The 272279-nt window shown below is 44.0% G+C and overlaps 43 protein-coding genes across 74 annotated transcripts; 14 read left to right on the top strand and 29 right to left on the bottom strand.

The window, feature by feature from the left end:
- The first annotated feature begins 6 nt into the window (after positions 1–6).
- Positions 7–2659, top strand: LOC6552844 (ecdysteroid-regulated 16 kDa protein). 2 transcript variants are annotated; one of them, XM_026983876.1, is made up of 3 exons: positions 7–132; positions 1732–1835; positions 2035–2659. In XM_026983876.1, the coding sequence occupies exons 2-3, from the start codon at positions 1751–1753 to the stop codon at positions 2427–2429; spliced, it is 480 nt and encodes a 159-aa protein (XP_026839677.1). In that variant the 5' UTR covers positions 7–132; positions 1732–1750; the 3' UTR covers positions 2430–2659. The 2 variants fall into 2 exon arrangements, with proteins under 2 accessions (XP_026839677.1, XP_001979876.1); XM_001979840.3 differs by lacking the exon at positions 7–132 and adding an exon at positions 1187–1317.
- Positions 2660–2712: 53 nt separating this feature from the next.
- LOC6552689 (neuropeptide CCHamide-1) lies at positions 2713–8067 on the bottom strand. Its single transcript, XM_001979841.3, has 4 exons — positions 7809–8067; positions 3793–3828; positions 3661–3707; positions 2713–3223 (listed from the first exon to the last, which is right to left on the bottom strand). The coding sequence occupies exons 1-4, from the start codon at positions 7870–7872 to the stop codon at positions 2843–2845; spliced, it is 528 nt and encodes a 175-aa protein (XP_001979877.1). The 5' UTR covers positions 7873–8067; the 3' UTR covers positions 2713–2842.
- Positions 8068–8481: 414 nt separating this feature from the next.
- LOC6552690 (10 kDa heat shock protein, mitochondrial) lies at positions 8482–9288 on the bottom strand. The gene is made up of 2 exons (XM_026983877.1): positions 9173–9288; positions 8482–9102 (listed from the first exon to the last, which is right to left on the bottom strand). Exon 2 carries the CDS (start codon positions 9095–9097, stop codon positions 8789–8791), a length of 309 nt encoding a protein of 102 aa, XP_026839678.1. The 5' UTR covers positions 9098–9102; positions 9173–9288; the 3' UTR covers positions 8482–8788.
- A 1719-nt stretch (positions 9289–11007) lies between these two features.
- Positions 11008–14320, bottom strand: LOC6552691 (pyrokinin-1 receptor). 2 transcript variants are annotated; one of them, XM_001979843.3, is made up of 4 exons: positions 13014–14320; positions 12332–12549; positions 12005–12163; positions 11008–11928 (listed from the first exon to the last, which is right to left on the bottom strand). In XM_001979843.3, the coding sequence occupies exons 1-4, from the start codon at positions 13870–13872 to the stop codon at positions 11866–11868; spliced, it is 1299 nt and encodes a 432-aa protein (XP_001979879.1). In that variant the 5' UTR covers positions 13873–14320; the 3' UTR covers positions 11008–11865. The 2 variants fall into 2 exon arrangements, with proteins under 2 accessions (XP_001979879.1, XP_026839675.1); XM_026983874.1 differs by having other exon boundaries at positions 11892–12163.
- Positions 14321–15697: 1377 nt separating this feature from the next.
- LOC6552692 (dynein regulatory complex subunit 6) lies at positions 15698–19527 on the bottom strand. The gene is made up of 4 exons (XM_001979844.3): positions 19053–19527; positions 18843–18972; positions 17237–18546; positions 15698–17181 (listed from the first exon to the last, which is right to left on the bottom strand). The coding sequence occupies exons 2-4, from the start codon at positions 18927–18929 to the stop codon at positions 16662–16664; spliced, it is 1917 nt and encodes a 638-aa protein (XP_001979880.3). The 5' UTR covers positions 18930–18972; positions 19053–19527; the 3' UTR covers positions 15698–16661.
- Positions 19528–20690: 1163 nt separating this feature from the next.
- On the top strand, positions 20691–22220 carry LOC6552693 (odorant receptor 88a). Its single transcript, XM_001979845.2, has 4 exons — positions 20691–21508; positions 21568–21757; positions 21815–21970; positions 22027–22220. Exons 1-4 carry the CDS (start codon positions 20697–20699, stop codon positions 22072–22074), a joined length of 1206 nt encoding a protein of 401 aa, XP_001979881.1. The 5' UTR covers positions 20691–20696; the 3' UTR covers positions 22075–22220.
- A 163-nt stretch (positions 22221–22383) lies between these two features.
- On the bottom strand, positions 22384–23489 carry LOC6552694. The gene is made up of 2 exons (XM_001979846.3): positions 23084–23489; positions 22384–23027 (listed from the first exon to the last, which is right to left on the bottom strand). The coding sequence occupies exons 1-2, from the start codon at positions 23427–23429 to the stop codon at positions 22384–22386; spliced, it is 990 nt and encodes a 329-aa protein (XP_001979882.1). The 5' UTR covers positions 23430–23489.
- A 1524-nt stretch (positions 23490–25013) lies between these two features.
- LOC6552696 (kinesin-like protein KIF19) lies at positions 25014–33518 on the bottom strand. Of its 3 annotated transcripts, none has more exons than XM_001979848.3 (6): positions 33348–33518; positions 27606–27806; positions 26057–27488; positions 25848–25996; positions 25442–25785; positions 25014–25383 (listed from the first exon to the last, which is right to left on the bottom strand). In XM_001979848.3, exons 2-6 carry the CDS (start codon positions 27714–27716, stop codon positions 25182–25184), a joined length of 2238 nt encoding a protein of 745 aa, XP_001979884.2. In that variant the 5' UTR covers positions 27717–27806; positions 33348–33518; the 3' UTR covers positions 25014–25181. The 3 variants fall into 3 exon arrangements, with proteins under 3 accessions (XP_001979884.2, XP_026839668.1, XP_026839667.1); XM_026983867.1 differs by having other exon boundaries at positions 25055–25383; positions 27606–27801; XM_026983866.1 differs by lacking the exon at positions 33348–33518 and having other exon boundaries at positions 25055–25383; positions 27606–28058.
- A 783-nt stretch (positions 33519–34301) lies between these two features.
- On the bottom strand, positions 34302–37552 carry LOC6552697 (abl interactor 2). Of its 6 annotated transcripts, none has more exons than XM_015154725.2 (7): positions 37374–37552; positions 36842–37208; positions 35903–36525; positions 35751–35841; positions 35667–35678; positions 35321–35508; positions 34302–35264 (listed from the first exon to the last, which is right to left on the bottom strand). In XM_015154725.2, exons 2-7 carry the CDS (start codon positions 37195–37197, stop codon positions 35101–35103), a joined length of 1434 nt encoding a protein of 477 aa, XP_015010211.1. In that variant the 5' UTR covers positions 37198–37208; positions 37374–37552; the 3' UTR covers positions 34302–35100. The 6 variants fall into 6 exon arrangements, with proteins under 6 accessions (XP_015010211.1, XP_015010209.1, XP_001979885.1 ...); XM_015154723.2 differs by having other exon boundaries at positions 35751–35838; XM_001979849.3 differs by lacking the exon at positions 35667–35678.
- A 206-nt stretch (positions 37553–37758) lies between these two features.
- Positions 37759–39645, top strand: LOC6552606 (twinfilin). The gene is made up of 4 exons (XM_001979850.3): positions 37759–37863; positions 37923–38000; positions 38099–38874; positions 39202–39645. The coding sequence occupies exons 1-4, from the start codon at positions 37839–37841 to the stop codon at positions 39352–39354; spliced, it is 1032 nt and encodes a 343-aa protein (XP_001979886.1). The 5' UTR covers positions 37759–37838; the 3' UTR covers positions 39355–39645.
- LOC6552607 (RPII140-upstream gene protein) lies at positions 39330–40726 on the bottom strand. Its single transcript, XM_001979851.3, has 4 exons — positions 40474–40726; positions 40246–40411; positions 40096–40184; positions 39330–40035 (listed from the first exon to the last, which is right to left on the bottom strand). Exons 1-4 carry the CDS (start codon positions 40644–40646, stop codon positions 39678–39680), a joined length of 786 nt encoding a protein of 261 aa, XP_001979887.1. The 5' UTR covers positions 40647–40726; the 3' UTR covers positions 39330–39677.
- Positions 40727–40931: 205 nt separating this feature from the next.
- Positions 40932–44985, top strand: LOC6552608 (DNA-directed RNA polymerase II subunit RPB2). Its single transcript, XM_001979852.3, has 4 exons — positions 40932–41127; positions 41251–43419; positions 43491–44425; positions 44486–44985. The coding sequence occupies exons 1-4, from the start codon at positions 41106–41108 to the stop codon at positions 44888–44890; spliced, it is 3531 nt and encodes a 1176-aa protein (XP_001979888.1). The 5' UTR covers positions 40932–41105; the 3' UTR covers positions 44891–44985.
- A 968-nt stretch (positions 44986–45953) lies between these two features.
- On the bottom strand, positions 45954–47494 carry LOC6552609. The gene is made up of 2 exons (XM_001979853.3): positions 47265–47494; positions 45954–46489 (listed from the first exon to the last, which is right to left on the bottom strand). Exons 1-2 carry the CDS (start codon positions 47271–47273, stop codon positions 46043–46045), a joined length of 456 nt encoding a protein of 151 aa, XP_001979889.1. The 5' UTR covers positions 47274–47494; the 3' UTR covers positions 45954–46042.
- Positions 47495–63462: 15968 nt separating this feature from the next.
- Positions 63463–66979, bottom strand: LOC6552610. Its single transcript, XM_001979854.3, has 3 exons — positions 66295–66979; positions 65964–66213; positions 63463–65867 (listed from the first exon to the last, which is right to left on the bottom strand). The coding sequence occupies exons 1-3, from the start codon at positions 66798–66800 to the stop codon at positions 63540–63542; spliced, it is 3084 nt and encodes a 1027-aa protein (XP_001979890.1). The 5' UTR covers positions 66801–66979; the 3' UTR covers positions 63463–63539.
- A 1064-nt stretch (positions 66980–68043) lies between these two features.
- On the bottom strand, positions 68044–68968 carry LOC6552613 (protein lifeguard 1). Its single transcript, XM_001979857.3, has one exon. It carries the CDS (start codon positions 68890–68892, stop codon positions 68098–68100), a length of 795 nt encoding a protein of 264 aa, XP_001979893.1. The 5' UTR covers positions 68893–68968; the 3' UTR covers positions 68044–68097.
- A 412-nt stretch (positions 68969–69380) lies between these two features.
- On the bottom strand, positions 69381–69497 carry LOC113564858. The gene has a single exon (XM_026983878.1). The coding sequence runs from the start codon at positions 69495–69497 to the stop codon at positions 69381–69383; it is 117 nt and encodes a 38-aa protein (XP_026839679.1).
- Positions 69498–69817: 320 nt separating this feature from the next.
- Positions 69818–72546, bottom strand: LOC6552614. Its single transcript, XM_001979858.3, has one exon. It carries the CDS (start codon positions 72373–72375, stop codon positions 69841–69843), a length of 2535 nt encoding a protein of 844 aa, XP_001979894.1. The 5' UTR covers positions 72376–72546; the 3' UTR covers positions 69818–69840.
- Positions 72547–72642: 96 nt separating this feature from the next.
- Positions 72643–75341, bottom strand: LOC6552557. The gene has a single exon (XM_001979859.3). It carries the CDS (start codon positions 75245–75247, stop codon positions 72662–72664), a length of 2586 nt encoding a protein of 861 aa, XP_001979895.1. The 5' UTR covers positions 75248–75341; the 3' UTR covers positions 72643–72661.
- Positions 75342–78224: 2883 nt separating this feature from the next.
- On the top strand, positions 78225–79133 carry LOC6552558. Its single transcript, XM_001979860.3, has 2 exons — positions 78225–78879; positions 78938–79133. The coding sequence occupies exons 1-2, from the start codon at positions 78353–78355 to the stop codon at positions 79110–79112; spliced, it is 702 nt and encodes a 233-aa protein (XP_001979896.1). The 5' UTR covers positions 78225–78352; the 3' UTR covers positions 79113–79133.
- Positions 79134–92381: 13248 nt separating this feature from the next.
- LOC6552559 (dopamine receptor 1) lies at positions 92382–116375 on the bottom strand. Of its 2 annotated transcripts, none has more exons than XM_001979861.3 (6): positions 115547–116375; positions 106351–106456; positions 105906–106085; positions 102245–102374; positions 95420–95665; positions 92382–93627 (listed from the first exon to the last, which is right to left on the bottom strand). In XM_001979861.3, the coding sequence occupies exons 1-6, from the start codon at positions 115832–115834 to the stop codon at positions 93087–93089; spliced, it is 1491 nt and encodes a 496-aa protein (XP_001979897.3). In that variant the 5' UTR covers positions 115835–116375; the 3' UTR covers positions 92382–93086. The 2 variants fall into 2 exon arrangements, with proteins under 2 accessions (XP_001979897.3, XP_026839672.1); XM_026983871.1 differs by having other exon boundaries at positions 106396–106456.
- A 598-nt stretch (positions 116376–116973) lies between these two features.
- On the bottom strand, positions 116974–119435 carry LOC6552560 (serine protease gd). The gene is made up of 4 exons (XM_001979862.3): positions 119095–119435; positions 118477–118642; positions 117538–118255; positions 116974–117471 (listed from the first exon to the last, which is right to left on the bottom strand). The coding sequence occupies exons 1-4, from the start codon at positions 119305–119307 to the stop codon at positions 117048–117050; spliced, it is 1521 nt and encodes a 506-aa protein (XP_001979898.1). The 5' UTR covers positions 119308–119435; the 3' UTR covers positions 116974–117047.
- A 254-nt stretch (positions 119436–119689) lies between these two features.
- Positions 119690–121735, bottom strand: LOC6552561 (serine protease 42). Its single transcript, XM_001979863.3, has 4 exons — positions 121526–121735; positions 121202–121367; positions 120369–121146; positions 119690–120301 (listed from the first exon to the last, which is right to left on the bottom strand). Exons 1-4 carry the CDS (start codon positions 121733–121735, stop codon positions 119884–119886), a joined length of 1572 nt encoding a protein of 523 aa, XP_001979899.1. The 3' UTR covers positions 119690–119883.
- Positions 121736–122141: 406 nt separating this feature from the next.
- Positions 122142–123209, bottom strand: LOC6552562. The gene is made up of 2 exons (XM_026982887.1): positions 122306–123209; positions 122142–122245 (listed from the first exon to the last, which is right to left on the bottom strand). Exon 1 carries the CDS (start codon positions 123197–123199, stop codon positions 122306–122308), a length of 894 nt encoding a protein of 297 aa, XP_026838688.1. The 5' UTR covers positions 123200–123209; the 3' UTR covers positions 122142–122245.
- Positions 123210–123671: 462 nt separating this feature from the next.
- LOC6552563 (serine protease 42) lies at positions 123672–125705 on the bottom strand. 2 transcript variants are annotated; one of them, XM_026981406.1, is made up of 5 exons: positions 125439–125668; positions 125200–125365; positions 124980–125089; positions 124327–124910; positions 123672–124133 (listed from the first exon to the last, which is right to left on the bottom strand). In XM_026981406.1, the coding sequence occupies exons 1-5, from the start codon at positions 125634–125636 to the stop codon at positions 123725–123727; spliced, it is 1467 nt and encodes a 488-aa protein (XP_026837207.1). In that variant the 5' UTR covers positions 125637–125668; the 3' UTR covers positions 123672–123724. The 2 variants fall into 2 exon arrangements, with proteins under 2 accessions (XP_026837207.1, XP_001979901.1); XM_001979865.3 differs by having other exon boundaries at positions 124327–125089; positions 125439–125705.
- Positions 125706–126562: 857 nt separating this feature from the next.
- On the bottom strand, positions 126563–128191 carry LOC6552564 (serine protease gd). Its single transcript, XM_001979866.3, has 3 exons — positions 127945–128191; positions 127711–127882; positions 126563–127592 (listed from the first exon to the last, which is right to left on the bottom strand). The coding sequence occupies exons 1-3, from the start codon at positions 128149–128151 to the stop codon at positions 126652–126654; spliced, it is 1320 nt and encodes a 439-aa protein (XP_001979902.1). The 5' UTR covers positions 128152–128191; the 3' UTR covers positions 126563–126651.
- A 1277-nt stretch (positions 128192–129468) lies between these two features.
- Positions 129469–130604, bottom strand: LOC6552565. The gene has a single exon (XM_001979867.3). It carries the CDS (start codon positions 130472–130474, stop codon positions 129605–129607), a length of 870 nt encoding a protein of 289 aa, XP_001979903.1. The 5' UTR covers positions 130475–130604; the 3' UTR covers positions 129469–129604.
- An 11730-nt stretch (positions 130605–142334) lies between these two features.
- On the bottom strand, positions 142335–158966 carry LOC6552645 (methionine--tRNA ligase, mitochondrial). Its single transcript, XM_001979869.3, has 6 exons — positions 158766–158966; positions 158416–158696; positions 157929–158351; positions 157605–157869; positions 144003–144200; positions 142335–143370 (listed from the first exon to the last, which is right to left on the bottom strand). The coding sequence occupies exons 1-6, from the start codon at positions 158857–158859 to the stop codon at positions 142892–142894; spliced, it is 1740 nt and encodes a 579-aa protein (XP_001979905.1). The 5' UTR covers positions 158860–158966; the 3' UTR covers positions 142335–142891.
- A 175-nt stretch (positions 158967–159141) lies between these two features.
- LOC6552646 (glycine, alanine and asparagine-rich protein) lies at positions 159142–160151 on the bottom strand. The gene has a single exon (XM_001979870.3). The coding sequence runs from the start codon at positions 160119–160121 to the stop codon at positions 159225–159227; it is 897 nt and encodes a 298-aa protein (XP_001979906.1). The 5' UTR covers positions 160122–160151; the 3' UTR covers positions 159142–159224.
- Positions 160152–160359: 208 nt separating this feature from the next.
- Positions 160360–161375, bottom strand: LOC6552647 (tol-Pal system protein TolA). Its single transcript, XM_001979871.3, has 2 exons — positions 161270–161375; positions 160360–161197 (listed from the first exon to the last, which is right to left on the bottom strand). The coding sequence occupies exons 1-2, from the start codon at positions 161351–161353 to the stop codon at positions 160478–160480; spliced, it is 804 nt and encodes a 267-aa protein (XP_001979907.2). The 5' UTR covers positions 161354–161375; the 3' UTR covers positions 160360–160477.
- A 47-nt stretch (positions 161376–161422) lies between these two features.
- On the top strand, positions 161423–162298 carry LOC6552648. Its single transcript, XM_001979872.3, has one exon. It carries the CDS (start codon positions 161426–161428, stop codon positions 162269–162271), a length of 846 nt encoding a protein of 281 aa, XP_001979908.1. The 5' UTR covers positions 161423–161425; the 3' UTR covers positions 162272–162298.
- A 511-nt stretch (positions 162299–162809) lies between these two features.
- On the bottom strand, positions 162810–186261 carry LOC6552649 (histone-lysine N-methyltransferase trithorax). 6 transcript variants are annotated; one of them, XM_015154722.2, is made up of 9 exons: positions 185558–186261; positions 178294–178780; positions 175489–176763; positions 173319–174495; positions 173049–173255; positions 164749–172984; positions 164546–164679; positions 164298–164473; positions 162810–164238 (listed from the first exon to the last, which is right to left on the bottom strand). In XM_015154722.2, exons 3-9 carry the CDS (start codon positions 176608–176610, stop codon positions 164065–164067), a joined length of 11226 nt encoding a protein of 3741 aa, XP_015010208.1. In that variant the 5' UTR covers positions 176611–176763; positions 178294–178780; positions 185558–186261; the 3' UTR covers positions 162810–164064. The 6 variants fall into 6 exon arrangements, with proteins under 6 accessions (XP_015010208.1, XP_026831765.1, XP_026831768.1 ...); XM_026975964.1 differs by lacking the exon at positions 185558–186261 and adding an exon at positions 182021–182075; XM_026975967.1 differs by lacking the exon at positions 178294–178780.
- A 2147-nt stretch (positions 186262–188408) lies between these two features.
- On the top strand, positions 188409–201053 carry LOC6552650 (histone-lysine N-methyltransferase, H3 lysine-79 specific). 4 transcript variants are annotated; one of them, XM_001979874.3, is made up of 5 exons: positions 188409–188781; positions 189887–189998; positions 197543–197740; positions 199155–199753; positions 199997–201053. In XM_001979874.3, exons 2-5 carry the CDS (start codon positions 189951–189953, stop codon positions 200250–200252), a joined length of 1101 nt encoding a protein of 366 aa, XP_001979910.1. In that variant the 5' UTR covers positions 188409–188781; positions 189887–189950; the 3' UTR covers positions 200253–201053. The 4 variants fall into 4 exon arrangements, with proteins under 4 accessions (XP_001979910.1, XP_026832126.1, XP_015009766.1 ...); XM_026976325.1 differs by having other exon boundaries at positions 188570–188947; XM_015154280.2 differs by lacking the exons at positions 188409–188781; positions 189887–189998 and adding an exon at positions 196957–197306.
- A 125-nt stretch (positions 201054–201178) lies between these two features.
- LOC6552651 (TRAF3-interacting protein 1) lies at positions 201179–203266 on the top strand. The gene is made up of 4 exons (XM_001979875.3): positions 201179–201400; positions 201457–201574; positions 201633–202198; positions 202260–203266. Exons 1-4 carry the CDS (start codon positions 201266–201268, stop codon positions 203208–203210), a joined length of 1770 nt encoding a protein of 589 aa, XP_001979911.1. The 5' UTR covers positions 201179–201265; the 3' UTR covers positions 203211–203266.
- Positions 203267–203272: 6 nt separating this feature from the next.
- LOC6552652 (protein suppressor of hairy wing) lies at positions 203273–207513 on the bottom strand. 3 transcript variants are annotated; one of them, XM_026976324.1, is made up of 7 exons: positions 207153–207513; positions 205984–206850; positions 205487–205914; positions 205297–205429; positions 205038–205228; positions 204844–204968; positions 203273–204777 (listed from the first exon to the last, which is right to left on the bottom strand). In XM_026976324.1, the coding sequence occupies exons 2-7, from the start codon at positions 206833–206835 to the stop codon at positions 203654–203656; spliced, it is 2853 nt and encodes a 950-aa protein (XP_026832125.1). In that variant the 5' UTR covers positions 206836–206850; positions 207153–207513; the 3' UTR covers positions 203273–203653. The 3 variants fall into 3 exon arrangements, with proteins under 3 accessions (XP_026832125.1, XP_026832124.1, XP_001979912.1); XM_026976323.1 differs by having other exon boundaries at positions 207401–207511; XM_001979876.3 differs by having other exon boundaries at positions 203513–204777; positions 207340–207415.
- A 662-nt stretch (positions 207514–208175) lies between these two features.
- Positions 208176–208904, top strand: LOC6552521 (DNA-directed RNA polymerase II subunit RPB9). Its single transcript, XM_026983991.1, has 2 exons — positions 208176–208277; positions 208340–208904. Exon 2 carries the CDS (start codon positions 208345–208347, stop codon positions 208732–208734), a length of 390 nt encoding a protein of 129 aa, XP_026839792.1. The 5' UTR covers positions 208176–208277; positions 208340–208344; the 3' UTR covers positions 208735–208904.
- A 229-nt stretch (positions 208905–209133) lies between these two features.
- On the top strand, positions 209134–213187 carry LOC6552522. Its single transcript, XM_001979878.3, has 7 exons — positions 209134–210102; positions 211416–211529; positions 211592–211840; positions 211907–212535; positions 212591–212708; positions 212819–212975; positions 213045–213187. The coding sequence occupies exons 1-7, from the start codon at positions 209679–209681 to the stop codon at positions 213172–213174; spliced, it is 1821 nt and encodes a 606-aa protein (XP_001979914.1). The 5' UTR covers positions 209134–209678; the 3' UTR covers positions 213175–213187.
- Positions 213188–213842: 655 nt separating this feature from the next.
- LOC6552523 (pro-corazonin) lies at positions 213843–214854 on the top strand. Its single transcript, XM_001979879.3, has 2 exons — positions 213843–214135; positions 214483–214854. The coding sequence occupies exons 1-2, from the start codon at positions 213921–213923 to the stop codon at positions 214730–214732; spliced, it is 465 nt and encodes a 154-aa protein (XP_001979915.1). The 5' UTR covers positions 213843–213920; the 3' UTR covers positions 214733–214854.
- Positions 214855–215263: 409 nt separating this feature from the next.
- LOC6552524 (histone-lysine N-methyltransferase PR-Set7) lies at positions 215264–219322 on the top strand. Of its 3 annotated transcripts, none has more exons than XM_001979880.3 (3): positions 215264–215480; positions 215751–216144; positions 216222–219322. In XM_001979880.3, exons 2-3 carry the CDS (start codon positions 215889–215891, stop codon positions 218045–218047), a joined length of 2082 nt encoding a protein of 693 aa, XP_001979916.2. In that variant the 5' UTR covers positions 215264–215480; positions 215751–215888; the 3' UTR covers positions 218048–219322. The 3 variants fall into 3 exon arrangements, with proteins under 3 accessions (XP_001979916.2, XP_026832662.1, XP_026832660.1); XM_026976861.1 differs by lacking the exon at positions 215264–215480 and adding an exon at positions 215487–215666; XM_026976859.1 differs by lacking the exon at positions 215264–215480 and having other exon boundaries at positions 215487–216144.
- A 133-nt stretch (positions 219323–219455) lies between these two features.
- Positions 219456–226033, bottom strand: LOC6552525. Its single transcript, XM_001979881.3, has 4 exons — positions 225444–226033; positions 224052–225385; positions 223850–223988; positions 219456–222567 (listed from the first exon to the last, which is right to left on the bottom strand). Exons 1-4 carry the CDS (start codon positions 225586–225588, stop codon positions 221072–221074), a joined length of 3114 nt encoding a protein of 1037 aa, XP_001979917.2. The 5' UTR covers positions 225589–226033; the 3' UTR covers positions 219456–221071.
- A 231-nt stretch (positions 226034–226264) lies between these two features.
- On the top strand, positions 226265–227051 carry LOC6552526 (ATP synthase subunit e, mitochondrial). Of its 2 annotated transcripts, none has more exons than XM_015154282.2 (2): positions 226265–226437; positions 226565–227051. In XM_015154282.2, exon 2 carries the CDS (start codon positions 226603–226605, stop codon positions 226846–226848), a length of 246 nt encoding a protein of 81 aa, XP_015009768.1. In that variant the 5' UTR covers positions 226265–226437; positions 226565–226602; the 3' UTR covers positions 226849–227051. The 2 variants fall into 2 exon arrangements, with proteins under 2 accessions (XP_015009768.1, XP_001979918.1); XM_001979882.3 differs by having other exon boundaries at positions 226383–226493; positions 226565–227049.
- Positions 227052–227130: 79 nt separating this feature from the next.
- On the top strand, positions 227131–229311 carry LOC6552527 (DNA repair protein XRCC3). The gene is made up of 4 exons (XM_001979883.3): positions 227131–227555; positions 227615–227776; positions 227836–228179; positions 228241–229311. The coding sequence occupies exons 1-4, from the start codon at positions 227501–227503 to the stop codon at positions 228703–228705; spliced, it is 1026 nt and encodes a 341-aa protein (XP_001979919.1). The 5' UTR covers positions 227131–227500; the 3' UTR covers positions 228706–229311.
- Positions 229137–272058, bottom strand: LOC6552528 (homeobox protein abdominal-B). 8 transcript variants are annotated; one of them, XM_026976836.1, is made up of 5 exons: positions 271674–272058; positions 266469–266761; positions 243932–244882; positions 240850–241223; positions 229137–230331 (listed from the first exon to the last, which is right to left on the bottom strand). In XM_026976836.1, the coding sequence occupies exons 3-5, from the start codon at positions 244866–244868 to the stop codon at positions 229477–229479; spliced, it is 2166 nt and encodes a 721-aa protein (XP_026832637.1). In that variant the 5' UTR covers positions 244869–244882; positions 266469–266761; positions 271674–272058; the 3' UTR covers positions 229137–229476. The 8 variants fall into 8 exon arrangements, with proteins under 8 accessions (XP_026832637.1, XP_026832644.1, XP_026832640.1 ...); XM_026976843.1 differs by having other exon boundaries at positions 266469–266758; XM_026976839.1 differs by lacking the exon at positions 271674–272058 and adding an exon at positions 269042–269375.
- LOC6552529 (dynein assembly factor 5, axonemal) lies at positions 257706–261187 on the bottom strand. The gene is made up of 2 exons (XM_001979885.3): positions 261125–261187; positions 257706–260995 (listed from the first exon to the last, which is right to left on the bottom strand). The coding sequence occupies exon 2, from the start codon at positions 260530–260532 to the stop codon at positions 257995–257997; it is 2538 nt and encodes an 845-aa protein (XP_001979921.1). The 5' UTR covers positions 260533–260995; positions 261125–261187; the 3' UTR covers positions 257706–257994.
- Positions 272059–272279: the final 221 nt, after the last annotated feature.

Raw genomic sequence — 272279 nt, 5'->3', positions numbered from 1 at the left:
TTATCTACTTGGGCGCAGCTTTCGGTTTCGATATCTGTCAGTTGCATTTGAAGCTTCAAACGTTGCAGTTGCGCGATAAAACACCTATTCGAAATAAAACTAAAAAGGTGTAACGTAAGAGAGGGATAAAAAGTAAGCTTGTCATTCTCATCCGTGCGTGGTATTTCTAATTTTCATAATCAGTAATGAAAAAAAGTTACATAAATAAATATATCACCTTTATAAAAGCATTCAGCAAAGAGCAGCTATTACCTAGCCTTTTTTTATGTGTACTCAGTCACATTTCCGCAAAGTTCTGGATTTCAATTTCAATTCGTTTCGTTTTGTTGTGTTCTGGGCTTCGTTGGAAGCTCCACTTTCTAAATGCTAATTGGAATGAACTTAAAAGTGGGCGCGTCACATTCAACAAGTCATCAACTTCCTGGATCGGCCGAACAAAGGGTATCGCGTTGGCAATTCTTAAACAGTTTAACTAAATTGAAGCGTTTACTCACAAGTCGTAAGTGAGGTGCCTTGCATATCAAATGAGACAGCCTTATCGGTTTAGCGATCTATTGACAGGGCTTAAATGTCTACAATATCATATCACAAGTCGAGCTCAGACAGTATTCGTTTGTTATATGGCATCAGGTTTGTCTATATGTGAGTTCATATGAATGCATTTGCATTTTAAGCACTCTTGTTTGTTTGGGCCACACAAAAATGATTTGTAAAGCTTTTTATGGGCTCCAGACTTTGCAGTTATTTCATCAATTGGCTTAAAGCAGGCAGTGAATTCGCACCTTTGTTGGCCTCTGTCTAAAAGTGGTCAAATCTAAGGTCGAAATTGTGCGAGAAATGTGTGCTTACACTGGCATTTTTTCTCAGAAAATTTTATAATGATAGGGAATACAGTGATGGTTCACATTTGGTAGATTCATAAAAATAAAGATATCTAGCCAGTTTTCCCTTCAATTCAGGTTCTTTTTATAGACTTCAAGTTGTAGCAGGTTTTACTTTTCTTCTAAGGCTTAGAGGCAAACAAAAGCATTGACATGTAAACAGTAATGGATATGGCCTATAATCGTTAATAGTCTTCATTTCTAGATGTAATTAAGCGCTTAGCACGCCGCACAGGCGAAGAAAATGGGCAGTACTCAATTAAGCCTGTGATTCAGCAGTCGTCGTTGATTTTATATATATAAAATGAACATGCGATGAGATCGGTGGCTCAGTTGTTGATCGTCGTTCGTAGCTTCAAGTACCAGCTCCCGAGAGCTCCGTGCGAAAACCTGGAAGCTACCCACTCGAAATTGACAGCAATTGTCAGGAAAACTGGTAAATTAGCAGATATCCAGGGGTTTCCAGTATGATTGACTCCAATAAGGGAGCAAACGTAACTTCAAACTTAAGTGCAATTGTAAATATTAAATGTATTATACGTGCAAGCTAGTTAGCATCCGACTGTAAGATTTGTATCTCAACAGAAGTCGCCTTGCGCTGTACAAGTTGCAATTGCCGACTTTACTACGACTTTTTGTGATTTTTGTGAGATGATTTGCAGTCAAGGTCGATCTTTCGTATTTTATTTTTTGCTCCAACTGGACCAACTGCAACCGGTTTTTGGCCATTACCACTCGAGTGTGTTATCAAACAGGCCAAAGCTCTCGAACTCGGCCGGCCCGTGTCCAATTTAGTTGACCAGCAATTAGCGACCTCTCGTTAAATTCGTCTTACTTTTCTTACAATTAGCCACATCAACATCACCACAATGAAGCTGAGCTCGGGATTCTTTCTGATCTTTGCCGCTTTGATCGGCTTTACGTCGTCCACGGATGTCAGTCCTTGCCCTAAATGTAAGTAAAAACTAGATACAAAAATATTAAAAACAAACAGTGAAATTTAAATGTCGATGAACTGTAATAAAACGGCTAAGTCGTTTAATTTGTAGAAAAATCTATATCAGTAGGATAGTTATTTCGTAATCGAAAGATAGTAACATTATTAATTGTTAATTTATTTTGCATACAACTTATTCATCTTCTACGACCCTAGCCAAATCCAAGGCCCTAAGTGCCGGAGAAGTGTCCATTTCCAATTGCCCCAAGAGCAAGTGCATCCTGAAGCGCAACACGGAGGCCAGCATTGAGATGAAGATCCGGCCGGAGCGCGACTTCCAGGAGCTGACCTCCGACATCCAGGGCATTATCCTGGACGTGCCGCTGCCGTTCCCAGGATATTACGGCACCAGTGCCTGTCCGCACATCTACGACGAGGCCGGCGAGAAGAAGGTGGGCTGCCCCCTGAAGGCCGGCCAGGTGTACACCTACAAGAACAGCTTCAAGATCCTGCCCGTCTACCCAACCGTCAGCCTGGAGATCCACTGGGGACTGGGCGATAAGCAAGGGGATGCGGCTTGCTTCCAGATACCCGCCAAAATCAAGGCTTGAACACAGATACAGACTCAGATACAGATGCACTCAATGTTAGCTTTTATTAGTGGTAATTCTTAAGATCGTATCTGCATATGCTTAGTTAGGGATTAAGTACGGTTAAGTGAACGAAAACGAAGCAGGCCATTATTGCGGCATCCAGCCAGTGACGCAACATGGCCAAAGGATTCCACTGATCGGCTCAGTAAGTCTAATAATAAAAAACCACAACGAATTCTACATTTTAAGTGCCTGCTCCGATCTCATTTGCCGACAGCGGTAATTGATTTAAATTGATTTTGTTAATTGATGCCCGGCATGCAACGATCGCGTGTGATAAATATCTTTTCATTTCGCTTTTCCATCTGTTCTTCTGGCTTAGCTGGCGTGTTATCTGCATAATTTCAATTTGGCAATTGGGTTCGCAAAGTTCACTTCGTGAGCTCGTAGCCCGAGTTCTCATTGTCCGCATCGATCTGAGCCTGCAGAGCCTGCTGCAGTTTCCGCCAACTCTCGGCTGCCGCATCGTACTGCCTGCCCCTGCCACGCCCCTGCTGCTGCTGATCCTGCAACTGGCGCAGTTGGAAGCGGTGCTGCCGCATCAGCTGCGCCCACTTCAGGCCTCCGATTCTCCGATCCTCCGACTCTCGACGACTTAGAATGGCTGGAGCTGCCACGGGTATGTTGTTGGCCCCATTCGTATTCGTGATGGCATTGCTCTCCTCATCGTTGGTGTCCTCATCCTGGTTGTTCTGGTTGTTGTACAGTTGATCCACCACGCTATCCAACGCATATGAATTGGGCAAGGGATGCTATTGAAGGTAAAACGAAGTGATTAATTAATATAATTACATATTGATAATATATTGATAAAGCTATATTAATTCGATCCAAAAATATCAAAAAAATATCGAAGTATCAAACTACATTTTGAATCATACCCTTTAAACCCTTTAAAATGATGTGATGCATTCTTTTTTGATGTGCTTCAAAAGAAGTGCATTTTATGAACTAAATATTTTTCAATGAAAGCTTGCTTATTAAATACGCACTATTAAATCGCTATTCTGTAAATTAATTTCCACCTTAGGGCACACTATTTCGTAGTATTACCAATTTCAACTATTCTGAGCTGTGCAAAGCTAACACTTTGCAGATGAAAAATGCTAGCAAATGGAAGTAGGAGTAAATTCCTAGTTAATTAACTCCCATATACCCAAAGGTCGTTCCTATGTCCTCCGCTTCTTACCTGCTTAGCATCTATGACCGCCTTCCCACCGGATCGCTTGCCATGAGCTGTGGAATACATAAAAATGAGTCACGACTCCTGGGCCAGTTGTGATGAACTGCTCCCGTCAGAGCTTAGCCGGCGAACACTTACCTCCCCAGCAGGAATGTCCGTATTCCAGGCAGGAACCTGAAAGTATGCAGCATTTTTTCCAATTTAGTATAAATCATCATCAGTTGCCGCAGCTCTAAGACTTTGTGCGCGTAAATTTGCTAGAAACGCAGCCAGGTGTCAGAAAACCTACAGCAGCGTGGTTTCGACCACACAGCGAGCCTAAGCCAGGGCTTTAAACTTTCCTTTTTACACGGTTCTATAGTAAAAGCTACTTTCTCCAGCATCCCATTAATGCTCCTACTTCGGCTGCTACTTTCCGTGCAGGAAGCACATGTTTATTGTGTGCTTGGCTGCTAATGTCGCGACCCATGATAAATGCGACCATTATGGAACTCATATGCCAAGTCGGCGTGGGTTGAGTAATGCACTCGGCTTGGCCACTTGAAGGTGTGGCATTCCTGCATCCGAGTGGTTGATAATATAATATAATAACAAAAATACAATCCCTATCTAAAAACAAAAATCATATAAATATCAAATTTATTACCTTTAAAGAACTGCCTTGAATAAATGAAAAATGTTGTTATAAGATATGGCAAGCTTTTATCAAACATTTTTTATTTAAAATAGACCCGGAACACATGATCACATAACTCTTGCCAAAAATATTACAAATAGTCTATCCCCAAGTTCTGTTTCCCAGCCACCCAGTTGAGCTGCGTAGCCTCGTGCAGGTCCAACCTGTGGCTGTTCACAACGTCCTGGCTTACACAACGTCCTTGATGCCAGTCGTGCATTGTGTGCCAAAAAAAGAACCTGGAAGAGGTGGCGGCGCAGAACTAATCATACAAATGGACGGCAACGCATCACCATGAAATAAGGAGGAGGACTCAGCTGGGGACACAGGACATTTGGAAAGGCATGTAAGTGCGCTTGCTTTGCGCAACTGTCAGTCGCTGGCAGGCGGATCTGCAACAAAGAGCAGGAGTTACGCCAAATAGCAACAAGTTCCATGACGCAGATGGGCCGAAAGGTCAGGAGGAAGGGTGGGATTGGCGTTTGCATAAGCCAAGATAAATATATATTATACACGCCCGCCTGGCCAGACGATTTCCATCATGCCTGCGTGCGGCTGTTGCTGCCCTGGCCATATATCAAACCCGTAATCATTTGTCAATTACTTAAACCGTGGATTAATTGTTGCCGGGCAGCCCTACGAAGCCCATACAGCCGTGCATATGGAACCCACACTTGTTGACAGCCATGGCGGCCATCAGAGATAGCGATTCGCAGCATTGAAGCCTTTTTGGGGTCGCCGCATCGAAGGGCTGTCATTAAACGCTTTCCCCCCATTTTAATGGCCCTCTTCAGCGGAATCCCACACCCTTTCCACACCGTTTCCAGCCAGCAGCAGAGATACCTAATTAACTTGACCAGCGCATTTTAATAGCCATATCCTTGATCTTGGCCAGCGTTGGCGTCTCCACTTCTGGGTAATGTCTTTTTTATGACTGAAAATTTCACAGAAAACCCCACTTAATGGATCATTTTAGCAGCAGTGAGTCAATATCGTTGCGCGGTTATCTAAGTGTTGTCTAATTTTTTGGGGATTCCCCAGCAGAACAAAGTCATTGGGAAGTGCCATTAGAGGTGGGATTTAATTTCTTAATTGCCCAAAAGTGAGATGTTAATTATAACTTTGTGATGACACTGTGATATATGAACAAAATAATAAATATTATAAATATTGATATAAATAAAATATATCCACGCATTAATTATTCGCCTTATCAGCTTTTCGGTTATTGATTGAAGAGCAGATTGTTGGTAAAGAAGGCCAAATCCGATGTCATGAATTGAAACCATGGAAACCGAAATAGTCATTTGCAAGATAAAATTCCCGTCTACACTCACAAAATAATTTGCTAAATTCCTATTACTATGCGACCTGAACCTAACCCAATCCGCATTTTCCAGCGGCAGGAAGGTTGTTCTTTTGGCCACGGCCAATCTGCATGGAAATCGGGTAGAGAAGGGCATTATCTAGCTATCTAACTGGAGGCGAAACCCACAATTGCAATGCCTGCAGGCGGCACAGCTTGACAGGTTCACACGTTTGGGATGGGTTTGGGTTTGGGTTTGGGTTTTATTTTTCCATTCTTGCTGACGCTCAAACTACGGGAATTTCCACTGCCCCCGACTCAGGGATGCACACAGAAAAATATATTTTGAACTATTCCATTTTAAAAATATATTTTTACTCTGAGTGATATATTTCTAAAATATATTTTTACTGAGTCACTTGAAAGACTTACTTTTCTGAATTTCGAACTAAAACTTTATTTAAAATTAACTAAAAAATTATTTAGGTATTTGAATATCAGATGCAAATATAATAAATATCGCGTTAAATATTAAAACTATTAGTTAAAGTAGTGAATATGTCAAAATCTTTTATTCCTCAGCCATTAAGAGCTGGCAACACATTTTCTATCCGTGTGGTGCTGCACGCAGTTCGGATTAATTTACGACGGCAATCGAAAGCGTTAAAAGCGTGTTGGCAGGGGAGTGTCGGTTCCGATGGTGAAATCGAGCCCCTGATCTCTCCGACCCGCGGTGAAAAGCCCCCATTTCCCCGATCCCCGGACTCCACCGGTTAGTCTGCATACGCAGTGAGTAAGGAAAGTACGTAGGAAAATCCCAAAAAGGGAAGCCGCCGGGCACACAAAGGCGTATCAACAGGAAAATGCGCATAAAACTCCAACTGATAAAGCGGATTAGGCGTAAAGGGAAGAGGGCTAGTAGGGTGAGATCGGAAAATGGGAGCTGGAGCTTACCCGGATGACCATGATATTCATAACACGTATTACCAGTTAGTTAATCAGCTAGTAGTTTGGTATTTTTATGGTTTAGATAGTAGCCCGAATTCTTCGAACTGAGTGACTAAGCAAAGCATTTCATCAGCACCTTCTGCCCAAAAGTATGCAACTCATACTTTAACTGCATACTTTTTGAGTGCTAATGAGTTCTGACCAGTCGCAGAAGTAGAGGAAGAAGATGTGCTCATAGCCACCTGCGCTGTGCTCACGAAATGCAAAAGTATCTTGGCTGCCTCTTTCGGTCTACAGGAATATCATTCCATGCATTCCAGCAATGGGCTGGGAGCTGGAACGATGGAACATCCTAACATTCTGGCTAGAATACTAGGAACCGCAGTTGCAGTCAATGCAATCCCCCACCAGGTCTTGAAATACTATTATTATTAAGGATTTATAAAATTAGAATATTTGGAATATATATAATTAAAAAAGATAAACAAGAGAGAATGCTATAGTCGAGTTATCCGACTATCAGATACCCGTTACTCAGCTAGTGGAAGTGTGAATGAGAAATATCAACATTTTCTGGAATATCGGTAGAAATTGGGAAAAAAATAATAAAATTAAAAATGTATTTTTGGCAAATCCATAGAAATTTAGAAGAAATATAAAAAATTAAAAAATATCACAACTTTTTTTAAACGTGTGGGCGTGACAGTTTTTTTTTTTCACTATTGGTATACAACATCTGTTAATCTTAAGTAAGAAGCATTGAAAATGAAATACTTTAAGCACATTATATTAAACAGTGCGCTGATCAATAATAACCATTTTTAATTTATTCAATAACGTTTAGAAATTAATAATGATAGAACTGAAACTTGCTGAATTTTAAAGTTATAGCTTTAGTACATATGTATATCCAAAATATTATTTTTATATTTTTAAGAAAATAACTAAATATTTAAGGATGAAAACCACAAGCTATGACTGGCAGGCTTTTCAAACGTATTCTGCGTATAAGTAACTGGGCACTTAAACACTTATCACTGTTTTTAATAAAGAAGCAGAACAATGTAAGATATTATAAATTTGGCACTCAAAGGATAATAATCATAATTGTACATAAATCAGAAGATCTGATCAAAGATCTTTCAAAATATCTAATCACCTAAAAATACAACCTTCGTTATTTATTGTGTATATCATATAACAATAATTTAAATTTTATTTTACCTGTCACGAGAGCAAAGAGCGCCACCAACACTACCAAAGTCCAACTGCACTTGCTGTACCACATTTTTCAATAAAATTTATTTCGCAAGCTGCACGCAAATTGTCCGACGTCAGTTATAATTTACTTTCGAAATTTTCTTTGGGAACTTTTAGAGAACTTTTCAGAAACCGAACACTACACAGAGTCCCAGGACGTTCTACTTTCCACTTGCCACTTGTTGATCAGAGTCAGGTGCCAACGCTCTTCGAATTGCCAACAAAGTGCGGTCGGCCAACGGCTTTTATAGCTTAGAAGAACGGTACGCACCGCACATTTACCGTTAGTTCGCCGCAGAGATAACGGGACAGCCAATACGAACGGTACTGCCGACCGCAGCGCCTCCAGCACGAAGAAATCCGAACGGAACCGAAGCCATCCATCTGCCAATGAGCTGTTAGACGGAGGAGCCCACGCAACAGGCTGCCGAGTGGGAGTGCGAGTGGGTGGTGGGTGGTGGGCTGTGGGCGGCGGGTGTTTGGTGGTTTGAATGGGTGGCAGTACGGCATAATGTGGGAGTAACAGTTGCATAGTAAGGGGGATCCCAAGGAATAGCTCAATTTTAAGTCACTTTTAAAAGTACACTTTTTGTTGCACCGTAAGAAGACCATTTGGCCAGCAGAAAAACAATCCTGATAATACGCAAAACGCACCTGAACACGTGGTTTATTTGGCCTGTCCTTACACGAGTTGGTAGTGTGCGGGGTCGCAATAAGAGCAGGCGCGACATGTTTCACAGTCTGATGAAGTGTGCGAAGTGTGTGCATTGGTAAGCTACCAAATATAACATTTCATTATAATCATTTAGTTTCGAACGCAATCCGGAAGCAAAATGCAAGTCTAGACCGGGGATAAGTGGTGGGATCGTAGAGTTTGCAGCATAGATAATCGTGTTTGTTTTGGTGTTTGAGGAAGTGTTGCAGCCATCTATCCTATGTCATATCTATTCCAGTTTGGCAAGGATGTCGCTCTCGCGGAACAGGACATACTCGCGCTTGTCGTCCATATCGACCTTGGTGCCACCGTATTTGGGCAGCAATACGCGATCGCCCTCCTTGACGCCAACGGACAAGTGTCCAGCACCAGCAGGATTGCGAGCTCCGGGTCCAACGGCTACCACCAAGCCCTGCATCTCCTTGGGCACCGACTCCTCGGGCAGCAGGATGCCGCCCGCGGTAGTGGTCTTCACCTCGAAACGTTGGATTAGAATGCGATCCAGCATGGGAATCACCTTCTTAATTACGCTCGACATCGTCCCTTAAAGAAAGAGAAAATTAAACATTCTAATAGGTCGAGACTATTCACTTATGCTTTCACTTTGTGTTACCTTTGTTTCTGAGAGTTTTACTATGTTTTTTTACTTTTTATATTTATTGTGTAATTTTTTTTTTAATTTTTGGAGAACGATGCTGTTCCTATACTTTCCAGCTGTTGACTGACTGAAATCAGGTCGAGTCAAACCTAATACGACTTACAGCAAAAGTCAAGGCTATAGTGATATGAACTAAAATTGGTTTAATCCAAATTGGTTTAATATTCCTTAAATGTCGTCATTATCTGTAAACAATTTGTGAAATATATTTTTATAACTTAAAAATAAATTTCAAATTATGTACACTATTGTTTTAAAGGAAAAATAGAATAATTCTTACAAGTTGAAAACTTGTACACTTATGGGCAATTATTACATATTCTAATTAAATGCAAAACAGCAGACATTTATGAATACATCAAATGTTTGCCAAGCAAACGCATACATACATCTTAACAGGTTGACGATAGCACTGCGTATGCTTATTTTTCTCGTCTAGCCGGCTTAAATTAACCTAAGCACGTGAATCACGAGTCGTGGCCGTCAAATTTAATTCCGCTAATTAAGAACAAAACGAAAACCGCACAATCAAAGTCACTGCAGCTTCAGAGTTTACAAAAAGTTTAAACGGGCACAAAAACATGGTCCACTCTAGCGTCGCTTTGCTTTGCTTCTTTACTGCTGCACTGATTAATTTCCCACACTGCAGTCAACGCCACCTGTTGGCAGCTTGACTCACTAAAATGTGTGGGAGGTGGCTTCCGTCTCTTTTGACTCCCTTTCTCTCTCTTTCGCTGCTGTGTATGTGTGCTGGTGTGCTGGTACGTGCTGGTGTATTGGTGTGTGTGCCTGGGTGTTTGTCTAAACTTTTGGCACATTAAACGCTGTTCTGTGTGGCTTTAGCTTTCCAATGTATTGTTTTGGTATACCCTGTAAAATTAGCAGGCTGAGGCAACTGAACTCTTTATTCAGATCCCTAGAAATAATAAATGTACATATGGTTGAGTTTAGGAAAGTATAAATATTGTATGTGTCAACATATAAGCGTAATTAAGACTTTTAAACATGATATTATCCTTTTTGGCGCTTGTTTAAAGGTTTAAAAAATGTTGAATTTCTTAAAGTGATCGGATAAATAATTTAAACTAAAAAATACTGAAATAACATAAATATTACGAGATAAAAGGAAGAAACAAGATAGTTGGTTTTTATTTCAAAATCTTAGACCTAAAAATTCGAGGCGTATTTTTTCTTTTTCTGCAATTTACTGATTTGAATTCACTTTGTTACGAGGTATCCAAAGTGCGGATGTAAATTAGCTCAGCTACTTGCCATATTTTCTGCTCCACCTCCTGCTGCTTTTTCTCGCCCTACTTGCTCGTAAATCACAAACTTCATAATTTCTACGTCACTTTGCGGTCATGTGTGTGTGTGTGTGTGGGTGTGTACGTGGCTTTTGCTCCTCTTGCCGGTTGTATTGAGCCAATTCTTTTTTGGCTTTACGTGACGTTGGCAGAACAAATCGTTTTTGCTTTAGCCATCTGACTTGTTTGCTCCTTTATGGCCCGCTGCGCTTTGGACTTTGACGCATTTGCGTCGCTATAATGCGGGTTGTTCCTCATCGTGGCCAAAACCACTCGTACTTGCACTTCTGTGAATTTGGCTGGCGTTTCCATTTGGCTGATTGCATTTTCATAACAATTTGGAAGATTACTAATGCGCCGCGTTGTCCCTGCATTTGCATGACCTTGAACCAATCGCCACCTCATTAGAATTTCATTTGTAGTCAGCAAGGCGCAGACGACCGAACCACAATCGATAAACACCCAAATGTATTTTATGTCCAAATTACAATTTTACTGGAGTGAATCCTTAGAAAGATGCGGAAAATAAGCGGGCACGGAATATGCTAAGCTTTATTTGCAGCCATGGGAATTATCTTAATACAGCAAATTCATCCTTTAAGTTATCTCTAGGATATTTAGGTTAGTGGGCGATTTAAGTTGAATGCTAAACCTTGGGTAAATTATTTAAAGGTTATTTATTAACATAGAGAATCTACCAAGTTTAAGTTCGCAAGATTATTTTGCATTTTCTTAACTATACACTTTAAAAGCACATCTGTCTTACACTTTGGTATGTACGTGAAACATTTGGTTAACTAAGAAATATACTAAGCAATTTAAATATAATCTTTTCAAAGAACAAGTTATTACATTTCAATTGGTTAGCGTTTTTTTTATTACAGTCCTAACATATATTTAAGTGGTGGGCGTTCACTAGTGATTGATTTATGCTTATCATTATCGATAATGTTATTAAGTTATAACCGCCTCAGGCTTGTTTAAGAGTAAATCCCCCAGCTCTGACTCAAGTTTAATTTTAAGAGCGCCAGTATGCTGAATAGTATGAGTCGACAGATCGAATATTCTTAGACTGAATAATTCTGAATACTTGAAAGACTAGTTTAGGTGTTTTTCCAGCCGATATCCGCAGCTGAATGAATGAAAAACCTAATGCTCAAGGGAGAGAGTGCGCTCGACTGTGATTAACTTTTAATTGCAAAATGCTAAAGAATGCAAAAGCAGTTAAAAAACGCTTTGGCAGCAGCAATAGCAGCAGTAGCAATAGACGACAAATAACTGGCTTAAGCAGAATTCAAATAAATTAGCATCAGGAAGCCGGACGAGAGAGTGAGTTTCAGTTTATCAGTTGACTTGGGCACTGATCATGGCGTACTGAGCGGCGACTGGCGGCTTGTTCGTCGGATTCTGGATGTGGAGTACATGCATATAGAGAGAGAGCCACTTAATATCGGACCTATCCACTGATTATAGGGGCACTTGCTTGCATTATCGACGGCGACTGTTTCGGCTGCTCCGCCGACTCAATGGAGAAGCGCTGCGTCTGACTGGAATTGGTTAGTGCCCTCCTCAGGCGGCGCGATTCGATGTTGTTTCGCGAGTTCAGCGAACCTTTCGACACCTTCTTGCCCAGCAGCACGGCCTGAAAGGATGGATAAACGGTAAGGTAATCATCTGCAATGAGTATCTCATAATAATAACATTATATTTACGAGTATAACATCTAAAAGTCGTGTTCCGTCTCAGGAACACAAATATCATTCTTAAATAAGATATTTTAATATAACAGCCTCGACTGCTGTTTACTCACCTTGAAGGCCTCGCGGAACTTGTGGCTCATGATGTTGTATAGCAGGGGGTTGATGCAGGTGGACAAGTAGTAGAGGACTCCGGAGACGTAGGTCATCACCGTGTAGACAAACTCGTGCTGGTGCCGCAGTTTGGCCCCCGGCACAGGGGCGTAGATGGCAATCAGTCGCTGGGCGTGGAAGGGGGCCCAGCACAGAAAGAAGCACACCACCACGGCCACTAAAAGGGGGCGGGAAAAGTCAGTGATGAAAATGGTAATGGAATGGCAATGGACATGGAAAGGGGGAAGACGCAGCGAGAGGCACAGATAAAGAGTAGACGATTATGTTTTTCGGTAATCGCAATTGTCATCATAAATGGAGAGTGCCGAAATGACAAACGCAGTAAATTGGCTGCAGACGGGTTGATTAGCCCAGCTTAGGGCATATGGCCAAACAGTTGGCATACACTCAGCAAAAATGGTTCCACTTTACATTTTGAATAATTCTTTTCACAAGACTAAACCTAATTAAATCTGGAATGTTAACTTTTCTGTTAGTCGACATTTCGTACTAATTTAATCATCTTAATGTTTACTTAATGGTTAGCGACTTAGCAAACTGTCCTTTAATTTGGGGCTCTCACATTATTGACGCCATTTTTCCCAGTGCACTCCATCTATTTGTCTGTCGTTCTATAATTACCTAGCATCCTGAGTACTCGCCGGGTGCCATAGTGATTGAGCCGACCTCTCACCGAGCTGAGCTGCGCCCCCGAGCCGCCCATCAATCCCGCTGTCCCACCTCCACTGCCTCCTCCATTGAGACTCATAGCGTTGGCGGATCCGGCGTAGCGATAAAGGATCGTATCACTGGGCACACTTTTCAGCTGCTGCCGTCGGGCAGCGGAGGAGGGACCCTCCACCAAAGTGGACCTATACAGGTGCACACCGATCAGCAGGTACAGCACTAGGATAATGGACATCGGCGCCAGGAAGAATATGAACGTGGACAGCTGAAACGAGTGCTTCATTATAACCCGCACGATGCCGCATTGCTCCACTCCCGAATAGTGCTCGATGCCGAATTGGGCAGCCTGCGGAATGGCCGTAACTATGGCCATAATCCAAACCAGGACGATGATCCGAATGGCGCGACTGAGTTTACTCATGGCCTGCCCTAGAAACGGATGGCAGATGGCAATATACCGCTCCACCGTGAAGGCCGTTATCGTTAGCACCGTAGCATTCGCCGATGTCTCCGCCAACAGACCACGTCCGATGCAGATGTACTCCCCAAACACGTACGGGTACTTGGACCAGATGTAGGACACCTCCTGCGGAACGCCCGACAGCAGAAGCAGGAAGTCCGAGATGGCCAGCGAGAAGAGGTAGTAATTCGTGGCCGTGTGCATCGAACGGTTCTTCTTAATCACAATGCAGGTGCTTATGTTGCCCACCACACCAGTGAGGAAAATCAGGGAGTAGACCACGGTTACGGGTATCACAATGGCCAGCGGATCGCGAGGCGGTCCAAGAGCATGGCTCACATTGCCAGCGGACATGGCGCTGGCGGCCTGGAATTTTTCCCCTTTTGTTTTCACAAAATTTCCACTAACAGCGCTAAATTCCACTGCCGTTTAACTGCTGCGGCTGCGGCTGCTGCTGCTGCTGCGACTCGATGTCCCCTCAACTATGCTAATTATAATAATTTATTGGAGGCGACCGGGCGAGGAGGGACAGGTCTGGACTCGTGCTTCGCAATGCTAGATACTCGATTCTAAGATTCAGATACTCGACTGGCACGCAAACGCACCAAATTACCGACGAGGTCGAGATCCGTGTACCGTGTACCGTATACCGTATTCCGTACTCCCGGCCGTTGTTCGAGGGGGCCCGACTTTTCCTCAATAACTTATCGAGTTAATTTGATTCCGATTCGAATTCTGATTCCCGAGAGCAGCTGCAACCGCACTCCAGCGCGCTCCAAACTTATCTGATAAGCCGCGGCGACATTTCATTCAGATTTCTATCTGTATCTGAAAGCCAGCGACGAAGCGTCGCAGTTTTTCCCTCACATGAACGCGGAAGGTAAGCGACATGGCTGTAATGACCGTGTGTCCAGCGAACGTGCCGACTCAATTAAATCTTAAAAAGCGGAGATATCTTGATGGGACTAGCCTATGTCAGAGCCCAATCACTATAGTTTCGAATACAACGCAATTTTCGGGCAATTAAAAAGGCTAATTAACAAAATCTTTTAATAATGTTTGTTTTGGCCCACTTATAAAACACTTAGTTTGGAAATTTGACTTGCCAATGCACAAAAGCTTAAATAAACCTCGATATTGTAAACACACATCTTGGAATTAAAGTGGAAAACAAGATGCAACAATATTAGATGATGCAATCGGGACCGACGGCAACCGTGCGTATGAGTGATGTCGAGCAAGCTTGAGCTTACTAATTCGATCCTACTCTATTAGTACTATCTATCGAAATAGTATTAATAATAATTAATCTAAGATTACATTTTAACATATTAATTCTTTTTAAAAGACAGACTTTCGCTTACGCCAACCTAATGGCACCGTCATCCGGAATTTCGCGCACCTTCCAGTCTTGTTCACGCCTTCGTGTGTGTATTTTGGCAACAATATTTCATAGTGTCTATGGAGGAGCAACGTTGGTTCGGGACATTAGCCACTGTGCGCCAACAACAACACAAGAGGCCATGGTAGAGCCACTAACTTGGCCGAAAGCGCCTCGCGATTCTCCAGACAGTTCGGGCTTTTTAGCTGCTGCACGCCGTCGACGAGTGACATTTTCTATGGCCACATAATATTTTCATTCATTTGTTTCGTTTCGTCTCGTTTAGCACCGGCAAACGTTTAGCACCAAGTGTGCCGACCCCCGCACCTGTAAATATATGGGCAGATATAGCCGCCCCCTGCCCTGTTATAGGCCAAAAGCCGGCACACGCCTCTTGATGGGTGTCAAAGTGCGTGCAATGCCTCTTGAGTTTGGCACGAGTCGAATGGTTTTCCCCACTCGAAAAGCTTTTCGTGTGCAGCGGGAGCCCCAAAGCTTTCCACCCACTGTTTTTCGAAGTGGGGGAAATGAAAAGCGGGTGAAACACACGGAAAAGCCCATCAATCAACGTCTGAGGGTGATTTGGGCGAAGGAGGAAAGCTTATGTGCTGCACCGCCACGGAAATTGTGAATTACAAAGTTGGGTAGGGCACCACCGGCACTATAGTTAATCAAAAAGTAGTATAGCTACTAGCGAAAATCAAGTTCATGTTTTGACCATTAAATATCAAGTATTTATTAATTTTCTTCAAAAGAAGCTGAATATCTTTTATACGAAGCACACATCTTATGTTAAACCCTCTACCTTCGTTATGATTAGCTTATAACACACGCAAACATTTATTAAATGTTCAAAGTTGATTAGGTAAAGTAAAATTCTTCAAAAGAATATATATTCCAAAAGTTCCGTTCTTGCTTATCGGGAGTCTTGCTTCCCTTATACCAAAATCCAACGATTTCTTTTAAAACTTTTCTGAAAACTGTTCTTACATCTATGAATTAAAATATATCATGTATTGGTTGGTTAGATTTGAACATCCACTTATTCTAACAGCCTCTTTTCGCAACTCGTTCCTTCAAAATGTTTATCTACCGTATACTTATGCTACGTAGGATATAAAATTGTAGACACTTGAACAACACTCAAAGTATTATTTGTAGAAGTATTGTTTCGTTGATTAACCCGATTATTCGGTATATAGAAATGCAAGCTCTTTGGGCTTTCAATATGGCCTTAGGTTACGTATGAGTAAAGTTTAGGATAAAGTCTTTACTTGTTGGTATTGCTCGATTCCTTGAAATTCGAAACTCAGTTGACCGTAGTATGAAATTTAAAGATTCCTTTGAAATACATCGTTATATCGTTATTAATGGCAATTGCTTGGGGTTTTAAGATTGTTTAAAAATAAATCGTTACTCGCTGAAATGTTAAGTTGGTTTCGGGTGGGATGAATACTTGTACTTTCTTATTTGGCTTCAGTTGTGGCTGATCTTAAAATAGTAATCGGATGGGTCTTAACAAAATCTAAGTATCACCTCAAAAGTTTTTTCCCAAAGTTTTCAGGGTCTAGAATAATTTCCTTAGGGTTAAATCAATGTACGTTTGACGCTCAGCTGCCTCTTAATCTAAACGTCCCTCGAGCGACTAAACCACGATCTCGATTATCTCGGTCTCATCGTCGTCGAACTCATCATCGTCTTGACTCCCCCAATCGTTGTGATGGGGAGTGTTTCGTCTCCGTCAGTGGATGTACCTCTCCTGCTATAGAAGCACCTGCTTCATTTGTGGTCTCTGCGACTCCAGAATGCGCTGGGCTTGCTCATGATCCATTCCGTCAATGGAGCAGGCGATCAGCTCGACTAGATTGTGTCCATGTGCCAGGATGTGGTGGATCGATTGTAGAGTCAGCTTGGCGCAGTTGCTCAGGTTGAGAATTCTCAAGCGCTTTAGATTGCTTACAATATTCAGTACAGTCTCATCATCCACTGCCAAGCAACTGGACACACACAGTGCCTCCAGGGATGGACAGTTCTGGGTCACTGCCTCAAATCCCTCCGAGGTGAGTCGGCTGCAGTAGCCCAGGGAAAGGGCTCGAAGCTCTGGCATTTTCAGGCCAAGCTTCAGAGAACTATCCGTGACGTTGCGACAGCCCCTAAGGTTAAGTTCCTTCAGTCCGCGTAGTCGACTTATAGGATAGGGAGTCTTGCCATAACCCATCAGGCCTTTATCCGTGATCTTTACACAGTAATCGATGTTAAGATTACGCAGTCTTGTTTGGTATCTGTCAAAAAATGAGTGTATGTAAACCAGGTTATTGTCAAATCTAGAATACTCACTGGCAAATGGTGGCCATTGTGCGATCCGTCACCGCTTGGCGGCAGTTATCCAAACTGAGGCGTCGAAGATTGGGCAGTCGCTCCAACAGCTGGCACATGGAGCTCTCGTCCAAAAAAATGGTCTCCTCCAGGTGCAGCTCCTGCAGGCTATAGTTAATATTGCCGGCCAGCCCTTGAAGCAAACCCATTCCAGTCAGCTCCCTGCAGTAAGCCATGGTTAATGCCTCCAACCGACCGCTCAGCTGGCGCAGTGCATCAATGCAATTGGCGTTGAGTTGGACACAAAACATGAGATCCAGCACCTTCAAAGTGCTCTGCCACTTGCCAGCTATATAGAGCAGCAATTCGTTGGTGAGCGATAGCATTCCGGTCAAGTCCAGTTGACGGATTGGTGCTGACTCCGGAACGGCTCTGAGCACGGCTTCCAACAGGACCAGATGGCAATTTCCAGAAAGCTTGAGAGTGCGCAGATTGTGCATGTTTTCGAAGGCTTGGCACCATACATGTGTGTCGATGCCCGGCGAGCAGCTGAAGAATAGGTCCACGCACACCAAGGTGTCTGCATGATCCTGTAGGACATCGAGTAGAGCGTTCTCGTTGTTCCGCCGGAACTCGAATTGCAGGTGCCGCAGTTGCACCTTGTTCTCCGAGCGTCGCAGCTGCAACAACATTAGCATTTTTAGCGAAGAGTCCAAGCTCACGCCATCGCATTCGAATCCCACAAGGTGGGAAAACTGCTTCATGTCCAGGCCATCAACCGCCTTTAGATGATGGTCATCCATGGAACTGGTCGTGGCAATGGTCAGAACCTTCAAGTTTGGTAACTTGCCATCCAGATTCCGGAAAACAGGAGCATGGCGCACTTGCAGATGCTTCACCTCGTGGCCCACGAAGCGTAGAAAGTTCTCCAGCTGCCGGCACTGGCGTAGATTCCGCAATTCAATCCGCTCGAAGCTTAAGTAGCAGTTTTTGCCCTTCGCATGCTTGTGGATCGCCTCCAGGTTGTGTTGCGTCACTATCACCTTGCCCTTCTCCATGAATCGGCGGCGATGAACCAGATCGCGGCACCGCCAGGACACCATGCGCAATTGCTGCAGGTCGTTGTACGAAAGGTAGGACATGATCTCCAGCCACATCTCGTTGGGCAGCAGTTCGATGGCAGCTTTTGGGTGACCCTCTATATCCTTATCCTTATCCCTATCCTTTTCCGAGTCCCATTTTTCCGGGGTTGGAGGCGGTGTCGGAGGCGCCGCAATGGAACGGGCAAGGGCCAGCAGGGGATTCATGTTCAACTCCATTCTATTGGGAGCCTGGGAAGCGAATGAGAAAGAATAACCTCGTTCTTTACTTGCTTAAGAGCATACTAATAAATAGTAGTAATGGTACTTTACTGGCCATATTCCTAGAACAAGTCCTCATTAGAATTTTCACTTAACCATGGCAATAACCTAAAGGTTTTCTCTTGTGATCCTCCCCCGTGAAGGTTCGATGCACCTGCCCACCTGTTTTTGGGCCGTCTGAGTTTGGTTGCCAAGGTTAAATGCGTTTTTCCACCTTCTACTCCCAGCCACCCCATCAGAATTTTCCGAATGTGTACACAACTCACCTGAGCGTAGCTGCAGCTCAGCCTCTCGAAAAGCCTCTTTTCACGGCGCTGACTCGGTTTTCCACTCGTTATCAGACTATTCCCCATGCAGCAACTCAATTAAATCTCAACCTTCTGTTCGATGAAGTCACTGAATTATTTGAGTATTTTCTTTTAGAGTTTTGGTTACAACCTTGTCATGGATTGTCAAATATGTTATTAATTGCTTACATATGTTTTGGGAACTTGTTTTATCATAATTTGTGCTGTCTATATGTGATTCTTTGGTTTTGTGATTGCGTTTTTTTTGTAATTATTTCAAACTTTAAGCAGTCTAGCACTAAAACTCCCTTGTATTTAACGTCTGTAAACACATTTCCTTCTGTTTTGAACGATTTTTCCCGTTCGTTTTCTATTTTTCAAAATGTGCTATGCGTTGCAGAACTGCGTTTTTCCTTTGTTTTTCCGATTTTGTGCGTTTCCACGATTGATTTCTTTTGGCTTTAGCTGCCCACTAACACTCTGGTCAATTGTGAATAATATGAACAAATTATCAATTATTTTCAGCGATTTTCTTCTCCAATTCGACAGCAACCTGCTGCCGCCGCTGGTTGGGTTACAAAATCCAAATGCGAACGGAAAACAAACTTCTCACAGCTGTGTATCTGTAAATGACGAAAACCGCTCGTCCAGGGCCGCAGATACATTTCCAGATACTTCTCACATACAGATACAGATACACGCATGCTCTCTCAATTTCATTTCTCTCGCCCTTTCTCTCTCGATTTGTTTATGTTTGCCGCCGTTTGTGACCCACATAAAGAAAAATACAAAAAAACGATAGATAAGGGGCGGCCTTGATTTTGGTGGGGATGAAGAGGGGAGGTTAACGCATTCACGTAATGAGTTAGCTAAAGAGCGGAGAGCGTTAAGTGTTAGCGTAAACTCACCCCCGTTTTGAGCAGTGCATGCTTAGCACAAAATTACGAAATGCACCAGGGGCACTCACTACGCACAGCTAATAGCTCAGTTTCAAGTACAGTCAAGCGCCTGCGACGCGAACGGAAACCTGACAAAAATATATGTTATTTAGTTGCATTCCTCTAAAGCTTTATCTTTTTAAGAACGTTTATATATAACTGCTCTTAGTACATATAATTTTATATTTTATAGATTCTCTAAGAAAATATCTTAATGTGAATAATCTATTTATGCATTTTTAACGGTTCTTAATATATTTAATTTTATATTTTATAGAATTTATAAAAAATATATCTTATTGTGATCTATCTATTTATGCATTTTAAATAAAACGGTTCTTAACACAATTCATTTTATATTTTATAGATTCTCTAAAAAATATCTTAATAGGGTTTATCAATTTTATGCAGAGAGTCCTGAAATGAGTTTTACTGAACGTGTCGACATCTAAATATCTGCAATTAAATCAACACTAGCTAAGCAATTAGCCCGAGTAGCAATTAGTGTTAGCAAAAGCACAACCTATAGTTCTGACAAGATGGTGAGAAAATGAAGCAATTATAAAATAATACTAGATCGCAATTTAAATAAGTTTTGAAGTATGTTTAGTTATATTTTTAGTCAGACTAAATGAACTGCAATTTTTATTTTAAGGCATTTAGGTAGATCATTGGCATTTTTAAACGAAATAAAATTTTACGGACATAGTTTTTAAGATACTTACTTCTAAGTAGATATGTGCCTGTAGCTAATTTACTGCGATCATGAAACGTGCAATTTAGAATCCAATCTGGCATAACCCTAACAATTAGACTCGTAATTATACAGGATTAATTGCCATATAAAAAGTCCAGACACTGAAAACCACGCAGAAAAGAGTGAGTTGGCCAAACCATGAAGACAACGGAAATCAGAGAACCCTACCGAATGGAGGAGTTCTTGCGCCCGCAGTGGTTCCAGAAGGTGGCTCAGATGGTGCATTTCCAGTGGCGGAGGAGTCCGGTGGACAACAGCATGGTGAACGCATCCATGTTGCCCTTCTGCTTGTCGGCGCTACTCAATGTCTTGTTCTTCAGCTGCAATGGTTGGGACATCATAGGACACCTTTGGCTGGGACGACCGGCCAACCAGAATCCGCCCGTGTTCAGCATCACCATTTACTTCTCGATCAGGGGACTGATGCTATTCCTGAAACGAAGGGAAATCGTTGAGTTTGTTAACGACTTGGATCGGGAGTGCCCGCGGGACCTGGTCAGCCAGTTGGACATGCAAATGGATGAGACGTACCGCAACTTTTGGCAGCGCTATCGCTTTATCCGTATCTACGCCCACTTCGGTGGTCCGATGTTCTGCGTTGTGCCATTGGCCCTATTCCTCCTGACCCACGAGGGTAAAGACACTCCTGTAGCTCAGCACGAGCAGCTCCTTGGCGGATGGCTGCCATTCGGTGTGCGTAAAAAGCCAAAATACTACCTCTTGGTCTGGTTTATCGACTTGATGTGCACCACATGCGGCGTCTCCTTTTTCATCACCTTCGACAACCTGTTCAATGTGATGCAGGGACATTTGGTCATGCATTTGGGACACCTTGCCCGCAAGTTTTCGGCCATCGATCCTCGCCAGAGTTTGACCAACGAAAACCAATTCTTTGCGGATCTCAGGTTACTAGTTCAGAGGCAGCAGTTTCTTAATGGACTGTGTCGCAAGTAAGTAAAGGAAATAATTAATTTAAGTTGTTATAATTACATATTTATCAATATCGAAGATACAACGACATCTTCAAGGTGGCCTTCCTGGTGAGCAACTTTGTAGGTGCTGGTTCCCTCTGCTTCTACCTCTTTATGCTGTCGGAGACATCAGATGCTGTAATCATCGCCCAGTACATTTTACCCACTTTGGTCCTGGTGGGCTTCACTTTTGAGATCTGTCTTCGGGGAACCCAACTGGAGGAGGCGGTGAGGCAGCTTGGATAGTTCCACAACCACAAATACAGTAACATTGCAAATTTACAGTCGGAGGGGCTGGAATCGTCCTTGCGAAGCCAGGAATGGTATTTGGGAAGTCAGCGGTACAGGAAGTTCTATTTGCTCTGGACGCAATATTGCCAGCGGACACAGAAACTGGGCGCCTTCGGGCTTATCCGAGTCAATATGGTGCACTTCACTGAAGTAAGTCAAAATTAAACGGAATCAATGTATTTGATGGTACAAGTTTTGACTTACAGATCATGCAGCTGGCCTATAGACTCTTTACTTTCCTCAAATCTCACTAAAAGAATTTACCTCTCCTTGAACTGTGGACATGTTTCCTGCATGCCTTTATTTGACAGTTTTAATTCAATAACACTTTTGACAAATTAAATACACTTCATGGTTGTAAAAAGTATAAGCTATGCATTACATAAAAAAAATCATATTTTGACTTTAAGTTCGCACGATTTCGTAAAGTAGAAAAACACACCTAAGACCTAAAAAGTAAACTACGAACTTATTTACGCTGTAACCAATAAGACAGCGCACGAAATTCCAATGATATAAAAAAAAGTAACCATTATTTTTAAATAGAGAACAACTGGAGTTTCTCAGTTACTGCAATGCTTTGATGTAAGGCAAAAAGATTGGTAGTACTTGACGGCATGCAGTAAGAAACAAGTGGCAGAGTGTCCATTAACACTTGACGATTTGGTGGATTTGTAGCGGCATCCCAGGCACTTGTAGGGCTTCGGCTCCTGCTGACAGATGGCCGTGTGAGCCTGGTACTCCATCTTGTTGGCCTTGGTGTTTAGGCAGTGGGGGCACTTGAATTTAGTTATTTTCGGCAGCATTGGTGCGTTTTTCGGATCGTTAACATAACTCTGAAAGGATTTGACGCATCTAGGACACATTTGTGGTGCATGTGGCTTCTGGACAGGAAGGGCCTCTTCTTGTGGCGTAGATTGTTTGATAGCTTCGCTTACTGTGTACACACGGAGCTTTTTTGGCAAATTTTCGGTGGTTTGTACGGGTTCCTTAGGAACCTTTAGAGTTTTCTTTGGTAAACCTGAACATTCCTTTTGGGTTTCTAAATTTTGTGCATTTAGCGAAACATCCAGTGATTCGTTGCATTCCTTTGGCAAGTCAAAATCTTGTGTAGTTTCCTCGGGGCATGAAACTAAGCTATTTGAAGCACTCAGGTCCAATGGTGTATCAAGTGATTTCTGGACAGGCACACTTATTTCCTTGGATTCTGAATGCAGTACAAGTGGTAAATCATTTGTTTGATTGGTATTGTATAAAACTCACCCATGTGTGCTCTATATTCTGCAACTTCAATGGCCTTGAGGTCACATTTTTTAGTCAACTTACAGGAACTCAAGCAGTTGATCACGGTTCCGTAGTTGAATAAATCTATGATTTCAAGGAATGGGGAGTTGCAGTGACACTTGTGGAGCACCAAAGTACCGTGATTGATGAAGGTCTTCACCTTTAGAGTTTGTGGATTGGCCTCTCCCGTGCATTTGCCCGTCATCATAAATCCGTAATTGGTCACATTATCCGTATTCAGCAGCTGCAGGTCGTTCCCAGTTTTACTCCTGCAGTCGCATTTCCGGTAGAGAATATGTCCGTGGTTTGATATTATGCTGGACATAACGTATTTCTTTTAATTCCGCAGAATTGTTAAGTTCATTTGAGCAGGAATGCAATAAGTTTCGATATCGATTATTTCCAGAGCAGCCATGGGCTTTGCAGAACGATCACCGAATTCGATTTCGAAAGTTTGCCGTCATTTCAGTGTTGAGCAAGCTCGAAATTCAATAGAAACTTGTATATTAGTTAAATAGTCAAGTAAGAATCTCCTTAATTTACCTTGCAAAACCACTTAAAACATACATAAAAATGTTTGGGGAATGGGAGAATGGGTTTGGGGAAAATATCGATTTATCGCACTAAAAATCGGTAATTATCGTAATTACCATACAAATTGTATTCCCAAAGTTTGATTGATTTCAGTGGAGGGAATATAAATCATTTTTGCTTGTAACTGAAAATTCAGTTGATTCCGTTTAGGACTTCAAAAGGGACCATGATAGGACCATAACCCACAGAAGGCTTATACAACTAGTATATACGTGGTTCTGCATCTTGAATGGCGTCACGACGTTCTATCCCTGCTCAGTTGTATGGGTTGCGCTTATTATGAAACTGCTAGAACTGGAGGCGATCAGCAAATCACTCGTGGGGGCAGTGACCTTTCTCCTGATCGTACGACTCTCCCTTCATGTCGCCTTGAATGTAAACTGATTTATGAGAGGAAGCAACAATCCCTGCAACTGTTTCCTTTCTGAATGCATGATCGTTGCAACGAACTCGATGGCCTTTGGGCGCTTGCTGGAGATCTGCCGGAACTGGTGGCGTCTGCAGTCTGGTCTGGAGATGCTGATTCTGGATGGGAATCCGTTTCCGGACATGATGCATCGTCTGCGAAAACTGCAACCCTTTTTTCAGTCCCTGGTTGATATGACGGATGAAGTTTGCTTCGTATTCAGGTGAGTTCGTTAAATAGGTTTCGTTTAAGAGGAAAGTATGGCAAATACATATATGTATATACATATTTCCAAATAATCGCCTTTATTGAACAGTAAAATGTAATTTACCTTCAACTTCAGGTATGTGTTTCTTTGCTACTTGCTGCGAAATGTGTGGAGTGGCATACGGGTCGGATACATGATGGTCAGAGTCTGCCGTGGCCACAGTGCAATCGAATCGGAACTGGAGTGCCTGTAGATGGTATTTGTCAGCTCCATACAACCACTTCTCTTTTCACTGATGATGAACCCCTTGACGCACACCACTTATTCCCTTTTGGAGACCACCAAGGAGGTAATCAGGGGGCTTTAGAGTCGGAATGAGCAGCAGCAGCGATGGTAGAAACCCGTCCTTTTCTCAGATGGAATGGTTCACCTTGCAACTGGCCGAGCAGCACACCTACGTCCACATATTTGGAACCTATCGCAAGAATCGCAGCCTGATCTTCGACGGTATTTATATGGTACAATGTGAATACAGTTCGATGTTTTAGTGGCCAGTTGTTTATGCAATGTGTAGTAAGTTCACTTCAAGAAATTTGAACTGCAATTATGTATTTACCATCAAATAACTTATTCCTCAGAACAAAAATATTGTAGGTCTTCAGCTGATTCCAAGCTGATTCAATATTTATATTTTAAAGACTTTGAATTCCTTAAAGCTTAAATTTTGATTATAACATATAAGTGCTTGGGATGGAAAGCTATAAAACAATGAGTAAATTGAGCAGACATTCGATTTCGCTTCCTAACAATCCTAGGCCGTAGTTACAACTATTCCTGAGCACCTCCCTCTCCACTGGTGACCGTCAATCCTACGGATGTGGATGTGGATTCCTGGCCACCCTTAACGAAGATCGACGTGCTCCTCCGGCTGGAGCATTCGCAAGTCGGGGCAGACGCGGATTGACAGGTGGACCCATGACTCGGTCGACGGGATCCATCTGGTTGTCGATTTGAGGCAGGGGCGAGGCCGGCGACCACTCTGAACTGGAACTGGAGCCGGGAGAGTCAGACCTTTTTGAAAATGTGTCCATTTAAAAACCAATATATTTATACCAAAATGAATCCTTACCCCGCGGTATAGATGGGCGGTAGCTTCCGTTCGTAGTTGCTGGTGCTGGGTGTGACCACGCCGGCATGTATCTCCTGCTGGTAAAGCCCATAGAGCTCCCGCAACTCATCCGGCAGATCCACGTTGCCCTCCTCGATGAGCCTCCTCTGGGAGCTGATGATGTCCTCGCAGAGGCGTCGCTGTCGCTCTGCCCTGAGGAGCTGAAGGTCACGTCTGCGCAGCTCCGCTTGGCGAGCCAGCCGCTCCGCCTGCAGGGATACCTTGTCCGCCTCCAACTCGTGGACGCGGCAGAGAAGGGCCAGCAGCTCCCGTTCCTCGTCACTGCTAATGCGCTCTGGAAGCTCCTGTTCGGAAAGCACGACAATATTGACTATAAATGAATAAAATACGTTCCACTCAGACTCACATCCTCCAGCTTGACTCCCTTTTGGCGGCACTGCTCCAGCTCGTGCTCCGTCCTCTCGCGGATTTCCTTGTAGCGGCGCGTTTCCTTCTCGATGGCCGCCAGTTCCCCCCAGGCGTTTTTCAAAGCCACCGAACCCTCTGATTCAATGTCTGCGGAAAAACCAACCAAATATGAGTTCCACCTGATCAGTAAATTGTTGGAGTACCCACCGTCATCGCCCATCGCGTCATATAGTTTCCCAATGCGTCCTTGCCAGTGGGAGATGATCATGTGCTGCCTCTCTGCGTCCAGTTCCAAGCCCAGTAGATGGCTCTCGGCCTCGAGGAGCTTCCTACGCAGTTTCATCTGCTGCTTGAAGGTGAGCACGATCTGTTCGCGCAGGTAACGGAGTTCCGTCTTGCGCTGTTCGTCCTGTTCCTGGACAGCTTCCGGTCCTGCTCCTGATCCGGCACCTGCAGCGGAGCCTGAAGCAGCTGCGGCTGCCGCTGCTGCAGCTGCTCCACTCCGAGGCCTTTCGGTTAGCATCTTGGTGCGCAGACGCGACACTTCATCGCGCAGCTCCGAAACGAGACTTTGGTAGTGTTTGGTGGGAAAGTCCTTGAACTCGTCGATGTACACGGAATTCTGGAGCTTGGTGGTGATGCTATTAGCTCGATCGGCGTAAACCAGCGTGTTCTTGGTCTCGTCGCGGTGTTTACTTTCCGGTGCGACATGGGCAATCATTACGGTCTTGCAGCGTCCACTCAATGCCTCCTTGAGCAGCCTGGTTAGCTTGGAGTCCCGGTAGTTGACATACCTAGCTCCGCCGGATAGTCCATTGATTACGTTGCCCAGTGCCAGCAGGCTGCGGTTTATGTGGGCACCTTCCTGCAGTCGCTTACCCCGATTCTTCGTTTTCTTGGCCCGCTCCGATCCAGCCAGATCGGTGAGAAAGAGTCGTCCTTGCTTGGTGCCCAGCGGAGTCCTTGCCTGAACCATAATACTTAGAAGGGCGTGACTGCGGGACGAGGTCTGATTCGCGGCTGTCGGTTCCATGGTCCTGGCCTTGTTTCCCTTGAGCAGCAGACTCACAACCTCCTTTCTGCTGGAAGTGGTAATCTCCGAGAGCCCCGCCACTGTGATCCGCTGGCCACGATGATCCTCTCGCAGCTCCAACGGTCCTCCCGGATTGAGGAGATCCCGTATAAGCTCGTTGTATATCTCCAGGTAGGATATGGAGACGCGACAGGAATCCGCATCCGCCGACTCGATGTGACTGAATATATCCTCTATGGCGCGCACCATTAGTCCGATGTCCTGGCTGCTCACGTCCGAGGATTCGCAGGATGCGGTGGGCGGGGCACGGTCGCTGGTCTGCGGTTTCTTGCGCGGCACAGGCCCCAGCATAGTGTGCGTCTTTCCGGATCCCGTGGCTCCATAGGCGAAAACGGCTGCATTCAGACCGTTCAGGACATCCCTGACCAGTGGAGCCGTGGTCGTTTTGTAAACCTGCTCCTGACTGTCGTTCTCCCGGAATACATGATCGTACGAATACTGCCGTGGACGACTCTTGCCGCCATCATCGTATAGCAGTGATCCGCCGGAGACGACCTCGATGCACCGTTCCGTGGCCTCCATGCTGGGTCGAACCCGAACTGCCACCTAGGTAGGATTGGGAACTTATTATCAGCTACTACAAGTTAGCTAATTCTTAAATAAAATGTGAATGTTTCTGGAAGAGTGTCTACTTATTAAAAACTACATACAGTACACACTCACCACCAATCTCTCCTCCTGCGGCGGTTGAGCTGTGGCAATGGATCGTCCCTGGGAGGAGTTGCTGCCTCCACTGCTGCCCGACCAGCTGCTCGCTCCAGCACTGGCCGCCATCACTCCGATCCTTCAGATAAATAGCAATGGATATGAGGGTGGGTAGTCCTTGTGCAGCAACGTGCCGCCCGGACTGCTAGATGACCTGACCTGGACAGGACCATTACAAATCGTGTCAATTTGTTGTCAACAATCGTAAAACTGCCATCAGCGCGGGAAACACCCAACGAACTCCTAATGGACTTGTGAATTTGCTCGCCAAGGTCTCGCCTCTTTATAGGGAATTTTCCTGTGGAGGAGGGTCCTTGGGGTCCTTGGGCTCTTGTTTACCTGTGGCCCAAAGAACTCAAGGAGCTGGCGTGGCCCATAAATCAAGCCGTGAACTTGAACACCCAAAAGTGCCTGCGTGTCTCCGCATGCAAATCAAATGGAGCAGTTCGATGGTCATCGAGAGGGTACTGTACCTTAACTGGGAACCCTGAAGTGCTCAAAAGTCTATTAACCTTCACAGGCTCAAAATATTAGTTTCTATTTCGGCAAAAACCCATTAAAACGATGGAGGACCTCGAAAGAGAAGTGCTTTCCATAATATTTAACACAATTTTATCTATATTTCAACACTTCATATATACATTGTAAATATATTTCATATACGGATTCTCGAAAGTTCCTGAAAATTTTCCATTCTTTGCATGACAACCATTAAATAAAAGTGCATGAAATGCAAACGAAATGAAAGTGCTGCCGGAAATAGAAGTGTCAATCCATAATCCATGTCCATGTGCCTAACATGTTATAACCTCTGACCCCAGCACCTGTCACTTGTCTAAACAAAACCTTCATAGCCCCGCAACCAACTGTCGCTTCCCCAAAGTCATAATTAATTTCATTTGCCTAAGAGCCGCTCAATTATAAAACGTGGGACTATTGAGTGCCAAGCGGTTGCATTATTAATTTTAATTCCACGTTCCCATTCAGGTGCCATGAATATGTGATGGAACAGCCCATATCGAAGAGACCAAGCTTCCGCGGCTCTATATGTACATATATCTCCTCAAATATGTACACAAATTATAGGCCTTGAATGTCAACAAAGATGGGCGTCGAATTGAGTGACGGGGTGGCATTGGATACACTCGGAAAAATTATGTTCGTGATCGGTTAGACACAAATTTATTTTATAGGCTGGTAAAGGGACACATGGCAAAATGCAAGAATTTTATGAACATATTTCTATAGTTTTGTGAATATTATTATTATGAATATATTTCGATTTCAGATTGTGTCCCTTTGTGTTTAAGTGGAAAGTTTTTATATATTATCCTTACGAATAAACTTCATTCTTAATGGAATGCATACTCGTAATTTATCAGTTATGATAATTCTGGACTGTAATTCGAAGGCAGTTAATTTGATAACGTCGAAAATCGATTTGAGCACTTTAATGAGCGCTCATTAATGCACCACCCAATTGAGTCCGATTTATACCACCACCGACAACTCTCTTGCCAGTTTCTGCTTCGAATTCCACTACGGGCTTTTGTCGTTTATTGAATTTGTGTAAATTGCCGGCAGACACGGCACGAAGCCAAGTGGACAGGACTTTTGTATTACCTGGACGTGGGGCCATGTGGGTGGTATCTCGAAAGGTTGGCGGTGTTGTGACTATTTCAGTGGGTGGTTGGGTGGTGCAGTGGCTCGCTGACTTTGTCTTCGGTTGTTGTCGCACGTCGACTGTTAATGTTTTTAATGCCTTGGTGTTCCATGTTTTGATTTGCCGGCTAGTGAACCCCATTGGGGAGTTGGTGGTGTGGCATTGTGTGGCCACCGCATAGTGGTCTGCTTAGAGCTCATTAGCGGTGCTCATGGGGGAGAATTGGGGCACCTGGTCGGGAATAATGGAGTGGCGCACATGAATTGCAGCTTTGAAAGGCGTTTTTTGAGGAATAGCCCCGATTCGGTGGGAATGAGTAGCTGGAAAAGTCCAACTCCAAGCATGGCTAAGTAATAACACGTGTGAGACTCTTTATGGCTAATGAGTTTGCTATTCGATCCAGGACAGTCTAGTAGTGATAAAGAACACATACATAACTCACTCGTGGCAATGGTCATCGACCAAAAAGTATCCAAGTAAACATACCCATCGATGGGGATCTGAATAAAACAAAAGACCTGTAAGCTTTGACAAATCGTTATAGTTATTTTGTACACTTTTGATATGCAAACGAGGTCACAAAATAATGCCACTGCTTATTGAAGTAGTTATTCATATACATACACTACTACATACTGTACACATACACTACACTCTCTGCTCGACCGGTAAAAAAGATTACTTGGAATAATTTGTGACTCTAAACTAGAAGACATTCCTTACAGCCTTCACTAGAACTAGTTGGGAATTATAGGGCTATAGCGCACAAGAAAAATCTACAATTTTCCATAAATATTTACATTTTGGAGGCAAAATTGAAAGATTTTTCGGTTTGAACTACCAGGGGAACAAGAATTCCAGAAGGTGACCACGATCGTTTGGTTTTCTGTAGCAACTTGCTGCTGATTATAATCGCCTGGTAATTCAATCCGAAAAATCTACAATTTGCCAAAAAAAATTAACATTTTGCAGGCAAAATTGTGAGATTTTTCGGTTTAAATTATTAGGCGATCATAATTTCAAACACTTGTATAAATAACACTTACCTGGTTATTTGTTCAAGAGGGATGCCAATGTGATCTTGCAAGTAATCAAGAACGCATACACTACTACACATACACTACATTCACTGCTCGACCGGTAAGAAAGATTACTTGGAATATTTTGTGACTCTAAATTAGAAGACATTCCTTACAGCCCTCACGAGAACCAATTGGGAATTATAGGGCTATGGACACGAAAAATCTACAATTTGCAAAAAAAAATATTTACACTTTGTGGGCAAAATTGAAAGATTTTTCGGTTTGAATTACCAGGCGAACAGGAATTCCAGAAGGTGACCAACGATCGTTTGTTTCATGTTCATATGTATGTATGTATGTATGTATGTATGTACATATGTATGTTGTGTAATCTTTCAATTTTGCCTCTAAAATGTTAATTTTTTTGGCAAAATTGTGAGATTTTTCGGTTTAAATTACCAGGCGAACAGGAATTCCAGAAGGTGACCAGCGATCGTTTGGTTTTCGGTAGCAACCTGCTGCTGATTATGATCGCCTGGTAATTCAATCCGAAAACTCTACAATTTGCGAGACAATTTGGAGACAAAATTGTGAGATTTTTCGGTTTAAATTACCAGGCGAACAGGAATTCCAGAAGGTGACCAACGATCGTTTGGTTTTCGGTAGCAACCTGCTGCTGATTATGATCGCCTGGTAATTCAATCCGAAAAATCTACAATTTGCCATAAATATTTACATTTTGTGGGCATGTACGTATATATGTATGTATGTAGGTATGTATGTATGTATGTATGTATGTATGTACGTATGTATGTATGCATGTAGGTATGTATGTATGTATGCATGTATGTATGTATGTATGTATGTATGTATGTATGTATGTATGTATGTATGTATGTATGTATGTATGTATGTATGTATGTATGTATGTATGTATGTACATAATCTTTCAATTTTGCCTCTAAAATGTTAATTTTTTTGGCAAATTGAAAGATTTTACGGTTTGAATTACCAGGCGAACAGGAATTCCAGAAGGTGACCAACGATCGTTTGGTTTTCGGTAGCAACCTGCTGCTGATTATGATCGTCTGGTAATTCAATCCGTAAAATCTACAATTTGCCAAAAAATTAACATTTTGTAGGCAAAATTGTGAGATTACACATACATGCATTACATACATACATACATACATACATACATACATACATACATACATACATACATACATACATACATACATACATACATACATACGTACGTACATGCCCACATAATGTAAATATTTATGGTAAATTGTAGATTTTTCGGATTTAATTACCAGGCGATCATAATCAGCAGCAGGTTGCTACCGAAAACCAAACGATTGTTGGTCACCTTCTGGAATTCCTGTTCGCCTGGTAATTTAAACCGAAAAATCTCACAATTTTGTCTCCAAATTGTCTCGAAAATTGTAGAGTTTTCGGATTGAATTACCAGGCGATCATAATCAGCAGCAGGTTGCTACCAAAAACCAAACGATCGTTGGTCACCTTCTGGAATTCCTGTTCGCCTGGTAATTTAAACCGAAAAATCTCACAATTTTGCCTATAAAATGTTAATTTTTTTGGCAAACTGTAGATTTTTCGTGTCCATAGCCCTACAATTCCCAACTGGTTCTAGCGAGGACTGTAAGGCATGTCTTCTAGTTTAGAGTCACAAATTATTCCAAGTAATCTTTCTTACCGGTCGAGCAGAGAGTATAGTGTATGTGTAGTGTATGTAGTAGTGTATGCGTTCTTGATTACTTGCAAGATCACATTGGCATCCCTCTTGAACAAATAACCAGGTAAGTGTTATTTATACAAGTGTTTGAAATTATGATCGCCTAATAATTTAAACCGAAAAATCTCACAATTTTGCCTGCAAAATGTTAATTTTTTTTGGCAAATTGTAGATTTTTCGGATTGAATTACCAAGCGATCATAATCAGCAGTAAGTTGCTACCGAAAACCAAACGATCGTGGTCACCTTCTGGAATTCTTGTTCGCCTGGTAATTCAAACCGAAAAATCTTTTAATTTTGCCTTCAAAATGTAAATATTTATGGCAAATTATAGATTTTTCTTGTGCGCTATAGCCCTATAATTCCCAACTAGTTCTAGTGAAGGCTGTAAGGCATGTCTTCTAATTTAGAGTCACAAATTATTTCAAGTAATCTTTCTTACTGGTCTAGCAGTGAGTGTAGTGTATCGTTAATAGTGTATAATTCAATCCGAAAAATCTACAATTTGCCATAAAAATTTACATTTTGCAGGCAAATGAAAACTCGTTGTTTAACAGGACACATTTTAGGTTTTTAGGATTATTTCTTAGTCAGGCAAGTGCGTTGTGAATTCCTAAAAATAATTAGCTAAGCAAAAAGTACGAGTACTCTTCTATTAAATCCTGCCAAGCTAACAAAGCCCGAGAAAGGCAAACTCTATAAAGCCAGACTGTAATTACCCACTAGGCGCATTGCGTATACGCAGTGGTGGTGATTGATGGCTCTTGTGACCTGGAGACGGCTTAATTACCCAAAGCCATTTCCCAGGACGCACACTTGCCGGGTTTATTTTTAGTGGGCCATCGAGCTGAGTGACCAGCCCCCAACATGCATCCAAAGTGACGTCATTTTTGAGGTGGACTTTGAATGCAAGTGCAAAACTTTTAACCTTCACGGGCTTTTTGAAATTAACGCGTTTCACAAAAGTTGTGCGTGTCACGAAACTTTGGGAATTTCGACATTAAGTGGGCCAACTTGTCCGCATTGACGAGGCGAATTCTTTTGGCCACAAACAAAGTGGCCAGTGGCCCCAATCCTGACATGAAATAATGTAATATTTTACACTTGGCCAGCAAGTAAATCCGGCACCAAGTAGGTCAATTAAATGCGGTGCCCGCACAGAGAAGCCACCCCAATCTGAGCTCCATTTCGATTATGTAAAACACACAATTGATAAAAACTTTTCAAGCACCTCTGCAGCGCGGTTCACTTACAAATAGTTTTGTATTGCACTTTATCCGCTTGGAAAACTATTCCGGACACGCCACTCGCCGAAAAAAAAGGCTTAAAGTCAAAAACCGGAAACACTGGGTCGCCAAGAACTTCGAGGAGTATCCGAAATGAAAGCCGCTTGTAGAACCATTCGCGTAGACGTACCAAACTCGACTGAAGCGTCCGACTCGGCCTGGTCAGAAAATAACGAAATTATAGGCATGTCCAGGGGGAGGAATGGGTTCCAGGTCGATTGGGAGCCCGGTGGGTGGCGTTCTGACTCCTGGCACGGCACAGTCAACTTTTGTTGCTGCCGCGTTTTTACTACGGCATTGTTGAAATGCTAATGCGCCATTTTGCATACATTTCTGGCGAGTTCCACCTGGCGCTGGCCAGTTGTGGGTTAAATAGTTGGCCAAAGATTCCGCTCCCAAGCTGTTCAGGGTTCAGGTCCACTCCAATAATTGTTCACAAATAAAGGTATTTCCATAGTTATGTATATTTGAGGGCGACGATTTAGCACATTTTATGCAAATCATGCCAGCACTCCACTTTTTGTTGCCATTTCCGCCACGTCAACTCCTTGAAGCCTGATAATAAATTTAGCAAATGGGGAAAAACTTCCACATATTACCATGAAAGCATTAATTTACCCGGAGCCGAGTTACGGAATAGTTTCCCGGGACGAGACATTGAATTGAATTCGGTTTGTGGAGCAAAGTGTCGATTATAATGGATTGATTGACTGACTGAATTGCCCCAATGAGTGTTGGCATTTGCAAATATTTCAAGCCTTCCATCACACGACTGGAAATTTGCATTTACGATTTCGAATTTGAATTTGGCAGGCCGCAGAGCCTTGGAGCCTTGCCCCAATTACGGATTTTTACTGACATCCGGCTTGCCTCACGAGAAGGTCAACGCAAATTACACGGTCATAGAACAAGGACTTGAGGTTTAGTAATTGAAATTTTTATTAGCTATTATTTATACCATATAGAGCGTATGTGTACTTGTATTGTTTAATTTAATTTGATTCCTTTGCTGGCAATTCCATTTTAACTAAACGTTCGCAAAAAAAGATATCGTTGCGGTTCGTAAAATTATAAACAAAAGTTCCAACTGGCCAATACTTAAGTATTAAAAGCTAACTGAAATTTGTATAACCTACAGTATTGCTGGGGCATAGGTATGGGTAGTATTGGTGTATAATAGCCGGGCATATCAAAGCGCAAGGCAAACAGAAATCGCTTGATAAAACTGTGAGCAAATATTTAAAGTATTTGGATTGGCGGCAGGAGCAGGACTGAATTCGTCTACGGTTGTGGAACAGTTTAAGAATATCGCATAAGGTATTTACGGGTACCCGGTTTCACTTTCCCATCCTTGCATCGTTTTCGGCTACTAAAGTGTAATAGGTTTAGTTGGGCAGCAAGCGGTATCCTTAGCCCCTCGATTCTGTGTGTGTGTGCTCGTTTATATTAGACTAAATGCGGTTGGCCGATGCTAATGGAATTCGCATTCTCTGGCCTGCTGTGCTTGTGTAGGTGTGTAATTGTATAATTGTCCTTATCAATATGCTCAAAATGTTATCGTCATTGTCAGCTGAGTCTGTTCCGGTCCTCAGTTGACCTCAGATGTCCCCGATACTCAATTGAAATCTTGGGAGCTCTTGAGAAGCAGCGGAGGATTGGAACACACCAGATAATGCAGATTATTGTAATGGTTGGCATGTTTAGAATATAGAGGCGAGGCTTAGACACAAGGCTCCACGTAATTGCCCGGAAACAGACCGGTAACTCCATCCATGACGCCCTCCCACCAGCCGTCGTCGTTTTTCTTGAGCACGTACAGCACTGAGCTTTCTTGGAAGCTCAGCTCGTCGTCCTTGTCGGCATAGTAGTCGTATATGGCTACCACTGGAATATTTAAAATATTTAGTAAGGTATAATGTTATTTGCTCGAGCTGACCTACCCTTCTCAATGAAGTTCTTGGGCACCCAGCCGGGTAAATTCTGATCCTCGGGCACTATGGGCGCCAGCTGCGGTCCCGTCGATGTGCGTGGTCGTCCGAAGTCCTGATGCTCATCCTCCGGCGGCGGCGGAGGAGGCAAGGGAGGCGACTGAGAGCCGGGACGAGCGAAGTTCAAGCTGAAGTGATTTCTTTGGAAAAATATTCGATTAATATAGAAGATAACATGTGTATTTCTTGGGGTTATACGCAGTACAATTACGAAAACCTAATATGAATTTAATAAAAAACTACTTTTCATGTTTATCTGAGTATAACCCTCTGGTAAAGAGAGAAACATGCAATTTACCTATTTGGATTCCTGGATTTGCACAGAGAACATGAAAGAGGTTATATATACACAAAGAAGGGGATGCATTTTCCGGGAACTTACCTGTTGATATTGCGACCCAATGTATGCATGCCAATGTGACTCTGCTCGGTCATCTCGTGTTGCGACACCGTTAGTGGCGAAGGAGGTGCTGCTAAGAGTTGAAAACAGGTTTGTTAGGATTGAACTATTGCAAAGTAATCCATTTAACTCACGTGGCATGCTGCTCCGATCGTCATACGTAGTGGGCGGCGGTGGCGGCAGCGATTGCATCATGCCCGCTGAGGGCAGGTTTACATGGGTGGCTATCTGCTGGCTGGGTGGCATCGGAAGTGCACTGTACCCAGCAGCGCGTTCATTGCCCGCCGCTCCGCCGCCTGTGGTGGTGGTAGTCATCGTTGAAGATGCCGTCGACATCCGCTTTGGATGACCAATAGGATAGTTGGGAGCGTAGTGCGATGGCACCTGTGGTGGATTGACCACAGGCGGAGTGCGGTACTCCCGCGAGCTCTTTCCCAGTGTCCCGGTATTGCTCACCGACTTGCCCAGGGTGCCAGTGTTTCCAGCCCGCGACATCTGCGGCGGAGTTGGGGGCTTCGTGGTGGGCGGAGGTCCCACCGACGGCGGCAATAGGGATTGCACGGACCCATGGCTGGAGCCCCGATGTTTCTGTCGCACCTGTGAGTGCTGGGCCGAGTTAATGCCGTGGCCAATCTCGTCCAACATTGAGTAGTCGATGGGCTTGCGCACATACTTGATCGGCTTCTCCGGATTGATGGGCGCCACGATCTTAAACTGGCGCGAGCTCACCTTGTTAGCCGTTAGCACGCCGATCTCTCTGAGCGATTAAAAAGTTGACACAAAATAAATTATACAAATAATGTGAATCGCAAAGGCAATATACGAAGAGAATGTAGAAAGATGATTAAATTTATCAGTCAAATGACCTTATTAAGGCTCGTATATGGGAAGCGCTTATCACCGATGTGTCACAAATGTTCGTTTTGTATTGTATTGTTCTTTGAATATATCAATATTCCTATAATAACACACGGATTTGTATCCCTTACAGCAAATTTAGTGAACATATACTGACTTCTCTTCCACCCTCTTCTATTTTACATCCGATGCAGCTTACAATTGGTGGTTCTTACCTCCTGGCCACCTTCTCCTTGTGGATGTGCACCGTCTGGGCGATGTGGTTCATCTGGGACTCCATCTCGCCGAGCTGCTGGGCCTGGAGCTCGAGAAGCTGCATGTAGCTGTAGGCGAGCGTGTTGATCTGGTAGGCCACGCTGGCCAGCGACTGCGTGGTGTAGTTCTTGGTGGCCTCCAGGGCTACCTTCTTGTTTTCCGCGCGGTAGTAGGTGTCCTCGCAGTAGTCGGCCACCCGCTCCAGGTTCGTGTAGCTGTCCCGCAGACTCTGGCGGCCATCGGGGATCTCGGTGCGTATCAGAGAGGCTAGTTCGTCCATGATGTTTTCACTGGCCATGGGGGTTTCGGTCAACATGGGTGTGGATGCTGCAGGCGAACGGGAAACGAAAACACAATTAAATTCCCCGCTTTTCCGCAATTTTCACGCCCGTAAACATTTGGGGCGTGGGCTGGCCTCTGTCGACGTCGACGCCCAGCTGCTCCAGTTGATCGTTGGAGCGTTTTAATCGGGCGAATCTCGCGTGCACTCACTTTATTGACTATGCGATTGCACAAGAAATGCTTTTCCGGGCTGGTTGCTACGTTTTAAATGCAGTTAAATGCAGTTTTCCATTACATTTTCCGTGAAAAAAGAAAGAACGCTGGTCGGTGCTGCAAAGTACTGGCGCCTGTAGTATTTTTCAACACTGTATCAGTGCAGACACTTTTGGTATTATTTTCGAAATTGTGTTCCATAAAATAAAGTATCAAAATATTGAGAAAAAATTAGATGTGGCACTTGATTAAACATTTTATTTCGTTATTCGAATAAAATTACTTAATCAAATCTTTTCTCTCAATAATTAACTTTATTTACACATTTAAAGAAGCACTCAAGTGATTCCCAATTAGAAATGGTACATATTATTTTTCAGTATTTCGCTACTCGCGCATTGCGGTCATACTGGTTGTGAGTAATATATTTTTTCGGCAATATTAATTTTAGCTGTTGTCCAAATGTCTCACCAAACGGGTATCCGAGGTTCGTTATCTTTGGGAGCCACCAAACCCGCATCCTTACAATACCGTTTGTGTTTTCAGCCAACGAGCAGCTGGCCAAGGTGTTCGGCAAAGCGAAGAATGGCAAATTTCGCGTGATAAAAGTTTCGATCGAGAATGGTGAGTGGATTTGCTCCAGAAACGTATATACACACGATATATACTAGGCATACGATTTGATAACGAGGCTCCCGGCCTTACCCCGCCCCAAATTACAGAGCAGCTCAGTTGCGGCGCCACGGCGGAGACGAAGAAGGACTGGGAGCGCGACTACGACAAGCTGATAGGTCCCCTGCTTGAGAAGGATGTGCCCTGCTATATTCTGTACCGCCTGGACGCCAAGATCCCGCTGGGCTACAGTTGGCTGCTGATCAGCTGGACGCCGGACACGGCCAGCATCCGGCAGAAGATGGTATACGCTTCCACAAAGGCCACGTTGAAAACGGAGTTCGGTTCGGCATACATCACAGAGGAGCTGCATGCCACCACATTAGATGAGTGCACGCTGGAGGGATATCGCCGGCACAAGCAGGATTTTGCAGCCCCAGCTCCATTGACCAGCAGGGAGGAGGAACTGAAGGAGCTGCGAAAGACAGAGGTCCACACCGAGATCAATACAAACACGCGGCATCAAACTCTGGGTGGGATCAATTGCCCCCTGAGCGAGGCGACAGTGGCTGCCGTTCAGGATCTGGTGCGCGGCAAACACGATTACCTTCAGTTCCGCATAGATCTGGAGGAGGAGCAAATCCACGTGTCGCGTGCGGCCAAAGTGGAGCTGGCCGATTTGCCAAAGCAAGTGCCCGAGGATCATGCACGCTACCATCTCTTCCTGTTTCGGCACACGCACGAGGGCGACTATTTCGAATCGTACGTGTTCGTCTACTCCATGCCTGGATATTCCTGCTCCGTGCGCGAACGCATGATGTACTCGAGCTGTAAGGCTCCTTTCCTCGACGAGCTGGCGGCCCTTGGCGTAGAGGTTGTTAAGAAGGTGGGTTGATATGAATGCGAGCGGGTGTGGCTGCATTAGTAATAAATGATTGTAATAAAGATTAGGGCAATAAAAATCAAAAGCAATGTGTATATTGCATTTGATTTCACCAATCGGTTTGATATTTTCAGATTTATTGTTTTCAAATTGCTAAATTCACTATACGTATGATTCAAAATCTCTACAAATATTTGTAATCATTATTAATGCATTTTTTTCAGTTTACCCTTTAAAATTAAACCATTACTTTGTGTACATCATAATTATGAGTAATTTTAAATCATACTAAATTTGAATAATGTTGGCTAACAACGCTTTATATTTCAGCTGGAAATCGACAGCGGCAGCGAGTTGACCGAAGCCTTTCTGCAGGACGAGCTGCACCCAAAAAAGATTCTACACCGACCGGCTTTTGCCAAGCCCAAGGGGCCACCAAACCGGGGCGCCAAGCGCCTCACGCGTCCCACCGCCGAGGACTAAGTCTGAATCCTGATCCCACCAAGTCAATTCTATTTATCCCCCTTCTACGTACTGTTTCCTAGCAGAGCATTTAATTTATTGTATCCAAACGTTCATTTCTTTTGTGTTGTGTCTATCTGTCGTCCTGTGTCTATATGTGTCCGTACGCCAGATGATATCTTTAGAGGCACTAGGCATCAACTGAAACATCGCATAGCAGTAGCCAAAGTGGGCTTCCTTATATGTATTCTTGTCTATGTAACTTTAGATGGACATATTTGCAATTTATTTAAATTAAAAAACTCAACTAAGTTTACACTTGTGCTACTTTAAGCAGACGCGACTCACTTGATCGAGTCCAGCGATACCTGTTCGGCTGTTTTTTCGTCGTGGACCTTGAAAAGTTCTGGGGTTTCATCCTCTGTCAGTTTTTTGAACGCCAGTTGAATGTTCTCGTCGCGATCGAGTCGCCATTTGTACTGCCAGTAGCGAACCTCCTCCATCGAAGTCCCGGATGCCTTCATCAGCAGCAGGGACGTTACACCACCCACGCCGCCCAAGAAACCTCCAATGATTCCACCTGCCGCCATGCCCCGCAGACCAAGATTCATTTTGTAAAGTGAGCCGGTGATGGAACCAGCGGCCAAGTACTCATAAATTGAGGACTTTCCACGGTACACCGAAATGCAGGTGATGATGCCGCTATGAAGGACACATTGGAATTCAGAGGATATACATTTGACTTTGCGTTGCTGAACTTACAGGTAGGATGTGGTAAAAAGTCCCACTCGCCAGCCCCATTTGAAACCGCCTTTGGCGAAGTTGACTGTGAATTGATCTTGCAGCTTTTTCTGTAAATATAATTGGGAATTCGTTTACAACATACTTAAAAAATAGCAAGGGGATACCTACCTTGGCATCAAAGTGCGATTTAAATGCTGTGGCTTCGTTGTTCTCCATGAAATTCATGTAGCCCACGCGCGATTGTGTAACTCCGCCGTAAATTGCTCCAACGAGGAATCCCAGGAAGCCAGCCTGGTAAACAGAGTTAAGTTCGGACGATATGCTGCCAAACTCGCTGTTAAAATGTGAAAGCACATCAGTAGATCTTGGTATATGTGGAATTAATAGTTTTCCTACTCGATTGTAAACATTTGCTTGAGGCGCTCCAGTCCCGTTTCCTCTGGTGGTTTACTGGCCAGGAAGGCCTTGTAAGTTTTGCTTTCCTTGTCGATTATGTCGTCTGAGCTGCCGTCAAATGTTGGCAGGATACCTGCGATCAGAAACCGACGGCCTTTCCACAGAAAATTCATTTTTAAACGCGTTGTTGAATAACCAAATAAAACGAGAACAACAAACTCAGCTGTTTGCCGGTGTGTTAGTGTTGAAAAGTGTTCTTGTTTTTGGTGTTGCCTAACTCACGTTCTTGTTGTGTTCAATTGGAATAGGTTTGTTAATTATAAAATTATATTATTATTATAATTAAGGTGCACAATAATTTCGTTTTTCATACCATTTCTCACACTATTAAATTTAAGTGGTTACCGAAAACAATTATATTGTATTTACAATTTTGTGCTATAATTTTATGCACTGCACCTTATGTTTTCCTATTGCCGTTTACCAACACAGCACAACGCCGCCAAACGCGTTGTCGGCAAACATTTGTTGTGAAATTTTCTGCATTTTTACGATTTAATTCCTTGCAAACCCAATTTATTGATATTTGCATGCACGTGTAAAGTGCTTCTGCACTTTGGGAAACTGAAATCATGATGTACGACAACGAGGAAGGTGAGTGAAATGAATTGCAAAATGTGTGCATGCACGTTGGCATGAGCAAAAATGAACATGGCGGCTGGAGCGCTAGGGCTCCGTATTATTAGCAATGAATTACAATAGTCCTTGCATCTGCAGAGCTGTACGAGGAGGAGAATGCCGAGGAGATCTCCCACGAGCTGTGGCAGGAGGCCTGCTGGATCGTGATAAACGCTTACTTCGACGAGAAGGGTTTGGTGCGGCAGCAACTGGACAGTTTTGATGAGTTCATTCAGATGTCGGTGCAGCGCATTGTGGAGGACTCCCCGGCAATCGAGCTGCAGGCGGAGGCGCAGCACACATCCGGAGAGGTGGAAACCCCGCCCAGATTCTCTCTGAAATTCGAGCAAATCTACCTCTCCAAGCCAACGCATTGGGAAAAGGATGGTTCACCCAGTCCCATGATGCCGAATGAGGCTCGCCTGCGAAATCTTACTTACTCCGCTCCTCTCTACGTGGACATCACGAAAACCAAGAATGTTGAGGGTTTGGATCCCGTGGAAACGCAGCATCAAAAGACTTTCATAGGCAAGATTCCTATCATGTTGAGATCAACGTACTGTTTGCTATCACAGCTTACGGATCGTGATCTTACGGAGCTAAACGAGTGCCCGTTGGATCCCGGCGGCTACTTCATCATTAACGGCTCGGAGAAGGTGCTAATTGCCCAAGAGAAAATGGCCACCAACACAGTGTACGTGTTCAGCATGAAGGATGGCAAATATGCCTTTAAGACTGAGATTCGGTCATGTTTGGAGCACAGTTCCCGACCCACGTCTACTCTGTGGGTGAACATGATGGCAAGAGGATCGCAAAACATCAAAAAGTCTGCCATTGGACAGAGGATTATTGCCATCTTACCGTACATAAAACAGGAGATACCCATTATGATTGTGTTTCGAGCCTTGGGCTTCGTGGCCGATCGCGATATTCTGGAGCACATCATATACGACTTTGACGATCCCGAGATGATGGAAATGGTTAAACCTTCTCTGGACGAGGCATTCGTGGTCCAGGAGCAGAACGTTGCCTTAAACTTTATTGGAGCCAGAGGCGCTCGTCCCGGAGTCACAAAAGACAAGCGTATCAAGTACGCCAAGGAAATCCTGCAGAAGGAAATGCTGCCCCATGTGGGAGTCTCCGACTTCTGTGAGACCAAAAAGGCTTACTTCCTGGGCTACATGGTTCACCGTCTGCTCTTAGCCTCTTTGGGCAGAAGAGAGCTCGATGATCGAGATCACTATGGAAACAAGCGTCTTGATCTGGCTGGGCCCCTCCTGGCCTTCCTCTTCCGTGGGTTGTTTAAAAACCTGATGAAAGAGGTGCGCATGTACACACAGAAGTTCATCGATCGCGGAAAGGACTTCAACCTTGAGCTGGCTATCAAGACGAACATTATTACGGATGGTCTACGATACTCCTTGGCCACTGGCAACTGGGGCGACCAAAAGAAGGCGCATCAGGCCAGAGCCGGTGTCTCCCAGGTGTTGAATCGTTTGACCTTCGCCTCCACACTTTCCCATTTGCGGCGTGTCAATTCGCCTATTGGTAGAGATGGCAAACTGGCCAAACCTCGTCAGTTGCACAATACTTTGTGGGGTATGCTGTGTCCCGCTGAAACTCCTGAGGGAGCAGCTGTCGGTCTGGTGAAGAACCTGGCCCTCATGGCCTACATTTCTGTCGGATCACAACCTTCTCCCATTCTGGAGTTCTTGGAGGAGTGGTCTATGGAAAACCTGGAGGAAATTGCTCCCTCTGCCATCGCTGATGCTACAAAGATCTTTGTGAATGGCTGCTGGGTCGGCATACATCGTGATCCTGAGCAGCTGATGGCAACCCTTCGTAAGCTGCGTCGCCAGATGGACATCATCGTATCGGAAGTGTCTATGATTCGAGACATTCGAGATCGTGAGATCCGAATCTATACAGATGCTGGTCGCATTTGTCGGCCTCTTCTCATCGTGGAAAACGGATCGCTGCTGCTAAAAAAGACTCACGTAGAGATGTTAAAGGAGCGAGACTACAACAACTACAGCTGGCAAGTCCTGGTGGCCTCTGGAGTAGTGGAGTACATTGATACCCTTGAGGAGGAAACGGTCATGATCGCTATGTCACCCTACGATCTAAAACAGGACAAGGATTATGCCTACTGTACCACATACACGCATTGCGAGATTCATCCAGCCATGATCCTGGGCGTGTGCGCGTCCATTATTCCCTTCCCCGATCACAATCAGAGTCCGCGTAACACCTATCAAAGCGCTATGGGTAAGTTCATGGGTATTCATTTGAATTGCATGAAATACTAATAGATTTTTAACTTATTTGTCATCTCTTAGGTAAGCAAGCTATGGGAGTGTATATAACCAACTTCCATGTGCGTATGGACACACTAGCCCACGTACTGTACTATCCAATGAAGCCGCTTGTGACCACACGTTCCATGGAGTACCTGCGTTTCCGAGAACTACCAGCTGGCATCAATTCAATCGTGGCTATTCTATGCTACACTGGTTACAACCAGGAGGATTCTGTTATTCTGAATGCCTCTGCTGTGGAGCGTGGCTTCTTCCGCTCTGTGTTCTACCGGTCTTACAAGGATTCGGAGAATAAACGGGTGGGTGATCAGGAAGAGAACTTCGAGAAGCCTAATCGCGGTACCTGCCAAGGAATGAGGAATGCTCACTACGACAAGCTAGATGATGATGGAATTATCGCCCCTGGAATTCGTGTATCCGGCGATGATGTGGTTATTGGCAAGACCATTACCCTTCCTGAAAACGACGACGAACTGGACAGCAACACGAAGCGCTTTTCCAAACGAGATGCCTCCACTTTCCTGCGAAACTCCGAGACGGGTATTGTGGACCAGGTGATGCTTACGCTTAACAGCGAGGGCTATAAGTTCTGCAAGATTCGAGTCCGCTCAGTGCGTATACCACAGATCGGCGATAAGTTCGCTTCTCGTCACGGGCAAAAGGGAACGTGCGGAATCCAGTACCGCCAAGAGGATATGGCCTTCACCTGCGAGGGCTTGGCACCCGATATCATCATTAACCCTCACGCTATCCCCTCTCGTATGACAATTGGTCACTTGATCGAGTGCCTGCAGGGCAAACTGGGATCCAACAAGGGCGAGATCGGTGATGCTACACCCTTCAACGATGCCGTAAACGTGCAAAAGATCTCCACCTTCCTGCAGGAGTACGGCTACCATCTGCGAGGCAATGAGGTCATGTACAATGGCCACACCGGACGCAAGATTAATGCTCAGGTAAATTGTTTCACTTTCAACTTGCCACAAGTCTAAACTAATGAGTTCCTTAAACTATAGGTGTTCCTGGGACCCACCTACTACCAGCGTCTTAAGCACATGGTGGACGACAAGATCCACTCTCGTGCTCGTGGTCCCGTCCAGATCCTGGTGCGCCAGCCTATGGAGGGTCGTGCTCGTGATGGTGGCTTGCGTTTCGGAGAGATGGAGCGTGATTGCCAAATCTCCCACGGCGCCGCTCAGTTCCTGCGAGAACGTCTATTCGAGGTTTCCGATCCGTACCGCGTGCACATCTGCAACTTCTGCGGGTTGATTGCCATTGCCAACCTCCGCAATAATACATTTGAGTGCAAGGGCTGCAAAAACAAGACGCAGATCTCCCAGGTGCGACTCCCGTATGCGGCCAAGCTTCTCTTCCAGGAGCTGATGTCCATGAACATTGCGCCGCGCCTGATGGTCAACTAATCAGACGGTCAACTAATCCGCGTCCAGACCACATAATAGCCCTAAGCTAAGTGTTAGCAGTTAATTATTAAATTACCATAATTGTGACAACTCAAGCAGGTGCTTTGTCTGGCATTTTCTATTATTCCCGGAATTGGAGCGAGTACCTGCTGCGAATTTTTAGAGACGAACGTGCCACAAGCGCTTTTGGGCGAAAGTCTGCACGGGTTCGAGAGCTGTTAGTGGAATGTGATTTATTTGCTTATTTGTAATAAGTTTCTTTGCTCACTAACTTTTTGGAGAGGGCGCTTGGATCCAACAGGTTTGTGTGAATGGCTTGACCTTAGTAACCCTATTATCGGATTTAGTATCACTTATAAGTTTAGCTAAGCATTAACATTGATTAGCTCGTTGATAGCACTATAATTAGTAACTGCGACTCGTATTGATTATCTTGATGTAATTTGTGTGTGTTGGGTATTAACTTAGTCGGCCATGCTCGTACGTTTTAGGACATCAAATAATCTGCATTCTGGGTACTGAATCCTTATTTGCTCCAATTTTTCTTTGATAATCCCCAACAAAGTCCATTAGCCCGGAAAGTACATCCGCCCTAAGCGTATCCTAAATTCGGCTTTTTATGTAGAAAGCCTTTCCATTTCCATTTATTTTTTTGTTGTGCTTTTGTTGCCTTCTTTGATTTTGACGTAATGCTTTGGCCCGCGGTCTGTGACGCCCAGTGACAAAAGGGATTAGTTCTTTGTTGTCGGATGTGGATTGTGAGCAGTTGGAGAAGGTGGAGATGGAGCCACAGCCGCCAATCGACTGACAGTTATTAATTGCCACTTGACGTGGCTCCGACGGAACGAGCGGAGCAGCATCGGCCCAACCGAACCCGTGTCGCTGCCAATGTTGATACCAATGTTGGGGCTGATGGCCAAGACCATGCTGACACCCATCAGTCAGCCCGCCTGAGCCCGGCTTATGAGTAATTGAAATTGCGTGTAAATCCGCGAACGCGAAGTGGCGCCGCGATAAGAGAGTTCAGAGCAACAAAAAATCGCAGTGAAACACTCCACTTGGGCACTCCTGAGGTATTTATTTATAGCATCTTAAAAATAACTTATATTACTCCTTTTTATCGCCAGCACCTGCTCATGCTCATTTATCTGCTCATTTATCACCGTTGCTGAAAACACTGATGGCGTAGAACTCGGGCACCCGGTAAACCTTCAGTCGCTCGTGGCTGAATCGTCCGTTGGTGAGCGCCTTCACATAGAATATGTCCTTCAGACCCAGATTCTTTCGCTGCGAGGGCTTTGCTTCCTCCATGATGAGACGTTGCTGCTTGGGCCGATAGCCAAGGGATTTGTCCTGCAGCAGCTTCACGAAGATGATGTCCTGGTCGTCATTTCGTCCTGCTAAGGTTCGCGCCTGGTAGAGATTCTCAAGTGGCTTCGGATAAATCAGCACTGGTTGTATGGGCAACACCTCGCTGGGCGACGTGGGATAGGCCTCCAGTTCATCTGGCTCTGGGTCACTGAAGTGGAGGGCAGGTGCTGCCCAGGACTTGCAAGGAAGGTAAGCTGCCAGCAGTAGGAAGCCGATCGTGTGGCTTATCTGAAATGCAGTAAGTTAGCTTACTTTATTATATTATTTGGAAAATATAATTTCTTGTAAAATACTTTTAAATTAAAACGCTTCCGTATAAAATACATGACAACCAGGCTTAAACCAGTTTTGTAGTGGCCTTTTTAAAATAATTAAACACGGTCTAAACACGTTCCTGGCAATTAGTTAAAATTTATGGGGCCTTGCGGTGCTTTTCCTACAAGGGATTTATGGCTTTACTTCGGACCATTTTAAGGAAAACTCAATCAATAAATAACATAAATCATGGCTAGACCAGCTGCAACGTAAAGCAATTCAAAAATGAAGTAGCATATATATTTCTAATATTTTAAATATACATGCTGTAAAAAGCTGTTTAATAAAATTATAAAATATATAACACAAGACCTGCAATATACATTGAATCAACATAATAGTAATTTCATCTAATAAGGCTAATTTATCACGTTGATTTTGATTTAATAAGAAAGACCAATCAAAGATTAGATAAATGAGAAATTCATAATAATAATCTGATAATCTTGAGCACCAACATATGTATTTTATCACATCCACTTTTCGTTTCGAGTGTAAATGATTTATAGCATTGACAGATTTGTTCTATCACGGCTATTTGCATATCTAATCGATCTACAAAACGCGGCAAATTAATTGAGCATTGTGCCCAACCAGAATTGGTTCCAGTCAAAACACCATTTGATATTTGGCCAAAAGCGGCCACAGTGACTTTATACTTTTGAGTTGGTTCTTGTGTTTGAGTTACCGTTTTCATTGCGTTCGCTAAAATCCCAGCTCAAGTTCGCTCCACGAAAATCGAAAAAATATATATGATATATATATTTATTTTTGCACCTAAGCCTCTTTGGTATTGCCCTTTTTGGCCAACAGCAGAGCCAACGGAGTATCACAGACGTTTAAGCGGCGATCGAGCGCGGCGCGCGAATGTCAGAAGCAGACTGGCGTGCGACAAGGCCAAGTTAACTTCATTTACCGCCCGACGAAGCCGCCGGCAGAAGCTGAAGCGCAGTAAAAAATGTGTTAACACAAAAAGAAGGCCCGAGCTGGATGAGGAAAAAGCAGCAGAAACGGCGCAGCTCCCAGCTGTCAACGAATTGCAAACGGTGGGCCCATAAAAACAGATGTCTGGCTTAACACTCATTAACTGCAGCAGAAAGATCTCCTAAATTAAGATACACACATTTTTTCATTTGAATACGAACTGAAGGAAGAAAATGTTTAAATCATATTAATATATAATCTCCTATATTTTTCTAAAAAGGAAAGGTACTTCTAGAGAGGTATTAGTCTAAAATCCATAATCTATCTACATGCTCACCATGCCATTTAAATTTCCGCCCATAGATCGTCAATGGGTTAACGGATGCGGAAGGTCGGGGGGCGGATCATTCAATATTTGTGCTACTAATTGATCACTAGGTCGGAGTGTCGATAGGGTCAATGTTATGAGCCAGCGGCGTTTGATGAGCTCAAGACTAATTTCCAGCTGCTTACATTTGCGTTTATCTGGTGGTAATTCTATGCTCGCCGCCAGTAGTGATGTCAAATTTATTATTATAGCCGCCGCTGAATGGGAAGCCAGGTAAATGGAAAAAATCACCTAAATGGCAGGAATAAATTTAGACACGTAGAAATGCTTAATTAGCGAATAAATATTTGCGCTGCCTTGAGCTTAGCAAAGAGTTTTGCACACTTGCGGGATGTTTACGTTTTGTCTATTTGCAGTTGAGGCTAACAATAATAACAGAAATTTCTAGTTAAATACATGTTTGTCGAGGGTTCTTCATCTGTGATTGCTGGCATATCAATTATACGCACCGTGGATCCGCGGTTGAAAATCAATTACAGCCCGGTGCAGAAATAGAGTTAAATAAATAAGCAGACGTAATTGAGTCGAGGGCTAGCAGCACAAGGCCAAAAACGAAATTTAATCGCTTTAAATGTGAAATTATGGCCGAAAAGGTAACGGAAAGAAAACAAATAAACGCCAAGTGAAGCGCAAATAATCACATGCCTTATAACTTATACATTGTTTGGTACATCGAAACAGTTGTCGTCCGATTTCGCCGGAACTCCAATTGAGAAACGTGACTGATTAATTGCATCGCATCTCTAGCCCCCTTTTCCGCACTTTGCATATTCGATTTTGGGGCTTTCGTTTCGGACTTGTTTTCGCTTTCGGCTCGATTCTTGTTGGCCAAGAAGCGTCTGCCTTTAATGAGCTCATTCGCATGCTCACCTGGAGTCGTGTGAAAGGTGGAATATATACTGATGTACTTATGCTGGGCAGTTGGGCAGCTCAATCTATTGGGTGTTTGTTTTTGTTTTCATAGCGCTACTGTTTGCGCAAACCTGCGCATAAAAAAAGGGAAAGCTTTTCGATTTCAGAGGTGTCGGCATCGAAGTTTTTTGTGGCGCCAGCATTAGCCACAAATTGTGGTTTATGGGTCTGGCCAAAACCGATGGGCTGCTTCCTAGTTAGTATTTACAAAGGTTAATCTGTAACTACAAACAATGAAAGCAATTTAATTGGGCACACTGCATGCAAATGGGAATAAAGCCAACGAATAGACCATTGTAAATGTTCGCACAGCTCTCAGTTTTATTTAAAAATTGGCAAAAAGTTGATTGAATAAAATCCATACAATGTAGATGATTCCAACCAGTTTTTGCTAATATTTTAATACGATTTCGTTCTATGATTGCTGATTGTTACTTGTTCATGCGTCTTTTTATTATTCCTATTTAATTGTGTATTTTTGCAACATATTATATAATTCAAAGCTGCGAATGGGGAAGCAGTAAAGTTTATGGAATTATTCAATATTTTCGCTATATTTCCCATCTCCCCTCATTTGCTATTTTGTCGCCAATCTATTATGCAAGTTATTGTTGTTCGTGTTCGATTATATCACAATGTTGATAAAATAAAATGTAGCAAAGAAGTCACAAAAAATAAGAGCAAGTGAATGGTTTTAGTACATAAATCCAATTTATTGCCGCATTTCAACTAATTATTTAAAACAATTTAAAGCGCTTTGTGATCTAACTGTGATTTTTCACCCATAATATCTGTACAATTTTCTTCTGCAGCTTGTCCTCATTAAATCTCAATAAACTGCATCCTGAATATTAATCGCCCCACGTTATTTACTGCCAACCATTGAACCCATTGTACGTTAAATATTCCGCAGAAAATAAATAATCCATATGCTTTTTTTCATACAGCGTCTGCTTTTATCGTTGTGAATTATTTTGATTTGCGTTAAAGCGCTCCATGGTAATCCCAGTGGCCAGATTTAAGCGGATATTCACATTCAACACCTTTTGCCATTGGATTGTTCACTTTTTCGCACAATTTCCCCTCCCATTCGGGCCTCATTAGCATTGTTAATTGATAAGAGCTGAAGGGTTTTGGTTTGGCGGGACGAAACACAGTTTATAACGAAATAATCATAATTCGGTGGGGAATCAAGGATGCCTGCGAGTGTGTTGCTATCATTATTCATGTAAATGTGCCAGTTCCGTCTTTGGCTTTGTGCAAATACCAAGTGCCAAAAGGTGCTTTACTATGAAATACGATGACAAGACAAACGGCGTTTGCAGCGCGTTTTTAATTACCATAATTACATAACTGCACCCACACTCCAGCACCTCACACGCACGCACCTACGCACACAGCCAAAAGGACCCGCGCCCCAAAGTATGCCGCACACTCACCTAGGACATTAAGGAGTAACGAACGGAGCGGGAATCCAGTGGTGACTAGGAATAACCAACCGTTTTTGGAGCTGGTTCTTGAATAGTGCATGCTACGTATAAAATAATCCAACAAACACTATTAAAATAGCGAAATAAGGACAGAATACACCCATATACGCAAAATAATCCTTGAAAATGAACTGAGTTTAGGAAGAGCAAGAAACTATATAACTATATTTTAAAATATATCACGCTTATAGGAATGCTATTATATCTAGACCAAGGTTTTTTGTACCATTTTTTCCTTGCTTTAATATATTATTAAATCAATGAATTGTAATATTAAATATTATTAAAATTTTTCAGTTGTTAAGATGCCTCTAAAATCTAATCTTTGTAAACTACATTTAAGACACTAGTTTTATATCTTTTCATTTTGTTTGTCTAAACAAGTAGCTAAAGTTTCCTATCCAAGCAGACAGCTCTGAATCGGGCAGAACTGCCGGATGGTATGAGGCCTGTCCCTTTATTGTTGTTATCGCATAAACTTAAATAGTTTTTGCCAGCCACTTTGCGGCTTTTAAGTTATTTTGCGTGCGCCACTTGAGCGGAGCACTTTTATTCGAACAAGGGTTGCAAGAGGTCCTCGTGGGTCGCATTCGGTGTGTGCCGGGGCCAAGGACCTTGAACGTGGGTGGGGTACGTGGGGTGTAGGGGTGTGGGGAGAGTGAGGGGCGGACTTAGTGTCAGTGCTTGAATGTTTAACTGGCTCCGTTAATTAAATTGCCAGTCTCTGGTATTTTCGCTCCCCCTGTGCCTGTGGATACTTTTCCACCTGTTCCCGGCCGCAAATTAAGTTAAAGTTTTTATTCGCATTTACAGAGTTTCCCCTGTGCCCCCTGCACCTATGCCCCCACTTCCGCCGCTGTGTCCTGTCTGTTGCATAATTTGCACCCCAAGCTTCTTTTGGTCGGGACTTCCCTTTGGCGGTCGCGTGGCGGCGACCAAAAAAAACTTGGCTAAATGGCTTGCCATTAATTTTTCGTGGCATGCCGGTTATTAACCTACCTGCCTGTTACCTGTTACCTGGTATATACTTTTCCCTTTTCACCCATGTTGCATTCATATTTTTGCGGCGAGGGCGTGGCAGCCTCGTTGGGGCGTGGCTGACACAGTTTGCGAATCAAAGCTAAAAATCACAGCTGGATTTGGGCGTGCTGGCACTAATTGAAAAATTGCGAAACCATCAAGTGTTCGTAGAATGCGGGAAATTCGGCGGAGAAACCACATGAATTCGAAATAGCAGAAATAGTAGTTGCAAGTGCGATTATCTGATATTAGGCATCTGATATTACCAAGTATTAAGCAGAAACCTTGCTTGACTTTGCTGTTTTATCCCGTTTTTCAGCCCCATTAATGGTAATTCCTTAAACTAAAGTTTGGTTTTCTGTTTCAATGTACATGCATCCATTATCATAACATTTTAAAAACTACTAGGTAGAAACCTTAGTGCTCAAACAACAAGCGGAAACAAGTGCTCAAACGAATACTGCTGCTGTGCAAATATTTAACAAATATTCTTTCTCCGAAATAAAGCAATGTCTGGCATTAAAAAGGTAGTCTCTTATTTTCACCGCACTGCCCAGTAATTTGCTCGGCAGTTTGACAATTTGTTTGACTTAATTCCATTGTTGTTGACTCAGGTCGGGCCTGGAATACACGTGACTGCTCCTGCAAATGGCTTATTTGAGAAATTCAATTGAATTTCGGTCACATCTTGGCCATGTCTGACAATCGAAATGCACTTTGGCTTTCATAAATAAATAGGTTTGTTAAATTGTCCATGCTTCACCAACTCCACAGCCAGAGTCCAGTGTGCATGACTGCCCCGAAAATCCCGCTCTACGGATATTCTCCGCCGGTTTGTCACTGGATTTGAATATGCTTTCGATGCTCATCACGTGGCCGTCCAAAAATTGCCTACCAGTGGCCAAAAAGCCAACGCGGATTGGAATGGGGGGATTGGGGTCAGGGTTCCTAGCTGGGAGCTCCCAGTTCTCGGTTCCCATTGGATCAAAGGCGCATTTAAGCAGCTTACTGCCAAATGGAGGGCGATTGAAAATTTCATGAATTTGAGTTCATTGGAGTAATGAAAAGTATCGTACAATAAATGGGATTTTCTTCCCTTTACAAAACTTTTAGCCAACAATTAGCCGAGTCGAGGAACAGTTTGTCGAGCGCTTTTCAGCTGGACATTAATTGATTTTCGCCGTCAGTTTGATTTTCAATTTTCCGACGCGCTTCCCCCAAAAGCCAAGTTAAATGTGGCTAAAAACCAGCAACAGCAGCGGCAGCAGCAGCAGCAGCCAAACAACGGCCAACAAGCACAAAAAATCGAAGCAAAATCTCTCAACTTTGATTGCAAATTTCTTTTTCCTTCGCCGAAACATTTTTCCGCTCTATTCCCCCACAAAATCCACAAACAGCTGGATCCTCGCATGCTAACTTTTTTCTAATTTTCCTTGCAGTTTCGCTTGTTTATTCTTTTTTCGATAGCATACTTTTCCATTTTTCCTAGCTTTTCTGCTTTGCATGTTCGGAGGGGGATTTGGTGAAAATTTGGGAATTTTTAATGGAAAAGCATATTGCAGAACAATTCTGTATCACATTTAATGAATTTCGAATTAACGTTTTAATAAACTTGTATTTTAAGCATTCTCTGCATGAAGTCTTAATTATCATGAAAACAATGATCGTCGTTTTAATATGGTGGTCATATTGATTATAATACCATTAAATTAATATTTTAGTATGCACTTGCTGATGGATGGAATATGCTTTGAATGCAATCGTTGCATTAGTTAAATAAAACATATTCTTGTTCATTAAGGACTCAGTAAACCTAATCCGTCCCTGATTTCCATCCTCACATACTACGAGTATTTGCATTCCCCCATATGTTCCCATTTTTCAGATATTTTCAGATTTAGAGGGTAGCTCTTTTTTTGGGCGCCGGAACTGGCAAGAGTGTTGCTTGCAAATGTTTACAGTTTAGTTGTGCGGATGTGATAAAAACAATTTGATTGCAAAATAAACTGCACACAGCAGCCAACTAGAAAAGGGGCAGCAATGGCCAAAAAGAAAAAGCTGTGTGATTGGCGAACGGAAAATGGCATTGGCATTGGCATTTTTGGCAGGGCCCAGGACACAGGCAAAATGCTCAAGGAAGAGGGTGCGGAGCACCGAACCGGAATGCGAATGGGAAATGTTTGATTGAGTCTCCGTTTGAATTGATTTCGGACATCAGCAGCCGGCAGTAAAAGGAAATTCTGCCAAATTCTGCCAAATTTCTGTCAAAGAGGAGGGAACTGAATTTCATCTTACGCCAGGGCTATTTCACTTTTCAAAGTTGTACTCCTAATTCGGTTAAACTTGTTATGGGTGCACACTGTACGAATGAGTGATATTTGCTTCCAAATGGTTTAATTGGCTGGCAGATAGTTGCATTTCATTTGATTCGTGTATTTAATTGGCAGTGATAGGGCTGGCTTCTGCAAAAGTTGTTGCCAAAAGTGAAATAATTGAATCACTGACATGACCACAACAATCGCCAACTGAAATTTACCCAACTTGTGTAAATTCTATTCGTAAGTTTCCCTCTTCAGCTTTAATTGGAAGTAAACATACCAGTTAGACGGACAACTATATTGTTAATCCTTTCCATGTTAATCTCTGTCAAGTTGAACGTGGCCTGTTTTGCTGTCATTTTGTCCAATTGTCCTTAGTCCTTTGGTCCTTTGGTCGTTGTGTCCTTCTGACCGCCTGTCTGTCAGATGGTAAGTTATGTGATTAATGGCAACGAAATGGGGGCGCCTTTTCTATGGGCGTCTAATTACATTCCGACCGTCTGACAAGCGAGAACAAAAAACTCATTAACGCACTTGCAACATTTCCTAAATTTAATACTCATAATAGTTTCTCCATTTCCCCCCTGTCTCTTTGGCTTAGCATATGCGAAAAAGTTGGAGAAAGCTTTAAAAAGAAGTCCGACTGCGAGTGGGTCGAATACCCTTTATTAGTTAAATATTAGTATATTTATCTAAGTTGGTAAAGTCAAAGCTGTGTTCAAACTTTGAACTTTTCGTTGACTTTCAACGTTGATGTCAAACATTAAGTGTGCCAGTATAGGACATTATTTTATAGTGCCTGTTTCGTACATTTGACGATACCGTATACCCTAACTGTTTACGAGGCTTAAAAACTGAAACAAAAGTGGAAATAAAACCCTGTGCATGTTGCTCATGAGCGTTAACTTTTCGGCGAGTGTTGCCTTTACGCCAGTTGCCACTGAATGGGGCGTTGTTGGGTGGGGCGGAAAGTCCCCATGACTCCCATTTTGGCATTTTGGCATTACACATGAGCGACTGTATTTGTGAGAGCCGCATGTTTTACATGAATCACAGTTAGTTTGGGATGCTTTTCCACTTTTCATGCCGGCGAGCGGGAAATGTGTACATAAACCACAGACGTGACGACAAAGCTGCGGGCGCCCTTCTGCTCCCCGATGAATGTGGGCGAGTGTCCTGTGCGAAGTGACAAAAGCATTGACAGGAAACAAAACTGTCCACACATCCAAACAGCAACACCAGCACAAGAGCACAAATACGGCTGGATCACGAAAAACAAATGCAAAGCCATGCGAATAAAACGCTACAAAGCAAACTTTTCTGTAGCCAAGGATCATGGTCACGGTCGCCCGAACACAACAAGGATAAGATAAGGACCCTTCGATTCGGTTTCGCATTCGCATTCGGGTTCGGACTCTCAGGCGATGTGGCTGTCAACTTTTATTGATGGCCGACCGTAAAGTTTGGGGGTCAAATCTCGTCAAGCGCACCATGACCTTTCCAGAGTTGTCCCTTTGTCGAACTAGTTGCTCCAGTGAGTCTCGAGCCAGAAAAGTGTTTGTTTGTCCTACTTAAGGATATTCAAATTAATGGATTACTTTCTCAGTATAAGCTAGAATGTTACCACAAACTAAATTAATTATCACTGGCCAGCACTTCCCCTACTTTAGCTACTCCGTTTGGTGTTTTTATTATCATTTGCTTGCCACTATAAAGTGGAAACTATACATATACATATCCGATTGAATCTCAGCTTCAATTGGGCATTTGTTTTCGCTCAATCGAGTCGTTTCCCCAGTTCGAGTGCAGAAACCGCACAGCACCAATGTTATCCTTATCAGGATCCGAGTCCTGTGACCTGGGTTCCTGCTGGTTCTGGTGCCCGGCCAACTGTCAGCCGACTGTCAATTGTTAATTAAATGTATACCCCTGGTACACAGCAGCTGCTCCGAGTTCACTTGATTTGTTTGACCGACCTACAGCTGCCCGCATACTCGCATATGCTATGTAATAAATATGTGTGTACCGTGACTTTTGGGACCGGAACTTCCGCCAGTCGTGCACACACTTCTGCAGATACATTTATTGCAAAAGTTTCCATGACAGCATCTAATTTGTGTGAGCTTTATGTTAATGCTGTTACGTTCCTGACAGTTTTATTGCGCCAACTAATAACTTAATTGACAATTCGCATTTGGGGGCGGCGCAGGGGGGAGGTGGGAGGCGCTTGGCACCTGTTGTGCTGTAATGTACGTGATTTATGAACTGAAACATAAATAATCGGATCAATCGCTGCTGCACAATTTGATTTGCTGATTCCCGACGTTGAGGCAGTGGAGTGCATAATCCCATCAATGCCGCAAAGTATGCCGTGTATTTGTGGGCCTATGTGCAACTAATCTTATTGCCAAATCGTACTGCACACTAATACATTTGGCTAAATCGATAGCAGCATTAAGCCCTAAGAAAATACCGTCATGCATAAGCTAAACTTCAAACAACTATGACCACTGAGTGCGGACTTTAAGCCACTTTCCGCTGGGCGGGTCAACAGTTTATGGCTTGATCTTGCCTGGTCTGTGGATTAGGAGGCAACAACTACGACAACTACAACAACAGGTGGTGCCCACCGCCCCCAACTACCCAACTTTCCCCCAACTACCCCTACGCCCTACCCATCCCTCTCTCGCTTCTGCGCCTTGAAAGCGTTGAGAATTCAGCAAAATTGGAGAGCCTTCGTGGTTTGCGTTTTTTACCCCCAGATTGGATGAAAGCGAAAAGCTGCGCTCAGTACTTTCGGCTCCTTTGTGAGCTGGAGTGGCCGAAATGAAAACCGAGTGGGGACTGCACTTGGCATTTTCTGATTACCTGGCCCCGCCGTTTTGACGTAGTTCGTAGTGCTCTGTGGCCACTAAAGCCGGGCTTTTGGTACCCAACTCGATTCGAAATGATGAACATAAAAAGCCTTTTATACGGCCCGTCTGCCGCTTTCGGTGAATATTTAAGGGGACAAAATTAGGCAAATCCTTGACAGAAATTAACTTGACATTCGGTCGGAAAAGTGGGGCTAGATGTGCACACGTATGTGGGCTCTCTCAATTGACCCTAAACTCGGAGCAGTTTGTGCCACACATCAATCAAAATGCCATTTAGTCCTGGCCAGGCCACAGGATCCTGTAGAATTTCGCTGTGGGCACGACACGTGTTGCGTTTTAGAGTTGAGCACCGCCCTTCCCTCTTTTGAAGCCCTAAGCTTGTGTCGAACAACTATCAACAAGTTTGCTTGTTTGTCTGTTTTTTTATATATATTTTCAGTTCTTTGCAGGTGGTGGGGGTAGTTAAGGCCAAAAGGTGAAGTGCGTCACGTGTCGCCAGATTTTCCCTTGAAATAGCCTGGTTAATGAAAACAGCCTCTGCCAAAATATCAGCCAGAACAAAGGGAAAAATGGGCGGTAGCCACTTTCAAGACTGGGCGTGGCTGGCAGACATCTATCAACACTTTTAGAACTTTAAATGAGTTTTCGAGCGACACAAACTTTTCCTTGTTGGGCACGAAAACCCACACCGAAAAAATAGGAAAGCTAACTAAAGAAGGCAATGTACAGGAAAAAAGGCGACCAAGCATTTTTACCTTTCATTCTGAATACTCTGATAAGGTCTTTTGTCTACTGTTCCTCTTGAGAAAATACGATCGTTATTGCTTGGGTTCGTTCTCTTGAGATTTTCTTACTTTAAAGTGTAATCACTCTGTAGTTATTTTTAAGAAATGCGCATCATTTATTTAAAAGGCTAATGTTATGTTGAAAAAACCATTTGACAATAGCACACTGATTTTGTTCTGCGTGGCTAGGGAATGAGCAAAAAGCGTAGTTGAACCGCAAAATCGATGATAAAGGACCAAGAGCTAAACGCTAGTCGAAAGTACAGGAATAGCCCAGAAAAGGAAGAAAAATGAAATGGACCACGAGCCAGTGATTCTGGCTCAACAAATGCCAAACAACCCATGAAAAACCAACAACGAACTGCGAAAAAGCACTGACCAGCAACAAAATATTATGCCATATATACTGAATTTACTTATTTGGAGGAGGGACATTGCAGTTTAATCTATGCAAATCCACAAGAAATCTCATTTTGCGGATTTAAAGTTGATAAAAGTGTGTTGCAGCCAGTCCGTTTGATGATGAGGTTGGGAATGGTGGCAAAAAACCCTCAACGAAAACAGGACAAGAAGTGCTCTCTGTGTGTGTGTGAGTCCAGACACACAGATTCACACCAACACCAGCACATCTATTTTCATATGGCACAATAACCAACGCTGCGTGTGAATTTTCGTGCGCAGAGAACTCGATTCTTCTCGACAGAGCCCCATTTCCTTTATTTTATGCATTATTACGGAATATTTTCATTTTATGCCATTTTTATTTTCTCCTTGTTTGTCATTGTTGAGTTATTTTTGTGCTCGGCTGCGGGGTAGCAGTTCCGCCCACCCCGCCCACTCTGCCTCCTTAACCCACTCAACCCACTCAACCCTTTAACGGGGTCATTAAAATTTACAATTTGCTGAGGGCAAGAAACTTCACTGCACCAGAATCGTTGGCCTTATTTCAGATGCAGTCAGCTGGCGTTCTTCTTCGGGCCACAATTAATTTATATTTCGGAGAACATTCGCGGCTGAGTTCCTTGTTCCTGTCAGGTTCCTTAAGAGCTGGAAGTTTCTCAAGAGTTGTTTCTAAAAGTTGAGAGTTGACTTTGGGAACTTAATTATGATCTAAGCTATCATATCATTATTCTACATATCAAGAAGAAATTACTTTCCCTCTGAACTTGGGAATGATACAAATATTATTATGGAACCATTTCCATCTATTGCATTTTAAAGAGATTTCCATCCTACTGAGGATTTTTTGTGTGAAATATATCTGTTTTAAACTTCAGCCAGCTTGCTGTTGCATTTGAAATGGTGTCCTTTGATATGTGCCAACTCCGTTTTGGAGCCAGTGAATCCTTTGTACGTTTTGAGCAGCCCGACACCTTTCAGCCAAGCTGATACAGGATATTTTTGTGTGGCTGGCGACCATTTGCATATTGAATTCTCATGGCTCCTCGGTTGTCGGCATCTGTGTGATGCAAATGGGCAGCTTAATGCCCTCTTCGGTTCAATGACTCCATCCAGAATCAGCTGGGAAAGTGTGTGGATGCTTGGATGTGTGTGGGGAAAGTGCTTAATATGCTGCACATTCTGCTCGCCGCCGGCTGCTGTAGTTCACAATTTTCAGCTAGACTGCTGCTCGAACTGGAGCGCAAATATTTTTTCAGCTAGCAAAAATATTTGCCAATAAACACAAGCACACAGAGACACACAGAGGGGTCGGAGGTGAAAGTGGCGAAGTTTAACCGCAAAATGTCCATAAAGTTCATGGCCAATGGCTCATCAGCATCCCGACTCCGGAGACGTAGGACAATCAGTCAGTGACAGGACGAACAGCTGCTCCTTGTCTGCTCCTTATGCAGTTTTGGCCAAGTTTGCCACACTCTTGGCCCCACATAAGTGGCAGGAATTTGGGCAATTTATGTTTGAGCGAAACTATTGTTTAATTGAATTCGAACTTTCTTTGGCTATTTTTTGGGGAGGCGATGTTTCCGTTTAATTGAAATTCATTTTGCAGCTGCCTTCTGGCGCTCTCTGTTCGACATCTCCTATACTTTTAATTGCTCTGTGGCACTACGATTACAACTTTAAATGCCCACAAAAATGCAACCAAATGGCATTGCGGTGCTCGCTGGTTTTGCTTCTTGTGTTTTGCGTTTGGGTCTTTTGTTTTTGTGGTTCATTTTACTATTCATTTAATCCTTTATTGCTACAAACTGATGACAAATGCTGATCCCTGGGGCCTGGGGCCGAAAAAGGAAATGAAAATAGATGGGGCAAATTGTAAATCAATCAACAACACATTGCACACTCCACTTCACACTGATGCGAAATTATTTTTTGTTTGGGCGAAAAAAGCTTTCAGGGATTATTTAGTTTATTACTTTAAATAAATTGGTTTTCGTTCTTGCAAAGGGGATTATATTGTAGGTTGAGATACACAAAAAACGTTTCGATTACCAAACGCTTAGCTTAAGTGCTTAACTGTACAAACTTTCCAAATAAATTGATATGTATATATTCCAAGAATGCAATAGGATATTCCAAATTTCCATAAATTAATATTTTAGTTGGCATGATTACTTTGTTGTGAAAAAAGACGTACGTGAATTTTATATTATTTTCCCTCACCTGCTATCTTTGGGAATTCTTTCAAACTTGCGAAAAATTCCGAATACAGCAGTGCAGGCAATTGCTTTTGGGATTTATTTTTATATTATTTGGGCTTTTGAGTTTCGCAAAAATAAGCGAAATTTCCGCGCATAGGTTCACATGCATGCATGAATAAATCTTTTATTGCACTTGGGGGTCGTTGTGTCTTCGTACTTTCTGGATTGCGCCCGGGATTGCTCATAACAAGAAAGTTTTGTTTTAGGATATTATCGGGACACACAAGTTTTTGACTAACCGGATTGTAGTATCATAAGCCAAAGTAACCGTACATATTAAGCCGGAATGTGGACAGCGATGAAAAATATCATTGAACAAGGAATACCTTTCCTGCTTTAATAAAACTCCCTTTTTTGCTTATGAAGTTGCCGTTTGTTGCACGAAGTTTTGTGGCAACTAAGCCACACAAATATCTCAAGTGCGGGGTACTGGCCAAAATACCCCAGAACTTTTGAAGTTGATGCCCTTTTTCTGGCTGACATTTCCTTTTAGCCTTTAATGGAATCGTAAAGCTGCTGGTAACAAAATGTTTGTTTCAGTTTCGGTTTCTTTTTGTTTTTGTTATTTTGGCAGTCTGGCTGCAAGTTCGCCCAATGTAGGCCACACTGCAAAAATCATTGCAGCATTACTGAAAAATTGCAATATCAATTATGAACAAAATTTGAAGAAAACAGTTTTTATAATTAAGAAAATATTTAATAAAAATATTATTTCAACATTAATCAATCTTATTATTAATTAAATATTTCGCGCAAGTTTTGTGGTAAAAAAGCGAGCTTACGCGCTAAGTAGAATTAAATAGAGAGCTTTGATCAAAGAAAATGTACATTTGAAAACCTTAACTCATTTTTTTGCTGTGGTGCAGCCGGATGAACACCCACACAGCAACACCCACACTCGCAACGCACGGAGTACTCCGGTTACGCCTCCAAGTCGCCGTTTGGCTGTACGTTGCTCATACGCAGCGTTGTCGCAGGCGGATTTCTGCATTAATTAGAGCAACGGCTGCGCGGCAGCGGAACGAGCAGTAAATGGCAAATGTGGAATCGCGTGCCTGGTTGCATGCAAGCGTGTCGAGTCGCCCGACTTGACTTCTCCATGTGGCAATTAAATGGCTGCAATCGAATATTCATTAAAACCCAATTTGCAGTGGAGGCACATCTGGTATTTTGGCATTATGGCAGCTTATGGCAGGTCAACTGAAGGAGCAGCCGGTGGGCCGCCATCACCATCCCCCAGTTCCAACTTCCTTTGACAGCAGCCTTTGCTGGAAACGAATCTAAAATTCGCACAGATGGTCCGAAAATTGCAAAAAGCGCCAGGAGCAAGTGGAAGTTTCGCAAGAAATTGTACGAGTATTCACAAAAAGACGCTGCTTAATTTGAGCAGCTGAAAAGTTTTTGGGGGCATCACAAATCTGCTGGCATAATTATTATGAATTATGCAGCAAATAACTTGGCTCTGCTAATGGACTTGCCCAGCGGCCAGACTTCCTTAGACGGCCTTTTCCCCTGACAAAGGTAGTGCAACTAATTGACAAATGATGATAAAGTGTCTCGGACAGCCCCTCCAAAAAAGAGGTCTTCAACTTGGCAGTACTTTGGTCCGTTTTATGGCACAACATTTCTTAACGTGGCCGAGTCCGCAGGAATGCCTTGGACGCAGTTTTCCACGTCTGATAAAACCTTTATTTGTGCTGACGGAAACGGATGTAAGCTGCCACACCGAATGGCCACCGACATGACGTTACACCGAGGGTGTGTCCTGGATGTCCTGCAATCCTGCGAGGAGTGGCAGTATTACGACCTGGCCAGCAACGGCCTGAATAAATATTTGTGCCCATTTTGGCCCTGGACCAGGGCACCAGGGTACCAACTGTTCGCCAGCCGCGCGGCACTTGAATTTTTTGATTTATGGAGTGCCAAAATGCGTTTACCTTTGCGTCTACCCTCCATCGCCATGTTGACTTTAAAGCGTCGAATTAAAAATCCCATTATATAAAATATTCAACGAGGGTTTTGCCCCGAAAATATCGACCCTTCTGGTCCACTGAATTATGCAGGACTCTCTGCCCCTCTCAAAACATAATTGCGATACTATAATCATCCACCCATCCCATCGCCCACATATTTCGCTGGAGTGTCACAATTTCGAAATATTTCCCAGCTTATCTGCAAAGTGGCAAAAATAAATGCGGTCCCGCCACCTGCTAAGTGGCCTATGAAATATTTCCATGGCTAAAAACCGGGCCCAATCAGAAATTCTTGGCGTGATTTATCAAGCCTTTTATTTGGTTTATGTTTGCCCAGAAACATTGTTGCAAATTAAGCTGCCCACTTTAAATTTGTTAATGAGAGACATTTTTTTACTCAAAACGGTGTCTATGGGTGTCTATATTTAAATATATATATGTAAGTATTCCCCCGGTTGAGACTAATGCACTTAGCCCCTTTCTTCCACTTTCATATACAATTATTTGTTCCCTTTTGCACAGGTAAGATATCTTTTTCTTTGCCCAATTTACGTGCCGAAATATTTCATGCTGAAAATGAACTTTTTCGCATTTTTCCTTTCCCCACTTAATTGGCCTAATTTGTATGTATAATTATAAATTTTCGTGTACTCCCTGTGTAAATTTGAAACCTTTGCGAAAGGCGTAATAAATTGGCTCAATTTGAATCCCTTGGGTTAGCGGGTGAATATTTCAGCCCAGAGATTCGTTGTTCCAGAGGGAAATGTAGTAATGCTGTCAGTAATGGCACTGCACGAAATAATTATAGCTACATTTTATGATAGTAAAATATGGACTAATTTCTAAACTTTCCGAATTCCATTGGGCGCTTTAGACAGGTTGACATGGCTACTTATTAGCTCAATATATGAGCTTGTCTGCACCATGCGATGTACGGATGGATATGATGCGTTTCCTGCTAATCAGCTTACGTATTTAGCATATATTAGCATTTCCCATTAATTTACTATTATTTAGTGTGCGTGTGTGTGGGCTTCGGCTGAAATCTGAAATCTGAAATCGCTATGGAGTAGCCCAAAAATTTTGCCATAACCCCCTGTGCGTGCCTGCCATTTAATTAACTGCACAGACAACATTTTCCATCTTAGCTCCACTCGACTCCACAAACGCAGCCCCATTCCGATGTCGTTTCGAGTGGGAATGGCAGTCCGAAATGCTGTTATAATAACGCAAACAAGCTGTTGGGCTTACAAAATCTAATCCCCAGTTTGTGTCTGTATGTCGGCGGCACTAAAAACTAATTGAAATTGCCATATTTCATGTATAATATACGAGAGCACGGCTTTATGGCATCTTATGCCATAACATAAAATTTGATAATGCCTTTCGGATTTTCACAGCATTAGCAGGCAAGTGTCGTCTCCTGCATCTGGACATTAAATGGAGCATTATTTACATTCGGGAAAAATGCAATATTTGTATAAAAGGAATGGCTTATCCATTTCAGCGCAAAAGAAAACGTTCAAATAAAATTTGTTAGGTATATTAAAAAAATGCGAGGCATATCACATTCGAATTTTTCGCGACATTGGAGTGAATGCAGACAATGAAGACCATTCAGTAGATAATTTCCATGCGATAGGGATCACAAGGTCCTTTTCCTCGGCGGGGCATCTCAGTGATTGGTATTGGTGGAACGGCCAGGAGCATTTTGCGCTTCCTTTCATGGTCTTTTAGACCATCGGCGCCGACAAATCCACCTTTGGGTCGTTTAGGTCTCTTGTCCTTGCCCTCCTGCGGATTCCAGGGGCGGACGAGAGTGCCCTTCTTCTGCAGATACTTGATCATATTAATGCCCTTCTTCTTCGCGTCCACAGCGTCCTTCTCCGCCTGCTTGGCCGCCTTAGCTGCTTCCTCGGCGGGCTTGAGGAATCTCTTTGGATAGCGTACTGGTATAGGCTCAGATTTTTCCCCCTTTCCTTTGCCTTCGCCTTGGGCTTTTCCAACGGCAGCGCTAGGAAAGCCCTTCCAGGCACCACCTCCAGGTCCGCCGGGGCCGCCCCCAGCTCCTCCGGGTCCTCCGGGTCCACCGGTTCTGCCCAGCCTTCCGCCACCAAAGCCTCCTCGTGCGCCGCCGCCTGCAGCTCCACCAAGTCCTCCGGCACCTCCAATACCGCCATCCATTCCCGCGCCACCTCCCCAAGCTCCTGGCACTCGAGGTCTGCCGCAGGGCATTGGATTGGGGCCATGTGGACCGCCACCCAGCATCCCAAAGACGCCATCCTCGAAGACCATTTCACCCGGCCATCCGAATGCAGTTCCCATGTAACGATCGCCCACGGCACAGTCGAAACCTCTGTAATATGGAGGAATTTTGATGGGATACTTTGGAGGAAGCGGCATCTGGTCTTTCTTGGATGTTTGGGTGCCATGGTTAACGGTGTCTGGCAGAGGCGGCTGGCATGGCTGCTCCGTTCCTGCTGGCGGAGTGACATCAAAGTCGAACTCCATGTCGCTTTCGCTGGTATCTGTGAGCACCAGATGGTCGCCAGCTGGCGGAATGCAATGGCGTCGGCACTCCCTGTTCAAGGCCCTCTGCAGATGTACCTTTTCGGTGGCTTCCCTGCAATGGCACATCATCAATGTTTGGTGACACGTGCACTTGCGGAAGCCCTTATCCTTCAGCTTTCTCTTGATCTCGCGCAGGGCTACTGCCAGTTCGCTCTTCACAATCCGGAAAGTGATGGGCTTCTGGCGCATACCCAAGGGAGTGAGAGGACGCAGGGTGATGAAGATCTCGCCGTTCTTCTTGCAGATATTTAATACCGGCGAGGCCAGCTCCGTTTCCCGCTCCAACGTCTCCGTGTCCTTGCATTTGGCGAAGGCATTCTCTCGGGCAGGTTGCTCCAGGAAGAACTTCATCAGTTTCTTGATGGGCTTGCGGATGGCACCCGGACGCCAGCCCAGCTTCTTGGCCTCCCAGCTGTTGCTCCAGGCCCAACCATGTTGTCGGGGCACAAATCCCGATTGAAGGACACATCGCTTGTGTCTGCTGGAGATCTGACCCTTGTTGTTGGGCGGTATGTAAGGAGGTTTCTTGGGCCCTTGGATCTCCTTCTTTGGTTCAGGTTTGCCAGTCGTCTCCGTTTTGGGCACCGCTCGATCACAGTTCTCGTCCAGTTCGGACAACTTTTTGGTGTCCTTAATATCGTAGAGATCGCGCAGCTCGGAGAAAACTTTGGCCAGATAGGGTCTGCAGTCCTCGGAGCTCTTGTTTACCACACAGTAGTCCTCCGATTCCTTCGGCTCCACTTTTGGGCATTTGGGTGCTATCTGATCGCTCTTGAATATATCGGCGCACATCTTTCGGATGCGACAGTGGGCGCACATTTTGCCGAACTTGCAGCTGCAGCGACATGGTGGACACTCATCCTCGGCGGTTCTCTCCTTCTCGGCCTTTTCACAGGGATCCAGGCAGTAGTCCTCCACGGTGGACGGTCCTTTGCCCAAGTACTCGAGCAGGATCTGGTCCGCCGATACCTTCTTCACCTTGTGCCTATCCTCCACCACGGGCATCGGCTTGATCCCACACTTCGGGCACGCCGCAAACTTCGGCAGCCACGACATATTGGTCAGACAGACCGGACAGAAGCGGATGGGTTTGATGTCCGGCTTCTGGCCATCGCAGTCGGCAATGGGAACCGGCATCAGGTTCTTCTCGCAAAAGTCCGGCTCGTGATCTTGGGTGGCGGGCAGGTAAACAAAGCACGGCTTGTCCGGTTTCTCGGGCAGCTCAAGAAACTGAGGAAGTTCAGGCTGACACCAACAGGGATTCATGCCAAAGTTGTTCGCCTCGTCGGGATTACGACACGGAGGCTTGGGAGGCGGCATGCCCGTCTGTTTGGTAATGGAATCGATCATCCGCTCGTACTCGATAGCCATTTTCTGAATACAAAATTATAAAATTATTGTAATTGGCGGAAATAGCTGCAAATTATTCGAAAAGAATGCAGCAATTTAAAAATATATATGCTTAGTAACCTTAAGTTCGCAACATGCTGGTATTCCAGATCCGTTCTCCGTCATCATCTTGTATGGCTTTATACCACCACCCTGGCTCCGATATCGATCCAGGTCCAGTCTGAGCCGCTCGTCGCCTTCCTCCTCCTCCAAATTATTTTCACAGGGCTCACAGGCACTAGGACACACCTGCGACTCGCCCATCACGAACATAATATCCTGTGCATTGATGCTCCTGTCCACGTTACGCGAGCACTCGGCTTCAGGCTCACTGAAAGGGTTTGCCAATACAAAATGAAAAGAAATACTTAGCAAAATATATGCGTGTAGGTGGCCATTTGGATCCACTTACTCTGCTATGCACATGACGACCAGCCGGCAAAGGAACTCCAGTTTGCCGGTCACCACGCCGCCGGCAGCCAAGTCAATGACGTCCGAGTGAAGGATATCGGTCATGTCCTTTTCGATTGAGTCCACCACGCTGGAGGGGAACGATGCCTGACCAGAGCCAATCACCTTCTTGCTGTACACCACGCTGAAGGCTATCCCACACTCATTTACAGTCTTCCGAACCTCTTTGGGGTCCTTTTGAAGGGAGAGACCCGCATTGGGCTTAAAATCGCTGACATTTATCTGACTCTTTGTGAGGAGAAGGGGATTTTTGAGGAAGTTTGCAGTGACTTCGAGGTTGGCCGGATTCGTGAACTGGGTGTTGTTGGCCTCCAAATGGGTGACTATGACATCGAATACGAATATGGGAATGGGCTCTTTCTTCGGCGGGGCTTTCTTTTCAGGTGGCTGGTCTTCCGGCTTAGGTTCTGCAATAGCTAAAGCTACGGACTTTTTCTTGGGTCCCATCTTGATGTCTAAACTTGTACGGTCTGTCTGGGCTTTCTCTTGTGGAGGAACTAGTCATCCGAGTTCCAATAATATACTGAATTTTTTTACTTTAGATTTTTCAAATAGACTTACTACACTAAACTTTACAATAAAACTGAGGTAGACGGGCAACACAGTGTTCTGAATATTAAAACAAACCCAACTCTGACCAGTTTCATATTATAAATGGCTGGCAAACATTTATGACAGAATCCAAGGCATGTTTCGTTTCTTTTTTCGAATGCATAATGAGTATTTCCAGTTATTCGATTCGAACGAAAGTTACGTTTTCAACCCAAAGTCTGCGGCGAGCCCTCTAAATGTCGAACTGGTTTTGGAGCGTTTTTGGCCTTGTGCCCCCAAATCTTAAAATCACAATACGTTTTCGAATGATCGAACATTTTATTAGGATATGCTGCACTGAAGGTGTTGAACAAATACTTATTTTCTTTCCATCAAGGTCTGCATTGGGTTCCTTGAAGAATTCAGATAAGTGTTTAGCCAGAACGGCCGTGACCACCATGGTCTAGTGCTGGACCACGTCCTGCAACTGGACCATGTCCTCCAACTGGACCAGGTCCTCCAACTGGACCACGTCCTCCAACTGGACCACGTCCTTCAACTGGACCACGTCCTCCAACTGGACCACGTCCTTCAACTGGACCACGTCCTTCAACTGGACCACGTCCTGCACCCACAGGTCCACCGTGTCCTACAGGTGCACCGCGTCCCACGGATCCGCGTCCGGGAGTGGCCTGGACGGCAGCCAGAGTAATGAGGAGAAAGGCACACAGAGCGAAGAACTTCATCGTTTCCAAATTTGATGTACTTTGGTGTGCTGGAAGTTCTTATATAGCTAATATTGTAACCGCTTATAGGTACCTGTTTTACCATTTTTTGGTATTATTTTTTGGGTCCAGAATAAATTATACGAAATGTGTTTCAAGATATAGGTTGTCCGTTAATTAGCGCTCATACTCGTAAACAGGTGCGATAATTAAACACTGGTCACTCTTGATATTTCTGCTTTTGTTTGTGCAAACAAGTTTATGGCTATTATTTATGGCACCTGTTGCTTGTACAAAAAATGTACAAATTTTAAAGTCTATATTTAGGCTTTTAGGGTTTTTGTTACATTTTAGGTAGTGTATTGTAGTGAGGTGTCGGGGTGGTTTTGCCATACTGTTTGTAAACTGACAACTAAATACCTAATGCTGCACAATTGGATTTATTAAGGCTTTATTAAGATAATACGTGTCTTTGGGATTTTATGGAACTAATCGGATCCCCCGAGTAACTGCAATATTTCCAGGAATATGTTCATAACATCCATATAAATATTTAGGGCCGCGAATATGTACTCCTCGGGACTTATGGAGTACCTATGCTTGCCTCCCATCATCAATTGGGTATCGTGAACCAAATAAATGGAAAAGAGCAGGGCGCTCAATGAGGCATAGATGGTGGTGACCATATGTCCGCCCACTAAGAGGCTCACGGTTCCAAAGAGGAGCAGTATTATCAAGCAGCTCACCAGGATACCACCCAGCACGGTGAAGTCGTAACGCGTCTGCAGGGCAAATAGAGAGAGTCCCAGGCAAACTGACGCCGTGATTAGCACGGACATGAAAATCTCCATCGGAGCATATCGGCAGGCTACCACGCCCAGCAAAAAGGATTCGGCTATCGTGAAGGCAGCTAGGAAGAGTAAGTTAGCTGGTGTCTGACGCCGCAGATCCTCGTTGCAGCTCAGAGCCACCAGAGAGAAGACCACTATTAGGATGGCCACCAGGAACATCCAGGTGCTGTCTGCCACCATCAGGCGCACCTGCCTATCAACAGTAAGCGCAACTATGACGACCAGGGAGGTGATCAGTTGTGCCAACAGGATGAGGTACACCTTCCGGATGAATCCCCGCCGGATGCTGGCGCTGGAGAACCCCAGGCCCTTGCCCTCGTCGTCCTGTTCGATGTCCGATCCGTATGCTGGATATTTTCCCAGGGGCACACACTCCGCCTGGTGGCTCCGATTTCCATACTGCTGCACTGGTTCTTGCGCAACATCCAGCATTGTGTCCTTGGATTATAACTTTCAAGTAACTACTGTTTGGCTTAAAAATTTTAATAGGTAATTTCAGTACAGAATGGCAGAAGAGTCAAAGGGAAGTGACATCTGCTGCTCAGAAACTCTAAATCAATGGGAATTATGTTCAAAGGTTTTGTTGCTAACTATAATGATTCCCTATAACTCCCCTTAAGCCCCTCATTTCTTTAGAAATGTCTATCGATGAAATAATATAAAATAAGAAACTAACTTTTTTTTTATCAAATTAACACCGAAATTATATTTTGTGAGAAAAGTGGTGTACACACCACAAGAACCAATACGACCTAGGTTCTATTTTACTCCATTTGTTCTAAAGAAGACTTTTTCGAAAGAGACTTTTTCCGTCTGCAAATAAATACAAAAAGTGCTGCGGCTAAACAGAGTTTTTATTGAGCATCGATTGTATTACAGTATTCGAGAAGCTTTCGTCCGGATAATGGTCCAATTATTAATTATCCAGCAGTCTTCTTAAGCTCCTTTCCAGAAAGGGCCCTTGCCTCTGGAGAACTATTAGCCTGGACGGCAGCCAGGATGAGCAGCAAAAAGGAGCACACGGCGAAGATCTTCATTTTGGGAACTTTGAATGCAGTCTAACAGTTGGCATGGCGCTTTTATACTACCGCTTGCACTTGATTGCGACCAGTTTATAATTTCTATTTCACCTCAGTTGTTTAATTAGCATATTTAGTCGAATTCCAACGCTCGTATTAATAGAATTTTAGCAATATTTTGAAAACAAGTTTGCGCGCGTCACATTGGCACTAGCAAAAATTTGGTTTCTTATCACTAACAAAATTAACTAAAATTGTACAAAACACCATAGAAAAGCCCTTATAATTCAAAAGCACTTTCATAGCAGCATCGCCGAAATTAAACACCACTCTGACATTTTGACTTTTAATAAAAGAATAGCTATTTCCTTGATTTTGCTCTCATTTTTTGAATTATCTTTCGCGGCAGCCCTCTCCAAACAGTTTTGGTGAACCGATAAGGATCGACGGCGTCTCGAGCGGTTCCAATCGGGAGTGGTGCCCCCGCCTTCTTACCCCACACCTTTGGATGCCTCCAGACGACGGGTCTGCCATGCTGGCCACCGCCTCTGTATCCATAGAGTCCATCCTCGAAAACGGTTTCTATATTGTCACCGAATGCTGTGCCCATATATCGATCTCCTGCTGCACAGTCGTAGTCCCTATAGTACGGGCTGTGGGTCACTGGGTATGGAGGTGTTACAGCTGGTGGCTTTTTGTTTGCAGTCTGGGTGCCATGATTCACCACGTTCCTCAGGGCTTTCCTCTTCGGTCTACGGGTTCCCGCTGGCGGAGTCACATCCAGATCGAACTCCATGTCGCTTACACTCGTGTCGGTGAGCACCAAGTGGTCGGGACACGGCTCTATTAGCCGCTTCTGGCACTCTTTCTCAAGGGCCTTGTTCAGGTAAACCTTTTCCAAGGCATCGCGACAGGTGCACATCATCAGGGACTGGTGGCAGGAGCACTTCTCGAAGCCCTGATCCTTTAGAGCGCGCTTGATCTGACGCAGTGCCACTGCCAAGCCGCTCTTCACGATCCGGAAGGTGATGGGCTTCTGTTTCATGGCCAAAGTGGGCAGTGGACGAAGGGTCACGAATATCTCACCATTCCGCTTGCAAATGTTGAGCACGGGATGAGCAAATCGCTGCTGCTCCTCGTAGTCAGCCGTCACTTTTCGACACACATTCTGATCCCTACTTCGCATCAGGAAGTGGCGCATCACATGGCCGGAGGATCGCAGGATGGCTCCTGGCCGCCAGCCATTTTTCCGTGCCTCGCAGCTTTTTGTCCAGTTCCAGCCATGGCGACGGGACACAATGCTTGTGGGTGAAAGGCAGCTTTTGTGGCCCGCCTTGGGAAGATGGCTTTCCCTGTCGTGGGTTTTATCTCCTGGGTATAGCGATTCCGTCAGCTCCTTGATGGATCGCCTGCTGCGGATAGTGAATAAGGACTGAGCTGCGCAGCGTTCCTTGATGGCCGACAGCTTCTTGGTGTCGTGGATATGGTAGAGATTCTTAAGCTCGGAAAATACCTTTGCCAGGTAGGGAAGATCATCCTCCTCTTCAGATTCCATGACCACACAGAAATCCTCACTTGAGCGGGGTTTTGGTACTCGGCGAGGCGGTTTCGGTGGACTCTTGGCGGCAAACACGTCATCGCACATCTTGCGGATTCGGCAGTGGGCACAGGTTCTTCCCTTGAAGCACGTACAACGGCACGGTGGACACTCGTCCTCGTTCCAGATCTTGCGGCGCACCTTTTCGCAGGCTGGGTCACAAAAGTCCTCGACTCCGGGCGGTGCTTTTGGCTTAACCAGTTGCTCTGCCACAATTTCTTCGGCCGTAATTTTCTTGGTCGGATGTCCCTGGAGTATAGGCACTGCTTTAGTATTGCATTGAGGGCATGGTGAATATTTTGGCAACCAGGACATTGAGCACAAGCAGACAGGACAAAACCGAGTAGGTTTCACGCCATGTATCAAGTCGGATCTAACGGGCACGGGTATGCAAGCTTCCATGGGAGTAGGAATAAGAGACTTCTGGGTGGAAACTGGACTTGGGGCATTCGCATCGGAAGGTGGCTCTGTGGGAGCCAATGAGCTCGAGGGCAGATCCATTTGCTTGACCTTCTTGACCACCGAGTCGATGATATTAGAGTACTCCTCGGTGAGCCTCTTGAGCTGCATAAATGAGGGTTTCTTCTTGGGACAGGGATCATCATCTGGGAAGATTGCTCGACGATTTTCAACGCTTTTGTAGCGCTGCAAGTCCAGATTGAGGCGCTCATCTCCTATTTCGGGAGGAAGTTCGGAACACGGCTCCGAAGGAATTTGGAGTAGGGGATCAGGATCGCCGATGACAAACATGACATCCTGAGGATTGAAGGTCGGGCCCTGGCTAGCACAGCTCACTCGTCCGCTTTTCTCCTTCTTCGGTAGTATCACCGATGATTTGCTGGTCCGGGAAAGGCTTTGCCTTAAGGGCTTCGGCTCTGGGTGCTCCTCGCATTTTATGGTCAAGCGGACTAAAACGCTCACCGTTCCGACTACGTCAACTCGACGAACCAGATCGACTGTATCCACGTGCAGCAGATCGTTCATCGTGGGGCTGATCCTGTCAAGAAACTCCAAGGGGAAGTTCACAGTAGCCTTGCCCAGAGTTGACCCCTGGTACACGCCCGACAAAGATAAGCCCTTCTCCTCCAGACTTTGTCGCAATGTCGAAGATTCCATGGTGAGCTCCAACTCCCTGTTGGCCACAAACTGGTCGACATTGATTCGGCTGGACGTTACCTTCACTGATTTTCCAGCCACCTTGGTTTCCACCAGAAGTTTGATGGGTTCCTCGATCGTCACGCCAAAAATATTCAGATTGGTGATGACCAAATCGAAAAGAAAGTTTGCCGATTCCGCCATTTTGTGTTTGTATACTTGTGGTATTTTAGAATTTGTATGCCCTAGGTCAGTTCTTCTGAGGAATCATCTATTAATATCGCCGATTAAAAATGTAGAAATATAAACTGGAAACGCAAGTAATGTGTGTGCTTGTTTTACAGGAGTAGGAACCTAATTGACTGAATGTTATGGCATTAAACTCAGAGCTAAGTTCAAAGCAGAAAAGTGGTTCTGGAATCCCAAGAAAGTTGTCCTTAGTCAATTGTCACATTCAGATTAAAAGGGATATTTATTATGAACAGTAGTCCTACAATTTGCGATTTGTGTGCATTTGGCGAATAATATTTCTTGGCAGTGTCTTCCAAACACTTCGGGTGAACCTATAAGGATCGATGGCATCATGAGCGGTGCCAATGGGCATTGGTGCGCCTGTACGCTTTCCCCAAATCCTCGGATCCCGCCCACAGGGAGCTCTTCCATGCTGTCCTCCTCCTCGATAGCCAAATATGCCATCCTCGAATACGGTCTCCAGATTGTCCCCGAAGGCAGTGCCCATGTAGTGGTCTGCCGCTGCGCAGTCGAAAGCCCTCCAGTAGGGACTATCGGGAAGTGGGTACTTGGGCTCTATAGATGGTTTCCCTTTCCTCTGAGTCTGTGTGCCATGGCTCACCACGTTCGGGAGGGCTTTGCTAATCGGCCAAGGTGTTCCCGTTGGCGGCGTGACATCCAGGTTAAACTCGAGGTCACTGATGCTCGTGTCGGTGAGCACCAAGTGCTCGGGACAGGGTTCCATGATTCGTCGCTGGCACTCCTTTTTCAGGGCCTTGTTGAGCTCGAACTTCTCCAAGGCATCGCGGCAGGTGCACAGCATCAGGGATTTGTGGCAAGTGCACTTTCTAAAACCCTGATCTTTCAACGCACGCTTGATTTGACGCAGTGCCTCCGCCAGTTCGCTCTTCACAATGCGGAAGGTGATGGGTCTCTGTTTCATATCCGAAGTGGCCAGGGCGCGAAGGGTAACTAAGATCACTCCGTCCTTTTTGCATACATTAAGTATTGGATGGCCGCTGCATCCCCGATCATCTTGTTTGGCGGATCTCCTCTGACCCTTCTTGTGCAGCAGGAAGTAGCGCATCACTTGACCAGCTGCTCGAAGAATGGCGCCTGGCCTCCAGCCGTACTTCCTGGCCAGCCAGGAACGTGGCCAATCCCAACCGTGCTGGCGAGGAACATAGTGTGTTTCCGGCAAACAGGTTTTGTGTCCCGCTGTCTGGCGATTCAAGGTACCGGGAACGTGGGGATCAAAGCCATTGGGGGCATGCTTAAGGCTTATGGAAGGTCTAATTTCGATTGGCAGTAGAGTCTGCGATTCGCAGCGCTTTTGCATATCCAACAGCTTCTTGGTGTCGTGCAGATGGTACAGATCCTTAAGCTCGTTTAAAACTCTGGAGAGGTAAGGACGGTCATCACTGGGGTTTGAGATCACACAGAAATCCTCGCCTTTGCAGGGTTGTGGCACCTCTATATGCGTCTCCTGCTCCTGCGCATTTTCGTTCTCGCCATTAAAAACGTCCTCGCACATTTTGCGAATGCGGCAATGGGCGCAAGTCTTTTCGGCGGAACAAGTGCAGCGGCATGGAGGACACTCCTCGCCGGAGTCAGATTCAGAGACTTGAGTAGGTTCACCCAATCCAGGTTTCTTCTTTTTCCTTAATTTCTTGGTATGTATAATCGGGTCTTGGCACTGCCTACAGGCAATCTCGTCGGATTCCTTATGTTGTTTTGGTTTCAACAGCTCTTCTACGATTTCATCCGCAGTTAGTTTATGGCTGTGATGCTCTTGGAGCACAGGTAGCGGTGCTGCATTGCAATTGGGGCAGTTGGCATATTTCGGTAGCCAGGACATGGAACACAAGCAAAAAGGGCAAAAGCGAATGGGATTTATATCGTTGTCAGTATCATCCTTGATAGGAACTGGTATTCTGCGATCTTCTACTGGCTCCTTGGGTGTGCTTGAACTAGGAGCATGGGTATCCACTGATGGGGGATCCACCGAGCTTGAATGCACATTCATCTGGTTAATTTTATCTGATACCACTCCAATGAGCCTTGAGTAATGATGTATCAGCTGCCTTAGTTGACTAATCGAGGGTTTGTCCTTGGGACAGGGGTCGTCATCTGGATAAACTACGCGACGATTTTCCAAGCTCCTATAGCGCTGTAGATCCAGATCCAGTCGCACATCCCCTTCCTCGAACGCAAGTTCCGAGCACGGCTCTAGTGGAATCTTGAGCAAAGGATCGGGATCCCCGATGACAAACATGATGTCCTGGGCGTTAAATGTCGGTCCCAGTCCTTGGCAATTTTCTTTGGGCAGCACCATTTTGGGAGCCACCTCCGCTGCAGAGGATTTTCGGGACGATCGACGGGAACTGGATCTTCGCGGTTCCTTAATGATGTCCAGATTTGTGCACTTCACGATCAGTACTAGTCGAATGCTAATGGTGCCAATGCAGTCAACTCGGCGCATTAGATTTATCGTATCCTCGAAAAAAAGGTCGTTCATCGTGGGGCTTATTTTATCGATAAAGGTGTCCGGAAAGAGCAGCACATTACTGCCCAGGGATGAGCCTGCGTAACGGGCGGATATCTGCATTCCTTGACTTTCCAGGGACTGGCGCAATGCAGATGGACTGAGGGTGAGCTCGGTCACTCTGTTGTTTTCGAACTCGCGGACATTTATTCGACTGGACGTGATTTTTATATTGGCACCACCGAACTTGACTTGTGCTTCCAATTGTTCGGGTTCGTTGACTGGCTTGTAAAGGTCCAAGCTAGTGACCACAATATCGAACAAGAAATCCGTGTCTTCATCTTGGTTGCCACTATCCATTGTAAGGCTGGCAGTATTGTTTAACGTGGCTTACTTCCGTATAAACTCTACCAAAATTTGTGTAAAGGTGAAAAGAGTGTGTGAAGTGTTTAAGAGAGTGGTGCACATTAGACTTAAAATAGATAGACCTTAAAGTCAAAGCAGTTCTCTGAAAATGGGATTTTTAGAAAATATTTGTACAACGAAAAATATTACAGACTAGGGCTTTTAAATAATATCGCGTTTTTATTAAATGCATACAAGTTGAGCAATTATTTGTAACTATTATTATCAACAAGATAGAATGCTATAGTCGACTTTTACTATATAGTGTTACTCAGCTAGTGAAAGTGCAAACGAGAAATTTCAGCATTTTCTGGAATATCGGTAGAAACTGGGGAAAAAGTAATAAAATGAAAAAAATACTTAAAAACCTTACTTAAAACTGCAAAAAATTAAAAAAAAATTAATTTCTAAATTTAAATGCAGCTTTTAGAGAATTGCGCCAGAAACATTTAGAAAATCCGATTTAGATAAGTTGAGTTATGGAGTTTAGAACCACAGCCTTTGGACTTTTTTTCATTTTTTTAAATTTCTACGACATCTTACGGTAGAGTGGATATGGACACAAACTTGCGCTGGAAATTAAATAGCATTACTTCTAAAGAACTCCTGGGGGCAGCTGTCCACAAGTTTTTTCTGACTGTGAACTCCAGATACCTCCAGTCTGACCGAAGAGTCCTGTGGGATTTCGAACCTGCCTCGGCCAGTGAAAAGGAGCCAAATGGATTTCTAATTACCCCGGCCACTCCCCAGTCACAAATTCGCCTGTTGCTGCACAGCGGCCAATGGTCCTGGAAAATCGCTGCCCCCCGTGGAAAATCCCGCTCCCATTTATCACTACACCTTCCGTAAGCCGCTTAGCACGCGATTCCTGGGAAATCTCACACGCCCCCAGAGGCGGGCCGCCCCATTTATCAAATCAGCTCACATGCTTATCTAAATGAAGTTCAATTTTAATTAAATTTCGCGCATTACGTTGACGCGAAAATCGGTTATCCTTGCAGTTTCAGTCGCCCAGTCGCCCCAGTCGCCATCTACACCCGAAAACTAGTTTATAAGCGCATTTGAGCCGAACAGTGGGGAATTTGGCTAAAAATGCTGAGCCGCAAAATGGAAACGTTTTATCGAGCAAACCGCCCGACTAACCCAGCCGATTTAATTGGATACAAATTGGTGCAGCCAAATGTTCACTGGGTTTCGCGGGTGAGGAGGTGGTGGGTCATACCCGTGGGTCAGGTTGGCGTTCACGCCGATAGCCAAACAATAACAAATTGGGTCCCCGGGTCTGACTAAATTCGGTGCTATTTTCTGGCCTTCCTGGACGCGGTGCTGCTGGCCAAGTGGAAGCCACTCGTGCATAAATTATACAACACCCGTGTACATTCCAATTTACTCTGGGAAGAAGTCCATGGGTGAGAAACTGGGTTTTAAGCTAACAAATCGTATAGGTGTCCTTAAACCTACATTGTAGATATATTGCCATTTAAAAACAATTTTCAAATAGCCAGTCTCAATAAATTCAATTATTTTATGAGTAATGCCTTTTAAAACTTAAAGCTTCTACAATATTCATTTTATATATTTCTGGCCAGGGAAGCACACTCACTATAATCATGCAGCTTTCTTAGGAAATAGTTTAATAAAAGCAGGAAATATATAGCATTTAAAACACATTTCGATCTTCGTAGGAACTTAAGGAAGTACATAATTCCTTTTGGTTGTTTACAAACCCACCAGACAACTCAGTGAAAATTTAAGTACCACAACCCCCTTCCATAAGAGTATTTAGTTTATGTCTAATAACTTTTCGTTGATGGCTCCACAATTTGGCCCGAGTTTGCACAAACATTTTCGGCCACAGAACGTGTGAAAATCGAAGTGTGAATGCAGGGCAACAGTTTTGTGTGGCCAAATTGGCTTTTCTGGCCGAAACCTGGCATTAATGACTTGTTAATTAGTTGGCCATTTTGTCGAGTAAAGCAATTGGAAAACAATTTTAACAGCAATTGTCATTGGTTGAGTCCTGTCGATATGCACGAATTCCTTCGATTGCATAATTTAAGCGCTGAATCGCTTTTGATGGACTACCAAAATAACTAAAGCCGAATTTGCATATTTGTTCTCTTGCATTTTAATTGCTAAGCCAAATTAACGTCTGGCCTTAAAATAAATGCAAATCACTTTGCCTTGCTAGAAAAAACCACCAATTAGAAAGTCTGCATGTGAATATGCTTGTGAATATACGTGAATAGCCCTGAACATCTGACCGGGTTAAATGGCACATACTAGGAGCATAATAAATCCTTTTGGATAAACCATAAAACAAAAGATATTCCTCACCAGCAGCTGGCAAAACTAATTCCAATTCTCTGCTGGCATCCACATACTCTCACAAGTAATTGGTTGAAGCAAGTGTTTTGGTTTTTGCCTCTTGTTTTGCTCCAGCGAACACTCTTGGTTTTGGCACGTTACGTATACGCCACAAGTACCTAATGCCTGGCACCTAATACCCAGCTCGTTGGCGGTTGCGGCTGCTGCTAGATGCACACTGCCACACTGACACTTGGCTGCAGCATTGCTGATGCGGCTTGGGGCACTGCTCCTGCTGGCAGACAAATGAGCGCCACCATTAAACGCTTCTGAAATATGCTGGCGAATCATTCACCACTGGAGCAGGAGCAGAAGGAGCAGCAGGAGCAGCAGGAGCAGGAGCACGCAAGGAATGGAAAGTGGCAGTGTGGAGCTCTTCATGCCAATAAATCTGCGAGTTCTGCATGCGGAGGCAGCTTGTTCTCCGGGGTGCAAAGTGCAAAGTGCATTGAATAAATATTGAAGAAGCCCTACTATGGCCAGTTAAAGTTGGAGAACAAAACCCTTTACCTAAATTGGAGAGACCTTTGAGAGCTCGCTTGTTTTCAAATCGTAGCATCTTAGTAGGAGTGGATTTGAGATTCTCAATTTAACTCAATTAACTTAATATTATGTAGCCGGAAAAAAGTTCGACTAGATCAAAGCCCGTTTCCAGAGCATAGCAGTGCCATAGGTCCTCGCCCATCCTGAAAAATGCCGAAGAAGGGGAAAAAAGACAAGGGGAAGAAAGGAAAGAAAAGCGTTTTCGCATCCAAGTCGGCACCAGCACCCGAAGTGCCTCCTGAACCAGTTTTCGATAGAAGTGTGCCGGTCTTCTCCTTCGATCTGGTTATCACTCGATTGGAGGTAAAGGGCGTTGCCCTAACTGACCCCAGAAAACTGCTGGTGAAGGTCGGCTTTGGGGGCAACAACCTCAGTCTCACAGCTAGTAGGACCAATGTGAGCGAGTTCAAGCCGAATGCCAGTCACACCTTCCAGGCGGAACCACCAAATCTTGCCCAGAAAGTCGAAGAAAGTGGCATAGACTTTGAGGTGGTGTACGACGAGCAAGTTGTTGGCTTGGGCAAACTCAGTCTGCCCAAAAGATTAAGCAGCAGAATCAAGCTGGACATGAAGGCATTCTCGTACACTAGCACTTGTCCCCTGGAAATGGCGGGGAAACCAGTTGGCGGATTAGAGTTCCTTTGCAAGCTGTTCATCAAATGTGGCGATTATGCCAGGTGAGCTGGGATTACCTTGCACAGTGCTAAGTAATTACGACCACTTGCATATTTCCAGGGAGGGCGAAACCTGTCCCAATTTGGATAGGAATCTTAGTCCCAAGGACATAGTTTTTGTGGTCGGCAAATCGCAGGCGAATACCAGCTGCTGCGATCCCTGTCGAGATGCTCTGGAAATCGAGGCGAGAAAACAGAAGGACTATAGTATTCAATCGGGTTCTGCTCCAAAATAGAGAAAATTTAGGTTGACGTAACCATCAGTGTAGTACAAATTTTATTTTATAACACACCCGAATTGCAATATGTGTACTCTACAATTTATACCTGACCCAGCTCAAGTTAGCCCAAATCACAAGGTTCAATTCACGTCCGAATTGTCCTCATTCAATCCTTGTTTGCTGGCCAAACAGCCTTAAAGGATCCTTTTGGCTTTCAACTTGCCATATTGAAATCGTTTCTTTTGACTGTCGAAAATGTGCTTGATTGGAAATGACTTCAATTTAGGGTATTTTTCTGGCATTTGTAGATAAGCAAATATTTGGGCACGGGATCAGGTTGGATTTTTATTACACATTTTGCTCATTTTAATGTCCTGGCTGCCTTCAGTTGTTTGTCAGGACCTCCTTCGTCCTGCAATTCGAGACACACACATGTGTGCGCATGAGGGAAAGTGAGTTCATCTATTTTTTATTTGCCCTCAGCCAGATGCTTCAATATCATTTATATATACGTTCACGTAAATGGCTGTAACCCGCATTATGCCCAAGGAAAATTTCAATATTGACTTCCTCGCGTGTTTGTGTCCCTTCCCATTGTGAAAAAGTCTTAAGCCCAAAGAAACTCCCAGTCAAGTAAATAATTGAATATTTATTCGATTTCTGAACTTCATTTCGCTGCCTTGCCCCGCTATTCAGGAAATATCCATTGTTTGGGAGACATTTTTTACGGCATCAAGTTAAATTACATCCGCTGCCTGGCATAATACTGCATATTACATCTACATTGTGCGATAATAACATCTGAAATCCGAAGAGAGTACTTCTGGGCATTTTCTTCGGACTTTCAGCTGGCAACCGCAAAGCGGAAATTAAAACTTCACTCAAAAGAGGAGCAAGTGTGTGGTCTTTGGGGTTTTTAAGGTTTACTGCTTTGGAATTGAAAAATCATACGAATTCTGTTCTGTATATTAAAACGAGTTTCGAGCGTAAATTAAATTTCAGCTGAACGAAGAAATAATAGTCTAATAAATATACTCACATGACTCGTGTATCATTTTAATGAGGAAAAAACCCCATTTTGTCCCCAAATATATTTGGCAAAAGTTAGTTGATGCATTCTGTGATTTACTAGACATAAGAGCCCTCGGAACCGAAATGTCTACCCTAATTTCCCGTGAATATATGATTTTCAGAGAGCGCTCCTCTATTCTGTTTTCCATTTAGCGCATCTAGTGCATCATACTAGCAAACAAACGCTCGTTTGCGGTGCTCGGCATTGAATTGAATTCCTGCACACTTTTTAATGAACTCGAAATTCCAGGCACATGCGAAGCCAGCAAGGACATTGCCGTTTTCTCACAGCACACCACCCCAAACCACCCATCCACCCACTCACAGCTACAAAAAGTGAAACAATCGGCAGTGACATGCCGATATATATTTGTGGGAAAACCATTTCCAAAAGAAAACAACTAACACTTACCTTTTCGAAGCCACTGGCACTGCAATAATTGAATCAAATTCAACGTAATACGTTTCTGAAGTCTGTCAATGATAAAAGCCTTTTTTGCTATCGAAAGCAAACTGGGCTGAATCCTGATGAAAATGCAATTAACTGAAAGGCAAAAACACAAGCTTTTCTGCTTATCAATATGCTTCAGTATTTATTTAAGTATTTCTCACTTTGCTGTAGTAGTTTCTTTTTGAGTAAACTTAGTTGAGAGATTTTTAATTTATACAGAATAGGTAAACAATGCTGGGAGAAGTGGGAAGGTGGGGAAGTGGGAAAGTGGGATATGAACTCAAGGTCGGAGGTGATGTGGGATTATTGATCTAAGCATATACAGAGACATATACAGATATACACAAAAATACAATTACAGCTAAACCTTTAATAGGGCGACTCTCGACTACATATGCAATGACAAACGCACACACATTTAACTAGTACTGATATTGTGTTAATTCATAGTTTCATAGTTTATTTATCCATTCTCTAGGCGTAATAGACAGCAACAATGAACTATATTTTTCCACTACGGATTTGCTTGACTTGCGTATGCTGTTTGAGATTCAATAATTTACAAGTTAATTTGCCTCTATGGGGATTATGTTGCTCATGCTTAGACTATTAAATGCTTTCAGCATAATTGTTGAAATGTGGCCATTGATCCATTGACCACTTCGTTTTGCTAACCATGTATTGCGCCTGTGCTTTATTTCAGTTGTATTATACTCGTATTTAATTAAATTTATTTTACTTAGAGCTAGACAAACGTTTAAGTTTCACTTAGCGCTTTCAAGGGTTCCTTAGTAAATTCGAAAGTGGGAGAGCAAGAGGTACAAAAGAGCCTTATATAGAGTGTGACCTCGATACATGACTTTGCCATTTGGCTTACGACTAAAAACTTGGTAGTTTCTGTCGCCGTTTCCGTTTCCGTTTCTGCTAAAACTTCATGTCACTTACGCGGTAGTACAATATAGATATACAATATTTGCTGTTATTTACATAATTTCATTTCGAGATTACTCGTCCTTAGTCACTAACTATTCCTTTTCTAGGGTACAGTTTACACAACGCAATCACCTTAAGGTACAAATGAGTAAAGTAAAGGTACAGAATTCCCATGGCTGTGTGTGTGTGTGTGTCAGTGTCTGCGTGTGCGTGATATGTAGTTGAGGTTCGGGGCAAATAGCCCTCAACATTTAGTAATTAATAATTCAGAACTTTTTGATATGTTCGAGAGAGACGCTAAACTGTGGTTCAAGCCACCACGGAACGCGGGTGGTTCAACTGCGGGTAGTTTGCCTATCCGCCACGATTTCCACACGGCACAACTTGTCATAAAACTGCAGTTTCGCCCGACATTTGATGCGAAAATGCAGCTCAGCCGACGCTCCCTGAGGGTCGGGATATAGCCACTAATGCCCCGTTATTTCCGACCGACCTGCCCCAACCACCCAACCACCCAACCAAACCAACTCGACGCAGCTCAGGGCGGCTCAGTGCAGCTGAGTCGGGAGAATGTGTCAACTTCTGTGCCAATTGTGGGGCCATTAAACTATGACGCAGCATCAGCACTGCCACTCTTTGGGGCACTAAAAATACCAATTGCTATAACTCTGGGATGTTGAACCCAGTTTTTTAAAGAAAACTATTCCCCAATTCTACAAATGAATATCATAGTTTTGGGTGAGTCCCCTAAGAAACCCCTTCATTACCAGGGCATAACATATTAGTTAGGGTAGCCAAATTTATATTGATCTAAACTATAATCATTTTTAATAATAAATTAACAAGAAACTACTCCAAAAGTTGTTTCAGCATTTTAAACTGATGTACCATTTGATGGCTTACATTCCAGCTGCTCTTTTTGCAGTACTGGGATTTAATATTCGAACATGTCGAGGCATTCTTGGACATTTGGCAGTGTTATCTCCGTCGTGCCAGAGGCAAAGTTATATTGCCAGCGAAATAGAGATGTTGTAAGCAGTCAGTGCTGGATTCTTCGGAGGTGGCAATTCCCCAAGACTCAGTAGTTTCAGCACTTAATGCGGCAAAGCCAGCTGTCAGTTGCAATGGAATCGGAGGAGCAAGTGACTGCAATTCACTTTGCAGACCAGGATAAAAAGGACAAAGTTGGTGGTGAAGGGTTCAAAGTGCGGCAAAAAAGGTCGATTAGATAATTTGTTGATGCCACTGCTGGCCAGGACACTTATCCTTATTGCAAATTTCGATTGCCTCGCCGAACAGTGGAGTGAGCACTCGAAACATTTGATTTAAATTTACAACTTCCATGGCCCATCTGCGGTTGCTTAAATACGAAATACATTCGTTTTCTTCTTTGGTTTCGGAGTTTATTCATGCGAGTTTTTACCACTTTTCCAGAATTTATTTAAGCATGCAAACAAAAGTGTTGAAAATGGCTGCAACTACACACGGCTGGTTGGATGGATGGATGGATGGATGGATGGATGGATGGATGGATGGCTGGATGGCCTGATGGATGGGCGGGTTGGCAACTGGTGGGCGTGTCAGTCGAGAAAATCGCAGCATGTTTCACGGCAATCACTCTGGAGCATTGTTTGCACTGCCCCGCTTTTATTTTCGCTGCAACAACAGAATCAGGAGGAAAACACAAAAAAGTGCCAGCAAAACAGGGTGGCGGCGCAAATATTAAGCAAACAAAAGACGAACGCTAAAGAGGGCGGGAAGAAAGGCTTTCAGCTTTTCACTTTTCATTGCGTGCCATCGTAAAATGAAAAGTAGTGCGAAATATTTGAGCGGAATCTATGTCAGCAGTTCGCCGCTGAGGCAGCTCGTAAAAAGCACAGGGCCCCGTAATTTTTATGCCCGGAAAAACTGCTCGAATTGCAGTCGAGTGCCGAGTTTCCACGAAAAACTCCAGAGAACTTGGTTGGCAGTTTCGGCCACTTCACAGTTGCATCGAATTGATCTAATTAGGCTACAGAATTGAAAAGGACACGGTCCGATGAAAGCTGCAAAGGAAAACTTTTCGATAATGATTGATTCAGGGACAGCCACTGTGGGGTCGAGTTTAAAAGTTTCATTTTAGTTTTTTATGATTCTTTTGTTATCATGAAAGGGAGAGGATAATTTATTTCAAATGTCTCAGAAATTGAAGTGATTTGTAGTATTTCAATGCACAATAAAGGTCTTATTTTTGTGAATTTAAATACAGTTGAATCTTTTATACATATCAATATAGGTTTGACATTTTGAAAATGCTTCTGGGAATTTCTCTAAACAAAACCACCCAAAGGTGTATTACAAGTTCGCCCACAAGAAATACCTTTCACCAGTTTCCCATGTAATTCATTCCTGGGTTAGAAAAACAAATCGGTTTGTCCGCATCATCACGAAAAATAAATGAACTCAGATATATTTGAGCTGCAACAAGCTGCCATCAAATGAACATTTCCCATTGACCGAGGTCGTCCTGATTAATGAGCGCTGCTTTCGGTGGCAAACAGCCACAAGAAAAGTCAAGGAAACGGCTTGATTTATTGGAGATTTGCAGGATGGCCACTCCGCTGACCAGCAGCAGGAGGCCTTCGTCCACCCAACAGAAGTCAAGCGGACTTTGCGCCTAAGCCGGGGCTAATGAAAACGAAAACGAGAGTCAACGTTAAACGCTTTAAAAATCTTGGCAGCTTAATGGCCAATTAGCGCAACAAAAGGGACATTTGCCGACAGCAGGAGCAGCAGATGGGGACAGTAGGCAGGAGCGGGAGCTGGAGCTGGAGCTGGAGCCCAGAGGCCTAGATTTCAATAAAGTGGAATCCCGACACTGAGTCCTCCTCCGACTAATGGAGAAGAATGGGAGCTGCTGCTCGAGTGGCGCATAAATTACAATTAAGTGTAATTAATCATTGCTGAGTGGCCCGCCGGCATCGACATCATCGGCATCGCGCAGGGATCTGGGCCAATTGAGGAGGCGACCAACAACCAGATGCGGACCTGCCGGCATTTGTTTGGCCGTTGTCTTATCCTCACTCACTTCCCCGTGGAGCCAGGAGCAAAGAGTTCCGGGAACAGGACACTCGAGTGATTGGTTAGCCGCATGGCCACTTAGCAACAATGGGAAATGGAGCAGCTGAAACATCCGCATCGATAGGCAAAGGAGGCAGCAAGGACAACAGCAACAGAAGTTATTGTCCAGATCAGGTGACTTACTCTTAACACCTTGGTGGTCTTTCAGAAGAGCTCTTTGAAAAAAGCAAATACTTCTTTGGAAACCAATTGTCTTTAGGGAAATCGAAAATTAGGCTGAGGGGGAAATTCTTTGAATTCTAAGCATAACAAAGTTCATTAAAATAATTAGAAGTACTAAACGATCACGTAGGAAAATCAAACAGTTTTGAAAAAAATTGTTTCTCCGAAAATGAAGAAATAATTGCCATTAATTTAGTCGGGAATAATTAGAAATGATTCGTATTATTGAATGCTCTCTTTTAGGGAAACATTGCTCAACTTCCTGTAGATTACGATTAAACAGTTGCTGCGCATATTTTCAAACAAATATTTGAGTGTCCATAAATGTTTATGCAAATGCTTTTATAGGTTGTTAAATAATATATACATGTTTGAATAGGTAACATGCACAGTTTACCATTTAACAAACAATTTTACATCGTTTGCGCAACGCTTTATATGCAGTGGAAAATACTGAAATTTTATTTGCATAGAACTTATACATAAAGCCAACTAATTAAAAGAGAGCACCGAGGATTGGTAAACTAATTTGTTTGGCAAATATCGGATGAATGGTAAAATAAAGCGAAACTAAACGGATTTTTGCGATTGCATTTTATTTATCGAGCTTAACAAGCAAAAAGCTCCGTTCTTTCACGCAAATTCAAACTGTGTTCATAGTGGCTGTTGTCTTCAATTTAATAAAGCTGACCAGGCTAAAAGTTAATTTTCCCACAAACCCATATTGTCAGGCTATTATTCACGGACACTGGACTGCCGAAGGGGGGAAAGGAAATTAAAAATTGAGATTTAGGCAAATTGGGAGGAACACACAGATTAATAAATAATATTAAGCGGTTAGGGCCTGGCCAACCAGGCACTGAATGGAGTTCACCGCAAACTATTTTTATACCGGGCTCATATGTGGACGCTCGGCCGCTGGAGGGTTAAGGGGATTGAGCCAAGAGGAGGAAATGGCCCATGTCTGCTCCTCTCTCTGGGCCACGTCGCATGTCCATGTACTGCACTAGTTGGCCATGGCAAAAGGCAAATCAATGAATGGAGTAGAGTGGCATGGAAAGAGGATGAAAAGTGGGTGGAAAAGCGGTCGCAGAGAGCGAGTGTGCTCCATCAACGGCTCGTTCAGTTGGAAAAGTTATTGCGCCAGAAGTAATTCTATAAAGAAAGCTGTCAGCCTCTCTCTTTCGCTCTCCATTGGCCCTCTCTTTCGCTCCTTGTCGCCTTGCTGGCCTCCCCGACCTGGGAATTTGCCTATTCAATATGAGTATTTCAGTTTTCAGCTGCTAAACGGAACTTGCGCTATTTCAGGTCCTCGAAAAATCCATTCGCATGTGGAGAGGTCTCTCTATATATAACGCCATATATCGGCAATCGATTTTCGGGCATCCAATGGCTATTTGCGGTCTCGGCCAGCGAGTTGAAGAGCCGTTAGCGATTTTGATGAGTGGGGCATATTCGATTACCAGCATCGAAAAGGGTTCCCCCGGGATGAAGAATTGTTTTTTGGGCAAGTTGATTTCTTTTTTTTTGTATTTTTTTTTTTAAATTAAGCCTAATTTGATTAGTTGGGTTCACTCGCTCACAGGATGCAAAAAAAAGAGAAGAGAGAGGGAGAGAGGGAGAGAGAGAGAGGGAGAGGACTTGGCCCAGAAACAAGGGACACTTCGCAGTGGACATTGTCAGGAGCAAAGAGAAGTTCCAAAATTGATTTTACGTTCAACAGTTTTATTTGCCAACATAATTTAATAATAAACTTTGGCACTTTTAGCCCTGACCAAAGGGGGTGGAATTCTGAACTGAAGGGCTCTGGGTGGCTCACTGGAGCTTGAAATTTATGTTCACGCCTGCATTGTTGCCTCGCAGGTCCACCAGGACACTTTCCCTGATCCTGGCCCCTCGGGCGGCAGCTGTCAGGAGCACGGAACACGGTTAACCGATGGACAGAGCTTGGGTTCGTTTCGGTAAGGCATGGTCTGGGTTGCTCTTGGTTTGGTTTGATTTCGGCACGGTTTTATAGTTTCTGCCCATTCCGATTTCGTGCTTTAATTGGAAATCAAGCTACGAGGTGGGAGCAGAAATATTATTTTATCAAATAAATTTCGTTTGAAGTGCTCGTTGTGTTATTGTTCAATTTGCGGCCAGCCTTGGTCCAGCCAGTTGCTGCCTTTGTCCAAATATTTGTCAATTAATTAAATGCCGAAAAACGGGGTGTGGGTGCTGTGGGAAAGGTTTCGAAAGCCCAATGAATTATTTGTGAAATTCAGCGTCACTTGAACACCTCGCATTGCGTAATTAAACAGTAGCCACATTTATATTAAATTTTTCCACTCTGAGCATTTTATTAGATTTTCTCACTTGTGGTCGGCTTATTTCTATGGCTGGATAAAATGAATTATCACGAATGCTAGGCTAATTGCTCTTTGCGGAATAATGTTACCGAATTAATAAAGCTATGTCTCTTGAACTTTTCTCAGTTGAATGCCGATGGGAATTTTATCAATGGGAATCATAATAACTTAAATATCAATTCAAATGATTTAGTTGATGTGAAATATTAATAAAATAAATCTTATCCGTGGCACAGCCACTGATTATTGAAAGTTTAGTTTATTTATTAAAAATAATAGTTTATTTCTCGTTAATGTTATTTTAGACTTAAATGGTTAGTGGCTTTCCATGCTGAAAACGAAAATTTAGAGAAGGCAGTATCTTTTGGAATTTGTAACTATTTACTTTGAACACCTAGCACAATTTAGTCGAGTCTGAAATGCCTGGAGTTCCCCAGACCAATTAACACCGGCGGCTCGACATTCCCGCTCTCTATTGCCCCTGTTCCTTGCCGGCCTGAAAGGCGACATTCTTAAAGTCTCATCAAATATGCGGGTTGTCAGGCAGTCCCTTACCCCGGGGAAAATCAAGGAGACGCGCACCCAACAGACCGCCAACGATGCCGGCTATGGAGAAGTAATTCAATTTGGGTTTAAAATTGCAAGCTGCACAAGGAGCTGCGAGGCTGGCATGTCACGGAAACAGGACCTTGATAAAAAGCTGTAGGCCGAAGGATGTAACGGCCGCCTTCGGAGGAGTCTGGGGCTTCCCTCTTAATTAAAATGCATCACATGTGAGGACCGGGCTATAAAATCGATTGAGTGCACCTTAAATCGCCTGATACTTGTCGACGGGAGTCAGGCAGAGAAGGGATAAGGATAAGCAGCGGTAGTGGCAGCCACGTCCCGGAGAGTATTAAATAACTGTCATTGTAAGTGGCGATTGGGAAGTGGTCCCAATTCACTCGATACTCCCCGACAGCCATCATTTATTCAGAAACTTTTGCTTTAAATTCAATTTGCATTCTGATGAAATTACCAACTGGCATTAAGCCGGGCACCTAGTGCATTACGAAATGATTTCGAGGCTGTGGCAGCGAACTCTTTTGCATTTGGGGCACATAATTTTAATTGCATGCTGCGAGAGGCAGGTGCAGTCGTGAAGGGTTGGAAATCTATCTAAACTTTGCCTGCATTTGTTATTGTTGCAGAGCTTGGCAAACTTTTCCGTGCTCCAAAGTTTACCGCCCCCGTTTTTTTCCGCCCACAATGACAAAAAGACGCTCGAAGGGGGAAAAACTTTCTATGGGCTGCGGCAAGAAGCTGAAAATCAAATGAAAGTTGCTGGCCAACGACTTAGTGGCAGCTTTAAGCACTTTAAGTTGCCAAATGTCAAAGATTACGTATACGCTGCATTGTAAGCTGTATAATAGACGTTAAAGTTCAGCCACATATGAAGAGAACAGGCTTTTGGTAAAAATATTATTAATCATACAAGAATAACCTGGCTTAACAGCAATTTTAAAGACTCAAAATGTATATTATTCCATTATTTCATGTGTATATGTCTGCTAAAATATTTTCAGTTGGAATAATAGCAGTCAAACTCTTCTGCACGCACTTCCTTGCATTTATCGAAATGTTTTTGCTAATTTGGCTAGACGAAAATCCCAGGGAGTAAGCGCCAAGAAAAATTGTGATTAAAATTGTGTTTTTATGATCCGGTGGGGCGTGACTGGGCCGATGGTGGTATCAAATGAGGGCCCATCCGGCTCTAACGTATAAATTAGCACGCCAGGCTATGTCGGCCATAAAACGTTTTCGCGGGCATACGTTGCGTATACACAATGCGGCGTAGGAATGCGAGCTCAGCCAGAAAGTAGGCTACAAAATGACACGCGCCAGGAAAAATTTAGATTGGAATGACTGGGAGGGCGGAGGGAAAAGGGAAGCAATACAGAAGGAAGAAGGAAGATAGAGTGTAAGCTGAGACTGCGGGAATTTGTGGAAAGTCGTAAAGCAAAATAAACACTGGCAGGCGTAAAAGTTATAAAAATGCCAAAATATAGCCAAAGTTAAGCCGAGCGAGAAGGACAAGGTAGCTGGGAAAACTTTTGGCGGCCAACTGTTGATAGTTGGCAGTGCTTAGAGGGCGTGGCAACGTAACGCCCACACACAAAAAATATGAGAAACGATGCCAGCGAAGCGGCAAAATTCGCTTTAGCCGTCTATCCAGCTATTCAGCCAACCTTCCATCAATCAATCAATCAAACTGGGAGTGAGCGGGCCTAAACCAGTCAACATCAATGGCCTTTTCCCTAATGGCAAGCGACCATTTCGAGTCCCCTTTGGCAATCGATTGCAATTTATGCGAAATGTTGACATTCATCGTTTGACTTTTTCGGCTTCAGAATCAAGTTAAACACTCGGGGAATCCCAAACAGATTTACAAACAGATTTTAAAGCGTGGCTTAAAGGATTGCCAATTGAATATATATGACATACATTATGTATACATGGGATTAGCCCGAAGGATTGCAGCCACCAATGATTTTCCAAGGGCAAACACTCGACTTGAGCTATTGAAGACGAGAGGAAAACTAAGTAAACGGACATTTGTGGCAATTTAAATCGGTAACGTAGTTAAAAGTCAACGAATTTTACCCATTACAAGCGGAAAGCTTTATTTAAACATTCCATTGTGGCCACATATTTTAATTATGCTGAATTTTATTTGCGTAAAAAATTAAATTGTTTGTTGCTGTTATTGACAGAAATTTGTATTTTCTCGGCAGGGGGTTTTCCTTTTTTTTTTATTGAATTGCGAAAGCAATTACGGGAAATCTATTTATTTAAGCAGCAAATGGACAATAAAAGCAGTCGAGACTTTCAAGCAAATAGGGTTTTCTGCAACTAGTGCTGTAAGTTGTTTTATACCGATTATGCTAATGAAAGCACATGTTCAGCTTGGCTGGCAGGGATCCTCTTTTCCAAGAATCACGACGCAGATAATACCACTTTTCCATGCTGGTCACGTAGGCTCCTAACTTGAATCTGGCTAATACAATTAGAAGCAGACAGCCAGAAGCTGGAAAAACGGATGCAAAAAGAGGGGGAAAACCGAGCTTCCGGATGTCAAATGTTTCAATTAAAGCTCGCGAAAACCGAAACCCTAAAAAAGTCATGGCCTTTGAAACAGGATTTCAATGATAGGGGACAAAAGGTTTCAAACGCAGCTGTAGTCACAATCACCAAATTGCTCCCAGCGAATCAAAGATGAGTGAAAGAGGAGAAAGTCGCAAGTGAAAGAATGTGAGGGAAAACGGAATAAAGCGAAGGGAGCAACAAAGTGACACTAGCAGGAAGTTCGACAAGAAGAAGGCATCGCAAAAGTAACGCTTTAGGGCACAATCTTAATTATGCAAAGCCGTATCGAAAGAGTTATGGCCAAAGTCTTAACCCATGGGCGTGTGCTGAAGTGGCTGAAAAACACGAGTTGACAAAAATAAGTGTTTAAAGATTAACTACCCCATACCTCGGATTTTTGTTTGCTTGTTTAGCACAAGTAGAATATCCCTCTCACCTTGCACATGACTGAATCCCTTTAAGAACAGTACATACTCCCGCTCATGCAGTGAAAAAGTATTCAATCAATATTCAATATAGGCAAATTTGAAACGTAATGGGTTAAGGCTTTTGGCCGCGCCACGCACATTTATCATGCCATTTTTGGGGGGTTTTAGGCCACGACAAATTCCAAAGTCAAAGTCAATGGCTGCGCCCCAAATAAACCCAAATGGAATGTGCGAATTGGGAAGTGGGTCAGGCCCCCCCTTCGGCGAGCTCTGTGGGTGGAGGGGAAGGGGCTTTGGGGCATGGCCATTTCGTGTGTGCCATAAAGCACTCAGAAGCCGAATTTCAAGCCTTTACTCGACTGCGAGCCTGCGACACGTGCGAAATCGTTGATGGAGTTGAAGTTGAATTGATTGCGTGCCAGTTGTGGCAATGACGATTTTTCCAGGCAGTGGGCGGTCCAAATGGGGCGTGGCATTCGATAACAAATGCCGCTTCGCTTTTGTTCGGAGTATTGTAATTAAAATGACGAAAGCAGCACCAAAGTTTTAATAAACTGCCAAAATAAACACGAAAAGGAAGGCGCGCGAAAGGGAATCGAATAAACAAAGACTGGAAAAGTTGTAAGCGGATTGCCTTGAATCCGAGGGGGAAAACCGAGGCAGACGGCATAACTACTTTGTATTAATAACAAAAGCGGAAGGGAATGGCACTGGCGAGAGTTGCGGCATCCGCAAATAACCGGAATTGAAACTCGAGTGGCGAAGGGGTAAGAGTAACTAAGAAACAGAGATACACTGATAGAAACCTTGGCGAGGTATTGGAGACACTTTGACTTTAACTTTAAAAATTGTATTTAGATCAATTAACCATGAATATCTTTGCTTCCCTTTTGTCTAGTAAAATTGAGAAGAATAACAACGGTATTAATATTTCATCAAGTTCTAAACAAAATAGCGGAATATAACACACTTAAAAGAATTACAAAATTATTTAAAAAAACTCATTTTTAAAAATTTCTTCAAAATTATCCTTCCCTTAATTATCTTTTACTCATGAAGCAAAAGGTTCCTTTTCCGGTAATTGCTTGATATATTTGCTTGGCCAATCCCAATAAACCAGATAATTTTCCCCCTGTGCTGGCATAATTTTTCATCGTGGCGTGAAGAGCAAACTGTTTACATTTGTTTTCCCGACTCCGGGCCAGAAGACAAAATACTTGCCGTCTGTGGAAGCGAAATTGGGCCAGGGGCAACATCTTCATTATGCCGCCGGCTGATAGCTGTGTTTTCGCAGGTGCCGCTCATTAAATCATCCGGTAATCGGAGGATCAGGTTGCGGTGCCCAAAAAGGCTTCTCGGGTTAACGTCTCGAATGCCTTTGGTTTGCCGGTGTCAATCACAGTTGGCTTAATTAACATTGTGGAACAGATTTCAACGCATAAATTCAAATCAGTCTGCAAAGTTTGCTCGTAAAAACACGCTATCATCGTGGCACTCGAACTAAACATAACATTTATAGTACATTGGGGCGAAGGGTCGGGGGTTTTACAGCTTTTTCCCTGTGCCCCTAATAATAATAACAACAATAATCATTTTGCATGATTTACGAGTGCAGCTGGCAGCCCTGTTCGTTCAATGGCCATAAATTTTCATCAATAAATCAAATGTAGAGCTGTTCGAATATGAGGGCGCCGCGATGTATGCAACGTTTTCTTTCTTTTTCCCCATGTATCTGTGTGGCTTGTTGTTGTGTGCGTGTGTGCTTGTTTGTTTGGATGGGTGAGTGAGTGAGAAATGTGGCAAGTGACATGTGTCACTTCATAATAATCGCATTTGCATGGAGACAAACCGCCATGAATATCCAAACGGAAACTTAACTAGAAGCTCTCTTAGGTGCCGGGTTGAAGATCTTAGACCTAATCACGTTTCGGGTTGGGTTTCCATTTTGTTTTTCTGATTTGTATTCCTTTTGTTAGTGGGACTTACAGCTAGATACTAGTGCGATTAAGTATACGCATAGTTGATTGCTTAGTCTCGGGGACGCGCTGATAATACTTACAGGTTTCCATATCCACTGGGTCAGTAGGGCAGAGGGCTGGGATTGCTTACGGTTTAAACTGTGAGACATCGAGTTGGTTTTAGGAACCCATTTGCCGGCCTAGAGCAGCTCCGTCTCCATATGCGCGGCCTCCACGGTCTCCACAATGGTGGCGGTGGCCGCCGTGACCGAATCTCATGGAACATACCGCGTGGTCAGCGCTCCATCGTCATCGTCGTCCACGCGCAGACCGCCGCATCCGCAGGGCAGCCAGGTGGCTCCGCCGCCGGTGAGATTCAGACAGCCTTTTGGTCAAATCGCAGACACCTGCTCCAGTTCGGCGCTCGAGCGGCCCGAGTTCATCACCACCACATTCTTGGCGGCATAGTCCGTGATGAAGCGATCGCTGTTCCGCGGGTGGATGTTGCCCACATCCTGGGCACAGCACCACGGATTGCGCATGGTCAGGATGCGCTTGAAGGCGTCGCGGAACTCCTTGTTGAAGATCGAGTAGATGATCGGATTGAAGGCCGAGTTCGAGTAGCCCAGCCAGGTGAGGATCTTGAAGGTCTGTCCGCCGATGCAGGTCTTGCAGAAGGCGGCCGTGATGTTGACGCAGAAGAAGGGCACCCAGCAGATGAGGAACACGCCCATGATCACGCCCACCGTGACGGCCGCCTTGTGGTCGGATACGTGATATGGCGAACTGTGGGTGTGCAGGTTGCGCACCTTGAACTTCTTGGGCTGGTTCTTTGGGCGCCGGATGCTCTTGTAGCGCTGCTTCTCGGCCACCTCACCTGGTCGGGTGACCGCCTTGATGGACTTCACGTGCTTCTGGGCATAGCAGTATAGTCTGGGAGCATATAATCAAGAGGGAAATTTGTAATTATACAATATTATAGTAAACTTTCAATTCAAGTCTTTGTTAGTGCTTACGACTGTGTTACTATAGCAATATTCCCCCTCCATTTTCAATCAAATCTGGAACTAAATTAAAGCACTTGGCTAAGCAACAATGCCAAGTCATTTCGTACAAGTGGATGTGTAAAATCAGTGTCCTCGAGAAGATTCATAACGACAGCATATCATTACACTTTAATGTTTATTGTCGTTTCTTGCGAAAGCATGATATTATTAATTATTTATCACCTAATGAACGACTGGTCTCGATTTCTGCTTATTTTGCCACTGGTTACGGACTGTGTAGTTACTGGTTACAGCTGGTAATTGATATGATAATTATTCACTTGGGTCGCTTGGCATGTCAATTAAATGGATGCCGACAACAAGGGCTCTGTCCACACCGATACCCAAAGGAAACACATTGCGTATACGCAACGTCTGACCATCATTTCCAATCTTCCACTTGAGTCGCTCTCTAAGCTGTTACGCGCCCACTTTCTCCACTCCACTTTCTCCTCATATGCCGCATACACAAATAAACAAGCATATGTGCCAGTGCTCCTGTGAGTGTTTACTCGTTGGTCGCATAAAAAGGATAACAGGGCATGTCAGGCACAAATTATGATGATAAAAGTATATTTATTCTGCAATTTAACCGAAATTTGATAGAAAATTCCAATGGCAGCCAACAGGGGATCCATTTGATGAGCGGATAGAGGGATTTGGGATGCGGCCAATGGCTGCAAATCTCGTTAAGCTAAAATGGCAACGTGCCGCTGGCCGAAACGTTGATGAGCAGCTATCGCTATACCGTTGCTATGGTGTGAGTGTGTCCTTGCTTAGTCCTTTCGCACACGCCCCAGCCTTTTGCCAGCTCCTGGGGATTACTTAGACGGACACTAATGCGTGCGCTTATTTGTTCAACCCTAGACCCCTTGCCCACAATCAGTTTCAGTTTCAGTTTCCGCAGTTCCCCAGTTCCCCAGTTCTCTCTCGTGCCTGGAGGCCATCAGGGGCGCAGGTCCTTGCGGCATTTTTCTGATATATTCAGCAGTGCGATAGCAGCGAACTTCGTCAGTTTTTACAACATTTTATTATTTACTTTTTACTGCTTCTGCCCCGACTTCCTTTCTACTTTTTGCGGGCCGCTTTTATTTTCCCTCGCAAAGGGTATTCAACGTAGTAACACGTTCTAAATCAAATAGTTGTCTGCATTTATATAAGAACTCTAGTACCGAAAAAATAAAAATATTCACCCATATTATTTTTAGACCTTAACGAAGTGGTCTCAGAAAACTTTAAGCTGGCCAGTACTTAGTCGTTTTAAATGCTCAAGTTGTTCATAGAAATTGTTCATGCCTACAAAATGTGCAGAAAAGGATGTTGTATTTTCATGTGTCCTTTGAAAAGAGTGTATAAACTTGGCTAGGAATAAGAAGGCATGCATTAATTTTCCCAACTTTTATTCTTGGCTCATAAAAATATTTGAGTTCCCGCTTTGTTTTCATTTGGAGAGCGATTTCGGCCAAACTTTCGTGTGCCTGCGGAAGTTTCTGTTTCTGTGTTGCTCTGCGATAACCCTGAGCTATTTGTATCTACATAATTGCAGCTGAAGGCGTCTGGAAGTATCTTACTTTATGCATTTCATGTTTTATGCACGCACAGCGAAGCGGACAACTTTTGCCGCAATCTGGCCAGCGGAACCAACCATTTCAGGGCGATATAGTGCCCTTTTGACTTACCGACAGTAGATGCCAATCATGACCACGCAGGGGAAGTAGAAACTGATACAGCTGGACACGACGGCGTAGGTGGGCGTGAGGTCCAGGGCGCATGTTGGATACTTTTTGCCATTGTCCTCGAAAATCAGCGGCTGGTCCGGCCGATGGATGCCCAGCGAGATGGGCACAAAGGAGACGAACGCGGCCAGCAGCCAAATGGCGGCGATGGTGATGACAGCCACGCGTCGTGTCACCCAGCGGCCGTATCTGCAAGAGAGGAGCAAAGGGGTGCATCAATTTGTGACAAAGGAAGCGGAAATACACGCGCCATGCCTGCTGTTCCTCCGCCTCTTCCAGCCTCTTCCAGCCTCTTCCTGCCGCCTCCCCATCCCAACTCCCTGCTCGCTGATATGTTCCCAAACTGCTCCTGGCGTATCCCTTTTTGTCCTTTTGCCCTTGTGGCAACAGCGGCAAAGGGTAAACATACACCGCCACCAGACACACTCGGGAAAAGTTTGGCTTAAAGTTTGGCGTTTTAAAGCTCGTGCTTAATTAATCGAAAAGTTTCGCTTCTAAGCCCCATTTTAAATATACTGTTTACAGATTGAAAGTCGCTGCACAAAAGTAACTCGAACTGTTTGTCTAACAAAACCGCTGTTTTCCAAATTAAAATGGATTTAATTAAATGGGTTTCAGAGAAAACAGCAGGTTAAAAGTATCAATCATAAAAGTATCAATCATGCTAATTATACATTTGCAAGTTTCGAGCCAGGAATTCCAGTTCAAAGTTATCAGATAACCCCATATCATGTTTTCATACATTACTCTCTCAAAAATTGGTCGAGTGTACGTAAGCTGGAGCAACACGTTGGTTATGCGGAATCAGGGGCGCGGACAACACGAGCATGGACCACGTAGCGATGTCCTGATTGTGGCTTTGCATGTCCCTGGCAATCCCTCAGTGCCCAGCAGCCATTAGGCAACATCATTTTCGGGTGTGCGCGACAAGTGTTGGTCCGGCCCACCAGAAAGTGGGTGCGCCAGGTTTTGAACTGGAATTCGGGGATCAAGGATGCCGGATCAGGTGCTCGGGGTCAGTCCGCATGTCATTAATTACTCGCCTTGGTCGGGGCAACGACAAATCGGCCGAAAACCCAAAGACAAGCCGCACACGCATTGCGGAGAATGGCATATGCAAATCATCCTCGATGGCTGACTGTTTCAAGCACTTCGATTTTGCTTTTACAGCAGGAAATGAGCAGTCTGCAGTGAACGCACAACCAAAACCCGAAACCCAAAAACCCAATCCCCCAGCCGAAAATTCACAAGGCAAAGGAGTGGTGTGGGTTTCGGATCCCTGCTTCTGTTGCCATATGCCGCATCGTTTTGGCTTGTGCAGGAAATCAAACAGAATAATTCGATTTCAATACAAGGACGCACTTACACACACAAACACACACACACACACATGCTCAAGGATGATGACGGAGCGGAAACGGAAGTTTATGTAATTGTATTCACATACAAATTCAATTTCGTTTTCGGCACGAAAATTGATTTCCATGTGACGAAAGCCCGCAGCTTGAGTTCCCGAACCGCAGATCCACTCACCTGTGAACAGTCGCGGTGAGAATTGTAGGTACAACTATTATTTACCTAGCGAATAATCACACATACCTAGTTCTGGTGCAGCTATTACCTAGGTACCAAAAACGTAAGCCTTTAAAATAGCATCGGGCTTATAAGCCATTTCAAAACTTTCCTACATAAAATGACTTTAAAACAGTACATACATTTTTCACCAGTGCACTTCAACTTGAAATATATTTATAGGTTCGTGGATTTATTGCAGCATAGCCAGCCAGCATACCCACATCCCCAGCCCCGTTCCCCATTCTTCCTTTCACCAGGACTAATTCAGTGTCTTTGAGTGGCTGAGGTACACACTTTGATATATGCACATAAGCCTGCAGCCATTAGGTGACACACGATTTGGTCTGGCCTTGTGTTGGTAAGTGGAGCAGCCAATCAGCCATCGACGGGCCAGGCTAATTGAAATCGTGTGTGAGAGTGTTCCAGGAACACTGAATATTTGTATGTGTGGGTATGGTAGTGGGTGAGGATGCGGCTGTGGGCGTGTGCCAGGAGCAGGCTGCTCCCGCCGAAGGACATTTGCATTTAACGCTAGCATCGAAGCTGCCGGCTTGACTGGCTGCGTGGCATGCGGTGGCTTTTGTGTTTGTCCCACATGCACTCAAGAAATTACCGCAAGGCACGCACGACGATCCTTCCGCAAAGGATCCTCTCCGCCCTCCGCGATTTCTGCCGTCATTTGCATAGTTCGAGTCGCTCCTTCTCCTCCTTCTGCCCCCCGCCTTGTCAGCTTGGCCGCTTTTGTTTTGGCATGCGAAATTTGATGGCTCTTTATGAGCGTTTTTGTAACTGTCATTGCTAGCACGTGCTCTGCGCACTGTGGGTCAAAAGGTTAAGAAAGTGGCTCGGGGTACAACCAAAAGTTAGAATACTTTTGCAGGACATTGAAAAGAGAATCTAACAGAGATATCTAAAGGAATGACTGAAAGTTATATAAAACTATATGAGCATAATTACCCAAGTTTCTATCTTTAATCAAAGCCAAACTATTAGTTTTTACCACTTTAATTGTACCATTCCGAAGGAAAACTTCAATGTCTTTTGAAAATGTCTTTTAAAAACTGTTCGCAGTGAGTTAAATTAAATTCGAAATACAGTAAATACGGAATAAAATGTACCTCGGCCTGTTATACGTCAGTGATTTATAAGCCCCCATCCATTTTCAATCTTCTGCAATAAAAGCGCCCTAGGAGTCCCCAATGATTTCTCAATTTGGTTTTTTTTTGGTTCCAGCCCCATAGTTCTGTGTTACATCTCCTCCACCACGACCACCACCAAGACAAGTGAAAGAAACACAATTACAAAAGTTCCCAGGTGCGTCATTGTTGCTGGAACAGGTTTTTCAGTGTGCGTTTAAGTATTGTGCCTTCGGGTGTTGGGCAAAAGAACCCCTTTGCCCCTCAAAACTGCTGCTACCAAACCGAAGCTCCTCCTTGCCTGCGGCAAAGTTTCATTGTTCTTTCGGGTTTTATTGCAGTTTAAAATGAATTTCACATATGCGCCTGACAGTTACGATGATGACAGGCGCCAAAGTCAACGGCAGTGCCAACAAAAAGCCGGCCAAAATAACAAAAAAAAGGCAAAACGGCTGGGCCATCAACTTGTCACATAAAATAAGAAAATTTCTCATTTGCGTTATATTTGGGGTGCCGCTTCATCTTCACTTTGTCTGTTCTCTACTAATTAAATTTGCACGCGCTTTTTATCCAAATTGTTTTTGCCAATTTCCCGGCTCGGAAAATCCAGGCGCGCGCAATTAAATTAAACGCCTGCAATTATTCTAAAACGCTAAGAAAACACGCTGAATCAGCGATTTCTTAGGTCCCCCTTCGTCTAGCGACAGGTCCTAGATGAATGGGCCTTTCTTGGGTGTTGGATGTTGGAGCTGGCTGCTTTCCAGGGGCTGGCGGATCTCCACGTCTAATGAGACGACTGCGCGTGAACTTTGCCCCTTGTTGGGGGGTGCGAAAAAAAAATGCGCCGCTGCCTCCACTTTGACATGCAAATAAATCAGATTTACATAAAGAGGGAGATCTGGAGTTCGAGTCGGACCGGCATAGCCATAGATATATATATGCTAGGCACATCCCAAGGAACCCAGTTACCATTTCTCACAAGACACAAAAGCTGGCAACTGCGCGCTGCGCTGAGTTTTCCGTGCAATTTTCCCAGCCCTCAGTTCAGCTCCTTGAGATTCAGATTCAGATTCAGACGCGGGTTCACAAAGAGACTGGTGGGTATGAGCGACGTCTTGACATTTGAAGTGTAAAATGTCTCGGGCACCTGAACAGCTTAAGTGGGCGGTGGAAACTGCAGAGCCCGCCCATTTGCCTCAGGTGCAAAGGTGCAAATGGAACGAGTCCAGGTGGCCAAACTCAATTTCCAGGCGATGGCCAGAGGGCACAAAGTCTGAGGGGCTGTGCAAATGTCATTAACCCAAGGGCTTAAATTAATATCGGACAACATTAGGCGGCGTAAGTCAGCGATTGAAGGGCGCCCTTTTGAGATACATTTGGCTTGTGAATATGGCGTGAGAATACTTGAATATTTGAGGAAAACGGAGGATGGCCAAATTTAATTGGAAACCTTTACATTTACAGATAAGCTATTTAATCATGAATTTGGGAAGCACTTCACGGCCTTATTTAATAAATATTTGCATAAAATTAAGCGTGTTTGCTTGACTATTTACAGCTGCTTGATTTAGCAATGCAAGCAAATCCCGATACGTCAAGATCAATCGAGCGTTCTGTGTTGTTCACCCTTCATCAACCATTCGATGTCGAGCATGAAGTTTTCTCCTCCTGTGAGAAATCTATCTGCTCGCCGTGCTTAATTTCACTTTCAGTTCCATCTATCTATCTGCATTTCCCTACCCGCTGCCCCACAGGACAAACGGAATTCAAAATCAGGAAAAATATTCCATGAAAACTGCCATTTGCTAGACTAACCCCACAAAAATCCTTTCCACTTTGCCCCCCCGTGCCGTGCTCATTTAAATCCTTTTGCCATGGCATACAAAATTTGCAATCTGAATTTTCAGGTCGCCTCGACATCAACTTGCCACATCAATGAAGCGTTATATGCTCGCCAACTCGTTACGTGAACTCGGCTACACAAAAGATGCACAGATGGATGGGAAAGCTGGGTGGAAAATTCAGCAGGTGGGGAGCTGCTGCCGCACACCCACCCACGCAAATGTCGTGTCGTTTTCCATAAGCGAATAAGCTTACCCCAGGTGGCAAGCAGAACAGCAACAACAACAGCTAGAGGAAGAGCTACAGCTGGGGGGCGGAGTGGAAAAAATATTTTTCTACTTTTGGCTTCTGGCTGAAAATAGCATCAAAGGATTTATTATGGTTCTTCCATGACATGGCGCTGTGGGTTAGGGCTGCAACTGTCTCGATTTGCAATAGTTGCCCCCTCTTGTCCGTTTTCCTGCCCAACAATCCCTTTTCCCCAATAGGGATCCATTCTGCAATCAGTTCGTCGGGACTCCAGCCCTAAGCCAACTCCCATTTTGCGACTGTCAGCGACTTGACCAACGTCATTTTCAACACAACTCCTGTGCAGCGAAAGTATGAATGGTATTCAAAATATAATATATTGCCAGGATAAAAAAGTATCATTTAACACCATATCTCCTAGATATCGTTTGACCTACTGAAAGGCTCTACTTTTAAGGCTCTCAAATTGGTATCGATGAAACATATACTCCACCAATTTGTTCGCAGTGCACACGTGAAAAAATAAAGTAGAACGGCGTGCAGACAATGGTTTACCCACTCAAAAAGCCAAATATGAAGGAATTCAGTTGTGGCTGCTGACACATAATACATTTGTGCGCTTGTTCTTGGCCGCAAATGTAATATTCATTTCTAGGATTGCACTTCTGGGGACCGAGGCATTGTTGAAAATTTAATTAACACACAATTGTTTTGGTCCAGCCGGAAAAAGCCGGGGAGTGGCTGGTGTGGGGTTGGGGGAGTGCTTGATAAACTAGTTTCAAGTTTACCGAGCTGACTTTCGACTGACTGCTTTTGTGAGCATTGCTCGCCACTGGAAATCAATTTCAACTGCTGACTGCTGACTACGACTACAAAGCAGACTAACATGGCTGACTGGCAGCGTTTTAGGCCACGACGACAGCAGGACAAGCTCATTGTCATTGTCGCAGTCGAGGAGGCGCACAGCTACCCACACCCACTCCAAACAAAACACCCAGGACACACACAGACACACTTAGAAAGTACACAAGGACACACAGCACCTGAGGCAGCAGAATTTGATTGCCTCTGGAGCTTCCTGCCGGGATAGCCCAGCTGGAGCAACGTGCCGGATATACAAGGTAGATTGAACTGCGATAATGGAGCATTTGGACAGCCTTCGGCTCGCTGACGGATGAAGTCATCTGCAGAGGGTGTGAAAAACACGATATCCAAGCCAGCTGGTCAAATGTCAAAATACTTGCAAGTATATCAAATGGTTTTCTTGACATGCTCTGCAATTATAGATACAAAATCTAACAACAAAAAGCACATCGCAATTATTATTTTTACCATTTTAATTTGGTTTGCTTCTTGCATTAATTTTTTTACACTTAAACTGCCCACATACTTGTACAAGAGCCCTTACTATTTCATAGAACAACATTATTGGGGCGTAGCCGCCACAATCTGGATAGAGCAACCCAAATTGCCACTTCACCACTTTCACCAGCTGGTAATGACACTTCTTTTGAGACTCTTTGTTGGCCTGACCCGGAGACCCAATGAGCATGACTTGGCTGAACTTTGTTGGCTACCACAAAACCGCAGCTGAAGCGCTGATCCTAAAGTGCTTAGCCAACAACTTGAAGATGAAGTCGTCGGAGAAGTGAAAAAACTCTCGTAATGCGCCATAAATCTGTTACTAATGAAACAATTATGAGCGTCGATTAATGAGCCCCTTTCGCCGTAAAGAACTCGAGTCCTGGAAATGAGAAGGACCGCAGCAGTAGAGCAAAAACGTGACAGGCATAACAACGCGGCGTATGAGTAACGTGCATACAAAGCACCTGCAACGGCCTGACATTAATGAATCGATTCGAGGACGAAGCTCTGCAGTAACATCGTCGTCAAACTCCGACAGCCCGGACAATTAGTTATGGATTGGATATTTTATGTTTCTGACACAATCCTGACAATCACTCACCTGAGCGGATCCTTGATGTGAATGTAGCGGTCCATCGAGATGGCGCACAGGTTCAGAATTGACGCCGTCGAGCACATGACATCAAAGGCCACCCAAGTATCACAAAACTGCGCTCCAAAGATCCAATATCCTGCAAGAAAAAAGTGGAGAGGCGGTGTGAACGAGTGTTTGATTGCTTGTTTAAAATGCTTAATAAGTACTTTCTGTCTGGACGTGGCGGAAATTGCTATGTTGCGGCCGGACGGCGACAAAAAAGTTGTTTCATTTGCACGGCGGTAATAACAAATGCAGCCGGGAAAAGCGGAAAAGCAACAGAAAGTGCAAAGGCAACCAGTGTCAGCAGTGTCGCCAGGTTCTTGTTTTATTTATTCACGACGTAAATTGAGTTTAAATGATTTCATAAATTCATTTCCGTTTCCTGTGCTTCCCTTTCCCGTACACATGCACAAACACACACCCACACACCCACACACCCACACACCCACACACTCACGAGGGTCTCCTTTTGGGCCATTCGCTATTTAAAATTCATTTCGCCGGGCCAAGAGTGAAAACAAATAATTCAGTTTTCGGCCGCTTGCCAATTTCATAAGTGTGTTGCAATTACGCCCTACTCGATTGATGTTCCGTGCGTGACCAGAAACGGATGTCCTTTGAGTCCTGGAAAAGTGGTGAGCGGTATGGATGTACACATGAGTTCAATAACAGATTTGCCACATAAAAAGGGTATTTACTCGTGCTGTGGCATTCAACTGATGATTTGGGTCGATAAGAATCTGCATTTCATGCTCAGTACTGCTTTCATGCCAGTTAATCAAGCGTACGGCAGGATATGGCTCTTAAATGCCACAGGAAGCGCCGAAGCAACTGCGACCCAGCTCAGCAATCATTCATCAGGATATCAAAAGACGAGGCTATCAGGATATCAAAGTTGACCGAGCCAGTCAGCAGAAATGACTTTCAGTTGGTAACGCACGATTGTATGTATATGAAATCATTAAAAAAATGTTAAATGTAGCTAATTTTGTAAAGCAACATGGGTTTCCTAAGAAAAATATCATTAATTTAAGAACTCGTAAATTTGAAATGGAATCCATAAACCATCTTTGGAAAGCATGTTTTGTCTTCGAAAATCAGAGCTTTGTTCAAGGATTCGATTAGACTTGAAAATACCACATTTGCACTTGAGACTGCTAAGCCTTGGAGTGATTCATATCCCTCCCTTGGCTTAAAATTGAGCAAACTTCAGCATTTGCAAAATGCCCATGGCAGCGAAAAAAAGCTGATTTAGGAGGGAATATCTGACAGTTCGAAGAAGAGCAGAAGCTTGTACTCAAGTTAGCAAATAATTTATGCCGTTTTCAATATACATACACACCCATACTCGTACGCATATGAATAGCTCTTGGCCAACAAGTATTCCTTATGCTATATGTTTTTCCGATTCCTCGGGCTGGCAGCATCTGTCGGATTTCACCGGGTCTGTTGTTGTTTGAATTTGTCCAATTGCGAACCATGTTTATTTGCTGATTTGCCTGTCTTCGAGCGTGCTAAATGTTGCCTTGGCGAAAATAATTTGCCTCCATGTGTGCCACTTGGTGTGTGGGTGTGTGGGTGTGTGTGCATAAGTGTGGGTGTCGCAGGACCCCAGGCATCTGTTTGTCTTGAGCAGCTGAGCGTTTTTATTTATTTTTTCACACTCTCGCTTACGCGGCACTCGTCTCCTCAAAGTGCCAAAGTCGTTTATTATTTTCACACACCGCGGGGTGCGGCGGTGGTTGCAGTGGCGTATTGGGGACTTTTTCGAGGGGGTTTTGGAAGCCGAAGAATATTTGGGGCCAATTGAAGACCATTTATTTCTATAGTATCTGTCATCAATGCATCAATGCAATTTTAAAACTGATACATTTCTTTTTTAGACTAATGTTTCCATTTATTCGCAGACATTTAAGCAACTAATTTTGAGTACACCTATATCCAGATTCCCTCTTGAATCTGCTATAGCCAAAAGTCCCCTTTAATCAAGCACAGTTTGGCCATTCTGACACATGTCACCTCAGCTCATCTCCCAATTTTCCCAACTTCACTTCACCGCATCACTTCGCTTTGGATTCCGCTCACATTTTCAGACTCATATGACAAGCTCGCAGTTTTCTTCTTTTGTTTGCTGTTTATGATTTTCCACTTTTTCCCGCGTGTGCCAGCGAGTCCTAACACATTGATGTCAGCTGCATGTTTCCTGAACCGGAACACGTTGTTAGCCCGGCTCCTCGATCCCCCAATTACCCATGTGCCAGCTGAAAAGTTTTGCATGGCATGGTTCTTGCCTAATTATACCGCTTACTCTTAGAGTTGAGGGTATACTATTATTGTTGAAAAGTATGTAACAGGTGGAAGGAAGCGTTTCCGACCCTAAAAAGTACATACATTCCTGGTCAGGAATGATCGCCTCGATCTCAGGAACTATGAAAGCTAAAAAGTTGAGCATGCAGTATTGGGTATCTGATAGTCTGGGAACTCGACTAAACCGTTCACCCTCCTTTGCCTCTTATTTACTTGGCCAATGTTCCCATATCCGCTGCCGCTCGAATTAATAAAATGCACCCATAAACGGCACTCGAATTGTTTGGGTATGAGTACATACGAGTATAGCGCCATTCCATTTTCTAGGCGAAACTTTGTCAGCCTCGATGGCGGGAAATGTATCGGAATGGGAAAGTATCCTCTGGCAGGATAACTCAAGGAATGACTGCCATTGCTGCACTCGGAATGGCTAATGGAAAATAATCAGAATGTGTGGTAGCACTCGGCATCTGCATGTTAGCCATGGCACCAGATGTGCAACTGGTATAAAATGAAATTCCGGTTTGGCTGACTCCACCGTTAAGGTGTCGAGGGTCAGCGCTGTAGTTTGAATAAATAAATGTATAGAAATTGTAATAATAGCAATTAGTATTAGTTGGTGTTGGTATAGAATACCAATTGGTATTAGAATAATCGAATATTAACAAATTATAAGAAAATCAACTTATTTTAAAAGCCTTTAGCACCGAAACCGAAAATTAAAGTATGTACTTTGGTACTCAAGTGTTTTTAACATAAAAGGTTCCTCCAATGTGTGTAACATACTTAAGTTAAAACACTTGAGCTGTACTTTAAAACGTCTCTGTGCAGAAATGCCTTAAATATTTCAAAGGAATTTAATTGGAGCCTGGATTCCGACATAAGCCAAGTGTTTATTTGCTAGGAAATGCAAAGGCAGCCCTCGTTTTTAGTATACAGCTCAGGAGCACAGGGGGAAATCTTGTGCAGTCACAATGGACCCTCGGCCGGGAAACTCGGAAAAGTCGGGTAACTCGTGCGTCGACTTATGCAGCTGACACTTTAAAAGGCATTGACAAAGCCACATAAAATCCGGCTTTAAGCGCTGCCAGGCATGTCAAATGGGCTCGAGTGGTGCGTGGCTGGTTGAGAGGAGCAACACCCCGTGGGTGCCCATATTCCCATATTCCCATATTTTCATTTTTTATTTTCGTCAGCAGGGGAACCGCCTGCAGCATTTTGCATAAATTTCATTGCTGGGCTAACGCGAATTTCAATTGCAATATTCCATTACGCAGACAGAGGAGCCACCGCATGGCATTAGGGATACGCTACTCACCCAGCAAATCGTTGACACCGGCGAAGGTCATCACCAGCGAGGCCACGAACAGATCCGCAATCGCTAACGAGGCCAGGAACAGATTGCCGATCCGGCGCAGGCTGCGCTCCGTGTAGATGGCCAGGCACACCAGGATGTTCCCGGCCACCGAGAGGAATATCAGCACCGATAGGAAGATGCCTGCGGCGAGTCCAAATCAAATATCACACCCATAATCGCAGCTAAGGAATCTACATCATATAGCATACTTATGTGGGCGGGTGAACATCGAGGGAGGGGTGTGCGTGGGGGTGTGTGCGTGGTATTCGTGTTTGTGTCACATGCAACATGCAATTTACAGATAATTGTCGTGTCCGTGTCCGTGTCCGTGTCCGTGAGAGCGGTGAAAGTGGTCGAGTGTTGGTTGGGGTGGCTTTTGCTGTACATTCAACGACATTTACTTTACCAACAACTACAATTGACACAAGTGACAGCGGCTCCGGTTCCTCACCAACTATTGTATCCATTTCAGACGCATTTGTCCAGCTGCTCTCATTGTAGAACGATGTCAACTGCAATGGAACGAGTTTCCAATGGGTTATTACATGGTGGAAAGTATGTAGTCCGAGCTTAAAAACGTAAAGTGTGGCTTACAATATATTTTTATGTGATGGTAGCTTGAGAGCTTCGTCTACATTGGCATTGAAATTCCATAATCAACTAAAAAACTATAAACACACAGTTCATCTCCGTGGTTAAGTATCTGAGTTGTTGCTTTCCCACACGTCTTTGATCTCCGCACACAAACTAATTAAATTTGTGAAATATTTTTCGAATTTAATTAGCTGGCGTCTGCTTCAGTTTTCCCTGAACTTTGCCCCATTCATTTTTCTTGCCGTTGTCATCCTGGCTGCTTGTGGCACGCATGCCTTGGCCATACAAAAAACTATCAATCATTTGTGGCATCTGTGGCAGAACCGCAAGAGGCAATTCTCTTCAAGAAGCCCGCCAAGCGGCGTGGCATTATTCATAATTAAAATTGACAAAATTTCGAGAAAATATCCAGGCCTGTAGTGAAATTAATTTGTCTTACTAAGCGCCTACCCGCCCACCACGTTTTGGCCAAGAAATCTCTATTCATGTATGAGTGTGTCTATATATCCATCTGTTTGTGGCAACTTTGAGTTGGTATTTGTCTTGTGGTTTCTTTTGCTTTTGGGCAACCAGACATGTTGGCATTCCGGTGGTTGGCGTCGCTTTTGGTGGCTCCAACTATTTACTCGATTGAACAGTTGAGTGCTGTAAATTAATTTATTAATTAATACGAGAGGGTACATCACGGCGAGCCCAGTGCAATTACATGGGCAGGAGGAAAGGATTCGCAGAATTCAAAGGATCCGAAGTGCCTGCAGCTTGGTATCCTTTGCGCGTTATTGCCACGGGAATAAATAACCATAATGAAGGCCATAATAAAATGCTCAAAAGCAGACCCGAAACCGCTGACAAATGCAATTAATTAATTCAAACATAAAACTGCCGACGCCATATATATATTTTGTTGGTACCCAGACTTTTGCCGCTTGGACCGGGAACTTTTTGTTTAATTAAATTTGTTCTTGCTGCACGTGTGTGCGCTGTGCGTAAGCTGCTTAATTACTTTAAAATTGTTAATTGTTTGAAATGGAAACTTTAGTTTAATCGGCTCAAATGCGGTCGTAGAATGCCATAAATGTAGCATACTTACGGGCTGCGCCACGGGACGTATGCGCAATATCATGTATATCCCTTTCACAAAACATAATTTATTCATGCTTAGATTAAGGTTACCATGGGCACTTCGACCATAACTCAAATTGCGTAAATATTTAACTGGACCAAAGCAACAAGCGCTCCGGGCGGCAATATAAATGCACTACACTGCGATTACCTATTCATAAACTATATTGATTCGCCAGCTACACTCGCATAAGAGTGGAGCACTTAAGTACACAAGGAAAAGGTTACCAAAGGGATTGCAAACTTAAATGATGCTCAACGTCACGAGCCAATGTCGCTGGACAACAAAAGACACTTAAGATTATAAAATTTACACGAAATGCCATCTCATGTCAAGTGAGTTTTCATTAAACTCACCATCAGCTGCCGCCCAGATTCAGCGATGCAGCCGAACATTACACTGATGTTAATGTTTATGTTCATGTCGCTGCTTCTCTGGCGGCAGAGGCATCATTAAAACGCAGTTAACAGTCCGGAAGTGGAAGCGTGACTGCGATATCCTCCATCGGAGATCATAAAAAACGCCGTTTCCACTTAATTTAAGTTGGGCTTTGCCCACATCTTTCATCACAGAATTGAAAGTCGCTGTGTTATCACACAAAATATTTAAATGCTAGTGCTGACTATTTTCCATATTGTCTCCACTCTGCTGTCTTCCATTTATATTTTACATTTATATATCCAAAAATGTGTTCTCTATACTCGTAGCAACGAAAACCTACAATATTTTTCATATTGTGAGTATTTTTATTAAGCAAAGCCTATTGATTCAAGTAACATTTTACTTTTTTGTACTCAATTTTAAACAAAAAATTATACTTTAAAGAAGTATTCACTGTTTCCACAATTTGGAAAAGTATCCTAAGTCGCACTCCCCCATTTTAAGAGCTATATGCTTAAATTTAGAAGCTTCCACAGTGGGCAGGATGAAAGCTAAACAAAGCATCTGCCAAGTGTGGGCTAAAACATATTTTAACAGTTGGGGGCGGGGGGAAGGATAGGAAAACAGAAGGAACAACTGTGACACCAGTTACTGCATTTAATTGGCAATAAAAGTGGACAACAAATGCTCGTGGTCCGCGCTCCGTTCCCCGGAGGCCACCATAAGTCAACAAGGAGCTCTGCCTGGCTCCTCGGTTCCCGCGAAGGGAAAAGGATATGGGTGGTGGGACGTGAGGAATACCAGGCTAGCTAGAGTCGCAGTTGGGTGCTTTGGCATTGTTTGCAGAGTTAAATGGCACAATGCGTTGATTAAACGTCAACACACATACCCACCCACACACACACACACACGGAGAACACCTGGAGGCCGTAGAATAATAAGGCACAAAACCTGTTGGCAGGACAACAAGGTAAGAGGTGGCATTTTTGCCAACCATCCGACTGTCTGTTCTTTGTCTGGCCGTCTGGGTAGGCGGAAGTAGTGTGATTTACAAGTGGAAAAGGACGAGCCGACAGGCTGAATAATATGCGAATGGTAGCAAAGGACTCGCCGAGTATCCACACTTTACAGTGTCATTTGAGCACTTCCGCCAACGGTAACACGAGTTGCAAGGATAACAAACATCACTGCCACTGCCACATGACCCGGGGCACAGCATAGTTGTTAATTAAGTGCTCTGTACAATTACTAGACCGAAAAGTCCTTAACAATGCTGAAGGACCTGGAGAAAACATAACCACTATGCCTACGTTTCCGATTCAGTTCAAAGAGCGTTTCTGTATGTATAATGAGATTTTCTTGTCGAATACCTAGCAAATTTGCAATTTTTACATTGAAAGAAATTGTTTAGGAATGTCAAATTTTATTGGTGGCTATCCTTGATCCTTGATAGATTATGATAGAACTCTCCAATAGCACAATTTCCATGTGCCTTCAACTTTCTTAGTGTTCCATTTTCAATTCTTTCATTCTTCGTTCAGTGCCTTATACATTTTCAATTTTCCTGCACTTTGAACTTTGCAAGCCCACGGTTTGTGCGGCGCATTGAACCCCATTTGGCTGGGTGGCTAAAAGCGAGTAAATTCGCTGCTCTGGCTGCTTAGCATATATTTAAATTCTTACAATAAACAAGAAATGCTGTGGGCGTCTCTTGCAAGTCGCAGGAAGAAATGCTTTCGCAGAGGGATGGGAATCTCACGTATAAGCGGTAATTCTAGAGCCTAGACAGCTGATTTATGCGCTCTACCAATATTTGTTCTTTGCTTTCGTAAACTGTAAACTTTCCTGCAGAACTTAAAGTTTGGCTTCAGCCAAACACAGTTGCTGCCTCGTTATGCAATGTGAAAATGGTGGAAGTGGTGCGGCTAAGGAACACTCCGGCAGATGCTAACTGCAATGACAATTGCGAGAGTCATGTGTTGGCCATTGTCTGGACTGTCAATGCCCGTCGAGGCCTGCAAGGACCTACAGGACTCAAGGCAGTCGGAGAAGTTGCTCCTGCAGACAGCTGTCAACGGGAATGCTGAAGTGCGTGAGTGTTTGGGTTCTTTGTTGAAATTTCGGCTTAATTAAACGAAGCCGACAGTAAAGAAAGGGGCACACATGTGTCTGCCTGTCAAAACTGTCGCAACTGAGGTCCTCAGCATCTATCTATGTAAGCATGGCCATTAAATGCAAATGAGCGCCTGATGGCGCGGAAAAGTGTGTGACATTAAGTAGGGATTTTGCTCCTTCAGTTGAGCGCTTGCCAAGATGAGCAGCGTCCTCAATTATGAATGAACTAATTAGATTCCTCCGGCTGTCGATGATGGATACCAAGTTTATTCTCCCTCGAGCTGGGTTTTCACACTTGTGCCAAGTGCTTGGCTGGCATTTTGCGGACGTGCTGAAGACACTACCTTTGACCACATGGCAGACACGGACACGCTCCTGTCGAATTTGCCGACGGATAAATAATTAAAATAACCCCAAGATGGACATGAAGTTGGGACACCACATCCCATTCTGCCCCCGGCTGTGGCAAGTTCTTATTAAAAATTCATTTTATTTGGGGCATGCGGAGCATCCTTGGAAAATACTCTTAGTTAATTGCTTTTTCGAGATCGTAAACCCGTTAATTACCGCAGGACGATAAGCTGACCAGAGTTTGCAATTTCATATATAAATTTTAGTTTCAATTTTACTAATTTAAATAAACTTTTACGGCTCTCAACTTTCAAGCATCAATTAAATGGCTGCTCGCAGAGAACCTTTTCCGGATTTTTAATCAATGTTCTTAATCTATTCCTTTATTATTCCAATAAAGCTTGCTTAATAGACAAACTTTAGTGTGGTTTGCCAGACTCAAGAGCGATATTTGATAGACCAAAACATTAAGTTCACCCACCAAACTCAGTCAATAGCAATGATAATTACCAAAACCCGATTGTTGTGCTGCGATTGGACATTGTGCGTTTCTGGGCACTTGGAAGGTAAATCCAATGCTGCTGCATTGTTTGCCTTATCGCTGCTCTATTGCCTGCCAATTTTCGGAGGGCCGGCGATTGTTTGTTTTGGCAGCTATTCAGCAGATTGCCATGTTGATTTGCCCGGGGCGTATTGTCAACTTCGGGATAATTAGCTGCAGCAGGAGATGACGCTGCCGGGCTTCCGATGTGCAACACAGGGAGGGATGTGCAACACAGGGAGCGGTAGAAGAGGGGGCTCTTGAGTTGATTGTAAGTGCAGCAACTCCATCTCCCATCGCTCAACCTATCGAACTTAATCTTCTGCATGCCATTTTCATCCGCATCTCCTATTTTTGTAACAGCATCGATTTTATACTTTTCCACTGGCATATCTTTTTTCTTTCGGGATCTTCCAGCGCAGCGAAGGAAAAACTTGTCAGTCAGTGGCGTTCAGTTGTGTGCTTAACACAAACATCCCGTTAACTCGCACAAGTGTCGTCTGCACACAAACACCACTGCAGACACTCACACACACACTCACACGCCACTGGAGTGTAAATACAGATACATCAATGCAACTGCACTTGTTTCAATTGAAAGCAGAAAAAATGGCGACTAGAATGGCTGAGAGAGAACCATATCGCACGGATTTCTCTTGGCCAAGTGTCAAGTTCCCACACACTTGCACAGTGGTCTCAATGGCAGATGGTCCCATTTTATCCTTCCATATCGGAAAAAATTCAATTACTCGTTTTTCTTTATAGTAGCTACACAGAAAAAATCATTCAACTATTACTTTAAGCTATTAGGTTAAACACAATTGCATTTGTAAATGCTTAAGTAGAAGCATAAAAGTGTTTATTGCCCCTGATGATCACCAACACCCAGAAAAGTATTAATAATATATTATTTTGGTTAAGATTTGGTTATGATTTCCTTGTCGTTGTAGTTCTAAGTAGTTCAATAGTTTCTCCCAGTGCTTAGAAATATTCCCGCTGCTAGAAAACTCAGATTTCTCAGCAATAAAAATGTAGTCGATTATCTTGATTGTGTTTTGGCAATGGCTGGCAAACTTGAACACCCGGCGCGGATGATTGACATGACCCTAGGAATTTTATATGGTCGTGGCCCCATTAAATTGACTTGTCACGAGTAATCGTTCTGCACTTTTGTGTCATTGGCGAACCAATGATACCGAGGGCTCAACTCGAGGAGGAGAGCTCCATAAAAATGGCTGCAAAAGGGCAACATACAAATAAAAGGGACCTAAAGACACACACATGGGCTAGCAGCAGCAAATAAAAACTGGGTTTATGGTCAATCAGCAGCGAACCTTTTGGGCTTAGTGAATTCTGAATCCCTCCGACTGCTCATCGTGAATCCTTAGCCCCATTCACCTGGCCCTAAAATGAAAGAGGTAAACGAAATGCAGACAACATAAAAATCACGAATAACTCGCTATTTTCATTCGCTTTTCCTTTTCCATACCCACCAGCAAAAACAGAGCAAAAAACGTAAGTCACTGTGGAGAAGAGTGGAGGGTGCAATTAAATGGGAACACCTAGACAAACACATTGTGGCTCTTGTGGCCAAGATTAATGTGGAATGGCCGTGATGGTGGCTTCACAATCGGGATCGGGATGCACCTCCATTTGGTGGGGCACTGTGTTCCGTCATGTGTGTGTCCCATGCGGTTTCCATGTATGTTACCCATTGTATATGTTACATACATGACCCTCTTCTGGGGGAAATCCAGCATTCAGCTCATTTATATTGCGGCTGGCCCCGTGATTATGGCAGCCAGCTGTCACACACATTTAATTAGGCGAAATTGGCGAAATTTATGCACCTACACTTCTCCGACTGCTTGTTTTATGTGGCCATCATCTAATTGAAATTTACCGCCCGAAAGCATCTTATTTAGAGGTACGCCTAAAAAAGTTACCAGAATAATGGAATCTTTGTGACAGGATTGAGTTCCGAATACCGCAAAGATCTATGTCAGAAGGAAAGCATCCTAATTAAGAAAACTTTAGTTTTAAACTTGAATACTTTAGCAACAAAGTTTCTACAAAACATAAAATATATACGACCAATAGGTGCTACTTTAAAACATTTGCTAAGCCTCGTTGGAATGTTATTTAAAAAACAGTTTTTGGGCTTAAACATAATGTTAGTAGCGGCGTTGGGGGAAAAAAGAGATTTGATTTGCTTTTACTATTAATCATTCGATAATTGTTAAATGCTAAAAATACAATCTGTACAATTTAAAGAATATTTCATTAAATTGTAATTTATACACGTTGATCCTAGCTTAATAATATTTTTTAGTGTCTCATTCAGTCAAATACTACCCAAATGAACCACAAAGGAAAATGTTGCAATTAAGCGTTGGACTTGCTGAAAACAGCGAACAATTTCACTCCAATAAATTGTGGAGTCGCCAAAAGCAAACAACTACAGTTGTACCATACGAGCTTGATTTCAATTGGCCAGCCTATCGATAGCAATCGGGCCACGCCCCCTCCCACTTGCTGCCCACTGCTTTGGATAAATTGCCGGCGGAAATTGCGCAAATTCCAGAGGCTCTGGTTCAATTCGGATATATATATCAGAATATATGTGCGTTGGGATAACAATGGAGGGGATTTGCTGAATGGAAAGCGCAGTCCACATGGCAGCGGCAATAACAAATAAGTCTATTAATATTTTATTATTATTGCTATGCAAAGCCTGCGAACAATGGCAAGCCAAAGTTTTTGCTTGCGACTAGAAAATGCGGAATCCCATCCAAGAACGCGAAGTCACAATGGATTAAAGGAGGTAACAGGGCGTTGGGGACTGGGGACTATTCATGAAAAGTTCGAGCATAAGCTCGCTTTTTATGCATGCAGCCAAGATACGTGAGTGCAAATTAATAATTCAATTAGAATGCACAACGCGGCGTATGCGTGATGCATTATGCAAATGCCAGAGAAAAGAAATGCCGGATGAAAAAATACGCCCCAAAAGACAATTTTCTGCTGACAGATGATGGGCACAAATGTCAGTGTCAACCTGCGGTTAGCTCTCCTCAATTGAGACCAGTCTCAAGTTGTCTGGTCTATAAAAAAGCAAGTGCACTCGGCATATGTAAATGCATCGTGTAAATGGAAAATTGCCAACTTTTCAACAGGCAATTAGCTAAAATTGAACCAGTTAGCGTTCGGTGAGTTCGGGCAGTAAGCACGCCCTCAACAGTTTGGAAATTAGTTGAAAATCTATTCACGTGAAAAATGTGCGGCACATAAACATGATGACAACGTGATCCTGCGATAAATGGCCCTGCTCCACCCAACTTACGTGATACTCATTATTTACATTCGATTGAAAGTTAAACGTGCGAACAGATGAGCCAACTTTGCCGTTCCACACAACAAGTATTTAGATCTATATCTATGTCATCGTCGGCTGCGTGCGCTGCCTCATATCCTTTGCTGCTGCCACACCAAGCACGTAAATTGCTCGTTCTCCCAAAAAAGCAAAAATAAATGCAAAAAAAGGGGGAGGAAAATAAAATACACACGAATGAAAAAGGGATAAACTTTGGTTTTGGTATACATCCTTGGCGGAGTTCCTTTGAAAAGCGGATTATGCATCGATGGAGGTGTGTACTCGCATCCTAGCAAAAGTTTCTCCATGTGCTGGCTGCTAATGAGGCTCGCATTCATTTTCATTTACCAGCTGGTTGGCTAGAAGTGATATAAATTAAAAGGAATGCCAACGGAGAAAACTTTTGCTAACTGCCAACCTTTTGTTATAATTTAAACTTTGTATTAAATATTATGAGGGCGTGCGGTGCATGTGTGTGATAATCGGGTGATAATCACCCATTGGATAACTTTGTGCACCCCTTTGTCTTGACGATTCATTAGGCACTCTGCCCGCGGATTGCGTATACGCCCCATAAACCACGGAACCGCCCGGAAAATTCTACGACAATGTTCGGGAAATATGCCAGCACGTAATAAAAGTGAAATGCTCATGAAGGCCAATACCCTACATCACCCGATCGGAGACAAAGACATTGTAAATTATAGTGGCGGTGGATACCTGAAACTACACTGAAAACATAATCGTGATGCTTGGATGTACACATTAACAGAAATAGATAGAAAAAACCACCATTATTTAAGGAGAAACATATAGGGATTGTATTCCACAAATAGTTGATTCCTTGACATATAGTAATCGACATATAGTAATATTATGGATTGACAGCTTTTAATAGCATATCACAATTTTAATAAATCTGATGTTAGACTATCGCTTTTTTGCCGTGTTCTGCGCCTTTTACGAGCTCCACATTGGACATAAAGCCAAAGCTAAGGCCGCATCCAAAGCCAAAGCCAAAGCCCAATGAATGCCTCGTTGGCAGCCACATAAATACAATCGACCCACTCCGGGCCCCGTTTCCGCCCGGAGTGCCCGCTTTCCGGTCCTCCTCCGCAACTTACCGTTGTGCCATCGTAGCCATTTGTCAGCAGTTGGATGTCGATTTCAATGTCCAGGTCCATCTTGGCGGTCGTGAGCTGCAGCGGCAGATGATCGGCGTCCAGCAGCGTGGAATTGGTTGGGAATCCGGTGCTCCCACTGGTGTTATTCCCGCCGATGGTGGTGCCGCTGCTGGTGCTGATGGTGGTGGTGCTGCTGCTGATGGAACTGGTGGTGCTGGTTGCGACCGTGGCGGCCACTGAACCCACTCCTGCTGCGATTGCAGCAATCGCCCGCATCGCATTTGTCATTGGAGCAACGATGATTAGGAAACCGAATGGGTGTGGTGTGTAGATGAATGGATGGATGGCTGGATGGCTGGATGGTTGGATGGTTGCTTCCCCTTTTCAGCGAGAGATTCTCAGTTGCGGGTACGGCAATAAATTGCCCGACTACGGCAATGCAGCATTCTGCTAATACACTTCTTCGATACTAAATGCGGCAATTCAAGCATGCTCAGACGGACTAAGGAGCTCGCTGGATTTGGGATTCAGGCAACGCGGAAAACGCGACCCAGAGTCATGTCCAGCCATCAATCAGGCGAAATTACAGCATTAAAGTCACTGCTCAGATGATTAATACATATGCACCATATACGTATATGCTCGTGCCACGCACACACTTGACTGACACACACACACTCGCACACACACACACGCACGCCCGTCAAGAATTCTCGATCGGCACTCGGGCTTATGTCCGCTTATAAGGATTGGCTGGTTGCTTATCTGGCGCTATCTCTCCAGATGGCCACCGCTTGCCGAACCGTGCGAACTGAAGGCTGAACGTCGACTGTCCGGATACGCACGACTAACGGTATCAGTACGGCGGAGAACGACCAATGCCGTAGAGTATGCAACAACTTTCGAGTGCCGCCGGAGCCGAGGAGTCCGTGCAACAGGATGTGCTGCTCGCCAGGCGGAATATGTGCGCTGCGCAGAGAGAGAAGGAGCGAGCGAGAGACTAAAAGAGGAGGAACATGAGAGAGCGAGCTGAAATGCGGGAAAGCACCTGTTGTACCACCGACGCGTTTTCCCAGCGTTTCGCCAGCGACTGCGACGCGACTTTCGACGCCACCTCCATTTGTTCTCATTACGAGACAGGGAACAACGTTGCGATGTCATTTGTGCTGAGTGAATGCCTCAACTGCATGCAAATGGAATGCAATTGCTGGCTTTGACAAATCGCCGCTGGCAGGTCTGCTGGCCGAGGCAATCTTTCAATTGAGATACCCTTTCACAGAATGGAGAGCACAAGTTTTTGGTGCACACAAAATACACAAATATTTTCGATTTCCTAAGTGGTAACCAGAACTCAAAGTAATTTTTACCATGTGTTGCCAAGTTGAGCTCGAAACCTAATATGAAAGATACTACTTTCTGTACTCTGAAGTTATATACCTAATTATAATTTATATTACAATTTATTTTGGCACTCAATTCATCTAGTCTCGTGGATAATCTCTCAAAACCACATGCTCCTGATCAGCCACTCGATGTGCTTGGCCACATCCGTATAGATGACAGGCAGTGTCAGATTGCATCTGTTGGTCATTCGCTGTCCGGCCGAGACGACGCCGCGCAGCATCCAGATGTCCTGCTCCTGGAGCATCAGTCCTCCGCCGGAGTCTCCGCTGCAGGGGCCGGATGCCCGGGCATTGCTGGCGCAGATCGTGTGCGAGGTGATGAACTTGGCGTTCTCCTCGGACAGATTTCCGCGGCATTCCCACTGGGTGATGATGTCCGTGTCGGTCATTTTGGCCAGCCGCGAGTTCCGGTTGCCCTTTTCATCCTCACCCCAACCAGCCACATAGCTCTTGTGACCCGAGGGCAGTTCGAGCAGATAGTTCTCATTCCACAAGCAGATGGGCTTGATGTAGTCTCCAATACTAAGTGTAGTTGCAAATCTAAGCTAGCAAATTTGACACAATAAGTGAATCATTAAATGTACTTACTCAGCGTGATTGGCCAACTGCAGCAGTGCCAAATCCGCATCGGTATATATATTGGGGTTGTACTGTTCGTGGATTAACAGTCGCGACACACCTACTGTAGCTCCCGATGAGAAGAGGTCCAAGGAGTTACGCCCCAGCGAAACAATAGTCCGTTCGCCCGGCAAGTTGCGACTGCCAAAGCGGAAGCAGTGGGCAGCCGAGATCACTGTTCTGGCCGAGATCAGCGTTCCGCCGCACAGAAAGTTATAGTCCCTGCCCACGTGCTCGAAAAGAGCTGCCATCCAGGGCAGCTGACCCCGCTCCACCTCGATGCCATTGTGGATGAAGGGTGTCTGGATGACCTTTTCCCGCCCACAGATGCCGCTCAGTTCTCCGATTGTCTGGGGATAGGACTTGGATACTTGCGCGGGCGGATTCGGCTTTCGAACTGGAGGGCTGGCTGAGTTCTGGAACTCTGGTTGGGGCACGGGTTGTGGGCGCGGGAGCGGGCGCGGGGGCGGACTTGGTGGAGGCTGTTGTGGGCGTGGCCTTGGAGGAGGCTGTTGTGGGCGGCGTCTTTGAGGGATCTCCTCCTCCTCCGCCTCCTCATACACCGTGAAGTTCCTCTGAGGGTCCCGAGGCCATTGGTGATCAGTTCGCTGAGAAGGCGGAATTGCTGACAAGGGCACAGAAGTTCGCAGGGTGCGCGACAAACTTAGCCTTGAGCTTGGAGATCCATCTTTAAGGAAAGCGAAATTCAGTTCAGTAACTTATTCCGAATACATGCCTACATAATAGAGTCTGTTATCTTTCCTGCTATTATAAGCCATTTTTAGAAAATGCATACCATCGTTTGAACCAAATATTAAATAGCACTTAAAAGTATTTGTATCGTATTTCGCTTGAAATAAAACTTACATTCCTGGACATATAAATTAAAATTTGTTTGGATTTACTTACAGGGAAGAGCCTCGCACACGATGTCTCCATTCACCGAAACCATTGTAAGTTTGGGCACCACGCCCGGCGTGGGAAAGTCGATTCTGTAGTTGATGGGCTGATTGTTAAACAAGCGATGCCTCAGCGAATCCTCATCCTCCAAGAAGTTGAGAGCGCCCGGAGACGACTGGAACAAGAATAGAGAGTTCAAAAGTAGATTAGCAGCTTGCGTCACTATAGAATAATTACAAATTCCAATTCCGACGTCACGGGGGGCTTATACCTATGTAAACATGGCTCAACTGGCAAAACCGAAGCTCTGGCAGAGCAATAACAATTTAAGCAGCTGAGCTGGGGAGGCAGAGCTCTGTTCGGCAAACCTGTTCCACAACTTTAAGGAAAGCAGTAGAGAATCGAACTGGGGAGCTGGGGAGCTGAGTGGCAGGGTGTTTTCCCGGACGCGACTTGCCTTATCAGCCATGCAATTCCCATGAGAATCAACTTGACCAATGAGCTCAGATCGCCCAGATCGATTGTGGAAAATCGTAGATTCCATCTGAGAGTAAGGTCAATGCTTGATAACACCAACGTTGCCAAACACTAAACTCTACAACGGGGTGGACAATTGGGAGCACTTACCGGGGTGTTTCTGCCAGGCTGGGAAAGTTCAACTCGCACCACGTTGTCCGTATTCGTTCTATCCAGCACTAGCTTCAAGTGTCCTATGAACTGATTCTCGTACTCCAGGTACCGAAATATCAACGGGCACTGGATGTATGGCAGGTTTTGGGCACTTATATAGCCGATTTGCAGCATGGCGATCAGAAAACCAGGCAGCTGCAGGTGCCACATCGCGAGTACAAACCCTTTCCGGAATAGTAAATATTTATGAAAACTAAATGCGACTGCAATTGCACAGCATGCAACCAATCTCTCGATCTGAGGTCAAACCGCACTCATTGAGAGTCGCGCGATGAATGATTGGTTTTAGCTCAGCCAATTCGCATTAGTTTCCGATCTAGCGGAATACAAAGCTGGTTGGCTCCCAAGGTAATACTCTTCAAAGGTGGTTTTGGCGATTCAAACTGGGTTTGACTTGGAATTATTTTTTCGAGCAAAAATACATATCTGACTTCAGTCAAATAATAATAATTTAAGTACTACACTTGATGGTAATGATAAAAAGATTGATCAAAGAACGATAAAGATATTCAAAACATCATGTACGAAAAAGTTTGCAGGGTATTCAAAGTGCTCCGCTTGGCTTTAATTTTTCCATGATTAATGAATCCACTTAGAATTACCCATAGCGCAGTAGTAGGCAGTAATACATAGATCTTCGGATTACGTGATTTGGAGTACACTCATGATTGGGAATCTCTACAGAAGGACGCCATGCACTTCAGCTTGGCCAGCTTGAATTTCTGTTTAATTCCACATGTTCCGGCGAACCCATTCTATGTGTTTGGCCACATCGGTGAATACGGATGGCTTGGATAGCTCACAGGTGTTTTCCTTTTCGTTGATCACACCTCCGGAGATCACTCCCCGCAGCACCCAAACGTTCTGTTCCCGGAGCATCAATGGTCCGCCTCCATCGCTGGCACAAGGTCCTGCTCCCGCCTTCTTGGCACACAGGGTGCTCGGCTGGACTAGCACATGGGGCAGCTCCTCGGCGCAGTTCGCCTCGGTAACGATATTTAGGTCGGTAATCTTGGACACTTCAGTGTTGCCGGTGCCGGTCTCATCAGGTCCCCAGCCGGCAACATAGCTCCCCAGACCCTGGGGCAAATCCATGCGGTTGCTGGTGCTCCAGAGGCAAATAGGCACTATGTAGTCCGTGTACCTTGTTATAATAAGAGTATAAAAAGCAGTAGTGTCGTAAATTGAATATATTTGTTTTATGGACTCACCTCACAGGTTGGTCCAGCCGAACTAGCGCCAAATCGGCCTCCGTGAACTGTTTGAACTGGAAGTTTTCGTGGATGACCAGCTGGGATACCCCGCGAAATTCTCCATCAGAGTGAATAGCCAGAGTGTTTCGTCCCAAGGAGACGGCCAGTCGAGAGGCGGGTAAGTCCCTTCCAGGAGCACGAAAACAGTGGGCGGCCGATAGCACCGTGGATGTGGAGATCAGGGTTCCTCCACAGATGAAGGCGGGTCCGTTGCTCTCCCGTCGCTGGAAGATCGCCACCAGCCATGGCAGCTGACCTCGCTCCAGACTTGTTCCTTGGAAGATCAATGGAGTGGTACTAGCTCGCTCCCGACCGCACGGAATCCCATTGGATGAAGGGTTCTGCTGGGGAACAAGATCCACAGGGCTTCTCACCGTCTGCTCACCGATTGGGGCAGAAGATCGACTAGGATCTGGTGTCGTCCGCTGTGGAGCGGGATTTGTTATCCTCGGCTGGGAGGTAGTACCTCTACTCTGATTCGCCTGCTGAGGGGCAGATCCCCTTCCGGGATTCCGGAACGCTGGCAGTGACTCATTACTCCTTCCAAACAGCTCTCCGCTATCCTCCAGTCTTGGCTGACTGGGCCTGGTTTCTCTGTAGTCGATCTGTGGACTTTCCTCTTGGGGCCAAGTGGGTTGCGGTCGGGTTGGCACAGGCTGGGGATTAGCCCCGAAAACTGATATGTAGGAGGGCGTCCAAGTGATTCGCAGCGTAATGCCAGTTCTTGGCTTAGGATCTGGAAAAAATATACGTCCCTAAATTGCATCTGATAGAAACTAGATAGAACTTACACTCTAAGCCACCGCAAAGTTCCATGCCATTTATTTGCATGCTAGTTATCTTCGGCGGTATTGTTGGAATGGGGAAATCAACACGGTACCGAATCGGCAATCCCTGGCGCAGATTTTGCTGGGTCACTTCATCATCATCCACCAACGAAATACTGCCCACGTAGTCCTAAGAATAAAAAGGAAACATGGCTTTCTGTATTAGGCTTGTTTACGTAAATATTCACGCCATGTGCAATTGTCATTGCCGCATGGGAAGGAAAGTGATAACAGAAGCAACTGATCTTGAATTGAGAACTTGCAGGCCAATCTCATGCTGAATCTTACGTTAAAGTCATGGTATCCCTGCTGGGAGAACTGCAGGACCAGCGTCTGGTTATTGGCCACTGGATGACGAACTTTCACCAAGCCGATGTACTGCCCCAGATAGCCCTGGTACTGGAATCGCGGAGAGCAGCCATTCCGGGGCACCTGGCCAAGACCCAAGTTGATCAGAGAAGCCAGGAGGAGAACGGTCGCCAGCTGATGCGGACTCATTGCAACTGCGTAAGAGCTGAGCTTTTCCAGTGTACTTTATAGTGCATTTAGTTACTCGCACTATGACTCAAAAGACTCACTCAATGAGCAAGTGATTTACGCGATCCAAGTCTCCCGACTTATCTTACAGTCAGTGGCGCTCCCCACTTTGTGGGTTTTTAGAATTCATTTTTGGAGCTATACTCGTACTCTCGAGTGCAAATTGCACAGCCACATGCCAAGCTCCATTATGCAAATATTTCGTTTTCTACCGCGTCTAGAATGCCATTTTCACATCGCCTCGATAGATCACTTCATTTTAGTCAATCCGGGAGTGGGATGAAATAATACTATATAATAATAGTCATATTTTTTCAGCTTTTCGTTCACATGTAAGCAGCACAAAGAAAATGAATGAAACTGCTGGTTCTTTTTCATAAAAGATGTATTATTGATGTAATATTTATTTTTCTGTTTAAAATTGGGTGCAATAGAGGTCCTGTTTATGTGCTGTCCCTGTTATATGTTCGCCTGCGATTTGATTATATAAAGTGTTCAATAATATTCGATTGTAAATGGTTATTTCCCCACCTATTTTCTGGGTGTTTCACTTTCGCGATAGTCCGCGATTATATCCTCCAGCTGTCTCTCCACCTCGACCCGCTCCTCGGCATATTCCCTGAGAGTTTTCTCCACACACTGATTGCTTTGCCTTTGGATGTCCTCCAACTGATTGCCCTCATTCCGCAGGTTCAGCAGATTCTGTGGAGCATTCTGGATGCCATCGATAGCTCTTCTCACGTCCCGGCGGCACGTTTTTGGCTTGACGCTGGAACAGCCTTCAGAGGCATCGATCAGCTGCCCAGTTGAAATTTGGAGGCCGTTTAGGGTGCTTTCCAAGTCCAAGTTAAACCGAATCTGGTTCCAGATAAACAGACCAACACAACTGCGCAATCGAAGGCCGTAACGATTGTTGAGGTTTTCAGTGATGGAGACAGCCTCCGCGGTCCTAAGCCCTCTAGTGGACTCCTGAACTCTCGAAACCTTGGCGGCAGCCCAGAACTTCCATTCCTCCTGAACATTGAGTTTTGGGACAAGTTGCTCCTCCTGGTTCTTGATGTTCGACAGGGTATTTTGCAATGGGGATATGCTCAAACTCAGACCAGTTAAAGTGTGCAGTGATTCCTGCAGTGCTTGCCTCCTTTTCTTTTTCCGAGTATTGGGCAAATCGGATAATAATTTCCCCACATAATTGTCAAGAAGATTCCTCAATTGCGTTATCGTACCTTCATTTTTGTCCTGCAGTTCGTTAGTGGGATTGAGAACCAAAATACCTTTTTCGTTTAGCCGTTCCGGATCATTGGGCAGAGCTCCACCGTCTCCAAATTTGTTCCAGATATCAAAGGCAGTTTCTATTGCCAGAACTCTGCCATTCCAGGCCAACAGAACCACCAGGAGGCTTAGAAAGCCGGTGCACTTCATCATTTTACCAGTCCCTAAGAGTCTTTACATCGTACTGCCCTTTTATAGCCAATTTATTCTGTACTTAAGTGTGCAGCACGCTTGCCAAACATTTGTTCAGCCGATGTCAATCATTTAGCAGTCAACACGTGGGCTCACTCGTATATGTTTACTTTTACGTCATATAGTTGCACATAGCCATTAAAGTGCAAGATACAAACTTACTTAAAGCTGCAGAAAGGCCAGAACAATCGGTGTTATTATTTGCTGGTTTTGCCAAATCCCAAAATATGCGGATTCCTTTGATTCCCACTGTAAAATGAGTGTGTCCCAGCTATTAAAAGGTTATTTTTTATAAAGTATTGCCAACGCGCAGCAGTCTAACATTCGATACTGCATTTGGCTCACCAATCATCCATCATTGTAAGTAAAATAATTGAAAGAGAGGCGCAAACTCGTTTGGCCGAAAATCACCAGACAGTGAAACATCTAAATATGTTTTGGCATTAAAGTTTTTAATTCGATTGCCCACAAAGCCACTCCGGATGCTCAGCGGATGTTTTCGTTTATCCAGTTGATGTGCTTGGACAGATCGCAAAACAGTACATACTGGTTCAGCTGGCAGGTGCCGGCAGGTCCGCGCTCCCCTGCAGACACAATACCGCGGAGCAGCCACCGATCGCCCTGCTTGACCATCAGACCACCGCCGGAATCCCCGACACAGGGTCCAGATCCATCCCGGTTTCCCGCGCATAGACTGCGCTCCGTCACCATGGTGCCTCTCCAGGTGCTGGCGCAGACCGTCGGACTGGCGATCTCCGCCTCCACCACGCGGGGATACTGGGTCCTGGAGCTGTCCTTCTCATCTCTGCCCCAACCCGCGATGAAGCCAGTGGTGGACACCCTGCTGCTTGCCTCCACCGTCCACATGCAAATGGGTGCTATAATGTCGTTGAACCTGAAATCCACATAATAGTCCTTATAATACATGCTTCAATATATGGATTTCATACTGTATCGCTGGTTATGAGTAATAAATTATCAGCTTCTGCAAGATGCACATATTTGTGGCTACAATATTTGAACTGGAAGCTTTAATGCTGTCTCAGCGATCTTTTTACAAAGAATTTAAATATTATTAAGATACTCACGTCACAGGCCGCTCAATGGTGATCAAAGCGATATCCGCATCTGAATAGGTGCGGGTATTGTAATCCGGATGCCAGAGCAATCGCAGCACATTGCGCATTTCGGCCCCATCCTCTCCATAGTCATCCAGATCATAGCGTCCGAGTCCGACGACCACGCGGTCCTCCGTCTTCCGATGCACACAGTGGGCGGCACTGATTACAATGCTGGCCGAGATCAGGGATCCTCCGCACTTATAGGCCAGAGACCGAACCTCCTTGTGATAGACGGCCGAGAGCCAGGGGTACTGGCCTCGAGCGAAATCGTTTCCATGTACAATAAACGGAGTTGTGGTGCCCTCTCTACCGCAAACTACTGGTGACAATTGGGATCGCGGATCGAAGCGCCGAGGTGGTGGAGTCGGCGGTGGAACGGTTGCCACTGTTGAAGGAAGTGGAGGTGGTGGTGCTGGGGTGTTCCTTATAGTTGGTACAGGTGGCCCCAAGGTGACTAAAACACTTTGCACTGGTTTATCCCACAAAATCTCAGTTCGAGTGGGTGCTGGAGTGACCGCTGCTGGTCCTCTGTTGGACACAGTCGTCCAGGGCTGCGTAAAACCACGCCAGATATCATTGCCACGTGAAGAGCTAGGATAGAATACGGTCTGAACACTCACATCGAAGCCATTCCGGGTGAAGGGATTGAATGCGGATGAAGCAAAGGAAGCCTGTGATTCACTGATTTCGAGCTCCCAGAAGCGGCCAAAGAAGCTGTTGGGCGGACTGTCTGGAACAGGGCTCAAAAGAATTCAGCAGCAAATATGCATATTAACTACAGGCAACTTCAAACCGCTGGAAGACAATACCTATTTCTAGAACCTGACACAAGCTACTCACATTCGCTGGCCGAGCACAAGAGCCGATCATTGTAGGACAGTCTTGTCAGCTTGGGCAATCCGTTGTATGAATTTGGTCTGAGGGCTATCCGAAACTTGGCCGAACCCTTACTCTGGCGTACAGTATTCTCGTCCGGATACGGCAGCAGGGAACCCACGTAAGAGGCCTGCGAAATGCGAGGGGTTAAGGTGGTCAGTTGGGTTGTCAATTCACCGCGAAGACAGCTGGCCAGTTCATACATCTTGTTCGCCCTGTTGCGAGAAGCGTATATCTATGCGGTTCCGACCCCGCATCAAGCTGGGCAGCGTAATCTCGCCCTGCGCACCCTGGAAGGCATCGTTGACATAGCGGAAGTAGTCCGGACACGAGTTCTCCGGAACAAGCTGGCCCCCGGCCAAGGCGATTAGCGACACAACTACGACCACTTCCAGACCCATGCCTTCCCGGAATCTTGTATTAGAAAAGAAGCTATCGGTTCCGCACGCGACAGCCCACGGCGGATAAATAAAACTGATTGCGAGCATCGAATATCACTTACAAATCTCGACGGCTTGTTGAGTCACTGAGTATCGGTGTTGAGCAAAACTGGAAATTCCGCATCGTGCTGAGCCAATCAGGCACAGCGTCCATCAAAACATTTAGGAACTAATCCGACTATTTGATACTTTGTCATCAACAAAAGCATAGTTTTACCATGGCAATGAGTGACCAGCGCAGTTTATTTTGATCGATTTAGTGGAGTAAGTAAGTGCTTGCCTTGATTTCACAGCTTCCCAAGGAACTTGTTCATGGCAAGCCATTGCTTATTAACTAATATACCCTTGGTACCTCGTACTCGAATGCCTCGCAGTCATCTGCCATCTGTGTTCTGAGCGAAAACCCCCTGCACATTAAACTTGTATAAAGAAAACAAAATCTCAAATTCAAAGAGATTATACATTACCATCGACTTAATAGAAACCTAACGATCATAGATCGAATTGCCGCCTTCAATATGGACTAGCAAAAAAGAAAACCTTACTGATAAGGAGAAAATTTAGTTAGTGAGTGAGAATACCTGCCAAAACAGCCGTTTTTCCCGCTCTTGAGTCTAAAGTATTGAATTAATATCAAGAGATCTGCCACAAAGCTCAATTCGCTTATAGTTTTATAGTCTTAAGCTCAATTAGAGGAATTCTGCTGCATGTTACTCTCTGATGAGCTCTCACTTGATCAAGTAATCTGCCTCTTTAGAAAACTTGTAATCAATGACTAAAAACATCTGTATAACTAAGTTATAGTGCTAAGGCAAGGCATTCATGTATACTTAATTGATTGATGGCAGCAATGCCTGCTTGGAAAATCCAGCGGCTTGGAAAAGGTATCTTCTATAGAACTTAAAGATTTATTGAGAATTTTGTACATCAATTGCTGTGTTTTCCTGTATCGTCACATCATAATTACTTGAGCGCCTCACATGACCATATTTTGACGTACCCAGTCGATGTGCTTTGCAACATCGCAGTAGATGACATACTTGCTGAGGTCGCAAATATCTCCGCGGCGAGGCGATAAGGACACCACTCCCCGAACGTACCATCGATTGTTTCGCAGGACGATCAGAGCAGATCCGGAGTCTCCGAAGCAGGGACCATGTGACTCTGAATTGCCAGCACATACGGTGCGCTGCGTGATGAAGTCCTCCGCCCGCTTCATCTCCTTGAGGCACTGATCCCGAGGCACCAATCGCACACTCACTGTCTTGGGAAAACGCGTCTTCTGGGCACTCCTGTCGTAGCCCCACCCGGCTACTGCTCCGGTGTCGCCCTCGTTCGGCGGCAAGCCCATATGGGAGCCCCAGAGGCAGAGGGGTTGAATGTACTTGGTGTACACCATCGGCTCGTTCAGCACCAGCAGGCCCACGTCCGCGTCCGGAACTGGATTGCCCTCGTAGGCGGACGGAGTCAGCACGCTGCGCACGCTGACCAGAGAGGCTCCGTTCTCAGGATTCTCGTTGCGATCATGCCTGCCCAGATAGACCCACAGTTGGCTGGCACTCTTTCCATAAATGCAGTGAGCTGCAGTCATCACAGTCCGCTTCGAGATTACCGAGACCACACATTTGTACGAAACCGTGGATGCCCCTTCATAAAGAGCCGCTAGCCAGGGATACTGACCACGGGTCACCAGGTCGCCTCCAATCTGAAGGGGCGCAAAGCCCTCCACGCCGCACTCCTCAAAGTCGGACTCTACTCTGGGCCTGATTTGAGGAAGGAATGGATTGGAGACAATGCTCGATGTGCTCTGCACTGGACGCGACTGGGGCACCATTTCCCTTGGGGCTGACTGTTGTCCAATGTACGATGAGGTGGACATGGTCTGGCGTCGGGTCATTGTGCTCGAAGGGGCGTCATCTGCAAAAGGCAAGCAGAAGATCAACAAGCAATCGTAAAAGAATAATTGGTAAATAGAATATCAATAGAATAGTTTAGTAGGTAACCTAAGCAACTATGTTGCTGGCTTGTCACTCACATTCTTCGTTTTGGCAGAGAACCTCGTCGTTAAATTTCACCCGGACTAGTTTGGGCAGCTCGTTTCCGAAGTCCTGGAAGCGGACAAAAACCTCGCCACGTTCTCCTCTGTGTATCTTCTCAAAGGCAGATTCCTTATTGGGATACGGAGTGAGGGAGCTCACAGTGTTTGCCTGCATGTGGGGAATTCAGTATGTAATAGTCCAAAGACATTATATAAGCGGTGGGGCCTTACCTGTTCAGTTCCGTGAGCAGTGAAGACCACCTCCCATGATAGGCTGTTCACACCGCCGCGTGGTGCGGTGAAGACGCCAATGTAGGCTCCACAGCCCTCTTTGTAGTAGGAGAAATACCTATCGCAGTTGTGCTGCGGCACCTGCAACGCCGAGCCGAGCTGCAGACTGAGACAAAGGCCCAGCAAGGTCAGCCACCAGATTGCCATTGCGACGGTACCAACCAATGCTGAATGGAGCTGAACGAGAACTGGGATCGCAATCAGAATCCACAAGCGACTGCCGCAGCACGCCCTCTCCATGGAACAGCTGATGATCTCTCCCCAGATTGCGGAGCGCCCCATTGACTGATCTCGGGCTTTTCCCAGCCATGCCAGGTCTTCCTCTGATCACTTTTTTAATCGTACAACTAACAGCTCAATATTCAGCAGGGGAGTTGCTGCCGAGAGAAAAAACCCGGCTAAATACACATGGGACCCATTTACAAACCCACCTTGCATATATGCTATGCATCAGCTCAAGCAATATGTATTCTCTTCTCGTTTTCCGATCTTGCTCAATTTTTATAGCAACAAGCTGTTCAGTGTCACTCAGGAACTTGTAAAAACACAACTATTTTTACTGGCTTGGTTGTGCCTGATAAATATTACAATGTAATCACTTATCAGTGCGAATAAGTTTTTAAAGCATGAGGACTATTTAGAAACAAGCTTAACGTAATTTGTTGGGCTATTTATTTAGTTATTACCCAGCAAGTTAACATTCACATTCACGAACTGATAAGAAAAGTATTACTTTCAGCACCCTGCAGACTTTTTATATTTTCGAGACCTCTTATAAATCGCGTAAGTTTAGCTTGAAGTTATTATCAGGCGTGGCAAGGTGGTTTATGTGAATTTCCATTGAAAATTATGTTTGTGGGAGGACGTTTATGGCGACAACGCATTTGGCCAGAAAACTTTTTCCAACAAAACAAAAAGAAGCAAGTGAGAATAAGGGGAAGTGCTCCTAACTTCACGACACCCGAAACTCAATTTTGCTGCATTGTGGCCGCGGGTACCCCAATTTGCCCCAACTGCTTGCCGGCAACTTTTATAATCAGTTTCAAGTTTGTTAAGCTTTGTAATAATTTGTTGAGATTTGGCGCGAAATTTTTCGATTTCTTTTCTTTTCCCAAACAAACTTGTTGTGCATTGTGCCGGGGGCCCAAGTCGGCCAACTTAGCGGAGGCACTTTGACAACACATCGGAAAACGGCGGTGCAGGCTTCCGCCTGCGTCCATAATGGGGTGGCAAGTGGAAGGTAGCAGTGCGTCTGACTGCACTTGAAGGCGGCTCCAATTGGGCGTCCTAATTGGAGCGGTTCCTGCTCGGGCGCCACTTCAACATGATGGGTTGGCTGGCCGGGCAGAGCAAATCAAGTCCAATCAAATTAGGCCTCGTGAATGGGCATTAAACTGGGCTAACTACTCGAGCAATGTGAACCTAAAATATCAGTAGCTGGCAAAAACTGAATTACAAATTCGATTTGCTTGCATAAACTTGAGATTTTTTTTTGACATTTACAATTTTTTAAGAATAATCAATAATTACTAATTTGTAGAAACTTCAGCTGGCATTCGCTAGTATCTAATGATGGTATCCCAAGCAGAAAGCCTACATTCTAAGCTCGGCGGATTACCTTAAAGGTGTCGCAGATGCAGATGCCGCGCAGCCGACTAAATACGAAGACAAATGGCTCCCCGCAGGACTTAAGGAACTGGTTTTTCTGTGCGTGCACAAAACCTGAGCGCAGGGAGCACTGCAACTCATCATTCCAAGAGTTATCCGCCGATTCTTCCACCAAATGCGTGTGGTACACATTGAGCAGCTGAAGCGATCGTTGCATGCGAGGTGTGCGAACCAAGGCCAGCAACTGGATGTAAGGACGGAACTTGATCCAGCGCTGGCAGTCCTTGATGTCTACTTCAGTGCCCAGATCAATAATCATTAGCTTGCATTCGTGATCATGAATGGCCCGCAAGATGTCCAGCTCCATGGGCCCCTTGAAGCACTTCTGCAGCTCCTCGGTGATGGTGAAGCCCAGTTCGTGGCTGGGAGTCTGCATGGTCCAAGGATAACGCCGGTTGGCAAAGTCGTACGCCAACTTCTGGCGGCGTTCGTGCTCCACTCGCAGTTTATTCACCACCTTGTCGATGGGCCTTATGGCCTGGGAGCCGCGGCGCAGAAAGTCCTCCTGGATCGGCGCCTTTCGCTCCTCCACCTCCTGGTTGAAGGCCTTTTCCGCGTCCTCGTTCTCGATCTCCTCCCTTTGGGCTCCCTTGCAGCAGCGCAACTCATGTGGCGGCATGTAGAAAGGATAGCCCACCTGGGCCAGATAGGTATGCCACTCCAGTCGATTGAAGGGCTCACGGGGCACAAAGAAACCATCCGGCTTGGTCTTGATGCGACAGACATTCTCGTCCAGAATCAATGGCCACAGCACGTCGAAGAAGGAGCCACCCAGCGTTCGCTTGTCCTCGGAGGTATTCATTTTGGGTACTTGGAATTTCTATTCATGTAATTTGGACTGGCTAGCAAATGTGTGTCTGTGGCAGAATTTCCGTTGCCTCGCTATCAAATGCTTAATAGGGTGACACAAATCTGCCAGCACATATCAATGTACACCTAGAAATATTTGGACTCCCTAAGCCAAAACTTTATATACATAATGCTATAGCACTGCTATGCTATGCTATACTATACTAATGTTACAACACATTTTTCCAGAGCTTGCAGTTATTACAATTGTAAATTTTGGAAAATGTGTACCTACTTATTTTCCTCTTCACTGCTTTCCCCATCAGCCAAATAAATCAGCCACTGGCACGCCCCCTAATAACAAGCTCTACCCATTTTTCTATACCTTAACTTGTTTGTTGGCATTTGTTGCCAAATTTATGCGCACTCACAGGCGATAACGTTAAGTAAGTATTCGCATCGGGAGATTCCCGATGCCACGACAACAATTTGGATACATTTAACGACATTCCATGCCGTATATTCACGGTAGCCGACGATCGCCATTATTTTATGAGCTGAAACAGCAAGGTGAAACTCGATTTTATGAGGGAGTGCAGGCGCAACAAGATGGCCGCGATTTTCATTATGCCCCAGTTCGAACATTTATATTAGTTTTAGGGGGCGTGGCAGATCCGAGGAGCAATGACTGCGACAACGGTGACGAGTTTTCGGGCTCATTAGCTTTTATGGCTTTGCTTTTATTGCTCGCGACGCGGCAGCTTTAATTTCGAACACAAAGTGTTGCATATCGCAGGGCGCTTGGGCGCCTGGGCGCCTGGTTTTTGGTCCTCCGCATGTGAGCAATAAATTTTCATAAATCAATTGTGCGTGCCACATTGAACACAATCAGAGGGCATACAAATCGAAGGCACCTAACCAAAATCCAATCCACAAAAGGTTTGAATTTAGATTTATGCCCGTGCACCGAAAACCGAGTGACGAATGCCTATTTTACGCTTCGATGTTCGAGAACTTATTGATTTAATATTCGGCGTTGGTGCGAAATTTTGATTCTAAGCCAGGGTTTTAACTTTAGCAGGAAGATTTATGGCATCTGGTTTGCCAGTTGCTCTCCAATTTCGAAATTTAAAGTTGACTTCTCTGGAAAATTGACCGAGAGCTCAAAACACAATATTTGTTTTACGTTTTTATTTCGTTTCATCTATCAAAACGCGACGACTTTTTTCATCTTTTTGGCCACAAAAAAAGAATGTATATACGCGGGATGTGTATAAAAATTTATGTGTATATTTATTGTGTTTTATTGGGGCACTTAAGCGTCAGACTGTAAGAGAATACCGCGAGAGCAAAAACAGAAAGGAAATGCGAAAAAAAAGTCAACAAAAAAGACTGGGAAAGAAAAACTGAAACAAGTAAGGACAACTGAGACGCTTATTGACATAAAAGCCAATCATTTTGAAATGGCTTTAAGCATTCGACAAATGGAGAAGCAGCCCGCAACATCAAACGGAAAAAATAAACAAAACTCGAGCGTAAAAGTGGAGTCGTATATTTTTTTGGCTATGCATTCGAGTTGGCACACCGCACGAAAAAAGCCACAGGAACTTCCAGTGGATGCACTTTGAACCCGTTTGCGGTTCGAGGTTCTCTACATAAATAATATCCTTTCCGAATTTTCCGCAAGAAAAATAGAAACGCGGAATTCAGCGCCTCAAAGGGGAAAGCTTGAATATGAAGGCAACGCAAGGGACTTTTTAAAGTTGCCACCGTCGTATTGAACATGAATTAAAATGTCACTGGGGCGTGAAAAAATGTGATTGATGTAGTGATGGTGAAATGTCCTCTATGCTGATTTCTTTTATGCTAGTTGTTAATTCCCAGCAGCTCATAAAAAACGATGTTGACTAATAGTTTAGAATGTATTTTGCCAAATATTACTTTAGTTTATGCTGACGGCACCGTAGTTCCACCTCCTTAAACAAGGATATTTATTATTTAAACTCTCTTTATTATGGGCATTGATAAATAACAACTTAAATATTCCATTATTATTATTTTGCACCTCGAAGCAGGCAGCGGACTAAGAACACAAATTCTCACACATTTGCGTGCGCAGTCGAACATGTATGAAAAGCCTCCATGAACATTTTCTGAATACACCCACATTCATATTGTGTGAGTCGAGTGGAAGTCGGACGACAGCTTCTTTATTTCAGTTCAAGGCCGTGTATTCATAAGCAAAACAAAACCAACGAACAATGCGCTAGCTTAAGGCACCTCAAGAGATTCCCTCGGTCTGGGAACCTGGACTGGCTTACAAATGAGTCTGCCACCTCAAATAACAAAGCAAATAACGCACCCCAACACCCAGAAAAAAGTGGACCAGGAACAAGCCCATTTGCGCTTTATAATATAAATATCTAGCCTGGTAGTCTCTCCTGTTTTAGTTGGTAAATAATGTATTAATATGTTCATGAATATATTTTACTAACAATAAACACAAAAATGTTTGCTTTTAATCGCTACTTCTAGGAACAGATGGTGCAATAAGGACATCAAACTCTTACCCAATTTTGGTGCAATCAAACCTTCAAAACTAACACATTTTTGGCAGTGCAGCAACAGCAGCTATAGATGGTTGGAGTGATGAATTTCTGGCCGGCCAGGCATTAATTCCATTTAATTATTATGACACCAGAGGGCAGCGCAAACAGGCCGCAATAATAGTGAAGGCTGACAAAGAGATTACAAACACCTTGGGTGCTGAGTGCTGCTTACCAGGCTCGCCCCAGATCCCCAGATGCTCTAATATATTCTAATGGCTCGTGTAGTGCCCGGCGATTTGCGAATCAGCTGAGGGGACATTTATCATACGCCATGTGGGCGCGTCGGCGTACGCGGCGAATGCGCAACGTGAGCAAAACGGTCGCAAAGTTTGCCGCAACTTGTGCCAAGTTTTCCGGCTCAACTCGAGCGGGAAAAGCGTCGAGCAGGACTAGTACAACATCGTTTTCACGCTTGCTCTGCCAAGTGAAACCAATTTGCGCATTTTGTCTGCATCGCAGAGCATCCCATCGGATCGCCTTGTCCCTGCTCCTATTCCTCTTCTTGTTTTTGGCTGCAGACTGCCATGGAGTGGCAATCGCTTCGAATTTTCCTCGTCCTGCACTTGACATTCAATTTTCCCTCGGAGCCACAGCCGTCTAATGAATGCAATGGCAAATTTGAGCCAAGTGCTGATTACGATTTCCCTTGGGCGCAGTCCAACCTATCAGATGGCTGGAGGATCCTCAAGGCGCTCAGAAACACTGAATTGACTACAGGGATAGGCGCCGTTTTTAGTTTCGTTTTTCAACTTAATAGATATTCAAGAGATACTTGTTTATTTATGCTTTAAAAGGTTTCACTGCGCTTGGAAATTGCAAATCCCACTGAATGTTCATTTTTCATAACTCCAATGTGTGAAGATTAATATTATACTCAGGCATCGGCTTTTACTCCTGTTTTCTTGACCCATAATAATTAAAGTCATTGATCAATTTATGCAACGATTTGAGTCATTATTAAGAAATGTAAAAGCAATTTGAAGACCAGATAAAAGAATTCCATGATGCTTGTTCTCATAAAGTTTTGCCGTGCTGCTTGGGGAAATTACAGATTTCACAGTTAAATGGAAATTCTCGCCTGGTCATAACTTAAAAACAAATTCCAACTGCCTGCATTGTTTTGCGCTTGACCAATGTTGCTCCATCTCTCTCTCCTCGCCTCCAGCCGTCTCTTTCTGAGGCAACGTATGAGGGCGTGCGTGTGTGTGGTCGTAAATCAATATTTAAGCTGGGTATAGTATGCTCGTTTAGTCTTTGCCGGATGGTGTGGAGCCTTTCAGCTAAAGTTTAAAAATAAAAAAAGCAAGCCCGAACTCATTCAACTCGTTCAACGACTCAATAAATGTTGCAAATGCGATGCTCTCTACGTATTTATTTATACGACAGCGAAATGGGGAAAACAGGGAGATATTTGTGGAGAACGTGCAGGATTCTCCCAGGACCTTCGCTTCGGTGCAGAGTCTATGGATTTTCGTTTCATCTGCAGCAGGGGCAACACGAAAACATTTCCAAACACTATTTATCTTTATTTGCCTCTCGCTCTGCCCATCGTTTTTCTCTCTCTTTCCATTTCGATGTTGAAATTCCAGAACCGGGCAGTGATATTTGTTATTTGCTAAGCGAAATGATATATACTGGCGTGTCATTAGTCATGCCTTGCTGCACATACATAAACACGTACTCTGGAACTGGGCAACGTTGCGTATACTTGATGCGCCAGTGCCACTGCCACTGCCATTTCACATCCACGAATGCCCGGTCACAACTTAATTCTTCGATTATAGCATTGCTTTCCGCGCAAAAACTTTATTCATAATGTAGTCCTAACCCTACTCCTTCAAATTGGAACTAATGTTTCGTTTTCATTTTGGTTTGCATAAAACTTAACGCACAATTTATGCAAAGTCTATTAAAATGCAAACGTTTCAGTTAATTACGGCGAATTTCAGTTTCCAAAGTCCTTAAGCGAAATTAGCAAGCAACTTTTCAAATATCGACAGCAACAATAACAACAAAGTTTGCTCTTTTCCCTCGCGTTTCCACCCCCATTCCCAACCGCCCACTGTGTGGCAAGTTAAAAGCGCTAAACGTTTTATTACCACCAGCGCAGCGCGGAAAACTCCCGGCCACTTGCGGGAAAAACGCAGAAAAACCTTTGCTGCGGTTGCCTCCAGCTGAAACTGCACTTGACGTACTACTTATGGTTGTACTTCTTTTTTTTGTATTTAGTATTTGGCGAAAATTGAACTTTTATGCTAGATTTATTATTCTGACACAGATACATTTCTTATTCAAACTTTAAAACTAGTGCACCTAATAATTTTCACTTCAATAAACGTTTTTATGCTGTAAAAATGTGCTTAAATTTCTTGTAAAATCATATGTTTGGCGTAAATCTTGGACACATATTAAACATGGACTCAGCCAACTATAACATCCCTTTACCTTTAATATTTTATTTTGATTCGAAAGAGATTGTTCTTCTCCACTTGTATACAGTTTTAAGCAATTGTATAAATCGGTCAATCGTCGTTCATTTCGCCACTTATTGAGCTATTCCTAATTAACTTGGCTGGCTTAATGTTGTTAGTTGGAGTATCTACGTGATAAATCCCTGCGTACATACGCCTATTCCCTGGTAATCCTGTGCGGGTTTCCAGAGGCTGCTTGGCTATCAATGACGAATGCAATATACCTACATTTTGCTCATGTTAACGCACCTAATCAATATGGCCGAAGGGCGGGTACGAAACAGGCCAACTGTTTGCCCATGATTGTTGGCCCAGCGTACTCGCGAAATGGCCCAAAGCCAGTTGGGCCATTAATAATTAGGCAAACTTAATTGGGTTTAACTTTAACTTCAACAGACCCTCATATTTAGACAGCTTTAAGACTGAATAAACTTAAAGTTGAGGCTGGCAAACCACGAAACCAAAGCCATTCAACAAAAAACCATTATAAAAGAAAAATCCCAGAAATATAGGCAAAATGCAGAATGCTCGGCACTCAAAGTAAATGCAAATAAATCGGATTTCCACAACAACAGCACAAAGTGTGGAGGGAAAGCGGCTTCTAAAAAGCAAAATAAAAACAAACAAAGCTCAAAACTACCGGAGGCGATGGTTCAACCAAAACCGTGACCAAACCAAGAAACATGGCCAGAAATAGGACTTACAATCAGAACTTGCCCATGGGCTGGAGGCTTGATTTGTGTGCCTAATGCGGTATGGATGGAATACAGCATGAGAAAAGTAAAAGCGCATTTTCAGCTAAGGGATAAGATAAAGATATTAAAGATAAGAGACTTACTAGCTGGTACTAAACGCAAGTTCTTTTATCTAGATTTTATAGGAACTGCAAATGTTTGTCCTCGTCCTTTGAAGCATAAATACTCAGTCTTGGTGAAGTGCGCACCTATTTTACAAGTGTATCCTCAAAGTCGAGGTGCAACTTCAGCTATGGCTGGCCCCTCTTCAGAGCCTGGGGTTGCCTTAACAGATTGAAACAATAAACTCAAATTGCCCCAGCGGATGAGGGGGCAGAGGGTTCGGGTTGAGTTATCTGCTGTAAGTTGAGCCGATAACTTTATGCGCACAATTCCATTTGATTGATGAGATTTATGCTCGCAACGCCCAGCGTTCACGTATTTTGATTTTATTTTTATTTAGTCGTGCCCGACTGTTGTTTCTTTTATTTTATTTCCTGCTCGGGCGGCTCAAAAAATAAAGAAATCGCAGACAAACAAAAACAAACGGATGAAATATATATAAAACATTTAAAGCCCTTCAGCAGAAGCAACATGTTGCAAACAGACCAAATCCCCTTATTCCAAGAGCCTCTTTTGACCCACTTCAGGATACTTTTTTGGCTCCAGTATATGGCAAATACGTCAAGTGGATTTATTGTCACAGAAATGTAATCCTTATCTTCGTTTGTTTCATATTTAATTGGCTTCCTCGGTACAGAAACGCTGAGCAGCTTTCATTAAGCAGTTGCAAGGGAAATTCATCAGCCTTGATCATGATTCCATTAATTAAGTGCTCTGCTCTCGACGATTAAAACGTATCATTAAAAAGCCGTACTATCGCAATTTACTGCGGGTTAAACTGACTGCAGATTAACCACTTTAAGTAAATATTTTCAATATATATTATGAGTTGTAAATTAAACACGTCTAGGTAAAGAAGTTATAAATAGGTGGACATTTATATAAATACCTTCTGAAACTTCGGTTATTTGAATAAACGCCATTGAGCCACCTCCTTTCGTGTGCTCCATTCATTCCGCCCCTCTGCTCCTTGAGTGCTTTCTGGGTAAGCTCCTGCATCCGCCGTCGCTGTCATCCTCCTCCGTGTCCATTTCCAGGTCCAGATTCATCTCCAGCATTCCGAGATGCACTCGCATAAAGAGTCGACACGGAAATTGCAAGTATCGTTGATTCATTTGATCGCTTTGCAAGGCAAATGGGCGCACGGACTCCCAGTTCACCGGCATCGGACTCACGGTCATTAATATGCATGTTTATTGGGTGCTAGAGCTGGAAGAGCACAAGGAGCAGAAGGAGCAGAAGGAGCAAAGGAGGCGCAAAGGCGTACGCTCCGTTCGAATCCCGCTGTGCAAATTACAAGGGGCTTACTCTTTCAAGGATGTCCGCCATCAGGCTGCTTGCTCCTCTAGTCGCGAGCTTGGTTTTTGGGGGCCAGTCAAAATTAGCAACGCTCCGCCGGCAACGATGGAGTTCCTCTGTGACGCCATTTAACTTGCTGTCAAATATTCGCGTGCGACGTCAAGGTAAAACGCCTGATGCACTTGGACGTGTTCCCATTTTAATATTTTTGTAATGAAAAAACCATCCCAAATTTGATTTAAATTTTCTATCATAATGGATTTTAGGAACTCGTTTTAGGAACCGCTCTTTATAAATTCAAAACAACCACTGGCCGTCATACACAGCATATGCTTAACCCAATTGATAATGCTACACAGATCTACAACAGCAATTTTATTTGGAATTTCGAACTGCACTTTCCCATTTCTATGAAATGCTTTCTGCACAAACACATTTTCAATTTTCACTTCAATTTTTAATACTCTGGGTTATTGGGTAAACTATTCGCGGAAAGGTTTATTTTATGCCCTACAGTATACCCGGCTTTGGGTAAATTTTCAACTCACATTCTGCTTTTATACTATTAATAAAAAGCATTATCACTTAACAGCCTCTTTAATGCCTATGTAAGGCCTCAGTAAGAGATTACAAATTCGCTGACACAAGCTCTTAGTATGGAAAATATTTCAATTGAAATTGTATATCATTGAAGTGAAAAGGCAAAATTAAAAAGAATTTGGTAGTTAAAAATGGCGAAATTCACTGCGAGAACACGTCGTCAGTCAGGCTCAAGTATTTTTCAAAGGTGAATTTAATTTTCCTGCTCTCATTTGTTGTCTGTCGGCGCCTTTGTCTTCGTGGAAATTGCATTTTTCATTTTTCCCCATCCCTTTGTGCGATGCTCTTGCTCATAAGACTTGCATTGTCATGCAAAAGTGCAGCAAATTAATTTGTGAACTTATCAACTGGGTAACTTGTCCAGAAATTCCGGCTGTTCTACGAAATTTTATTTGTGCCTTGGGGGAATCTTTAAAATCAGCTTGCGGCTCTGGTCATTTGAAGTGGCCTCTTTCCAGGTCATAAAATCATCCAAACGACAACGCTCGATTCTGGCAAGGATAACGATCCTTGGTCCATTGACTGTGATGCGAAAGCCACTCGAAGCGCATTCGGTTGTTGACATCCCCAATATTCTCGTATGTAAGTTATCAACATGAGACCCAAACACTTACGACCAACGACCGACAACCGACAAGCGACAACACTAAGCTACTTTTAATGTTTAGACACAAACACAAGGACGACGCGTCGGGGGCACACAAACACACTCACAAACACACGCACACGCACAGACACAGTTGCACGCTAAGGGGTTTCGGCATGAAGTTAATAAAAGTTCTACGACATTTTGACCTGGAAAATATTGCAAAAATAAAATGGCTGCCGGGCTGTTGCTTCAGCAGCATTTTCCTTCGCCTTCGCCAGTTCGCCGCAGGTTTTCCAGCTGTGGTTTTCCAGCTGTGCCGACAGACGCCAGAAAGTATGCTTTAAATAGTGGCATAGTAAAATATTTACTTTGGCGCAAAAAGGTTGCGGAATACGGGGGGCTAAGGGGAAAGTAAACTTTTGCTGACCGGCAAAATGAAAAGCGAAGGCCCGGCGAGTCTAGCAAAAAATTCATTAAAAGGGATAACGACTCGCATACTTGCGTGGCACTCGATGAGTTTGTGCCTGGGTGCCTTTGTATTTGCGGCCCAAGGATTAAGGACTCGGCTGGAGTTTTGTAGTGCAATTTACTAGCATATTATGTAAAGTAGCCAAAATCCATGCTTAGTTAAATAACTCGGTTGCCATTTAAATAACATACGCATGAATCGGCTCTAATTAAATTCCCAATTCGCTCGATTTAATTTGCAACTTTTAATTGCGGAATTACATTAAACGCTTTCTGCTTTGCGTTGATTCATTAAACACTTTTGCGTTGGCTTAATGAATTAGTTAAGCGTCACTTTGTACATTCGCAAGCATTATTGGATATATCGAATGACAGTCATTGTGTCATTTGCATATTTGAAATTTAAAGGGTTCTCGTAAAATTCAACTCAATGCAATGGGTTGGGGAAATACAATTGCTTTTGGTAGCTATCGACACAACGTCGTATGCTACTAGTTGCGATTAATTAATAAGGAATATTTTAAAAAAATCTACGAATTTCCAAATTTATCTCAAATTGAATGGAGAACACTGTACATAAATTTTTAAAATCTAACCACCTAGTAAATCTGATCAAGAATGTATATACTTGATAGGATCGGAAACGATAACGTCTGCCTATAATTTAAGTTAATATATCAATTTTTATTTAGGTTTTGTAAGTTAAGTAGTCATTAAATAATACGTAACTTATGTTATATACATGTATGTAAATTAATCCAACCAAAGATTTTCACGTGTACGTAGTATGCGAGTTTCGCATTCGCCTGCAATGCAGAATGCAGCGGCGAACAAGGGGCAAACCAATTTGGTTGTCTTTGAAGCTGCCCCATCGAAACTGCTTAAGCATTGCCAAGTGGCATCTTGGAGCGCGGGCTAATTCATTTACAATATTGCGCATACGCCACGTGGCTGGCAGGCAAATTAAATTATGCATTGCCGGAGTGCAGAGCTGTGGCCGGCAGACGGCGGCAACCTCGACAAAGCAAGTTTGTAATTAATCAAAGTGCAACAGGGGGTAGCATCCACGGCCACAGCAACAACAACTGAAACAACAACCACTTTGGGTTCTGGGTTCGAGTTTAAGCAGCATTTAAAGTGAATCATTAACCCTATTACCTGGCTCACCCATCGCAGTCTGCATAATTTCATTTAAAATGCAAACTTCACAACTTTTTACAAGTCAAGCATGTTGATGCGCTTGTTTATGCTTCCCTGTCCTGTTCAGTTGCTTTTTCTTCGCCCACTGCTGTCTCATTAACGTCAACTTAATTTGCTTGCATTATATAATTTCATTTCGTACGCTTGGATATTCAATTATGTGCCACAGATCAAAGTGCCAGATCCTTGGCAGAGGAATGTTGGCCAGATAATATTTAAGTGGTCTTCTGACGAGGCTTTCAAACTATTAATTCATTATATGCTGCTTACACACATTTTCCATGTCAACACCTTGCACGCCATCATAACCATTTTGTCCATTGCTTGTCGAGTGCCCATCTAAAAGTTTATTTAAAGACTTCACCTTTTATTAGATTTCCTAATCTGCCTGTGGACTGCGTCGTCATTCAATTTATTTTAAACTGATGTGGAGAGAACTCTCGCATGTTGTATTGTACCTATTAATGAATCACATTTTCATCCTTAATTGGCATGCCAGGGAACATTCCCCAAATATTGCAGTAATTAAATTCTGCATATCAAATGAAATTCATCGAATTTCATTGCCAAATTTCAAGGCAGACAATGCATCAAACCCACTGCTCGATCTGACTATGAGATATATGCGTATATCGTGTGCTAGCTTTTCGGGCCAATAGCAAACTGTCTGCATCAACTTGAACGTGGAAATCCGCATCAGCATCTCCACAACTTCGGCCTGCACTGCGAATTGCTAGTTAACTGGGTCCAAAAGCCCGTACATTTTGGCGCCCTAATTGGCAATCTTGGCCAACAGGAGGGGGACTCTGGGAAAGAGAGTTAAGCGTTGGTCTACGCCAAAATGGAGCTAAATTGTTGTTTACCTGCAGCTGATAGCGGCGGTAATGTCTGCATCTCTCGTGCAATTAACAAAAACCAGTGATGGGAAAGGTACATGACTTAAAAAGAGCAAGCTGAAGTTTATATACCCTTTCAGGATTTATATTTTAGCAGAAAACTAGGTAAATCGATGGTATATGCCGTATTAAAGCACTCTATGAACCGACTCGGTTGTAGACCAATAATACGTATTTCTTATATTTTATTTTGTATAATTTCGAAGTACCAAAATACTTGGGTTTCCCATCACCAACTGCAACGCACAAGAGGAAAGGCGGACAATCAAGCAGCGATAAAACTGCAATTCTTGGCCAATGGTTTTCGACTTCTGGGCTTGAGACTTGATTGATGTGGCGAGCGGAGAATCTCGTGGAGAATCTTAATTAAACTATATCCACAAAGTCGCGGATCTGCAATTGGCTGGCGGGTAATCTAATCAGCTTTCCCTACTCCATAGGGCCAACCAGCAATTTACCCTAATGGTTGCACTTTACTTGGCCCACAGCCAGTTCATTCCACTGCCATATGCACTCCCACTCGGATTGAGAGCCGGTTGCCATTTATTTTGATTACCCTGTTTGTTGGGTCGTTCTCATGGTGTGTTTACGCCCGTTACTCGTGGAGTAAAAAGTGTGTAAGAGGAAGTCGGCAGTGTTTCCGACCAGGGTCATTAGCCAATTTCATCTGGCCGTGTCCGTCTGTCCGTCCGTATGAACGTCGCGATCTCAGGAACTATTAATGCTAAAGTTGAGATTGTGGAGATTTATACACATCGTCGCCGCGCAAGATTCTTTTCTGATGTTGCAACACCCAAAAAACTGCACAAAACTCCCACGCCTACACTTATAAAATTTCTATTGATATGCCAAAAAAAATGTAGAACTTTCTCGTTCGCAACCACACTCGCTGAGTACCGGGTACCAGATAGTCGAGCAACTCGACTAAACCGTTCTCTCCGGATTCATTCTTCCATTTTTGGGTTGGCCTCTGCAAATTAAAATAAATTAACAAATAAAAGTCTGGCCTCAACCTGTTTGCCAATTGAAGGCCGTAAATAACGTCCCATTCTTGCCACCTGATGCTGACTTCAATTACGCGTAATAAATTACAAAGGAATATGAGACAGCGATGCTGCTGACGGCACTGCCTTTTCCTTCCTGCACATAATTAAGTGGATTTTAATGAGACTCGGAGTGGGAGCCCGAAAACACAGAGTTGTCCAAGTTGTTTGGCCTCCGATTTTGTCTGCCCGCCTAGTTGACAACGGCGCTTGGCCAAAGTTACAAAGCCACTCAAAGGGAACTCGATTTAAAACTGAAATTGTAATGAGATTTGGTAGATATTTTTCTAAGTGAAAAATCGATAACTACCAAAGTTAATAAGATGAAAATGTATGGCATGATTGAGCACTCGCCATGAATAAATGCTTGGCTTTGGAATCAGTTTATTACGGCCACTTCAGGACGTTGTTTCGCGGCGCTCCTTCTTCTTCGATTTGCTCCGCTTGGCTGGCTGCGGCTTCTGCTCCTTCACTCCCGTCACAGCGGTCTCCTCGAGAATCCGCTGGAAGAGTAGCGCACTGGTTTGCCCGTCCAACTGGCGGCTCTCGCCGAGTCCTGGGGAGCTGTTGGGTTTGGTGGCAAAACTCTCGGCCAAGTAATTCCAGCCACGTTGCGCGGCGGGGACACTCAGCTTATCGAGCAGCCGGTTGGCCAGCTGGGGAATTATGGGCTGCAGCACAATGCCGCTGAGCCGCAACGCGTCCATTGTCATGGCGATTATGGTCTCCAAACGGGCCTGGTTGCCATCCGGTGCTCCCGCCTTCAGCGTCCAGGGCTTGGAGCTCTCGAAGAAGTTGTTGGCCGCATGCAGAGCCGCCATCGCAGTGTCGGCCACCAAGTGGAAGTGATTGCACTCATAATGCGACGCGCATCGCTCTGCGAAATATGAAACATTCAAGGCAATTGAAAATAAATGTGGCAAAAATCTAAAATACCTAAATAATTATACACCTATAGCAGAAAATAGTATTCGCTTTGTTCGAGATAAACAGAAATGTACATATGTGCTTGATTAGCACGTCAGCTAACAGCAGACTTTAAATAATAGAATTTCTGCCAAGATTAAAATAATTAATGGTTCTTCCCGAATAAGGCAACATAATAAGTTGCAATTATTACAATCAATGCTGTTAGCATTGATAAGAAACTTTCCATCTAAACTTAAGACCGAATTGTGTCAATTCCAAGTCACTTTCTAGGTGATTGTAATCCAATTTTTGTTCAGGTGCACGCAGCACAATACACAATATACAAACTGACGGCTTCACTTGGCGCACTTAAAGCTATAAGCCCGCTGGCTCGGCCACACTCTCGAGTGCACTTGCCGCACGGAGATTGGCCGGAAGTGCTTCGGGCAGATGCGGATGCGGATGCAAACGCAAATGCAGATTATAAACCATCTCTATCTCGAGAAGGCGCCTCTTCAGCCCGAGCCTGGCTGCTTAAATATTAAAATGACAAAGCAGCACTCCACTCCAGCTGACTCCGTTGCATTGCAATCCACTCACCTGACAGCTGCAGAAGCGAATCCTGCAGGCGTTTGGCCGCATCCAGGCTCCGGAGTAGATCCGCCAAGTGCTCCGCGCTGGCTGATGGATAGATTTGGCCGGGATTCAGCGACTTGGCACAGGCACGCGATAGCAGATTGCCCAGGGTGTCCGCCAGCTCCGAGTTGAGGATGCGCTGCGCCTTCACGTGGCTGTAGTCTGTAAGCAAACCAGAGCAGACAACTTGTCAGTTTGCAGCAGGAAGATGGAACACAAAGGCAGCCGACTCCCAGCCCAAATGAATGGGCACAAAGCCTCTCCGAAGCCCTTGTTCTATACTCATCAAATGTTTGAAAATTGAATGCCATTCCGATTAAAGCCGATTCAATTTCAATTTAAAGCAAATAATAAAAAAAGTATATATACGATGTTTTCTTGGTCATTCTTTATGAAATCGTAACCATGCGCTCTCTTGACCAATTGAGCCATATAGGAGATATACTTTTCATTAAGTTCTGACCCAGATGACACCGAAATGTCATCGCGACATGAGAAAGCGAACTTAAGAGTAGTATTTTCCCATTCCACTCAACTTCCTTTTGCCCCAGCATTAACTGCTTACAAATATGCACGGCCGCCCATTAAGGGGATTAACCAGAGTCCATGGAGTCGGAGGTTCCTGTCCTTCGAGCAAAGCCGTTTAAGATAAGATCCGAATAACTTAACAACAAGCGAGGCAAGGAGCTTTCCCCTCATTTTCCTGTGCCCCACAAATTGCTGCTGCAGGTGGCTTTGTGGGAGCAAAGCTGAACACGAAAGGATTTAAGCTGCGCTAATAGTTGCAAAATCTTCGTCCGGAGGGAAATTGAACTGAATGAGGTGGATAGTCTGTGGGATAAAGGAGTGATTCCACCATAATACGAATAATGATGTGTTCGCCGGGGGCAACTCGAGAAAATTAAGTAGACAAGCACTGCATTCATTCACTGCAGACTAGTGGAATCTATGAAAGAAAGGAAATCGGGTATTACTTCAAGTAAGTTAAATGATTTCCTTTAAATAGCAACCATTAAGTAAGAAAACAGGCAATGGAAAAGCATCAGAGAGAATAAAATCAACTGCAGCTCTTTATTCAAGCACCCTTGAAAATGGCAGCTAAATTAAAAGCAGGTACCTGCCAAAAGTGCGGCAAGTACATCTTCGATTGCTAATGGGGCCACAAACTATTGATGCAACTGAAACTGCAACTGCAACCTTTCGGTAATTAAAAACAAGCACTGCCTGCCGAGCCAATAATCGGCTAATTGCTGCTGGCAAGTAATTATTGTTGGTCCAAATTCCTACTTTCTGATGATCGGATTTCGGAAGAAGAAAAGACCAGACCAGACCTGAAATTATTCCCAAGCAAATACATTTCGATGGCTTGGACGTTCAACTTTCTCCATTGAAATCTTCTCTCGTTTCACCTGCGCTGCCAAATGAGGTTTCCTCTTGTGCTTCTCTCTAGGGAAATACAACTGCCAAAAGTGTTGCCTGAAACATTAATTTGTTGCACAACTAGGAGAAATACAGCAAAAAGTTCGCAACCGCCTGGCAAAGGCAAAAGTCTGCTTGTCAACCGAATTCAAATGAAAGAGTGTCGAGTTGAGTTGTGTTGCGTTGAGTTCACATGCATAGACGTAAGTTTTCCCAAATCAAATTCATGTCAAGTGTGCAATATGGGAATTGTTATAGGAACGGCGGCTACCTCGCACTTTAAGCATTTGGCCAACAAACTCTGTGCTCAAAACTTTACTTAATACCCAGAGAATGGTATACATAAGTGTCTAAACATGTGTTTAGACATGATAAGTAGACAATCTATAAATATGTTCTATTTAAGGGCTGCAATAAACATGTCACGGGACAGCATAAGTGGCAACTACAGATAAGTACGGTTGCAGTGGTCTATTGCCGAAGTGTCAAGAGATATGACCACGCGGGAGGTGACTAGCGCGGTCATAGGCTTCAAACATAGATTTGAGATAAACCTCAGCTGCATTGACCAACGCAGACTGCAGCGTCTTACAAGCGCTGCATTATATAATTAGATGATAAGAACCTATGTAAGAATGAATAAAAGGCGATGCCCTCGCAGCAGCGAGTCAGTTAGATTCAAACACCCGAATTGAACTCATTAAGTGTACGCATTAGTTTATAGTGTGAACATTTTGGTCCTTCGAGCAATTCTGTTGTTTTCCCCCACCAGTGGTAAGAAACACAGAAGAAAAAAACCAGCGCTTCAAAGTAAAAAGAGCAAGGTTATTCGAGTGATTCTGTTGTTTCCCCCACCAGTGGTAAGAAACACAGAATAAAAGACCACGCCTTAAAGTACTAGGACTATAAGGTGAAACATTGTGTTCTTGCTTTTCCTTGGCTGATCAATCAGCTGTGAGTCGAGGCACAGCTAGGTCAACTGGGCGACCAATCAAAAAATCCTCCAACGGATCACGCCAAAGAATATAAGCAGAAAGCACAAAAAAGTCACAGTGATTGTTTTCCCAACATGTTGTCGGAAAGATCTGTGAAATTGATGCAAGACCAAGGAGAGCTGCAGAACAAAATACTGCAAGCAATCAAGGAAAAGGCATCTATACCAGCAATAGAAGCATTGGTAGTTCGATTTACTACTAACAACAATGCGCTGGTAAAATTGGGAGTTGGCGATCATCAATATTTTAATGATAAAATATTTATTAAAACTATGGATGCTGTCAAGGCCTACAAGGAGTCGCAATTAAAGGTAGAAACACTTGAAGAAATAAATATACCAAGTGGATCAAAATTATCTGATAGCGCATCAGCTCGGAGCTCCAGTCCAGTTGATAATCTGGTTCAACTGGTGGATAGAAGAGCGGACAGGGTGAGGCAACAGATGAGCCTAATTTACGAAACCCTGGATAGTTCAAGTGAGATTGAACTAGTCAAGCAGCTGGCAATGATGAAAAGTCATTGGTCCAACGTGACGGACACACTGAAACTGCTTGAAAACAAGTATGACAGAACTGTCTTTGATCAAGATGAGGCAGACATTCTGCAATCTGAAGTTGCCGCACTAGAGATGGTACTTCAAATGAAGTTGGAACAGTTCAAAAGTTCCAACTGCGACGTGCCAGAACTCCCAAAAGTGGACCTTCCAACGTTCAATGGAAATGCGAAGGAATGGCCAACATTTTTCGAGCTGTTCTCTGAGCTAATAGACAGCAGGAAGGATCTCAGCAACACAAGGAAGCTGGGATATTTAAGAGCCTGCTTAAAAGGAGAAGCTCAAATGGTGGTTAGCCATTTGATAACGGGATCAGCGGCTAGCTATACAGCAGCGTGGGAGCTTATCTGCAAACGCTATGAGAATAGCAGAAAAATATTCTCCCAACACTTCAACAAATTAATGGAATTGGAGTGCTTGCTGCCCCATGATGAAAAAAATTTAGGGAAGTTTTTGGATACTGCGACCGAGAGCATATTCATCATAAAGCAAAAAGGAAAAATAGGAAGCTCTGCTGACGTAATTTTAGCAGAAATTCTGCTGCGGAAATTTTCGCCAGAAGCCTTGCAGCTGTATGAACAGCATGTAAAAAAGGCAAGAGATATACAGTCCTTACAAGACGTACTGGAGTTTATTGAGCAACAATACAACTCAGTAAACGCCATTACCAAAAATACCGCTCAGCTTGCTACAAGAAAAGTGCAAGTTAGATCGTGTGCCTTTTGCTCTAAGGATGGCCACGATATGATAAAGTGTCTCAAATTCAGAGCACAATCAATTGAAAAAAGAAAAGAATTCGTTCAAAAGAACAACATGTGCTTTAGATGCTTTGGAAAGCATAATGCTATCGACTGCAGAAAGGAAATTACATGCAATCGATGCTCCAAAAGACACAACAGCCTTCTGCATGAAGACACAAAACGCAGCATCAACAGCAATAGCCTTAAGCAAGGCCAAGACACTCTATTGGCTACAGCTGTTGTTTTAGTGAAAAACAAAGCTGGAGGTTACAACGAGTTGAGGGCGCTTATTGACGGTGGATCCCAGAAGACGCTGATTTCAGAGGAAGCAGCACAAATATTAAGGATTCCCAGAGTAAGGAGTACTATAGAGGTCGAAGGTATCTCCCAGACTACTCAATTATCAAAAAATAGTGTCCACCTGACGATCAAACCAAAAATTCCAAGCAGCTTCAAAGCGTCAACGGAAGCATTGGTTTTACCAACACTCCATAGAGCCCTTCCCAGCAAAAAGTTTGATATTGATATCAACAAAGAGTGGAAGGGCTACAGGCTAGCAGATCCACGATTCAACGAGCCAAGCAGAATTGACATAGTGATAGGTGTGGATCTATTTCCCCTGATTATGATGGAGAAAATTAAAACCGTAAATGGAATCTTGGGACAAAAAACCAAATTTGGATGGATTGTGTCCGGAAATATAACTCGAGCAGCAAAACAGAAAATTATAAGTGCCACTACAACAATAAATCTAAAGGACCTGGAACGCTTTTGGGAATTGGAAGATGAAACCGATGAGACAATTACAGACAATGCAGAATGCGAAAGAAAATTCCAAGAAACAACTGTCATCAACGAGGAAGGCAGATTTGTGGTTTCAATTCCATTCCACCAAGAGGCAAAGCTTGGGGACTCTCGCAAACAGGCAATGGCAAGGCTTATGCAAATGGAAAAAAAGTTTCAAAGAAACCCAAAGAACTGGGCTGCATACAACGAATTCATGAAAGAATACCTAAAGATGGGACATATGGAACCTGTAAAGACAACGGGTCAAGGTAAATACTATTTACCCCATCAAGCAATCATCAGGCCTGGAAGCTTAACTACGAAGTTACGAGTAGTTTTTGACGCATCCGCAAAGACGACAAATGGACTAAGCCTAAATGACGTCATTATAGCTGGCCCTAAGATTCAAAAGGATATATTCGATATTCTAATTAAATGGCGCAAGTGGCAATATGTTATGGTAGCTGACATTGAAAAAATGTATCGCCAAATAAAGGTTGCTGAGAAAGACCAAGAATACCAATATATCCTATGGAGAGAGGATCCAAAATTGCCGATCAGTGAGTTCAAGTTAACAACCGTAACATATGGCACCTCGGCAGCACCTTTCTTAGCAGTCCGATGTCTACGAGAGTTGGCAGATCGCTTTTGCCAAGAGGATAGCGTCTTAGCAGAAACAATAAGAGACGACTTTTATATGGATGACCTCATAACTGGTGGAGACACAGTCAACGAGTGCTATGAACTCCAAAGGAAATTGAGACAAGTAATGGAGAAGGCCGGCATGCATCTGCGAAAATGGGTTGCAAATGACGAACGTATTTTAGCCGACATTCAGGACGACGGTGCTACGGAAAAAATCTGCATTGAGGAAAATGAATCGATCAAAACCTTAGGACTCCAATGGGATCCAAAGAAGGATACATTTACGTTTTCGGCAGAAAAACCAATGCTAACACGCATAACAAAGCGGTTAGTGTTATCACAGTTATCCAGAATTTTCGACCCACTAGGATGGTTGGCACCTGTAACGATTCAAGGCAAATGTTTCATTCAGGAACTGTGGAAGTTACCGATGACTTGGGACGTTGAATTGGAATCGAACTTAGCAAACTGGTGGATGGAATATGCTAAAGGCCTATCAGATTTAGAAGGAATTAGCATTTCACGCTGGACTGGATGCTCCAAAGGTATTATGGAGCTACATGGATTCTGCGATGCATCAGAGAAAGCATATGCAGCGGCTGTGTATACAAAAGTAGGCGGCAGAGTCACCTTACTAGCAGCAAAAAGCAAAGTTAATCCCATAAAAAACAGGAAAACAATTCCAAAGTTGGAATTATGTGCTGCACATTTACTAGCTAAGTTATTAGCGAAAGTGCAGACTATAGGGAGCAACAAGATTACAACGCATGCATGGAGTGATTCGCAAATTACTATTGCTTGGATACAGAACAAGCGCAGCAAAGATAAGTTCGTCAGAACTAGAGTGGAAGAAATCTATAAACTAATTCCCAATGTCAAATGGAATTACGTTAAGTCGGAAGAAAATCCAGCAGACGTGGCTTCAAGAGGGATATCACCACAAGCGCTTAAAATCTGTGAAATTTGGTGGAGAGGGCCGAATTGGCTATCTATAGATGCACAACACTGGCCCACTCAAAAAGAATCGGAAATTGTTGTGGTATCCACATTGATAAAATCCGAATATCTACAAAACCATCTTTTATCGAAGTATTCATCGATCGACAAACTTCTTAGAGTAATGGCGTATGTATTACGCTTCATAACAAAGCTGAGAGGAAAATCGCAACAGCCGTCACATCTTACGGTAGAGGAATTAAAGCTAGCGAAGATTGCTGTGGTAAAGATACAACAACAGCTAGATTTTGGACACGAAGTCAGACTACTCAAGAACAAAAGACCATTAGACCCAAAGAGTAAGTTACAGGCGCTAAATCCTTTTTTGGATAGTGATGGCGTACTTCGAGTTGGTGGACGACTACAAAACGCAATGATACCGTATAATGTAAAACATCCAATTATACTGGATAAGTCACATTTGACTTGGTTAATTGCAAAGGATGCTCATAAAGAAACTCTGCATGGCGGAATTAACATTATGAGAACTTATATTCAGAGGGAGTTCTGGATATTTGGCATACAAAATTCCTTAAAGAAATATTTAAGGGAATGTATTGTATGCCTACGATACAAGCAAGAGATGTCCAGTCAACTGATGGGAAATTTACCAGTTTATCGAGTAACGGCTGATTACTCGTTTCAAAATACTGGAATCGACTACGCCGGACCGTTCCAGATTCGCTGCTCAAAGGGAAGAGGTCAAAAAACTTATAAAGGATACATTTGTGTATTTGTTTGTATGGCAACAAAAGCGATACATCTGGAAGCTGTTAGCGACCTTTCATCAGACAAATTCCTGGAGGCTCTTCGACGGTTCTTTGCAAGACGAGGCAAGAGTGAGAACATATACTCAGATAATGGAACAAACTTCGTAGGAGCTTCAAGAGTGTTGGACAAAGAATTTGTAGCTGCCATTAAAAACAATAATGAGTTAGCACCTACACTAGAAAAAGAAGGCATCAAGTGGCACTTTATTCCCCCGGGAAGCCCCCACATGGGAGGTTTATGGGAAGCCGGCGTAAAATCAGTGAAGCATCACCTTAAACGAGTTATTGGTGAAAACAGCTTTACATATGAAGAATTTGCATCGCTGCTATGTCAAATCGAAGCAGTGCTAAACTCGCGCCCATTAGTCACTGTAAGGAGCGAAAACGATGGTGAAGACATATTAACGCCGGGTCATTTTCTGGTGGGAAGACCTCTAATTGGAGCTCCTGAACATTTTGACGAAAGTAAGACAATCAGCTCTTTGGATAGATGGAAGCTTATTCAACGCATCAGAGGTGACTTTTGGAAGAAATGGAAAGAGGAGTATCTGGTGTCATTGCAACAGCGAACCAAATGGCGGCAAGTAAAGCCAAATCTGAAGGAGGGACAGCTGGTTCTTATAAAACATGAGAATACTCACCCTGCAAGATGGCCAATGGGAAGAATCATTGGTACGACTAAAGGACAAGATGATAAAGTCCGGGTAGTCACGGTCAAAACAAACGAGGGGGAAGTAAAAAGATCGCTAAATAAGATCTGTCAACTTCCTGTTAGCGAAGCAAAACCAGCTGGAGCTGCAACGCCATCTATAACGGAGTCAATGCAGCTACGCAAGGACAAGAAGCTTAGGCAGCGAGTTCCAAAGGACAAAAGGAATGGCACTGGAAGCATAGCTACTGTGCTATGCTGTTTATTGATATTGCAAGCAACAAATGCGACAGAAAAATCGGAACCTCAAAAACAAGCCAAAGAACTTGGGAAAATTTACGACATCGACGCAAAAGCTGCAGTTATGGTGAACAAAATTGGTAAAATTGAAGTCGCTACATCCAGTTGGCAATTATTGTTTTATTATGACATGCAAGCCTATTTTGATGTCATAAAACAATCAGAGGACTTCCTGGAAAAATCCCGCTTGGTTTGCACAAAAATGGGAGACTTCAAGGACTACTGCGATTTCTTCGGCACGACAATACGGACAAAAATTGACAACATAAAAGAAAAAGACAAAATACTTCGGCACCGTACCAACCGAAAGAAAAGGTTTATACTGTTCTTTGATATCGGAAATGCAAATAGAATACAGGAAAATATGCAAACGATCATAAGAAACGAAAAACATCTAATGGAATATGTTGACAATCAGACCTCGGTCATCAATGCCACGGAAGAATTAGTAAGAGCAACTACAATAGAAGCAAACCGGAATATGGGAAAACTGACCCAACAAGTCAATATTATTGCAGAAACCATGAAGGAGCACTTTATGGTATATAAGGAGTCAATTAAATTCCTTATGTTATCAAATCAAGTGCGAAACTGGATTGAAGAGGCAGAAAGCCTACAAGCAACAGCGATCTCAATGATAACGGACATTAGTGAAGGAAGAATTCATCCTACACTAATTGCCCCTAACAAAATGCTGGAGGAGCTCGAAAAAGTTAAGAAAAAATTAGGACGAAAACAAATGCTACCGGGTGGAAATTCAGTTATACAATTACCACTGATCTATAAACTGATGAAGGCACAAGCGATGTTGAAGGATAATGTCCTATTCATTGAAGCAAAATTGCCGATATACAACAATCAGGAAACGGATCTCTTTGAAGTAATCCCAATACCACTGTGGACAAACGGAACAAAGCTTATTCCGAAATTGAATTCTAAATATTTTGCGTTCAATACAGACATAAACGCATATCACCTAATGTCTGAAATGGAAATTAACCAATGCAGACAAGAGGATTCGACAACATGGCTTTGCGAAAGTAATTGGGCATGGAAAAACGCGGAAGATCACTCTTGCGAAATATCTCCATTGAAACCAAGCAAGGCACACTCATGCGAAATGATGGAATTCCAAGGCAATTCGTTCATCAAAGAGATAAGTGGATCCAACCGTTGGCTATTTAAACTGTTTCGGAATACAACAGCTAATATAAGATGCAACGAACAGCATCAAGTTATAAGACTGCCCAATCAAGGCATTATACAACTACTTGCAGGATGCACAGCAATATTAGGAGATACAACAATAATTACTCCTCAAAAAGTAATTTCGACAGCGTCTGAAATATCTATCTTCCCCAGTTTACGAATTATAGATGACAAGGAGACATGGAACGTGGTCCCGCTGAAGCACTTGATTATCAACAACACTAATGAACTGCAAAATCTTCAAATGCGCATCAAGACTCTGAAAAATAACAAAGTACACATTGATGACTTGATTTTCCACACGGCAAGCGGACACTCGGCCCTAGCGTTGACAACGATTATTATAATTATAATGGTCATTTATATCCGGAGGCAACACATAAATGAGAGACAACTACTGGCCGTACATTTTTCCCCCCCGGAGAATGTCTAAACATGTGTTTAGACATGATAAGTAGACAATCTATAAATATGTTCTATTTAAGGGCTGCAATAAACATGTCACGGGACAGCATAAGTGGCAACTACAGATAAGTACGGTTGCAGTGGTCTATTGCCGAAGTGTCAAGAGATATGACCACGCGGGAGGTGACTAGCGCGGTCATAGGCTTCAAACATAGATTTGAGATAAACCTCAGCTGCATTGACCAACGCAGACTGCAGCGTCTTACAAGCGCTGCATTATATAATTAGATGATAAGAACCTATGTAAGAATGAATAAAAGGCGATGCCCTCGCAGCAGCGAGTCAGTTAGATTCAAACACCCGAATTGAACTCATTAAGTGTACGCATTAGTTTATAGTGTGAACAATAAGAGTATTATTATTAGAAATTAGCCTGAAACCAATTTGAAACAAGATAGAATGCTGTAGTCGAGTTGCCCGACTATCAGATACCCGCTACTTAGCTGGTGGAAGTGCAAACGAGAAATTTCAACATTTTTTGGAATATCGGTAGAAATTGGGAAAAAGAATAATAAATTAAGAAAAACTTACAAAATTTTCAAAAGTGTGCGCATCAAATCAAAAAATTGACAAACAAATTTAAAAAAAATAAGTATCTAAATTTGGATGCAGATTTTTAGATAAAAATGCGAATAAGATAAGTTCAGTTATGGAGTATAGAACTTCAGCCTTGGGACATTTTTTAATTTAACCTTATAAAATGGTGTCCCCTTATTAAAATGGTGTGCCAAATGCAGTCCTAAAGAGGTAACCCCAAAATGCCATAGAAAAGTGAACCGGTCGACTGGCTTTTCATTTTGGATGCATTGAATTTTGATGGCTTTGCAAACGTTTGCCTGCCGGTGGCCCGAAATGCAATGTGAATTGCATCGAACTTTATTAGCGGCCCCCATTCGACTGCCAATCGAGTATCGCTTTCTAATGAAATTGTTTCGAAGAGGCCCGCAACACGTGTTGTATTTTATATGTGGCAATACCTGCCGGAGCTCAAGTCCGGTCCAAAAAGTCCGGGCAACTCTTAACTGCTTACGTGTGCAGCTACAAATTGTGCAAAAAGGCAAAAGTTGCTGACGGCACGAGGAACCCGTGTACTTGCCACTTGCCACTTGCTACTTGCCACCGACTCCAGACACGCTGCTGCACATGCTGCCACGTGGCCGAAGGGGAGGAGGAAGTCCGTTCCTCAGACAAATGCAGCCGCTCTTTCTGGTAGTAATATAAATAATACTTTTTTACGTGCCCCGAGAGCTGTTGCCTCTTTTGGCTGCACCTTAAACAACTTGAATAACTTGTCGCTGCTCCAGTTTTTGCCTTTGCCTGTAGAAAACTTTGACACAATTCTGCAGTGCCCTTCCGTCTGCATCCGTATTTTTCGTATTTTCAACAGCATAACTCAGCTTTAAGTGCAGAGCTGGTGCCATCAAATATTTAACAAGCCTCTCTGCAATCGGAGACAGCCATGGTGTCGTTCAACTTAGCCCGGGCAACACGGGGCGTATGGGTTATGTGCCAAACACTAATTTCAAGTTTGCCCTTTAGCTGAATCTGTTTGCCGTATCAGATGGACAGGGTGCCAACTATCGGGGTTAAATAAGCATTCAAGCAGCCCATAAGATAAGTGGCTGAAAGAAGACGTGTTTAAATTCAATTGTGCTTCCTAGCTCGATTCTTATTCTGTGGGCTTCTTGAAATAGAGAATATTTATATTTTTATTCAAATTTCACAGTCACGTTCTCTGCTAAGTTCGATGTTAGGTTGCTTTAAAAGTGTTTTAATAGCAATAGGGTATTTAAACAAAATATATTCCTCAACTCAAAATTAAGTCAAAATTAATTAAACCGTTTAATAAACCGTTTAATCTGTTACTTTGATAGTGGGAGTGCAAGCGACATTTTTGTGGCATATCGATAGAAATTGGCAAGAAAAATAAAATAAAAAAATCAACAAGTTGTCAAAAGTATGGACGGTTTGTGGGCGTGGCAAAAACTTTTTTGGTAAATCCAGAGAAATTTACAAAACCAATATAGAAGTACACAAAAATTTAAAGGAAAGCATTTAAGAGGCGTTTTTACGGCAAGCCGAACAAAAATCAATCAATTTTCTGGGAAGCAAAGTTTTCATCTAACCGAGCGAACTAGTTGAGTTCTAGAGTAGTTTAGCTCCAGATATGTACGATGCCCTTTCCCTCCCAAGAAGGAGTTCTCTACAATATAGGAAGAGGAAATGGCATGCAGATGCACGTGAACTTCATTACCATAGTGGATGAGTTACTCCTGCTTACTTATTTCGCTCTGAATGGGGAAATCCTGTGCACCAACAGACATGTGCATCAAAATAATCCGAGTAATTGAGAGAATTGTAACGCTTTTAGATTTTTACAGACGCAGCAACCTCGACTAGAGTATCTATCGTACCAGAAAATTCCATGGAATTTAGTAAATAAAGTAACATAGATTCAGTTCATTATCGCCGTAGTAAGCCGAAGTAGTTAATGATGGAAAAAGAACCTTTTGGATAACATATTTAATTGGATTCCAAAATTACGACGTTTGGCTGAGAGGCTATCGTTGTTAGCAATTGAAATTGCTTCACAACAATTATCCAAGAACACAAAGTTACGTAAAAACGCTTTCAAACTTCCGCAGGCGAACCCGTCTCCAGTGGAAAGTTTATGTATTCAAATTTTTCAAATTGAGTGACGCCGCAAGGAAGTTGATTGCATCAACGCACCTACCCTATTTGCATTTCCTGGGCAACTTTTTCTAACATAACCGCAGATGCTGAAGGTCCTTCGAGGTCCTTCCAGGTCCTTCCACTATTTCTGCTCCCTCACCAGCATCTGTTTTATCAAATTCGAAATGCAATTTCTGTGTCGCGGAAGTTTGGCCTGTAATGAAAACTTGAGCATTTAGTGACGATGTCGTCCCCAAGAGCTTTCTGCAAACGGATGTCACCTTGGGCCACAATAACGAATTTGCAGCAAACCGATCGAAACGGATGGAAATAAGTGATTTTCCACCTAATGGACGGCAGTCGACTTGAATTAATGCAAATTTGTCTGCCGCGCGGCGTAAATCATTCATGGGCCGAAAAATATGCAAAATGTGCGAGATGTCGAACTTTTGTAATTTAATTATGCGGCGTCGTCGCACTGCAGCAGTTCGCACACTTTTATTGAAGCATGTATTTTTTGTTTTTTGGTTTCAATTTGCTGGCCAAATGCAATAAAAATGCAATTAAATTAGCCGCAAGGCAGCGGGGCATAAAAAAATTAAAAAGAGAAACATCAACAAGCGCAAATTGAATAAAGGCAAACGTGAAAAGCAGCCGCCTGTCTGGAAAATCCGTCGCAAAAGCAAAGTCAGCAATAATTGAAAATTAAATTTTTAAGGGCATAGGGGGCGTTGCGCGGTATTCCAGCAATTTATGCAAATGGAAAACCCGAAAAGGTTTGCCGAATCAATCAGAGCGCATCCCGTGACACTCAGCGAAGTGTGTTAATTGCTTTCGATAACCCGTCTCAATGCCATACGTAATCATATCTGGCGGACAATTGATGAATTCCTGACGGAAACTTGCCCTCCGTCCAAACTGTGGGCCCCATTCGAAATGCAAATGGCTCCAGGTTCGGGAGACGAAAACTTTCGAGGCAAATAAACAAAAGTTAGCTTTCGCCTGCTCCTGCTAGACCAAAAGTTTTCGGTTACTCGACTTTAGTTCCCTTTTTAGGTTTGGCAGCTCGGGCATAAAATTGAAATGCAAATTTAAGCAGAGGTAACCATAGCCGTAAAACTAACGACGACAGATGGCCACTCACATCACAAGCGAACACTTCAAGGCAGCCTCAACAGTTTCGGTTGATAATTTGATGGAAAAACTATTTGAATAACCGCAGCCAGGGCATTCCTGCCCGCAGTCCTCCAACGCCCATTCATTCCCTGCCTCTGCGATTTTCATGGTGGCCACATGGTGGCATTGCAGCCGCAAAGTGAGCAAGCCACAGACATCAAAGGGATTTCGCGGTTTCGATTCACTCACTGCCATCGCTGTGGGCCACGCCCTCCCGCAGAAGAAAGTATCTCAGGCCCTCCATGGTGTACTGCCGCGCTGCCTGGACGGGATCCACCACGTTGTGCTTGCTCTTCGACATCTTCTGCCCATCGACGGTCCAGTGCGAGTGAACGTAGAGCTGTCCAGGAGGTTTCAAGCCGGCAGCCAGGAGGAAAGCGGGCCAGTAAATGCCATGGAACTTGAGGATGTCCTTGCCAATCACTTGCTGCGCCGGTGGCCAGTGGGCAGAGAACTAAAATTTCATGTTCATGTTAAAAGTTTAAGCACATCAATAAACGCCTCGAGACTCACCTGTTCCTCGGGATAGCCCACAGAGCTGAGATAGTTGACCAAAGCATCCAACCAGACGTACACAGTCTGCGATTCATCATCCGGCACGGGAATGGCCCAGTGTACGCGGTTGGAAGGTCGTGATACCGATACATCCGGCAGTGGTTCGCTGAGCGTGTCCAGCAGAATCTTTTCGAACTTGGCCGGGCGGATGCGAGCCTCCGCTTTCACCCAATGACCCACGTCGTCCTGGAACTGTGACAGTCTAAACATGTAGTTGGTTTCTTCGGTCCATTCGACGGGATGCCCAGACTCCAGGGAGTATCGGGTGCCAGAGGCCTCGTCCAATCTCAGCTGGGAGTCGGTGAGAAAGGTTTCGTCAGACACGCAATACCAGCCGCTGTAGGCGGCCGAGTATATGTGACCGCGTGTGTAAAGTGTGCGCTTGGGATTGAGATTTCAAAAATAACATTAATACTATTTCTAGCCTGTTGCACTCCAATCTTACCCAGAAATTGGCAACTGCCCGCTTGTGCCGGTCCTCAGTGGTGCGAATAAAGTCCTCCGGCTGGATACTGGCACTGCGGAACACCTCCCGATATCGCTGCGATATGTCATCGCAGTATTTGGCAACGGGAATCCCGTGAAGAGATGCCGCCTGCTGGATCTTGGTACCGTGCTCATCCGTCCCCGTGCAGAGTCGCACGTGCTGCTCCGGATACCTTAGTCTCTGGTAGCGACAGTGGGCATCGGCTATGACCGCTGAGTACAGGTGACCAATATGAGGAGCTATCCGATAAAAGCGATTCCTTTTTATTATCCATCGTGGTTAAATTGCTCTAAAACTAAGGGGCTTACCTGCATTTACATAGAAGATTGGCGTTGTCACATAGTGCGAACTGTTGCAGCGGATTCCCAAATATCGCAGGCACTTTATTCTTCTCAGAAGCATCACTTTAAAAGCTATTTTAATACACAAATAAGTAAAAAATATCTTTAACAATTTGCCGGTTGATTTTATAACATTGAACAGCTGTTCCACCAGTGCTGCCCATCACTCGGCTAAAAGTGCTTGTTACAGTCACATTTAACATGGATGCGTACTTTACAGCAGCGTAACAGAAAATTTAAGGGCTTTAGATTTGAAAATAAATTTAAAAGAAATAATTCAAATATTTCCTTGTAAATGAAACTTGTTATTTTCCGTAGATAGCCTTAAAATAATCATGCACCTCTTTTATTTATAGATACAAATTCTTTATCTTTCAATAGGAAACTAATAAGACCGAAATCGAACATAACAAAATATAGAAAAGATCAATTGATCCCTAAATTCGGTTCTAGATTTTGGCTGCCGCCGCCGGAAAACTTTCCGGCCAACTTGCGTGGACCCCATCGCACCTGCTGGCGGTGGGTCATTCGCCGAGCCCTTTGTGCCTTCTGCTTGGCCTCCACTGCAGCACAGGCCGCCTTGTAGGCCGCCTGCTTGGTCTTCTCAAAGTCCGACTTGGCCTCGGTCATCTGGCGGCTAAGATTCTCCACACGATGCTTGGCCGCCTCCAGGAGCTGTGTCTTCTCGGCCAGCTCCTGCTGCGCACCACTTGCTACGTTCTCGATATTGGCCAGATTGGACGTGGCGGCCATCACCAGGTTCTTCAGCTGATTGAGCTGCGTTTGGGCCTCGTGGGCAGCCGATGCGGCGGCATTGGCATTCGCCTGGGTGTTTTGTAGGGACGAGGTGACCTCACTGACAACCGCATCCGCCTCGGTCATCTCCTGCTGCAGCTGCTCAACAATCTGCTGTTTTCCGGCCAGTGCTGCCTCCGCCGCCCGAGCGGATTGAGCTGCCTTGGCGGCCAGTTCGGATTTGACCTGGGATGCAGCCGCCTCGGCTGCTGCCATCTGGGAATCGCTGGCTGCCTTCGCCTCCTGAGCGGCTTTTTGGGCAATGTTTGAGGCCTTTTGCTTGGGATCTCCGCGACCGAAGGCGCCGCTGCCACCGCCGCAGCCCATTGATTTCTTCGAATTTTGTTCCCCAGAGCTCCCGCATCCGCCTCCGCCCGCCTCTCCAGATCCATCGATCCCGGCCTCGCCGTACAATCCGGACAGGCACTGCTTGGCATTCGTTTCGGCAGGTCGGTAGTGGAAGCTCTCCAGTCGAGGGAACGCACGCAGCAGTAGCAGGACGAGGAGCAGGGTTTTCGTGCCAGGCATATTCCGATCGAATATTTGGAAACATTCCACTCTGACTCCATTCGGAAAGCCAGATTTGACTGAAAAGCACAACAAAAAAAACAAGTAAATTAAGCTCCAGACGAGTCGGAAAGTTTATACGGATATTTTTTCGGACTAAAGAACTCTATTGTTTAGGAGGATCTATACACTCATATATTTGAGTCATCCTCAAAGTATTTTCTCTATATAATTAATAAAATATATTATTTTATTGGCAAAACACATTGGTAATTGACCATTAAAAACCCTCAACAAATACAAGTTTTAATAATCATATCATCCCTTTCATCACTTATAATGATTATGCATGGCATCCACTTCACAAGACCACCAGTCTAGTAGAGATCGTTTTTAGCTTGAAGGGAGGCGGAGCTGATTTCCCTTTGCATCCTTTGAGCCTTTTGCTTGGCCTCCACTGCCGCACAAGCCGCCTTGTAGGCAGCCTTCTTGGTCTTGTCGTAATCCTGCCTGGCAGCGAGGACCTGCCTGTAGACGCACTCCATTCTCCGATTGGCAGCCTCCAGCAGATGCCCCTTTTCGTCCAGCTCCATCTGGGCACCATTAGCGAAAACCTCGATGTTTCCCATTTGAGCGGTAGCCTCAGTCACAAGGACTTTAAGTTGATCCAGCTGGGTCTTGGCATCGCTAAGTGCTTTCATGGCAGACTCTGCGTTCGCCTGCGTGCTTTGGATTGAGCTCCGAACCTCACAGACCACCGCATCCGCCTCTTTTTGCTCCAGCTCCAACTGCTCCATGATCTGCTGTTTGCCCGCAAGAGCTGCCTCGGCCGCTCGAGCTGCTTGGACCGCCTTCTCGGCCAGTTCCACTTTCACTTTGAGAGAGGCTGCCTCTCCGGCGGCCATCTGGGCGTCATTGGCCGCCTTGGCGTCCAGGGCGGCCTTAACAGCAATGCTGGAAGCCTTGCTCTTGGCGTTCTTTTGGTTAAGGCCACAAGACTTTTGAGCGGCATCACAAGGTAACTCTTCGGACGATCCTTCACCAATGGTCTCCCTTTTTTCGCCTGCTGGCTCATACAAACGAGCCAAATCAGGACCCTTGTTTAGTGCCGATAGGAAAAGAAGTTATGAAATAAGACTTCACAAACGGATTGGAGGGCTAGGACTCACCGTGTCGCCTATCATGATTATGTGGCTCCGAGAAACGCAAGCAAAGTTAAGCAGGAATAGGCACATTGCCTGGCAATAGAGCATACTCTCGATTTCCGGGCTTGACAGGCATATCCGTCCGATTGACAGTCGAAAAAATGTTCGAGACTACGGAAAATGCGGATAGACACTCAGATTATGTGGCTAATAATTGTGTTATCCTCGCTCCTGGCATCCGCTACCGGCAGCCATTATCGAACCCGCCGAAAGCCAATGCAGACGGAGGACTCGGACCTGATGACGACCTTCGCTGGTGGTGGCAGTGGCGGTGGCGGTGGAGCTGTGTGCGACATGTCGGGGGAGGCGAGCAACTCGACGCCAAACAAGCCGAAGCGAATCCATGTTAATGCCAAACAGCGGTCCTCCGGAATCGCCGTCCAGGCGGCCACCGAGGCTAAAAAGGCTAACGACGATATGGCCACAGCCGTAAAGGTGGCCGCTGATAAGATCAAGAACGAGTATGCAGACAAGGCAACCGCTGCGGCCAAAGCTGCCGAAGCAGTGCTGTTCGGAAAGGGTCAGGTACTGGAGCAATTGGAAGCGGAGGTCCGGGAGGCCGAAATGGTGGTGCAGGAGGAAAACCAGGAGCTGATCACCGCCGAGGCGAGTGCACAGCTCGCCACCAAGACCTACCATTTGGGCCAGCAGGAGCTCAACACGCTGACCATAAGCCTCAAGCTGGCCAAGGACAACCGGGAGGCCTCCGATCAAGTTTACGCAGTGTGGAAACAATCGCTTGGCGACAAGACAGCCCTTTTAGAGGCTGCTCAGCGGCGGGTTACTGAGCTGATGCGCCAGCTCAGCGAAGCTCGAATGGACTTCGAGAAGACCAAGAAGGCGGCACTCAATGCAGCCAAAGCAGCCCAGGAAGCCAAACAGCGTATAGAGCAGCCGGAGTGTGGAGGTGCTTCTCGCAGCGGAAGGGGGCGACGAGCGTGGCGGGAGTACAATGAGATATATTGATATACCATAATACCATATATTTTGCATAAATCCAGAAAACCGAAATCAATTTGAATTTTAATCTGTAGTTTATTAAACTTTTTTCTTTAGGGAATAAAAATATAAAATTCCTCGACAGCGTGCAAAAAGTGCGCGCGTCTTGAATGGCTGCCAAAAAATGCTATGGAACTTTGCCTGTACAAGTCCGACCGATCGCCCCGATAGGAATATACATATCTGCCTGCTGTGTGTGTACAATTTTGGACAAATACCAGAGCGGACTAATGCTAGTCTTAAGCGAAAGAATTGTTAAAGTATTAGAATACATGGGAGCTGAACTAAAGATAGGCGTTACAAATTATGATTACGCTTGAGCTTCAATCAAGGCAAACAAACGGTCACAAAAATGTACATGCTGCATAACTTAGGTGTACAATAATAAATATACAATCAATGGAGTTAGTACAATTACAATTGGCTGGTGTTGTTGTGGTTGCCTTTTCACAATACAATAATTTCAAGGGTGATGCTTGGTTTCGTTCTCTAAATATATATATAAGCATGTGGTTGCGGATATTATTCGTAGGTCAATCAATTAATCAGTAGGTTAATTGGTAACAAACATAAATACGCAGAGCTCTACATAAAATAGTTTCTTCTTACACAATCCTGGTGACTTAACCTTAAGTTAATTTCTCATTACAGTAGATATATAATATAGATATTTATAATTCGTATGCAATATATGTACAATCTAACACAAGCCCCTGTAAGTAATTGTTTTTAATGTCTCCCATCGTTTATCTGTTATTCGCCTAAGCCCAACAATGTTATATTTATCAGCTTAGCTTAGTTATTTGTATTTGTTTATAGAATCTGTGGAGCCTTATTCTAGTTAGCTAACTGATCTGCATATCATTATCCGTATGTGGTAGGTAGCTAGTACGTAACATATTTAATTTACAATTATTAATTCTCTCCCCTTGAATACTGACGTCATCGAGTTTCTGTTCTTTGACTCCGATCGCTCGGATATATTTGCTTCGTTGCCTACTGTGTGCCGTGTTCTTTAGATATAGGATATATAATAATATCAACTGTTTAACTTGTACATATCAACTACTTAAGACGTATGGGGGTTGTAAAACGAAAAGTATCACGATTGACCAAACATAGATCGATATAACCGTTAACTACACGTGTTTCAATTCTCATTCCAGGTGAGTTTTTTCTGCCCCCATTGTGGGCAGCTTTTAGTTTATGCAATGAAAATTGGGACAGAAAATAATCTTTGCACAATTACAAGCCTGTTGTACTAAACAGAACTGTTTTTAATATCATGTTTGCCTTTATTCAATGGAAAAACTGGGATTTCATTTTAGGCTCCACGTAATTGATCTGAGAAAATGTTTGATCAGTACTACGTTTGTAATAAAGGGCTACAAATTAAAGTTCAACTGTATATAAATATTAGTAAAGATCGATTATTTGAGTCCAATCAGAACAAGTAGAACAAGTGTAGTAAAATGATTACATCTAAGTGATGTACCAAATTGTTTTTTTTTTTTTCGTATAAAGGTTGAAGTAGTACGTTGCCTTGAAGTAGAACCTTAAAATACTTTTCCATTCAAAAGTAAAACATGATATTAAAACCAATGTATTTCGGTCAACAACGTTGTATTCAAATTTCTGGATTTCTTTCCACCCTTGGGATCTGTCAGATGTGTAAAACCAACCCTGGTTGCTGAGTATACAGATTAATTTGACGCCCAGCGTCCTACTTGGTTCTTATCTCTGACACTGATCTTCCTTTTTTAATTTAAGTACTTCCGACACCTTTTGGAACCGCATGAGCAAGGTATCTTCTCCTCCTCGAATGGAAATTTGTAGTCGTAGGTAAGCTCCTCGCCCTGCACGATTCGGCGCAGCGCAAAGATGATGATGTGCTTGTGCCCTAAAATGTCCACCACTTTCGAGTAGCAATTCGGCTGCAAGGGAAAAGGATTTAAGCATCTCCAGTGTAATGGGACACTTCCCTTGTACTCACCTCACAGCAGTGATTGATGAAGCGCGCCGCATTGCCACGCATTGTGGCATCCACTACAAGGTTATCGTCGATTTTGAACATATAGCACCCAATACCGCGGCTGTCGTAGTAACGCTCCCTTTTGTCCGTCAGTGTGGAGCGAATCAACTCGCCGGCATACTCGATAACCATTTCACCTGTAATAAGTATATAAGGGTACAATGAATTAATTTATTTCTTTTTAGGAGAAAGTTAAACGGAAAACTTACCCGCTTCAATGTCCTTAGTGCAGTAGAGGCCTCGTCCATGGATATGGGATCTGAAGACTCCAACATAATCCTTGTAAGTCTCCTTTAGCGTTCGATACTTCATGGCCATTGGTAGATTGCTACCAGTTCCCCTCCTAAACAAACCACATAAAGACTCCAATCCATAAAGATGTCGTGCAACAAAATTAGAAATATACACTAACCTGGGTACCAGCTCGTTGTCAGATGGCTGGACGAACACCTGGATGGGCTGCTTGCGATGTCTAGAGGCCAACCAACTGAACATATCATACTCGCTGCGGCTAGCATAAGGCTCACATCGAGCGCAATCGTAAGCATTTTCCTGCAATTCATCCTGATCCGAGCCATAGTCGAGCAGACCATGTGAATCTCCACCAGACAACGACAGGGCAGCGGATGCACTGATTCCGCCTAAGTTGCCTCCATGTACTCCATTCGCCGCTGTGGACACGTTGCCATTGCGCTTGTGATACTTGGGAGTATATTTTGAGCACTTTTCCACGCCTGGCAACTGTTCGATTAGGTACTTTAGGGCATTTGTTTTTAGACCAATCATCTGGATGCCACCCATATCCGCCAGAGGACCCTCTGGCAGCGGAGTGAGTCCATGTGCCCGCCTGGCCACCTGTACTGCCTCAAAGACCTTCTCCCAAATCTCAGTTATGGAACTGGATTTGTACGTAAAGCCATCTTCGCTTTGGATTTCATAAAGCAGATGTGGACCACTCATTTTTTTGGGCTCTTGAATGGGTGGTGGTGCTTCTGGAGCAGCTGCTGTGGGCACTATGACGGCCTTGGATTGCTCCTGTTCCTGTGACACCGTTCGCTGCTCTTCTTTTCTTCTCCTGAGCTCCAGTTCCACTCCATTTTGCAGCTGCTTAAGTTCCAGTACATGAGCATCGGCCATCTCGTTGATATAGGTGGCAGCTGCTTCCACAGCTGCAGTTTCTAGAGCTCCTTCAAACTCTTCGGTGGGAGCAGATGCTGCTGCAGTGGTGGCCAGGACATCCTCCACCATTTGCTGGTAACCAGCGCTGGATTCCACTTCCATCGTCGTCGCAGTGGCTATTGAATCTGTACAGTCATCGTTAGTCAGGTTGTCTAGTATCTTACTGATCTTATCCTTGACCGCCGGCTCTTCACTGTCGGACATCTCGTGATCGTTGCACGCTGATGTGGCCATTTTCAAGCTGAAGTCATCATCCTCGTCGTCGTCCTCTTCGAGATCTTCCTCCCTGTAGACATCCGTATCCATTGGCTCCACTTGAAAGGCGTGCTTATCGAGCAGATACCCGTTGTTCGCCAGTTGTTGAGTTAGTTGCTCTCGTTGCTGTTGCTGGAGAAGTAGCTGTTCGGTCTTGGACTCCGCCGGCGAATTCTTCTCGTAGAGTCCCTCCGTGTAAATGGACTCGGTAACCGGCTGTTCCTCCAAGATTGCATCCATTGTGACAGCTGGCACAATGCTCTCCAAAACTGAACTGGCTTTGAGTTCCGCCTCGTAAACTGGTGACGGTAATGTTGACTTCTGGGCATAGCACTTGGACACACTGGCACTGGTCATTTGTTGGATTATAGGCTGCTCAACAGGTTTCGGAGGAGTGGGTGACGGAACTACGGGACACTCGTTGGACAACGGAGCAGGTTCCTGACGCTGCTGCATTGGAAGCACCCGATTTGTAGGCCTGGTTGTGGAGCTGCTGGTGGTTGGTGGTGCTTGCTGTTGCATGGGATTAACCACATTGGTGGGCAACGAGCAGTTGCTACTACTACTGGTGCTACTTGTGGGGAAATGCTGTACGCGGCTAGCCAGCTCCTGCTGCTCCAAAACTTGAGGTTCCGGCACAAATTGTGATTGCAGTACTGGTGTCTCAGCGAGTGTTATAATGGGCATTGATGGCTGTACCTGTACTTGTTGCTGCTGCAGCGGTTGTTGTTGCTGCGGAATATGGAGCATCTGCGCCTGCTGCAGCTGTTGTTGCTGCTGCTGCTGCTGCTGCGGTTGTGCGGGGATTCGCTGCTGTGAGATCGTAACCTTTGGCACCTGACTGACTACCACGGCTGGAATCTGCTGCTGCAACTGTGGCTGCTGCTGTTGCTGCAACACTGAGTGATTTTGATTTTGTACCTTCGGCGTAGGCTTCATCACTTTGGGTTTCACTTCCAGCTTGTGAATGGGTCGAATCATGTTGGTTTTCTTTTGAAGAGGCTTCGAAGCAATACTGGGTGGGGCTCCACAAGTGGTTCCCGTTCCGGCCGCAGCTTTGCCCTTAACCTGAGATTGCTTGAGATTAGAGTTCTTCAACTGTACCTGGGACGGCTGGGTGACTATACTGGTGGGCAGCACCTTGTTGACCACCTGCGGTTGTGGCGGCACTTTGCCCACACCCGAAATTCCCGCTGCCTTGGCTTGAGCATTAGTTCTCTTCATCTGAGTTACTGGCGGGATCTTCGCAGTGACCATAACAGGAGAGGTGTAATCCATTGATGTGGAGGCTGCTGAAGATGTGGGCACCGACTGGAACTGGAAGTTAGCGTTCTGCAGTATCTGCGTTGTTGTGTCGTCCTGCGTTTGCTGTTGCAGCACACTGGCTGCGTTTAGGAACGTGCCCGCACTAGATGCATCTCCTGTGTTATTGAGCACCACATAACCAGCGGGCAGATCAACAATCGGTTCGATTTTACTGGCCTGGAACACCTGTGTAGTGGTTGCTGAGAAGCTGGCATTCTGGCTAAGCATTCCGGGCATTGCAGTGGAAACAAACTGCTGTGACGACATGACCGTATTCTGGACGATCGTCTCCAGTCCATAGTACATCGGTTGTGTGGCGAGAATCACCTGGGGAGAACTGGTGGCGAATTCCAGGCCAGTGGATCCTCCACCAGTACCACCTAAAATTATGGGTTGCTGATTGCCGCCGGGCTGGTTGCCATCAGCTCCTCCTCCCAACTGAATGGTTTGGGGCTGGATGAGCGTACCTATCACCTGAGGTTGCGCTTGTAGAGATTGCGCCGTCAGCATTTGCAATCCGGAGTTTGTGGGTGTGGTAGTGAGCACCAAATTTCCACTCGCATCCGTTTGCAAATAGGTGGCACCTCCACCGGGAGCAGTTGTCAGGAAAGTAGGCGTTGCCGTGGGCTGTGGCTGGGGTTTATACTCTCCGGCTGTAGGTATGGAGATGTACTGCAGTGGCTGTCCTTGGCTTCCGTCTCCAGTCACAAACGAAATGATGTTCTGGGGTTGAGCTTGAGGCAAGATTAGCTGCGGCGCCTGACTCTGGGCGCTGCTCTGGAACAACAGCTGCGGCTGGAGGAGATTCTGCCCCATAACAGTGATGGGCTGTTGCACCTGAGTCTGCTGCTGCTGTTGATGCTGCTGAGGGTGCGGTTGCAACTTGGCCTGAATCGGCTTCACCTGGTGTCCCGACTTCAACTGCCTCTGTTTGACGGCCACCTGCTGAGCCGCTTTGGTGGCCACTGTCTTCAGGGGCTTTCCGGCTGCCGTCAGGGGAAGCATTATCTTCTTATCCGTATTCGTGGCCTGCAGGGTCTGATAGGTGGCTGTTGGTGTCGTTGTGGCCTGCATCGTCTGGGGGATTTGGATAAACTGCTGAGTGCCATCGGGGTTCGTGGAAACAGCAATTAATTGGGGTTGTGCTGGAGCTGTCACCGTAGGTTGAGCTAGCGTGAAACCTCCACCCAGATTGGCAGCCAAACTTTGCAATGAGTTCGCATAGATTTGCAAATCGTCCGTGTTTGCCTGGGTAGCCGGATTCGGCTGGGAAAGGAAAAATCCATTGCCCAGGGATTGTGGTTGTAGTTGAAGCTGCTGCAATCCCTGCAAGCCAAACTGTCCCAGGGAGCCCAGGCTCTGAACTTGGGGAAACGATGTTGCCGATTGAAGGTAATTTAAGCCTCCTGCGTTCGCTAGAAGTTGCTTTTGCAGCTCGTTCAAGCTTTCCGCACTGATCTGGGTAGCATTATTAGTGATGCCTTGCCCACTGACGTCCGATTCCGTTTCATTGGAGGACATTGTTGGACCACAGGATGGTAAATGCCGCTGGAAGGCGTCGTAGTTTCTGTAGGTGCACTGACACCGATCACATTTAACTTGACCGCTAAACTGAGCTGTTGATAAATTTCCATCTCCAGAAATTATGCGAAATTCGGTAATTGAATCGTCCACGCCATCCATTTGCATTATCCTCATCTTAGTTGCTTCCTCGCGCCCTTCGCTCTTTTCGAAATACCGTTTTGCTGCACTCCAGGTGAAGCTTTTGCTTCTCACAGATCCAGATGTGGTAGCGACTCCTTCGATAGATGCCTCACTGATAGATTGTCTTCTTGACACGCCCGCCACTGTGGCCATTTCCTTCTTGTTTCTTTGCTGACTGCTTAGGGTTAAAAACACTCCTTCCGCCAAGTTTTTCGACAGTTTTCGCCTTTTAATAGCCGTGGCCATGGCGCTATTCCCGTCGAGCTTTGGCCAAGCTAGTGTTTTGAGCATCTGCACTTGGCTGGAGTTTCTTGCTGCGGATAACATCGCATCCTCCACAGGATTGCTGGCTGGCCAACCATTTCCCAGGCTCGTATTTGAATTGCGCGTATCCTCGTCACAGATGCTCACAGAAGCAGCTCCACCTGCTTGTTGATTTTGAGCCTGGTTGGAAGTCATTGCCTGAGTGCCGTCCTTGGATTGTTCACTTATGGCAAACAAGTCTGTCTTATCATCGTGCAAGAATATGTCCAGCATGGAGATGCCATCGAATAGCTCTTGATGAAGATCTTCGAATATGGCATCCTTAATCTCTGGAGGAAGCAAATCAGCCTGCTGTTGCGGTTCCTCTTCGGTATTTTCATCGGGAGGCACACAAGAGTTGGGATTCGGGAATTCGCCGCTCCAGTCGGCTCCGCCATTCTCCAAAAATTCACTCCTCGCTAGACTTGTGTGCCATCGAGCGATTTGCGCCATACCCAATTGAACCTCCTTGCTGTTTGGATTTGTGTGATCTACCGTATAATTTCGACCCACATCTAGGGCTGTTAGGGTGGAGGAACTGTTCTGTATGGTGGTGCGCACTGTGTACTCAACTATTTTCCAGGGCTCTTTCGAAGACCAATACAGACGACTGCACAGGAAATTGATGGGCACCACGGCTTCGTAGGAATCCGAAAATCTGGGAACTATAGCTCCCAGCTGGCGTACCTCCAAAGATCCAATGTGAAATTGCACACGAGCTGGTTCTATCAGCTTTTTCCTTTTCCTATCTAATTCCACATAGACGGGTCGGGAAACCTCAAAGTTGGATTCGTATGTTACACTGGGCGATCCATTGGCTTTCAAGGCATTTCCATTCTTGGCATGGGCAGGACAATACATGGATTTATCTGTGAGAAAGGCGCAGTCGATGCTTCTGGCACAGGGATAGTGATAGTGCTCGCCACAAGATCGCACATTGCATCCAACGGTGGCTCCGCGGTTTCCACATACCGTACACTTGATCATCCTTCCCCTGGCCACCGCACTGTGGACATTTTGAAGTGAACCGTCTATCTCCTCGAACACTTCCGCAGACCACATGGCACAATTGGTGTGAACCCAGCAATCATGACCGCAGTACAGGAGCCGGGCTTCCTCGCCGGATAAGCCTTCACCACTCTTTCTGCAGAAGAGACACACTCTGGTATCTAATCGCATCTTAATGCCACAACTACCAAAGTCGTCCACTTCCTCCAGGGGAATATCCAACACTCCAGATCGCGATTCTGCCTGAGAAGTGGAATGCTCGTTGTAAACAGAAGCACTTCCTCCTCCCGCATCTTGCAAATCCTCGTAGTTAGCTCCAGAGCAAGACTCGAACATATCCTCCTCCAAGGCATCGGTGCAGGCTTTCGTTTCGTTTTGGAACCAGGGAAACTGTTCACTTAACAGCTCCTTGTAGGCAATGTCCAGCTCATCGCAATTGCTCTGTTGGATAACTTGGCTCATGTCATAGTTGAATTCCGCCAGGGAAACATACGAGTTGCCAGCAATCTTCTGCTTAATATCCACCAGGCTAAAAGATTGCGGATGGCTGATGTGCTGTTGGCAAGAGCAGGGCAGGGATTTTACTCGGGGCTTGTTTATGTTAACATTACGTTGTTGCTGCTGCTGCTGCTGATCCTTGAACTCATAGACATCGTCGCTGTTTTGAGACTCACCATCGCTGCCCAAGCCGTTATCCGATCCACTACTAAACTGAAGAGCTTTCGGTTGAAGTTTACCTTGGTTTGAGGATGCTCCGCAGGTGCACCGCAGTTTCTTGCGGGGACTTAGTTTGAGAAGGGCACAGGCTTGTCGGGATTTGCTCAGAAGTTTCAGAACGCTGTAGAGACTGGCTTTAAACTCCTCCATTACTGCCTGACGCCACTCTTCAGCCTTGATCCTAGAACTCTCATTTCTGCGGGCACATTTCTTGCAGATAAACTCTATTGACTCCGGTAGAGTGCTTAATAGATTGTACTGTTCATCACTGAGACCTTCGCACTTGGAATGAACCCATTGCGCACAGTCACCACACTCCATCATTTTCAAATCAAAATCGTTGTCATCATAGCATCTCTGGCATATTGGACAAAAGTTGCCCTTCTTGCGCAACTTAAAGCAACCCGTACACATCGGAAGGTTACCAACAAATTTCGATACTTTCGTGGTGGAGCAAGACTTGCATTTTAAGCAATTGACACATATTAACGGACGATCTGCTCCAAGAAGTCTCTTGCTAGTGCCCAAGCAGGTGCTGTGATAGTTCTTTTGACACTTCTGGCACTTTACCTTGGACCCTGATGACATATTGCAGGTATAGCAAACGGTGCATCGAGGACACAGCCAATTCAAGCGCTGTGTCAGTTGATTGAGGGAAGATGCCGATGGTCCAGTGGAGGCATTCACCGTAGTTTCAAGGAGGCTGCCCATTAGCGTCGTATCTTCAAAAGAGCCATGTTTCAGATTATATTCATCTTGGACACAGTACTGATGATAGGGCTCGCAACAGCAGGCGCAAAAGATCAGCGGATCCAAGCCTGTGGAACCGCATAGGAAGCACAGAGCCCTCTGAGCCACTGTTTCTGTTACAATCAAACCAAAACCAGTTTGGCAAACTTCAGCAGGATCATAATTCTCCCAGAAATCGATGGATATGAGTGTACGTTGCTGTCGATGCTCCTTAGTTTTGCGTCCCTGGGTTTGATTTGACGATTGACTGACCGAACTTGAGGTAACAATGTCCCCGTTTCGTTGTTTTTTGCTGGCCGCCACTATTAGGTTGGACGCAACCGCTGCATTTCTTGTTGTAACCTTTGCAGATGGACCTCCAGCTGCACTAACAGTTCCTTCTTTTCCTCCCGCTGTTACTTTCTTAACTTCAGCTTGGGCACTGCCAGAGGGCTTACTGGGTTTCGATTCATCACCAACAGGAGACGTTTTACAGCTAGCACAATTGTCGTTCTCATCTGTAACAATTTGAGTTGGTTTTTCAGGTGAAGGATCCGAAATTGCTGATGGCACTGAAGCAGCTACTTCTAGCTGCATATCTCCACCTTCCTCAGGTTGCTGATCCTCGCCAAAGGTAGCCAAAGGTTGCCCGAGAACAATGGAGGCACTGCGACACACATGCTTTACTCGAGGTCCCTTTAGATCAATCCTTTGTCGTTTCAGGGTGTCACCCGTAGCATTTGTTTCACCAGCAACTTCTGCTTGGGGTACACCTTGAGAAGTTCCACTGGGAGCAGTAGGCTGGGTGGCTGCAGACGTTTGTGGTGCCTCCTCTTTTTGAGCTTGAGCTTCTGGAGCAACTGGAGGTTCTGCTGCTCCGGATTTCTTGTTGGCTGCCATTGTGGGGCTAAGAGGCTTTTCGCTTTGTTCCGATTCCTTTGCTTTCTCTTTCTCCTGTTTGCTGGTCTTTTTAGTCAGACTGGGACTGATCGCTTCAGCAGCTGTAAGTTTTTGATCTGCTGCATTGCTTATCTTCAGGAAGAGGGGCTTCTCCAAAATCGCTGGACGCAGAAGAGGAGTACTGCCAAATGTGACATTGTTCTCCGCCAGTGGATTGGGCTTTATCGAAGTCAAGGCAGAAGTGGATTCACCACTGGACTTCCACTTCACAGACGTAGAAGCAACCACTGAAGAGGAAGAGGAGGACGCAGTAGAAGTAAATCTCAGGCTGCCTGTTGGAGAAAGCAGTTCCGCCGATTTTTCTTCTCGGGAAGAGGATTCTCCTCGCATACCCGGTGGCAATATAGCACTTAATCTACTCCTGTGAGCCGCAGGAAGCTGAAACGAGTTCATGCATTTTTTCAGCCAACACGCAGTGCACCGATCCTTGTAAAACTTCTTGAAGTTTTTCAACTGGCTCTTGGCAGATTGAATGCTGCAAGATGATCCTGCAACGAAATATTCAATATGCATTAATAAAAGGCGGTAAAGATGAAGTAAGCTTTATACAACCTTCACTTCCTTTGCATTGCAGATACTGTTGGCTGCCGGAGGAAGTATTAGCGGTGCTCGAATTGGCCGATATTGATTTCTTGGTCATCTTTGAGAAGAACTTCCTGCACACATCGCAAGCTACAACTCCGTACTTACGGGCTTGAGCCACCTCTTTACTGCTGACCATCGCTGAGCATACGGAGCAGGCACTGGGAGTAGGTGTTACTGCGGTGAAATGAAAGATTAATATGCATAAAAATAAAATTTATTCGTTGTTTCTTAACTAACCTGTTGATGCACTTGTGCTGGCTAGTGATCCAAAAGACGAAGGCGCCAGTGAATTTGCTGGTTTCGGAATGGCACTGGGTGATGTGGGGCAAGCTTTTGGAGCAGTAAATGGTGCCGGCTGGGTGTCTGCCTGGAATTGCAGACGAGGTTGCCTCAGTACAAAATTTCCAGCTGCACTGCTATTTGGCTTCAGGTTGCCAAAGTTGAAGAAGGTGTCCTTGCCGAGCTTCAGACTCGCTGACGCGGAGAAGGACGATGTAGTGGAGCCCGCACTTGAGGAAGCTGCTCCGAAAACATTTTTGGCTTTGGAGTCGCCAAGAGTAAGAGTCTTCTTGGTACTAATGGCACCCTCTTCTAGCAATCTCTTGTTAGGCTTAATGATCCTCGAAGATCGCGTGCTTCTTTTGGGCAACACGAAATGCGAGTTTATGACCAATTGTTTCTCCTCCGAATCCCGCTCATCAACTCCGACGCTTTTCTCTGTTTCTGCACTCTTTTCGGAGGCTGCTTCATCATTATCATCCTCATTGTCATCGTCCTCATCGGCTTCTTCGTCGTCCTCATCATCTTCCATTTCGTCGTCCTCCGCATTGTTTTGGTCATCTGGAGAATCATTGCGGCGGAAGGTTACACCACCCTCATCGTCTTCATCCATGGGAGCGCCAAAAGCGCGCGATAAACCAAATAAATTTGAAGAGGATCCCGACTCCTGATTTGAGGAAGATGAGCTCGCTGCCGCCGATCGAAATTTAAGAGAGTTCAGCTTATCGATGTTGGAGCTTTTGTTGAGTATCTTTGACAAAATGGAGGGTCGCACGATGCACTCGCCTCCTCTAGAGTAATTCAGCGGTCGGTTTAAGGAATCCTTCTTCATAATTGAGACGATTGGTATGCGGATGTCTGGATTGTAGAACCGCTTCACCACCGACTTATCATCACTTGTCTCCAGCACGTTTCTGAACGTCACCGTCTTCTTTTGCTTGGCCGCCGTTGATAACGTCGATGGTCCCGCATCCGCTCCAGATTTGGGACTACTGCCGTCAGCAGAAGTGGCCACTGCTGGCGGCACATTGGGAGCAGATCCTTTTCCCGATACTGCTCCATTTGGCGCTGCAGGGCAGCTGGATGGAGAGGGATCGCGGGCAACTTCATTGGGCATTTCACTCAAGACGCGCTTCTGGAAGTGTACACAAATAAAAGGGTTCAGTAGGTTTCGGTTAGGGTTGAGTATGAAAAGTCGTAGAAGGGGTTCCAAGCAAATCAATAATTCATGCCACTAACTACACGCTCACAAAAGGAGAAGCGGAAAGCAATGCAAGAAATATATAGCAAGCTAAACACAGCAAAAAATGAATTAGTAATTAAAATGAAGTCCAAATCTACATTTTATAATTAGGTAGTATGCATACAATTATTTTGGTTACATATCACCATTAAGTATTTTCCCTATTCTTCAAGTTCTTCAAGTATTTAAATATAAAATGTATTAATTTAAACTGATATTTTTTTAAAAATTTTTATGGTCCAATCACAATATCCAATTACAATGGTTTAATAGTCGTGGGCTTAAATTAGTAAGGTAAGGCCAATGGTAGCTTTCAGTGTAAAGGTAAAACACAAAGAAGCATGCAAAGGACCAGAAGCAAGTGCAACTTTTCGAAGGGGATCGCTTGGACATGGTGGGTTACAGAGGCACCTGAGAGGTAGGGGGTAAGGTATTGGTGCAAAAACAAGTTACTAAGCATAAGTATAAGCTGGGGAACAGACACCATTGCCACTGTGACCGTCAACCGTCTGCGGCAGACACATGTGGAAGAGTTGCAAGTGCTAAAACGTCATAAAAGCCAATTAAGCAGGTAAGCGAGCAGGTAACAATGGCGTCAGAGGCGGGTGGTTGGGTGTAAAGGGGCTACTAACCAGACCAGAACCATGGGTAAACCAACTTGAGGGGGTTCTCTTATTTACATTGGCGGGAATTGGACTGTGGCATTGGACGAGGATGTATGTGCTGCAAAGGGTGCACACGCAACTCGGAATGAGTTGGTCGGATTGAGGGGTTAAGGTGGCGGAAAAAAAGCGGCTTAAACATATTCATAAATAAAAGCAAAAGGGGGCAACACCTGGGAACAAAACCAGCAACCAAACACCGGCAATCTGAAAATCAACTTACCAGGGCCGCATCCTCACCCGGGCTGACCACGCCCCCTACACCCGTTCCTCCCTCCGCAGAGGGCGGGGAGCCGGAGGCAATTGGCGCGGAGGGGGACGGATTGTCCACCACCGGACTATTGAGCTGCTTCAGCTTGGATGTGGAGGGCAGCATTACCTCGCCCCTGGCCAGGTTTAGATTCTTGAACTTTTTATTACTATTCTTGCGTGCTCTCAGTAAAGCGGCACTTATAGGAAAGGCTCCACCTTGCGAGGATCCTCCTGGGGAAACCAGGGCACAGGCCAATCCAGTTGATGTGGCCGGTGTCGCCACGAATAGTGCTTTAAGGCATGCACTGGAAAGGCCAGAGGTTGTTGCTTCACAGGTTGTTCCAGAAGATGCTTTGGAAGACTTTCCAGAAGAGCATGTCCCAGCGGCTGTTGTTTTGACCAATTTTCCCGAAGATAATGTTCCAGAGGATGCATCAGGGGACTTGGCTGTAGATTTTCCGCAAGATATTCCGGAAGATGCTCCATCGGAAGATGCCCCGGAATTACCTTCTGGAGAGGAGCCAGACGATCGTCCTGAGGATGTTCCAGAAATCGACGCTGAGAAAGTTCTGGGGGACTTGCCCAAGGCTTTTCCAGAAGCTGCTGCAGATAATTTGCCTGAGGGTGCACTTGACACCGATGCATCCGATCTTGAAGCATTGGCTTTCGTTTTATCACCGTCACCATTTTGATCCTTCGTCACAGCCTCCTTGTCCAGATTGGCCGCACTCTTGTGATGGGTGCCGCCATTTACACTACCGCCATTAGTAGATCCCGATCCGGATGATCCCGATCCGGAGCCAGATCCGGAACTGCTGCCATTGCCGCTATTTTCGGAGCCGGCGGATGAGGATGCCGTATTGCCACTAGTTGAGGCACCACCCGGCGCATTATCATCCTCATCGTTATCACAATTGTTGCCCTTTTCCCGGGCAGCCGGCGAACCAGATCCGGAGCCACTCGGCTGCTGGGACTCCGGCGGTGGCTGCTGCGGCTCGGCGGGATTGGCCGCCTCATCCTCCAGCTGCAGGACACTGATCCGCTTACGGTTGATGGACTTGGAGGGTTTGCCGGGAAACTTGGAGCGGCCCATAATAGTAGTGCGATTGCGTTTGCCTTTGCATTTGCATTTGCCTGCCTTTAGATTGGATTTTCCTCGTTTTTTGTTCGATTTATACTGGGACTTGCAGTTGATTTTCTTTGATTTCCTCGAATTGTTTGACTTCTCGAACTTGTGGATAACTCACTGTGGATAAGAGAGAGGCACAAACTTCGGGTAAGAGAGACCGACTAAGAAAGACCGGTATTAGCACGAAGAAATCAACTAGCAAAAACAGAAACACCAACAACACAGCTCGGCGAAAAAAAAACAATACTTGTAAGCCAAATCGCGCGTTTGGAATGCGTCAATTTTCCCCCTTTTTTTTGCGAATCTCGTTGTTGCTGTGGCAACTCGTTTATTTTGCACTCCTGCCGCACGCCCCCTTCACTGCCCACTCACTCACTCCTTTTGGCGCACACACTCTTTTCCTTGGCTATTTATTTATTTATTTCTTTTTCGCGCGCGTTTCTCGTTGCGCGCTCCTTGCTTTGCGGATTACAACTACAATGCCGAAGGTGACGTATCCGCTCGACAGCCTCGGCTTTTGAACACGCTCAGTCGCTCTCTCAGTCACTCCGTACACTCAAAAAAAAACAGTTGTTCAAATGATAAAGGATCTATGATTTTGTCCGTTTCCTTAAAACCATATTTATGAAATGAAGAATTTATTAACGGTTTTTAAATGAGTGTAATTATTATTATTGTATTAAAACAATTGTATCCTATTTTTTTTGCACCTAATAGACAATATTTTTTTGAGTGCACACTCTCGGGAACGACTCTCTTCGCCACCTTGGCCCGCTCTTTCCCTGCTCCTGAGCAAGGAAAGGTGCAATTGCAGCTGCCTTTGTTCCGCTCCTTCTGCCGCTGTCGTACTTCTTGCGTGACCACTAATACACTCACACCTTTATCAGTGGTGGCAGAATTGGATTTTTATTTAAGTTAATGGGATTAGACATTTAAGAACAGTGCAACTCAGTGGCAAAGTGAAGACATGGGTAAAAAAGAACTTATAATGAAAAAGTAATGCTCAACAACAAAGTTATAAACCTTAATGCAACAAAATTAATATGGAACAGGATATTTTTTAATGAAAAAACTTTTAATCGAGTTGATATCCAGAAGTTTGACAAATCATTTAATTCGTAATAATTGAAAGTCTTTCAAACGCTTTTAAGTATGCAACAGATTCTTTGAAGGACAATTCACCGGCTCACTTTAGCGGGAAAACAGCCAAGCTGCCAACACTGGCCTACCACCACCTTTACACGCTTTGCCACCACTAAGTGTGTGCAGTTAACGAAAAAACAAAAAAAAAATTGAAGCAAAACAACTGCTGCGTTGTGGCTCCTTAAACTCATTCCGTTTTCTTTGGCACGTAGCACGCGCTCTCTCTGTCTCTCTCTCTAGCAGACTCCTTTTTAAGAAATGCTCTCACACTCCAAGCACTCTCCCGCTCTCTTTCTCTCGGCAACTACCTTTCTCCCTCCCTCCCGCGGGCTAGTTGTCATCGACGTTTTTAAGTGGTTTTTCTACTTCAGACTTGAACTTTTTTGTTTCTTGTTGCTGTTGTTTTCTTTGCAGGATTTTCTCGTTCGGCTTTTGTTGTTGCTGCTGCTGCCTTTGTTTTTTCTCTCGGATATTTTTTTGTTTGCTGGAAATTGAAATTCTTACAGTTGTTGTTGTTGTTGTTGTTGTTGCTGCTGATGATGCCGTTGTGGGCCACTATTAAGTGGTGGGTTTTCCCTACTGCTGGCTCTTTTTACGACAGTTTTTCTCTTTGTTCTCGCTTTTATGGCCTGATGAAAATTCTTCTTTTTGCGCGTTTAGTTTTTCTGCGTTGGGAGTTTCTGCTCGACGAATTCACAGTTTTCCACATTGCTGTACTTTCGCGGCAACTTTTCTCATCTGTAACTGCCACTGTTGCTCTTGTTGCTGTTGCTCTTTCTGTTGTTGTCGTTGTCGTTGTCGTTGCTGTTGCTGTTGCTGCTGATGCTGGTTTGAGTTGGCGGGCACATGGTGCTCATTACCATTACCATCATTATCCCCATCATCATCTCAATACATCCTCGGTCTACATCATTGCCATCTTCCCATTCCACCCCACTGCTCACTCACACACACTGGCTCACAAAAGTCTGCAGTCTGCGTGTCTTGAAATCTGCAAAAAATATATCGAGGGGTGGTGGGCGGTTGGGAGGCAATGGGAGAGAGAAAAAAAACAAAAGTAGAAATTTATTAGTTCGCTTCGTCGCAGTTGGGCAAACAAGTTGAAAGTTGACTTTTTGAGTGTTTTAAGCGTGTGTGTGGGTGACGATGTGCAATGATTATGCATATATGTGTGTGTGTGTGGCAGTGACTGAGTATGAGTGTGCACAGAAAGAAATACCGGTGATCTATAGTTTGGCACGGAATATATTTATTTCAATATTATGATTTTCTAAATTCCTATCACTATTAGTGGGCATAAGTAGAAGAGCTCATTTACTTTACAAAGTTTAATACTTATGGTGTATAAAAGTATGCTGTATATGCTGTGTGTAATATTGGATAGTGTCTAGCATTGCTCAATAAATTTAACTAAAATAAGATATGTAACTATTAAGTTTTTAACTTTAATAAAAAATAGTTCAACTTTTTTCTGAGTGTGCATGTGTGAGCTTAAGTGCTCGGAATGAGGTGAAAATACTTTCGAGATTTTGGGGTGGTGACTACCACCTTTCCCTCTCTCTTTCTCTTCCAGTCAACTCCTTTTTCCCACATTTTCCGAAAGCATGACTCAGTACGGCGTAATTGTTTTCCGTTTCGCCTCCGGTTTCCACCCAAAGGTGTTTGGCAGTCAGTTAGTTTACCTGGTTTACCTGCCTCGTTAGTTAGTCAATCTTGTCAACTGTACTGCATACTGCTCCCCAGCAAGTCAATTTAAGTTGCACTCGTACACATATGTACGTAGTAGGCACAGTGGGCCGGAAAGTATGGCAAACAGGATTAATAATAGTCATTAAAGCACTCACTTGGAGAGTAGTAACGTTCCTACATATGTATCTTTTTTATATTATTTCTTCCTTAGAAATGTCTGGGATTTAAAAAGCTTTTAACAAAGCGTCAAAAAGTTTTCAAAAAAAAAGAAACAGGCCTTTTTTCTTGGGTACTTCTGTACCCCTACTTATTGGCATAACTTTGGACAGTTTAGATGTTGACTTTTATCCCCTAGAGTTCATTTGTTACGATAGACATTAATGTATAAGTTTCTGCATCTTTGGCCAAATTAAAAAGTTTTAAATAAATTAAGTGCTTCGACACCCACTGTGCCTCAACTTGGGTCTCCTGCCAGTGTCTCAGTTGTTTGCGATTTGTGATTTTATTAGTCGATTTTCCTGGTTTTTATTTTATATCGCCTCTGCTTTGGCTTGCGTTCCTACCATTGAGTTGTATCTTTATGGCCCCAGCGGTGGCATGATGTAAGCATGGGATTTGAGATACAACGAACGGGACTGGGACTAAACTGGGCTTAATTGGACAAAACACTCATCCGTATTTGCACGGCGATTACACTAATTGCTGCGAAGTTGCCGTGAGTTGAATACCTAGCACCCAATATGCATATGAATAATTTGCATTTTAAATCGATGGATGATGGAGTGTTAAAAATACCCAATAAAGATCTTAATCAGCCGCGTGAAGCAAGTGATTTGTGGATTTTTAATGCGATGCCTTGAATGGTTATTAAACTATAAAATTAATATTGGCTTGTAATGGTATATTTAAAATCCTGATCTAGTTAAATCAAATTTCCCTGAATGCCACTATAAGTATGCCACTATAAATCACCTGAATTCAATTGGGCAATTTGTTCTATCTGGTACAAATTAATTGCCAACGTTATGCTATATATATTCTGTCATTGACTAATGCGACTGCGAATCATGACCCCTACTCTATGATGGATGACAATCGGGAACCTACTCAATCACCGGACGCAACTATAGATGGCTATTATAAGACACACCCTCTGTCTCTGATATAATTGTTCCTAATCGCTTAATACAAGAACAATACAATATTAGTGGCCATTTAATACCGAGCACAAAACACTAGGCAAATATTATGACATAACAAACTAAAGGTTAATTCTCTCAAGCTCAAAACAATTGTCAACAATTTAATACCCATGCAGGGGGTTGGGGAGGTGAAGGGGGTAGGTAGTTCGAGTCGGCAGACTCGTAAGCAAGAAACAATCAGAAAAACACTGGCCAGCCAACAAATTGCACACAAATTGTATCTGAGAAACCCACACAAATGCCGATGAAATGCTCAGACAGCAGCAGAATGCTAACTACGTTGTGTGTTGACATCAATTAACTAAATCGCTTTAATTATGTGCCACCAACCGAGCGACAGCAACAACATCCACACCAAAGTCCCAAGGAGAATTCAGCGTGAATAATTCACCGAATCAATAAAATCCCACAGAATAATGACAAAACGCGTTGAAATAGACGGCAAAATGAGCAAATTCAAATGTGAAGAGTATACAGGGGTTGCTCCTTAATTACGGACCATTTGTTTGCCAAGGGGAAGATGTTCGTATCGAAGGATAATGGGCGGTAACCTGTACACGGGGCGCTCGATAATTGCCAACCAGGTTTCTAGAATTTTAATTGAAGTCTTTTAAGGTACTGGGGCGTTTCTATTTGAAAATAATTACGGCTCTTGCACATGCTTCACTTCGATAGAGTTTCGATAGGAGTATAGACATTAAAAATTATTGGTTTGGTCCCAAAAATTAAATATCATTCTCTCATCTGTGTAACATTTTTTGTTTAAAAGCTCGGAAAATAAAAGTTTCCAACTAATTTGGCGTAAGTATTTACGTTTATCCGACAAATTTACTGCGCTAATTGCCCGAATTTGATGGATACAAGACCTTGAAGCTTTTGGCCATGTCCAGATCAAATAAGTGGCACTAAACGAACATGCAAATACATTTTGTTATCTAAGTCATTACCTAAAAACCCTGATTTCACCTCAAATGAAATAAATATAATATTCTTTTTAGGAAAAAAATCCTTTTAAGTTTCTAAAAAACAATAAATCAACAATTATTTGCACCCAATTTATTAAAAATACTAAATACAATAAGATTTTCCCACAGAAAAATCGGTATTGAATTGCACTTTATTTGATGGTTTAATTTGAGACGTTTGACTGTATCTCGATTTCGACACCCAATTAATGGTGTCCAAGTGTCGTCGGCTTCACTGTAATTCGAGTACAGCCATTAAACCAGAGTCGCGCGGAATGTGTGAAGAGGGGAGGCTGCCAGGGGGGAGTGGCAGCGGCTGCGGATGAGGGTGGGTAATACAAAGGGGCCAAGAGACAATCGGCCAGAAAAACGAACAATCTCCCGGTGAACAACGAACAACGACGAGGCAAAGTAAAACTGGCCTGGCCAATTCGAAATTCGAATGCATCGTCATCATCATCATCATCGTCTCCTCGAAATCGACAGCCGAACAAACACGAAGATAAACGAAAATACTAAAACAAATTTGAGGGGGGAAGGTGGGATGGAGCAAAATGAGAGAGAGAGAGAGAGCCAACGCACACACCTTTAATTTAATTGCTATCAATTATGGTAAAAAGATTAAGAAATCAAAACCACACAAAAGGTAAAATAACTTCAATAAGAATGGGCCCCAAAAATAAACCCAATACGGACACTTAACGAAATTAGATGAATTATTATCTAATAAAAAACTGTACATACATATTAAAGAGGTATCAAATTAAAACAAACTTTTACAGCAAAATAGATATACTAGAAGCCTTTTTCCAAACTTAAGGACTTATATCAAATCATTCGAATGACAGCACGTCGAAATAATGCCATTTTATTTCACAATGATAAGTACGACTGAGCTGCAAAGTGATATGAAAACTTGCTCGTAAATTGCCTAATTGATTAAAATTGACATCTAATTATACGTTTTTTGTTGTGTACCAGTACACCAGACTACACATAACCCCATCTCTTTCGCACCGCATGCCAATAACCGCGAAAGAGGCGCGAGCACAAGACTTGCAAATTGCGAGTAATTGAGAAGATTAAAGTCAAGACAGTGATGACAGAGGAGTGGGAGGGAGAAGGGGGACGCGGCCCGGCCAAAGAGAGGGAGAGAGAGCCAGGTAACGAATCGACTGGCGAACGATTAAAGCCATAAACACGAGCACGACAATCACAACAACTTACATACAACACACAGCACCCACACACACACAGTTACCAAATAGACAACTATCTGCATGCCACACACACACTGCTGCACAAACTCGATTGACAAGTTGGAAAAAATCGAAGTCAACCTCGCACATAAAATATGTAAATTTGTATGAAATTATGCAAAAATGTCTTAAATAAATGGGCACTGAAAAAAATGATCGGAATTGGAATGGCATATCAATAAATTTTCCTACTTTCATTCATAAAATATTACATAAAACTTGAAACCAATAATTCCTCATGTTGCGATCAAGAAATTTAACGAAAAGTAATAGCATTAGCTTTTATTAATGCTTGTCAACATAATTTTTTTTTCAGTACAACAATGAGAGAGCCCAGAGAAAGCAGCTGAAGAGGTGGAATCAACAAATGAGCGAGAGCCCCATTCCCCAAATCCAAAGAGAGCGGCAGAGAGCGCAAGCGGGGGAGTGTATGTTTGTATGCTTGTACACACACACACATACACATGTATCCGCTTGTAAATCAAAACACGCAGCCAAAGGTGAAACATGAAAAATGTGCGCGCCAATAAATGTGCGAAAGGTGTCGTGGTGTGGGTGCTACACGGATCGGCGTTGGGATGGATGGACGGATATCTGTATCTCTGTGGGCCATGAATGAGCATTGAATATTGAGAGCCGACTTGGCAGCTCGCAATTTTGATGTCCAATTTGCCACGAAACATGAACTAAATACTTGTACGCGAATGTTTCTTTGCGTGTGTGGGCATCTGGTTTCGTGGTGTGGATGGTGATGATGACGGTGGTTGTGGCAAAAGGTAACGAAACACAAGGTAAAATAAATTCAACTCAGCTGGCAGCTGCAGCCTCTCAAAACGCACTGTAAATAAAGGTGTAAGTGCTGCTAGCTGGTAGCAGCAACAATGCAAACTAATAATTCGGCCACCGAAGCAAATAGAAATCACGCCTACAGTGATCGCTCGATAAGCGCAGCACTGTAATGTTTAAGATTAATAGATTATCTTGGAGAATCCCAATAGGAAGGTGTTTTCGGATTTCACAACAAGATTTATCTCAAGAAAGATATATTATTTTAGGGCCTCTGAAAATGCCCCATCAAATGATCTATAAAGAAATTCAATTTTTAAGAACATGGTGTTTGTGAGTGGAACCTTCTGAATTAAAGCGTTCAAAGATTCTGGGAGGCGCGATCGACGAGATGCGGATGCAGTGGAGCGTGAAAATGCATTCGGATGAGCATCAGTTGGCCCGTATCGCATTTTCATTCCCATTCAAGATCTCGCATTAGCTTACGGCTCAGTTGGTCGACTTTTGAAAGGCGAATTTCAATATGCGCAATTACTCATTTGGTGATTTTGCGCCTCAATGTTGTTTGCCGCGTAGTTTGCCACACAAACACAAACACACAGGCATCGACACTAGCCGAGCCGATTTGGAATTTGCCTTTTTGATGGCAAATAAAAAAATGGCGTCAACAAATACTCAAACAGCCTATGTACAAATACATATATTTATTTTGTAATTATCCAACAGCTTCTAGGCAGCGAGCAGCGGCGGCAATCGATTTAGCTGCTGCTGCTGCCGCCGCTGAGATCGTTTTTCATTTTATTGTATAATTTATTAAAAGTTTCAACAGCGCCAGCAACAAAACAAACAACAATTTTAGTTATACAAACACTTTGGCCATGTGAGTCCAACAGAGAGAGAGCGCGAGAGCGAGAAAAACAGAGAGCGAGAGAGCGATTTGATTTAGAATAAGGCGACAACAAAAGCAATTAACTGGTCACACATTAAGTTTTATTTATCGGTGCTGCTTTATTATGGCTCGCCGCTATGTTTGTGTGGGTGTGTTCGCGACTGTCATTTACCGTTCGTTTTACGGGTGGTAAATAATGGAAAACGTCGTAGATGGAAACTTACAGTACAATCCCTCTAGCAGTTATTTTTATCTATGCATCTTTGCATTTTATAAATATAAACTATTTGATCAATTAGCTTCAGGAGTCATGTAGTTAAGCTAAAAATGACAAGAGGTCTTAAAATATGATTATCTGAGTATTGGTCCTTATTTTAATAAAATAGTTAAAAATAGTTTATAAATTTCTTAGCTCTTTTGAAATCTGTTAGTATTGGATCCAAATTAGAATATTAAATAATGATTTCATAACTGAAAATATTGTTATTAAATCAACAGGTTTTACAGAAACCAATACTTGTCTACTAGTATTAAAAAACAAAAAGAAGTAAGTAAAAAATGCTACAACTGGTGCTAGTCGCACTCAACGAGGCCCCACTGTAGACATAAATCGCAGCGTGGGCCATAAACTAACAGTATTTGTTGTGCAGCCTAATTTGCATTATCGAGTGAATAATTGAACGACACTTTCCAGTTCTTTCTAGCTAAAAACAACAATCTAAAACTACTGACTAGAGGTCTACAAAGGTTAGTGGGTGTTGTGGGGGTCTTTATGAATATGAAATTGACGGGATGGGGTTTGATAATGTGATGTGGTGTGCAATGGTGTATAGTATCTCAGGGTGCATTTCAAATCAATATCTGCGTTGCTTATGCATATGCATATGTGTGTGCGCAAAAATTCAGTGATATATATTCACGGCAGGCTGACTCATCGGCAGCCGGCGACGCCTTTTATCGCGGCGATCTTTTAATTACCTTGGTGGCGAGCGTGTATCCAGATGCAGATTGAGATTCGAATCCGTTTCAGGGGTTGTTGTTACCATTTGGCATCCTTGGTGCACGGAAATAATGCAAAAGTAATCCAGACTTGGGACAATTTCACAACAAAACGGCACAGAAACACACGCACTCAAAGCACTAGTAAACACAAAATACAGGGGTGGAGATTGCGATTTTCGTTTTTATTTTCGTTCACTTATTTCTTGGTTTTTGCTTTGGCTCTCACATTCGCCGCTCTCTCGCACGGCTCGCTCTGCGCTCACAAAACAAACGCACAGAAACACGCACACACGTACACCGCAATGGCCCGCTCCGCTCTCTTTCTATTTCGTTCTCTCTCTCTCGCGCCCGCGCAATTCGTATATACAGATGTCGCTGCGCTTGTGTTCGCGTGTGTGTGTGCGGGTGTCTGTATGTCGGGTTTTACGACGATGAAAAATGCCTGCTTCTTCTTCACAGAAATCAGGTTTTCTGCTCTCGATTTTTACACTTTTTTGGCAACTGAACGCTGCAAATTCGATGTAATTTCATTCGCAGGCACTGCACACCATATTCGCACACACTTTTCAGCACAGTTTATCAATTATTTTCCACATTTTCTGCGTTTTTTCGACGAGCGAAATGGAAAGAGCAAAGCAAACGACCGGACAGTGTGACCGCGCCGATAACTATGAAAATTACTGCATACAAATAAAGCCGCAAGCCTGTGGGCATGCCTGGTCACACTGAAACAGCAGTAGGGTGTTTTTGCGGTATATGGTTGAAGTCTTTGCTGTATATGGTTGTAGTATTTGCTGTTTATGGTTGATGTCTTTGCTAAGCATGGAATGTGTCTCTGCTAATGCGAAGAAATAAGCTGATTGCTATAGAACTGCGATTCAAAATTTGAATCCGTTTTCGGTGTAACTGCTAATTTGTTTAATTTATGGTAATTAAAATGTTCAGAATGTAGTATACAAAAAACATTAACCTTGACTCTATGAATATTCAATAAGAGCACATTTTTCATTCAACATACGTTCTTCAGTAAATTGTGGTGCCCAGTAATTGTGAGTAAGGTTAAATAAAAGAAACCGCTTGGACAAACAATTTCCAAACAGGAGATTTTCCTAGGCTGCCGTCCAAGTGGCAAATATCAATCAGCTCATTCGCGATTCCATTATCCCAGTATGTGAAGTTCGGATTAGTTACGATTTCATAATGAAGCCATAATGTGCGGACACACATAAACAACCTGTCAGCTGCGCTTACTTCGCATTTGATTCTTTGCCAAAGTTATTAACCAAACTTTTGGGAAGACACCCAAAGGCTTTATGCATTCGCAAGGCGCGAAGTAAACAAATACTTTTTGGTCAACGGATCGAACGTGTCTGCCCAATTAGCACACATTTGATTCACAATGTAAATCCCACTGTTGCCGGGCGAGAAGCGAAGGGCGGTAGTTCGGGGGCTCAAATCGACGTCATTTCGACGCCGTTTCACGAAAGTGGATTAAAATTCGCAGGAAATTGAATCAAATGAATCAGCCTGCAAGTCTCTTAAGCAGCAACTAAAATGGTGACCTACATTCTGGAGCAGTCTTTGTAGTTAACCTAATTGGGGTAGAAAGTTTCCAAGCAAGGTATATATATTTATACATACAATAAAATATATTTATATTTTTGGATCCCTAAAGAAGTATAACTCGTTGTATAAAGTTTAATCAATAACAGTCTCATTGTACGTTTTCTTTGTATCTTCAATCCTTTCAATACCATTTTTGCAATTGAATGTTTGAGGACATTTCCCATATTGCATGCAAAAACAAACAAATTGATCAACTTCTTGTAATTTGGACTATCAGCCATTGGCAACAGGAGCAGATCGGGCCCTGTTTTTGGCAGCTGACGCATTCCGCACCGCACGGCTAGTCGGTCCGTTTAGGTGCGCAGAGATAAGGGGTATCGATAACAGTATATCTAACATGGATTACCTTGTTCTGTGACTGTCGTTCGCCGCTTATCTGCTCCGAAAACAACACGAATTCGTGGGCCCAATCATAATGAAACTTTTGTTTTGACAGCAGCAGCAGCAGCAGCAGCGGGCGTGTAGACACAATCACCGGATTTCCAAAAATAGTTATTCACCTTTTACCGCAATCTGCACTGCAAACGATGACGTCCGTTCGCTGGAAAATTCCCTGCTCATCGCTGAAAAAGGGATTCCTCCGCAGATCGTGGGCTTATCATGCATGCTAATTAAGCCTATGACGAACTGGGGAGAACTGTAGGAAAGCAATAAAACCCAGTGGAAAACGCGGGGAACTTGACAGTCATTGTACCTGTGCACCTGTCACCGCCATCCAGTTATCATCTAATAATCAAGAAGAACAGCGGGAGCTGCTTAAATGAATATCACAAGTCTGCGGATATGTACATACTACAAACGATTAACTGTGTACAGTGCTCGCAGTCTGTATTACATTTTAGCTAGCTCACTAAAAATGCCTTAAATGCGAGTATATCCTTGCACAGATCAGATGGAACTGACTATTTGAACGCCTCAGCACACAAGTAAAATCTATTTGATATAGATTCCTTATAAATCATAAAAAATTAACCATCCTCATTATTTTTAAACACGGCTTATGTAAGGGACACCGCTGCAATCTTAAGTTTATCAATAAACTTAGTGATACGCAAAGCACAGTTCATTATATACGCGTCCACTGTGCCTGTAAAGTTCTCTTCGCCAGCTGGGCAGCCCAACGTGTTTGCTATCACTATTATCACTCGAATTAGGCGCAATCATCGTACAGTGAGTACTTCGAGTAGTAATTCGCAGGCAGTGAGCCAGCATCCACGAATCGATTGAGTGTGTGTGTGCACTCCATAGTGCCACAATGCCATTCTTCGATTCCAGCCGAAGAAACCGAAAGCCGAGAGCCCAGCTGAGCGCCCGAAGAGAGTCTTCTGGAAGAGAGTCTCCCCGAGCGCGGAGAATCGCACTCGCTCGTCGCTGCTGGCGCGGCAGTCATTTCAGCCGTCACTTGTTTTTGAGTGCTGCTTGGAGTTGGTCGCTCGCCTGCTGCGCTCTTAGTTGTTTTGGCTAAGTTCACTTAGTTAGTGCCTCCGTTTAGCGTTTAGGCGAAAAGCTGGAAAAAAACGTATAAAATATATCGCGTTGTCGTCGCCGTCGCCGCTGCTTTTGTGCCTGTGTTTGTGAGTGCCGAAATCATGAATATACACATCGTGATATACACATATACGAATATTAAAGCGAAGAGTTGCTGTTCAGTGAAATATACGCACAACTGCTAAACTACTAAAGTTAGAGAACGCTTACTGTCGTTGCCATGGGACGAGCGACGAGCATCTGGACTCAATTGTGTGTATTTACACGCGGTGATCTGCCCATTTGCATTGTGACAAACAAAAAAATAGAAACCATAAACAAAGGCTGTTCGCTGTCCCACAGAAGCTGCCACACTCAAATTAATAACTTAAGTAACAGCCGCAGCACGAAACAAGAAAAATCCTACAAGCTAATGGATATTTGTTCGCTAGATAAAAAGTAACAATTGACAAAAAGTCAGTCGACTGGCAAAATATCACGAAGCGCGGTACATACAAATTTCCATTTGTCGCAGCCGGAAAACAAATTCGCGTACAGTTCAAACTCCATAACGCGGAATGCCGAAAGACCTTCACTTTCTGTGCTGCTCAGCTGGCAGCTGCCAGCATTAGGTCGAGCATTTTAATGTGCATTTTTATTAAATTCAGTACGAACTAATTATTTATGCTAGCTGAAAGCATATTCCTCATAGCATCTTCCATAGTTTTGCTGGTGTAATTTAGTAGTAATAAATCTCAATTGTTGCTGCTCAGTGCGGCTTATTGAGGCCCCACTGTACCCACTCGCTCACACACGTCGCCGTCACCGGCACACACAGACACACACGCACACACACACACACTCACGCACACACACAAAGCGACGCCCACGAGCTCTGGAGATTTGCACAAGTGCAAAGACACTGGGAGAAGACAGAAGAAGCGAAAGAGTGGGAAGACGCAGATTTGTTGTTGCCAGCCTTGACTAGAGCGCAAAGCCCAACTAAAGTAAAGCCTGTTGAACAATTACTCGGAAATTGCACAACCGCGTTTGATGGCAGCCACCGAATAAAAAAAGAAACACGAATCAAGAAATCTCGAAATCGTATAATTGTTTCATAATTGTGGCGCAAATGATGTGGCCAAGACGAATTTAAGTTAATTGCTGGCAGTGAGTGCAGTGTACTTAGTATTTTTATGTTCTTCGATGCAGGCGATCCAGTGAAGAGCAGAGAGCAGAAAAACAGAAGTACAGATAAACAGGCAAGCCCACGGAAATGGATTACATAGTGAAGGCCTACAAGGACTGGAAGCTGCACTCGCAGGTAAGCAATTGAGTTAGAAAACTGTGAGGTGTCGGCGCCAATTACGAATCCATAATTATTGAACAGGAAACTGGTAATCGACTTACAATTAGGGCGTACACAAATCACAGATGGAATTACAATCGTTAGGCGGCCAAACGACTCGCAAATTGGTTCGAGCAAAAGATACAAAGCTTGGGGCGTAAAGTCATGTCACCCTATAGTTTGATCCGCTAATTTGTGGTATTTACTTAAAAACCATTTGTTGTTTATCACATTTATTGGTCGAAGGAAAAGTGCGAAAGGTAGTTTACTAAAGCACAATGCCATGCATATTCAGCTCTGTATGGAGCCCCTCGAAAAGCATGGAGCTCGAACTTTATGGCATCGACTCTTAACGCTTTTGAGATGACGACAATATGGTGGCTTTCTTGCAGAGGTGAACCCAACTTCTGTTGGCTCTTTGTGCGATCATTAATATGTTTCTACACTGCGGATTCGCCAAAGGCTGCGGAGTCACGGCAATAAGCGGTCGTTAGCTCTTGGCTTCAACTGGTGGCTTTGGGCCAGAGTCTAAGCGCATGCAAGACAGTCGCGGCCAAGAAAGGAAGTCCAACGGATCCACAGGCAAGTGGGCATACTACACATTATTAGGAAGTGAAAGGAACTAAGTAAAAATTTGGTTTATACATAAATAGATGCTGGTCTTTATTATAATACACTGTATTATATTATAATACACTGTTTCTCCGACAAAGCCCCATTCTTTTGACCCCCACTGTAAGCTGTGTGGTATACAAGTATGGTAGCACACCCTAAGCCAACCACGATCAGCGGTGAGAACTTGGCCCGCCGGGGGCAAGTGGAGGAAGTGGAGGAGTGCTTAACCGCATTTAGGAAAGACCTGGCCAAAAGACACTCGGCAACAGACAACAAAATAATAAATTATTCTGCGAAACACGATCATGTCGAAATGGTCTCGCATTACCCGGCAAAAAAGCGACTGCCTTTCTGAATGAGCGTTGCTCTTTCGGTTCCTCGGGTTCTTTTCCACTCTCTATCTGGTGTCGTTGTGTTTATTTATTATTTTTGTATCTTTTCTGGCGGCGTTTGCGTGTGTTGCTGTTGCAGTTGCCAATCCGCATCCGAATCCGAATCCGATTCCGAATCCGAGTGCCTCCAAAGTGTGCTAAGATCGTGGCCAGCGAACCAGCGCGATGAGTAAGCCAACAACGAGCACATCTGGCCAAAAGCAGCTACAGCCACCAACTTATGCGGCTCCCCGCTTGAATTGCAAATGGCCAATGGGTGTGCGAGTGTGGAAAAATAGCCGTGCAGCACAGCCAGTGCACGCGAAAAAATATGTGCTTAATTGCCGTCTTTTATAAGGAAAAACTAATCACAAATAATTAGCAGCAGAAATGTTTTCAGATGCAATGCTTTGAAAAAGGAGGCTGTTTCTAAATCAAAACAAGAGAAACAAAAGATTTGGAATGTAAGATACTTTTTGGCTTGATAACTCGTTTGATACTTTTGAATTAGAAACTAGATGTGCTTTGAAACGAAAGTGGTCTTCAAATATTCAGTGACGTATTTTGCCATATTTTAGAAGGGGCGTGCGTGAGCAGAAGCTGAATTTTATGGGTGCATTATCGAAACTGGTTATCAGTTCAGTGTCAGCCTCAGATATGCAAGCACAGATAATGCACAACTGAAGATACTTTCAATTCAAATGCAGATACAATTTCTCGCCGTGCCGCAAGCGAGAACAAGTTGAAGCGAGCACAAAATGCATTTTATACGCTGACTGCAGCCGCTAATTGGGCCAATGCACATTGCACCAAGTATAAAGTTAACTCTTGCCTCGCTTCGCATTCCGGCTGCTCTGCTAAAAATATCCTTAACCTTGCAACCAGATACGCCGCCTGACAGGGTGCAATGCACCAGTGGCCCTCTGCAGTTGCGTCTGCGCTATACCCTGGAATTTCCCCAGAAGAGCCAGCCAACTTTGTCCCTCGGCTGAGTGGCTGTAGGCCAAACTTACATGGCATGCACGAGTACTTCACTCGACTGGCACACTTACATTTAAATACAGGTGTATCTTCGGCTGATCGCGGCCATGTTGGCCCGCTGTGGGTGGTGTTTTGGCCTTGGCTAATCAGCTAGCTAGCTGCTCCGCACCTGCAGCGAACCGAAAGTCCCTCCGTATGGTAATGGCTTGCATGCGGGCGGGCCAACAAAGCGAGGTTGGCCTGTGGCTCACGGCTATTTGGCGATAACTTTGGGTATAATTGGGCTCAACACGAATTTGGGTCACGCGCAAAAGCTAAGCTGCCATTTGGTGGCTATTACACCATGTAATCGTATATCACAGCAGTGAAAGATATAATACTCGTGCACTACTATACTTTGTTCAGTTCTCTGAATATAGTTATGTAAATATAGCTGAATATTTTGTTCTTAGTCGCAAAAAGCATGGCTTTAAGTTTTGATTTTTGCATTTCTGCGCTGAAAAACCAATTTTATACCGAGCAAAAGAAAGCTGCCTTTTGCACTTTCAGCTCGACCAGAATTTATGGCTTAGCATGCTAACAAATTTACAGTCTAGGCTACAAATATGTTACGTTTTAATGCCTTTCAGACCTATAGAGATGCTAGACATGTTGGGTTTTTTATGGAGTGCAATGATCAAGTCACGAAAAGTAATTAGTGAACCTCGGGATAATATAGAGCAATACTTTCGCAGAGGTTTCAAAGTTTAAAACTGCACTTAATGTGTGTATAAAAATCATAGTTTGAGTGGTAGCTAAAAATCGCAGATTTTATCTGGGCTTATCTGGGTTCTTTAATGTGTGAAATCCCAGCTTTATCTCGGGAATGCCAGTGAGTCAGTTGAATGTCCGTACCATTCTCGGAGATAAATTTAACCACAGAGTTGGGCTTCCTGTTGCACAGTGGGATTTAAAGACTGGTTTTCGCTGTGGTTTTTTATTTATTTGCTTGTTCGGATCTTTCTGTGTAGACTATTTGCGATTACCGGCTGTCTATATTTAAGTTTTTGTCTGATTTAGCGGTTGCAACCGGTTCAAATTGCTTATAAATAAAGTGTCAATCTACAGAAATTCCACGATTGATATGCGTTATTGTTTGATTGTGACGCTGAAGTCGAGCTAGCTGTCTTTTAAATTCGAATAATCAGCATAAAAATGGGAAAACAATTCCGAAATAAGACAGAGATAAGTCTGCCTTTGTATAAAGAACAAATAGGCCGACTTTCAGGGCGCTTTGTGTGCGGCATTAGCTGATTTTGTGATCTTGGCTGGAAAACTGGCCTTGACTTTCACACAGAAGGCTTATCACAATTGGAACGTGCTGATCGAACGGTTTGGGGCCCCAAGACGTAGAATTCCAAGACCCCGATCAAAATTTCCTTGTTTGTGCATTGCTGGCGTACCTATATCTTTGATCGCACCCTATATAGATCATAAACGAAGGCAGCACCCTCTTCTGCGAACAAAGGCGGCAATCTTATCAGCAAATAATTAGTCAACCAAAAGTCACAGAGCTTGGAAACACAGAAATCCCCATTCCGAAGCATATATTTTGAAGCCAGCTAGGCAAACACTGCAAAACAAGAACTGAAGTAGTTGTAGACGTATAATTAATAATTTTATAAATCATATTGATAGTCACTTGGGGGCCGCTCAGCTGCTTTTTAATGACCCACAACCATAGTATATAGGTATATGGGGGTATTATGAAAGCCAGCGGACAATCAATCACACGTCTAAGTGCAACGCCATTAGGAAATAAAACAACGTTTATAGAGATTGATAATTTGAAGGGTTCCATTTCCCACTTGCCTGACAAACTTCAGCCATTGTTTTTTTATTTGAAGATCTTGAAAGTTTTTACTGCTTAGTTTGTGTCACACTGCCTACAAATATATACAAAAATACCCAACCACTCGGTTATTTAACTGATTAATCAATTAAGCAGTTCTCATGAACACAAAAATCACCAAAAGCTGGTGGCTGATATTCCACAACTGCAACAATGTACTCTACCCCAATCATTAGTATCTTCGCCAAATATTTTAAATATCGTAAAATGTCACGTTGATGGAACTTGCACGTAGCACTAGTAATTAAGCGTTAAGGAAACAACTTGCCCTTCAAATGCTCAAATAACAGGTGCTAAAACAACTTGTCTAGACGATAAGCTCGTGTGCTATTGAAGGAACTAGAGCCAAGAACTAAGAACCCAGAACCAGCGACCCATCCATTAAATTTATCACCAAATATAAATAAACAAAGACCACTTAAGACCCGGACACTTGACACTCCAGATATTCACATGCGGGTTATACAAGCGGTTCATTGATATCGCTGGGACAACTTGAGCTTCGGGTGCATTATAAAGTCACTTCAATGGGTACTTTCCCAGTAATGCCCCCCAAAGACATTTAAATCAAGGCTCGGGGGCTTAGGTGCCTGATTGATCCACCAACAAACACGGCATTGTTTACTAGCTGGCTTAGAATTGGTTATGAATCCTCTTGACTATACATCATGCATACATTTTTAGGTCGAGGACTGTTTAACTTAGATACTGTTCCAGCTGAAATGTAGCAATTTCGCATACTGCCAACTGAATAGGTTCACCTTTGGCCAGCCTGAGTCATCCAGATATGGCCACTCAAATCTTAGTATCGAGTGAGCAAGAGAATCCACCGGAGATCACGTGTCTTGCTGCCAAGAAGCGCCTTTGTTTGGCATAATCGCGGCCATGGGACGAGTATTTCCCATACATCAACAATAGCACAACCGAGCTCCAGATATCTGAATGGGTATATGGAGCTTCTTGCTTCTCAGTCACGTACCGTGCATACAAATTGTTTTGGCTGTCTGCGCCCGATTCGTACCGCTTGTTTATCAATTTGCAATTCCCAATTTTGGGCGCTTTAATTAATACTAAAGATAGTGCCTGGCCAGCCGTTTTACTTAGTTATGTGCAACCTTCGGTTATAATTTTCGTGTGCTTGCACAATTCCATAAATCTGAAAACGAAAACGAAAACACACCGCACAAGCAGCTGCAAAGCGCGATTGAAAGGCAGCAAATTGAAATAGATTACGTGCGATATCGTTGAATTTATGAGTGCCTGAGCCACATTAGCCGCATAATTTATGGCTCTGATTATGGGCCAATCGGCCAACGAGAAGTGGACTAACGTGGCTCCGAGTCTTGACCTTCGTTGCTGGAAGTTCTTTGAACGTAGGCGATAATTGCCCATCCAGCGATGAACTCGCTGCCCCTCGAGTTCACACAAATTAGTGACTCACAATGAAGAAGCGCCAGTCGAGCATGTCTGATGTCTCAATATACGGGCTCAAAGCCCTCCTCTGTTAGAGCCCAAGTGCCAAAAAGCATTTAACATTCATTTCTGCGCCAATAAACGCGCACGATAACAATGAGGCTATAACATATAGTACGATCATGTCTCAGAAGCAGCTCGTGTGCTGATTAATCAGGTGTTTTCTTAATGTGCTCGGAATGGGCAATGGTGAGAGCTTTCTCCGCAGGTAACAAATCGCACATCACAGATCACAGTCAGTCCCACACAAATTCTGATTCGTACACCATGGCGTATGCGTATTGTATTTCGATCCCATGTCAATGACCGTTCGTCACTCGCTGGATCCACTAGATATACAGAATATACAGATATAAGATATAAGAATACATATATAATATAAGAATAAAATCTGTGTAACTAAAGAAAACTATTGAGAGAACTATATAGAGAGCTGCCTTAGCAGTGTGGGTTTCTTATCTGCGCAGCTTATCTGCAAAATATTTGCCAAACATAAATAAATGGCGACCAATACATCGAAAAAGCAGCGCTGGCAATAGGGTCACCACGATTTTCTAAGCAACAAATTATAGATCACCAGCCGACAAATGTATTACTCACTTTAGTAAGTGTAAAAGTAATACATTTATGAACAACCAAGAAATAAGCAATAAGGCTCAACGATAAGAGCCAGAAAAAGGCATTCAAGTTTTAGAATTGAAAGCATTACGCTGCTTGCTTAGCTGGAAATGTGGTAAAATAAATCAAACATAGGAAGTAACACGCTGAAAGGCAAATAAAATGGTGCAAGAGATTGCGCCTCATTTGAACAGAAAGCATGGTATGTGTACTAACAACTTGTTGTGGACCTTAACGCGCCCGGTTTCACGTCGATTATGGCCAAAGCCCGTAATGCAAATATGCGGTAGTTATTGTGCCGGGCAGTGCAATAATGCAGCAATATTGCGCATACAATGTTCAGCCACCATTAATGAATAAAGTCACATGTTAATTATCAGGCAGCGGCACCGCACTAATTTTAATATTTGCAGCAGCTGTTGGTGCTGGGATGAAATACAGAAAAATAACAAAATAACAAACCCACTGGCGACCTGCTTTGTTCAAACAGGTTCGAACTGACTGACTGACTGGCTAAATATATACAATACATTTGAAGACGTTTACGCTGCCGATCACGTGAAAAAATTACCCAGTGCAGGCGGAGAAACACCAACAAACTGAAAAATTAACAGCGTCTGGATGTTTGAGACAAAGCAAAAGCAAATAAAAGTGCCCTCACTGCTCTCCCCCTTTTTGAAATGCGCGCCAATTTGTTAAGTCAGGGTGGCAGCGCCTTCTTTACAAGTTTGCATCTACATTTATTTAATATTAATTATTCAGGGGAGCCCTCAAACGCATTTTTACCACATTTATTCCCCTATTATAGAATTTAGTAAACTTAAATTGGTTATTTATGTTGTTAGCTTATTAGTAGTTGTGTGATCTGTATTTAAGTAGTAACTGGTTACTAATTAGCATATTTTAAGTTCGCTCGTAGGCGCAGTTGATAGTTTCAAATGTGCCGCCAAGATAAGACGGTCTGGCAACGCGAAATGAAGGTGACAGTGTTCCCGTTGGCTTTGTCCCTCACGCTGCATCTGGTAACACTGCAGCACGTAGTAAACAGAAAATCACAATTGGATCGAAAAATCGCAAATTGCCATAAAACAGTGCACTCGCGTGTGCAAATATTAGCGCAATTTGTTGGCAGGGTGAGAGAGGTGGGCGGTAAAGACGCCACCCCAAACCCACCCACTACCACTCTCTCTCTCGCGCCATCTCGCTCGCTCTGTTTTGAAAGGCCTGCCATGAGTGTGTGCCTGTGTGTGTGATTTGGGGCTCTGCGGCGGAGTAACTGTAACAGTTGCAGCTGAGTTGCAGCTGCATTTACCGTTACAAAGGAGCGGCGTTCGGGTGAGTGCGCGCATAATTAGTTAATGCGGAAATTAGTCGCTTTTCACTTTAGTCGCCCCAACACTGCGTTCAAAATCAGTGCCTGTGTAACAAAATTACAATTACATACATAGGTATATGTGTACATATAGGCCTGTGCCTGTGTGCGTTGCGAATTGGCCATGACATCACTATAATAAACATAATACAATAATATACCAACCAACCATCTGAATTAATTCCCATATCCATTGCAGTTTCAAGAGATCGTTCCCGACATGGATGACTCGGAATTCATGTTCAACGAGAAGCAATCGATCCGGGACTCCGGGCGCACCCTCAAGCGCTACGGGAGCACCTGCTGCAACAGCCTCCGGAACAATGAGACCCTCATCCGGCACATCGTCGAGAAGACGGACACGCTGCAGGGCATCGCCCTCAAGTACGGCTGCACGGTGAGTCAATCCTCGCGAGAAGCCATCATCAACCGCATTCCACATTCCTCGACAATGCACCACAGCGAAGACGGCGGGAAGCTCCAAGAGTGCATACGGTGGCTACCACTTCCTGGTATCATGGCATCTTAACAACTTGGAGCAGCTCCTAGCCTTATATGCTTATTTCCCGGAATTCCCATACAATGGCATTTGTTTTGCTTCGATTGCTGCATATTTTAGTGAAGTATTGACACGTAGGGGAGAATCTCCAACTGAAGCTCACAGCTTCTTGATTATTGTCTTCTACACGTCATGAAGGTAACACTATAAAATCAAGTTCCAAGAAAGTGGCAATCAATTATACAACCCTTCATGCCAGATTTTAATCGTTCAAATGTATCTTTCTATCGATTGTAAATTGCAAATATGCAAAAGTATCATTACATGCACTTACCCACATTGAAACAAACCTTTAGCCATGTACTATTTTTAATTGCGCCTCAAAATAGGTTTATCAACAACAAAAGCCACTGCTGACACGCTAACCCCTTTGAATGTTAAATGTCAGCCGCTTCATTTGAATTTATTGATCTCAAAATGCTGCCTTTAAACTTTTGTAATTGAAAAACTAACACAGAAGTGCTACTTCCCAAAAACCTATTGAAGTCACGAAGCCATTTCCCACTAAACAGATTCCATAGAATATTGTGTGCATCTAAAGCTTTGAATCTTGACCAAATCATTTCACCACATCCATTGATTTCTTACCCCCTTTGGGAAGCTTTACTAGTGCTGCCGGCACGCGAGCCCTTTGCATTTTAAATGTCAACTCCCTGGGATTTGAGTGTATCGATTCAATAATGGCCATGTTGCCCCGGTAACTTCCATCTGCCCCAAGCACATGCCACTTGGTGCCTTCTTGGAATTTACGACCGTACCCACACCTTCCCAAAGTTGCGGGGGATGTGATAAGTGTCTAGTGACTTGGACAAATATTAGATAGCGACATGTGGGAAGGGACAGTCAGTCTGGAGACAAGTACCTAGCATTTAGTCTGGATCTTTATCAGTCTCGTTATCACAGTGGACCTGTGGAAAATGCTGCAGCCCCATATTTAGACACCCTCTTGCGACTTGACAGATTGCTGCATATGATTTATGTCCACAACGAGAGCTCGACTGTTCAGTTAGCACTGGACTAATATTTGCCTAGTCAGATTAAGTTTATTGACTCGACAGATCTGAGACGTCCCTGTAAGCCAAAGCAGAAAAAATCGTTGCATGCCACTTGACCCGATTGGCCATATATGCGTCTTAGCCGGCTCATCCATCCGTCGATCAAACTCATCCATCAATCATGTGTCAGCGCTTCAATTGGCCGTAATTGATGAGCTCCGCCAGCTTATAAATAAATCCCGTGTATTGCATTTCAGACGGAGCAAATAAGACGGGCCAACCGCCTCTTCGCCTCGGACAGCCTGTTCCTGCGTCAGTTTCTCCTGGTGCCAGTGGAGAAGAACTCCCCGTACTATCCCCAGGTGCCTGGCGATTCGATAGCCGCCTTCGATGCCGTGCTGGCCACGCCACCGGGCACTCCGGATGCCAATGGACAGCGGGAGGCGCACAACAATGCCAATAACCTGAGCCAGAGCAACAAGAGCTTCATGAAGAGCAACGACATCAGCAGCAGCAGCAGTAGCACCAGCAGCAGTGGGAGCAGCAGCAGCTGCAACACAAGTGGCACCGGCCCCATTTCCGGAGGATCGCGTTCCGGCGGCAACCAACAGCAGCAGCAACAGCCCCCACAACGGCCGTACTCCATTGCCGGGGAACTGCTGGTGGTGCAGGTCGGCGACGAGGATCCATCGATGATGCACGGCCACGGTGGTTGCAGCGGTAAGCAGAGCAAGAGCCTGGACTCGGTGGCAGCAATGACGCCCGAGGAGGAGAACAGGAAATGCATGAACGACTTCCTCAACAAGATAGACAACACCATTTCCGAGTCGCGCAAATATGTGGAGCGCTCCAAGGAGTAAGTAATTCCACCACTGAAAAGAGACCCAATCAATCATTATTTCAACTCATTCGGCTGTCGATATTGGTATTTAAAGCATTTTTATCGAGATCATTTAATCATAATTTGTTTAAGTGACAGAACCAATAGAAATTGGAAGTGATAGCCGATGAAGTGATGAACGAGTCGCTAGCTAGTGAAATTATATATTTAAACTGCCAATGCTTTCTACTAATGTTTTCATTTATGTGCGCCTTTCAGTATGGTCAGCAGTCAAAGTGATGCGGACATCTGCATCAGTGCCACCGCCGACGTTTTCCCGCAGCGCCGCCATCCGCTGAACAACTCCTACAAGACCAACAACAACGACCGTCCGTCGCAGTACCAGCGCCACAGTTCGACGGGCAGCGGGAACTCCTCGGACACGGCGCACCTGCTGAACACGACGCAGACGCGGCGAGTTCAGAACTCGCTGAAGCGGCTGGAGAAGCAGCAGGACGACTTCTTTGAGTTGTAGCATCAGTCGGCGGGACGCAATCTAGCCTAATTACGCAGAGAGTTAATTTTAACAATTCGTTTTTAATTGCCGCGCATTGGGGAGACGACTTAGGTCAGCATATTGCATCACACGGAAATGCCGCACTCTAAATGTAATATAAATACTGATATCTATCGACACGTATGCGCGATACCTTACCTATACGATTAAACATAAATGTAACTGAGCTAAAACCTAAACTAAACTATATACCTAAACTAAGCGCTGCGCTATGTAAACCTGTAGTACGATGACAAGGCCGTTCTGTCCCCCTTACTTTGATCTTGTGTCAGCCCTGTATAATTGCCGCCAATTTGCTTGCAAGATCCGATCTGAGCCGCGTCGAACAGATCCGGAAGCCTACTGTCCTCCTGTCCGCCCTCCTGCCCCCATTATGTTTACTTTTTGTATGACTCTAGCTTTAATCACACTGTGTATAATTTAGTTATGAGAATTATTAATGTTAATTGTATATAGTCGCCGGAAAACACAACAATCCACTGGACTGCTCTGATCGCTAACACACGAAATTGGCCAACTGTTGACGTGTAATTTTAATTTATTTTGTAGCTTTCCAAAGTATTAAACCGCAAACGTTCTTTTTAAAACCGTAACCTCAATTGTTAAGCAAGCATCCACCACAAAACAATATATACACCTAAATATGATATATGTATATCCCAGAAACCTCAATATCGAACTGCACTCATATCGAGCCAAGTCATGTTGTACGTGAGAATGTTTTTTAAAATAAAGTGAGAGTTGTGTTGGAACAAACGACGTGTCTTCGTGTACTTACGAGTCTCCGAATGGATTTGAAATGCTAACATTTCAAAAAACATTTTTCAATGCCTGCATCTGATTTTTCCATGGAAGCGCGCTGGCCAAGTTAGGGAAGTTCACCTGTTCGGTTGCCAGGACAACGTGGCCGGGCCAAACAAAGAAACCGTCAGGCTAGTTAACTACATTTCAATTGAGAAAGTTGAACAAACATGTCGGAAAAAGATCTGGATGCCACTATCTTGGCGACCCAAAAGGTTTTGGGCAAGTACGTCAAGAAACCGCCTCTCACGGAGAAGCTGTTGAAGAAGCCGCCATTCCGATTTCTAATGGATGTTTTCAGTAACGTAAGTTTTGCCTCCCTGGATAAAGAATACGAAAGTTGAGCCCTTTTTGTGGACAGTTTATCAAGCAAACTAGCAAGTTCGATGGACTATATACGCCGGAAGAGCAGATGTTCGAGAATATAACCAGTCGGGAGGACAAGATGCGATTTCTGCAAAAGATGATCGATGCAACTAGTGAGTTTGGTTTACAAGGGTCTTCACTGAATGAACTACAAGGTGTTTGCTTTCCCAGAACTGACAACTAAACTGGATCTGAAAGTGCGCACATCAAAAATAGTTGCTGGCCAGGAACCGGAGCTCACCAATGAACTCCTCCAGGCCATGGCCAGTGTGGCGGAAAAGAACCTGGAGTGGGACAGCGTTGTGGACCAGGTGGTGATTTCCCACAGCAAAACACCACTGACGACTACCAAAGCTCCGAAAGAAACTAAAAATCCTAGCAAGAATCCCTCACCTGCCGGCAAGGACGTGGATCCCAAGCGACGCAAGGAGAAACGCATATCGCCTCAAGAGCAGAAACTACGCAAGGCCAGCGAGCAGGCGTCCCGATCTACTCCCCCCACCGAGAAGGATAAAGCGTCCCAGAAGAAGTCCAAGGCACCCAAGGATGACACCAAGTTAAGTCGGCAAAACTCGAAGCAAAAGAGTCCTTCACCTGTTAAGCAAAAGACGAAGGCGAAGCTGCAGCCTTCAATCGAGAGCGATAATCCCAGTCTGTCTATGTCGCCAGTGGATGGAGGAGCCTCCTCCAAGCCTCCTGCTGCCGAAAGCGCACCAAATAAGCCAGAGTCGGAAGCGGTAAGTTACTTTGTTTAAGCTATAAAATACAAATCCATACGTTATCCATATACCCAAATAGGTTCCTCCATTACAAGAGAAGGAGGCAGGGGTGGGACCTGTCCTCGAATCTCCACCGGCTCCACCAGCTGAGCCTGAGAGTCGCAAATCCTCCAGCAGAAGTCGCCGTTCTAGTGGCAATCATAGACAACCGGAACCTAATCCTACTCCCAACGAGAATCCATCCCAGCCAGCGGTGCAGCCGGCAGAAACTAGTTCTCCACCGGAGACCAACAGCAGCGAAGCGAAGCGGGAGGTTCCTCTCTCAAGGGAGAACTCCAAGGACGCGAATCAACGGCCCAGAACCTCACTTAGACCTCCATCCGCTCGACCCGCCTCCGCACGACCCGGAGCTCCACGGCGTCGCAATGTGGAGATAGTTCTGCAGCCAAACGACCAGATCAAAATGTCTGGCATAAATGTCAAGCTGGAAACCTTTGGGGACTTGGACGATGACGGAGAGAACCTGGTGATCATAGAAGACTCCGCCTCCCATGACATTGTTGAAGGTGGCGGTGAGGAGCCAGCATTGGAAGGACAGCTCGATGCCCAGGGACGACTGGTGCAGCAGATCCTGGAAACACAAAAGGAGCTGGTCAATCAGAGCGCCGAAGTGGAACCGCCTCAAGCACAAGCTGGCCGTCAAACATCTGCCCGCCAGGTGAACGACGTCCGCGACGTCGTCCAAAAGCTTACTAAGTCGATCGGTCCGCTGGGAAAACTGCTGGACTGTATACCCGAGGACTTTGATGCAATGCAGCTGGAGCTAACGATGTGGCGCGACACCTACACCCAGGCCTCCACGGAACTAAAGAGGGAGCAGAGTCTCACTGCATCTGCCACGGAGCCCCTGAAGCATCAGTTGCAGCAAATCCAAGCCAGCATTGCAGAGTACCGGGAGCTCATCGACGAGAGTCGCCACAAGATCCTGCAAAACAACGCCCGCATACTGAAGTTGATGATGGAACAGTAACCATTGAAACTTAAATATCAATAACAGCTTGTTGAGAATTAAAGAGAGCTCTAGCGCAAATATTGATTTTTTAGATTTTATATTTAATAAGAGTTCTCTAAAAATAGCAATGCATATATTGCTTGGTAACATCTTTCAATCAAAAAATATATAAAATCTATATAATAATATCAAAATATCTTTGATATGTAATATGTTGGTTTTGTTTGTTTTTGGGTGATTTGTTAATGCATAAGTATGTAGGTCTGAATATTTAAACGAACAACTTAACAACAGACGGTAAGTTTTTCTTCTAAGGTCACTTGGTGCTTGAACCGAAACCAACGATCTTAAAAATACAAATTGTGTAAAAACCATCAGCGATCATAAACATCTCTCAACTTTTCGATTCCAGAATTCTGTTTTTGTGCGGTAATAGTAAGCATGCACCAAAGGCTGGAAGATCAAACCTTTTCCTTTTCGGCTTCCAATGGGATCGATTTTTTCTTATTTTCCGTGGCCACCTCTTTATTAGTCTCCTCTGAGTTATCCTTATCCACAGTTTTCGCCATGATCTCCTTCTTCTCGGATTTGGCCGAAACTTTCGTTTTTTCACGTTTCTCTCTGGTTTCTCCTTTTTTAGAACCGTCTGTAACGGACTTCACTTCATCTTCATAATCTGAATTTGACTCGTTGTCTTCAGTATCTTTGCCCAATCCTCCTTCCTCCTGGTCCTCATCTCCCAGTACATACTCGATCACATCGTCGATGGGGAAATTATTGAGCAGCGACCTGATGGAATCGTTGTGAATGACCACGGTAAAGAGCAGTTTGCAATACTCTCGCATGCGGCTACCGTAGTCAAGCTCAGCGTAGTTTTCGCCACCTTTGGTCAGGTCGTGGCCACAGTTCTCGATCACTTTGCAGAGCACCGTTTCCTCGGGGGCATTGGGCCAGCCGTACTTCTTTAAGATCGGGGGATCCACTAGCATGTCGATAAGTTTACCCACGTTTTCTTTGAGCTTTATGTCCTCCTCCGTTAGGATTTCGCCACTGAAGTCATCCTCGCTCGACGCTTCTTCCAGGTTATCAGCGATAGCAGCGGCCAGACTGGCGCCCAGGGATTTGCGCTGCTCCTTCTTGACCACCGGCGAGACCTGCGCCTCCTCCTTTTTGGCCTCGGGTTTGACCGCAGCCTCATCCGTCAGCTGCTCTCCCTCGATGGCCCCGTCCAAGGGCAGAATTGTGTATGTTTCGTTTTCTAGGGTAATGGTCTGGGCCTCGCCATCGCCCTCGTCCACCAGGAATTCACGCACCACAACGCCATTGCCATCCGTTTGGCTGGAAATTAACGAGCCCGCCGAAGTGTTCAACGCCACTGGTACAACCTCCTCCGATTCGATGTCCTTCTTTGCGCGCTTCGATGTCTGGGGCTCAACGCCGAAAATGTCGTCCGGATCGCATTCGTGCACGGTGCGTATGTGCCGTCGTAGAGTATCGCTACTGTCAAAGTTCTTATCGCAAATGGCGCAATCCGTGCGTTCCATAAGTTTGGCGGATGAGCGCTTTGAAGCCCGTTGTTGTTGTGCTACAGAGGGTAGGAGTAGGATTATTGCTATAGATTATAGATAATTGCTAGTCAACTCTAACTTACGGCTGTGTTTTCCCTCATCCATGTGCTCCTTGAGCAATGCTGGGGTGCGGAAATTACGCTTGCATTCGGCGCAGGAGAAGACTGGGCGTTTTGTGCGAGAATGGGTTTTCACATGGCGCTCAAGTCTGCGGAATAATATTGCGATAAGTAAGCAAGGCCAACAGAAATGAAGGAAAGCATTTTTGACAGCTTACTGTTTCTCTGTTTTGAATTTTTCGTCGCACTGATCGCAGGCAAAGGGGCGAATATGGGTTTTGGAATGGGTGCGTAGCTGGGTGGCCTGAATAAAACTCTTGCCGCATTCATCACACTTGTGCGGACGCTCTCCAGTGTGACGCTTCATGTGTCGATTTAGCACTTCCTTCACGGCAAATGCTTGGTTGCACTGAAAGGAAAGAGGAGACCGAGATGCTACAATATGTATGATAAGGTACGGAAAGCTTTAAGACTAACCACAGTGCAACTGTACGGTTTTTCGCCAGTGTGATAGCGTCGATGCTTCTTAAGGGCCACCAATGCAGAGAACTTCTTGTCGCAAAGATCGCAGTCGAATGGTTTCTCTCCCGTATGCGTGCGTATGTGGATGCTGCGGGAATATACCAAGCATTACTTCATGTTTTTTAAAATCAAGGAGAAAACCTACTTGAGCGTGGACAGGCTGTAGAAACAATTCTTGCACGTGTGGCACATGTACTCCGGCTTCTTCACCACCTGTGTGCCCAAATGCTGCTTCAAATGCGATCGCAGGTTGTCCAGGCGATAAAAGACGCGATCGCACACCTTGCAGCTCATTGTATCGGTCTCGTTCGATGAGCACGATGAATACTTCTGATGGCGCTTCAAGTGGTAGGAGCGGGTAAAGTCCTTGCCGCATATCTTGCATGCATACGGCTTGCCACGTGACTTGTGCTGTTCCTCGTGGAGCGCCAACAAAGCCTCGCTGCGCAAGTTGGCGTTGCAAATGGAGCAAGGAAAATCGCTGAACTCGGAGTGAGTGATGAAGATGTGGCGCTCGTAACTGGTCTGTGTCTTGAACGACTTGGGGCAGTCGGGACAGTTAATGTGACCCAGCTGAAAATGTGGAATTGTGGTATGCGTAAGCTATGCTGACTTCTCTACGTATCAGTTTTTATGACTTACATGGAAGGTGTCGTAACTTTCACTGCAGCAGAAGCAGATGTCCTTTTTCTCCATCACTACCGCATCCTTCTCGATCTTTTCCAGGTTCTTAAGCATGTCGGCCTTGCGCAGATGATAACCGCTGTCATAGCGGCAGAACTCCAGATGCTTTTTCAGACTCTGAACGCGACGGAAGGTCTTGTAGCACTTTCCGCACACGTGCTCCACGATCTCCTTGATCTTCGTCTGGCTAGTGTTGTCCTTTCCCGATGAATCTTCACCGTCCTCATCCCCATCTTCGCCTAGATCCTCGTCATCCTCGGTGACAACGATCTCCTGGCCGTTGTTGTTCTCAATTCTGCCCGGCACCACTTCCTCATCATCTGCTAGAATAAAATCAATGGTCTCATCTTCCTCGGTGACCACGGTAACCGTGGTGTCCGCCTTGGTATTCTCCGATTTCACAGCCTGAAGTACATAGTGCTCCATTTTCTTTCTCTTATTGGGAGACGTCTTGATCTTGGCAGTTTCCACGGCTGTCACGGTGGCACTGGGTGTCTTCTTTTCATTAAGGATTTTCACAGTCGAGGCAGCCGTTGCTGTGCTCTTGGTGGCGCCCCGTTTCTCAGCTTTCGGAGTGCCCATTATTTCTTCATTGAGTATTTTGATACGCGATCCAGCGACACTGCCACGCTTTTCCTGCTTGTTGGATGGAGTTCTCGATGCGGTGGTGGTTGCCTCGGAATCCTCACCGGCTCCCACGTCATTCAAGAGCTTCATCCTGGTGGTCGGACGCTTATCCTTGGGCGGCGAAATGTTCTCCACACCCAACAGCTTGCCCTTCTTGTCCTTGCCCTCCTTGGAGGCACTCATGTTGGTTATACCAGCCTGCAATTGAGATCGATTTGAGTGAAAATTCAGGATCAGGATCACTTGTCCGCCTTAGTCTACTTTTAGGCACGTGATTTATTGAACATCACATTTTGCCAGCGTCACCAACACACGCCCAAAAGCAGCTAAGAAAAAATGGCGTCGCTGAGTTCGATCTGTACGTTCGATCGGCCTTGGTGTGAGCGAGACAACACTACCAGCGCCTGACGCACAGAAAACGCAACAAGTTTTCTTCTTAAATTAAATTGTTTCAAAGGGGTAGCAAATAATTCTAATACACCCGGAAATCCGTAGCATACTTTTCAAATATTAAATGGGTTTTTGCGCCGGCGAAGGACGAGGAGTATCGGTTTTAATTAGTTCTTTTGCTGATTATAAATGCACTTTTCTGCTCCGCATCGAAAGAAAGTTGCTGTCATCGGCGATAAGGAAAGTACAATATTCAAGTCACTGGCTAACTTATTAGTTTCACAAACATTTCCTTACAGAACGCGTTGTGTTCCTTACAGGATTTCGGCCGCAGTGCCGATAATAAATCACAATTTACCTAATTTTATGCTTTAAATTCCAACACGACAAGCGTTTGTGTATGAAAATGCAGTGTGACCGTCGACTGAAGGTGGTAAAATACCACTACAAGAATACTTTATTCCATGAAAATATATTCTAAACATACCGCCGTAAATCGTATAAGAACCTTCTTGGTTTTAAGGCCTCTGGCTCGGAAATTCGTAATAACTCTTATCTAAATTCAAAATGAATTACCGATACCCGGTTTGCTATTTATTGTATTTAATTTTTTTTAATAGTTACGATCCAACAATAATGACTCACCAAAGCCAATGGTCGGTCCTCTAATTATTGGGCTTAAAATTGTATGCGAAACTTTATTTCATAGAATATTATAGAAAAATTAAAATTATTGTTTTATTTAGGCTCAGTATTCAGGCCGTCCAAATCAAAAAAGTTCATATAAAAATATGGCTTTCTTTATTTTTAAAGGATTTGGATACGTGTAGAATTAAATGATTGTACTGCTACCTTCAGGCAGCCTAAACAATTATATATTGAGGAAAGCGAATTGGTAATACTATTGTATTGGACATAACGTAAACGGTTTTTACCTTTTTGCTTAGATACATATTTTTTATATATTTTATCATATGTATCATTTTATATATTTTTCATAGACAACTTATATTAATAATTATTCACGACAGGGTTCTAGATGATAGATCCTGTGGGCACAAATATGCAAATATGCATATCCAAATATGGCACAAAATAAATAAGCAAATAAATAAGGTAGCAATGCTCAAAAGGGTTAAGGTTAGTATGTTAATTCGGTATATCTCGCCGAGTGTTTTGGCATATTTAAGCCGCCTTGCCACGGTCACACTTTCGCCAACTGCAAGAATAAAAAGGTAAATAAAAGCCGGATTTACCCATAAATTGCAATTAACTAGCAACAAATGAATGCCATTAGCCGCCATGACGACTGCCTTTGACGCCGCACACACGGAGGGCCCGGGATTCGTGGGCATTCGGTTCTGCCAGGAGTGCAACAACATGCTGTACCCCAAGGAGGACAAGGAGAACAAGATCCTGCTGTACGCCTGCCGGAACTGCGATTACAAACAGGAGGCGGACTCCAACTGCATCTACGTCAACAAGATTATGCACGAAATCGACGAGCTAACCCACATTGTGCCCGACGTGATCTCCGATCCTACGCTGCCGCGCACAGAAGATCACGCTTGCCCCAAGTGCTCCCACCGGGAGGCGGTCTTTTTCCAGGCGCAAACCCGACGCGCCGAAGAGGAGATGCGACTGTACTACGTGTGTACCAACCAGAACTGCACCCACCGATGGACGGAGTAGAAACAGATGACCCATCGCCCCGTAATTGTAGTCCTAAGTAATCGCACCAACGTAAAGGCACTTTGCAATCGCAAATTCACAATTCCCCCATGGCTATGCCGCAAAAACATCCCACGTGCAGCTCCATTCTCGGTTTCCGATTGATGAGATAACAGTCACACTGAAAAAAATCAATGTGTTTTCTATGATTGTGAAGGACATCTATTTGGGTTGTACAAAGTTTAGCCTCCAATACATTAATTTGAATAGCTCAGGCTTCAAAATAAATAATTAAATTCATTGCGCCGAAACTATTTTAACCAAATTAAAATAAATCTTCATTTGCCAATAAAAGTGTATATATTTAGCACATGCACATATTCAGAAGAGAAAATAACTAAGCTTTTTGTTGCAAAAATGAATAATGATTAATGAAAAATAAAGCTGAACAGAATGTTTAGCAGGTTAAGCCGCATATTTAGGCAACATAAACTCTAAAACCTGATTTCTTAGTTATGGAGTCAATCAAGTGAGGCTGCCTGTATTCAAATTTCTACAACATATATTTCCAATCGCTATTTACTATAACTTTCAGTCTGTAAATGTAAGTGAGCGCGAAACGAAGCTTGCCGAGGCATGTGCGAATTGCACAGATCGCGGCCTGGTGACAATTCTTCATATTTATCATTGTTCTGTCCTAATCGAAGCTGACAACAAACAAACTAAATAAAAAAGAGCCGAAAGCAACGAAGAAATGATTGAACAAGTTTCTTGTGCGTATCAAGCGACTGCCCACTTCAGTAGACCTGGCCAGGCCCGATCCCGGAATCGTCGCTTAGTTTAGTCTGAGCTTAGAACTTGGCGCGACGTGTTGATCAAATCGCTGAGATGTGCTAGAGCAACCAGCAGAGCCAGCCGAATCGTATTAAAATAGGAGTTTTGAGCAATTCAGCAAGTGCTATAAAATGGCAAAGCCAAGGTCGTCGCCGGATGCGACTGGAAATGGCAATGGAGCGGCGGATGCGGAGCCCAAGCTCAACTATTTCCAGAAACTGTGGCGCTATCGCCACTATCTGGTCATCGAGCCCTTCTTCTTTTTCTACTTCATGGCCTCCGTATTCAATGCGGTGGCCATGCAGAACTTCCCACTGGACAAGGCGTGTCGAGTGAATCTGGGCTACAACAAGCTGGTCTGCGACACGATGCTGGACAAATCGGAGCTGGGCATCGAGTGCGATGACTTCGACTTCGAGAACACCACTCAGGGCGCCACTCCGGACCTCGCTGGCCTGGTGATCGGCGCCACAGGATTCAACTACACGGTGTGCAAGGCTGAGCTGGAGGCTCAGATCCTAGCGGCCGATGTCTCTGGGAAGCGAGCTCCCATGGGTAAGAAGACGAACATATGCACATATATCATACACATAACACGAGTCGTTCATAAAGTATACGCCGTTTTGGTTTGGGTATGGGTTTGGCATTAGCCATGCTATATTTCAGGTTTGTGCTTAAATTAGACCCGAATTCTTTTCACACTCGACTCCTCTGCATTTTAAATCTCTTCTGCCCCTCGAGTGTTGGGTACACCGAGAAAATAATACTATTAGCAAGTGATATATGGACCACAAAGTGTTTACTTAAATCTTTAGATTGTTATAGATTGGGAAACATTTTAGAGAACTTTCTTTGAGTCATGAAGGAGCAACTCTTGGTATACCTCTAAGAAATGTTTGTAGTACACATTTTCTCCGAGTGCACATTTTGTTTAAGGAATCCGTGTCTTTTGATGGATGTCGTCGGAAATTAGCGGTTATCTGAACATCTAATTACCTTCTTTAATCGATTCGCTCATGAGTTCTCTTTCGCCCTCAGTCTTCTGATGGTGCTAACAAAAGTTCCCCCATAAAATCGTCGGGTGATTAAGTTAGAGCCGCCTCCAAAGGCCTTAGCGTAGTGGATACCTCGTAATCGTAATCGTTTGGAGAAACCTGTTCCTTACATCGATGTGTTTCTCGAGTGACTTTCGTGGGTTCACTGCCATTGTCAATGGCATTTCGTTCGACCATAGATAATACCTTACATTCCCAATTTAGAATAAACGCCATCCAAAAATGTCATTTGCATAGAGCAACGCCGAATTCCGGTTCTTCTTGTTTAATAACTTTAACAATCGGCAGGTTCATTAAGATGCATTGCATCAGAGACCGATAATTGATGCTTTAAATGATCAGAATGTCGTGTCATAGACTCAATGCGAAAAAGTTTAGTATACGTTTCAAAGGCGTTTATTGCATTATATTGCTTTGATTCCATGCAGATAACGAGTTTCATTAAAATATGATCCAATATTGATAAAAACCTAAATCATCTGAATACTCGGATGATTTTAGAAATTGCTATAAAAACAATAGGATTTTATTCCAATTCTAATAAGCTCTCATAGTACAAAGAATTACTTCTAATGCACATGTCGAACATTTTGTTAGCAAGTTTTGTTCAACTTGGCAATGAAATTCTATCATAATAACAGTAGAATATAGCAAACCATAGTTTATAACAACTGCGAGTTGAAATGATAAGCCGAATGTTACTGAACAGCATATTTTCGAAAACGAGTTATTTTGTTGCACGTCACTACCAGTTCTAAATGCTAAGCGAAATTAGCATTACCAAAAAGTTAATACTAAGCAATTTATTCGCAGCTGCCATTTTCCCCCTGATTGTGTTACTCTTTGCTGGAGGATGGGCAGATCGATACAACAAACGAAAACCCTGTATGATAATGCCAATTATCGGAGAGGCATTATCTTTCACATGTGAGTAGCCACATTAGCAAAAGCAGCAAGCCTCATATTTAATTAAAACCTCTGTATCTTAGGTCAGATTATCTCATCGATCTTCTTCGAATCGCTGCCCATGGAGTTCGGTGCTTACTGCGAGGCCATAGTTCCAGCTCTCTTTGGGGGCTTGACCTTTTGCCTGATGGCCATCTATAGCTACATTACTATAGCCACGCCGGAGGAGGATCGCGTGTTCCGTTTTGGCATCTTTGCCATGTTTGTTACTGGAGTTCCCTTTATCGGACAACCGATTAGTGGACTTCTCTTCACAACTTTGGGCTACACATGTGAGAAGAAGTGCTCTCCATGAAAAAAGCGGATAATATTGATGATCATTTATTCCTCTTCGCCAGGGTCCTTTGCCTCAGCCATTGTCTTCCAGCTGATTGCGATATTCTACATCATTTTCTTCATAAAAGAGGTGAAGAGCACGCCCACGACCACGACCACTACCACTACCAACACCACAGCGAATGAGCCACCACCACTGCCCACCACCCTGCCGCCCAAACAGCAGGGAGCCGACAATATGGCCTACGAGACCACCAATTTGGAGGAGCTGCAGGGAAACAAGAACGTCAACTTCCAGCTGACTCCCCACATGGAACCCAAAGTGGAGGTGGTGCCCCCGAAGCGCTCCCTCTTGAAGGAACTCTTCGATCCCACCCTGGTGCTGGACTGCATCCGCTTCCCGCTGGTCAAGCGACCCAACAACGGCCGGATGCTGCTGATCCTGCTGCTGTGCGCCTACTTCCTGACCGTGGGCCCCACTTCCGGGGAGAACGACTACTGGTATCGATTCACCCTAAAGAAGCTCGCCTGGAACGGCAACGACTTCAGCATCTACCTCACCCTGTCCAGTGGTGCTGCCCTGGTGGGCACCTTCATCGGCACCGCCATTCTGAGCAAGCTCCTCAAGGTTTCCGACTCCATGATTGGCATGCTCTCCGCCCTGTCCATAGTCTGCTCCCGCGTTCTTTTCGTAAGTACCTAAATGGCACTTGGATTTCAGTGGTATAGTGTTTGCCCTCCTGCAGGCCTTCGCCAGCAGCACCTCCTCCTTTTACGTGGCTGGAGTGGTGGACATGTTCGTCAGTCTGCGCGTGATTGCCATCAAGACCATCGGATCGAGCATTGTGGCTGGCGACGAGCTGAGTAAGTTTTCTAGTGTCTAAGTTAACAAGTTAACTTTAAGTTAACAAGCTGGCAATCACTAGATACTTTTGAGTGGCTTGAATTTATGTAAATCCATTACTCTTCTTCAGGCAAAATGTACTCCATCTTTGGCATTAGTGAGCCAATTGCCCAGTTCATCTTCCCGCCCATCTTCAGCGAGATTTACAAGAGCACGGTGGATTCATTCCCAGGTGCCATTTGGCTCTTTGGCGAAATCTTCTATATTCCCAATGTGCTGGTCTTCGTGTAAGTACTTCAACAATTACCTTCATAAGCTAACTGTATGATTTTATTAATTATTTGGCTTGATTTTAGTGTGTGCTACTTCCTGCTGCGACGTCGAAAGGCCAACGAGGAAAAGAGCGTCGTGGAAATGGAGCAAAATGGAGCAAATGGCGCAAATCGGGCGAATGTCGTGCCCGATAGCGAAATAACTAGTCTGTAACGTACTTGATGCCAGCCAATGTTATATATATTTTTATATTTATAATATAAATTGTATATTTTTGTATATTTGTAGACAATTTGTGTAGTTTGTGTTCGCTGCATTAGCATTTTATATTCCCAACGAGTTTGACCTTGTGTATACTTTAACGTGCATTTTATTAAGAATATTAAAAATTGTAGTAACTAGTCAACATATAACTTAATTAAACTTGTAAGCTTTTCCCTGGAAAATGCTATTTTTGGCCACTCCATCTGCGAATCCATTTGCCTGAGGTGATCCAACTCTAATTTGGACACTTTACTCCCTTCGCCAGGGAGAAAATTACTTTTTCGGCTCAAGCATTTTATTTTAAGCCTTTGGCTTTTGCCACCCACTTTCTGATTTTCCCCGGGAAAAGTGGTAGTTTTCCAATCAGCAAATGCATTCAGTTTGAGCAGCCAGCTGTCGTGAGAGGGGGCGGCGGCGAGAGCTGGGGGCGTGGTCACATGTGGGCGCTTACTGCCAACTTGAAACAATTGGGTGCTAATAATCCCCGGTTAATCTGGGTAAGTGTGTGTTTCTGGAGGGCACTGAAGCAAGGATTCTGACGGAAGACGCAGACACATCACGCATCCTTTGGCATCCATCGATATAAAAGCCCGGCGAGGAGCAGCAAAAGTTCAGACGCAGCTGTGATTCGAACGCGAGAGGAACTAGTCGATATTGCCGAGTGTCCTGCGAACAGGACCAACTTCTGCGGAAACATGTTGCGCCTCCTGCTGCTGCCACTCTTCCTCTTCACGCTCTCCATGTGCATGGGCCAGACCTTTCAATACTCCCGGGGATGGACCAATGGCAAGCGGTCCTTCAACGCCGCATCTCCCCTCCTGACCACCGGTCACCTCCATCGAGGCAGCGAGCTGGGCCTCTCGGATCTCTACGATCTGCAGGAGTGGACCAGCGATCGCCGACTAGAGCGGTAAGCTTAAACGAAAGAGTAAACTCATAATTCGCTTTTCAAATTAATTTCATCTAGCACAAACTGTTTTACAGGTGTGTAAACATTTTTGTAAGCAAATTAATAAAAATACAGATTATTATAGGAAGTTTATGCCTCTTAGAAGTGCTCATAGGCTCATAATTTTCAAAACACTATTAAAAAGATCATTTTTGAAGTATGCAAAAATATTCTTATACAATATGAAAACCACTTTGTTTTTGAAATAAATAATGAGTAAGAGAACACCAAAATCTACAATCATATACCTACAATATTGAAGAAGAGTATATATATAAAATATATAATATTTAAAAAACTTTCCCCAGCTGTCTGTCGCAGCTCCAACGTTCACTGATTGCCAGAAACTGTGTCCCGGGTTCGGACTTCAATGCCAACCGAGTGGATCCGGATCCTGAGAGCAGCGCCCATCCCAGACTTGGCAACATTAACAACGAGAATGTCTTGTACTCCAGTGCCAATGTACCGAACAGACATCGCCAGTCAAATGAACTCCTGGAGGAGCTGAGTGCCGCTGGAGGAGCTTCTGCTGAGCCCAATGTGTTTGGAAAACATTAGCCACGATCCATTCGATGTGTCCATGCTATGTGAAATCTATTGTTAAACTAGCAAAAAATGCTACAAAAATGTAAAAAAAATTGTTTTAAAAGATTAAAAAAACAGAGGATTTTTATGAATTACTTAACTATCTTCTTTTATAATCCGAGATCAGTCGGTATTACTTAATAACTCCATGAGAGTATTAATAGTATTCATTCTAGTTTTTGTTTTACTATTTAGTTATAATTTTATAATAAAAGAGGAAATCATTTGAGTTAAAGTTGAAAAGTTTCAGGCTTGAAAAATGTTCTATATAAAACTAAAAGGAATTTTTTCATTTGTACCTTTGAGACTTCAAATGAAAATGAAGCAAACATGTATAATATAATATTTAATAATAGCTACACAAACATTTCAGAACTAGTGCTCCCTAAACTAATCGATTTACAATTAATTTATAATTGTATTTACAAACCTTTCCGAATAAAATATAATTTTCAAATATTTTTAATTGAGTACCTTCCAACACTGACAAGAAACATACTGAGAATATACCTAATTTGGTATAAGTAATAAAATTCACTAGAGGTGAAAGCAGATACGCCATCTGGTAACACTAACCGACGCAAAAAAGAAAGAACCAAAAAAAGTTTGCGGAAAAGTGCAACAATTAATTTCCCCCGCCATCGAAATGCTGCCATGCATAAAGTCGATCGCATTCGATTGAAAATGCGCTGCTGCGTATGACGACAGTTTTCCGAGCGAGGTGCATTGCGGGGACTCACATTATTTTCCCTCTTTCTTTTTCCTTCTTTTGGTCTTCTTCCTCTTTCGCTCGCTTCGCACAACAACAATAACGACGACGTTTTTTCAGTGGCGAAAACTGTACGCAAGAGGGGCGAGAAGAGGAGAAAAGTGCAAGGCAGAGAGCGAGAGTGGGAGAGGCAGAAAAGTAGGAAAAAAAACACACATGTAATGTGCAATTGTTTTATGAGTTCTACGTTCATTTTGTTGTTTGTTTTTCGGTGGCCCTCAGGTAATTGCAGTTTGGTTTTTCCGCGTGTGCGTGTGAGAGGTAAAAACGCGTGTCCAGAAAAACGCGCCAACGCCAAATAAAAAGTAACGCCAAGTAACTACCGCCCATCCAGCGATCACGCGCCCCAACCCATTTTAAATGATAATGGTGCGAAGACGACAACGGCCCGCCAAGGAATCCACATCCTCAACCTCTGGTGGAGCCTCCTCTGGATCGGGCATTCCTGTAGACCAAGCACTGCCGCTAAATGTGGCGGGAAATCTGCTGGAGGATCAGTATTTTGCCAGCCCCAAGCGGAAAGACTGCCGTTTGATGAAGGTCACTCAAAATGGCCAACTGCCGGAAGCCACAATGATGGCCCACAACAAAGACAACAAAGCGGGTCGCACAATAGGTGAGTGCGCTTCTCGCTGTTTTTTTTTTTAGGTTAGCTGTGGTGGCTAAAATACCCCTTGTTTGTAATTTTTTAAGGAGTTCCCTTGGCCACACGCTCACAAACTCGCACCATTGAGAACTTTTTCAAAGCCAATGCTGCCGCTAAGGATTCCCAAAAGACAATACACACTGGAGAGCAGTTGGATCTTGGAGATCAGGAGCTGAAACTAGACGATGAGGAGCTAAATGGACAGATTAACCTTGATGACGAGGTGCTAAAGCTAGCAGACGAGCGGATAAATGAAAACCTTCCCTTTGCCGACGAAGTAGATGCCAAGGCAGAACAAAAGCTTATGGATGAGGAACTGCAGCAGGTGGTGGAGGAACTCTTATTCGATGGCAGTTCCAGAGCCTCCTCCAATTCGCCCTGCTATCAGCATGATATGGAGGCCATGCAGGCGATCCAACAGATCCCAGAAATTCCACACATCAAAAAGGTCACAGAGCCCCACGAAGGACTGGGCTCTTTGGCCGACTTCCAGACACATCGCTCTGCGCTAAGGGACAGCCATAGTTCCACGCACAGCAGCAGCACCGACAACATCTTCCTGCAGGAGCCGGTTCTGACTCTGGACATTGATCGCACGCCCACTAAAGCCTCCAGCATTAAGATCAATCGGAGTTTTGAACTGGCCGGAGCCGTATTCTCATCACCTCCGTCGGTGCTAAACGCCTGCCTTAATGGGCGCTTCAATCAAATAGTAAGCCTGAATGGACAAAAGGAGCCGCTGGATGCGCCGCACTTCGATTTGGATCAACATGACAGTAGTTCCTGCGACAGCGGCGTGGCCTGTGGACTCACTGCCAATACAGAATCGCCAGCGGGGCAACCTCGGCGCAGAAAACCAGCCACACCGCATCGCATCCTCTGCCCCTCGCCAATCAAAACGGCTTTGAAGGTAACTGGTGGGATTTGCAAGGTCGGATCCACAGATCCATTGTCGCCACGCAAGTCTCCTCGAAAATTGCCGGCCACTACAGCAGCGGTGGCCGCCTGCAAGTCGCGCCGAAGACTGAACCAGCCAAAGCCACAAGCGCCTTACCAGCCACAGCCACAGCTACAGAAACCACCGCCACAACAGCAGCAGCAGCAGCAGGATGACATCGTCGTGGTGCTAGACGACGACGATGATGGAGAGGAGGACGAGGACGACGTTAGAGCTCTGCTCAAGGCTGCCGAAGAGCGCGAAAACCAGAACGAAGCACCAGCCACAGCGAACAGCAATAAAACAGGCATGAAATCCATGCTCAAGCCTGCGCCTGTAAAATCGAAAACAAAAAGCAAGGCGCCAACGAAGGGACAACCGCCGCTGCCTTTGGCTGCCACCAACGGCAACCGTGAGATGACCGACTTCTTCCCTGTGCGTAGGAGTGTGCGCAAGACTAAGACGGCCGTCAAGGAGGAGTGGATGCGGGGCTTGGAGCAAGCAGTGCTGGAAGAGCGCTGCGAGGGTCTTCAAGTACGCCACTTCATGGGCAAGGGAAGAGGAGTAGTCGCCGATCGGCCCTTCAAACGTAATGAGTTTGTGGTTGAGTATGTGGGAGATCTCATCTCTATAAGCGAGGCGGCGGAACGGGAGAAACGCTATGCGTTGGACGAGAATGCTGGGTGCTATATGTACTACTTCAAGCACAAGACCCAGCAGTACTGCATCGATGCAACCGTGGACACCGGCAAGCTGGGGCGTCTCATCAATCACTCGCGGGCTGGTAACCTAATGACCAAAGTAGTACTTATCAAACAGCGGCCTCACCTCGTACTCCTGGCCAAGGACGACATCGAGCCGGGCGAGGAGCTGACCTACGACTACGGGGACCGATCCAAGGAGTCACTACTGCACCATCCCTGGTTGGCCTTCTGAGGAAGAGCTCTCCAGGAGCTCGCGAAAGGGGATGCGGCACAGCCTTAATAAGAAGACTATTTATCATGTTCAGGGCAGAGAATCTTTAAAATAAGACCTGGGCTAAACTGGTTTTTGGCTCGAGGGATTCTTTCTTAGCTTTTATACGTAGATTGCCTTGCCTTGAACCACTGCAAAATTGTTTTCAGACCTGTTTCCATGTGATAAGTTGCCGGAATTTTATACATCTACAAATGTTTTATTAAGAAAACAATAACTATATTGCAATCACTTATATTTTTGGTAAGACCAATTCAACCATTACGAATTCCGGCAACTTAAATCAGAATGGACAGTGGTATTTGACACCGGTTCTGGGCATCCCCGAGCTTAGATCATATTTGAGGAAAAGTATATAAACTGTTAGTTCAAAATATCATAAAGGATAGCGATACCCACACAACCCAACAACCCAACAACTCAAGGGTGGTTCCAGCCAGGGACGAAGAGTAATCAATGTAAATTCTAACAAGTTTGCCTCAGAAATAGGTCTAATGTCAATTTCGGTCTTTGGCATTACCAAAATAAGTTACACATGAAGTTAAAATTTCTCTTGGGTCAGTGAAATAACCGAAATTACCTATTAAGAACAAATTTATCAAAAAGACCTAGCGTATACAGATTGTAAATTGATATTAGACCCATGATCCCTACAGCAAAATGCCTTTAAATTGTACGATTACGATTCACCCCAAGACTCTATATCGAAAGATCGATCCACCCGTGCCCCCCACACACTCATGAGCATCTTTTTGGATTTGTTAGCGTTTCATTATGTTAGAGCAAGGCTAAAGTTAAGGAGAGATAATAATAATAATAATAACAATAAAACAACGCGCTTAAGCATTAAGGCATCTTAAGATAATTGAATGAAATGAAAAACTGTTGACCATTTAGAGAGATGATGATGTTAATGAACCCACGCATTCACATTGACAAAAATCGATCGTACACTATTTATATAGATATTTATATTAGATACATGTGTAATTTCTAACTATTACGTACTATTTACTGCCATAGAGCTATACACTCCCTCGCACCTGCCCCAAACCCCTAGGAATTGACCCTGAATCGTTGATTTAAACCACTGACTCTCACTCATTAATTCACGAGGCTTCTCCAGGAGAGTAGTGGACTGCTGGACACCTAGTGCTTCGATTTACTGATAATCTCTCTACTTACACGCAGGTTTCAATCACACACTCATCGGTACACATAAATAAAAACAAAATATGAAATTGATAAATCACACCGCCCCCGCCCCAAAAATCCGGCATCGTTAGTTAATCGACTGAGTTCAAATTTGTGTTGTCCCAATCTTACCCAGATTTCTGTATTTGAATGAATGCTCCAATATATTGAAGGATTTTGTTTTTCAAATAGGTTTATTTTAATCTGCGCATATCTTTTAATTATACAATATGGTAAATATATTTTAATACGTTCTAGTACATAGGTAATTCATTTATTTAAACCAAGCAGCAACCATCTATAATCATGTTCTTGTTTTAACCTTTTTTCATTGACTTAGCAAAATAAAACAAAACAAATGAAAATCTATTTGTAATTTACATTTAAGCCTAAAAACATATGATTACATCAAACACTTAGTTTTAGTTGATAATTGTTTATAATTTTCAGACACTCACGCAACACACAGACACATTCAACTTAAAGTGCGTAACATAAAGTAAAATAAATAAATGAAAACACATTAACACGAACAAAACAATAATCAAAAACTGGAGCGGATCGGGTTTCGTTTTCCAGCGATATTCTGGAGATCATCATGGCAACCAGTCACACTCATTTACACTTGGAATGCACGGGAGTTCTTCTATCAACTAACAAATCCTATTACATATACAACGTTAACTATGTTTGCTTGGTTAGTTCGCTTTCCTCCAGCTTGTTAAGTACACAATATAGAAAAGGTTCGCATCAGGCGGGTTGGGTTTTCATCAATGTGGTGGCCCGCATTCGCATTGGAGTATTTTTAATGGTTATACAAAACGGGAAGTTCGCAAGTGGAATGCATTTCTAGGCTCTGCTGCAGATTAACGGATGGTATTCCCCAGATAGGCGGAGTATTCTGACTTCACTAGCTGATTTAGGGTGCGGACTTTGGGTGCTTTAAAGCTAAAATCATCATGGAGCTAATAGTGTTGCTTTTTCAATAATAGGGCGCCATTTGTCTTCATTTGGGATATTTCTGAAATCCGTCTTATTTTTTTGTATCTTTTGTTTTTTGATATGACCGCATAAAGATATTGCATGCAAACAGGTGCATAAGCTTAAACCTTAAACTCTCGCAGAATTTCAGAAATATCCCTAAAGGTTTATAATGTCACTGGGCTCTAATGAAGTAAAAGTTTAAATTCTTTAAAGAATCTTATAAAATTATTAGACCAATTCAATGTGGTACCGATTTACCCAATATTTTTTGGAGCTCTAAAAATATTTTCAATGTAGTATTAATTTGTTTTAAAGAATTTAGGAACAAGGATCTGCCGCCATATTTTATAAAAATGGAGAATTTTTCAAGCATAACACTTTTCGTTCTACAAAATGTTGTTTTTGAAAACAATGATTTCTTTCGTCAAAGTTAAGAACATCAATTTAGAATCCAACTATTGCACAAAATGGTTACTTTCTGTTTCGCTATATATCCTGTTTTACGCCTAAGACTACAACATGCATGCACAACAACAACAATTATGCCAACGGCAACGTTAACAACAACGACAACAACGTGGAACACAGCTTGCCTCCAACTAAATGTGTGACGGTTCGGTTTATGGTGAATATCAGACGGATTCATAATACTGACTGGCTGCCCAGGAGAGGCACGTCCCTTTCTTTTTTTTTTTTTGCCTATGTGAGGATGGTGGCCTCCCCGCCACCCAGTGGGCGTGGAGCGCCCACATGCGGACGCTGCTGCTGCTGCTGGAGCCGCGCACCGCCCACCCTCAGCTTCTTGTGTCATTTCTTGGCACCGAAACTCGGTTTCGGAAGCGCACCCATGAATGCACCAGCATTGGTGGGCAAGGCCGGGGCGACGAAGCTGAGATCGGGGATCAGGGAGATGCGTGGGGCCACCTTGGCGTTGCCGATTTGGAACTGCTGCCGCTGATGCTGCTGCTGGTAGGTGGCACCCACACCCAATCCTCCAGGAACGGGTGCAGTCGAAAAGTCGTGCATGATGTGTATTTGCTGTGGAATGGCTGGCACATTGTTGTTATTGCTGCTGCTGCTGCCCTTGGGCACCAGATTGCTGTGGGATTGCTGCTGGTGCTGCTGTGCCTGGTACAAACTCAGGGGATTGTTGTAGAAATTAGCGCTCTGCCAGGCACCGGAGTTGAATTGTGGAGCTGGCCTAGCTGGCGGAGTACTGCTCACAAAATCCGACCAATCATCTTCTTTGGGAGCTGCTGGTAGCCTAGTGTTGCTGTTGACGATATTATTGTTGTTGGCGATTGCGTTTTGCTGATGATGCGGCTGCTGTTGTGTGACTGGAACAGAGACAAAATCCGACCACTCGTCGTCTTCTTGAGGTTGAGACTGAGCTGGCGCGGAAGGAGCTGGTTTCTTGGCCACTGAAGCGCTTATGGTGAGCGGTTTGGCCTGCGAGGAGAACAGCTCTTCTATCCTGGCCATTTCCTCGGCATTTATGCTGGACAGGGCATTGTCGCCCCATTCAATAGTTGCGGCTGGCTTCTTTGCCAACGGAATGGCTTGGGGCAGCAGAATAGCCGGACTGAGGATCATCTGTTCGCCGAAAGTGGGTGTATCGATTCGTGACCTTGGCGCCGGCATAGATTGAAAATCACTGAAGTCGTCGTCTTCCGTCGTCTGGGGTGGCAACTGAAAGCTGCTGGCAGCTCCATTGGCACTCAGTTTGCTGGGCGAATCCAGACCAAATGGTGGTTTGTACTCCACATCGCGATACTCCTTCTTGACCACCGTCTCATCGATGATAATGCCCGTCGCAGCCATCTCGTAGTCGAAGTCAATGGGTGCTAGTGTGGTGGTCTTGGCCACCGCCGTATCCGATTTGGAAGGTGTGTAGATGTGGGTCTCCTTCAGCGGCACCGAATAGCTGGCCATCGAGCTGCCCACGATCTCCTCCTGAGCTGGCGGTGCGGCCGGTGGAATGGTCCTCAAATCAAACTGCTCCGGCTCCGACCGCTGCTGATGCAGCTGCTCACCGCCGTTGAGTTTGTGGGCAGGGCTGTCTGCTGATAGAGCAGTCGATAGCGTCGCTGCTGCTGCAGCAACAGCTGCTGCTGATGCCGCTGCTGTGGACTCAATATGGTTCGATTCGGGACTGGGGTCTGCAGTTGGCTGGTAGCTATGACTATGTCGCTCTTCGCCGTCGGAATTGCTGCCGGAACCAGGGCCGGAGGACCCTTCCCCATGAGGCGGGCTAGCCCGCGTTTCAGTTTTGCTCGTCGTTGTTGCGGGGGCGTTTTCCAATCCTGTGCGAAGGAAAGAAAACAATTACTCGGCTGTCATAATGAGAACTATGAAAAGTACGAAGATAATCAATTAGTTCTTAGGCTATAATCATCTGTTATGTTGCAGATAACTAATTAAACCACTGTGCTTAAGAAAAATTTAGAATATCATTATTAAAAGGTATTTAACAGTACTGTCGTATTTACGTTTAATCTTTTAGGAAATTATAGAATCAAGAGCTCAGAAAATGTAATATTTATTTAGCGAGTTAAAGTGGCATTTCTTACAAGCATTACTTTTAGTACCAAAGTTAGCAACACAGCAGATGATGGCAGACAATAGAGACAATATTTAGGTATTAGTATGAACTGTATCTAGCTAAGTAAAATGTGAAAATGAGGAGAACTGAGGGCGGGCTTCAACTACTTGTGCTAGAACTGAGCTGGCTGAGATTGGATGCGTTGTGCCAAAGTAACAAGAACTGGGGAATTGGGGAGCTGTGGATCGAGAGGACGGTACGGGTAGATAGAGAGATAGAGCTGAGAAGTAGATAGAGAATCGGAACTGAACGAACAAAAAAGAGTGGAGAATCAACTACAACACACGCACAGAGCCAACGAAACTTACTAAAATCCAGCAAGGCGTCGTGAGCAGTGAGGTTTGTGTTAATTGTTATTGTCATTGTTGCATGATTGTTGTTAAGATTGTTAAGATTGTTATTATCGTTATTATTGTTGTTGCAGATGGTGGCAAAATGTGTGAGTGGTGGAGAGTGGTGCAAATCGATTGTCAAATTGTGATCGTTATGGGTCATCAAATCCATCACAGGTGGCATACAATCCAGTTGATCAACGGGGGCAGCAACGTCGTTATCACCATTATCGTTGTTGTTATTGGTGTGGGAGTTAGAGGTAACAAGATTTATTTTATCAGCATTAGCCACCACCGTTAGTTGGTCTAGTTGTTCCAATTGTAATGTCTGTACATGTGATTCTAAATACAATTTATCGTAAGGATAAACTTTTTGATTGTTTGTTGAGATAGTTAGAAGTAATGTGGTCACAAGGAAAACAAGGCAAACGAAAACCAATAAGAATATATAGAAAGGAGCAGCCAATCGAACGGCAGGCCAATCCGGGAAGCGTGTGTCAATAGGATCGGGAAATAGGCAACGAAAAGCGTTTGAAAGTAAAGCGAGCGTTAGGCGATAGGGTGGCAATTTCTCGATTTACGAAACTTGTGTAGCGGTTAATTTGCGGCAACTAAGTGGAGCAATCTCGCAGAGACTCTACAGACACTCACCCTGGTAGCTGGTGGGATTGGAAATGGGCTCCAAGCAGCTTGCGGCACCGGTAGATTGAGGTTTCAGCGGCTTCAGTGGATCAAAGCTCAGGTTGGCAGCAAAACGTGGCATCGATGAGTTCCACTTGTCGCCGAAGAGCTGCAAGTTTACAAATTTTAAATACATTTTCGAGCCTAGACGAATATGGATGTTATAACTTACTATATTCCTTGAATCGATGCCCAGAGATCGAACAAGGGCATGCCTCATTTCCGAGCTGCTCCATTGGTAATCAAGAGCTCGGGCATGCTCTATGGCACCAAAGTTGAATCGCTGACATTGCGCCAAAGGCCTGCGATTGTCCATACTCTTGCTGTCCAGCTCCTTTGATTGCGGAAACATCATCTCAAGGACTGGCTTAACTCTCTCGTCTATGCTTAGGTGGACAGCAGCTGGTGGCGGCGGCGGAGGTACGAAAACAGCAGCCACTACGGGCTCCGCGAAGTCGCCAAAATCATCGTCATCTTCGCTTTGTCCATGGTTTCCATTCGCGGGAGTGGCAAACTCCTGAAAATCATCGAAGCCATCATCCGGCTCCGTAGGAGGTATATTTGAGGATTCTTCTGTGGTAGGAGCTGTCTTAACCTCTAAAGGTTTCGAGTCCGTTGAGGAATTGAATGCTAAGGAAGGTGGCTCAAAGGCAGAGTTTGATAAAGCTGACGTTGAATTTTCCTTTTGTTCTAGTTGTGGTTCTGCTGCTGAGAAATCCGCAAAGTCACCAAAGTCATCATCGTCTTCTGCCTCTTGAATTTCGGGAACAATTTCTTTGTGTACTAAGTCTTTTGGCGCTGCTTCAAAGTTTGTAAATGAAAATGTATCACTATTTGCTGTCAGACCCCATTCGCTAGGGGATTCCTCCTGACTTTGGGAATTTGATAAGCCTTGGCTTTGATATTTCACAGGCTTTTCTAAGTTACTTGAACTTTCCTCCTGGACTTCCAAACTTCTAAAGCTTTCTTCTTGTTGGGGGGTATTCACTACGCTTTCTTTCCCTGGTGCCACATTCTCCTCCGAAAAGGCTTCACCATTTGGTAGTGTTGGTGTGGCCAGTACCTCTATGGCAAAGAAATCCACAGCTCCCTCGCGTATAAATAGTTCTTTGGGCTTCTTTGGCGAGCACTCCTCGTCGCTGTCATCGGACACATCCTCCAGCGTGACTTGGTGGCTGAGGACATGGGCTTTGGTTGTTTGCATGGCCGGCGAAGCAGCTACTCTAGTCTCCCCAACCGGTGAGAGTGTGGAGGCGGCGGAAACGCTTTCCGTGGAATAGAGACTTAGACTGTCCAGCTTAAGGGAGGGAACCTGCTCCTCCAGTTCCTCATCATCTAGTTCCAAGCTCAACGGAGGCGGCGTCGGCGGTGCTGTTTCCTCGAAAACTTCGTAATCCATCGTCTGTTTCACTTGGTAATTAAATGCCTCGGCGGTTTGTTTGTTTTCCAGCAAATCCGGTGGCTTTTCTCGAAACTCCTCTACGGGATCTGGTGGTGGAGGGGGTTCTAAAAAGCGGGTATTACGTGAGTATCCGTATGGAATTCGATAAATATCTAAGCTTACCTTTCGAGCTGCTGACTAAGCCAAAATTTGAGTATTCGTCACCCTCGTCCAAATGGATTGTGGCTTGTAAACCGGAATCGTCGTCTTCCTCCCCAAAATCGATGGGCGGGGGGGTGCTGCAGAGCAGCGGGGGTACATTCACCATAATGCCAGCTGCAAGATTCAGTAAAAGGATCCCCTCAAATTTACTTCCTGCTTGAAGAAAAACAACAAAAAAGCAGGGAACGGTTCGATCTTCTATCCCTCTCGCTCCGCTTTATCACTGTGTGCGTGTGTGGTGTGTATGTGTGACGCAGGTGTGGAGGGTTTGTGCGTGTGTGTGTTTTAGCCACTCAAGGTCTGTGTTGGAATTTTCTTGTTTGCATTTAACACGCGTCAATTTTCATGTATCTCGGGATTTTGTCTAATTGCCGCCCTATTGGTGGCTCGGAAAACAGATTCGCCGAATTTGCAAGTCGCGTTTTATCTGCAATTAGCCATGTTTTCCAGAAAACAATACTTTTTTCCTCTGCCCTCAGTGTGAACGTTTAACTTTTGGCCATCTAACAGTGCTGTAAAACGTTGCGCAACTTTGATAACAAAAAATTTGAATCTAATCTGTTTCGTTTTGTGTTTCTGATTATCTTTATGTACCATACTCCAAGTGAAATAGTTTCATCTTGTATTAGACGCTTTAGTAGTAATTTTAAATTCTTTTAAACTCGTTTTCTGCCAACATTTTGTTTCAATATTATTAAGAAAAATATTAAAAATACATGTTAGACTAGGCAGCAGGTATTAATACGTCAATTTTGATGGCATCAGGAAACAACAGAAAGTGGTCAACAAAGCTTATTTAAGATATATATAAAATTTTCTAAAAATTGTTCATACTTTTTCAAACCTGCTGGCAGCGCCGCTAGCTTACCGATACAACTATCGATAGCCGCCTGTCAGTTTTGACAGCTGTTTTAAGGTTATACTGCGCTGCCGTTGCAATCGCTCCACCAATTTGGTAATTTTGCTTATTTAACACCGAAAATTGCATAAAATTAGGAGCTCAAGGAGTCTGTAAAGTGGAGAGCGCGCAGGGAACGCAGTCTTACCAAGAAGCATTACTAAATTGCAATCCTTTCTTGCAGTTCACGGTCGGACAATTACATAACTTGAAGAAGAAACCATGTCGCAGGCTCCCGTTCGCGTTTCCCCGCTGATCAAGTTCGGCAGATGGTCCCTGCTCCTGGTGGGCATTGCCTACGGCGCCGCCCACCAGAGCCGCCTGTCCAAGAAGGAGGAGAAGGTTCGCGAGATCGAGGCACAGCAGAAGGTCATCCGGGATGCGAAGCTCGCCGAGGAGAAGAAGCGCAGCGCGGAGGCTGAGGCCCGTGCTTTGGCCGAGCTCTCGAAACCCGTTTCGAAGCACTAGGACTCTTCAGGATGCAACATCCCTTAGTTCCCTTAGCTTAAAAACAGAAAAACCACAACATTTACACACGAAGTTCGCCCAATAGGAGGAGGATCATCGATAGTGGAGCCACCATCTATCGATCACTGACTATCGTTCTTGTGTTTCCTCTGATGCTTGTGCAAAAAACAGAATGTTCGAAATTAAATGATTGAAAGAAAACATTATGTAAATACTCTCAAGTGTTTGGTGTTTGTGATCAAGTATATACGAAATATCTATTAGTTTTGTGTTTGTAAAGGATTGAACAAAATCTTCACAGCTCCAAATTGGACTGACTGGGAAGTAAACATTATTATTTTTGCATAATAATTATCAATAATTACACAAGGAGTACATTTCGTGTTGACTGCTAAGCAATAACTGATCGTTCGCCTTATTGGATGGCCACTGTAGTGGCCAGCTGATTGGCCTACTTAAGATATTGGCGCCAACAGCTGATTTCAACCGGCTTTTATTTACACTTTCAATTCTCTCGCAAGTCGTCGGCAGCTCGGCTGTTTGATCAATAATCCCCCGGAATATTTCCAATTCCGGAGGTGTTGAGACACCTTTCGTGTTTGCGGGACCACTTTATCACGCAATCCCATCGAGGACATGCCATCGCATCGCGATGACAAACTTTCTGGATCAGTTGCCTAAGCATATCAGGGAAATCGCAGAGCAGGGTGAGTTTTGGAGTTTCTAAAACTTTTTGAAGACCCAACTAACTTGCTGTGGCGTACAGTCAATGTTCTTGCGCCGGAGGAGGTGCTCACCACGCCGAAGGTGCGATTCCTGGACACCCGGCAGCAATCGCTGCACACAATCGTGCGGAAATGCACTCCGGATGATGTAAGGGTGCTCAAGGATGCGGCGGCCAAGTGGCTGGCAGAGATGCCCCAGTCGGGTAATTCTCAGACTATACAAAACCCTGTGAATGCACAGTTAAACAGTTTGCTATTGCAGCTGATTCCCTCTTTAAGCCGCTTGTGAATGTTAGATGGTCCCGGGTGTCGTTCGGCTGTTCCGCTTTAGATCGCTGCACGGGTGGCGGAGTGGTCGCTCGTGGAATTACGGAACTCTGTGGCGCAGCCGGCGTGGGCAAGACCCAGTTGCTCCTTCAGCTGTGCTTATGCGTCCAGCTACCCCGTGAGTTGGGAGGCTTGGGCAAAGGCGTGGCCTACATATGCACGGAGAGTGCCTTTCCGGCGAGAAGATTGCTGCAGATGAGCAAAGCTTGCGAGAAGAGGCATCCCCAAATGGAGCTCAACTTTCTGGGAAACATCTTTGTGGAAAATCATATAGAGGCGGTTGGTCTAATCTCTATCAATCTAGCAATATGCTTGTCTAATATTATTTTGTTACGCGAAGGAAACTCTTCTGGCGTGCGTACTAAACCGCATCCCGCGACTGATGCAACAACATGGCATTGGCCTGATCATTATTGATTCTGTGGCGGCCATATTCCGGCTGTATACCGATTATTTGGAACGAGCACGACACATGCGTCGGCTGGCAGATGCCCTTCTCAGCTACGCGGATAAATACAACTGCGCCGTGGTCTGTGTGAACCAGGTGGCCTCCAGGGACGGTCAGGATGAGATTCCCTGCTTGGGCTTGCAGTGGGCACACCTAGGACGCACCAGACTGCGCGTTTCTCGGGTGCCCAAGCAACATCGCATGGGAGATCAACTGATAACGGTGCGCAAGCTGGAGATACTTTACTCACCAGAGACCCCCAATGACTTCGCCGAGTTCCTTATCACCGCAGAAGGCGTGGTGAATGTTCCAGAGCCACCTGTCAGCAGCCCACCCGCAAAAATGCGTCGACTGTGATTGATCAAATGTATTCTGTTTATTTTGTTATCGTTTAATTTGTTGAATTTAAAATATGTAACGGCGGAGCGTTCAATCCTGTTAAATTCAGCGGAATAGTTTAGGGTTTAATGATTTTAAATAACTTAAATTGCCATTCAGGTTTCGTTAACATTAAAATATACAAAAATGAATTTAGGAAACATGCTTCTCTTATTTTTTGATGACCTGAATAACGATAACGCAATCTTGTTTAAATTTTTGCTTAAATAAATGTAGATATAAATCGTGAAATTCCGATAAATTTAACCAGAGCTTAAACCATTTTCCGGGCTTTATATTATCTGTTGCCTTAATTCCTTTTTTGTACAAACACTCAATAAATATGTTTCATTCAATTGCAATTTACAGGGTAGCAGAGCTTACAGGCCTACATACAATATAGTTCATAGTTCAAGTAGTAAAATCAATTTTGTAATCGCCTCGTATACATTATCACATGAAATTCTCAAAAGTTCAGATTACAATTTTCCATAGTTTACGCGGACATTTAAATGCGACATTTACAAAAGCCTAGCCTTAGCGTTTAAGTATATTAAATAAATAAAATACAAGCCTAAAGGTGAACGGATTACGCGACAATTAAATTACAATTAAGTATTACAACTATGGGGTTTTTCTTGCTGTTTAGTTTTTCTTTTTTCTTTTGTTTATTGGGATGGTTTATCCTCTTTGTGGATGAGCAATATTCGACTTTTTGGCACAAGTTAATTTGACTGTGTTTTTTACTCTTTAAGTCTCCCGCATGGCGACATCCTGATCCTGGGAATCGTGGGCTTCTGTAGAGTCGCCATGTTCGCTGGAGGACACCTCCTCCTCTTCATCTTCCTCGCCTTCCCCCTCGCCTTCCCCCTCCGATGAGGAACTTTCGGTTTTGACCATCTTTTCCGGCTGCATTTGTTTGTTGGCCATGGCCAACGCTATGGATATTTTACTGGCGGCCAATTTGCTTTCAAAATCCATTTCCGTTAGCTGGCCATTTTGAATTGCCGCCCTTTGGAGACTTAACTGTAATTCCCGGTGCTGCGGAGACTCCTCTCGTTTTATGTCCAATTTCTCGGTTTGTTCGAGTGGGGCGGCCGGTTCTACAGTTAGAGGTATGGCGTGCTGATGCAAACGCTGGTGTAGCAGTTGATTTTCATTGCTATTACTTGGCCTTTTTTCAACTGGGGGTTTTTGATCGCTGGTCTCCAGTTCTGCACTTCGCTGTGCTTGACTTGCCGTTTTAACTGTCTTTTCCAGCAGCGCGTTCAGCTGCTTTTTAATCTTGGTGGTGCTCTGCTTGGCGGGCACTTTTCCCTCGCTGTTATTAACGTTGTTATTTAACGTATTGTTGTTGTTATTGTTACTGCCGCGATTCGGAGACTTTGGAGATTTCTTGCTCTCCGCAACGGGTGCGGCATTGCCAACAGTGGGTGAAGTCGCATTGGTGGATCTCTTTTCGCTCTGCTCTCCACTTGGCGTTGTTGCTGCTGTTGCTGCTGCTCCTGGCTTCGCATTCGAGGATTTGTGCTCCGCCGCCTCGTTATTCGTGACGTTGTCCTGCTTCTTCCACTTGGTGCGGCGGTTTTGGAACCAGATCTTCACCTGGAAGTTAAGCAAAATTTTACACTTTTGTTAGTTACCGGGTATTGGAATGTTTTAAGCTATATTTTGAGATGGCCATGCCGTTTGCCTGAAGAATTCGCGAAATGTTAACTTAAGTTTAAGCAAAACTTTCCCTGTAATTATATTAAATATCTATTTGTTCCGATTAAATGAAATTCGTTGCAACGGAAATACGAATTACTATATTATTGAAATGTGCCGCTAAATGCTGTTTCCAAAAATACGGAAATCGCGCTTGAAAATGCGACCCCAAAATGGCTGACTCCAAGGCCAGTTCACAGTCGCATAATTACGAATGTTTATGCCCCATTCGGCCTTATTAGTGGGCGCATAACAAATAACTCGAGAGCTGTGTATCCTCCCACCGTTCGAAATTATTTGAATATACTCGCAACACTTCCGCCCCGTCAGTCAGTCGGTGCTCATTTTTCCTGAGACTCCAAACGAGCGCAATGATGAAATGACAGGCGCACGTCAAAAGGCAAAAATCGAAACCCCCTTCGGCCGCCGTTTTTCCCAATTTTCCCCCTTGGTTTTCCGCCGAGGGCAATGGCGCAACATAAAACATTTGCCTCTCATTTTCGTTTTCATTTCCATTTCCATTTCATCCAGAAATGATGGGCCAGCTAAATAAATGAAAAATCTATTTAAATCGCGCACATAATTAGTATTTCAGCGGCATGTCTGCAGATACACAGATACACACACTTCCATTCGGATAGAGATACAAGCGTTAAAGATAGATGCCTAGTCCATAGTCCATATGACATGCTCATTTCGCCGGAGTGGCGGAAAAAATTATGAAATTAACATGAAAGCGCCACGAAATTACCCATTTCGAAAAGTATAAAAAATTTTAAAGAGGAAATGGCCCAAGTACGTAGCGCAACAACAAATCGCGTAAATTTTCGTATCGAAAATCAATTAATTGATTGCCAAATATTTCCGAATAAACTCGCACACTGTATAGAATGGCAATTTGAATTGCTATGTACCCGCCGATGGATTGATGCCCATGCAAAATTGTTTATTTTACGGATGAAGATGGATTATGAGTGAGTTTTCCTCACTATTATTTTTTGGCCCCTTACAATTGGGCATTACTCATCCCGCGTGCCACCCCGAGAAATAGTTCATTAGATACATTCGTACGTTCATAAACAATAAAGCATTTCCCGTGTTTACCTTAGGCGCACTCTTAATGGCCATAGCCAAAGTGGATTCCTTCCTTTCACCTAAATGGCTTTATTTTTGTGGCCTTTTTCGAATACGGGCCATCTCATCACCGTCGTATTTAATTGTTGATTATTTTCTGTTTTCATGTGCTCAAGTGTTCGCCGCCGTGTGTGCGATGATCTAATTGATTTCGAGGTTTTCGGATTATTAATGTTTGGGGCGCGATGCGATTTGGTAAATATTGCATAAATCTTCATTAATAATTTATGTTCCCCCTTAAATTTTCCCCGCATTTGGCTCGAATCGATTGCGCATCGTCAATAAACTGCCTTGTTTGTTGTGTTTTGATCTGGGCACTAAACCTCATTAAGGCTAGATGTGGAAATCATTCTATAAATACTCGAAATCTTGTCAAGCGATTCAGGCCCCTCGCTTTTCTTTCGACCCGCTCCTATGATTTATTGACATTTAAGAGTGTCTGTGTGAACGTGTGTGGTAAAAGTGACAGAAACAGAGCTCATAAATTGCCCAAACGGCAAACTAGAGTCACTCGGAAAAACACAAAATCGATCAAAAATTTCCCAGGAATTTTCATCTTAATTTTCTCGTGCGCTTTGTGATTTACTAGATTTTATTATAGGGCAAATTACGCAGGAATTCGCATTAAATTTTAGAATTTCCATTAAATATAAATCTACGCATTAATACAATCTCGCTTAAATCAAATAATATACCTGGCTATAACGTGGCCCCACTTGACTTGTATTTTCATTTGATCGCCTTATTTCTGGCAGTGCAGGGTATTTGCCACTTAAATAGGTTTATGACAGATGCGTCTCAGCTATTTTGTTGGTCCAACACATGTATTTCAATCAACGCCAGAAGATCAGAGAGTCGCACCAATCCTTAAATAGTCGGCTAGTCAGTCTGGTCGGGTCCGCACTTTTCTTTGGCCCATAACCCATGCTGTTAACCTCCCTGCCATTCAAGCCCCTTTCCCTGCCCCTCGCCACTCGCCACTCACCACTCACGCTCATTTTCGTTTTTCCCGTCTATGCGTGTGCTTAGTATAATTAATTTTCACATTCGCCGCGCACTTTTCGAAAATAAACGAAGGAAATTATGTCTGGCCCAACAATGAGCGGCCAAATTAGGATGGCCAAGTGTTTTTGGTTGCCGGAATGGAGGAGAGGGGTGTGGCAAGAAGGCAACTAAGTAGTGGTGGCTGCTGCACATAATTCTCGGGCGTGCCAAGAAAAATTCAACAATTTTTCGAGCTCCCTTTTTACAAATAATGTTTTAATGTGTAATTTAGCATATGTATATTCTGTTTGTTTGTTTGTTTTGTGGTGTTGAAAAAATTATGATAATTGCCCCTGTGGGCACGGAATGCGGAATTCGGGCGTAGGTGATGGAAAAACAGGAAGGGAAAGCCATAACTCACACGTTCTGAAACCCTGTTGAACTTAATCTGTAATTATGCACCCACAGAACCCTAAATCAAATGTAAACAAGCCGAGTATTACTGGCAAATATTGCAAAGCACCTTCGATTCCCCGCCGTCGATTCTAGCTGTGTAACGAAACACTCTGCTCCGTGCAAATATGCGCAATGCATTGCCATTACTAATTAATAACATAATTTCGGTGGGGTTTCAATTTTCTGCTGTGCTGGCAGTCACTGAATTTGCCGGCAGTCACTGTGAATTAATACTAAATAAATAAATTGTTGGAAATATATAAATTCATTGGATTCCCTAATGAACTTAAGGCAATAAGAACTTTAATCTACTGTCCTACACAATTCTTTGTGTTCTATGTTGAATATGGAATATTATTTTGACTGCTATAAGTACAAACTAGTTTATTTATGAACTAGTGAACAGTGACTAGCTAACATCTGTGTGAGCATCTCCTTTCGCAAGGAAGTTGTCATGGGATATCAATATAAGCCCATTTGCTTTAAATTCGTTGCTTATTAATTAAGGCACAAATGCAAACTGAAGCCAGTCTGCATGCGTGGTGGCAATAACAACGCAACAATGCCATTATCACCGGATATCCAATGAAGTCCAAGCCCACACTCCTCCCACATCCGCATCCGCATACGCATCCGCATTGTGCTCCGAGTTTTGCGAAGCGAGTGCGTTTAATGTTTCAAAGGAGCTGGAGTTGGAATTTATGCAACATCATTATTACACATGCTGAATGCAATCAAAAGATGATGGTTATTTGGCATGGAATGCCATAAATCTAAATTCGCAATGCAACTGCCGGCGAATCCGGATAGAACATAAACGCAATTAGCAGATTCGAAATAATTCAACTTAAATATGAGAAATTTCATCAGTTAGGATTACTGACCCCAAGCCAAGGAACTCATTTGAAGGACTCATTTGAAGCGATGTGTGAAATTAAAAAATGTTGCGATGCAAATTGGCAGTGCTGAAATTGTCTAGACCTTCGGGGGATCCAAATGTAATTTCGTACTAGCATATCATTGGGCAAATTCGTCTAAAATAAAATCTGTTCTGCCACAAATTGAAAGCCAAAGTGTGTGCATAGAAAACCCGAACATAAATCAACAAAATGCAGCGGAAAATAAAGCAAAAAGCCAGAGAAGCAATTTAGTTGATGATTTTTCGTATCGCGTCGCTCTCGTATTCTCGTTTCGTTTCATTTTAATTTGTATTTTTAGTTTTTATTTGATTTGCTTTGCGGTTTTAGAATTTTATGTCAGCTTGGCCGTCCAAAGTGGCATAAAGCAGCATAAATTATGCTTATTAGTTGGACGAAAAACAGGTACTAAATTGTTTTTATTTAGTTTTCCTCCAGCTTTGACAGAAGTTTTGCCCAACTTCGCCCTCTTGACTTTTAATTGGCTTATTGTGTTGGATTGTCTAAAACGTTTTTGCATCCGGTTTGTTGCTATGCTTCTTTTTTTTTTTGTCGGTTAGCTTTGACCGCCCACTCAAGCTTGGTGGATTGTGCTTCCATTTCTTTTTTTTTGCCAGTTCTTACTGCACAAAGTGCTCATTAATTACTTAGGCCGCTCAAAGTTAATTGTTCATATTTTATCAAAAGAAAGAGCTGTCAACTTCTGTTGACTTGCTAATTGCCCAGTGCTTAGTTCTGGCAGCAGTTTGGCCAGAATGAAAAATAAAAAATAGCCATGCCAAAATTTGAAATTCAGCAACGCCCACAAAGAGCCGACGAAAGCGATCGTTGTCTACACTCCGGCGATCGTACATCCGACCGCGATGGCTATAGTCGATTTCCCGAACGATCGACAGAGACGGGACGAGCTATCTGAAAGATCCGCCGGCGGAGCCACGCCCTCCGTTTTCTGTTTATTTTCAAACAGTTTTGCTCGTCGCCAATCGAGGCAGATGCTGTCGGCCTTTTATATTTTATATTTCAGCGGGCTAGAAAAAACTCGAGTGGTCCGCCATTAAGTCGAGTGTCTATGCAAATTTATTCCAGCCAGTTTTGGTCAAGAAAGTTTATTATGATTCCTTTGTATTTATGCAAATATTATACAAATCATTGACATAAATATAACTGAATAACATGAAAAGAGAATAACTACTTTAAAATACTATTAATTACCTAATGCACATGATTTTCAAACTGAAGCCCACCATAATACCACCTCTTAAATGTGTGCTGATAAAATCCCATTGGGAACAAAACCCTTTTTTGCGGTGGCATATGGGGCGTATGCGTAACAATTTAATTAAGTTGTGGTGCCGAATAATACTAATAACAGCAAATTGCATTTATTGTTTTGAATTATGCACTCATGCACACACTTTGACACTTTGCGGTGACCAGTGTGCTAGTTTATGCTAGCCACTTTGGGGCATAATTAAATGTGAGGGTCGAGAGCAAACACAATAATAAATATATCAATTTGCGAAATATTTATTTATTAATTAGTAAAAAAATGGAAACGATGCTGTTTGCATTGCTTAAAATGTTTTCGTTTTCATTTAAATCGTTGAAAGCCTACGTGGCGTATGCGTAATATTTGTTTGTACATTTTGCGGAGTGCGTTTGTGCGCATTAAATTATTCATGAATTGATTAAATAATTGCCGACTAATAAAATGTAAATTAGCCTTAATTAGTTAATTAATTTGCCAAAGGCATTCATTACACGGCTGCATGAGTGTCGAGTGCGCCTTTATAGATTTGCAACGAACGATTTGATCTTTAATTGGATTAGAACTCAAATTTAGTGGGCCAACATGAGTGTTAAGTAGGTTTGCCAAATGTCAAGTCCATTTTCGTTTATACCTTAATGGCCTGATGCCAAGATAATAAATGGTATTCCATATCAGTTTACCTAAAGCAATAAATAGCCACTTTTATTTAGTAAAGACCACCCATTTAAGAAACTATTTTTTGTTTTTAATTTATTTGATTGCCAACCATTTGTTACATAATTTGCAAATGGCAGAATTATCTGTGAAATGCATTCAGCATTCCTTTGCCTGCTGCAAGTGATTGATATCAATGGCAATATTAACAATAATAAAGGACGAGAGCAATATAACCTCCAGCTGCAATGTCCTTGTTTACATCGCACACACATGCAATTTAATTTAACGCAGCATAATTTTTTACCCTTTTTGCTGTGCCACAAACAGACTGCGAATGTAAATACGCCCGATGATACTGGGAACTCGAAACTCCAAAAACACATTGCGCTAGTTGGGTCACCATTATGTGGTGCCCTCAAAGATGAATTGCCATTTGATTTGTTTGTGCTGCTTGTGGCAGCAGTTTAATTTAATTATCGCATTTGTCATTTGGCCAACTGCCAGTGAAACTGCTGCTGCTACCGGTGCTTGTTTTCTGGCCCACAATCGCTAGGGCCATCCACCGACCATGCAATTGACCATATAAATGCAAACAAATGGGCACATGTAGATACGAGGTCAAAGCTGCCCAGGAGTTTTGCGTACTCTGGGCTGGCAGTTCATAGAAAGCATTTCAGAAGTAAGCTTATACAATATAAAAAATTAAAAAAAAATAGCTGGCATATTTCTTAGCACATTTTTAGCATCACTTGCGCTACTAACCCGTTTAATTGGCCCAACATACCATCCCATACCATTAATCTCTGACCCGATCGCGCTGCAATCAGAATCAATACAAAAAACTGGCTTGACGAAGAGCAAATCAGCATTTAGGTCGCACCTGAGTGGCAATTACATTCGCGTTTATGAGCGAGCGCTGGCAAACATTTAAAATGAAATGCCTAATGCAAATTGTCGAGACAGTTGCAGTGCAGACCGCAAGCGAACAGTTGCCAGCACACGCCCCTATGCTATGACTGCGGCATTACGGCGCACCACCCCCCAGTACCACCCAGCGCACCACCCACTGCACCACCCCAAGGCTCCTCGTTTTACCGCACCACCCCATCCTCTCTCCCCGCCGCTGGCACTAATATGCAAATGTAATTTGCTGAGTTTGGCGCGTGACGTTCGTTTGGTAATCGCAACACAATTACAATGTTGTCAGTTTGCATCAGTGTGGGTGAGTGTGAGTGTGTGTGCCGCAGGGGAAAGAGGGGGTGGTGGTGGTGGTGGTGCAGCGGTTGCAGTTGGGACAGCCGCATCCACGCGTAATTAATTGATTTTTATCTGGCTTAAGGCTATTTTACAGTTTGTTGATGACAGACGATGCAGATGAGGCATGCAACGTGGAGAGATGCACCACCATTGGTGGTGCCAATGGCAGCCACCTCAACTCAACTCATCTCATCCACATCCGCATCTCCACCAGTCCAGAGGGCAAGCCATTTGAGAACCACATTATGGCCGATGTGGAGGTCTATTTAAAGCCAATTTTATGACTCTCACTTTGTCTCTGGCTTTTCATTTGTTCTACTCGTTACTCGTAGAGTAAAAGGGTATACTAGATTCGTTGAGAAGTATGTAACAGGCAGAAGGAAGAATTTCCGACCATTTCAAGTATATATATTCTTGAGCAGAAGTTTAGCCGAATTTTTAATTTTTTTTGTAATTTTTATGATGTATTATGTACAAATTCAAAAAATTAAGAAATGTCCCAAGGCTGAAGTTCTTAACACCATAACTCAACTTATCTTTATCGGATTTTGAAGTGGCATACCTCTAATTGTTTCTGGCGCAATTCTCTAAAAAACTGCATTTATATTTTTTCCCCCATTTCTACCGATATTCCAGAAATTATTGACATTTCTCGTTTGCACTTTCACCAGCTGAGTAACGGGTATCTGATAGTCGGGGAACTATAGAATTATACCTTGTTTTATGATTACATTTGAGAAGTTGTATTTTCAAACTGGAAGCAAATTATGTCCTTAATAAATATTCTATTTTATTAGATGTTTCTCTGAAATATCTTATTCAGTTGCCATATTTAAATAACGAATATGGTGATAAAATCGGTAGCATAACGTGCGATTCCATGGAAAAGAGCAACTCAAGGCACTGCTTAAAAATGACTAGGTAAATAAATTCCGAAGAAAGTCGGCAAAACCTTGATCCGATTATCCGTCGTATAATTATAAGTTTTAAACTGCAATTGAACTGGTTGCCAATTACGGGAGGAGTTGGTAATTTGATTCCAATTAACGCAAATCTCTCGCTGCAAACTTGATCCAGTGTGATGGGTGGGTCGATGGGAAAATTGGCAAGTGCCAATGCAAATGGCCAAAAGGCTTAATGTCCGGCCACAGCAGGATACCCACATACAAATGCACGACACACACACACGCGCAAACACGGGATAGCTAGCACACACACACACACAGAAAGCCGTGTCCTGCAGTTAATTTGCTGATATTATTGCTGTGATTAACACATACATGTTTATGTGCCCCGACAGTGTTTTATATATAAACACAACATTCTGCGCGCAGAATGTGAGCGTGGAAATCTGTGCATTGCACTTGAATTGACGTTGGTTTCTCACGCACACACACACACACACACACACACACACACACACACACACACACACACACACGTAGACGTGTCCTTTGCCAGGATGATAAATGACTGGACCGAGCTTATAATATTAATAACGTAGACAAAACACTTGAACATGTCGACATGCATAACATTTTGGCTCACATGGACAGTTGAACATCAAACACAAAGCACTGACCGAAAATATACACCATATATTGGCCATATATGTTTACTTTTAAGCCGGCCATCTATTATTTTGTCCAGTGTACACACGCACACGTTGCAGAATCCTCAGTGTTTATATGTGTATATCAACTTGTAATTAATTGACTTGATGGAGAATGTAATTTAATTAAGCAAGCATTTCAATGTGACTCCACTGCCACATCCTTGTTGTTGCCATGGCCAATTTGCTTGGCTTCCATCTACATCAACATCTATACATTCCTCATTTTCTCTTTGCCTTCTGTGTGTGTGTGTGTGAGTGTTTATCTGACTGGGTCTTTTGCCATGGCAGCCAATTAGTCTTATGGCATTTGAGCTCCCACACGGCGTATGCGTAATGTGAGATTATTAATGCAAATCGGGTTTGCATTGACAGGCCCAAGTTTTGACAGCTTTGCAGGGATTGACGAGGACATGGAATGTAGCGGTATAATTCAGGGATATAATGGTGTAAATATATGCTCATTTGCTCTTATTGCAACATTTCACTAAATACTTTTGCCAAGGTGAGCCCTAAGTGCTTAATTACAGCGATTTATAGATCAAGACCAAACATTTTCATTGAGCAGCGGAGGCCTTAAGGTCCTGGTTAAACCTTTGGTAGTTAAAGTCCGCACTGTCAGCTGCAAGTGCAGATAACAAACGACTTGAGCGGTTGGCCAAATAGCCTGTTTGGGACAGAAACCGCAAAGGGTTCAGGAATGATATTAAAGTTTTGATTAATTCAGCGCCTCTTAAAGAGCCAAGCACACAGATGGCAGTCATGTGGGTGTGTTTGTTCATAAATTTTGTTGTTGCCCTTAATTGGCTGACAGCAGTTGGGCCCTGGGCATGTCCTTGCTGCAAAGTTAATTTATTCTAATTAGTCAATAAATCTCAATTTATTTCACAATCAGGCAAACTCTGTGTGCGTGTGTGTGTGTGTGTGTGTGTGCTTGTGTGCACTTGAGTGTGAGTTTGCTTGTGCTTAAAGGCATTTCTGGCTGCCATGCGAATTGTAAACTTGTCCTGCCATCGCCCCTCGAAAATAAATCCCTCTATGCCCCACAAAATCACATGTTCGGGCAGCTGCTGCAAGTGCAAGTGCAACGAAATACAATTTGGCATAATAATTACTGAGGCATTAAGCAGCATCACACCTTGCTTCCTCTTGTTATGCTCTTCAATTAAATTACGATATATTTCATGGCTCCCGGGTGATTCGAGTTGGGTAAATAAATAGCGGATTAAACTAATGCGGCCAGTGGAAAATCGAAAAATGCCTATTTTTGCCAGAATGATGATCAAATTATGCTTTTCATTTGGCTCATTATTATTTTCCACTGCTACAGCCGGCGCCAAAGTGAATGAATGAATGCTAAAAATAATTTCATTATTGTAAATTGTGTCATCAAAAATAAAAGCACAAAATAGTAATCCTATTTTAAGTTGCCTTATTAAGTTACAAAATATTTTTTTCTAATATATATTAGTATAATGTTTTGGTAGCCCGTTTTTACTGCAGACTACTGTACTATCGAAAATAAAATCATTTTATTATGATTTTTATTTTTGCGTGTTCATTTCCTCGTGCAAATTAGGCAAATTAAATATTATAAGCATACGCACAGAAGCAGACAACAAAACATTTATGGCTAAATATGCGCATTAGGCTGGGATTATTGAGTGGGTTTTAAAAAGTGTTTAATTTAGTTAAATGGCCACAATTGCGATTGTGCTTTCTGAGCTAAATTTCACCAACAAAATATTGGGACACTAAATAATTCGAATAATCCCACAAAAACAATGTGTACGCTAGCTGCAATTTGCAGTGAAAATCAGTGAGGGGAAAATCAATATGAAATATTTTAATCAATGGCATAGAAATATGAGATAATTTTGAGAAAAGTTCCAATTAAAATCTTTTTGGAATCCTATAATTTGTTCAGTCAAGATTTATGTTTAAATGGAAATTTGAGGGAGGAAATTGAGTAATCCAGTATATAATATCGTCTCAGAATGATTTAGATATAATCTTGATGTTAATTAGTTTATATGACTCAATGAATGATCATTCTGAACGATCTAGATATTAGGTTCAATATATATTTATTTTATTTTTTGCTGTCTAGTACTAGAATGCAATCCTACCTGCGTTTCGGTGACCATCAGCAGCTTGGCCATTTCGGTGCGCTCGCTGGCACTGAGATACTTCTTGTTCTCGAACATCTTCTCCAGCTCGAAGATCTGTCTGCCGGTGAATGTGGTGCGCGCCTTCTTCTTTCGCCGGGCATCCGTGGAACCGGAATCGGAGTCGTCCTCGGTGGTCTCCAAGGTGCTGTTCGCATTGCTCTGCAGCTGCGGATTCACATTGCTGCCCGGCGAGCTGCTATTGGTGGCCATCAACTTGTCCCGCATCAAACTATCGCTGCTGCCCGTTGGACTGATATCCGGTGGTAAAGCCACTGTTGCCGCTGCCGTGGGCGATAGCTTCTTTTTCTTGGCCGCCGGCTTGCCAGAGCTTTCTGCAACAACAATGGAGAAGAACAGGGATAAACAACAAAACGGTTAGCCAGCTATGAGTATGCACATTTGTCTTGGCCATGTTTGAATGGCTTTTATATCGAATCGCAGCTGTTTAACTTCAATGGGGTCTCTTGGCTGTCATTTCATAACCGCTTTTGCAATTAGCCCGTCAAATGTAGCAGCAATTGACTGGGCCAACTGCCTTTTGTAATGCATTGTTCGATTCCCCTTTCTTGTTGCTGCGCTTTTCAGCATGCATTTATTCGCCATTTGCCATAAGCTTTTGCTTATGCCTTCGATTTTTTACTCTTGGATTAGGTGGGCTAGTTTTCTTATGGGACAACTAAGCAGAATATAGGGTAAACTGTCTAGGAAAACTATTTAACATTCATGAACTCATATAATTCATATGACATGTTAACAGGAGATGTGGTAAAGTTACTTATAAATACACCAGGAATTTAGTCTTCACTCAACTAGATCTTAATTTAATATACCCACAATATATCAAGCAGCACTTGCAGGGCATTTATTGGCCACTTGCGTTGTCCAATGGCCGCCTTGCAATATCGGGCGAAAACAAGTGTTAACTGTGCTATAAATGCCATATGCTTTTGGCCGCGGCTTTTGGACTTGACGGGGCCAAAACGTGTCTGGCATGAGTCGAACGAAACGTTGCCTGGACAACTTCAATTACCAATGCATAATTGAAATCTAATTGACAGTTAAATGCAAAACGCTCGATATCGCCGAGCTGTGTATGGTGTACGGTGTATGGTGTATGGGGTGCATGGGTGTTTGGTGCTTCTGTCGTTGTTGTCGTTTGTCGCATTGCTAATACGCCGCGTGGGCCCGGCGGCCTCATATGCATGACACTGTGATTAATTAGGCGGGGCGGGGGTGACGTCAGTGCCATTGTCGCCATTGGCAAACGGCAATTGGCAATTGGCAATTGGCAATTTTCACTATCGAGTCGAGCAACCCAGCACCCCGTTGAGGGAAATGAGAGACGATGGCAGTGGAGTGTAAAGGGCGCCCCAGTGGCGCGAAATCAATAAAACTAAATGGCAAAACAAAAGCGGAAAAACAACAAGGAACAACAAGCTGGCCAGGCGTTAAAAGCCCGCAACTTGTGCAATTAGAGCAACAACAATAAAACCAGAACAAAAGCAAAAACAAATGCAAAAAAAAGAAAACTTTGCACAAATGTTTGCTTATATTTGCCAGTAGCCGCATGGCTCTTAACGCCAATTGGCAATTTCCATGTCATTTCCATTAGGCCCAGTCGCCGACGGTGGGCATTTAAATGTCGTTATGCCAAGGGGGCAACAAAATGAAAAAACAAAAAAAAAAACGGAACGCAAAACTCCAATTTTTGCCCCGCTCCATTTGACGGCACTTCCATTTATGGCAGCTGCAAACAAGTAATTAAGCGAAAATTAACCGATGACTATGTCAAACAATCGCTTGTCTGGAAGTTCGTCATTCAATCGGTTTGCCGTTTGGCTGTTGTTTTCGCCAAGTCTGGTACGTGATTTTAATAACAATAAAAACGGAGCACACACAACATTGAGCAATTAACGCGCCAAGCGAATAGCGGCAGCAAAATTATTCAAATTGTGTTCTCAACTTTGCTTGTTTTTGCCCACCGATTGCCATTTTGTGTTTGTTTCATTGTGGCTGCCGCAGTTGCTAATTGCATTTTCGTATGTTTTCGTGCCATTGCGCTGGCCTCTTTCGAATTAAATCATTTTAATGCACCCAATGCAAATGCATATTCAAATTGGCAGCCATTTCCGATTCACATATGAAATAAAAATAACAAAGCAATAAGCCAAAAGTGCATCTAATTAAATTTTGCACATTTTGTTGACCAATTACAATTTCAATAGTTTATTAATTATCGCAAAAGAGCGGCCTGCATGTATACGCAAACAATGTATTTACTGAACATTTTCTGGCACGATTTGTTAATGCATTAACATGAGTTCTCGCTTAAATAAAATTTGCAAATTTAAATAAAAAAGGAAATAAGTGCAGTTCCTATGTGTTTTAAATATCCAATTGGAACTTTAAAAATGAGCTGCTTTTTAGCTCCCACCTGCAGTTGCCCAAATTTGTCAGGTCAATACATTTTTAAACCATAATTAAACTGTAAATGGCATATAAAATTCCTCGAAAATTGAGTAGCTGACAGACGAGCCGAGTGAACTGGAGTGTGGCAAATTCTAATGACCAGGCCATTAGCCCAGCCGAAGAAAGGGCCCGCGACGCCGAGCGGGCCAAGAGATGCCGACGGGCATCATTTAAGTTGGCAGAACACGCATACGCCGTGTTGCCCGCCGCACGCTTCGCTGAAGCGTGTTGAGAGCTCCACGCTCCGCTCAATTGGCAGGCTCGTCGAGCGTTGCTACACGGCACACACATCCTACCTATGCTGGGCGCCAATAGGCGGGAGATGGGAACGAGATCGCTTCAAGAATAGACACACTTTCAAAAATACTACCCAAATTGATTATAGATTTTGCGCTATGCCTGCTGAATCAATTTCGAGAAGAACTACTTTCGAACTTTCAGGGTATTCCCTTTGATTGTAGTACTAACTTTCGGCATCTCTAATTGGTTGCCCTAGATGTATCTGCATTTGTCCAATACGTTGGCAATGGTAGTATTTTCTCTCTGTGCACACGCTATGTCTAATACATACCCTTCTTGGTAGCGGACTTTCCGAGGATTTGGCTCTGTTTGGTGGCCGGCATGGGTGAGTTGTTGCTGTCGCGGGACTTCTTGGCCACACACAGATTTAGCGGCTGATCGAGCGGAGTTGCAGCAGTTGCTGCTGCTGCTGCTGCGGCTGCTGCGGCGGAGCTTGCCCCTGCAACAGCGGCACTGTCTTCCTCGCTGGCATCGCTCATCGAAATGGAGGAGCTGCGGATGGGCTGCTGATCCTGATACGGCTTCAGTATGCTGTTCGGCGACTTGGCCGGTCCTTGGGGATCGAAGGCGCCCTCCGGCCGATCCTTTTTGATCAGGGACATGCCCAGGATATCGGCTATGGAGTGGGGCGTCGGGTGTGGCGGCAACCGATCATAGACATGGGCGTGCCAGTTGGTGGGCGGACCAGGTGTGGTTGTAATCGCAGGTGTGCTGACCGAACGCCGTTGCTGCTGCAGCTGGACACTTTGCTGCTGCGGCTGCTGCTGCTGCTGCGGATGCACTGAACTGGGCCGCGGCGCCACAACCGCCTCCAGTTGCTTTTGCAGGAACGTGGTGGGTGGACTATCGGCGGCGATCGTGCTGGCCATGTTGTTGTTGTCACGCACGCGCAACATATTCACCAGCTTCTCCTTGCTGTTGCTGATGGGACTGACCATGTGTGAGGTCATCGAGGTGGGCGGTATGGTCAGCGGACTGCTGTAGTTGTAGCCGTTGCAGGCCATCTTGTACAGATCGGAGTTGGATTGCTGGTGCTGCTGCTGATGTTGATGCTGATGCTGATGGTGTTGAGCCTGCTGCTGCAGGAGATGCAGTTGCTGCTGCTGCTGCTGTTGCTGATCCTTCACAACACCGTAATTGTGGCCCAGGGCGCCGCTGGCCATTTCAGCTGCCTCCAAGTGTGCGTCACGTTCAGTTTCGGGCATCATTTGAGCCACGTTGCCTGCAAATGGGGAAAATGTTGAGCAAGTTAGTACTGAAAAATGGAGATAAAGTGAGAGAGCAAACTTAGATTAGCCCGAACAGCTGCACATTTGTCGTCAACTTGTTAACGGTCTGCCTGCCAACTGGCGCCTGGTAATGTAATTTGTGCCCGCCCTCGACGTGAAGGCCAAAAGGCTTCGTTTGCAGCGGACCTCCACTTACTTTCACCCCCCCATTGACCTCCCGCCCACCTTTCAGCTGCCCCCGCAGCAGAGACCCGAAAGTAATGCAATAAAATACAGCGTCAGTCCGTTGCCACTTGCTGCCTGTGCCGCAATGTGCACGGCAAAAAAACACTATTAGTTACAGTGCATTTTGTGAATTTTGTCTTTCTAGAATAAGTATATAAGCGTTGCTCTCAGTACCTATTTGAATTGGCACCTTGAGATACTCGTATTTAATGATATAGTTAACATTATTTAAAGTGAAGAAGAATTGAAGCGAAATCAGTGACTAAGAAACAAAATGCTGTCATGGCTAAGATGGTTTGTAATATATTTCAGGCTTATCTTAATTGCTTGGCATTTAGATAAGATTACTTATTTTCGAATCATAAAGTGGCAGGTATGTGTGCAGCATTTTCGCTCTCAGTGCAGTTCAACCTATTTAACCCTCCGGCAAGCCTTGGCTTCGGCTTCGGCTGACTTGGGTTGAGTTGGGGTGAGTTGGGTTGAGTTGCAGTGGGTTGGGGCTGAGGCGAGTTGGGTGGGTCAGGCGTAGCCTATTTCCTGGCGCACTGCGTTGTGATTTGCATAACAAAATGTTGCACAATCATTGCGAAAGAGAGGGGCGGAGCGAGCGACAGGGACAGAGGCAGATAGAGCTGGAGGAAGGATCCAACTAGGCGGCACATACGTTTTCAAGTGCTGAATCCAGGGGGCGGCAAGTGGGCGGTGGGATGTGGGTGGTGGGTGCTGGGCGGTGTCGCACAGCCTTGTACATTTGTCACAGTGAGCGTGCGTTTGTGTTTGCAAGTGCTTGCTGAAAATTTATGGCACAACATTTGAGTGTGACACAATTTAACTTAATTCGTTAAGTCAAAAGCGTGTGAAATGTACATGGGAAATTATTATTTTTTAAATTTCAGCAGTAAATTCTGCGAGGAGAGTCAAGAGTTCTTTAACCTTAATGGGTGTAAATTGTATGTACAACTAATTTAGTTGTACTTCAGTTGATATGATATAGGAAAAAGGGTTTGTGTTAAGGTATTTTATGTGTTATATATTCTACATGTAGAATATATAATTCTAGTTGAAGAATTTGGAAAATCACTGTGTGAAAATATTTTCAAATCAAATATTTGCAGCTGTCCGAAATGTATATCCACTTTGCTAAATTTTGAGTAAACAATTTGCAGTTAATTTGTTGGCATTTTGAATGCATCGTTATGCGTTGTAACAACTCATGGCTGGCATTCCCAAAAGCAATTTAAATTAATACAAAGTGCACACTTACCCCAACACTTCCACATACACATACACATAGACATACACTCGGAAAAACTGAGCAGACGGCCAACCAACTACCACCCACTTTTCGCAGTCGCAGTCGCAGTCGGCGTCGCAGTCGAAATGTCAGATTCGAGCAGCGCGCTCAATAAAATGATGCGTGCTTAAATGTTTTTTATTGCCGCTCGGCAGCAGCAGCAGCAGTAACAAAAGGAGACACGAAGATATTTGCCACTCGCACTCACACAGATACGCGCACACAACTGCAACTTGACAAATTTCTATCGCAACACCAGAGAGAGAGAGTGAGAGAGCGCTCATAAATGTGCCCAGCAACATGTTGCCAAGGCGCCTGGCAAAATCACTTAAGTCGAAAATAAAATAAATGGCAAAGAGCAACAAGAGCAAAGCCAATTCACAGCGATGATGATGGGCGGCAATGGGTGGCGTGGGGTGGAGTGGAGTGGGAGGTGGGAGCGAGGCAGCAAGAAGGCTAGAGCGAGAGCGAGGGAAGCAAAGGACGAGGCAGTTGGAATGTGTTGCCGGCTGATTTGGGGGACATATTCAAGCAGCGGAAGCAGCGCAGGCAAGCGGAAGAAGTTATTTCAATTGCCTTGCCTTCCAGTCCCAAACGCAAAAATAGAGAGGAAAAGAGGAGATGTCACTACACCGGGAGAAATCGTTGCATTATTAATTAACGCATAACTAAGTGGATTTGGGTATGTTTAACCCTAATATCTGGTAGTAATGATAGATTTTTAAGACTTGAATTTTAGTATACATTTATTTTCTAACAGCGACTTAAGTGTTTTGCAAGCCGAAAACCAATTTGTATATATTTTCCGCTCCCTAGAGACAATTCCAATTATGGCTTGCTCCCTAATTTAATCACGCTATTTCTTACAATTAATTTTTTCTGTGTGGCTTCCGAAAAAAGAGTGCCCTGCCCTCGGGCACGTTCAGTAGCTTAGTTGCCAGCGAGTGTGTGTATTAGTTACCTGGCACGCTTCTGCCGGAGCCTCCCCCGCCCCCACCCATCCCCTTCGCTCGGATGCCCTTCAATCGTGTGGCAGGAGCAGGACCCAAGTGTCGAGTGCCAGGACGAGGCTAATGGCATTTAAGTTTTGTTAGCCGGACTTGCCCTGGCACATGTGGCACGTCAGGAGCGGCGGATGGAGGATGGTGGCTGGTGGTTTAGTGGATGGGAATGTGCGACAGAAAATATATTGGATGGAATATTTAAGATGGTGGAGGAGACATTGTTAGCCAACCTTTTTGTTTCACTAAAATGGGTATATGTGCACAAAATTATGTTTAAAGTATTTAAGTAAACTAAATAACTCTTATTAAAGCCCATTTGATTGCCTACAATTGTCCAGATCAGAACCTCAAGTTTGTTTGTGTGCCACATGAGCGTTATATCTCGAAGGTCTACATTTTCGGCCATTTCGGCAACTTTTTGCCAACCGTATTTGGCCTCGAGGCTGTCGAGATGGATTTTTGGTGCTGGCCAGGCAAACTCCTGTCCTTCTCTGCCTTGCAGAGAAGCAGCATTTTGTCTATTTTATTTCATTTTCATTTTATTGCATTGACAACAACGCAGCACACATTCCACAGGAGGGCCACAGGACCTGACTGTGCGAGGGTGGCTGACTTTTTGTCTGCCGTTTTGCTGGAATTTTAACAAGCCACTCTCGAATCATCATCATCATCAGGGTCCGCTTCATTTGCCCACGGCGTCTTTCGCCAGAGTCCCTTGGACTCGCCGCCATTCGTTTTGTACTTTTCCACTCAAAAAAATCTCTGTTCTCTTCACTTTATAAAAAGTTCGATTAGTAATAATAACTTGGCTGCTTCCTACGTAGTAACGTATTAATGGCCACTAGAGTTTTTCAGCACACATTCAAAGCGGTAATACAATAAGTATAAATAAAATGTATGTTGCCATGACTATTAAATAAAAAGACCTATTGGTGCAGATTGAACTTTAAGTTTATGTAAATTTCCCATGTTAGAAATTTTCACTTTTTATCGCAAGTGTCATTGTTGGCTTTCCCTTCGCTTCGTCCTTGCTCACGTTCGTCGTCGGGTTTGCTTTTCAGCTTTTGGCTGGCTTTTCTTCGTCTCTGGGCCGTGTGTTAGTTTTGACGTTAACTGTGTGGCTGACTTTGTCCGCCCCTTTTTTCCGTATCTTCACGCCCATGCCACCCGCTTTTCCGCCCACCCCCTGTCCGTTATGCCATGTCAGCATAATTTAATGTGTTATTCTGCACTGTTCTTCAGCGTGTGTGTGAGTGAGTGTCTGTGTCTGTGTGAGTGGGTGCTGTCAACCTGGCAGCTAAAGTGTGTAATTCGTCATTCATATTTACCCCCTGATCCGAGCCCCCGCCCCCAACCACCCACAAAGTTTGGCTTGTGCGTCACCATTTGCTGAATTGTAAACCTTATGAATTGCTGGTTCTTATAGCCCAGCTCGACTCGAACTCGCATCTCAGCAATCAAATGTAGGATCTAAATTATTGAAAATCTTTAATATTGCCTTCAAACTTGTTGGACTTCAAGACCAGCTGCAATCAACGCTGCAAGCCAGTTTGACCCCGGGGATTTTCGTGGTGACCTGTAACATGCCGCTAATTGATTTTTATGAGGTGCTCTAATGAATGTCCTGGGCGGCCCATAATTGCCCAGGCAAAAGCAGCCACACACACATACCCACGCACACACGGACAACTTGCAGGCGCCGGGCGGTTGGCATATTTCGCTGGGAAAGGAAAGTCTCTGAATATTTCATAAAGTTATGCGCTCGCTAATTAAATTGCCGCGACACACAGACACATGAGCACACAGGATGTGATGTGATGTGATGTGATGTGAGGGCAAACAGTTCACTATCGGCACTTCACCTGGCGGGCGGGTGGAAAGCGCCACCCCCGGGGACTAAGCAATTTTAAATGAATTTACATTAAGCGTTGCCGCGATGTTCTTTGGAAAATTGTTCGTGCCTCGTGTGCTTTAATTGCCACAAATTAATTTCCCTGGCATTTGGCTCGTACTATGTGCTCATACTCACATGTGCGCAGTCCTTCGCTGGTGGCAGTTCGTTTCTTTTTCGTTTATTTTCTTGTTTGGAAAACTTTTTCCCAGCAAGGGCAAAACAACAATAAGTTAATAGAACACGCACACACACGACGAGCACAAATTAAAATGAAATAAACTTTTACTTTTTCACTCCAAATCTCCAAATTGGGTTAGCCACTTTGGCCGAGAGACAGACGGGGCCAGCAATTGAATCAAAGTCGAACGTTAAAGTCGCTTAAAACTTGACAACTCGAACGAAGGCAACGGTTGGAATACTAAAATCAGGGCTTGATTATTCCATACCATTAATATTTTCAATATACTCGTACGTAGAAGCAGTCAAACGATTATTATTGCCCGGCTATTTTGAGGCATTTTCCCAACTCCGTTTGCACAGCCAACTTGGTTTCCGAATAACTTCATAGACAAGAGTTCGGCGGCGGAAAGCCAACATGGCTGCATAAATAAATCATAAAATGCTGAAAAACGATTGTTCGGGAAAAGTGTTGTGTGTGTGGGTATGTGAAAAGTGGCAATTGTGAACTTTTCTTTGGGGTGGCCGATTTCGATCCGAGCAATTGCAGCGAGAGTTGCAATTTGGGGAATGTTTTATTCAAGTGCTTTCGGTTTTGTTGTGGATTGGCTCATTCACAGAACTGTGTGTTTTCCCACATGGGTGAAAATAACTAGTTATGACTGTCAAATTGGATCAGTGAACTGCCTGTTGAATTTATTATTATTTCATTCGAAACGATTTCATAACAGAGTTGCCTGGGAGCTCGTGTTTTGTTTTTGTTTGTTAAATGAAGTGTGAGATTCGTTTTAAGTGCTGCTCTTGTATTATTATTTTATTCAGCTTTTCTAAGTAATTGCGCCCCAATTTCTCGAATACCTCAAACAACCGAATTTTCACCTACTACTCCAATGCAAACCACTTAGAGAAGGGCTAATAAAATAAACACCGCTAAATGGTCACACACCCAACTCAAGTTGAATCTCAGTCCCTCGTCATTTAACATTACAGTTGCTGCGGCGAAATTCCAGCACACATCCTTCCCGCCCAGCCACGCCCACCAGAACCGAAGGTAAATGGCAGCCATTCGGCGCCAAATCTGCAGAGCACACAAACATTACGTGGCTATTTCGAGCGCAGCATTTAAGCTCTTCAATCTACAATTCCCCCGACGAGGTCTTAAACTTTTCGTTTCTGTTTCTGTGTTGCTGCCACTGGCTGCTGCTGCTGCTGCTGATGTTATATTTATTTATTTTTATTGACAGCATTATATTTTATTTATTATATTGAATTCAAGTCATTGTGCTGCCACGACCAGCTCACCCTGGCCAAGTTAAGTTCGCCACCGGGCCATCACAGCCCTCCCAGCCAGTCAGTTTTGTGGGGCAGGAGCAGGAGCAGCTCCACTGCCACTGGCACGTTCTCAGCGGGCTGAGATGTGTGTTTGCGCCATTATTGTCAAGTCAGCATATAAAGCATCCAGCATCCAGGATTCAGCATCCAGCGAGGGGTGGCCCAAATCCCAAATACACACACAGGCACTGAGGAAAAAAGCGCAAGCCTTAGCGGTCTTGGAGCTCAAGGATTCTAAAAAAAACATTTGTTTCCCCCTAAAATCTATAAGTAAATTGAGTTATCTTTAAAGGCACTTCTTTACTTTCCGTCTGTAATTAGGGCTTGCCAAATTTAAAATAATAAACTCCACCTGCATATTCATGGACATCTGGAACACAAATTCAATTTAACACGTAGTCCTTTTATTTTGAAGTGCACGCGCTCGTAGTTTGAACGGAAATCGTTATATAAATCAAAGACAGATTATAAATGCTGCGCAATTTTCAAGTTATTTTTGCTAGATTCGTCTGCGAGGGTTGTTCTCATGACGCCTTTTTAGGGGTAACTGAAAGGTTTGGGACAGTGAAGACTGGGCTGAGTGACAGCTAGATGTGGACAACTGTTGAGTGGATGGACACTGGACTGGGTGGCTGTTTTTCTGTTTGGCTGGTGGGGAGTTGTTCATTAGTGCGGAAGGGCGCAATTGAAACGGCACAAAATGAGTGAAAATGTCAGCTAATTATGTTTGCATTTTTGCCATATAGAACTGCCGCTGAGCCGGAAGTGCCGGCAGGCTCATTTCCGTTTGAAATGTTTCCTGTCATAATTCGCCCTCGCTGGGATTTTTGTTTTTTTCCCGTCCTGCTGCACCCATCTCTTTTCATTTCCACATCGATTTTTGGCTGGAAGTGCTCCAAGAATAAGTCAAAACTTTGGGGCAATTTGCCTTTAAAGCTTTTCGCCAAGGGTCCTTGGGTTTTTTTTTCTGCCTTTTGGGAGAGAAGAGAGAAGAGGACGAAATGCGCTTGTCATGGCTTATTTCACTTGAACTTTGGGTCAGCAAAGTTGGCGTGCTCAAGCTTTATTTTTTTAATTTGCTGCGGCATTTTATTCGCTAAACGTTTTTGTTTTTTTCAGTTTTTTTTCTTTTGGCCAGGCCATTAGACAGCCGCTCCTTTGTACACAAAAGCGAAGCAAGAAATGTAAAGGGAAGGCGAGGGAAGGGAAAAGCGAACTGGCCGCAATTAACTAACTGCCTATGATTGATGACCTTTTAAATGGGAGAGCGACAACTTCTCATTATTGCCATTATTATAATTCCCTTTTGCATCCGTCAGAAGTAGGCCCAGTCCCTCATTGGTCGATTGGCCATAAGGCGAACTGGGTCAAAGGTCACCGTACTCGCCTAATTGCCGTCCAATTGGACCACATGTCGACTGAGTTCCCGCTTATTGGAGTGCCCGGTTTGCTCTTAATTGTCAAACGAGTGCAGGCAAATGGAGTGCACTGTTTTAAATTAATGCATTATTGCCCATGTGCCATCGATTATTTATATTGCAGTTACCCAGCAACATTCAGTTCATCCATCAGTTTGTCAATCAATCAACTAACTGGCACATGAAGTATGCAAAAACTTTTAACAAACAACTTGATCGAATATGAAAACTTTTCACATCATTTCAGTTGAACAGGAAATATTCTGTGCGCATTTTTGTCACATTTCCTAATTGGAATGGACGTGGAAAATAAGAGCTTACCAAGTCTTACTCGAAAGTGCCCATGCAAATATGTGATGATTTTAAAGCAATCCTGTCACCATTTAGCTGATCCTGTGTAAGGACAGTCCCACTTAAGGATACTTGCTTATTTTGTGTATTCCGGATCCACTACACTGTTTCGAACCGCAGCGTTTGAAATGCAAACTGTGATTAAACTGTAGTGTGTGCAAGGCAGATAATGGAGGTTTTCTAATCGTAGGTCTTTAAGATCGCGTTGAGATGGAACCCTTTGGGCAAAGGGTCAAAAAACAATAACGTCACTCAGTTGGCTGCGTGCACAGTGCGCAAATCATTGACTTACGCAAATGAGAAAGTAAATTCGTGGGAATTAAGTAGAACGAAGAGCAAAGGTTTGTTCAGCTCTTTTTTTTTGCAAAAAGGTAATCGAAATATGATGACCCTCGTGTCATCCAATATTTGGCATCTCTGCGCGAAGCGATCTCGGCCCGGCCGGTTGAAATATGAGTCAATTATACTTCCGTACGCATAAATTAATGATTAATTGCAAAATAAATTGACTTGCGTCACTTAATTACGTAGCGCAAGCGACACTGGAGAAAGCCGATAGTGAAAGGGGCGGGCTGGAGGTGGAGGAGGCCGGGCGCAGTTGTCACGCTCCGTGCAAAAGCCCGTCACTCGTCCGCCTGTCAACGCACTCGCACAATTACACTGCGCGAAATGCGGTGCTGCTTCGGCGTTGATCGTAGATGAGCCACGAAAGCGAAGTCGCCAAAGCGGCAGAGTTATCAATCGAAAGGCGGAAGACAATACTCCATAATATGGCCAATATCTTTCAAATTCTTCAAAAGCAAATGCAAGTTCTAAGTATAATATTTGATATATTAAGAATTTTTGTATGCTTATAATTTATGGCAGTTCCACTTTTTTTGAACTCCGCTTGCAGCCCCCATTTCTCCGAGTGTGCACCAAGAGGGACAAACACATGCACAGAACGGCAATTTCTGCTGTTGACATTCACAGTCAAACATGCTTAATTAATGCCAGCAACGTTGCCATCAGTCGCCAGCTCCCCGCTCCCCGCCCACCAACCGCCACCCGTTCCTCGGCATTTCGCAGTAAATGAGAGCCGGCGCAGTAAGACAACATTAATGCGAACATTAACAAAAACTGCTGGCGCTGCCTACTGTGCCCCCGCTCCCAGATCGCCCGGCTCCCAAAAATAAACACTCGCCGGCATCATCATCATAATAATAATGATACATGGCCAAGTCGAAGTCGTAGCTCTCCAGCGAGTGAGTGGCCCGATGGCACTTGATGGTGCTCGTCTGGCTGCCGGCACCGCTCCTTGATGAGCATTTTCCGATGCTGTCGATGCTGCCCCATCCCCTTCCCCATGCCAATCTCCACCACCAGTAGCCATCCCCAGCTCAGACTTTCGTTTATTGTCTGGCAAGATTCCCATAATTAAGCACAATCGAATACAGTGGTTTAGAGCCCTGTAAAAAGTATCTGCTCATCCCGAGATACATTTATTGCCTTCTTAGGACATTGCGTGCTTTCATATTTTTGCAATGATTAAAGACCAAAAATAGTTGGCTAGGAGCTTAGCTCAACTAGGTTTAGGTGAAAGATTGTTTTAGAACCTGTGTCATTTCGCGGGCTTTGTTGCACGCAATTAACCCTTTGGTGCCAGTGTTCTGGGAACTGCTTGCTTTGCACAAAAATCAATAAAAGCCTCGCCGAAATGGCGTTCGCACCACTCCAGTTAATCCGATCGAAGAAAATGCAGGGCGGGATTCGCGGAGCTGGACGCGGAGTGAAGCTGGGCGACTGGCGAGCAATTAACGCCGAATTGATACGCACAGCGCGCAAGGCATTGAACCCTCCTCCGTCCGTCCGGAGCAGAAAGGCGCTCCAGTCCATCCATTTAAGCGTTGGCATTAAGACGTAATTAAAACAACGCCAAGTGGGAGCGGATCAGAGGACTCCCCTCGCCGCGGAGCAGCCAGGGGGCTCCAACAAGGAGTCAAAAGATTATTTGTATTTAATTTCAAGTGTGCTGGCAGGAAGGCACTGCTGCTAATGCTACTGCTGCTGCTTCTGCTGCTGCTTCTGTTTTTGGCCTTGGCTTCTCCTTTGCTCAGAGACAGTTTTTCCTCTTGCCGTACATAAAACTCAATTATAATTAAGCATTTAAGTGGAAACGGGCGAGGCTGCGAGCAAATGAAGCGAACTCCGCTCGAATGAAGAGAACTTCCACCGGGTTCCAACTTGATGACAAGGCTGCCACCAGAACCCGCCTCCGCCTCCGCCCCCAGTGACCCCGCCCATTTTTATTAGTGGTAGCCACTGGCAGCACCCTAATTGCTAAGAGCGCCACTCAAAGTTTCGGCAGGATAACGATGACGATGACGATGAGGATAAGGATAAGGATGGTAACTCGAGCATGAGGCGGTATTTAATTATCGTTCATCGCTCATCGCTGCCCATTTGTTCGCGAAGGTTTTATTGGGCGCTGCACTGAGAACAATTTCTGCTGCTTGCCAGCTCCAGCGAACTAGGTATGCTAGCTTAAAGTTGAGTAACAACAAGAGCTCTTTTACAACTTAACCATCTGGGATTGCTATTACTCAGAAGATTACTCAGAATATATTATGGCCTTTCTGGCTGTCATTAAGCAGTAACTATTTCCTCACTGTATCACATTTGGCCTTTGCCATTGGCCAGGACATTGTTACTCAATTCCAGTTGCCATGGCAGTGGATTAATTGTTACGTAAGCCCGTTTAATTTGCTTGCATAATGCAGGCTGCAGCCAGAAGCGAAAAGCATCTCAATTAACGAAATCGTCGATGAGGTCAAAATATCATGGCCATCTATGTATTTGCCGGCCAAATAGGTCAGCCATTTGGTAGATATTTATTTATAAAACTCACTCGCTTTTTTCCGGGCCAGTCAAGCGTGCAAATATATACGACAACTGACAACTGCCGAATGGGAAAGGGGAAATGGGAAATGGGAAATGGGCAAGGAAAATGGACGGTTCGGGGATGTGAAATTTTAATGAACTTTTAAACGTAATGAAAGTAATTTTCAAATTGCAAGCGCACAGAAAGTGGAGAGCGTTGGATAAAAAGGGGGCGGGCAGAAGGCATGCGGCTTAACTTATTTTTTTATTTTTTGTGCCCCAGTGAAATTCAATTGCGGCAGAAGTCGAGCGCTGGCAACTTTTGTGCGTCCTTCAGACGGTCCAGCCAGCCCGAGCGCCACCCAAAAAACCCACCAGATAACCCACCCATCCGAGCCCAGTCAAAAACCCACTGGGCCGGGCCACTCGAAATGATTTCGAAATGGCATTGAATGTAGCATTTAATTTGTGCGCCACAAGCGGCGGCGATGAGGATGAAGTTGTCGGTGGTCCTTGGCCAGGTTCGCTGCTCTGCTGCTGGCTGCTATTTATAACTGTTTATTTGCCGTGTGCCATCCGCGCTACACGGCGCGAAAGTGTGGCCAAACTAATAATTCCTGATAATTCCTGTAGTTTCAAGCGGTAATCATAATGCTATATGCAGCTTATACATTCGATTTTCTATGTTGATATGAGAGTTCTTGGTATTGCCACTATTTCGCTCAGTGCAGCTGCAGCTCGGGCTCTGTCTGCCACTGAAAGGGATTAATTAAACTGACAACTGACGTCTGTGGGTGGCCGCCGCCCTCTGCGAGTCCGCCTCGTTTGCGAAATCTACAGTCGACTGTCTTTGATGCCCGGAGTTCGGCATAATTAGTTAAATGTGCTTGGCCATAACAATGCGCAGAGCTGGCCAACACCGCCCGCAACTCGTTCTGACCCTGGCATTTAGTTTAATTTAATATATCCTGCCATAAAGATCAAGGCTGGCGATGAAGAGCGTCGCTAATTGCCAAAATATGTAATAATTAGCCGCGGCGAAAATGTGAAATAAAATTAATTAGGTGTGCAAATCAGCCAAGGATATCCACACGGTTGCTTTTGCTTACATTTACTTGCAGTTAGTCATTTTGGTTGTGTTTGCCCCACGCACACACACACATGTGCACTATACATACATATGTGTATTTTATATCATTCCCCATTTCCATCAGTAAACAGGCAAAAAGCTCCTGACGCTCATTTGCCAGCAATTAAGTGCACAGAAAGAGATGCAGACAGTCACTTGAAATGGCGCCATCCGAACTTTGTCGATATGCGAATGTTTCTACAGTGGAGCCTCTGCGAGTGGAAGCATTTGGGCAGCTCATTCGTATTCATATTTCATTAAACTAATTAAAAGAATAAACAAAATTTTTAATAATCCTATATCTTTCATTCCTTTCCTCAGTTTTTAGTTTTACTGTGCATTTTATGCTATGTTCCTCGACTCCAAATAAACATTTTAGTAAGGTGCCTTACACTGTAGCTTCCCACATTCGAGGGCCCACTGTGCGTGTGTGCCCTCATCCCCGAAAACCAAGGATTCAGGAGCTTGTGTGCGCGCATGTGGGTATTTTAATTAGAAAGTTGTACATTTTGCCTAATTTGACAAATTGTTTTAATATAGTGTGCAAACTTTTCGGCTACATGGCGCGCAAATTAGTTTTTCCGTTGCCAGGGAATTGGGTCGACCTGCTGATGATTGAAAAATCCTTCAGTTGCGGCAATGAATGCCCCTGCAGTTATGCAACACGGGCAGGGTTCGTTAATCCTGCGGATTATTAAAACACACAGTGTGCCCAATTAAATTGGTAATTTGATGTTACAAAAACCTTTCGAGGGAACCGCAACTTCATGTGCGCTTAGCCTTTAATTGTTACTAATATTGGTGGTTGATTGAGTGGTCTGGAAAATGTATTTTCGCTGCTAATTGACTTTTTGCTATACCCGAAGGAATTTTCAATATTATGGCCAAACATAAAACAATTTGCCACATATTCCAATCTGCTCTTAGTTGTTTTTTTTCCGTCAATATGAATTCTGTTCCCATTTCCGGCTATTTTTAAACGCGTATATTTACCAAGTATTAACCCAATGCTGTGCTGTATATTAATTGCAGCTTTTGATGCTTTTTGCTGCTTGATTTGCTTCCCCTATTTGCAACCCAATTCATCATCAAACGGATTATTTTTGGCCATGGCAAAATAAACAAGAGATTTGTGAATTTTCGCTTGCACAGATTTTACTTTATAGTTTGGAGCTTTTGTTTACAATAGTCCTCGGTACTTAGAAGTGGATATACAAGTATGTATATGGGTTAATTGAATCAATTGCTCGAGTATAAACTTCAGCTTGTAAAAGAGCATTAAATTGTTAAGAACCAAATTAAACCTAAATTTGTTTACTAAAAAGCTTAAGTACATGCTTTAGAAGTTGCAAGACGAATTTGCAATGCGGTAAAATAAAACTAAACACTTAATCAATTTTTAAATAATATGTAAAGTGTGCCCTAATCCTCGGATGCTAATGGAACGTGAGGATCTGGAGCTTCATTGATGGTTAGCCTCTTGTAGAGTTCGTGGAGTTGATCCTTTTTCTGAACCATTGGTAAAGCCCGTTGGAAGCGTTCCTCCCAGGCTTCTGGATGAGATTGGGCCAAGACCTTTAGGGTAACCTCCACAGCAGCCTTCATTTCCTTCTCGGGACTTTCGTGATAGAGCAACAGCAGATCCATGGCACGTTTTACAATAGCATCCCACACCTCCCGTTCATGTTCCTTTTCACTGTCCGCCTCGCTGAACTTCGGCTTCAGTTTACCCACAGCCAACGCAGCCAGGATGCGAATGCCAGCCGAAGGATCATCCATGCGCTGCATGGTGGCATAAGCTAATGGTTTCAAATCTTCTACAGACATTTCCCGGAAATATACAACCGCCTTGATCGCATAGTGCCGGGTGGTGACATTGCGATCCTCGAGCAGGCTCGGCATGTATTTGGCCAGAGAGGGTAGCACTTCCACGGATTCTGACTCGGCTCCCTGGGCCAGAGCACATAGTGTAGCCATGGCCAGGGATCTCATGGCCTCGGCATTGGATCCTGCTTTCCAGGTCAGATAGGGTTCCACAATCTGCGATACGAATTCACTTAACATCTGGGTGCTGCGCTCCCGCTCTATGTTCATCGTTTTCGACCAAAATAGAGTTGCTAACGAGAGACTGCTGAAGATTTTCACTTGAGCACTATCGCAGCAATGTGCAAAGACGACTTTCACTTTCTCGATAAGATCGTGCACATAGGTAGCTCGAATGAGGCACATATTTATCAAGCCATCCAACAGCATCACTGGTTCAGCATTATCTTCCAAAGCCGCATCCAGATTCTCCACGTCCTTCAGGGCCAAATGAAACCAACGTTCGTGAGTCTTGCCAACCGAAGAGTTGAGAAGTGTCACAAGTCTTTCGATCAGCATTTGGCCGAAATTGACATCTTCGTTTCCATTGCTTTCGAGAGAGTTCGAAAGTGCCATTACTTTTATGCCAGTTACATATACTGACTCGTAGAGATCTTCCAGCTCGTTCTGGCCCGCCGTGATCTTCAGCGATTTATCCAATATGGTATCCAATAGTTTCAGTATGTAGTGCTGAAAACCTGGCTTCAGAGTGTGAGAGTAATCGGTACTGCGAAGGAGGTTGGCCAACCGCATTAGCTGCTCATAGGTGCCACCCAGGGAGGCGTTGAACATGTGGTAGAAACATCTCATATAGGACTCCCGGGCATTTCGTTCCAGGCCGTCGAAGCCATGATCTATCCAGGCCTCGTAGGACAACAGACGACCCATCAAATCGGTCACCTTGGCGGCTTCCGCATTGACTTCTGCCACAGGATCAACACAGGCATGGGCCAAATCACCATAGATCTCGAAGAACTTGGCCGTCATGGCAGCCTCGGCATGCAAAACAAATTGATAGAGAAGCTTCAGGGCGTGAAGGCGAACGTTATCCTTCCAGTCGCTTGTTTCCCGGGTAATGAGTTGCAACAGTCTCAAAGATCGTTGCACCAAGGCACGACAGCCTATGGTTGGACGCTTGACATCTTTCGGATAATTCTCAACTGGCAGATCGCTTATTTCCTGCTGTGACAACTCGGCTTCGTTTTCATTGAAATACTGTGCGCCACACTTGAGCCATTGCGGGTATATGTGATTCAGTACCTCCGGAGATTCGTCTTTTAGGCAACAAAGAACCAGGGGCAGAATTCTCTCAAAGAACGAGTAGCGATCCAACAGCTCCATTAGCATAAGAATGCCCATCTGACCGACTTCACGACGAACCAAGGGCATAGTGTCCATGAGCAGGGGCGATACCTCATTGAAAAGCCTCCTCATCGCATCGCCACTGGCGTCCATGAGCAGACTCAGCCTGCCGATGGCCTCGATGGCCGAGATCCTGGCCTGTGCATGCTTGTGATTCAACATTCCGTAAAGAGGTACCAGTAGGGATTCCGTAGAGGGACGAAACTCCTGTGTATCAGCCACACCAGCGAGGTTCACCACGGTGGAGCAGCCTTCGCGCTGAACCACCGGATAGTCATCCTTGATGGACTTGATCAGAATTTTCACCACCAGGGGATAGCACTCCCTGAAGACGCCCACATTTCCCATCTTGGCATACAGGCAAACCATCAAATTTAGTTGCTTAATGTAGAGCAGACGGATTTCCTCGCTGGGCTCCACGGTTTCGGCCTTTCCCATCCGCTCCGCTAAAGTGGACACCACATTCATCAGGTGGAAGTCCGTGGGCGGAAGACCTGCCAAGAAGGCATTTACCGCTTGAACGGCACGATCGCGAACGCTTTCGAATCTATCCTCGTAGCATTTCAACAGATGCAGGTACAGTTGATCGAAGACCTGGGCTATTTGGTCAGCGGTCGCGTTTTCTGCTCCATTTTCGCACTTTTGGCGCAGTTGCTCCAGCACTGTGGTCTTCAGGCGTCGGTCGGAGCTCTCCAGTTCCTTGCAGATCTTTTGGGTATCAATATCGAAGCCCATTCTGGGGTTCTATTCAATATTTCTTCAATAATTTATTTTTTATTGGGTTCAATATTCTTCAGCAGTCGATTCCTTAAATAAGATTTATGCTCGGCTCTTTTTGAGTTAATGAGCGGCAAAAGATATAAATGGTTTTTGGTCAAAATCAAACTTCGATTAATTGGGAGCTGCTTTTTGAATCTTCCTAATTCAAAAACGTATCTTACTTGCTGCGGGCTCCTGATTTTCTAGAGTACAGCCATTTTCTTATTTGATCTCAGCTCTAATTCAGTGGCTTTCAAATATAATTTTCCGTATTTTCATGTATTTTTGCCGTTGTGGCTTTATGTTTTTCGAAGTGCAGATATTTATTGCAGTGGATTCTCATCCAATCTCTGCTCCAGAATTCCAAAGATACTTTTTTCGCCGGTTTCTCGAGCTGCGCGTGTGCTTTTCGTTAAGCTGCTTTTCACAGATTTCTAGGCTGGAAAACGAGAATGTTAAACGTTACTCAAACGACAAACACACCGGTTGCTATGGCTACACAAAAGATAACGTAGTCTTCTCGCTTTTCCCGCATTTATTTTTGTTTATTTCGCCCAAACAAAATTACCCGACAACGTGCAGCAAACAAATTGCTGAGAAAGATCAGCTGTTTGGGGCCCAGAAGTGCTGTAAAGCCGGCGAAAAAGTGCTGGAAAGTTTCGGTTTGGCGCGCACATTCAAAAAGCTCTCGGTTTGCGTATTTGTTTGAAGTTTAAAGTGCTATCGCTTATTTGCCGAGCTAATTAGGCGCAACCATAAATGAAATTTCTCTGGAAAAGAAGAGCAGTTCGACTCTGGGCGACGGGCTATTTTAGTTCCATAAAATAGGTGTTTCTGTGCCGCTCGTGCCTCATATTCGTAATGCCTTATCTGTGGAGCGGGCTATCTAATTGCGTTGTCGTTTCTTATCAACATCAGTACGACAGAGCGACAATATCTAAGATTGATTGGCGGCACAACTAGCCGACAGGCCGACGGAATGCCTAACTGACTGACTGACTGACTGACTGACTGAGTGAGTGACTGCTTGATGGAGGGAAATCATATAAAATGTCTATTTTTATCGCAACTTAATTGCATTTGTGGGTCACCGAAATTAGGGTTATAATGAGCACACACGAGAAATGCGGGCCGGGCTTCGGTCGCAGATAAGCAGAAAATGGCAGTATCGACATCGAATGATATTATACGTAATTAGCCCAGGTAAGCGGTTCAACCCAGTATCGCTAATCTCGTGGGAAGATCAGAAGAAAGATAAACAGCTAATTTCCATTTTCAAAAGATTTTGCTTAAGCGAGTAGCAATGAAATAAATTGAATTTCCCTTCACTATAGCGAACATTACAAACTGGAAGTATCAAGCGTTGGAAGTAATTAGTTGTTTTGATTACGTTACAATCATTCATTATTTCACTATAATTCCATACATTCGTAGTAGAATTCCAGACAGTAACTTGAAATTGATAAGATGAAATTAAGTATTCAAAAAATTAATAGGGCTGATGCCTATAATGGGATGCTTTTTTGTTCTTATTTGTTTTAATGTTATGATAAGTTAGAAAAAAGGTTTTTCAGCAGTATAATACGAAAATCTGTTGACTGTGGCAATTTTGAAGAGCTCCCGTTTTCAACCCGTGGCAAAGGTAAGCAAAAGGAAACGTTGCCGTGGATATTAATCCGTAGATTGTGAGGCATGCAACCCGGTCTGCTATCCGATGTTGATCTTTCCATTTGAATTTCATTTAATGCCCGTTGTGTGCGCCGAGTATTTTTTCTTGTTTTTATTCAATTTCCCTTTCGTTATCCCATCTGTAGGGTAGATGCTGCTGCTGCTCTGTAGATGGATTGGCGTGCCCAGTTTCGCTGGGCATATTTTATGAGCGTTTCTTTTGCTCCTACCTACTGTCGAAAATTGTTGTTGTCATTTTTATTGAAAGCCAGCGCGCGGCTGCAGATACAAAGCTACAGATACACCGGGCAAACACACGGACACGGACACAGACACGGATACGGATACAGCCAAAGATACAAATACAATGGCGAACTCATAAGTTTTGCTGCTCCCATTTGTGTGCACAATTCGATTCCATACCTTTTTGTGTGCGACGGCAGGCGGCACACGCTCCAAAGCAATTAAGCGCATGAATCAGGTTCGTTTGGTTTTCAGGGCAGGGCAATGTATCCGAGTATCCGAGTATCCAAGTATCTGAGTATCCGCACGCATTTCAGTCTGTTTCTGTGTGTGTAAAGGCGGCATGCGCTTTTTTATGGGCCACAGAGGGACACAGCAGACACATCAGACACCGGCACAATAAACTTAATTGATATGAAATGAAGTCATTTGGCAAAATCACTGGGAGAGTAATGGACCGCGCTCATTCAATTTGATTTGATGTCGGCCAGTTCGGCTCGACAACAAAGTCACATACCTATATATGTATGCTGTGCAAATTTATTTATATGTACAAACGCATGTGTGCGGATTTTTCGAAAGCAATTGAGCATATACATCTGCATATGCACTTTTGCGCCGACCAAAAGAGTTTTCAATTAAAAGTTACATTTTTTGTGCGCCGGCAAAGTGCGGAAGCCGTCTGAACTGGTCGCTCTGTATGTCTGCAGATAAAGCCAAAAAGCAACCAGCTGGCTCACATTGCTCATAATTATTAATTAGATACACACACTCGTACATACCCGTATGTAGCTGCCAAACTCGCTTGCGGCCCAACTTTACCCCCTTCTGCGAGGAGCTGCAGGCACTTAAGTGGAGACTTGAATGCAAAATGCGAATGCTAATTTGCCAATTGATATTGATTGAATTGCAGGCTGCAGCGGCACTGCCGCTACTGCCGCTACTGCCACTGGCTAATTAGTTTTATTTTTCGCAACTGGCCGGCCGCTTAAGTGAATGACGACGAACTGCGTCACTTGGACCTGATTGAGTCGACTCCTCGAAATCGCTGATTAGAAACGTTCCTAATGGCTTGACTCTTGTCGCACTTTTGCGGCACTACGACTACGAGATGTGGAGCTCCCCCTCTCCCCCAGCTCCCCCGCTTGCCGCCCCACAAGTGCCCCTCATTTCACATTAATGGGCCCGTTTAATTGCGTGACTCATCAGCTGTAATCGCCGCCTGACATCGAGGAGCGGACTGGTTGCTGGTGGCTTATTTGCCGGAGCTGTCTGCTCTGCCGGGTACTTGTCTGCTTAGTTGTAAGTCCAACTCGGGAGCAGGGGCATGGGATGGGGTATGGGGGACCGGCTCTTTGAGCTCCAGCCGCTCGCCGGCTCTTTCAGGCTGGGAAGAAAGCTCGGCTCTTAATTAATAATCACCTGAGCTGGCTGGCAAATGAGGGCCTTGATTGGCAAATTGATATTGATCACTCGGTTAGAATTTGAACAAAAAAGCTTATAACAATTGTTAAGTATTTTTAATAGACAGTGTTTTTATTTTCAAACAGAGTCTGAGTAACATTTCATATTATTTTCGAGCACGCTTTGATGATAAAAAAATATTTAAAACATTTTTTTAAAAAATTTGGCTTGATAAAAATATTTATTTAATTGTTGTGCCCTATTAAGAAATAATTACATACCATAATAATACTCTGTATTATTTATAAGTAATGACAAATTTATTTATACGAGTACATCCGGTTTTTGCTTAGGAATTCACTTAAAATTTTCATAATAGAATACATTTTTTTATTGAGTAATAACATATGCCATTTATCGAAAAATCGGTGATTAAGCGTATCAGATATGCGGAGCGGCGATTAATGGGCTATGGACCCATTTGTTTATGCATTCTGTTTTCAGTATGGCCATTGCATTATATACATTATTTTCATTATTTGTTTACACTCGCTATTAGCGTGAAAAATGCAGGCACTCCGAGTGTGATTGTTGTAATGAGAGCTGCAAATGCTTTCTGTTTCCTAATATAACTTCTCGCATTTGCATTTTTGCGTAATCGCCACTGGGCCCATTCAAATGCCAAATGGCTGAGACCGTGTTCTGTTTGTGCAGTCGCATAGTTTGCAGTAAATGTATCTGAATACACATACTCGCACCACTCGAGTGGAGTAGATGCAGATCCAGACTGACCAGTTCCAGTTGCAGGCTATTTCATGCCATGGCAATCCATTCATTCATCGCGTCAAGTGTCAGGCCGTCTGTCAGTCAATCAGAAAACGGTTTGAGTAACAATTTAATTAATTTCGTAGTGCAGTGCGAAATGCGAACCTGTTGTGCCACAGATATTAGATATCATGGCACTTGGCACACACATAATGCTGCGGCTTTGAATGAAATTGCCTTTTAATTATGCCTAATACTCCTGACATGACTCAATTAAATGCCAGCGATGACTGGTAGAATTTGCTGAGTCCGCAGCCCATCCCGAAAGATATCAGATTCGGATTGTTAGATAGATAGCTAGATAGAACGACATCCAGAACCCGAGCGAAAGAGAAAGCTCGTCATTCGCAGTCATATTAGTTTTTGTTATCTCAGGCATGGCAATTAACACAAAACCACAGGCAGTTAGTACGACCCATCTGTGAAATGAATCAGTTTGTACGGTGCTCCGAATGCAAAGATCTCAAAGATCGAGTGCTGCTTGAAACTCGGAAGTAGTCAATTATATGGGCGATTGTATGGGTTGCCCAGTCATTAAAGTGGCCTGAAATACGTGCGCCATTATTTTTGAAATTTGTATATATTTTTATTGATTAGCAACCTCCGCTCGAAAAGCCTGGATATTCGCTTGTTTACTTGCGAATAAATGCGCAGTCATTGATAATTCAGTTTCTTTGGCATTATTGTGTGTGCGCAATCATTTGTTTACACTCGCTTATAGTTGCGGCAATTGACAGGGCAATGTTTCCCCGATTGCGATTACTAAACTGGCAAACTGGTAATAAATGGCAGAGTGCTGAGGCAGCCCCTATGTTCACCGACATGGGTTCGGAACAGAATGGGACAAAATAAATACGAATGCGAATACGAATTTTCAGCACATTTTACCGTAGTCATCAATGCACAGGAAACACCAAAATCAACAGCATTTACAAGAGCTGGCGAAAACGGCAGCGGCATCATGAAATTGAAATTAATTATATGTCAACAACGTGATTACAGAGAAATTTAACTAATTCGAAATTGTTGATTTATACCGCGCTGAACGGGTTGATAAGATAAGGTTTTCACTAATTTATCGTGTTTCGATGGTCTATCAATTTTGAATCTAGTGCTTGACTTTCTATTTGCAATGATAAAATGGTTGCGAAAAATGCGGTAAATCAAGCAACTGTTGAAATTTTTATCGAGGGCTTAAGATACGAGTATCTTCCCATTTGATGTTAGACATTTAGACATGATTTTTAGACTTGCCATGCTGATATCACATAAATGTTGAGCTGATTGACACCAAAAAAACGTGCATTTAGTCCGGCTAAATTACAGTCGACTTATTTATATTTCTGTTCGGGGTGAATTTTTATATGGGCATAACATGGTTGATAAGATAAGATTTCAGGTCATTTATCGTATTTGATTGGCAAATTAATTTGCTATTGAGGCGAGTAATTAAACCTACAAGGGACACTCCAAGACCAAATTTGTAAGGTTCTTAACTGCGATTAAGAGATCTTAGCTTAAGTATAGCTTCTTATAGGTGTCAGTATATAGAATGGGTTTTCCCCTTGTAAAATGTTATGTGGCATGTGTAAGCATTGTAAAACACTGATTAGGACCGACTGTCCGTGAAAATGGAATACAAATTCGAGTAACCGCTTATCTGCCCTTGCCACCTTTGTCCTTGACCCCAGATAGGGAAATTCCGAGAAATGGTCGGGACTAAGGAAATGTACTCAAATTATAGATTATTTCCTGTTTTTAATGTTGCTCACCTGTGAGGGGGTCACTCGGGCGGTTGTTGATTGTATCCGAATGAGTCAAGGTGGGCGAGAATCCAATTAAACGATTTCACTCTCTTCGCCGTGTTGTTGGGTAGCTTTTTATGGGTGGACTATTTATAGTTTGGGTGGCAAAGGTCACCTCATGTAGGGGGTGGCCCTTTTTTATTTTTATTCAGTTTTATTTCCTCTTGGTTTTGGTTTCCTTTTGTTTTCACTTTTTTGTTATCCTTTTCCAGCTCACTTTTTACTCGCTGACGTTTTTACACGGCTCGTTGGTTTCGCTGCTGATTATAATCCTTAATTAGTCTAACGAGTTGCAAATTAATCCACTTTCCCTAATTAAATTGCCTTTGCCGCGACTACGGGCCAAGCTAAATACAAAAAAAATAAAAAAAACAGTGGTAAAAACGCAACTGCCAATGGCGGTGTCATTTAAAAACAAATGAAAAAATGTACACAATAAACGATGCAAAAAACTGACTAATGAAAGAAAACGGAACATTCCAGAGGGGGTGGGTAGGGGATGAAAATGTAATTAATTCATTAGCCTGCCAATTGACAATTATTGATTATTGTTTTGGCTCGGCGACTGCGAATTAATTTTAATGTATTTCGGCTGGCTGTTTTTCTGTTTTTGAGTTTAGCTGCACAGTTTGTTATTGCCCGCACGTCGTTCATTTATTTAATTTTTAATTATTTTGAAATGCGTTCTGGTTTCATAATTGGCAGCCCATTGTCTCTTCCATGCCGTTTGCACTCATATTATATGCAGCTATAATGCCTTTGTAATTTAATTAAATTTATTTGCATTCATTAATTTATTGTGAAACAATGTGCATGCCGAATCGCGACCCTGTTTTTGCTTCATTTGTCATCTGTGTTCATTTTCAATTTGGCCATTTGCCTCGCTAAAATATTTAAATGTGGCGAGCATTTTAATGTGTCAACTGCGCTTAACAAATGTTTTAATTGTAACGAGAAAATCTGCTTGGTATATTTTTAAATCTTCTTAATAAGTAGCTTGAGCACTTGTCGCAATACTTTGTGTATGCAAATGGCTAGAAATCTGATTAAAATACAGGAAATATAGTGATTATATATAATGACATACAAAACCCCGACGGCACCGACAAATTAGTTTCTGAAATTTGGGTGAGGCATAAAGGGGTCATATTTTTTAGAGCCAATATTCACTGCTTTTCTTGGCACTTAACTGGGTTTCTCGTGCTTAACTGTTTTGTTTTGTTTTAACATTTTTATATGCATTTTGACCGTGCCGACCATAATAACTTGAGCTTTTCGGCACTTAAATGGCAGCATTAGCGCTTTATATCCATTATATAGTTATTTATTTACTTTTACTTATTTATTGTTTGTTATTTAGTATTTATTATTAAAGCCAACGAGCGTTTATGGCTGTGCAGCGTAATTAATGGGAAACGAACACACGGTCGACCATTAAGTGGACTTCAATTACGATTGAGCGCTTGCTTTATTTATAACACCTTTTTGCCAACTGAATTTAATTGAGTAATTGAAATATTTTTGCGAAAATGGAAATTTCCTTTTTTGCACACGCTTCATAATTTATTTATGGGAGAATATATACACATTTTTATATGTAAGTACGTCCAAGTGCCTAGATAGCTGTGCCACATAAATTCAATTGAAAATCAATTGGCAACAGTGCGGCTGCGTAACCTGTCAGCGGCGTTCGCATTGACAAATTGCCTGCCGAGCGTGCGAACCAGCAATAATGGGGGAAACAACAAAAAAGAACAGATACAAAGTGCTGGCGAGCAGCAAAGCTGGAGGTGTGAGCGGCAAAGTATCTTGCAGATACACCAGCCAGCAATTAGCGAAGATGCTTGCTACTGCCGCTTGAATTTCTGCCTTCTTTGATAATTTCATATAAACTTGATCGCTGATTGCTGATTGCCAATTGCAAATTGCCGATGGCTGATGGCCGATGGCCGATTGCCGTCGGCGGGAATGCGGCAGAAAATAAACAAATTAATGGGAAATGCCAAGCGAAAATCATAAAAGAAAACAGTCCCATCCCAGGCCGATATATAAATATCATATATGTACATACATACATATAGACATATTTAAAGATATCGCTTAATGGCGCTTGACGCTGCTCTTGCCGCGCTAATTCTTTTGACCAGCAAACGCGACAATAACAAACAGACGAAATGCTAATTAGTTTCATGTGTGACTAATGGACACAAAGCGGCACAAATACACACGTTCGCACACACGTTCCTGCACACGAAAACAGCTCGGATACAAAGATACGAAGATACAAAGATACACATGCGTGACTTCTTTTCGCCGTTGTTATGTTATGGTGGTTATAGCTCGGCTGCCTTTGTTGTTGCTGTTACTGTTGCTGTTGCTGTAGCACACACTTAATTAAAATAGTACACTCTCTGAGGGGGTCGATTGTTCAGTTCTAGCAGTGGCATTCCTTGTATGGCCTCATGCCTAATTATAATTACGTGGCGCGTAAATTGAATTTGACTTCTTGGACCCGCGATGCGGTCGGTCAAGCGATTTACCGGCAACTTTGTGTTTCGGCTTCGCTTCCACGCCGAAAAAGCGCAAAAAGCGCTCAGAAACACGGCCAGAACGGATGGCAAATAAACAGAGAGTTAGTCAACAATCCGATACCGATACCGAAACACCGACCGGGACCACGACGGCAGCAATTCTGAACGACTTCTGAGTGCGAGTGCTATAAAGCACGAATGTTGCTGGCGTGTTGCTGCTGCTGCTATGCTGTTGCTGTTGCTGCTGCTGCTGCTGCTGCTGCGGCGCTGCTTTTGCCGCTTGTGTGAACTGCGCCGTGCAACTATTTAACGACGACTGAATGTGGCAATTATGTATCTAGATACATTTTGGCCAAACGCGTTGCGGGGGTTGGTGCTAAACGAGGGCCCATCATAAAACATATTACTATAATTACAATTACGCTGCGCTCACAGCGAGAGCGAGAAAGAGAGATAGCGAGAGAGAGAGGGAGAGAGAGAGTGAGTGAGAGGGGGAGCGGGAGAGCGAGGGAGATACGGCTATGGATATAGATACAGATACATTAACAGATACAGATACAAACAGTTGCCGCGCACGTGAACATAACGCACGGCAATAAAACACGAATTTTCATATGCATTACGGCTTAATTGTATCTCGTTGCGAGCGATGAAATGTATGTGTGCGAGCGCGTGTGTGTGTGTGTGTGTGTGCGAAGCTCATAAATTCAAATTCACGATGTTGCCGTTGGTGGCCCCTTGCAACATGTTGCTGGGGTGCCTTTATTAAATGCTGAATGTGTTTTATTGCTTTGATTGCTGCTGCCGCACGGCTGCTCCATACACTTGGAAAAATGTAGGCTAAAAGCAATATAGCAAAATACTCTAAGAGATATTAAAGTCTGGCCTTAGAGTTGGAGTTTTGCAAGAATTGCCTAGAACAATATTGCAATGTATTTGGCCTTTGCTCTAGTTAACTGAAACTCTTAGCTAATTTTTCCAAGTGCACCGCTTTCTGCGAACTGCCGACGCTGCCTGCCTTTGAGTTTGTTTTTAATTCTCCATAATTGAGTTATATGTACATACTTTAATAAGTCGGCGGATGCTGCCGCTGTTGCTCGGGGAGTTCATGTTGCTGCCGCTCGTGGATGTTGCTGCTGTCGTTACCGCTGTTGTTGCGACGGCGTTTAGCGCTAATTAATGCTGAGCCAACGGCTTTTCAATGGTTTTTATTGCTTTCGGCCTTTCGGTTGGCTGGCTTTGTCTTTCTCCTCTTAATTGCTCACCGAGATTTATTATTTGATTAATTATTGAGATTTCGTTGCCATATTCACCGCTCACATTTCGAATCGCTTCGTTTCGTATAGGGTATCGCTACGTTCCATTCCGTCCGTCTTCGCTACTCTTTCCAATTTCTTTAAAAGCTTTTGCTGTTGTTGGCAATAATTGGTGTATAATTTCATTTCCTGAGAACGTCGCTTTGGGTCACCGCACACACAAAAGCCATTCATTGTCTTTGCTGGAATGTCGTAATTCAATTTGTGTTGTTAGTCAGCAGTGTGAGATTGTGTGCGTGCCTCTTTCTTTTCACTCTTTTTTTCACTCTTTTTTTGTTGCTTTCCGATTTTATTAATAATAATTATAAGCAGTAAGAGGAGCGACAGCTCAATTAACTATAAGGGTGCGATTATTAATGGGCGATGTTATGCTATTGATAAGGCCAATTACTCATGATTGCCATATTTATTTTTAGGTTATCGCAAGCGCTCTATATATATTTGCGAATGATTAATGCGGCTTCAATTGTGGTCAAACAGTCAAACAACGAAAAGTTGCCGCTATCCGAGAATGCCAAGCCCATGAACTCCCCTCAGATCCAGATCTCAAGAGCAACAGTTTAAGCTCAGGCTCAGGCCAGCATCATTAGGGAAGTGGAGCCACAATAACAATGGACGGGCTATGAGTGCCCTGATTGCTCATTTAAATTCTACGGGCTGCAAATTGAATTGAATTGGGTATTCGCTGAAAAGGGATTGAAAAGGGCAGCGGCGGCGAACTAAAAATAACTGCGAAAATATGAAACGAGGAATAGCATCAACAAGATGCTGATGTTGCTGCAGACGAAGATGAAGCAATTTAGATACACTTGAATAGAAGCACGACGAGCAAAAAATCGGGGAGTCGTGGAAGTCACTTCAAATAAACACGCTACACAGGGCGAAAGTTAGATCATGTTGTCGCTGTTTTAGATTGGGCAATTATTCAATGACATCGTCAAATAAAACGATTGAAATGTGCTTAATTGTTTAGTTTATTGCTACTCTGAATTGTTTTATTTCCTGATAACTCACAGTATACTAGTTGAAAGCCGTAAAGCAATCTTGTTCTACACATTTCAATTGAAATAATGAAAATTAAATTTGGACGAATAAAGTGCTTGCATAGATTAATAGATGATTTTGTGGGGCTATTCGCGAGAACTGGTATTATTTATATAGAATCTTGTGTATGGATGGATTGTGGCTTATAGATTTCCTTAAAACTGTTGATATTTGGAAAAATATATATAATATTCTAGGTACTTAATCGGTTTTTAAACAATTTCAAATTTTTCTTCGAAGTATTCATTTCATAGCTTTAGGCTTACTCAGTTCGGACTTACCAAAATCCTGACGCATGAGTTGTAATTAAGTGCTTACTACTGTGATTGCAGGTCTATGATTTCCATATTAAACATAATCCATTAGGACTGTAAAGTGGTTTTGTGTTTTTTCTCTGCACTGATGAAGTCATGTTCAGGCTGCATGCAAAACAAATTGTGCGTTGCATGGGGTGCGGGATAGGATGCTGCTCGATTCCGACGGTGATGATGCCGATGATGGTGATGATGCTGGCACACAAAACTTGCCTTGCTTTGAGCGGAAAGTTCACGAAACACACGCGATGTTGCTGATGGGACGGCACTTAAGCCGAAACCGACGACCAAGGCGCTTCGGTCGTTAACGCAAAACGTCAATTTACAACTGCGAATGTGATTGTGAATGTGAATGCCCAACAGCGGCAAACAAGCTGGGCAACATTGCCGCCACGACAGCAACATGTTGCATGTTGCATGCTGCTGCTGCCGCTGCCGTTGCTGCCGCTGTTGTTGTTAAGGTTAACGCTGCTGCATTGCTTTGGCTAGAGAAAAACAAAGAGCACAAGCAAATAAACTTATTATAAATATCTCCACTTAAGGAGACGCTGTGGGGGCCCGTTTATGCTGCAG

This window comes from Drosophila erecta, unplaced genomic scaffold (genome assembly GCF_003286155.1).
Source record: "Drosophila erecta strain 14021-0224.00,06,07 unplaced genomic scaffold, DereRS2 tig00000000-arrow-pilon, whole genome shotgun sequence".
NCBI lineage: Eukaryota > Metazoa > Arthropoda > Insecta > Diptera > Drosophilidae > Drosophila > Drosophila erecta.
This window is presented reverse-complemented; position numbering and strand designations above follow the sequence as displayed.

Excerpts from the sequence above, each read along its gene's own strand:
- LOC6552562 (XM_026982887.1), bottom strand. The coding sequence starts at position 123,199 with ATGATGAAGTGCACCGGCTTTCTAAGCCTCCTGGTGGTTCTGTTGGCC.
- LOC6552689 (XM_001979841.3), bottom strand. The coding sequence starts at position 7,872 with ATGTGGTACAGCAAGTGCAGTTGGACTTTGGTAGTGTTGGTGGCGCTC. Across the intron at positions 3,708-3,792 it reads CGGACATTCCTGCTGGGGAG|CTCATGGCAAGCGATCCGGT; the intron begins GTAAGTGTTCGC and ends TGTATTCCACAG. Across the intron at positions 3,224-3,660 it reads CGGTCATAGATGCTAAGCAG|CATCCCTTGCCCAATTCATA; the intron begins GTAAGAAGCGGA and ends TACCTTCAATAG.
- LOC6552523 (XM_001979879.3), top strand. The coding sequence starts at position 213,921 with ATGTTGCGCCTCCTGCTGCTGCCACTCTTCCTCTTCACGCTCTCCATG. Across the intron at positions 214,136-214,482 it reads AGCGATCGCCGACTAGAGCG|CTGTCTGTCGCAGCTCCAAC; the intron begins GTAAGCTTAAAC and ends AACTTTCCCCAG.
- LOC6552526 (XM_015154282.2), top strand. The coding sequence starts at position 226,603 with ATGTCGCAGGCTCCCGTTCGCGTTTCCCCGCTGATCAAGTTCGGCAGA.
- LOC6552563 (XM_001979865.3), bottom strand. The coding sequence starts at position 125,636 with ATGGGTCTGGAAGTGGTCGTAGTTGTGTCGCTAATCGCCTTGGCCGGG. Across the intron at positions 125,366-125,438 it reads CGCAACAGGGCGAACAAGAT|GCCTCTTACGTGGGTTCCCT; the intron begins GTATGAACTGGC and ends CGCATTTCGCAG. Across the intron at positions 125,090-125,199 it reads CTTGTGCTCGGCCAGCGAAT|ACAGTCCGCCCAACAGCTTC; the intron begins GTGAGTAGCTTG and ends GCCCTGTTCCAG.
- LOC113564858 (XM_026983878.1), bottom strand. The coding sequence starts at position 69,497 with ATGAAGATCTTCGCCGTGTGCTCCTTTTTGCTGCTCATCCTGGCTGCC.
- LOC6552565 (XM_001979867.3), bottom strand. The coding sequence starts at position 130,474 with ATGAATACCTCCGAGGACAAGCGAACGCTGGGTGGCTCCTTCTTCGAC.
- LOC6552560 (XM_001979862.3), bottom strand. The coding sequence starts at position 119,307 with ATGTGGCACCTGCAGCTGCCTGGTTTTCTGATCGCCATGCTGCAAATC. Across the intron at positions 118,643-119,094 it reads AGCCTGGCAGAAACACCCCG|TCGTCTCCGGGCGCTCTCAA; the intron begins GTAAGTGCTCCC and ends TTCTTGTTCCAG. Across the intron at positions 117,472-117,537 it reads CAGTTGGCCAATCACGCTGA|TATTGGAGACTACATCAAGC; the intron begins GTAAGTACATTT and ends AACTACACTTAG.
- LOC6552652 (XM_026976324.1), bottom strand. The coding sequence starts at position 206,835 with ATGAGTGCCTCCAAGGAGGGCAAGGACAAGAAGGGCAAGCTGTTGGGT. Across the intron at positions 205,229-205,296 it reads AACCGTACAGTTGCACTGTG|TGCAACCAAGCATTTGCCGT; the intron begins GTTAGTCTTAAA and ends CTTTCCTTTCAG. Across the intron at positions 204,778-204,843 it reads GGATGAGGGAAAACACAGCC|CACAACAACAACGGGCTTCA; the intron begins GTAAGTTAGAGT and ends TACCCTCTGTAG.
- LOC6552697 (XM_015154725.2), bottom strand. The coding sequence starts at position 37,197 with ATGTTGACCGAAACCCCCATGGCCAGTGAAAACATCATGGACGAACTA. Across the intron at positions 36,526-36,841 it reads AAGGAGAAGGTGGCCAGGAG|AGAGATCGGCGTGCTAACGG; the intron begins GTAAGAACCACC and ends TTAATCGCTCAG. Across the intron at positions 35,265-35,320 it reads CAAGAACTTCATTGAGAAGG|TGGTAGCCATATACGACTAC; the intron begins GTAGGTCAGCTC and ends TAAATATTCCAG.
- LOC6552610 (XM_001979854.3), bottom strand. The coding sequence starts at position 66,800 with ATGGGACCCAAGAAAAAGTCCGTAGCTTTAGCTATTGCAGAACCTAAG. Across the intron at positions 66,214-66,294 it reads GTCGTCATGTGCATAGCAGA|TGAGCCTGAAGCCGAGTGCT; the intron begins GTAAGTGGATCC and ends AAACCCTTTCAG. Across the intron at positions 65,868-65,963 it reads CAGCATGTTGCGAACTTAAG|AAAATGGCTATCGAGTACGA; the intron begins GTTACTAAGCAT and ends TTTTGTATTCAG.
- LOC6552648 (XM_001979872.3), top strand. The coding sequence starts at position 161,426 with ATGCGGATAGACACTCAGATTATGTGGCTAATAATTGTGTTATCCTCG.
- LOC6552525 (XM_001979881.3), bottom strand. The coding sequence starts at position 225,588 with ATGGTGAATGTACCCCCGCTGCTCTGCAGCACCCCCCCGCCCATCGAT. Across the intron at positions 225,386-225,443 it reads CTTAGTCAGCAGCTCGAAAG|AACCCCCTCCACCACCAGAT; the intron begins GTAAGCTTAGAT and ends CCCGCTTTTTAG. Across the intron at positions 222,568-223,849 it reads CAATCCCACCAGCTACCAGG|GATTGGAAAACGCCCCCGCA; the intron begins GTGAGTGTCTGT and ends TCCTTCGCACAG.
- LOC6552564 (XM_001979866.3), bottom strand. The coding sequence starts at position 128,151 with ATGGCAATCTGGTGGCTGACCTTGCTGGGCCTTTGTCTCAGTCTGCAG. Across the intron at positions 127,883-127,944 it reads CTGCTCACGGAACTGAACAG|GCAAACACTGTGAGCTCCCT; the intron begins GTAAGGCCCCAC and ends CCCCACATGCAG. Across the intron at positions 127,593-127,710 it reads TCTCTGCCAAAACGAAGAAT|ATGACGCCCCTTCGAGCACA; the intron begins GTGAGTGACAAG and ends TGCCTTTTGCAG.
- LOC6552521 (XM_026983991.1), top strand. The coding sequence starts at position 208,345 with ATGACGACTGCCTTTGACGCCGCACACACGGAGGGCCCGGGATTCGTG.
- LOC6552650 (XM_001979874.3), top strand. The coding sequence starts at position 189,951 with ATGGATTACATAGTGAAGGCCTACAAGGACTGGAAGCTGCACTCGCAG. Across the intron at positions 189,999-197,542 it reads ACTGGAAGCTGCACTCGCAG|TTTCAAGAGATCGTTCCCGA; the intron begins GTAAGCAATTGA and ends TATCCATTGCAG. Across the intron at positions 197,741-199,154 it reads CCCTCAAGTACGGCTGCACG|ACGGAGCAAATAAGACGGGC; the intron begins GTGAGTCAATCC and ends ATTGCATTTCAG.
- LOC6552527 (XM_001979883.3), top strand. The coding sequence starts at position 227,501 with ATGACAAACTTTCTGGATCAGTTGCCTAAGCATATCAGGGAAATCGCA. Across the intron at positions 227,556-227,614 it reads CAGGGAAATCGCAGAGCAGG|TCAATGTTCTTGCGCCGGAG; the intron begins GTGAGTTTTGGA and ends TGTGGCGTACAG. Across the intron at positions 227,777-227,835 it reads GGCAGAGATGCCCCAGTCGG|CTGATTCCCTCTTTAAGCCG; the intron begins GTAATTCTCAGA and ends TTGCTATTGCAG.
- LOC6552607 (XM_001979851.3), bottom strand. The coding sequence starts at position 40,646 with ATGAATTTTCTGTGGAAAGGCCGTCGGTTTCTGATCGCAGGTATCCTG. Across the intron at positions 40,185-40,245 it reads AATCGCACTTTGATGCCAAG|AAAAAGCTGCAAGATCAATT; the intron begins GTAGGTATCCCC and ends TTATATTTACAG. Across the intron at positions 40,036-40,095 it reads CTTTTTACCACATCCTACCT|CGGCATCATCACCTGCATTT; the intron begins GTAAGTTCAGCA and ends TGTCCTTCATAG.
- LOC6552614 (XM_001979858.3), bottom strand. The coding sequence starts at position 72,375 with ATGGCGGAATCGGCAAACTTTCTTTTCGATTTGGTCATCACCAATCTG.
- LOC6552691 (XM_001979843.3), bottom strand. The coding sequence starts at position 13,872 with ATGTCCGCTGGCAATGTGAGCCATGCTCTTGGACCGCCTCGCGATCCG. Across the intron at positions 12,164-12,331 it reads AGTTCCGCGAGGCCTTCAAG|GCCGTGCTGCTGGGCAAGAA; the intron begins GTGAGTAAACAG and ends CCATCCTTTCAG. Across the intron at positions 11,929-12,004 it reads AGTCGCCGTCGATAATGCAA|AATCCGACGAACAAGCCGCC; the intron begins GCAAGTGCCCCT and ends CTCCACATCCAG.
- LOC6552529 (XM_001979885.3), bottom strand. The coding sequence starts at position 260,532 with ATGGGCTTCGATATTGATACCCAAAAGATCTGCAAGGAACTGGAGAGC.
- LOC6552606 (XM_001979850.3), top strand. The coding sequence starts at position 37,839 with ATGTCTCACCAAACGGGTATCCGAG. Across the intron at positions 38,001-38,098 it reads AAAAGTTTCGATCGAGAATG|AGCAGCTCAGTTGCGGCGCC; the intron begins GTGAGTGGATTT and ends CCCAAATTACAG. Across the intron at positions 38,875-39,201 it reads GCGTAGAGGTTGTTAAGAAG|CTGGAAATCGACAGCGGCAG; the intron begins GTGGGTTGATAT and ends TTTATATTTCAG.
- LOC6552528 (XM_015154719.2), bottom strand. Across the intron at positions 241,224-243,931 it reads AAAGTCCGCTACCAAGAAGG|AAAGCTCTGGCAAGCCGGCG; the intron begins GTATGTATTAGA and ends TTGTTGTTGCAG. Across the intron at positions 230,332-240,849 it reads TGATGGTCACCGAAACGCAG|GTGAAGATCTGGTTCCAAAA; the intron begins GTAGGATTGCAT and ends CTTAACTTCCAG.
- LOC6552559 (XM_001979861.3), bottom strand. The coding sequence starts at position 115,834 with ATGACAAATGCGATGCGGGCGATTGCTGCAATCGCAGCAGGAGTGGGT. Across the intron at positions 106,086-106,350 it reads TGTGTCAATTGTAGTTGTTG|GCATCTTCCTATCGGTGCTG; the intron begins GTAAAGTAAATG and ends GACTCGCCGCAG. Across the intron at positions 93,628-95,419 it reads ATGATTGGCATCTACTGTCG|ACTATACTGCTATGCCCAGA; the intron begins GTAAGTCAAAAG and ends ATATGCTCCCAG.
- LOC6552690 (XM_026983877.1), bottom strand. The coding sequence starts at position 9,097 with ATGTCGAGCGTAATTAAGAAGGTGATTCCCATGCTGGATCGCATTCTA.
- LOC6552649 (XM_015154722.2), bottom strand. The coding sequence starts at position 176,610 with ATGGGCCGCTCCAAGTTTCCCGGCAAACCCTCCAAGTCCATCAACCGT. Across the intron at positions 173,256-173,318 it reads CAGCACAAGTGCATCAACAG|TAACACCTACTCCCAGTGCC; the intron begins GTTAGTTAAGAA and ends ATTTCACCGCAG. Across the intron at positions 164,239-164,297 it reads TCATCAATCACTGCTGTGAG|CCGAATTGCTACTCGAAAGT; the intron begins GTGAGTACAAGG and ends TTTCCCTTGCAG.
- LOC6552696 (XM_001979848.3), bottom strand. The coding sequence starts at position 27,716 with ATGGCGGCCAGTGCTGGAGCGAGCAGCTGGTCGGGCAGCAGTGGAGGC. Across the intron at positions 27,489-27,605 it reads CGCAGGAGGAGAGATTGGTG|GTGGCAGTTCGGGTTCGACC; the intron begins GTGAGTGTGTAC and ends AATCCTACCTAG. Across the intron at positions 25,786-25,847 it reads AGGGAGTCAAGCTGGAGGAT|GAGCTTCCAGAGCGCATTAG; the intron begins GTGAGTCTGAGT and ends CTTTCCGAACAG.
- LOC6552651 (XM_001979875.3), top strand. The coding sequence starts at position 201,266 with ATGTCGGAAAAAGATCTGGATGCCACTATCTTGGCGACCCAAAAGGTT. Across the intron at positions 201,575-201,632 it reads AAAGATGATCGATGCAACTA|AACTGACAACTAAACTGGAT; the intron begins GTGAGTTTGGTT and ends TTGCTTTCCCAG. Across the intron at positions 202,199-202,259 it reads ATAAGCCAGAGTCGGAAGCG|GTTCCTCCATTACAAGAGAA; the intron begins GTAAGTTACTTT and ends ATACCCAAATAG.
- LOC6552524 (XM_001979880.3), top strand. The coding sequence starts at position 215,889 with ATGATAATGGTGCGAAGACGACAACGGCCCGCCAAGGAATCCACATCC. Across the intron at positions 216,145-216,221 it reads CAAAGCGGGTCGCACAATAG|GAGTTCCCTTGGCCACACGC; the intron begins GTGAGTGCGCTT and ends TAATTTTTTAAG.
- LOC6552522 (XM_001979878.3), top strand. The coding sequence starts at position 209,679 with ATGGCAAAGCCAAGGTCGTCGCCGGATGCGACTGGAAATGGCAATGGA. Across the intron at positions 211,530-211,591 it reads AGAGGCATTATCTTTCACAT|GTCAGATTATCTCATCGATC; the intron begins GTGAGTAGCCAC and ends TCTGTATCTTAG. Across the intron at positions 212,709-212,818 it reads TGTGGCTGGCGACGAGCTGA|GCAAAATGTACTCCATCTTT; the intron begins GTAAGTTTTCTA and ends ACTCTTCTTCAG.
- LOC6552844 (XM_026983876.1), top strand. The coding sequence starts at position 1,751 with ATGAAGCTGAGCTCGGGATTCTTTCTGATCTTTGCCGCTTTGATCGGC. Across the intron at positions 1,836-2,034 it reads TGTCAGTCCTTGCCCTAAAT|CCAAATCCAAGGCCCTAAGT; the intron begins GTAAGTAAAAAC and ends CTACGACCCTAG.
- LOC6552692 (XM_001979844.3), bottom strand. The coding sequence starts at position 18,929 with ATGGGGAATAGTCTGATAACGAGTGGAAAACCGAGTCAGCGCCGTGAA. Across the intron at positions 18,547-18,842 it reads TGAGCTGCAGCTACGCTCAG|GCTCCCAATAGAATGGAGTT; the intron begins GTGAGTTGTGTA and ends TTCGCTTCCCAG. Across the intron at positions 17,182-17,236 it reads ACAATGGCCACCATTTGCCA|ATACCAAACAAGACTGCGTA; the intron begins GTGAGTATTCTA and ends ATTTTTTGACAG.
- LOC6552647 (XM_001979871.3), bottom strand. The coding sequence starts at position 161,353 with ATGCTCTATTGCCAGGCAATGTGCCTATTCCTGCTTAACTTTGCTTGC. Across the intron at positions 161,198-161,269 it reads TAATCATGATAGGCGACACG|GGTCCTGATTTGGCTCGTTT; the intron begins GTGAGTCCTAGC and ends GCACTAAACAAG.
- LOC6552646 (XM_001979870.3), bottom strand. The coding sequence starts at position 160,121 with ATGCCTGGCACGAAAACCCTGCTCCTCGTCCTGCTACTGCTGCGTGCG.
- LOC6552613 (XM_001979857.3), bottom strand. The coding sequence starts at position 68,892 with ATGCTGGATGTTGCGCAAGAACCAGTGCAGCAGTATGGAAATCGGAGC.
- LOC6552558 (XM_001979860.3), top strand. The coding sequence starts at position 78,353 with ATGCCGAAGAAGGGGAAAAAAGACAAGGGGAAGAAAGGAAAGAAAAGC. Across the intron at positions 78,880-78,937 it reads AAATGTGGCGATTATGCCAG|GGAGGGCGAAACCTGTCCCA; the intron begins GTGAGCTGGGAT and ends GCATATTTCCAG.
- LOC6552561 (XM_001979863.3), bottom strand. The coding sequence starts at position 121,735 with ATGAGTCCGCATCAGCTGGCGACCGTTCTCCTCCTGGCTTCTCTGATC. Across the intron at positions 121,368-121,525 it reads AGGGATACCATGACTTTAAC|GACTACGTGGGCAGTATTTC; the intron begins GTAAGATTCAGC and ends TTTTATTCTTAG. Across the intron at positions 120,302-120,368 it reads CGGCTGGACCAACCTGTGAG|GTACACGGACTACATAGTGC; the intron begins GTGAGTCCATAA and ends TATTATAACAAG.
- LOC6552608 (XM_001979852.3), top strand. The coding sequence starts at position 41,106 with ATGATGTACGACAACGAGGAAG. Across the intron at positions 41,128-41,250 it reads GATGTACGACAACGAGGAAG|AGCTGTACGAGGAGGAGAAT; the intron begins GTGAGTGAAATG and ends TTGCATCTGCAG. Across the intron at positions 44,426-44,485 it reads GACGCAAGATTAATGCTCAG|GTGTTCCTGGGACCCACCTA; the intron begins GTAAATTGTTTC and ends CTTAAACTATAG.
- LOC6552694 (XM_001979846.3), bottom strand. The coding sequence starts at position 23,429 with ATGTCCAGCATAATATCAAACCACGGACATATTCTCTACCGGAAATGC. Across the intron at positions 23,028-23,083 it reads AGAATATAGAGCACACATGG|AATCCAAGGAAATAAGTGTG; the intron begins GTGAGTTTTATA and ends TACTGCATTCAG.
- LOC6552693 (XM_001979845.2), top strand. The coding sequence starts at position 20,697 with ATGAAGACAACGGAAATCAGAGAACCCTACCGAATGGAGGAGTTCTTG. Across the intron at positions 21,758-21,814 it reads GAACCCAACTGGAGGAGGCG|TCGGAGGGGCTGGAATCGTC; the intron begins GTGAGGCAGCTT and ends GCAAATTTACAG. Across the intron at positions 21,971-22,026 it reads ATATGGTGCACTTCACTGAA|ATCATGCAGCTGGCCTATAG; the intron begins GTAAGTCAAAAT and ends TTTGACTTACAG.
- LOC6552645 (XM_001979869.3), bottom strand. The coding sequence starts at position 158,859 with ATGCTTCTGAGAAGAATAAAGTGCCTGCGATATTTGGGAATCCGCTGC. Across the intron at positions 157,870-157,928 it reads TGGGCTATCCCGAGGAACAG|TTCTCTGCCCACTGGCCACC; the intron begins GTGAGTCTCGAG and ends ATGAAATTTTAG. Across the intron at positions 144,201-157,604 it reads CGTGGCCCACAGCGATGGCA|ACTACAGCCACGTGAAGGCG; the intron begins GTGAGTGAATCG and ends GTTTGCTTACAG.
- LOC6552557 (XM_001979859.3), bottom strand. The coding sequence starts at position 75,247 with ATGGATAGTGGCAACCAAGATGAAGACACGGATTTCTTGTTCGATATT.